This window comes from Gopherus evgoodei, chromosome 9 (genome assembly GCF_007399415.2).
Source record: "Gopherus evgoodei ecotype Sinaloan lineage chromosome 9, rGopEvg1_v1.p, whole genome shotgun sequence".
Lineage (NCBI taxonomy): Eukaryota > Metazoa > Chordata > Testudines > Testudinidae > Gopherus > Gopherus evgoodei.
In genome coordinates, this window is record NC_044330.1 from 95682535 (window position 1) to 95913281 (window position 230747).

Below are 230747 nucleotides of genomic sequence, written 5' to 3' on the forward strand. Positions count from 1 at the left end.
TATCAGACTCCTTAACTGCTTATAAAGGGAATGGGCAGCTTCTTGCTTGCTTACAGAAAGGCAGTCCTTATAGCTAGGGTGGCTTCTTAATTTATTGGATGTAAGAGGTTTCTCATCTGTTTATATGCGCACCAGCGGGCTTCTTAACTTCATCGGAGTTTTTACACTTGTTTTTAGGTGTCCAGGTTGCTTCTTAATCTTCCAAAATGAAAGTGGTTTCTTGTAATTTTCATTGAACCATGGAAATGTAGGGCTGGGAAAGACCATGAAAAGTCATCAAGTCCAGTCCCCTGCACTGTGGGAGGACCAGGTCAACCTAGACCCTCCCTGACAGGTGATTGTCCAACTTGTTTTTAAAAGCTTCAATGACAGGGACTCCACAACCTCCCCTGGAAGACCATTGCAGAGCTTAACTACCCTTATAGTTACAAAGTTTTTCCTAATATCTAACCTAACTCTTCCTTGCTGCAGATTAAGCCCATTTTGTGATAGAGCAGTGAATTTCTTACTTGTCTTTAGTGTGTGAGAAGGAACCTAGAACATCTGCTTCCTACACTGATGTCTGATTTTACAAATACTTCTATATTAGTGAGATGAGCTGACCCATGCTCACAGAAAATACAAGATAGAATAATAATAACTATTTTTAAAGTGCCCCTCTGAGGTCATGCATGGTAGAGATGAATAGGAAACCTGTGTTGAAAATAAATTGCAGGTTTGTTACTTCTGTAGGGGGAGAAAAGAGAAGAGTAAATAGAATTATAAGGGCTATTTGCTGAAGTTCTTATAACCCGAGGCAGAAGTGCAGCCCCTTCAGTTCTACAACATGGCCTATAGCTTCCCTTATCTGTGTAATAAGGGTGCAGTCTAGGGAGACTGCAGGCCTCAATGTGCCATGTTCTATTTTGATCTGAATGGCCTCTGCATCAGAGCAGGGCCTATTATATGCCCTGCAGATGAGTGTGGCTGCAATCTGGTCAATATATATAAATGTGGTGAGTCCCTTGGGCTCCTAGCAAATTGCCAAGGTGACCCTTGACTGGACAAAAGTATATGCTGTGCCTGCCTCATAATTAAAAGAAACAAAAACACCTTCACCATCATTTTGTAGCTTCTACAGAGTATTTGGAAGTGTATTGTATCATCTATATAATAAGAGTCCAGGAATCTCACTCTGTGTTATCACTTGAAGCCTATTATGTCTATACAGTCAGCATGAAGCAACAGAAGCAGCTACAAGCATAGCTGAGGCTCTTTTTGTCCAGAATACTACCAGGTTAAACCATCACTGGATTTTGCAGTCTGTTACAGTCTAACTTTTACATTCTCAGCCATTTTGACTTAATGAATTATACCTGTGCAATGTACAGCAGCTACAGTAGGGCATGCATCTATGCCATGCCAGAGCCTTTAGACTATTGTGATAGCAGAGGTAACTCAACCAATCACCTTACTCTACAGCCTATTTGTATGCAACAGTTTCATTGGTCATATGAGGGAGACTGCACAGATGGTTGATTACTTAGCCCAGCTGCTACAGTTCTTCAAAACCACCCACATCATAACACAACCAGCACACACACACACCCCAAATATGCATAGACCATCATGCAGCAAATACCCCTTATTTGCCACCCGCACAAATCTCCCAGGATTATCACTCGGTCTGTGTGTCATTCGGACACCTGGAATGTCTGTTGAGTCAGTATGAAGTGATGAAAAGAGTTATATGTATGGTTGAGAGCTTTTTGCTTAGCATATGCACCAGGTTCAATCATCACTAGGCCTTTTGAGAATCAGATGGACTGTTGTAATCCAAAGGTTCTGTGGCAGTTTGCATGCGACTTGTAACAGTTGATTGGAAGAGACAGGAATAACAGCTATGCGGGATAACAAAGAGGGGATTGTGCCTTCAGCAAGGAGGCATCTCTGTGCATAAACTTTGGGGAATATGTACAAACAACAACACTGCTCGCTACAACACAGTGCATGGAAACAAAAGCTCCAAAATACTACTTACCTATGTGACTTTACTTCTGCTGTATATAATTTCCTGTTCACAAATGTACTGTGGGTTGTGTTAGCATGTTTACTGCTGGGGTGTTCTGTGATTATGTTTCCTGCTATGGTGTTCAGTGATATAGTACATATACTGGTAAAGTAACTCCTCACATAACGTTGTAATTATGTTCCTGAAAAATGCTACTTTAAGCCAAATGATATTAAGCGAATCCAGTTTCTCCATAAGAATTAATGTAAATAGGGAGGTTAGGTTCCAGGGAAATGTTTTTTGCCAGACAAAAGAAAGGGACTCCACTCCTTATCATATGCTCAGTTCAACTGCAAGAAATCAGTGTGTCTCTCTGGATGTGGGAAAGGCCATAGACTGAGCTGATGGAACTATTTTTTATTGAAATCTAGAGGGAAATGGTTTGGGCTCCAATTTTTTTTCAATTGGACCAAATTTGGCACTTTGGGTCAAATTCAGACCCAGAATAAACAAAGTGCTTCTCCAATGATTGTAGTGAATTTGCATCTAGTAACACAATATATGAATTTGGTCTTTTATGAATCCATTTTTACATAAAATCTATGTAATTGTATTATGTCCTCTTGATGTTAGAACTAGGATCTTTTTATATAGTTACTTAAATGCACAGCCCATCACTATAGTATGAGTGTTTCCCAAGTTTATAACAATAGCAAGTACCACAATCAATAAAAATAAACAGCTGCAGCACTAGAGACAATATATGAAAAGTAGTCTATCAGTCCCTCTGGAGTAATCCCATTCTGTAACACTAAAAAGTGTAAAAACTGCTAGGCTAAACTATTAGATAATTTTAATAGGTTACATTCCCTGACACCCAGTTTGGGCTCAACCACTCCCAGGTGCTGAGTCCCCTCAACTCACATTTGATTTCAGTGTTCTTCACAGGATCTGGTCCATTAGTATTTCCAGATTCTTAGATATTTAACTTTTGCTTGAGTCCACATGGAGGATTATTATTAAGTTGTACAATAGCTCCATACTTAGAATGTCTGTTAGGAGTTTATACAACAGGTAGTACTTATGGGAAAACATTTCCACAATGGAGGGGGATAAAATATGTGTGAAACTGACAAAGCATAAAGCTTTTTTCATACCTTGACTTTTCCAGCCAGGCACTAGATTAAATTGTTTCACCTGACAACTCAGACTTACTTGCTCTGCACTGTACTACCATAAGTTTGTTCATACATTACTACACAGAAGTTTGCACTGCGTTTATATCTTGGAGAATATGTTGAACTTGCAGTGCCAAGAACTGCCTGTTCTATTCTGTGTGTACAGCATTTCTATTGCACACAGCAGGTTTGTCTGTCTGGAATAAATTTGTGAGTAGTTATGATTTTTTTCTGGGTTTATTTGTACATTTTTATATACTGTTTGCTTTTAAAACCCAACAAGAGTTATTGACAAAACAGGAGATTCAATTTTCTAAAACATCAAGCTTGGAAATATGAATAACACTCACAGGGATTTATAATTTATGTCTTTATAAGCAAAAAGCCACTTTCAGACCACTTGTATATAACATGGTGTATATTATGGACCTGTGACAAAAGATAGACATTATGTAACCACCATATGCAAAGGAAACATACGAACCAAACTTAATGCTAAGACCTCTCCTTGACTTGCATTAAATTAAGTGGAGCTCTTTGCAGGATCAGGACCTTACTTTCCTGCATGTATTTTCATTTTGCTTGGGATGGATATATTATCTGGATCCAAAATAGATTCTGTAAACACTGAACTCAAAGGACAGTCCTTAGCAAAAACAGGCTTCAATATCCTTAGTTTGCAGTTTCACTATCTTTATTTCATAGTATTCTGAGCCACCATAAGAATCTCTAACATTTTTAATTAAATACCTGTTTCCCTTTGATTCTCGAACATTTTGCACTTGCAGTATACCTGAGGCTCATAGGAAATGTAGAAATTGTCATATTGGATCAGATCAGCAGTCCATCTGTCCCAAGATCTTATCTCTGACAGTGGCTAGAACCAGATGCTTCAGAGGATGGCATAAGAAGCCTGCAGTAAGCATATATGGGATAATCTGTTCTGCTCTCCCCACTTACATCTCATCCTGATCTCTAATAGAGATTGGTTTAAGACCTGCAATATAAGGCTTAATATGGCTTCCAAAACTTTTATTGTCACTGCTTATAACTCTGGCTTTTTTTTTTTGATTGGCTATTCATATGGCTAGCTCTTTTTTAATCTTAAATTATTTGGCTCCCAAGATGCTTTATTAATATTAATTAAATTCACAATACCCCTGTGAAGAAGACAGGCAAGTAGTCTAATTCCCATTTTACAGATGAAGAAACTGACATAGACAGGGGGAGGTATTAGATGAGAAAGTAATTTTCAGCACTAAAATATACACTGTTTGTAGTACACAAACATTACAATCTGGGTTAAACTGCTCATATGCAAGATGCAAGGCAGTCTTGGGATTTTCAAAAGCACCCTAAGGAGTCACATGCCCATTTCCCATTGAAAGTAACTGGAGTTGGTTGCCTAATTCCCATTAGTGCCTTTAAAAAATCTCGTTTTCTACAAGTGTAGAACAGAGAACCTGCCTCATCCTTCCCTACATTGGCTATGTTAATACAGGCCAGAGAAATCCAAAATACTTATGCCACACTAGCACAAGTCAAAGCAAAGTATTATACCAGTGAGCTACTGCCAATATAGCCATATGTCCCTCCTCTAATACACATCATGTAGTGCCCCTTCCGGGGTGCATGTCACAACATACAAACACCCCATTATCTCATGCCAGTTCACTAAACAATCTATGCTACTGCAGTCCCCACATATAACCCAGGACAACCCCCCCCCCAGTGTATTCCATTCCAGGGCAGCTCCCCCTGGTCCTAGTATATACTATCCCAGGACAACAGCCCCCACCCCACCGCAGTGTATAACCTCCTAGAGCAGCCCCTCCTCCCGGATGCATCATCCCAGAGCTGCGGCCACCCCACTGTACACGACCCAGAGCCCCCCCCGTACACTGACCCCCCAGCTCGAGAAGTCCCCCCCGTCTAACCACACCAGGCCAACTCCACCCGTGTTAGGCCCCCCCCTCCGATCCCACGGCAACCCCTGCCCCAGCGTACCCCCGGCGGCGCTCAGCACCACCCCTGGGGCGGCCCTTCGGGGAGGCAGGCCGAGGCCCCTGCCCCAGGCCCAGCCCCTGAAGGGGCGGCCCGACCCCGACGCAGGCCGAGGGGCAGGGCTTCCGCGGCTGCTCTCGCTCGGCGCCGCCATGCCCAAGGTGGTGTCCCGCTCCGTGGTCTGCTCCGACACCCGGGACCGCGAGGAGTACGATGATGGCGAGAAGCCGCTGCACGTTTACTACTGTCTGTGCGGCCAGATGGTGCTGGTGCTGGGTGAGCCGGGCGGGCCGCCCGCCGCGGAGCGGCTGGGCCTGGGGCAGGGGGCAGCTGGGCCCTGGGGCAGGGGCAGGGATCTGTCCGGTGGGGGCCTGGGGGCAGGGACCGGGACCCGTGGGGAGGGGGCAGCTGGGGCCTGGGGCAGGGACCGGGACCCCTGGGGAGGGGGCAGCTGGGGTCAGGGACCGGGACCCGTGGGGAGGGGGCAGCTGGGGCCTGGGGTAGGGACCGGGACCCGTCCGGTGGGGGCCTGGGGGCAGGGACCGGGACCGGGACCCGTCGGGTGGGGGCAGCTGGGGCCTGGGGGCAGGGACCGGGACCCGTGGGGAGGGGGCAGCTGGGCCCTGGGGGCAGGGACCGGGACCCGTGGGGAGGGGGCAGCTGGGGCCTGGGGGCAGGGACCGGGACCCGTGGGGAGGGGGCAGCTGGGGCCTGGGGGCAGGGACCGGGACCCGTCCGGTGGGGGCCTGGGGGCAGGGACCGGGACCGGGACCGGGACCCGTCGGGTGGGGGCAGCTGGGGCCTGGGGGCAGGGACCGGGACCCGGACCCGTCGGGTGGGGGCAGCTGGGGCCTGGGGGCAGGGAAATCTTGCAGAAATCTAACAGAGTGTACCAATGCTTTTGTGTGGCTGTTTTTCAGTGTGTGTGTGTGTGATGGTGGTGGTGGGGAGATAAAGAGGTGTTTAAAGGAAATGTGTAAGGAAGAAAGTTACTAGGTGTTTACCCCCCCCCAAAAAAAAAAAAGAGGGGGCCCTTCAAAGTTTGCCTCTTCATCTCAGATGAACACTCTTGACAATCAGAACTCCCTCCCTTAGCAATGGATCTGAATCTGCATTCTATAACAGCCCCTCTCTTCACTTCTGCAGACTGTCAGCTGGAGAAACTGCCCATGAGGCCTCGAGACAGAGCTCGGGTGATTGATGCAGCCAAACATGCCCATAAATTCTGTAACACAGAGGAGGAGGAAAATGTTTATCTCAGAAGGTAGGAAACCTTCTCTTCCTCCTTTGGCTTCCTTGACAGTTGCTGTGATACTGCCACTCTTTGTGCTCCAAATTTTTGGATGAAAATAACTCCTAAAATTGGTAACCTGAGTACCACTAAATCTGAAGTCGTTAACACTGTCATCAGCTCATTTGCTGGTATTAAAGAGACATAGTCAAATAGTTTAGGTCCCCATTTGGGCTACTTCAATCATACGACAGAATGCCATATGAATGCTAATTCTCTTTCCTGTTTACCAGAGGAAAAATTACTATTGATGGTAAATTAAATTTGAAAAACCCAACCTGGCCCTTATTTCATGGCCACAACAAAAGCAGACATGAAGCAAAACTATTTAATCTGAAGTGAGCAGTTACCAAGAAGCTTGTACTGCCAGCACCCCTGCTGTTGCATTTCTGATAAAAGGAGGCCATGGAGATCCTATTGTAAATCACTTTTATAAACACATTGGTCACTGCAATACAGAGTTGGCAGGTTAAAATGCAGCCTGTTTGGGGACAGGGACCTTGGGCTTTGTTTTCCTCTTCTCCTGGATTTCAGGTAAATTACAGCACTCCGGCTTTCTAGTCTTGCTGTGACTTTTAACTCTGTTTGGGAATATTATTATTAAAAATCTCATACACATTTACATGGCCCTTTACAACATACCATAGACTGAGACGCATTCTCTGACCCAAAGAATGTACAGTCTGAGAGAGAAAACTAAAGGCTTGTCTGTATGGACAGTTAGGTTGTGCGTGAATCTATCCACAGTAGTCCGATGTTTGCAGATTGTCCATGTGGACCCTGCGGCCATGCACTGAAAGTTCTGTAGTGTGCTTGACTCTACTCTCCTTTCAGAATGGGGCAGGAGGGTCCACAGAGTCAATTTGTGCACAGCAGGCTAATGGGGGGTAGATTTAGACCCCAGTTTGCTGTGAATTAAGTGTTGATATAGACAAGCCCTAAGACAAAACAGACCAACAGCTCAAGTAAGGAAGGATGTTGAGATTTCATTAGGGATAAAGTCAAGGTAGCAAGCCTTTCTTGAAGAAAAATCTTTTTAAAAGGAGTTTAAAAGAAAAGGTGTCTTTGCCCTGAGCCTACCACTACTCCACTAAGGTCTGATGCTGTGATGTGTCTTCCTGCCTTCCCTACTCCTCCAGCGATTCTAATTTTATGCCCCATTCGTGATCTCTTTCCCCCATGTCTCTTTTAGTTGGTGTCCAGAATCAGACTATGTATTACCCCTTTATGGACACCTAATGAACTGTAGATCTGTTAGGTATACACAACACCCAAGCCACTATCTCATTGCTCATTTGGAATTATTTCTGTTTACTCTTAGGTGTTTCTAATGCACTCTCCTGCTTAGTATCTAGACAGCAGTAGCTGATGCCTTTTCATTTTTCTGTAAATTCTCTCTTTCTCCCCCAGACCTGAAGGTATTGAGCGGCAGTACAGGAAGAAATGTGGGAAGTAAGTGTCAGCAGAGCAAATCATTTCAGCATAAGAGATGCTTGTTTTTTACTTTTCATTGTGTGTCACTCCCCCTTAGAAGTAACATTTCTTCTTGTAAGAGTAGCTCCTGGAGATAGGAGATTTTTGACTGATGTGATGTGATGGGGATATTAACATTTTGTAATCCTGATCCTGGTCAAGTAGCTGGGGCCAGACTATAAAGACCAGCCTTTTACCAGTACTCGCATTTGTCACAATTTGATTGCACTTTTCATTTTTGTTGCATTTCTCAATTTGGCAGCTCAGGAAAGCAGGGAGAGAGTTGGGTACGTATTACATAATGGAAGGAAAGACAAGACAGGATTATAAAATGGGCTTTTGAGACAATCTGTGGCTCTTCACCTGTTGACGTTCTAATGTTTGGTCTACGATCTGTCTTCTTCTTTGATCGGTTACCTGAAAAGAAGTTCCAGCCTGTACAAAAAGGCTAATTAGCTACATGGTCACAGGACTAGTTTGCGGTACAGGCTGTTTTTAAAGCCCGTTTGGTAAATAAACTACAACCAAGGCCTCTGAGCATGAGACTGAGATCTGCACTATTTCACCAGTAGATGTATTGTTGTTTCCAGGTGTGGACTTCTGCTCTTCTACCAGCACCAGCAGAAGAATGCCCCAGTTACTTTCATTGTTGATGGAGCTGTGGTCAAGTTTGGCCAGGGCTTTGGGAAAACAAATATATACACTCAGAAACAGGAGCCTCCCAAAAAGGTAAATAGGCATAGATGAGTTACAAAGCTATCTTTGCCTTTCGAAAGGGTGTGGATAGACAAAATGACCTAATCGGTCTGGCTGTCTCTGCTAGAATGCCTGGCCCCTGTGCCATGTCATTCTAATGATCTCTTCTAGTTTACCTGAAATAGTGGTGTTGACTGCATTCAACTTCTGCCAAGGAAGACTAACATGAAGTTTTTGAAACCGGAGGACAGAGGAATAAGGGTGGGAAGGGATCCCAACACCTGTTAGATCTTTGGCCTAAGCAACCTAGAAGATCCATTTGAAAGCATCTCAGACTTGTCGCCTGAATATTATCTTCTCTCCAATTCTTGGTGTTGAGTACATTAATTCCAAGACCTGGCACTTCTTGGTACCAGCGAACCCATGTGGTTAATCTTACTGTGCCTCCCATAAAAGGCAATACTTAACAGTATGGATTTACAAGAAAAGCCTTCACAGCTATGGAGTAGCGAAAAGTTATTGGTAACACTAATGTGCACTGAACTAAAGTAAAATCTCTTGTTCATTTCCTAGGTGATGATGACCAAACGGACAAAAGACATGGGCAAGTTCAGTTCAGTCACGGTCTCCACCATTGATGAAGAGGAGGAAGAGATTGAAGCAGTGAGTTTTCTTTGCCCTGCTAATACCAGCAAGATACCAAGTTACACAAGGGTTTTGTTGGGACACCAAAGCTAAGCTCTCCAGAAGTTTCTTGTTTGAATGGCAACACTTTTGATTTAATTCCATTTTAGCCTTTCAGTTTGATCCATACATAAGGGAAGTCCATTATTCATCAAATAGAAGATTTGAATTTCCCCATGGAAGTTCAGTCAGACAGAATGCTCAGTTATCCATCTAAGTATTTATGTTGTGCTCTTCACCTGAACATTCTGTGGCTAATAGGATTCATGCCACAACCATGGATCATCCTACTAGTACTAGTGAGATGGGTATCTTCTAGGACAAGCTAACAAGATAAGCAGGTAATTAATACATATAACATGCAAGTGACAGTCTCCTCATATGGTAGTATTAATAGTCTTCCATCTGGTAACACAACTCCTTTAGCCGTTTTGCTCTCCCCTGAACTGCCTCTGCCATGATGTTAATGAAGAGACCTTGTCCAGAGCACACATTACTTATCAACCTTTCTTGATTGCATTTTGCATGTACCAGCCAGAACATCATGATGATGACTAAAACTGGCCAATGACTTGTGGTCCTGATTCTTTACTTCCTGTTCTAAGCTGTTGTTACCATGCACTTTAAACAGCAGGCATGCTGCACCCTAGAGGTGACTGCATTTCAGTGGCAGGAGAAATTATCATTTTATAGTTTGCCTGCCAATCTGAAACATTTTGAAATCTTTTGGGAGGACAGAACGCTGTATAGATATATAGCAGCACAATGGAGATCTTTTCGCGGGTGGGTAGTGCTCACATTGTCTCTAACTTTATAGTCAGCTGGAAGTTGATCCTGCCCATCTCTCTTATGAGCTCAATGAGGCAGTGCAGTTCTGGCCCACAGTATAACACAGTGACACTATATTTTTTCAGCGAGAGATTGCAGATTCCTATGCGCAGAATGCTAAAGTGATTGAAAAGCAGCTGGAACGCAAAGGCATGAGCAAAAGGAGGCTGCAGGAACTGGTAAGTCTGTTTTCTTTTCAGTGTATTGTTGCTGCAACTGTTTCTTTGCGGGATGTCCAATTCCCTTGGGTCTGGTGGCAGTATACATAAGCAGCATATCTTAATACCCTACAGTGGGTTTACAGAGTTCACATGCCGCTTTGAGGGTGGGCGGTTGTTAAGCTTAGCAGTCCAAATTATTTATGCTTTGTATTTCTATGCTTTGTATTTCTAACTTGCATTGAAAAAAAATGTTAAAGAATATAAAGAAAATCCACACAGTTATTGTAGGTTTTCCCCCAGTGGTGTAAGCTCCTGTTGTTAGACATCTCCTCAGAGGACTGGGAGGAGAGGTAAAATATGGTGAAGACTTTACAGAAATTTTCTCTAGTCCTCTAAAATTGAAGATTATAGAAAAGTATATATAGACCTACTCAAAAAGGGTAGTTTATAAGACACTGGTGCAATCAGGGCAGCCTCTGTAGCCAGTTAGCCCATGAATAGTCAGGTCAGAGCTGGGGGAAATTTATCCCAGAACTTGAGCAACAGAATGTGCCTTACATTGTGTCCTCAAGCCTGCCACGCTCAGGCTTTAGCATAGGCTACAACAGGGAGTAAGTTACAGAAAGGAGGGCCTGCCGGTGCAGTAGGTCTGCTGCTGGTCCTGTAAAGGTCAACTTAGAAACCAACAGTAAGAACATGCTTGGTGATCTTAATATGGCAACAGATTTATAGAAATTGGAGATGGGAAAGATTTACTAGATTATCTAGCTCACCTTCCTGCCAGTGCAGGATATAAAGTGGGAAATGGCCTCTTATGTAACTAGTACCAGACCATTTGGGGCTTCAAAGATTGTAATCCACCTTCTGATTTGCACCCAGAAGCAAAGAGGGTAGTGAATGAAGAGACTTGAAGCATTTTGTTCTTCACTTAGATGACAGGTTGCTGCATGCTGCATTAGTAATGCTCAGATCAGAAGATCATATCTCAGAGTGCTGGAGAGAAAGTTACTCATGATGTTGTTCTTGTATAGCATTTTCATTCTGTCCCAATTTTTCTAATCAGGCTGAGCTGGAAGCCAAGAAAGCAAAGATGAAAGGAACCCTGATAGATAATCAGTTCAAATAATCCACATCAGATGTGCTCAGGCAGCTGAATATTTGGAGAGTGGGGAAAACCAACGGCAACTCCTGAGACTCCTGCAGAGAATTCAGTGAACCCTGCAGACCTTAAGTACAACTTTAAAGAGCTATGCATCGAAACCAGCTTGGAAGGTGACACTGTCTCTGCTACAGATTGTACTTTGATCTCAGGTATTTTAATACGCTGAAGGACTTCAAAGACTTTTTTTAAATTACACTTCTGTGCACACTCGAGTGTTTTGCCTGACTTTTTGGGGTAATATCTGTTCTGGGGGAAACCCTTCTGCCAGGTGTGTGCCTGGGATTAAGACACTGGTACAAAAGATCAGTGTGTTATTTTCAGATGTACATAAAATTTCAGTAAATACCTTATATGTGTAGGTAAAGCAATAATCTATGTACAGCAAATAAATCCTTATAAAGTAAGTTGTCCATGTTCTTATTTAAAAAACAATTCTTCAAATCATGCGGTATATACAAAGGGAATTCTCATCCTAGCACAAACTGGAATGGTAATAATCTACACAAATCTTTAACATATTTACTTAACTGATAATCTTCACTGAATAGACTTGAAACAAAGTCCCATGATGCAACACTATTGGTAAGCAATGCATCTTTATAAACTCCCAGCTGAATGCTTTTACGATCATAGGAATTGCTGGGTTCCCAGCACTTTTGAAAACTAGGCCATTTGGGTGCCTGACTAAAGGTACTTAGAGTCCTTACTTTTGAAAATCGGAAAACAGTGGTGATCAAAAAGTTTTTTAAAATCCAATTGTAACAACAAAGCCTATGGTACAGGTGGGGCAGAGTGAAGTCCAAACCTGCCTTAAATGATGAAAACAAAAATTGGATCTACACCACCAACAATGCCTTCTTTAAACTAAGGAGTGCAAATATCCTGGGACTAATAAATGAAATCCATTGACTACCAATTTAACTTGAATAACTTCTGTCTCTAAAGTGTAAGCCATCTCTTGCCCAAAATGTCATCATTACTTAAACTTATAATGAAGAATAAATGGATAGGAAGGAAATTTAGAATGTAATTACTAATAAATATGCACTGAAAAGACAATAAGTATTCATATATATTCAGAGTTTCAGGCTAGAAGGGACCCCTGGATCTTCTAGTGTAACCACCTGTATACCACAGGCCACCAAAGCCACCCAGGACATACACACTAAAGCCAACTACTGGAATTAGACCCAGGTATCAAAGTTCACAGGAGACTAAACTATTATGCGCCACAAGGAGAGAATAGGAGGAACCAAGGTGCACCAATGCCAAAGCCCCTGCAATGTCAGGGAATTGATTAGGTGAGATACAGCCACAAAAATCCTGGCAAGTGACCTGCACCCATATGCTGTGAGGAAGATGAAAACTCTCCAACGTCATTGCCAGTCTGACCTGGAGGAAGAATTACCACCTGACCTCAAATAGGGCGATCAGTTAGACCCTGAGAATTTGGACAAGCACCAGATAATGCTCAGTGCTGCCTCAGAGCTCTGGCCACCCAATCCAATGTGCCATCTCCAGCCATGGCCCCCTCTGATGTGAAGAGGAAGGAGACCAACAAAAACCCCTCTGCTGATTAGGAACCTTCTAATTTTCAGCCTGAATTTGTTCATGGCCAGTTTTGTGCCAACATTGTCCTATAGTTTAAATAACTCTTCACCCTCCCTCTTGTTTATCCTCAATGTAGTTATAGAAAGCAATCATATCCCCTCTGTCGTCTTTCCGCTAGACTAAACAAGCCAAGCACTTCCCATCTCCTCTCATTAGCTAGGCCCTCCATTCCCCCTATCATCCCAGTAGCTCCTCTCTTCCCCTGTTCCAGTTTGAATTCATCTTGCAGAACATGAGTGAGTAGAATTGTACACACTATCCCAGATGAGGTCTTACCAGTGCCTTGAACAATGGTGTTAATACTTCTCCATCATTCTGGAAATGCTTTGCTTGATACATCCAAGGATCGCGTTTGCTTTTTCCCACAGCTGTACCACATTGGGGCTCACCCCAGCTCGTAGCAGAAATTTGTATTAGCCCCAGTGGCATGCACAAGGTGGGGGCAAGTAGGGGCCTTCCCCCCGCGTAATCTGCAGGGGCACAGAACTCTGGCCAGTGGCTGCAGAGGGTGGCTCCGGCAGCAGGAACTGACAGCTCCTCTGGCCCTGGGGCTGCAGCCAGGGCACAGAACATGCCCCTCCAAAAGGACTCACATTTTTATTCCTGTGCACATCCCTGAGCTGAAGCCTGTTTCAGAGGCTCATTAGTTAGAAAACAGCAGGGTTGTGTGCAATAGATGGAGAGGGCAACAGAAGTAGTGACTGGGTGGAGCTGTACTAAAGGACATTGGTTTTACAAAGGAGTCAGAGCACTTGTCTGATTGTGGTACCACAGTCCAGCCAGCAGAGGGCCTCACTGGATAGAGACAGTAAAACTGAATGAAGGGCATCCTAGACTAGTGATGCTCAACCAGAGGTCTGCATACCCCTGGGCTTACGCAGGGGTCTTTTGGGAGTACATCAACTCATCTAGCTCTTTGCCTAGTTTTACAATAGGCTACATAAAATGCACTAGCGCAGTCAGTACAAACAATTTTATACAGACAATGACTTGTTTATACTGCTCTATAGATTATAGGCTGAAATGTAAGTAAATATTTATATTCCTGTTGATTTATTATATAATTATATGGTGAAAGTGAGCAATTTTTCATTAACAGTGTGGTGTGACACTTTTTTGTATTTTTAAGTCTGATTTTGTAAGCAAGTAGTTTTTAAATGAGGTGAAACTTGGTACGCAAGACAAATCAGACTCCTGAAAGGGGTACGGTAGCTTAGAAAGATTGAGAGCCACTGTCCTAGACTTTTGGCTTTAGAGTCAGTGTCCTTTCCTGACCTCAACAAGATAGAAGAGTGCAGAGTCAGAATGTCACTTACTCAAAAGAGTTCTACTGAGATAAAGAAACACACAGTTCAGTCTCTTTGTCCTTTGAAGATTTGAAGATATCTTATCACATTTCTCCACTGCAGCCCTGTCCCACTCCATGTTTGGACTTAAGCTGCTGAAAACCAGAGAACTTTTTTTCGGCGTAGGGGCCGGGGATCAGAAATTGCTTTTAAAACTAAAAATCATTCTTATTCAATATAATTACAGTGTGGTCAATGATGTCAGCTGGGATGCTGAATTTAATTTAGTCTATGGTTGGCACTAAACATGGAGCCTGATCCTGCTCCCAATAAAGTCAGCTTTAGCCAAAGCCCTGTTGAGCAAATACAAAGAAAGCTCATTTCAGGACCTTTCTCTGGAAGGACATAAAATTACCACTTATTATTTCTGTGTGTGTGTGTGTGTGTGTTTGTGTGTATATGCATGCACTGTTGTATGCACAAGTTTTCATTACTTGCATCTGCTAGAATAAATAAAGTTTTGAGAAAAGATAGCGGAGTTAAAAATCAGCTGCTATTAATAGTCACTTGTGACATTTTTTTACCCGTGATTAACTTCTTCATTCTCAGACTCTCCAGCAATATTAGCAGCACAGTACAAGGAAATGGCCTTTTCTCCTAGGTTTGGCTTTCAGAGGACTAGCCTGTGCACAGTAGCATGTCTGATTTCCTCTTGTGAATAAAGATCTGTCTAATAGTTCTGTGATGGACCGTTATATCTATAATTAAAATCTCTGCCCATGCTCTGTAACCTCAGTAGAGCTCTGCCTGGATACAAATTTTGTATCCGCATCCGATCTGCACACATGGTCCGTGAATAGCTGCAGATTTGCAGGGCTCTAACCCTAGACACAGCCAGACACTAGAAAGGGGATCAGGGTATGCATCACAAATTCTGAGCCTTGCATTAGTACAATTCACTAATACATTGTATGGATGAAGGAGACAGGCAACAGGCACTCTGTTATAATACACCCTTATACGTTTTTGGGTCAAATCCCATGGCTAATTAGGTCTACTCACCCCAGAAGGATTTAAATTACTTATTTTTTTCCAAATCTAAATGCAATAGGATATCATGGTGATGTGATCCCTGTGCCAGGGGCAGGAAATCTTGTGTTCCAATCCCAAATCTAGCACTGAAATAAAAAGTTACTGTTTCCATGGAACGTCTCAGGTTCCAATAACAATTTTCTAATGCTCATCAATCCCAAGATAAACAAGAATTTATTTTTCTTTCAGCATGCTTGTAAAGGCTAATTTTTGTTTATTTTACACGTAAAGCTCTGTGGAGGGTGCTGTAAAAAACTGACCCGGGAATGAGCTTACGCAGTGGGGATAATACATTGACCTTTCGCTCTTGGAAACCAGCATCTATTGATTAAGAAGAGAACTGGAAGGCGGGAAAAGCGGATTCTGTTCCCACTTCCACTGCTGACTGGCCGTGAGATCCTGGGGAATTTTCTACACTTCTTTGTGCTGCAATGTCCTCATCTGTAAAATGCTTGCCCACCTTTGTAAAGTGCTTTAGTGCTATATATGTCCTGAGTATAATTATTAGGGGAGGAGGGATAGCTCAGTGGTTTGAGAATTGGCCTGCTAAACCCAGGGTTGTGAGCTCAATCCTTGAGGGGGCCATTTGGGGATTTGTCCTGCTTTGAGCAGGGGGCTGGACTAGATGATCTCCTGAGGTCCTTTCCAACCCTAATAACCTATGATTAGTGTTACATTCTGCCTTAGGGGGTGTCTGCCCACACAAGTTTTCTGTTTCACCTATACGAGTATAGCGTATACCCCATAGCACAGAGACAGTTATATTGGTAGGAAGGTGCTGTACACTAGTATAGCTACTCCTATGCAGGAAGGGAAGGCCTTGTCTACACTAGGATTTATCTGGTATAGCTCATAGCATAACCTCTACAGCAGTGTAAGCGAAGTTATATCAGTATCACTGCATCCCCACTAAGGGTTGTGGGAATGTAAGTGTGACGTTCCTCAGGCTAGTACAAAATGTGTATATGGACCAAGGAGAATCTGCAGGGCGGGATCTAAGCTTATGTACACATCACCAAACAAACGCACAGTCCCTCTCAATGAGCAGAGCCACAGGGGACATTTCAGGTCAGGCGTGTGACGGCAACGTCAGTGTAACGCCTCCTCCTGCCTGGCTAATCCAGTGACTTTCACTGGAGGGGTGAAGGTTGTAATGCTATTGAGAAGCCACTCCCCACTGGGGAGACAGCATTCACAGCTGGGCGGAAGGAGAGGATGCCACTCCCTCCTCTTGCGTATGCAGCTCTGTTACAGTATGTGCTCAGAGGAAGGATTTCGCAATGGGTGTTTCAATGAGACATTTGAAACTTCCCTGGTTGTCTCCGACTGACAAGCCTCCAGTAAACCTCAGCTCAGACACAGGACAGCCACAGGGAGCCCTGATCTCAATCAGGATAGCTGCAGGTGTCTGAGAAAACTGTGGCTGAGCAAACCAATGCTTCTCAAGCTTGTTAGTCTCTTTGTGCATGTTTGGGAGCCCCCAGGTGTGTGGCATGTTACAACTCCCACAAGAGGTGAGCAAGCCTTGCAGACACTGGGACTGCGAGGCGTGGCTGAAATGACACACAGCTGAAGGTGGAGCCCCAGCTAATATAGTGAACACTTCCTGACTTCACATGTATCCCTAAAAGGAAATCCAGCTCTGCTAGCTCCCAGCTGTGACCTTCAGTCAGGTGACTTAGTAAAGATTGTGCTTTGCCTTTCCTGAAGGTTATTTGCAGAACATACAAAACAAATATCTCCATTCCGCTATTACAGTATCCTTGCTCTGCACCCTTGACACATAATCAGCACCTTCTGTTGATAGAGTATATTTAGGGCCCTTCCAAATTCACATTCCATTTTGGTCAATTTCACCATCATAGGATTTTAAAAAATCATAAGTGTCATGATTTCAGCTCTTTGAACCTGAATTCTCATTGTGTTGTAATTGTAGGGGGCCTGACCCAAAAAGGAGTTGTAGGGGGGTTGCAGGGTTATTGTCGGGGAGGGTTGTGGTACTGATACCCTTATTTCTGCTCTGCTGCTGGCAGTGGCGGTGCTGTCTTAAGAGCTGGGCAGCTGGAGAGCGGTGGCTGCTGGCCAGTCTCCCAGCTCTGAAGGCAGAGCCACCGCCAGCAGCAGTGCAGAAGTAAGGATGAGATGGGTTGGTATTGCCACCCTTACTGCTGCACTGCTGCTGGCTGCCCAGCTCTGAAGGCAGCACAGCAGTAAGGGTGGCAATACCACAACCCCCCTAAAATAACTTTGTGACACCCCCCCCTTCAACTGCCTTTTTGGTCAGGACCCCCCCCATTTGAGAAATGTTTGTTTCCTCCATGAAATCTATGTAGTATAGGGTAAAAGCACACAAAAGACCAGATTTCACAGTCCATAATGTGTTTTTTATGTCTGTTAATTGGTAGGGCCCTAAGTATATTGATACTTTTATTTAACTCTCCAGGGTAACAAACATAATAAATGCACTGTAACTCTTGGTGTATGCCAGTGTGAAAGGCTTTGAAGCCAAACTGGACTCATCAGCATATCAGAAGTTACTTTTTCCTCTAGAGAGACACCCGCTTACTGTGTCATGGTGTGGCTTTATGCATCCAGACCCCATTTTAACTTGGCCATAGGAACATGTGAAGTGCCCTATCAAATCAGACCAGTGGTCCGTTTAATCCAATACAGTGGTCAGTAGCAGATGCCCCACATGAAGGTGCAAGAAACCTCAAAAATAATCAATTATGGAATAATCTGCCATAGTGCAAATTTACACATACACTCTCTCTCCCTCTCTCTCTCTCTGGTTTAATTCCTGACGCTAGAGAGTTTGGCTTGTTAGTTGACCTACCTAGCCATCTGTAGTTCTTACAGAAAGGCCTACATGCCCGTTGAAAGGTAGAGTGAGATTTTCAAAAGAGCTCAGCCTAGGTTTAACTCTGCTCTCCCTGAAACCAACACCAATTTTACCTTAACTTCAATGGAAGCACAGTTAGACCCAGACTGAGCTCTTGAAAATTCCACTGCAATGTTCAGGTGTTCTTTAGTGATTACCTTGTTCCTGGTAAGTTAAATCAGTCCTAGAGTAAAAAAAAAAAAAAAAAAAGAGTTATTTTAAAAATATGTACATTTCAAAGAGTACTTTCCCCAAAACATTAATTTTAATGAATTTATATTATTTTAAAGCTCTTTAATAATAATTATTAAGGTCACTGTACTAGGCATTTCCCATTATGCCTCTACTTTGTAAATGATAGATAATAGCTATTATTCACTATTAATAATGTAAGTGTAGCCTCTGTTTAATGTCTGGATATGATTACATCCTACCCTGGAAAAGGAATACATTACATAATTGAATAGATCTTTTGAATCTGTAGCTGCTATGAATGAGCCTAATACTTTTAATTGAGATGCAACCAAAAATCTGTCTTCTGACAAAAGTCTGAGTTCCTACATTTTTCTCAAAATGCAAAAAGCAGTGTGTGTGTGTGTGTGTGTGTGTGAGAGAGAGAGAGAGAGAGAGAGACAGACAGACAGACAGATTCCAGCCCAGGAGATCATGTGCTTGCCTGATCGTTTATTTTAATTGTACTGATTTGTAGTTACACAAAGTATCGCTTCTTTCTTATATCAAACAGGGTTGGATTGAGGATATACTGGTGATGTTACTTATTTTATCTTGTATTTCTGCACATCACTGCTACCAGGAGAAGGCAATATTTATTTAGAAGAATATCTAGCTCCCTCAATATTATATCTGGACCAAGTCATTTGGACAGAGATCACTTTCTTCTTTGCTGGAAAGCTGGAGTGCACTTTGGGTAATATATTATTTACAACTATGTGGCCTCATTAACTGAAGTAAGAGTTAATGCACTATAGCAGCACGTTACTGCTTGTAAATCAAGAATGTTTGGACATAAGGTACTATGTAATTGGCTACCAAAGCTCTGAGGTTTGGTCCAAGGTAATAATGGGCTATTCACATGATTTAAACAAAATAATGTATTGTAATAACTGATGGTGCACGTATTCCACTGCCATCAACATGTTAGGCCCTTCTCTGCTAACATTATAAGAACTCCCCTTAGGGCCTTGTGTTTTAGGAACAGAAGAGTCAGTGTTCCTTCCTGGTTTTGTTGTGAAGCTCCAAGCAGAGTGAACTGATTTGAATCAAAGCAATTCAATCACCAATGTTATAATGATTTAAATCACCAAGTAGGAAACCTTGATTTTGAATCTTGTTTTGCCTTTGTACTTCTTAGTTATTTTCCTAAAGAAAGGTTGACTCTCATTAGTTTGTAACTATTAAAACGTGTCCTTTCAACTGAATATACCCCCTACACTAAATTTGAGATTTCTTTTTTTGCTAATCCGGAGAAGACACCACATCAATACACATTTAAGTTATTATATAACTGACCTTACATTTATTCAGATTTTTAATTTTTAATTTACTAGTGATAGGTGTCAAGTTCTATCTGGATGGAAATTAAAATTAAATTTAAAAAGAGCATTTTACATTTCGTTTTATTTAAATAGAATTACCTTGAATGTGCTGGATACATAAGAAAAAATTATTAAAAAGTTTATCAAAACATGTTTTACATTTAAAACTGATTTATTAAACAGAGGAAGTATTGTCTGTAGTTAGTGACTTGTGAACTGACTGTTTCTAGTCACCACGTTTGTCAGGATTTCAGAATTAGTAGATCTCATCTTCTCTCACTCCATTTCTGTTTATAGACTGGAAGAGGAAAACAAGGTTTACTGCTTTTTTAACACCCAATTGTTTTTTATTTTTAAACTCTGAATGAACTAGGCTTTGCACTGAACTAGCTGAATAAACTGAAAAGAAGAAAATACCCTTTCTGCACCTGCCTGAGCAGCTACTGCTGTGAAAATCTAGTTTAGCACATCAAACTCTGGTTCCAGTTGCTTAGCCAGTAATTTCGACCAGTTCAGTGGTTTGTTTTTCTTTAAAATGTGGCAGTGAACATGTATTACTTAATATTATTTTTTAATCAATGTAATTATTTTAAATAGATTATAGTAAATGTAGGACTTACTTTAGGTTTTTCATAATTTAAAATTTTAATTCTAAATACATTTATTTTAAAAAATAAACCCGTATTTATATTCAATTTTAAAAATCCATTTTAATTAAAAAAAAAACTAAGATTTTTATCCACCCTGGTGTGATGTGCAACATAGGGATGAAATTGATGGCTGTGGTTTGGTTACAATAATATTTGAATGTTAGGGTCAGAAGCTTTCTACCAATCACAAGATCAGGAAAGGCTTTCGACTGATTTCATGTATTTGGTTTGAATTGTGTGTATCTATACAAAACAGCTCCAGCTATTTCACAGTGGGCTATCTTCGCTCACTGAGATGTTTAAACATACACCAGTATCCTCTTGCACAGGAAGGACTCTTCATTGTCTATAGCATAAATATGCAATGTTTGCTAAATCTTTGGGAAGTTCATATCCTGCTCCAACACAAACAGTCATTTGGGGGAAAGCTCTGATCCTAAACAAAATCCCCGTGGATTAATCCTTTCTGGCAATATAGACATCTCCAGATTCCACTCCCAACCCCAAACACCCACACTTTCATCCATGCACTCCTCTGCCCTGACCACTGGAAATCATAAAGCTGAACCTGGTTTCCAGTTTAGGAATACAGGAATTGCCCAGCTGGATCTATCTAGGTGCATCCAGTCCAATACATGGTCTTTGGCAGTGACCAGCACCAGATGCTTCAGAGGAAAGTGTAAGTAACAACAGTAGCAGTTGTGGGGTAATCTGCCATCCACATTAGGTCGCACCCTGATTTCTAATAGTCTGATATTTGGTGTAAATCTGAAGCATGAGATTTTATGTCCCCGCCAACATTTCTATCATAATTAACTATAACTCCAGTGACTCTTTTTATCCTTATAAATGTCCAATCTCTTTCTGAATCTTGAAAAATTCTTGGCCACAAATTTCCTGTGGCAATGAGTTCCACAGTCTTAGGGTTTATCTACATAGGAAAATTGACCAAAATAGCTATTTCAGAATAGCTTCCAGTGTGGACACTATTCCAGAGTAATTACCCCACTTTGGAAGTGCACTAATTAGTCTGGAATAAAAGTGACTTTTATTGCAAAATGGGATGTCTACACAGGTAGCTATTTTGGAATAGATCATTCTATAATTGCTATTCTAGTCAATTTCCTAAGGTAGACAATCCTGGAGTCTTAGGGCTGGTCTATACAAACAGTTACTGCACGGTAAACTGGGATGTAAATCTATAGCACAATAGCCTGCCGTGCACTGTCTGGCTGTGTGCACCCTGCTACCATGCACTAAAAGTTCCATAGCGCCCTGTGATCAACTCTGCTTTGAAACAGGAGTGGATCAAAACAAACCACAGAACTGTTAGAGTGCAGTAGCAGAGTCAGTAGGGCTTGTCTACATCACAAAGTTGCAGCGCTGGTGAGGGGGTTACAGCGCTGCAACTTAGGAGGTGTACACATCTGCAGGGCATCACCAGCGCTGCAACTCCCTGTTTGCAGCGCTGGCCGTACTCCCGTTTTGTCTCGGGGTAGGATCCAGCGCTGGTAATCAAGTGTAGACACTTACCAGCGCTTTTCTTGACCTCCGTGGAATAAGCAGGTATCCCAGCATACCTGAGGAAGCCTCTCTGGTAATCAAGCAGGTCTCCTTCCCCGGTTTGCTCTCGCGTTCCCCGAACCCCCCTTGAAGCCCCCCAACAGCGCTGCAGTGTGGCCACATCTAACACCACTTGCAGCGCTGGTTGCTGTAAGTGTGGCCACTCTGCAGCGCTGGCCCTATACAGCTGTACTAATACAGCTGTAACAACCAGCGCTGCAAAATTGTACATGTAGACATTCCCTTAGTGCACAACAGGCTACTGCACAGTAGATTTGCTCCCCTCTATTGCGCACTAACTGCCCAAACCCTTAGCTTCCAGCACTTGTTTACATTTGTAACAAATAAAAAGGAGCCACGTACGCTTAAGTGTTTGCACGGTCAGGGCCTATATGTGAGTAACATGTGGAACAACTGTAGGTGTTTGATAGAGAGGGGATCTGATTACAACACAAAGAGAGGAGTGGGTCACATTATGTTTGCGTGTGTGTTAATTTCTCTCATGGATTTCAGAGAAACACAATGTTGACTGATCTCTCTTTGCCCAGCAGCATGGAAAATGCATCTAAAAGACTCTGACCAGATTCGGTGCTGTAACCACTTCCTCTTAGACTTAATAGTGTCATATTTTAGATTGGCTACCTAAGGGGAAAAAAGCACCACTGTTAATATATTAATCCAAAGGGAACCTAATTACAAACACAGGGACCTGAAGATCCCTTTAAACTTCAACAGGAATCCTCAATGTTATGCAAATGTGCCGACAACGTACAGGCAGCAGGGACAGGGTACAGGACTCCTGGCTGCTCAAGGACGTGACACACCTGCTTTTTCTGGTCTAAACCTGCTGTGCAACCTGTAAACGAGGTGCTTTACGAGGCAGATTGCTCTAGCAAGTACAGGTGTGTCAGTGCCTGGATTGGTCTGAAGGTAGTGAGGCCAGCCATGTCACTCAGGCACTGTACATAAACCAACACGGTGATTTGGTTTAATAATACAGCTTAGGACAGACTCTGGTTGTTTTTAAAAAATTCTCTCTTTTTCTAAATGCAGTCAGACCTCACTCATTCACACTAAAGTCCAGACGACAAACTGGATTTCTGAATTAGAGAAACAATGATTGGGAATTCAATGATCCGGGCCCACATGCTGTGGCTCATTAACTAATCGGGGAAAGTATCATTTCCTTTTAGTTTTACATGCCTAACACAGCAGGGACTATTTTGTTCTCTAGGAAGGAGCCTTAGTAACATGAGGCCTCGTTGCTGCACTTGGGTATTTATCTTTGCTGAGAAGTAGAGGGGAAGTTGCTGGGTTTCTTGTTTGTGTTTTGGTGGGTACGAGTGGGTTTGTGGAATAGCTCCTTGAGAGTTAATGAAGCTCTGATTTAAGTACTTATATGTTTACTTAGAACTTTAAGAATGTAATTTCTATTAATCAAAGAGTGGATTATTCACGGGACAGATCCTACTCTGGGTGCTTAGATAGCGCACTAGATGGCTTACACTGTCCATATTTATCTTCCATTGTCCACAGTGAGGAGAGTCTTGCAGCTGAAGCACAGGACTGGGGCTCTGGAGTCCTCCGGTCAGGCCTTGGCTCTACCACACACTTCCTGTGTGTGAACATGGATAAGTCGCTTGGGGTATGTCAACAGTGCTCCCTGCCAGGGTAGACAGACTATTGGTAACTAGCGGGGCTCCTGCGAGCATGCTCAAAATAGCTGCGTGGATGTTACGGTACAGACAGACTCAGGCTAGCCATCTGAGCTCAGACACGGGGTAGGCTGGGCTTTAGCTCAGGAGCCTAGCCCAAGCCTCTGCCAGTGCCTCAATGTCCACACCACTCTTTTAGTGCACTAGTGCGAGCCCCACAAGTGTGAGTCTGTCTTTGTGGGCTGGAAGGCTCATTCACAGCTGCTGTGTAGACATACTCATAGACTCTAGGACTGGAAGGGACCTCGAGAGGTCATCGAGTCCAGTCCCCTGCCCTCATGGCAGGACCAAATACTGTCTAGACCATCCCTAATAGACATTTATCTAAGCTACTCTTAAATATCTCCAGAGATGGAGATTCCACAACTTCCCTAGGCAATCTATTCCAGTGTTTAACTACCCTGACAGTTAGGAACCTAAATCTCCCTTGCTGCAGTTTAAGCCCATTGCTTCTTGTTCTATCATTGGAGGCTAAGGTGAACAAGTTTTCTCCCTCCTCCTGATGACAGCCTTTTAGATACCTGAAAACTGCTATCATGTCCCCTCTCAGTCTTCTCTTTTCCAAACTAAATAAACCCAATTCCTTCAGCCTTCCTTCATAGGTCATGTTCTCAAGACCTTTAATCATTCTTGTTGCTCTTTTCTGGACCCTCTCCAATTTCTCCACATCTTTCTTGAAATACGGTGCCCAGAACTGGACACAATACTCCAGTTGAGGCCTAACCAGCGCAGAGTAAAGCAGAAGAATGACTTCTCGTGTCTTGTTTACAACACACCTGTTAATGCATCCCAGAATCATGTTTGCTTTTTTTGCAACAGTATCACACTGTTGACTCATATTACCCTTAGGCCCAGTAATATTTACCCTCCTAACTTCCATTGGTTTCAATGGAAATTAGGAACCTAAATAGCAATGAAGATCTGGGCCTTAATCTCTCTGTACCCTAGTTGCCCATTGGTAAAACGGGCATGATCATACTTCCTTTTCCCCACCATTTTTCTTGTCTGTTTAGACAGTAAACTTTTCTAGGCAAGGACTGTTTCTCCTTGTCTAGCATCTAACACAAAGGATCTTTGATCTCAGTTCAGGTTTCTCAGTGCAACTGTAATAATAATAACAAGCCTTGCTGAAGTTGGATGCAAACAGCTCAGTTATTTCTTTGACTCCCTTGCAGGCCGAAAGTAGAATGGCTTTGATTTAATAGAGGAACAGAATCCTTCTATCATACATCTCAGCTCTTACACTTTGTTGCACACTACGAGCCTGTTTGAAAGGGCAACATTTGATTGTGGGTTGTTTGATTTGATTGTTGATTCACTTGTGACAGTTCACGCACAAAGCACTTCACGTTAATTAGCTCTGATGGTTTTTGTTTTGCAGGCGGACTCAGTCACTGTCCTTCTTTGTCAGGGGAATATCTGGCACAGCCACGCATTTTTTAAACGTATTTTCCCATTTTGTCTCTTTTGTCTATCAAGTTCCTGTATTTCCTAGGAGCGTGCGGACTTGCTGCTAACTAGCAAACATTGTTCTGTGTCTCTAGCTACCTGCCAACGAATAAGTTCAAGGTTAGCATATCTCCAGTACAGCTGAGCTCACCAACACCTAAAGCAGAGCAGGGAGCTGCAGTGTTTGCATTGATTGATGAATAGGACTTTTGTGCACCAAACAACTGCAGAATTAGGTCTGCCACTGTGAGGTGCTGAGCACGGGAGCTGAGGGTGTTTGACACCGTGTAGAGCCCTTAGTGAGGCCTCCACCTGTAGCAGGTGAAGCACAGAATGAGCTTAGGCCTTGGCAAGTGCATAAAAGGAGAAATGGATATTCAGCTATGTTGTTTCAAAACATCTTCTCATTTTTAGCCCTTTATAAGGATATAATGTAAATATACGATAAAGGAAAACATCATGTTTTCAGAGGTCTGCCTCCAGCAGCCAGGATCTTCAGAACTTCATTCTCCTTCCCTACAGCTATAGCTATTCTAGTATCAAGTGCCTTTATACCAATATAACTGCATCCACACTGGGGGGACTGTACCCCTTTTACCATAGGGCTATAGTTAAAGCAGTGCAACTTGTGTGTGTAGCCAAGGCCTTAGAGACCGAAGCTCCATCCCAGAGCCATTCTATCTTTCCTAGAAAAGGTGTGGCCTGATCCAGAGGCCAGTGAACTCAGAGGGAGACTTTTCATCAACCTCAGCAGGCTCTGGGTCTGGCCCATGGTTCCTGAAAGGATTCCAGGTAAACAAATCTCAGACCAGCTTGAACACAGAAATCAATTCAAGTCAGTTTCAGTTATTTAGCCGAAGTGGCACTTTCAGGCTCTCAAGGGGGCCATGTTTGGGGTGCAAGCACCACATTTGTACTGGGTTTAGGCCTTGTGAAAACAGGGTGTTTACAAAATAAATTTTGAGCCAAAGCTGAGTGACAGTCTCCCCTGAGATGGTGTGTGAAATACATACACTCAAACTGTGTTTCACTGCCACCCAGTTCAATGGGGTTTTATTTTCAACCCAGATCTCCAGGGCTAGCTGAGGGTTCAACTCTGCCACCTTTACTCATGTCAAGTCTCAGAGTAGCAGCCGTGTTAGTCTGTATCCGCAAAAAGAACAGGAGTACTTGTGGCACCTTATGCCTGGTCTACACTGGGGGTGGGGTGGGGTCAATGTAAGATACACAACTTCAGCTATGGGAATAGTGTAGCTGAAGTTGATGTATCTTATTTCGATTTACCTCCCATCCTTATGGCATGGGATCGATGGCCGTGGCTCCCCCATCGACTCCGCTTCCGCCTCTCGCCCTGGTGAAGTTCCGGAGTAGAAGGGGGCGCATTTGGGGATTGATTTAGACGAGATGCGATAAAGACATGATAACTTGATCCCTGATAGCTCAGTCGCTACCCGCCGATCCAGCTGGTAGTGTGGATGTACTCTTAGAGACTAACAAATTTATTTGAGCATACGCTTTTGTGGGCTACAGCCCACTTCATCGACTGCAGTCGAGTCATGTCAAGTCGTATCTTATTCCATGAGTAGTACCGGTGGCAATGACAAGGAATATCTCTGGCACAGAAAACTTGCCTGCTCCTAGGGCATATTAAGCCAGGGGCAGGAGGAACCATGGTTCGAGTATTCTTATGCCCAATATTTCCCAGCTGCTGCAAGGTCCGAAAAGGCCATGGCAGCTGGAGCATACATTAGGATAGCCCCCAAGTGTGCCATACTGGGTCAGACCAATGGTCCATCTAGCCCAGTATCCTATCTTCCGCCAGGGGCCAATGCTTCAGAGGAAATGAACAGAACAGGCAATAATAGTGATCCATCCCCTCTAGTCCACTCCCAGCTTCTGGCAAAGAGAGGCTAGGGACACTCAGAGCATGGCGTTGCATCCTTGCCCATCCTGGTTAATAGCCATTGATGGACCTATCCTCCATGAACTTATCTAGTCCTTTTTTTGAATCCTGTTTTGGCCTTCACAAAATCCCCTGGCAATGAGTTCCACAGGTTGACTGTGTGAAAAAGTACTTCCTGTTGTGTGTTTTAAACCTGCTGCCTATTCATTTCATTGGGTGACCCCAAGTTAGTGTGTTATGTGAAGGAGTAAATAACATTTCCTTATTCACTTTCTGCATACCAGTCAAGATTTTATAGACCTCTATTATATCCCCTCTTAGTCATCTCTTCTCCAAGGTGAAAAGTCCATCTTTTTAATCTCTCGCAGACAGAAACTGTTCCACACCCTTAATAATTTTTGTTGCCCTTCTTTGTACCTTTTCCAATTCTAATATATCTTTTTTGAGAAGGGGTGACCATATCTGTGCTGGTTCTGAACTAGCCCGAAGTCACTTCAAGCCAGGCTTCCCTCTCCCTGTGCTGGGATGATCCAAGGGCATTTCAATGGGACGACTTGCAGAGAGTAAGGGAGACACAGTGCAGCCCTAGTGATGTCAATGAGATTACTCACAACAGAAAGTTCTGAGTGCCCACAGTCTGACCTTAACTGTTTGACATGAACAAGAATGTTGTATAATCAACCCTGGCAGTTGTGGAATGAGAGCGTAAATCTAACAACAATGTGCAGGTGGTTTTGACACACCCAACTTGCTGAGTGAGCTGCTTGAGTTTATGAGTATAGTGCTTGCCTGTTGTTTCTGTGCCCTGCATTAGTGCAAGCAATTACAGCTGAGAAGTAACGTGGTGTCAAACACCCAGAACAACTCCTCTACTGCTTGGGCGTGTCTATGTAGCTACACAAACTTATGAGCAATCATGGGGCAGGGGGGTTTCAGGGTGATGAATAAAGGTTTGTTTTTCACTTCTCCCCCTTCTCTTCCCTGCACCAGGTGGCTTGGCCCAGACAAGTCATTGGTTTGACCTCCCAGCAATTCCCAGTCAGGATGTGGGTGCCCGCTCTCTTAGCCTAAATTACTGAGATGGATCCCAACTGCAAAGCGTGATCCTACATCCAAACTTCCCCAAAGCTCAGGGTTTAGGCTCCTCTTTCACCACTTCTAGAAAGTCCTTGGCTCTTTCAGTCTGTCCAACTGGGTTTTACTTTCCCAGTCGCGCCCTGTCTTGCTTGACAGTCACAATAACGTAAAGCAGCAAAGGTGAAAGAACATTTTTAAACATCCAGATCAATACCATTTTTGACTGCTTGTGGTTTGTAACTTTATTTTCATTCATTTGCTCAATTGTGTTTGCTCCTGTCCTTTGCTGATCCCTAGTCTAACAGCAGGAGCAAAGCAGAAAGACTGAAAAAGGAAAGGTGTGCAAATCTGCCACAAAATCTTAAGCCCTTTACTCCAAAGCCCTTTTTAAAACAAGATGGTTTGAAATCTAGTTTACCTCAGCTGAATCTAAATGCTGACAGTTTCAAATAAAAATTTGCTGCATTTATAAAATCAGTTGTGTAAATACTGTACAAATAAAGGCAGCAGATGCGTCCCGGCACAGATACTAAAGTGAGGAGAGCTATACAAATGCGAAGAAGAATTCTTAACACATTGGCCGGCAACACCTTTAACTCAGGAGAGACAGATGGTTTGATGCCTGATCCAAAGCCCAAGGAAGTCAATGGGAGTCATTCCACTGAGTTCAATGGGTTTTGGATCAGGCCCTCAGTGGGCTACACGGCAGATGTGGCATAATCTCGCTGGTTCAAAGTCCAAGAAGGCTGAATCAGCACTTCATCCTCCCAGGGTGGGAACATGGAGTGCCAGGAGGTATGCTGTGTGGAAGGGCTCTTTTCGAAAAACCTTTTAAATCCAAAATCCTGTCTGCATGGACTTTAAAGATCTTTGGACTCTTCTTGTAAGAGTTAAGATTTTCCCAGGATACACCTACACTGTGATAACCTCCCTTTCCCAGGGGGGTCTCAGATCGATCCAGAGTGCCAGCCTGAGCCCAAATGTGCACACTGCAATTTTATAGTCCCACAGGCCCCAGTCACCTGACCTGGGTCTGCCACGGCCATGCCGCAGGTCTTTTATTGCAGTGTAGATGTACCCTCAGTGTCTTTGTTAAAGAAATTCCCCTTTCCGTGGGACTATTGTGCAGTGCGCTTCCTACTAGTATCTTCTACAGAGATTGTGTTTCAGTGCTGAAGATGTACACTGCATAGTGTAGATATCATCCATCACTTAGAACTGGACTGAACACTCTTGAATATTGGGAAAGTTCAGAGTTGGATAGGCACTTTGCAACTGGCCCAAATCTTTATAACAGGCCAAACCAAAACCTGGGGCCCAAACACCCTGCATTTTGGAAAAGTTTGGATTTGAACTGCGCAATTCAGGCATATGGCTATTATAAAAGTGAAACACTTTAGGATCCTAGGGGCAGTGCAAAGGTCAAGCAATTTTAGCTAAAATCAGATCAGTAGATTTCCAGAGGACGAATTCTCTTGTGGATTGGGATTTAGGAGATGGTTCAATTCTCAGCTCTGCCGCAGACTCCCTAGGTGACCTTGGTCAAGACACAGCCTCTGTGCCTCGGTTCCTCTTCTGTAAAACAGGGATAATAATCCTTCCTTTCTCCCACTCTTTTTCTGACTTCTCTGTTTAGATGGGAAACTCTTCAGTTTAGGGACTGTGCTTTTGTACAGCCCCTAGCACAATGGGGCCTTGATCTTGGGTGTTACATTTAGGCACGACTATAATACTACTAGTTATTCATTTTAATCACTCAAGCTTTAGTAACCTGGAGAAATGGTCTGCATCCTTCCAAAGACAATCACCAATTGAAACATTATGCTTGGGCCTCATTCCTGCTACAAGGCTGCCTGTGATAGGAGGCTGCTTTATCTTCTCTGCCAATGGGATTGTATCCCAGTATAAATAACCTTCCTGCCACCTGCAAAAGTAAAGACCTTGTAAGGGACCATGCCATTAAAGAGCGGCCTATGCACACGCACGTTGGCTGCTCTCCAGCTTTCAGAATAAGCCAGTGAATTCACAGAACCGAAACATTCAGTCCTATCTGCTTCCCAGACGATGTCTCCTCATACGTAGCAGTACCTGCCAGTGACTCTGGGGGTAGGTGAGGTGGGGTGTGGGGACCCAGAAACTGACCTCAATCTGTGAGCTGGTCTCCTATGAAATGTTGCAGCTCAACCCAACTGCAGAGAGGGGCATGGAGGATTGAGATTAGAGGCCTGCTGCCAGGCAATTCATTCCATGTTGTAGCATTGTCAGTCCAGTTACATGGGGCTGGCTTCCCTTTGTCAATTCGTGTCTTTAATTAGTGGCCTAAGCGCACTCACACTTACACTTCATTCATTCAGCCTTTACAAAGGGACAAGAACAGGCTTTCATGGAGATGGAGCGTTCTAGCCCTCAGGAAAGTGAGGAGCTGGCAGAACCTACTAGACACATTGCACTACGCAAGCCGCCTTGTATTCCTGAGCCCCTAAGCAGACACTGCCGATCGCTCTAATTTCCAGAGTATCCACAGGGATCCAGACTGTGATCACTATATTCATTTCTTTATAGCTGAGGCCTGCTTGTCAAACCTGAAAAGAGAGTCTCTGTAGTTACTGAGGCCCCTGGCCTCATCAGCAAAATTCCTGTTGCTAGGGAGGAGACGCTGGCCAACTCAGTTCCCCTCATTAGTAGAGGGGGAATAATACCCCCAACCTCGTGCACAGAGATGATGTGCGTACTACTGAGTCGTGCTGAATGGAGCTGCAAAACTGGAATTGTTTTTCAAACTTCCCCAATGTTCAAATCCAGTGTTCTACAGTTAAGGCCAAGTGCAAAGTTTTGGATCAGTCCATTCCCACTCTTTGGGGAACATTAGGATCCACAGTCACGGTTCGGGCTGTTATAGAAAGAGGGGCCAGTTGCACAGAGGTCAGGTGCCATTTTAGTCTTGAATCATTGCTCTCTATTGGTTAATATTTGTAAAGTGCGATAGCTATTGTGATTAGAAAGGGTCCCAAACAGAGGCAGTGCTAGCCCACTGGGAACCCTAAAAAGGAATATCCCGCCCCCCCCACTAAAAAAGCAAGTATATCTTCCGCGCCCCCCCCTACCCCCCCCCCCCGTCCCTTGAGATGCTCAGGGCCCTAAGCAATTGCTTAGTCTGCTTCTGCCTAGCACTGCTCTGGTCCACAACCAGAGTGCTAAATCCAGCCCACCCCTGGCATCTGGGGGACTTTGGCCCTGATTCTGAACTTTGTGACTAAGGCCCATCTCCAGTGATCATGCTGGCAATGCACTGCCCCTTGCATTCCTACACCCTTCTGCTAGATGGACTTCAAACTAGCATCCCTGATGTGACACAAGTGTGGGGCTGGTAACGTCTGGTCGAATGAGAAAGTAAAGTCCAACCACATTGACCTAGCACTGGAGGTAATGATGCCTGTGCTAGCTGGGCTCCTCTGGGAGGAAAGCGAGATCTAACTGAAGTTTTAGGAAGGGCTGGCTCTCCTTTAGCTCACAGCTATTCCAAGCATTTAGCACCATCAGCCGCCCAGAGCCACGGGCAAATATTTAATATGATCCTGTGTGGAGCCTTTCTGCGTCAACAGGTCTTTAGCGGAGGATTTACAGCAGCTGGGCTGCCAGGGGGTTGTCTCCATGCCAGCGAGGAGGATGTTGAGTAACTGGTTGGCAATGTGCACAGGGAATCCTTAATGTCAAGCAGCAGCTGAGACTGGACCAGACAGAGCTGCCACAGACTGAGAGAGGAAATGACATTGTCAATATGCCTGAGATTTTATGTAAAAACCACCATCATAACAGACACCCTTTAGGTAATGTGCTTAGGGCATTAGTCTGGGACCCAGGAACCTGGATTCAAATCCTGACTCCACCACTAGGTTGCTGTTCACTTTGAGTAAGTCATTTCCCTTCCCTGAGGGTCTGTTTTCCCCCATAATGACACTGACCTCCTCGGTAACATGCTTGAGATCTCGTGCAGGAAGTGTTTGCCAAGAACTAAGTATTACTAAATACCTAATTAATTCCAGCGAAGATGCCAATGACTGGAGCCTGAATTCCCTCTCAGAGGGGATTCTCTCTCCCAGTTCAGGTTGAAGTATATGGCGAGAATGATGTAAGGAAACTTGCGATTCTGCTGCCTATGCTTTCCGTTGGTGAGTAAAGAGAACATTTACATTGCTAATCTGGGCCATGTTCTACTGGGCACCAACACTTGGAAATGGCATGCTGCAGAAATGCCATGAAGTATGCACAAAGATTTCTATCATGTACCAAATGCTTTTAACTGGTGTTCTTGAGACAGTTTTCTTAGTTTGATTAAATCTCCCACCACCACACAAACCAAGCTCATTGCATGGAATGGATTGCTCCATCCTGGAGTGGTTTGTGAAAGTGGAATGTGACCGCAAAAAACCAAAAGGATCAAATTCTCTTCTCCATTACACTGGTTCAACCCCACCAGATAGCCCATTCACCTCCACGGCAAATATACCAAACATTCTGATTTTTACAGTCAGCATTTCTTAGGACTCAGCTCTTGAGCCGAGCCTGTTTAGTGGAGCCTAGCACAAGTAAAAGTCTAGGCACCATCCTGCCCTGCTAGAACCAGGCCCATCAGCAGATCTCCCACAGCAATACTACTTGCAAAAGTAGATTCAGTACTCACTCTCATCCTGAGTCTACGCAACCTTCGCAGCTGTGATTTCACAGCCTCACGTTCCCACCTCTCCCACTATAGGGGGCTATTGGGAGGAGAGATGTACCAGTGGCATGGACTATGTAAGCCACATGCCAGCAGGAAACCCCTTGCAATTCAGGAGTGTCTAGCAACCAGCCCCTAATTATTGAATCCATGTGTGGCACAAGGGTTCTCCACCCAAATATCTGACCTAGGGCTGCCTGATTGGGATGAAGCATTACCATATGTTGAGGGAAAGAGAAATGCTGTCTCTCAGTGTAACTCATACCCCTAGCAGCCACTTGACTTTTAAATACCAGGCCACAATAAGCATAAGTTGCTGAGTTACTCTGCTCCTGTGAGTGGATTGATTTGTAAATAGGGTGACCAGACAGCAAATGTGAAAAATTGGAACAGGAGGTGGAAGGTAATAGGAGCCTATATAAGAAAAAGACCCAAAAATCAGGACTGTCCCTATAAAATCAGGACATCTAGTCACTCTATTTGTAAATGACCTTCATCTGTTATATACAGGTTGGGAGGGAGAGGGTCACAGTGAAAGAATGGAAAGGCTACATAAAAAAACCCAGCAAAGGCTCTTGGGTAGGTAATCTGGGGAATGCAGAGGTGCCTGCTCCATGGTGTCATCCTATAATCAATTACTCAAAGTTCATGCTGCATCACATTCTTTGACATTCAACAGGTCCTGCAGGACTAGAAACAAAAAGCTCTGCACCTTCATATCATGGTACAGTCACTCAGAAGCATTACCAGAGGGTGGAAGCCCTGGCAATAATAGCAGGCTGGTAGGAGACAATATTCCAGGTGTGAATTCAGAGTGCCAGTCATGCACAGCCAAATATAGCTGTAATCAAAGGGCAGGCACTAATTAATAAGGTTGTGTCCTCTATAATTCAGAATTAATTTTCAACAGTAAAAATGACTATTGGCACTTTGCAAGTGGCAGCTGTAGGGCTGTTTGCTTGTCATCCACTTCAGCTTGATGATTGAGACAAAGGGCTCTAACGATTGGATTAGAGACAGATGCTTAGAAAGGTGGTTTGGGAAAAGAGCCTAGAGTGACCTTCCCTCCTTGAAGTCAGATTTAGCGATAGAAGAACCACCTTCCTGCCTTTGATCAGGCTAGGTGCACCAAGCATCCCATTGCCCGATATTAATGTAAGCTACACTTGCACATCTAGATGGGGCAATACCATAGCTGCATTTCCCTTGTGGTTGTAAGGGATGAGGTAGAGGTTATGTAGTACCAGGCAAGGTCCAGTGGCTATTGATTTTTAGTAGGCTATGTAATCCAAAAGGAAGCTAGCTCATGTTGAAGAGGGCTGGTCTTCATTGCAGTTAACCCAGACTGACCCCTAACCAGCTCCCCTCCCCACACAAAAACCTCTCCCTCACACAGTGGTGCTTTCTACCTAAACACACTGCTCACACGTGGGGTGTGTGTCACTAGACCAACTCCCTTTGTGGGCATAGCTCTCTATTGCCTTCCCATAACTCCTCCTGGTTGCCCACCTTCTCCCCTAATTCACAGGGAATAAGAGTGGCTCAGTTTACTGCAGCAGTAAGCAGAGGATAGTCCCCCACAAGTCCTAGTGCCTCACCTGACCCTGGATACACTTCCATAAAGCCTTGCTGAGTGGCTGCTCACAGCTGGGCAAGATGACCATCCTGGGTGCTCAGAATCAGGTGTGAATCACTCAAGCTAACGCTGCAGGGAGGACATACCCATACCTGACAGTTTTGGTTTTGTTCTTAGAATATGGAGTCAGTAGTTTTCAGCCACTTCCTTGAAATTCTTACTCAGAGAGATTAGTTTTCCAAGTGAGTTACTCCCTCATGCCATTGCATACCTGTCACTGGGAGTTCTGGCTCCATCAGACATGGGTTAAACCATTTCTGGCTCCTCTTATCTGCCTAGAGAGTGGCTAGTTTAAAGCTCAAGCCTTCACCAGCACCACTGAGCAGGGGGCCACAGCCAGGCACTGTTGGCTTCTTATCACTTAACAGCTACCTAATCTATACAGGCACTGGAGTGCCATAGAGATTTGAATTAAGATGCCAGTGCAGACAAGGCCTGTACATACTAGGGATTGTTCAGAAAGTTGTAGTTTTGAAGGAGATTGTGGCTTTAAAGGAAAGAGTCATAGTTAGGTGGCATCCCTTTCCGTACTCTTGAGAGGGTACATCACAAGAAATATGCCCAGTTTGTAGATTAGCCAGTTATTTCAACACTTTCCTAATAGCACAAGCATTAGAATTCAGATTTACCTGGACTATGACATCCCCTTAGACCCCCTCAAAGTGCTACTATGCTTCTTCCAGCATTTTTCTCACTGCAGCTGAAGCAGAGTTTACAGAGAAGAGGTAAAGTAAGTACAACACCAGTAGAGTTGGTTCTGGATTTTTTTTTTTTTTTTAATTTCCTCGGTCTTGTTATTTAAACAGGAATGCCTGAAATAAAAACATTTGAGTCCCATCATCAGGGGAATGACTTGATAAAGACAGAGGTCAGGTGAGCATGACAGCTGCCCTTTGCCCAACAGTATGAATACCAGTTGTAATTGATACAGTTTTGACAGTCCATGAATGGTCAGAGTAAGTTACATAATACAACATGCCGGTTCACACAGGGAAGTTACTTAAGTGTATTTCTTGATTTCATCGTACAATACTAAGACAAAAGCACCACCCATTCCTCTGAGTACATTGGACCATGCACCCTTGAAGAACGCCTTGGACCCTTCATCACGAGCAATTTTTCGCCAGCAGTCAATTGTACCAGAGTACATGATGTCAGCTGTGGAGAGTACAGAGATGGTTAGTGAGCAGTCACCCAGACAAGGATCTTGGCCATGACAGTAGTGGCTCAGCAAGGCTTCCAGCTTTGAAGGAATTACATTTTTGGACTTGTGCTCTAGTGTTATTAGGCATTTAATTGTTTACCAGCATGAATGATCTTTTACTACACTTGCACCACTAATGGCATCTCATTCTATACGGAGATGTAATAGGCAAGAATTTGAGTTTTATTGTCTGTAGCAACTGCACTAACATTTCAAGTGCTTGGGTTTAGCAGCTGCATAAAGGCAAGTCTTCACTGCAAGTCACCAGGAGATATGCTGCTCTCCTATCCTCATGGCTTATACTAGGAAGCACCATGATCTGCTGTGAGTTCTTCTCCAGCTTCTTTATATTCAACAAATATAGAGTGTCTGGATGTATTCTAGCAAAAGGGCTGCATGGTCTCATGGAGCAAGGAACTCTAGCTCTAATCCTAGTCCAGCCAGTGATTTGCAGCACATTCTGGGAAAGATGGACTATTCCTCCTATAAATGGAGAGCATACATGTCACCAGAGCACTGAGAGGACGTGTACTCTGAGTGGTACAACTGCAAAAGCAACAGACAATCTGGCTAGCCAGGGCATCAAATGAAACCAAGATCCATTTACAAGATCCCACTTCTGAACCATGAAGTCCTGCCTGCCCAAGCCCTTCTGATCCCATGGGCCTTGGAACACAGATGTAGAGTTCTCTGCACCCATCCTGCATCTGTGGACAGAGATGCTTCTTTGGGAATGCCCACCCCCGTTATGTTCTACATGGGAATTAGATACATACTTGCTTTACGCCCTGACTGCATCATCATACGACGGCGGACAGTATCAAATGGATAGGAGGTCAAACCAGCAACAGCAGTAACTGTCTGAGCAATCATCCAGCTGATTACGATGTGGGTGTTCTTTGGGTCAGGAAGCATTCCTATGGGAGGGAGGAGATGCTATAATACCAAAGTAAATCTGGTTTTGCATTAGAATCTACAGTTCCTTCTAAAAGCCTTAATATTTTTGTCTAGCTTCTTACACGCATTTTAAGAAGTTAGTTCAAAGGACCTACCCTTCGCAGTGTCATAGATGCCAAAATATGCAGCTCTGTAGATAATGATACCCTGAACGGATACATTGAAGCCTTGGTACAGGCCCTTAAGACCATCAGACTTGAAGATCTTGACCAGGCAGTCACCAAGACCCTTGAATTCTCTGTCAGCTCCAGCTTTACCCACATCAGCTGCCAGACGGGTACGGGCAAAGTCAAGAGGGTACACAAAACACAGAGATGTAGCACCAGCAGCACCACCAGATGCCAGGTTACCAGCAAAGTAACGCCAGAACTGGGTTCTTTTATCAACGCCACCCAGAAAGATCTGCTTGTATTTGTCTTTGAAAGCGAAGTTGAGGGCCTGAGTAGGGAAGTATCTGATCACATTAGCCAGGTTGCCACGCCAGAAGGACAGGGCACCCTGCTCTCTGGGGATACGGACAACACAGTCAATGATGCCCTTGTATTGCTGGTCTACTGCAATCTGCTTGCTTGCATGCTGCACCTGTAAAACAGTAAATCAAGAGGGATTAACATCATTGTGCTGATAAAATTAAAACCCTGAATATCTGGATTTATGACATTTCATGGTTTTCACTTGGTAACAATGTTTGCTTTAATTTGCATTTAATAATTAGCATCTGATTCCAGGGTCTGGATAGACCGTCTTTCCCTACAGAGATGAAGTAAAATTTGAAGGATATCTGTTTAGGCTAGAAATGCTGAAAGCTTATTATGAAATGAAATAAGCCTGGTCCTATGAAGCTAAAGGAATTATAAATGAAAGTGAGACAGATTTGGTAGTGAAAACATGAGGATAAGATTAAGTGTGGATCTCTTAAATTTGGTGAAGAGACAAGCTAGAGTCAGAGTTATTGTTGAACTTTGCTTGTTATAACTAGGTGTGGAAGGATTATATTTGCAGCAGTAAGTGAAGATTTCACTGCACACACACAATTAACAATCACAACTTACAGATAAAGCAACGTAAGAAAAATGCTGCTTGAGACCTCACAGTTTGTGTTAAGGATATTTACTCCATGATATCCCAACAGTTTGTGTTCATGGTTGTAAGGCTTTAACTTTTTGAATCTCATTGACTACCGTCATTAAATAATCGTCTGACCTCCCATAATTTCCCTACAACTGTGAAAAGCATTTTTATCAATTTAAGATCAATTGGTCAAAAATCATAAATAAAAATTAAGTTTGCCAAGCCTAATTACACCAGAGTGTCATGAAAGTCTCAGGCTACTTCAGTGACAAACTTCACTGTCCTCTAAGCAGATGTCAGTGCAATAGATTCCTGGAATGCAGAAATGGTAAGTGCTGAATTCCAAGGTTATCACCTGCCATTCACTTGACTCAGAAACAGGAAGTGCTATCGTCTTAAGGTGCGGTGGTAATAAAGACCTTTCCGGCTCTATTTAAAAGTGGGAGGATTTTCTAGAGCAGCCCTCCTCCATACACTTGTCACAACATTCAAATGAAAGTTTCACAATAAAGAGAATTACCTACTGGGGGACAGTCAGAAAGAGCATCCTGAGAGCAGAACTGCACGTGAATTTCTTTTCAACAGCAAAATATGCTTTGCTACACTGGATTTTTCCATATTACCTAAAATGCAGCAATTTACCGTGATCCAGCCCAGATCAGAGTTGCATGTGCTGTCTACTTTGCAGACAAGCTAAGTTAGTAGCCTGACTTTATCTTTTGGGGGAAGTGGGGTCGTGTGGCCTGGTAGGTTACCGGGCTTCTCTATGTACCAGCGTCTTTGCTTTCCTCCGGCTGGGTATCGTGCCTGCTTGGCTCTGCGCGCGAGTTTTATCGCATGATGCTTGGACTCGGAGAGTCAACAGAGGCTCACTCGGGGGTCCGAGTCCCCATGGCTGGGCCAGGGGGCGCAGCTGGGCCCAGAGCACGAGGGCGATGCGGCCTCCAGCCCGGAGGGAAGGAGCCGGGGCGGAGGCTGCACTAACCCCCCACCGCGCGGAGCCGGCACCGATTGCATAAGCGGAACTAGCTGGCTCCGGCAGCCGATCTAGGCAGGCGGGTGGTTTCCGGCTCTGCCCGGCTTCTCCGCGCCTGGAACCCCCACAGGGGCTGGCGAGGGAGAGGCCCCAGCTCGCGCGGAACCCCGCGCACCGGGCCCGATGAGGCCCAGCCCTCCGCAGCGCCAAGGAGACCGTCTCCTTGGGCAGGGCGAGGCCGGACGGGGGGCAGCGGTGCCTCGCCCCAGGCACAGGCCAGGTGGCGGGGGTCGTGCTGGCTGCAGCGCCTCGGCCCCCTCACCCAAGCCGAGGCGGCCCCTGTCCCGGGATGCCCAGGCTTTCCCTCTCCTTGCGGCGACCTTGGAAAGCGGATGAGCGCCCCGGCATCTCCTTGGCTCGCGGATGCACCATGCGGCCGGCTCCAGACAACGCCGCAGCCGGGTCCAGTCCACACGCCCCAGCCCCGGCATTGCCCCGAGCCCAGGACACTCGGGGCCCGCCCGCCTGCACCGAGCCCTGGCGGGAGCCGGGCTTGAGCCCATTCATCCCCAGGGGCGAGCCCCCAGCGCCCCGTGCATGCAAGCGCTGCTGCTCCGCGGTCCTGCCGGCCGCCCCACGGTACGTCCCCCCTCCGACCCACCTGCAGAAGCAGCTTCACTCTCTCGATGGGGGCGACGGCTGTTTTGGAGATGGCAGCGGCCACTCCCCCGGCCAGGAAATCCTTGGCGAAGGACAGGGCGGCGTCGGCCATGGCGACGGGGATAGGTTAATAAATTAGAACCAGGGGACAAGACACGGCTGCTGGGGGACCCGCGAGCTCTGAGGCCGAGCCGCTGAAATGGCTGGTTTATATACAACCCCCGGCCTCCAGCGAGCGGGGGTGAGGCTCTCGGAGCGACGCACGGCAGCTTCCCACCCCGCTGATTGGCTTGGAGCAGGAGGGCTGCGCCGGGGAGGGACTGGCTGAGAGTGGGGGGGCATTGGGTGTCACCTCCCCCCACGTGACGCGGTGGGGCCTGTCAATGGCTAAGTGGGTCTGGGGGGTCTGCAGCATCGGGGGCGCGGCAGGGCAAGACTGGGCTCTGTGCCCTGGGCAGGGTTTGCAGGGGAGGGTCATCTCTGGGTTTCAGTGCGTGACGCCAAGCGAGAGACTGTTCCTAGGCAACCCCCGGGGAAGCACAGAGCGGAGTGCATCTGCCAACGCCTGCATCAGCCTCTGACACCGTCGCCATGGAAACAGGGTTGGGCCTGGGAGCACCCCCCACAAAACCCAGCATCAGGTCTGAGTCACTGATCACTCTGCCTGGGGGGCAGGGAAGAGGGTTGGGCCCCGAGGTGCACATGGTGTGGGAGATGCTTCCCAGAATCATGGTCATCTCAGAGTTCTCCAATTTTGGCAGGGAGGGCAGAGGTATAACAGCCCACTTTAAATCTTAATCTCATCCAGGGACCTTCCACCTAAGGTCTGTTCCCTGCATATTTTTTTCAATGTCTGTGTCCAGTCCACTTTTTCTTACATCACGCTCAAGCCATCAAACGTGGTACATGAATTTAATCTCCAGGGTTAAGAATTTCTAAAAAATTGTAAAAAAAACCCCACCTCATAAACAGGAAATAATAGAAAGCTATGAATGAACAAGACTAGCAAATAACAGCATCAGTTCTTCCTCTCCACACACACGCACTATGGGAATATACTAGATGCGCTTTCATGTCTTTCATAAAACCATCATTTCTTGACAGAAAGCTTGGGCAAAGTCGGTTTTCTTAGGGTCACAGAGGCTTAGGTTACAGTGCCAGTTTAACTGTTGAGACAAGGGGTCCATGCCCAAAAGCCTGCCCGTGACTATACACTAAAATAAGTATCAGCCTTAGGACTCTCATTCAACTGAACAACTGATGGGGTAAAGAACAAAGATAATCGTGCCTGTCGGGTGCGGGTGTGTGATTCCAATATGCAGTTAGTGGAGTGAGCAGTCGGCATGAGGAACTGAGTGGTCAGCAGCTGGGATGTTAATACAAGGGATCAAGATCTCAGTTTTAGATGTTCCCTGATATCTTTGTTAGGGTAGGGTGCTAAAGCCTGGACCTCTATCCAAATTTCACCTCAGATACATTCTGCCTACCTGTTTCCTCCTCTCCACTTTCATGGTATTCTTCACTTCTTATATGCTATTAGACACACTCAGACAGGTTTGGCATTCTATACAAGCAGTCAAGTATCAGAGGGGTAGCCGTGTTAGTCTGGATCTGTAAAAGCAGCAAAGAGTCCTATGGCACCTTATAGACTAACAGACGTCTTGGAGCATGAGCTTTCGTGGGTGAATACCCACTTCATCACATGCATCTGACAAAGTGGGTATTCACCCACGAAAGCTCATGCTCCAAAACGTCTCTTAGTCTATAAGGTGCCACAGGACTCTTTGCTGCTTATACAAGCAGTGCTTCATTTCATTGCTGTGTGAAATACTCCCGGTATAATCTTTAGGAGTGGTGTACGGCTTAGTGTTTGGGGTCATACTTTATAAATGATTAACAAAATATAACTGTATTACAATATAGATGGTTATAAGCACATCAGGAGAAGGTGTTAAAAGATGGTTACAAGTAACTGATTGACTTGCTAGGCTATCAATTGATCATTTATGAAAACAATTATTCATCATTTATTAACCCTCTACATTTTGCTTAAAAATGGAACATTAATATAAAGGACAAGCCTATTGGTGACCTAAATAAGGATATCAAGAATCTGGTTGCTCCCCGTCATCTACAAGTGAATAAACCTGTAGGTATTGCACCGTGTACAGCTTTGAGTTTTGCTGAAATTAATATAACTGTTTATGAAAGTATTTCCCTTCAGGTAGGAGCAATCAGATCAAGATTATTCTAGGAAAATGAAATTTGGAGAAAGTACTAAGGTAGCAGAACCCATCAACAACAGTTAGGATAGAACAGTCTTAGAGCCTAGTCAAGTCTGCCAAGCACGTCAACCAGCTTTTCATAAAAAATATGAGATAGATTAGTCTACCTTGGTAAACTTTGGGCTCGGCTCTTAAGACAGTCTGACTGTCTATTCCGCTTCTTCTGATACATCTCTTTATTAGCAACTGCATGCATAAAAGTATCAATATTAGAAATATTACCATTCTAAGCTAAGGGAATATAGTGTGCTGGATTCATCAGAGGACTGGGAAGAAAGAAAGGACAAATTCCAATCCCAGCTCTTCCAGTGTCCTAATGCGTGGTCTTCGGTAAAGCCCTGAACCTTTCTTGATCAAATTCAGCTCTGGAATAATTGGAAATAACTGCAGTTGAAAGCACCAGCATATAGCAGGGCTGAACTAGGACATTTGTTAAAGGGGGTCATTAATACATAGCTGATACAGGGCTGCTGTAAGACTTTACTCAGCATTGTAAAGTGTTCTGCTCTCAAGGGCTTTATTCCTTACATCTACGATTGAATTTAACCACCACCTTCTACCCATTGCTTCTTTACAATCAGGGCCGGCTCTAGCCATTTCGCTGCCCCAAGCACGGCGGCACGCCGCAGGGGGCGCTCTGCCGCTCGCCGGTCCCGCGGCTCCGGTGGATCTCCCGCAGACGTGGCTGCGGAGGGTCCTCTGGTCCCGCGGCTCCGGTGGATCTCCCGCAGACGTGCCTGCGGATGCTCCACCGGAGCTGTGGGACCAGCGGACCCTCCGCAGGCATGCCTGCGGGAGATCCACCAGAGCCGCCTGCCGCCCTCCCGGCAACCGGCAGAGCACCCCCTGCAGCATGCCACCCCAAGCACGCGCTTGGCGTGCTGCGGCCTGGAGCTGGCCCTGTTTACAACTCCCCAGGTGAGCAAAGGTTTATTTCTCTGTCGGAGCATAGCTCAGTGCCACTGGCTACCTTTGCCTCACAGAGCCTGAGCGATATACATTGCAATAAGGGCACCTGGAATCAGGGATGCTGTGCCAGATGCAACTGGGTGTCATAATGCTGGATAGAGAAATTTTATACTTTCCCTGGAAGAATCAGGATCCCAGCAACCATTTTTTACTGATCAGAGGGCTGGCCCTTGAGTGACACTTATCTGAGCTGGGAATAAACTAGTCCTCATGCTGTAGCATTCCATAGTGTTTTATATCTCTGATGTCTCCTCCTCAGAAAAGCATGACAATACATTGGCTTACAGGTCACAGCAGGTAAAGGGGACCACCCCTGTTTGTGTCTGTAAAGAGATGGTGAGGTTAAATACTGAATAGTAGCGTTCTAAGCTTGGACCATAAAACTGTCATTTCTGAAAATTAATTTAATATAAAATACACCTTTAAAAATATTGACAAACATTTAAGGGTGTTAACACTAAATTATCTAACGTGTTTGGTATCTGTATTTTTCACACAGTAGTAGGTAGAGTTAGTCATAACAAAATGAACACAGAATATAAACAGTCTTGTTTTTCCCGCAAAGCAGAAATAATTTAGATACTTGCAGAAATATACTAGGGTGGGGAAAGATATCTCAGCTTGCATTTAGGACTGTTAGATCATTTCAGTGCTGTTTCACATATTACTATTCTTTCTCGGCAAAAGTATCTCTGCAGCACATTTTCATCTTTCTTTGCAACTGGGGACACAGAAAATCATTCAGTTCTCAAATAAGTTTTACAAAAGCTGAAAACAAGAATTAGGAGGACAACAATGTGAAGAATGTGGGGACAAATATTGCATATCCAGAATGCCAAGTCTATATTGTATCAGTAACAGACAGATTTCAGTAGAAATGTGTACAGTATACCGTATATTTTAGTCTATTTTTAACCATATATCTATTCTGAATGCTATGTGTTCAGTGCTTTCAAGTGTTACAGATGTTTTTAAACTTCCCTAATATTTTTAAATAAATCATAATTCATGATCATGGCTCATATCGCTTATTCTCTGCAAGTGGTTTTAGCATTAAAAAGCTATTCAGCACTGAAAAATCCCCAGATGAGTAGATTTCAAGTTCCAGTACTGTAGTAGTTTCAAAATGTATGTCCTTCAGATAAGCTTGAATTGATTGTATCAATTCACTACATGAGTTACAAGGTTTATTCATGTTTGACATGGGGGTTTCAATCCCAGGGAAGGCCATATGGTAAACTGAGGTGTTGCTACCTCTAGTGCAATGCGTCTTCCTTTTTGCTATGTTTTCTTCAGGTTGTGGAGTTGGCCGAGAATGACTGCAACATATATTTGTTCAATGGACTTTCCAATGTCAATTTTCAAGAGTTGGCTTTGGTGGCTCAAAATTTCCTCTTCGGAGAAACTTTAATTCTTGCAACTCTTGTGGTTGTAAACTCTGGTCCACTCCGGGAATTAGCTTGTAGCTTAAGGGAGATTCAATATAACCATTCCTGTAGAGACAGACCCGCTTGCAGAACTCAAAGGTGCTAAACATAACACCGTAGTATGGGACAATCTGTGGGGGGAAAAAAAAAGATTGAAATCAGTTATTAATTCAGAGTCACTATCAATATTCTCTATGCAGTTACAAAGCTAGGATTTATAGGACTTCATTGTTGATTTGGCCTCATGAGGCCAACTGAGAATTTGACCCTAAATTAGTTGTGTCATTCTACAGGTATCAGACTGAGTTAAGACTTGGTTTCTTATATGCACAACCCAATTATAGCACATTATTGTGAGGAAATGGGCTTGTGCTGAACTTTAAAACACCACAATGTTTAAAACAGTTAAGATTTGTTTGAATAGGAAACTGGGGATGCATTTTGTATGCGGCAGAAATGTGTCCTCTCTTTTGCCCAAGCAGAGTCAATGAAGCTATGCTGACTTACAATAGCTGAAATTCTGGATCTTTTTGTTTAGCCATTTTCCCTGCTCTCTCTCTCTGTTATTTCCCAAGTGTGTTTGAATAAACTTCCATCAAAAGGCTCTCCCACTTCCTCGAATACTTTTGATGAGGATGGTGTCATATGAAAGTCAGCAACTTGCAGATGGCCATTAAGACCAAACTAATATAGCTCTGTTATAACCTTATTCCCAGATTCTGGACCTTAGCGTCCAAAATTTGGGGGTTAGCATGAAAACCTCCAAGCTTAGTTACCAGCTTGGACCTGGTACTGCTGCCACCACCCAAAAAATTAGAGTGTTTTGGGGCACTCTGGTCCCCCTGAAAAACCTTCCCTGGGGACCACAAGACCCAAATCCCTTGAGTCTCACAACAAAGGGAGATAATCCTGATTCCCTTCCCCCCTCCAGGTGCTCCTGGAGAGATACACAGACACAAACTCTGTGAAACTACGCAGAGTGAGTCCCCCTCTCCGTTCCCAATCCTGGAACAAAAGCACTTTCCTCTTCACCCAGAGGAAATGCAAAATCAGGCTAGCAATCCAACACACAGCTTTCCCCTGATTTCTTCCTCCCACCAATTCCCTGGTGAGTACAGACTTAATTTCCCTGAAGTAAAGAAAAACTCCAACAGGTCTTAAAGAAAACTTTATATAAAAAAGAAAGAAAAAATACAAATGTTCTCTCTGTATTAAGATGATACAACACAGGGTCAATTGCTTAAAAGAATAGTGAATAAACAGCCTTATTCAAAAAGAATACAAATCAAAGCATTTCCAGCACTTATATTCATGCAAATACCAAAGGAAAGAAACCATAGAACTTACTATCTGATCTCTTTGTCCTTACACTTAGAAACAGAAGACTAGAAAATAGAACTACTTCTCCAAAGCTCAGAGACAGCAGGCAGACAGACAAAAGACTCAGAGACACACTTCCCTCCACCCAAGGTTGAAAAAATCCGGTTTCCTGATTGGTTCTCTGGTCAGGTGTTTCAGGTGAAAGAGACATTAACCCTTAGCTATCTGTTTATGACACGCCCCCCAAATTGCAGACAGTGGGGAAGCTCACTGGCGGCAATTTCTTCTAGAACTTGAAAATAAACAGATTAATACAACACATGCACCTTTACATATACTACTAAGTATATAACTAACAGACTTTAGATTTTAAGAACACTTTTTAACTACTGGATTCTGGGAAACTTTCACGGGAGAGTGCATCAGCAACTTTGTTAGAAGCTCCTGTGATGTGTTGAATTTCAAAATCAAAATCTTGGAGAGCTAAACTCCAACGAAGAAGTTTCTTGTTGTTCCCCTTGGCAGTATGAAGCCACTTTAGTGCAGCATGGTCAGTTTGTAGTTGGAATTGCCGTCCCCAAACATATGGGCGTAGCTTTTCCAGGGCGTACACAATGGCATAGCATTCCTTTTCACTGACTGACCAGTGACTTTCCCTCTCAGACAGTTTCTTGCTGAGAAACACGACAGGATGGAAGTTGTGATCTGTTGCTTCCTGCATGAGCACTGCTCCTATACCACGCTCAGATGCATCCGTGGTTACTAGGAATGGCTTGTCAAAGTCCGGGGCCCTGAGCACAGGGTCCGACATGAGCGTTGCCTTAAGCTGGGTAAAGGCTTTTTGACACTCATCAGTCCACTTAACGGCATTTGGCTGGGTCTTTTTGGTCAGGTCGGTCAATGGGGCAGCGATTTGGCTGTAGTGTGGTACAAATCGCCTGTAGTATCCGGCCAAGCCTAAGAAGGATTGGACCTGTTTCTTTGACCTTGGGACAGGCCACTTTTGGATAGCATCCACCTTGGCCTGTAGGGGGTTTATGGTTCCTCGACCCACCTGGTGCCCCAGGTAAGTCACTCTGTTTTGGCCTATTTGACACTTTTTGGCCTTAACAGTTAGTCCTGCCTGCCTGATGCGCTCAAAGACCTTTTCCAGGTGTAGTAGGTGTTCGGGCCAGGAGTCTGAAAAAATGGCCACATCATCGAGGTAGGCAACTGCAAATTCTCCCAGTCCAGCTAGTAGACCGTCTACCAGCCTCTGGAAGGTGGCGGGTGCATTTCGAAGGCCGAAAGGAAGGACATTGAATTCATACACCCCCGCATGGGTGACGAATGCTGACCTCTCCTTGGCAGGTTCATCTAGCGGTACTTGCCAGTACCCCTTGGTTAAGTCTACTGTAGAGATGAACTGGGCACGTCCCAACTTTTCCAATAGCTCATCAGTACGTGGCATTGGATAGTTGTCCGGACGAGTTACAGCATTTAGCTTACGGTAGTCCACGCAAAAGCGTATTTCCCCATCTGGTTTGGGTACCAGAACCACTGGAGATGCCCATGCACTGGTAGATGGGCGGATTATACCCATCTGTAGCATGTTCTGGATCTCCCGTTCTATAGCAGCTTGGGCATGAGGAGACACCCGGTAGGGTGGGGTTCTGATTGGGTGAGCATTACCTGTATCAATGGAGTGGTATGCCCGTTCAGTCCGTCCTGGGGTGGCTGAGAACAATGGGGCGAAGCTAGTGCACAGCTCCTTGATTTGTTGCCGCTGCAGACGTTCCAGGGTGGTTGAGAGGTTCACCTCTTCCACGCCACCGTCTTTTTTTCCATCGTAGTAGACACCGTCAGGCCACTCAGCATCATCTCCCTGGACTGTAAACTGACAAACCTGTAAGTCTCTGGAATAGAAAGGCTTGAGAGAATTAACATGGTACACTTTAGGCTTTAGTGAGGAATTGGGAAATGCTATGAGGTAGTTTACAGCTCCCAGGCGCTCTTGGACCGTGAATGGCCCTTCCCATGATGCTTCCATCTTATGGGCCTGTTGCGCCTTCAAGACCATAACCTGGTCTCCTACCTTGAAGGAACGTTCTCTGGCATGTCTGTCATACCAGGCCTTTTGCTCTTCCTGAGCATCCTTTAGGTTCTCTCTAGCAAGGGCTAAAGAGTGTCGGAGGGTGCTTTGTAGGTTGCTTACAAAGTCCAGAATGTTAGTTCCTGGAGAAGGCGTAAACCCCTCCCATTGCTGCTTCACCAACTGTAATGGCCCCTTAACCTCGTGACCATACACAAGTTCAAATGGTGAAAACCCTAAACTGGGATGTGGTACAGCCCTGTAGGCAAACAGCAACTGCTGCAACACTAGGTCCCAATTATTGGAGAATTCGTTGATGAATTTTCGTATCATGGCCCCCAAAGTTCCATTGAACCTTTCCACCAGGCCATTGGTTTGATGGTGGTACGGGGTGGCAACCAAGTGATTCACCCCATGAGTTTCCCACAGTTTTTCCATGGTCCCTGCCAGGAAATTAGACCCTGAATCTGTAAGGATGTCAGAGGGCCAACCTACCCTGGCAAAGATGTCTGTTAGGGCCAGGCACACAGTGTTAGCCCTGGTGTTGCCTAGAGCTACTGCTTCTGGCCACCGGGTAGCAAAGTCCACTAAAGTCAGTACATACTGCTTTCCTCTGGGCGTCTTTTTTGGGAAAGGGCCCAGAATATCCACAGCTACTCGCTGAAATGGGACCTCAATTATGGGGAGTGGCTGGAGAGGGGCCTTGACCTGGTCTTGAGGCTTACCCACTCTTTGGCATACCTCACAAGACCGGACATACTTGGCAACATCCTTGCCCATCCCCTCCCAGTGGAAGGACTTCCCCAACCGGTCCTTGGTTCTGTTCACCCCAGCATGGCCACTGGGATGATCATGGGCTAAGCTTAAGAGCTTCCCCCGGTACTTAGTTGGAACCACCAACTGTTTTTGCGGCTGCCATTCTTCCCGGTGTCCACCAGAAAGAATTTCCTTGTATAAAAGTCCTTGGTCTATAACAAACCGGGATCGATTAGAAGAGCTGAGAGGCGGTGGGGTGCTCCGTGCCGCCGCCCAAGCTTTCTGAAGGCTGTCATCTGCTTCCTGCTCAGCCTGGAACTGTTCCCTTGAGGCTGGGGTCACCAGTTCTTCCTCAGACTGTGGACTTGGGCTTGGTCCCTCTGGAAGCGATGTAGGTGGTGGGGTTGTTTTCGTTGCTAGTGAACCGCTCTCCGCTGGTGCACCTGAGGGTATTTCAGGCTCTGGCTGAGCCTTTTGGGTATGGCTGTCGTGTGCTTCTGCCAGTTCTGGCTCGCTGGCGCCCTCTGGCGTTGAGTTTGAAGATGTGGTTGCACTTGCTGGTGCTGGTTGCTGTTCCAGTTCCGGGCCTGGGACTGGAGGTGCTGTGGCTGTTTCAGTGGTAGGCATGGAATCCGGGTCCACTGCCTCTGTCTGGGTCTCTGGTAACACAGACGGGGCTTCTGTGGACGGCTCAGGAACAGGAATGGGTCTGGAAGCTTGCCTGGTTTGGCTACGGGTAACCATTCCCACTCTCTTGGCCCGCCTCACCTGGTTGGCCAAGTCTTCCCCCAGTAACATGGGGATAGGATAATTGTCATAGACTGCAAAAGTCCACATTCCTGACCAGCCTTTGTACTGGACAGGCAGTTGAGCTGTAGGCAAGTCTACAGCTTGTGACATGAAGGGGTAAATTGTAACTTTGGCCTTTGGGTTGATGAATTTGGGATCAACGAAGGATTGGTGGATAGCTGACACTTGTGCCCCCGTGTCTCTCCACGCAGTAACCTTCTTTCCGCCCACTCTCAAATTTTCCCTTCGCTCCAAGGGTATTTGAGAGGCATCCGGGCCTGGGGATCTTTGGTGTGATGGTGGTGTAATGAATTGCACTCGCATGGTGTTCTTGGGACAGTTGGCCTTGATATGTCCCGGTTCATTACACTTAAAGCATCTTCCATCTGATGGGTCACTGGGCCGAGGTGAGTTACTGGAGACTGGTGAGGTTGAAGAGTAGGGTATCTGTGGCTTTACTTGGGTGGTATGTAGGGTCTTTGGCTGTCCTCGGTTGTAGGGTTTATGGTCTGTGTGCCCCCTGGGGTAATCGTTCCCCTTGACAGTAGCTTTTTTGCTTTCTGCCAGTTCCATCCATTTGGCTCCAATCTCCCCCGCCTCAGCGATAGTTTTGGGATTTCTATCTTGTATGTACCGTGTGATGTCTTCAGGAACACCATCCAAGAACTGCTCCATTTGTATGAGGAGGTTCACTTCTTCCAAGGTTTGAATGTTGTTTCCTGTTAACCAGGCCTCATAGTTTTTTGCAATGTAGTAGGCGTGTTTGGGAAATGACACCTCTGGTTTCCATTTTTGGGTTCTGAAGCGCCGACGGGCATGATCTGGGGTTATCCCCATCCTGTATCTGGCCTTGGTTTGAAAAAGTTTATAGTCATTCATTTGCGGCTTGGGCATTTCAGCTGCCACCTCTGCTAAAGGTCCACTGAGGTGTGGCCTTAATTCTACCATGTACTGGTCTTCGGGGATGCTGTACCCAAGACAGGCTCTTTCAAAATTTTCCAAGAAGGCCTCGGTGTCATCACCTGCCTTGTAGGTGGGAAATTTCCTGTGCTGTGGAGCAATAATTGGCGCCGGGTTGTTAGGGTTGGCTGGCACATGCAGCCCAGCTTTTGCCAAGTCCAGTTCATGTTTTCTCTGTTTTTCCTTCTCTTCATTCTCTTTTTGTTGTTTTTCCATTTCTCGGCGGTGGGCCACCTCTTCTTCTTCTAGTTTTCTTTTGTGTGCTGCCTCTTGGGCTGCCTGTTCTCTTTGGAAGGCTGCCAGTTTGAGGCTTTCTTCCTTTTCTTTTATCTCCATCTCTTTTTGTTTTATTTCTAGTTCCTGTTTGTGTTTTTCCATCTCTCGCCTGTGTTCAGCTTCTTTTAATTGGTCTTCGGCCTCCATTTTTGTCCTGGTAGACATGGTTCCTGTTTTCTTGTGTTGGGGTGCCCTCCGGTGTTTCTCTTTTGAACTGCAGGCTCTGTTGCCTCCAGAAGTCTGCCTAGCAACAGTGCTTTTTTCCTTTTCTCTCTCTAGCTAATGTTCAATGAAGGGAAACCAGAAAAACCACTTAATTTGCATGCATATAAGTGCTGGTACTTGCCACCTAATGGGAGGGCTATTGCATGACAAAAGACCCTTAACAGTCTTCTCGCTTAATATGCAAACCACAAACTGCTAGAGAGAGCAGAAAAAAAAATTCTCTCTGGTTCCCTTTTAAAACCAAACTGTTTCTCTCTGCTAAAAAGCCCTTAGCAAAGAAAAATATAATATTCCTACTGGCTTCTGGATTCTGTCTATATCCCGCCGCTGCCACCATGTTATAACCTTATTCCCAGATTCTGGACCTTAGCGTCCAAAATTTGGGGGTTAGCATGAAAACCTCCAAGCTTAGTTACCAGCTTGGACCTGGTACTGCTGCCACCACCCAAAAAATTAGAGTGTTTTGGGGCACTCTGGTCCCCCTGAAAAACCTTCCCTGGGGACCACAAGACCCAAATCCCTTGAGTCTCACAACAAAGGGAGATAATCCTGATTCCCTTCCCCCCTCCAGGTGCTCCTGGAGAGATACACAGACACAAACTCTGTGAAACTACGCAGAGTGAGTCCCCCTCTCCGTTCCCAATCCTGGAACAAAAGCACTTTCCTCTTCACCCAGAGGAAATGCAAAATCAGGCTAGCAATCCAACACACAGCTTTCCCCTGATTTCTTCCTCCCACCAATTCCCTGGTGAGTACAGACTTAATTTCCCTGAAGTAAAGAAAAACTCCAACAGGTCTTAAAGAAAACTTTATATAAAAAAGAAAGAAAAAATACAAATGTTCTCTCTGTATTAAGATGATACAACACAGGGTCAATTGCTTAAAAGAATAGTGAATAAACAGCCTTATTCAAAAAGAATACAAATCAAAGCATTTCCAGCACTTATATTCATGCAAATACCAAAGGAAAGAAACCATAGAACTTACTATCTGATCTCTTTGTCCTTACACTTAGAAACAGAAGACTAGAAAATAGAACTACTTCTCCAAAGCTCAGAGACAGCAGGCAGACAGACAAAAGACTCAGAGACACACTTCCCTCCACCCAAGGTTGAAAAAATCCGGTTTCCTGATTGGTTCTCTGGTCAGGTGTTTCAGGTGAAAGAGACATTAACCCTTAGCTATCTGTTTATGACAAGCTCAAACAGCTATATTGTAACCCGAGTACGGGCAAACCTCTACCGTTGCTGTCACAAACTGTCTAATCAACACGCTGTTCATAAGGCAAGGAGAAATGGGACATCATGTGTGTTACAGTCCCAACCACCAATTAGTTGGTCATGTGTCTCAGATCGTATTTAAATACAGACTGATCAGAATGGAGGAAATCCGCACCTTGAGCAGATTGGCTGTGAGTCCACACCAGAGTCCGAGCACGCCCTTGGTCTTTACAGTTTGCCTAAAACAGTCAACCATGCCAGTAAAATGGACATCAACCCCTCCATAATGGGGAAGGCAAGGACTCTGAGCCTGTTCAAACAAAAATCACAACAGGTTAATTATTTTTAATTGAGTCGATTTGTTTGGTTAATTCCTTCACTTCTATAGGTGTTCAACACTTAAATGCTGAAGCAGGAGGCCTGTGTCTATTTACCATGCTTTAGCCAATTATATTTCAAAGAATTAACAGTTCTGCCTGAGGTCTTACTGAAAGGCAACCAGTTGTGTGTGTGGGGGGGGGTGGGGGGGATATTTGAAATGTAGAGTATAGGAGAAGTCTACTATTAATTCCATACTGCACTGTACATAGCGTCACTTTAACACATCTAAGTCACCCCCAAACACAGTAAGATTTAAACCAGCAAAATGCAAAGGCACATGATATTATGTCATAATCTACCAGACCAGTGTGCACCTAGTTCACAGGGAACAAAAGTGCAATGGGTCATTCTGAGCAGCAAAATCCTTTCACCATTAATCTCTCACTGTGTTAGAACAGTTAGGATGGCCTAATCTTCAGTAATCTGATCCTCATCCATCTGTATGGACACAGATGGAAGTCTACTTTGCATGTGCAAATCAGGGATCTGTTCATACATATGACAAGACAGACTCTTTTCCAGACAAGTGATTCAGGCATGTGATTGCACATGCCTGTCTGATCACTGAAGATCAGTAATTTTATATTAGTGGCAGTGATCTTATATTAGTGGGAGTTTAACTGTTAATTTATTGGTGAATATTAATATAATTCTCTTACATTTCCACAGTGATCTATAACAGCAAGTGGTGTAATACTCCTCCTTAGTTTGGCTAAAACACCCACAGCTTCCTCAAGGTGATAAGCCTGTAACAACCTTCTCTATCAAACTGACAACTGCCCATGATTTCTAGATGCATCTGCTCTAGAATGTCAATCGTTTGGCAGCCCTGGTTTAGCTGGTAAAAAATGGAAACATACTGAAGACTAAAATAATTCTTGCTGTAAGTGGGTGTGGCTAAATTGGTTTTAACAGAGTTGTGTCCCCTAATGCCATAGGTGAATTTCATCCGAACGGTTTAGAAGACAGAAAAAATACTCAACATATTTTTATCCGTAATATACCCCCTTTTCCTAGCAGATGGTGGTGGTGGTGGCTGTGGGGGGATTAAACTCTGGTCTCCTAGAACTCACATGTGTTCTAACCATTAGGCTAAAAGTTATCAGGTGGACGGGGGCAGCAGCAGCTCCTCTCTGGACGTTTTGTGTGGAGCGAGGCAGGTGCCTAACTCATTCCCACAGGAATGCCTTAGATGTCTAAACCAGGTGACTCCAGGCAGCTGATTCCCATTAGTGGCTAGGTGCCTAAGTTTGGGGTGCAGGGAGGCACCTGTCTCTATGACAGGGACAGGGTTGAGCACCTCCCTCCCCTCGTTGTTGATATCTTCCTTGGCTCGCTTCGCTGGCTCCCTGCCTAGTGCACTGGCTTTTGTGGGTCTCATTCTAAGGCTCCAGTCTCCCCCCATTCATTGTACAGGAGCACAGGCACCTAACTTGGCTTTGGGGAATCACAGTTGTGATCCTGTGATTTTCTGGGCACCTAACAAGTTAGGCACTGTGACACTCAGCATTGCAATGCCTAAACCCCTTTGTGGATCTGGGCCCAGATTCCTTAGGTCAAAGCACAATCAGTGCATGGAAACTGAGTGGGATTTTTGAAAGCACCCAAGAGAGTTAAGAGCACAAGTCATTCAGGCACTTCTGAAAATCCCACCCCAGTCACTAAAAACCCGGGATGGATTTGACACATGCTTCTGCTTTCCAAAGTGACAGGGATACTTTGAAACAGATTCCAAAAGCCCTGGAAACTGTGGACAAGTAGTGGAAAGGGACAACTAGTTAAAATACTTGAGGAAGATGACAATGCTGCTAAACATATGCATCCTTTCCTTTCTTTCCTTCCCACTGTGCAGAGGAGGACTTGCAAGAATTAAGTGCATTAGTTCAGCTTAATCACTTCAGCCATTATGTATACTGCAAAGGCACATATCAAAGGGTGGCACTTGTGCGTATGATATGAATGTAGAGTGTGATGTACTTCAGATTTAAATAAGATTTGGTAAGCAGCAAAACTACTCTGGCGAATGTTAAAGAATGGTATGACTCAAAGAACCAGATTTCTAATTTGCCTACAGACTCTGATCTCTAAAGTGATTTATTGAGAGATTATTTATAGTAACATTCACCACTGTAAAAACCATTATCAAGATTTTTAACTGTGGTGCACAGTTCATACTCCCACCTTTCTGCTTATCAGAGCCATAAAAACAGTTCTTCAAGCCCTTCGCCACAGTACTTGAGAACCAAAAGAATCTCAGAGGAAGTGTCAGCCTAAAAACAATGACACAACTTAAATCAAAGTTATCTTATCCAGTAGTTCAAGTTAAAAAAATTAGGTTTTGAAAAAGGATTTTACAAAGCTAGAAAATATTATTAAAGAAAATTTCTGTTAACACTATTTTTAATGAATCTGTGAACTCAGGAGTTGTAGCCCATGACTGGAGAATTGCAAATACAGTATCTGCTTTTAAGAAAGGTAAAGAAAGTGATCCGGGCAACTACTGGGCCATTAGTTTGACCTCACTGTGAGCAAGGTCTTAGAACAAATTTTGAATGAGAAAGTAATTAAGGACAGAGGTAAAGAATTCCTCAATGACCACTCTTAGGACCAATCTTATTTAAAATTTTCATTAATGTCCTTGGCACAAAAATTGGGAGTATGCTAATAAAATCTGCAGCTGACAAAAAGCTGGGAGATATTGTCAATACGCATGAGGACTGGAATATCATACAAGAAGATTTGGATGATGTTGAAAACTGTAGTAATAGAAATGGGATGATGGTGCAAAGTTCAAGGTCATGCATTTAGGGACTAACAACAAGATCTTTTGCTATAAGCTGGAGACACAGTTGGAAGTAGCAGGAAGAGAAGACAGATATGGGTGGATTGGCTGATCATAGGATGACTCTGAGCCATCAGTGTGATGTGGCCATGAAAAAGGCTAATGCAATCCTAGGATGCATCAGGCGAGGTATTTCCAGTAGAGATAAGGAAGTGTTACTACAATTATACAAGGCCCTGGTGAGACCTCATCTGGAATATTGTGTGCAATTCTGGTCTCCCATGTTTAAGAAAAGATGAATTCAAACTGGAACAGGTGCAGAGAAGGGCTATTAGGATAATCACAGGAATGGAGAACCTACCTTACAAGAGGAGTCTTAAGGAGCTTGGCTTGTTTAGCCTAATAAAATGAAGGATGACGGGAGCTATGATCACTCCTCTCCCTCCTTAAATCAGAGGGATAAACAACAGGGAGGGAGAGGAGTTATTTAAGTTAAGGGCCAATAGTGGCCCCAGAACAAATAGATATAAACTGGCCAATAGTAAGGTTAGGCTTGAAATTAGACAAAGGTTTCTAACCATCAGAGGAGTGAAATTCTGGAACAGCCTTCCAAAGGGAACAGGGGGGGGCAAACAAATCTAACCTGGTTGAAGCCTGAGCATGACAAGTTTATGGTATGGTGAGACTGGGCCATATGCCATTGTTGCCATTGGCAACTGCTATTAGCAAATATCTCCAATGGCTGGAGACATGACACTAGATGGGGAGGGCTCTCAGTTACTACAGATAACTCTTTCCCAGATGTCTGGCTGGTGGGTCTCACTCACATGCTTAGGGTCTAACTGATCAGCATATTTGGCGGTCGAGGAGGAATTTTCTCCCAGATCAGGTTGACAGAGACCCTGGGGTGGTTTTTTTTTGTTTTTTTTTTTTGCCTTCCTCTGCATCATGGGTCACTTGCTGGGTTGAACTAGTGTAAATGGTGGATTCTCTGTAACTTGAAGTCTTTAAATCAGGGTCTGAGGACTTCAGTAACTTAGCCACAGGTTATGAGTCTATTACAGGAGTGGGTGGTGAGATTCTGTGGACGGCGATGTGAAAGAGGTCAGACTAGATGACCAGGATAGTCTCTTCAGCCTTAAAGTCTATGAACTTAAATGAAAATTTTGGTTTGGTTATCAGATGATGCTGGAGGATTTACACATCCCTGCAATACTGTAATCCCTACAATTGCACTACAACAGGAGAGCTAAAAGTGAAACTAACTGAATAGCTCAGACTAGTTTCACTGGCCAAGCTCTGCAGAAACCTAACCTGATTTATATAACGGGGAGAAGTGGTTAATTACTTATTCAAAAGAGCACACGACCAGAGTATACTTTTTATGGGCAGCATAACACTTCACAAAGCAACTTTTACTTGTGTCTTTTGATGGAGCTTGGGTCTTTAGGTTGCTGAACTGATACCCATTTGGAACAGACCAAAGGAGCAAGGCCTTCCTACTAGCTGAATCGACAGCCAATTGCGACCGGGCATCATAATCACCAACGAGGACCAGATCATCAAAGTGGATGTCACAGTGCCCTTCAAGAACAGGACCCCAGCCTACCTGTCCCATGGTAACCCTTTGCTCTCAAAATGTCGGTAGAGAAATATGCCCCAGTGGCTGAAACCTTGAGAGCTAAGGGTTACCAGGTACAGACAGACGTGCTGATATAGGAGCCCTGGGCACATGGGACCCCAGTAACAAGCGAGTGTTGCAGGAATGTGGAATTGGTCAATGCTACACTCAGCTGATGCAGCAACTCATGGTGTTGGATGCCATCAGGTGGTCAAGGAACATCTACACAGGACATCAGCAACACCAGGAGGGATGAGCTGGTGTACCGATGAGAAGTGCAGTGGGGAAAGTAACTGAAATACTTTCTGTGACATGTCATTCCATATTCATTTATGAAAATATGCTTATGATATAAATAGGACATAACTAAGATATACTTTATGCAAAATGGCTCATGTGAGATATCATTGGAAAGGCTAGGATTTACTGAATGAAATTATCCAGTTTGTATGCCTGTATCATTTCTGTATCTGAAATTAGGAATATGGACTATGTATCTGTATTTCAACTATGCTACTTTGGGTGATGCCTACTGTGAACACTTCAGGTTCAACAATGGAAAAGCCAGACAGCATGGATGGCCCATCAGCGAAGACAAAGGACTGTGAAAAGCTTGGCCTTCCTGTGAACTCTCCATTATTGCCACCGACTCATGGATGCTACAGAGTCAGGTGGTCTTATTCACCTGATACTAAAACATTACCTGGGACTTCTTGTAACTTTCCACTGTGAGGGAAGGGGGATGGGGTTAAGTTTGGGAAACAAACAATCCCACCTTATGTAAATCCTGTTTAAGGGTGGGGAGGAAGGCAAACAGGACTCCTCCTCTCCCTGGCCTGTTTGTCCAAGAAGAAAGACTGCAAAAGGGAAGGCAAGGGGGGAGTCCAGACTGAGGCAGGGGTCCAGTTTGAAAAGGAACAGAACTGGAACTCTGAACCACAGAAGCTTTGCAACCTGCCCGCAAGACTATCTAGGGTGACAAATACTATTTGTAACTAATTTCTTTAGCGAAACCAGCTTAGCTTGTGTGTTTGATTTCATTTGCTTAGTGATCAGCTTTGTTCTGTTTGTTACCCTTTTACCACTTAACATCTGCCCTTTACAGTTAATAAAATTTGTTTTATTATTAAACCCAGTTTCTGTAATTTTTAACTGGGGGGGAAGGGGAGGAGAGAAGAGAAGGGCAAGAAGTGTGCGCATCTCTCTCCACATTGAAGGAGAAGGAAAATTTCATAATATATCTTCTGGTCTGCACTCCAAAGGAGGTGGACATCTGAGTGCTGGAGCACGCGCGTGTGTCAGGGTAAAGGGGGCCCATACTGGCAGAACAAGAACTCAGCGGCAGCTCAGCACATCAGGTGGCTTCGCAAAGGGTCCAACCTGTCACACTTTCCTCATGGATTGTATTTTCCAAATGGACAATATACCATACAGTCTCAATTACTGAGGGACAATCTTCACTCATTGATATATTTTGCTTTCCACAACCAACTCTGTACAACTTTTCCTGAGTGAGGTACCTAAGTATTCAGATTCTAAATATCTAAACTGTATCGTTAAACTTATTCACCTAAATTTGGGTTAGTGCTGATTACATACTATATGTATCTTATGACTTTAAAAACAAACTGTATTTGTGGATAATCTAAGCACTATACCCTGATGTATAGACACTCAACTTCTGTACTATATAATTTTTTTTAACATTAGCTTTAATGATTTTTAAAAAATCTATTCTACTTTATATGTTCCTTATGCTGCTGTGAAAGAAGAGGTATTGTATGGAAGGGGCTGTGCTGATGATAAAGAAAGAAATTCAAGTTGCTAATCTGCATTCCTTAGGTTTGTGATGGATGCAGTGGGTACTTTCAGTGTTAAATCTATTAGTCAGTAGAACCAGTCTTGCATTTATCTCCCAAGTACAAAAACAATCTTTTAGTCTTCAGCAGGCTTTGAGTCGCTCACTCACCACAGAGCGCACTCAACTCAGACTACCCTAAATTTGATAGTCTAAGACCAGGAGACCCAGGATTTATTTTTAAAAGGTGAAGTAACATGGCAAAATTCTTCCCCAACAGAGTACAGTTATGTGCTGTTTGCAGACCCTACAAACACCATCCCACCTGTGGCCTGTAATGCCAGGCTAAGGTCAAAACCATATGATGCGACTTTAGGAAGTGATCTTGCAGACCTTATAAGACAAAATGCTTAATTATTTCTCTGTTCCCCCAGCCTGGCGTTTCTCATCCCCTGGGAACACGACCTGTGGTTCACACACTGATTTCAATGGGAATTCTGCTTAAGGATAGCAGGAGCGGCGCCAAACTTTCTGGCGCCCTAGGCAGAATTTGGGGGGTGGCATTTTGTGCGCTCACCATGGGGCGCATGGGAGCTTCTGATTCCGCTCCCGTCGTACCGCTGAAGGACCTTCCGTTGAAATGCCACAGGCGACAGAGGCAGTCATTGAGCTGCTCAATTGCCTGCCGCTGTTTTCTGCAGCACATCGGCACAAGGTCCTTCTTCGGCAGCGCGACGGGAGCGGAACTGGAAGCTCCCGTGCGCTCCATGGGGAGCACACAAAATGCCGCCCCCCCAAATCCTGGCACCCTAGGCAACTGCCTAATGGAAGCGCCGGCCCTGAAGGATAGACAGATTGAGCCTTTCAAGAGTAAATCATGTTATCATGAGGGACAAGGATGAGACCTTTTAGACCAGATTATCTCACAAGGTGGAGGGTCTCTGGTTTTTGTGCCTGCAGCTTTGCAGGCAAACAACTGCATACAATTTTGCACCAGACATTTAGGACATGTAGATTTCCACGTGGCTGAGTTGCTGGCATTATCAGATATTTAAGTGACATACACTGCATCTATGAATTTTTATACCCACAAATTACAGGCACAAGATGGAGGCCATCTTGAAAATATGGCCCTAAATACAGGCTCTTCTTCCTTTCCTAGGGATAAAATGTATGCTAGTATGAAACTCTGTTCTGGAGGTACTTTACCTTCTAGGGGTGTGGTATGAATGACCCAGGAGGGGTGAAAGATCAGTTAACAATATATTCCTGTAATAATAGGGATTTAGGATTTTGATCACTAAATATAGTAATCTCTCTTATTGATACAAATGTATACACCTTCAAAAGATCACCACTAAAAAAACAAAAAACAAAAAACTCAGCAGTGAAGGAAAGCAATTTATGATAAAGCTCAGCAGTTCATTTCACCTAATCCGGAATCTAAAATAAGAACAGTGAAGTCTTTTAAGGCTGGGTTAATAGGGACACTTGCAGCAGCAAGATGTAATCCTAGTTGAAAGGAAACGGATGGCCAAATCCTGCAGTCCCCACTCAGGCAATACTCCCACCAAAGTCAATGGAAATTTTCATTCAATGCGGACTAAATGATTTGAGCCTGAAAAAATATTTTGTTACCCAGAGATGGCAAGCAATTTCAAAATGCAAATAAAGAACCAGTACTAAGAACATGTGAACAATTTTACACAGCAGGGACCGAATTACAACCTACAATATTGCAGACAGATTAACCATGGACCATAATATACAGTAAGCCCACACAGGGCATTCAGACATGTGGAAAGATAATCTGCTGTGAGGTAACAGCAGTCAATTGTCTCCAGAGCAATAGATGAGAACAGCTGACCTTCAGCTGCCTGCACTCTAGAAACACTTTGTCCTCTTCTCCCTAGGTAGAGGAAAAAAAACCCTGATTTGCGGTCAAACTCTGCCTCTCTTGCTGAAATCACCGGGGCAGCTCCAGTGAGCAAAGCAAGCAGAATTTGGCCTCTAGCACGGCATTAAATAGGTTAGGATGAGGGCTTTTGTATTCTGTGGCTTCTGCCTTTGCCATGGAATGCACCCCTTGCTGCTGAGCCTAAGTGTTCATTAAAAAGAGAGTTTGCGTTTGCTTTTATGCTCATGATTATGAAGATACCCTTGAAATGAGGACAGAGGCCTTGCCTATAGAGTCAGTGCAATCCCCTTGTATAAACACTCATTTTGGTTTTGGAGTGCCTTATATTGATTTAGCTCAAAGTGGTAAGAAACGGACACAAGCTAAAGCATTGTTTGCATGCAAAAGTTGCACTGGTTTATTTAAACTGGTGCAAAACCCCGTGCAGACATCTTGGGCCCAAATCCTGCAAACAGGCATGGTTAGCTTCACGTATGGTGACTTGTCCCATTGGTTTCAGTTTAGCTACTCTCTGTATGCAAAAGTAAGTATTTGCATAAGTCTTGACAGGACTAGGGCATTATTTCAGTTTCAGAGGGGCAGGGGCCTATTGCAGTTTAGTTTATGGTCATTAGCAACAAACTGAAGCTAAAGTGAAAGAGAAGGTTTAAATCAATAGAAGAGAGTGTCCACACAGCCTTTTGCACAGTTATCAGTTACAAATTACACACACACACACACACACACACACACACACACACACACACACACACACACACACACACACACACACACACACGGTTAAATTCCAGCACAGGTAAATACATTCCATTCATTCTGTCTCCTGCAGTTTCAATCAGATACAATAAGTTTAATTTCCTTTCCCAAAAAACTATGGACCAGTGCTGCTGAATGACAAACAAACAGCTGCCTCAGTACACCTCAGAGATGGCTGCATTTCACTGGTGGGTAAGCGAGACCTATAGATGTCTCCCCTTCCACAAAGAGATGTTTATTTAGCTTAATTCGCTAAGCAGTTTGAGATCCTTATTACTCCTAGCATCCTGCCTCCTTGGAGAAAAGAGGTTATAAAAAAGCAAAGTAGTAGTAGTAATTACCAACCAGATCAGGACTATTAAATCTGTTCAGTTCCAGGGAAGGCTTCACCGGGCTGAGGAAGAGTCAGCAATGACCAGTCCTACTGCTAATTATTTTTATTGCCTTTTCATGCAAGGGGAAAAAAAAACAAAAAAAACAAAACAAAACCAACCCTCAAATCAACAACAAAACCTACTGTACTACAAAATGTTAACACCACAGTTTTATGAGGACAACCATATGGATAGCCCGTCTCCCGGCGTCTCTCCTCTGCTTTGTGGTTTCTGAGAAAAATGCCTCAAGTGGTCGGGCCAGAGAAAAGCCAACTAGAGCTTTGGCAGAAGGAAAGTCTCACATTTCACTGAGGCAAGAATTGCGCCCCAACTGGCCAACGGTGCTCCAGGGACTGTAGTTCCTACGGCAATAGGGCTCATGTATCTTGCTCTTTAACAACTTCAGAGACTGAGCTGTATCAAGTATGTTAATTGCCAAATAAATAAAAAGTTGCCATGGACAGTCTCTGGAAGTGATTGCAAAGAAAAAGCCCATAGAAAACAAATGGATTCTGATGACCCATTTGGCAACACTCCCCTCAGGCTAATCATGAGTTCATGTCTCATTCCAGGACTTGGGCTCATGTCTAATGCTAACACTACAGTACCATGAGGAGAGAGGGAGTTTGGGATGGTGAAAGGAATCAGAAGTTAGAAAATACAAGTTAGTTGATTACTCCCATTGCTTTGCAAACATACAAGTGTAGGGAAGAAGAGAAATGCTGCATTGATGGAGGTATTGTCTTTCTCATGAAATAAAACGACAAATATGTTCCTGATGCACTGAAATCATCTGATCTACACTCAGGGTGAGTGTGGCCTTTTAAGCACAGATCCTTTCTGCCTGTCCGGAAATGACAGGTAATGTTGGAAGATCTCAAGGCACTTTTGAATCTCTCTTCATCTATGCAGAAGCAGAACACCACACTTTGATGCCAATTAAAAAAAAATATATAAACAGATTAATCCACCCAAATCTGCATAGTTTATACAAATAAATAGTTGTGGGGTTGAATTAACAGGACAAATAGAGACACAGTCCCTTTCACAATAAAACCCAGAGTATTAAAAATGTATTGTGTACTAATAATGGATGCCCATTATACAAAGTATCTATGTTTTTTGAAAATCATTATTGCTCCTTATTATCTACACTGTAATATACCACTCTACTCATTCAAATAGTTTCATCTTTAAAAGGTTCCAAGGCACCGGCACATAAGGAGTTAAATAATAAACAGCTTTTGTGCAAAAGGTCCTAAAGCACATATGCTTTTTAGATGTCATGTGAACCACATGACCCAGAAGTTTTTTAAATAAATTGGCTCATGACTTGAATAATTTTCATATTCCCAGCTGGCAGGAAAACCAAATCTTGTAAATAGCAAGGATGCTATAGTACAAGTGCACTCAGACTGGCCTTAAAGCACTGGGAAACATCCCACTGCCTAAGCGCTCTCTGTACAACAATTACTCACACTTAGGTGGTGTTGGAATGTAACTATCTGACAAACCCTCATTTCAATGGCTCACATGGAAAATGCTTTTTATAATAAAAGATTATTGGATTCCATTTCCTTGTCCAGGCTTTGCTTATAACCCAGCTCTAAGAGTTGTGTTAGGCTGACATTTAGCACACAAGACCCTAACTAGGGAGCTATTTTAAAAACAACAACATTATATGTAAGCTCTTTATTGACTTCAGCTTGATTGTGTGCTCCCTGGGCTCTAAATTGGGTTTAATGAGTGGTCAGCCATTCCTATAATGCAGTATGGCCCTTACTAAAGGTTTTAAAATCTGCTACTGCAAATTCACAGTAGTTAATCCCTTTTCATTAATAAAAAATTACATTTGCATAGCACCTATTATCTCAAAGGATCCCAAAGCACTTTACAAACTGATACAGGGCACTGGAACAATTTGTATAGTGGGTGTGCTGAGAGCCATTGATTCAAACTGTAAACTCTGTATATGATGGAAACCGCTTCAAACCAGGGGGTGCTGCCACATCCAATCACCCCTAGTTCCAGCATCTACGAACAGATATATAAACTACACCCAATATTAATGCAATTCCCCACTGAAAAGCAGCCACTTCTAGGGTGAGGTGTGACAACAGCCCACAGCAACCCTGCACAACTGTTTAGAACGGGAAGTGAAGAACATCATATCCATTTGTTTTTGATTGCTCCAAAAAGGACAGTTACAGTCCACTGAATACATAACCTGGTGTTAAAATGGTATGGATGCATCTTCACATGATGCACTCCAACACGCTATATTCCTGTGAGCATTTTCTTCATAACACATGGAATGGTGTGCAATCAATGCCAAATATATACACACTGAATCCTGTAATAGCTGTAAGGAGCTGAACTCTGTTAGCCTTAGTCTACGCTAGAGAAGGTTTGCTGGTCCAGCTATATCAGGAAACCCTCTTATCTGGCTGAAGATAACAGCAAAAAGAGATCTAGAATTCACTTTAACGAAGGGGCAAGGTCCTCTGGCATTAGATATTCATCTGGGAAATTGGATGTTGGTTTAAACAACAACTCCTCGATATCTTTCATGCTACTGATGGAAGATGAGAGTACCAGTAATTGGCAGTTTTTATTTGGGTTTGAATTAGCTTAGAACTGTTAAGAGAGTCCTAAGGAAGCAATTAAAAAAACCTCAACAGTCCTTCTCCTCCCCCACATTTGTTTTTAAATATTTGCAAACAAACATTGCATCATTGTGCTAGTGCATGACATCCTAATAAAGGACATTAATTAGAAATTGACTACAAATAAAAATGAAACTGATTAGACTATTTTCATTATTCAAACTGAGCGAAATGCAAAAAGTAAGTGAAAAAAGAAAAAAAATTTTTTGAGGATTAATATCTATGGTGTTACATGTAACATACAAATGTATTTAATATATATAATTTTTAACCTAAAGTGACCCCTATAATATCAATGGAACACAAATCAGTTATGCAAAATTTCATTAAAATTTAATGTGAACATTTTAATGAGGTTTTCAGCAAATTCTTGGATTCAAACAAAGATTTCACAGTACATGTTAAAAATGTCACTTCAACACCCCCTATGTTTTTCTTCTAAACTTTGAATAAAAAAGTAATCCAGCTATTTCCTTTTTCAGTCATTAGGTTTGTATCCTGCCTTCCAATACCCTGTGCACTATGATGGGCTATGAAAAAGGGCATCTCATATTGGAGGAAAGGCTCTAGTCTTAAGTAAATTATTGCTTAGGTGAAAGAGAACCTATTTCTTCTAAAAGTTGATAACACAGGAAGTATTACTGAGAAATTCCCCTCTGACTAACCCCATCCTCTTGATTCACAATATAAGCCATATGTTCCATGCCAAAACATGCATACTGTACCTCTCAATTCTCTAACATGCCATTCAGGAGCAAAATGAAAAAAGGATAAAATTAGGATAATCACAATAGAGGGAGAGGGCTCACACATTCAAAATGACTAATTAGAATTAGTTTTTAATTAAAAAAATAAAGCATTCTACTATATTTAACATCAAATATAGCAACTTTAAAAAAATGCTAAACATGGTAACTATAACACTGAAGGTAAAGTAGGGAACGGGAGAGCCATTGTTACAGGAACAAGTTTGACAGAGTAAATCACCATCAAAATATAAAATAATGGAGAGTCCAATCCTGTTCTATTGAAGTCAGTGACAAAACTCCTGCTGACATCAGTGAGGCTGTAGATATGTAACATTGGAAAGGATGGATCAAGGTGAGTGTGATAAATGTTATTAGTACTTAGTTCTTACATAGTGGTATGTCTCTTCAAAGCACTTTGCATACAACTCCTAACTGAGGAAATAAGTATTAGTCAGACATGGAAATAGATGGAGTTCAAGTAATTTGCCCAAGGCTGTCTAGTAAACAGGGGTGGCTCCAGGCCCCAGCACGCCAAGCGCGTGCTTGGGGTGGCATGCCGCAGGGGGCGCTCTGCTGGTCGCCGGGAGGGCGGCAGGCAGCTCCAGTGGACCTCCTGCAGGCATGCCTGTGGAGGGTCCGCTGTTCCCGCAGCTCCAGTGGACCTCCCACAGGCGTCCCTGCAGGAGGTCCACCAAAGCTGAGGGACCAGCGGACTCTCCACAGGCATGCCTGCAGGAGGTCCACTGGAGCTGCCAGTCGCCCTCCCAGCGACTGGCAGAGCGCCCGCCGTGGCATGCCGCCCTGCTTGGGGCGGCGAAATGTCTAGAGCCGCCCCTGCTAGTAAATCAGTTACAGAACTGGGATTAAAACTCAAGTGTTCCTCAATCCCAGTCCTATCCTCACTTTCTTGGATCAGTGCTGCAGTTCCAGACCACTGCTATATTAGTGGGGTCTAGGTTTTCTTCCTGATGGCTGTCCAGTTCCCTCTCAGGGGGACCTGAGAGAGCCTTGAGATTCCCCAATTGCCCCTGCCCAACACCAATATTGAGCCACTGGACCTCCTTCTGCAGGAAGACTGGTGAGACTCCTTTGGCAGCCTGCTAATTTCATTTCTTAAGTCTGCCCTAGAGCTCTCAGCTCCTCTTCACCCAGCAAGCAAGAGTCCAGGTCTGTGAAATGAACCAGAGTTTCCCATGTGCCACTGCAGGGCACTCATGATAGCCTACTGGGGTAGCTAAACATTTCAGTACATCACATGTTTCTTTTCCCCAGTGAATAGGCTCACCAGATGGAAACAGATCAGAAGAGACAGTTGGGACAGAATCATGGTTACGAAAGTTATTGGCGCCTTCCCCGATTTGCGTCAGGCCCTCAGCAGGTGAGATCAGTGTGGAACTGATCGCCCACAAGGCTGAGCAACATGCTTATGTTAACTTTTAGAAACAACTTCATAGACCGCTTCGACCCAGATTCAGCCAGTCCCCAGTGTCAGCCAGGCTTTATACTTGGCAGTTTGAGCAAGTTCAACCACTCCTGCTTAAAATAACAAATCAGGATTGATTGAATTTTTATGTATCCTCCTGCCTTTCCCACAGCTTGTTAGTAAAGTATTATGGGGAGCTGGGGGTCTTTAAGCTCAAAAAAGCACCTTAAGACTGTAAGGCACTTGACAAGTATATAAATTGCAGCAAAGTTCAAAACAAATCACTGTAGACAGAGAAGATACTTATATTTTTGATCAATTTCTTCTTTTCGGTCATTTCTTTCTCTCTCTTTTTTTTTAAAATACATTTATTTGCTGGAAGTGTAGGACAGTTCTCTTCAGAGATAGGGCTAGGCAGCAAATGTGAAAAATCGGGACAGGAGGTGGTGGTGGGGTAAATAGGAGCCTATATAAGAAAAAGACCCCCAAATCGGGACTGTCCTTATAAAAATCGGGACATCTGGTCACCCTAGATTAGGCAATAAACCCAGAGTTTCTGTACATTCTATACAGAAGTACCCAACGGAGAGCAGCTGGCATTTATCTATAAAAAACTGGTGAAATAGCACAACCTAGTGGCTGAAAAGAAAATAATTTTTTTGCTTCCCCAACTGTACTGCTTCAGAGGAGCAAGCTATTAATTGTCCTTTTTAACACAAGACCAGAAGTCTGTGAATTTTCCTTCTCACTAGCTATGAAAACTTAATGCACAAATTATTGGTGCACTGAAACGTCGGTGTTTATGGCTAATGAGAAATGCATGAGAATATGACCTGGGCCCTGCCTAATTCTCTATAGACTGTGCTAGCTATAAACGTATGTGGACCGTATATAGGAAATCCAACCCAGGGAACAACACAAGCAACTCAAGTGGTGAAACAAGCCAACCGTTTCACATGAGTATGGGGGGTTCGGGGTGGGGGAAGAGCAAAGCTCTGGATTCAGGACAGAATGGTAGGGAAAACTCAGATTTCACACTATTTTGGGGAACTGTGTTACAACTGTCCTAAAAACAATAAAGGAATTTAAATCCCAGTTTGAACTGAGGGGGAACTAGTTTTCCTTATTAAACTATTTGGCAGAAGCATGAGTTTAGTAGATCTGAGGAGAGAACCAAAAGGAAGGGCTATTCCAACTACTGAATGATCATCATATTAATCCCAAAGTTTGTGTTCATGTAGGGTATCAGACACAGGGTGCATCTACACTGCAAAAAAACCCTGCAGCAGCAAGTCTCAGAGCCCAGGTTAACAGACTTGTCTAATACAGCCTGCGCTACGGGGCTAAAAGTAGGGTTACAGAGCTGGGCTCCAGCCCAACCAGGGAATGTCTACAGTGCTATTTTTAGCCCCATAGCACAAGCTGGAGTCAGCTGATGTAGGCTCTGAGACTAGGCACTGTGGGTCTTTTTTACAATGTACAAGTACCCTGGGAGCCTTAGAAATAAGCCCTATGTTTACTTGTTGAACAGAGAAGCAGTGAACACTTCCACTTCAATAGGCCTGAATCCTGACTCAAAGGGGCCTCCCCAGGTAGTCTCCATCCCTTGTATTTGACTTCCATCCTTAGACTGTCAATAAGGCTGCCAGTTATGATGGGAGCATTTATGATGTGGATACCTGCACACCAAGAGCAGGATATCAGCTCGTTTGACATAGGCCAAGCAGCCACCAGATGATGACATGTCTTTGCTACTCTGATGATGGTGATGAAGTTTTAATGAAAATAAGGGAATATCAAGAAATATTGTTGATCTCATGATACCACTTAAACTGGTCTTAACAAAACCTAAGCCAAAAATTCTCCGCCTTTAATGCCAGGAATAATTAAACCCCTCTAAGGATTCACTCTTGGTAAAAAAGAATCACAATCAACTGGCTAATGCCTGGCCTCAAACTCCTGAAACTAACACTGACAATATGACCACCACCAAAATGGTAACAATAACGATGCTCCATACCTGCATTTTCCTCTTTACGGTCTCAAAGGGGAAGGAGAGTGTCTGTGCTACCCCAGCTGCTAGGCAGCCATTTATGAAGTTCTGAAGAGGAGAGAAGTGAAAGCTGGGCTCATGCCATATATTATTCAGATTGATGTAAACAAAGAACGAGCCAGCAGAAAACGGGATAGCACCTATAAAGCAAACCAGACAGAAAAGATTCATGTAAGCACACAACACAGTATAATGAGAACTACATGCTTCCTCCTAGGCTTGTCTAAATGCCAGGGACTGTAAGCCAGTTTAAACCCTGCTTTGCTCACTTAGATCAGACTTAAATATCTAAAAACCTTTACTTGTTAGATATTCACTTATCAAGGGGATGTCTTGCTTATTTAAAGCTCAGGTTTTAGGGTCCAAATATGGCATTAGGTATTTACGTTTACAATGGGTCTTGTCTATTGCGTTGGTGTCTCTTACGGTTCTGGTCTCATGAAAGGTCAATCTTTTGTTCCACTCCTCATACAACTGGGTTGCACTTTAGCCCAAATTGCTGAGTGACATTCTTCTCTCTTGCCTGGCATACGATTTCTGTTTTCCGCTGTCACTAATTTTAAGTTTTGCTTGTAAGCTGTTAGGGCTCATTGTTTTTTGTCAGAATCAATTTATGTAACCAGTTACAGTATCTTAAAATGTGGTATTCTGCAAAGCTAGAGTAGAGAGAGAGTCAATAAATATTTTACAAAATAAATACAAATGCCACACCTGCTTCAGGTAATGAGGAATGCCACTGCTTTGACTCCCCTTTCAGGAGTACCATATTACACCCACAGTGCACTGTGGGTACACATCATTTCTCTTAAGTTAAGTGAAGGAGGAGTAGGCTGCCTCTAAATGCAACCAGGTAATCCAGAAAAGCTAGGCAAGTGTATCTTCTCACATTCTCTTAGCCACACCCATTAAAGATAAAAGTGGCAGCACTTGCTCATAGAGACAACTCAGCTACAGCAGAAATAATCAACTTGTGACGCAAGTTGTGAGCTATAGTGCTTTATAGATCCAGATGTCCTCTACAGAGTCATTTTACTACTTGCACATTTAAAATGAACTGGGAAAACTTACAGGTGCGTCACACTGATGTTTCAATACATAATGTAAAGCTTAAAACAAACCAACAACCCCCCCCCACTCTTTCCCATTACTAGCTTACCTAATACAGTCAGTGAAACACCGCGATAAAGTGCAGGGAATCCTTCTTGATGATAAATTGTGTAAAAAGCATGAAGAATCCCTTTGTAAGATGGCTCCAACCGGTTCTGCACTATGAGTCGCGTTTTTACCACATCGGTAGGGTAAGTCACTATTGTTGCAACCGTCCCAGCCAAGCTTCCAGCCATGATGGCACTCCACTGGGAAATGTGGCCCAAGTCATCCATAAAGAGCACGACAAACCTAGAAGAGACAGATAAAAGAGGAACTGTTAATTAGGACTCAATAAAAATCAGGCATAAAAATGAAGATAGTTCTTGACGTAACTGTTCTCCTGCCCAACAGCTTATTTGATAAACAATACTTAGAATTTCAATGATGCATTTCATCCAAGGGTCTCAAAGCACATTACAAATCCTGAGCAAGCCTCAAAACCTCCATGAAGCAGGTAACAATTGTAAACAGGGGGTAAACATGGCACAGAGGTCAGAATGACTTGCTCTAAGGTCACAAAGCAATTCAGTGACTGACTAACCACTAACCAATAATACCCTCTCCATTTTCTTGGATATGAAGCACCAGCTCAAGAAAAACTATGAAAACTGTTAAGGGATGTCACATTGTAGTAGTTCAAAGGGCCACTGGTTTGCTTTTCAAAAGAATTTTGGTTTAAACACAGGTCAGTAAATGAGAACCCTAATGAGTAGCAGTACCTCAGTTCCTCCTAGTATCTGCCAGTGGCACATAACACTCTAGTCTCCTGTGGGCTGTAATACTGCGGTTTAATTTTGGTGGTTGGGTTTAGTGTGCAGGGGCTGGGTGGTGTTTAGTGGCCTGTGATATCTTGGAGGTCAGACTAGATAATCTGGTGATCCCTTCTGGCCTTAAATCCTAGGGCTCTGTATTTACATCTACCAAGATGAGCTACTGCAACTCAAAACACGACTGCACAGACTAAATATGCTAAAGGAGTCGAATGACTCACTGTTTCAGTTATCAACAGGAGATCTGAGATGTGACTACTTCTCTCTACCAGTGTTTCCAATATACTGGCTACTCCAGTAGAAGTTATAGAAAAAAAACGTAGAAATCTTCATTACAATCCTGAGCACAGCAGAACATTCCTTGTTTCATTGTCTCAGGGTTAGAAAGGCTTCTCTTCTCATGGGGAAGACTCACACTCAGGAACTACATTGTGTCAAGGATTAAGTCTAGGTTTGAGTTTGCTATCAAAACATCAACATTGGCATGTTTTGTATCTTTCCCCAACTCACTGACAGTGTCCTGGAGTCTTCAAGGGTAGTCTGTGATTCTGGCATTTGTGATTCAGAGGACAGACTAAGGACTTACTCCAGTGCACACAGTACTCAACTCAAATTAGAAATGAGCATGATGGATATCATGCAAGCAGCAGGAAATGAGCAAAGGAGAAGTCAGAGGGGAGGAAGGGCAGGGTGTGTGAGTGTGTGTGCGCATGTGTGCATGTGTGTGCGTGCGTGCGTAATGAAATTCCATCCCTTCCCATCTAGCCACCGTTCCCTGGCTCAAAACAGTCAATAACTTTCTAGCCAGACCATGTCCTTTTCGGAGGTTTGCATTATCATTAACTAAATATTAGTAGTGTTTCTCTCTGTCTGCTGTTGTGTCTGTGCATGGTATTCCCCTCAGAGGAATCTCACAAATAAACCACAAGCAGCTTAATGCATTAGAGTGGGAGTGTGCGAGTAACTGTACTTGTTTTTGCCTAGCAGCTCCTCTCCACCCCTAGCAATTGACAAGGATCTGCTGGGCAAATCAGAAGAGAAAGAAAACTGTCCATCCTCTCCTCTGAGCAGCTTACTAACCCAGCGAATAGTGGGCGCATTGTTTCAAGAAACATTCAGTCAGTCCATCTAAGATTCACAGAATTGTCACAAAGCAGGAGGACCAAATAAAGCTGCTTGAGTCAAAATCTTGGTGCTCCACCAACCCATCTTTATCATGAACTGCACACCCAGAGCAATGATGATTCACTCACTGCCGGCTGAAGGACAAGCCCATTACAAACAGTGGATGGCGTCAGCGTGGGTTGAGTCCCCTGCGGCATGCCTGACTGGACAGCAGGAAAGTGAGCCCACTCTTTTTCCTTTCCCTCCCATCCAGTTTGGGAACTGGAATAACCTCATCCTCCCACCCACACAGAAGTATCAAGCATACATCCAGCACCCAGCTGACCTCAATAAACCAACTGGCAAACAAACAAAAACCCCAACCTTCAAACAAACAGGCTCACCGCTTCAGAGACAAGTGGAGGCTTTGCAACAAACAACTGACTGCAAACTGCCTGACAGAAAAGGAAATCCTAATAAATCATGCATTTCTGCCCAGTAATGTTTACAGAACTACTTCATATTAGCAAACACTCCCCTCGCTCTGCAGCATGATTTCCTCTAGTGGCTGTTTCTTATTAAAAAAGGGAGTTCTAACATGTAATGTTGTACAGTAGTTGTAAAGACTGTGCATAAAGATTATAGATCACCATTAAGCTAGCATTACAGCTATAAAAATGAAGGATCTTAGTTATGAGTCTGGCAAAATTAAAAAGATTGTTCTTATTCATTTTTGTATATAGGCTCATTTAATACAGATTTGTGAAAAACTAAAACTAAATACAACTGACAGTGCTTAAGGAACAGATGCTAGCTGCAACCTACTGTGACTTTAATTTAAAAAAATAAATCCCAGTAAATCACATACTGAATGTAACATTTACAGGATTGTCAAACTGTGATAATTTAAAAGATAGACTACCTTGTACGTATTTATATGGGAACACTAAAAGCTACTGCAGTAATTGAAACATAATAATTGAGAGAGCAAGATTATCACAAGAAGGAGAAACTTTGAACTTCCTTAAAGGGACACAGTCAATTTGAAATCTAGCCAATTAAAAACAAATGTTAAAAATAAACAGCCTATGGTTTGTTTTGTTTTACAGTCATAGTTTCCCCTTTTAAAAAAATGTGTATCCTTTCCCTGTTGCTGTACTAGAGACAATCACAAACAGGGGAAATGGACTACAACATTGAGGCCTAGAGTGGGAGTATATGGGGAACAGAGAAACTGACAACACACCAAGCACTGTCCAACCAAGTAAACTGAAATAAATAAAATAAAGTGAAGCCACATCTTTTTTCCTAATCTCTTTTAATTACAGGAAATTTTGGTATTACTGAGTGCATTTAGCCAGAAGAGAGGACATATTTTCAAGCAGAAATGGGAATTTTAACATGAGGGGTCTCTGATGTTAATCTAAAAGGAGAAAATCTCCTTTCCAAATGAGATCTGGCAGGTCAGCACATGTTAAACTGTAGAAAAGCGCAAGGAAACAGGTTTCATATTAAGTCAAACTGCTGATTTGGGAGACGTGAGGTTTCTTTTCGCAAATACTCATGATCAAATTCATCATAAAGGGTGGGCCGGTCTGGATGGGTAAATTTCCCGATGATTTAAATCTGGATCTCAATTCGGTCAGCAGAGTAAACATGGGATGATGAGGTTCCAGTCCTCAGCCTCCGGAATGGTTACTGTGAGCCCTAACAGGGCAACTGTCTGCTTCCTGTACCCTGGCAAACCCCTTTGCGGTAGCAGAGCAGATCCTGGCAGCGCCCACAGCCCCCCACCCGCTGGGGCAGCCCGGCACTGCCCACCCCAATGGCCCCGAAGCGCCTTGGCGGCAGGCGGGCCGAGGCTGGCAGCGCCCCGCGCTTACCTGCGGTAGGAGGCGAGCTGCAGGGCGCTGCAGGGGAAGAGGCGCAGGCAGGCGGTGAGGTTCCCCTTCCACAGCGCCCCGATGCCCTCGGCCCGGCAGACGCTGCGGCCCGCCTGCCAGAGCCCCCGCCAGGGCGGGGAGGTGCCCACCTGGGCCAGGACGGTGAGCAGCTCCAGCGGGGCGGTCAGGCTGAGGCTCAGCACCCCGGCCAGCCCGGCGCAGCCCAGCCGCTGGCAGCCGGTCACCCGGCCGTCCCGCTTCCAGGTGGCCATGGCCCCCGGCGGGCTGCCCCTACCGCCTGCCCGGCTGCATGGTGCCCAGGCCGGGCAGCTGCGGGCTCCCTCCGCCTCCTCCAGGGACTGGCAAGCAGAGCTGCGCACGGCGGCCGGGGATCTGTGCGGGCCCCGGGCGGCGGCGCCCCACTAGCGGGCGGGGCCGTCCCGACACCGGAGTGGGCAGGGCCGGAGCTGGCAGCCGCATCGTCCCGCCCCCCAGCGCTTCCATTGTTACCGAGGGGCCCCGAGGCTCCTGCCCGCAGCAGGCAGGGAGCCCCGGCAGGCCTGGGTAACGCGGGAGCTAGGACGGGACAAGCCTGTGGAGATCTAGAGTTTGAGGCCAGGCTTAGGGGAGACTTTTAGCTGGTGTCTGAACTCACCCAACTGTCTGCTCAAATCCAGCCTACTGGCTCCATTATTAATGGCACTTCATGCGGGGTCTGTATTCTGTGCTGTATCCAGCCTGCCAATACCGCCTCCCTCCGCTACGGATCTCGTTTGCAGCCAGGGTAGGAGGCGATGCTGGCCAGGCCGGATGGAGGGGGAGGATGCAGTGGTACCCGGCCTGCAGAAGGAAGACGGTAGTTCTAGCAAAGCTATTCTTAGCTCCACTGCCTTTACTTTTAGCAGAAACATCTCTTCTTCAGTGGTCTTTGTAGGGCACAGCCGGGGGGGGGAGGCGGGTTCCACTGCTATGATCTTTGCTATGAATATATCATTACTTCTCATCCCAGTTGAGGTGCCCCCTCTCCTGCTCTGGTTTTGGCTCTGGGGTTTCCCTGATCCTGCAGCTTTATGAGGTTTGCCTCTATCTGATCAATAGATCACTGCTTTGGATCTCTCCTACACCTTAGCATAGTGATTTCCTGCCATTGCTTCATTCTGTCTCTTTAGGCTTATTTCTTGTCATTGGGTTTATTTTGCATGGGATAGCAGGGAGTATAGAAGCAGGCATGGCCATTGCTGTGACTGTGATAGGAAGCACAGATGAAAGTTTCCATCACCATTTAATCCCCAGATTAGTTCCTTTAAAAAAAAAATGCCCTTGTCCTTTATCTGATGAGTCAGGGACACAGGAGTTTGTTATATAAATCAGATTATTCTGAATCTAGAAAATCTGCCACTGTATAAAAATCATTTGCATAAGATGTGGAAAATTGTATTTAGGGAAAGATTCAGGCTAACTGAGGACTTGATTGCTCCAGAAAACACAGCCCCAAATTTGTCCACTGTACTTCCAGAAGTGGGGTTGGAACACTGGGCTGGATCAGCCTATCCACTCAATCTGCCCATAGTCTGCTATTGCTTGTATTTAATGTTAGGTTATGTAATGTTAATGTATTTGCATTTATATGACACTTTACAAAGATTTGTTAATTAAGCCTCACAATGTCTCCAAGTTGTTATTAGATTGGTTTATTCACTTACATAGCTGTGTTTAGCACTCATCTCCATGGCATCTGGACATCTTACCTTATTCAAACATATCTCTACAATTAAACAATACCTTCTACATACAGTAGGCAAATGCCCAGAGGCTACACTGGTAATCCAAATGATATCTCTTCCAAGGACCTTTTAAAAAGTTCAGTTAGCCTGCATAAGAAAATGCACCTTACAGAGCATGCTGAAGCTTTCCAATCACTGGCTCTGGGTGAACTGTGAGAAAATGCAAGCTCAGCATGTGAGGGTCTCTTCTAAGAAAGCTTTGGTGCTGGGCCTAGAGACTATTATCCAGAAATTGACAGAAAAAAAATAAGAGTAGAAATTATTTCTTGAATAATTGGGTTCCAACAATGTGTTTATATATCATAACCAAAACCCTGGATGTTACTCAGAAGGGAATGGCTACCCGATGCAGAGCTCTGAGCACAGATGTACATTCCTTGCAAATGTGTAAGAATCAAACAGCAACATTCTGTAAGGAATCTGAACTTCCAAAGGGTATTTCTGTGATGTAGTCACATGTTGGATCTGGTTCAAATATGTCCTGTTCTGAGTTTTGTCTTTCTTGTTAACTTGTCCACCAAGAAACATAAACTTCAGCTTAAGATTTTTCCTGAAAATAGTTTTTTTTCCTGAAAACCTAGGGGTTTTATGTTAAAAACAAAAATTAAAAAAAACCCCAACCAACCAAAAAAAACAACAACACACAACCCCCACCCCCAACCATTCTGTCCCCTATCCCAAGTTCCTTCTGACAGGGAGAGAATTGAAACCCTTTTGTCTTGAGACTTCTATACACCTGTTCTGGCTGCAAGGGGAAGTCAGCAGAAGACCTCTGCTTTTTTATGCAGCTTGCTAGCACCTGCCAACCTGTTACATGCCTGCATCCAGCCAAATGTATGAATAACTGTGTCAAAGACCACATCAGAGAGTTGGAAAGGGCAGATGCAGCACCATCCATCCATACAAATGTAATCCCAACCCAACTAGCATTAATTCAGTTTTGTCTAGATTGTCTGAAAGCAAATAACTCAAACTGAATCTAACTCGTTCTTTGGGAAATTAGAGAAACTATGAAATCTGGATCTGCTGTGAGGAGAATGTAGGGTGGAGTATCATTAGAACTAGCACTAGAACTATATTGATATAGCAAACTACTGATCAGAGCTTTGCGTGGCCCCAGGTGTGACAACAGTGGATGAGCAGTTATTCATACAACCCAGTGGGATCTCTCACCAAGAGAAAAAAGGAGCCACTGCAAATCAGTTCAGTCTATCTTCTAGGGAAGATATAATTAAAGAGAATTTATCTGGTCTTTTTTCTCTTGTATGCATATAAAGGGACTGTAGAAATAAAAGTAATATTTTTTAAATGGCCTTACCTGGGTGTCACTAACAATATCTGAGGTTATTGAACCTGAGCAAATTTTAAAAATTGAATTTAGTTTTCACCATTCTGCAGTTTCAGCTTGAACAATGAAGCGACACTAATCCATTTCATATTCAGTTCATATCCATTTTGACGCCTTTCACAGGCTAGCATAGTACTGTGATGACTGTGGTTTCAACACTACAGTGATCTTTACAATCAGAAGGGAGTGGTTTCTTTCTATTTCCTAACATTATGAAGAATCAGTATTCATATCAGAACTCTAAAAAAAAATCTCTAAACTACTTGATAACGTTATCTTCAAAAAAACTTTAGAAATACTCAATTGAGCAATAAGTAAAAACTATATTGACAATAGCTTTTCCATGTTACAGCACCAAGCCTGTATTTCTCTTTTTAATTGTTTTGTATTATATAGAACAATGTGTGTTATTTATTAAATGTATCTCTTGCGACACTTCCCAAGGGTATGCAGGGTTGTGAGGCACATCACCACCACCTGCCTTTAGCTTAAAGAAGTCTTATCTGTACCTACTGTGGGTCAGCTCCCTGAAACCACCAGCCTCTGGCACCACAAACACTATTTCTGAGGCCTCTGCAGGCCTTAGTTCCTTTTGTACAAGTTAGCCACAGGCACACAGCAATGGCACAATCCGAGTGTTCTCTGTACCATTCAGACCTCTATCCACAGAACTCTCATAGATTAACCAGGTCTGCTGTTCCCAAAAGAACAATATACACCAGATTGTAAGATTCAACTCAGAATGACCACTGTACTTAATACAGTGCATGTGCACACACACATCATCATCAAAGAACAGAGAGGTAGAGAGTAAGAATATAGGAAACAAATGGTTACATCAAATACAAAATCATAACACGCTTTCTAGAGACTAAATCTAACTAGCAAGTTAAGTTTCTTTAGACAGGAGATTAGCACACCCAAAGTTCTTTCCAGTGTTTTCAGCCTGCCTGATTCAGACCTTTCTTTCATGGAGCAAGCTTGCTGTCCATTTTCTTCCTGGGTGAGGGAAGCCAGGGTGTCTTATACTACAGCAAACCTTTAATATGCACCTCAAGAGAGGGGCCTCCGTCTATTTCCTGTTTTCTTCTTCCTGTTACTTTTCTCCTTTTGAAGTTTTTACAATCCTTCATTAGCATTTGGTTTAGACTATTTAGACCTACTCTGAACCACACAATACTTAATGTACATGTAAACAGACAGATAAATGTTTCTTGCCTGACAGAAAACCTGTTTTTCACCTTTTCTGGTGTTCAGTCCCTGGACGCAGACCTTAAGAACATAATTTTCAATATATATGCATAACTCCTTACACAACATCTGGACATGCATTTTACAATGATATTAATGACCAGCATGATGCTGGCTTTCAACTGAAACTTCACATGACATGACACTCTTTGGTGAACAAGAATGTACATACCAGACCCAGAAGTTCACTGTAGCTCTTACGCACTCCATCTGTACCTTTGCCAGCTGGTCTATCAGGTTCCTGGATCATAACTCTGGAATAGCTTTTGATGCACCCCATAGAATCTCTCATCATCATTATATAAGCACCATTTAAATCAATCAGTGTATGTAAATACTATACAAATCTGCAACATGTTACTACTCTTCAGAGAAAAGTGAAAGGCTTAGTTCTGACATCACACAGATTTTGTCTGGGAGTAACTGAATTAAAATCAGTGGATTTACTCCTGGGTTATAGTAGTTAAGGACAGAATCAGGCCCTAAATCTGAAGTCTGTGATGTTGTGATTTCATTAGGTGACAGTGAAATCAGATGCAATATTTGAAAACAAAAATACTTTCTATTTACGTGCTGCCTTCCACAGGAGATGCACAAGAGACCTACATGTGAAGTTTCACAAGATGACTGTGAGTGGGTAGAGGCAGGGCCGACAGGAAACCCAAATCTCTGTCTGGCCTCATCCCTAGGTGCAGGATAGAATAGCTATAAACTTACAGCAGCCCTGAACTTTTCATGGGCTGTGATCCCCTTACAGCCATACATTAGCCGAGGATAGCTTGAATGTATCATGCTTCCTACCCCTGCATCAGAGGCTGTGAAGAGACCTCACAGCTGGCTCAGGGTGCCCACATGGCTCCTGAATATTCCCACTCCCCTGGCATCTTGGATCACTATTATTATTCCTGCTGAGGTATAGAAGAGTTTAATGATTTTCCTATGCTCATGCAAGGAATCTATCACTGGGCAGGAAACAGAACCCCAGTCTCCCAACGCCTTCTTCTGTGCCTTATTTACCAAGCCACCTTTCCTCAGTAAGAGCTATTAACAAGGCCTGCCGGCACTGTCATTTGCAAAAGAGAGGTTAAAAAAAACAAGAATCTTCTTAAACAAGTGTCTCTAATAACAACACCTAACGCTAGAATTTACATTATCGATACAAATTCTCAGTTTAGCTCAGGAATTATGTTGTTATCAAGAATGATTGTAGCATTCTGGAGTTTAAGTGCAAATAATCATGTTTCTCTGTGTTAGACAGATTTGATTTGTAAAGGCTAATCTTTCTACAGCCACTTCCTTTCTACTTTCTATGTTTAATATACAGAGCTAGATCAAGAGAGGAAGATTTTCCCATAGCAAAACTCACCTACCTTTATACCAAAATAATTCTGATCTTGTTGTAGATTCAACCTGAATCTTTTGTAGTACAATCAGTATAGAAAGCCCGCCCAAGTGGATATTTTAATCACTAAAATTCAGTATCTGATTCCCACATGGAGTATTTTTAACTGCACTAATAGTTTGCCTGAAAATCTATCAGGGCATCTAACCAGAGGGGAGCAGTATTCATTTCAACATTCAATTGCTTCTGTAAATAAAACTATTTGTTATAGGTTTCCTGCTTCCCACTCATAATCACTAAAAAGTAAAATCAATATCTATTTGGCAAGGAAGTTTAAGCCAATCCACAAGTCAGTAGAACGTACAGTGCAAGAGTAAAATTTACAGTCAGGATCACCTCAAATAAGCAAAGTCTCCAATGCCATTATTTATAGGCCATCATTAACTAGGCCACTGATTTTTGTGGAGTGGCCAGGTAGTACAAGTTTCACAGGGATTTCAAAATTAAACAAAATTGTTAGGAAATACACAAGAAAGAGCATTCTGACATCAAAAACCAGGTGGGTGGAGCTTGGGTGCTTTGTGTAGTGTGCACAACATCAAGATGGGAGGATTGTCCCATAATTCAGAATGATCATTTTTAATTTAATATGATAGTAATTCTTAGCATATATACAGCACATTACAACTTCAGAGCACGTAGATCCGTGTCTCAGATTCATGGCCTCTCAGAATTGAAGCCTTTCTCACCCACAGCCTTGTTTTTTCTCAAAGCTCCTGCTATAGACTTCAGCCCAGATTTTTAAAGGCATTTAGCACCTAAAGATGCAGATAGGTACCTCATGGGATTTTCAAAAGCGCCCAGGGGCTGAATTCACTGAAATCAAGAGAAGTAATGTGCTCAGATGTTTTTGAAAATTCTACTAGTTGCCTACCCACATCTTCAGGCACCTAAATGCTTTTAAAAATCTGGTCCCTCTGCTTCTTCATCTTTCTCCGCTGTCTTTCCTCTAACCTTCCACAGAAGGCTTGGGCCTTGTGTACATGCACAAGTTGCATGACTTAAACTTACATTGATTTTAAACCAATTTAGTTAAACCGGTGCAAACCTCTGTGTAGACACTCTTATTTTAATTTAACAGTGGTTTATTGGGTTTTAAACTGTTCCTAATTGATTTAAGCTAAACTAAAAGAAGACTGGACCTAAACTGAAGTAGGTGTGTCTACACAGGCTTCTGCACTAGTTTAACTAAATTGATTTAAAATCACACCTTAAATTAAACTGGTGTGATTTTCTCATGTAGAATCTCATCTTTTACATTTTAGGAGCATAAGAATTATCAAACTGGATCAGCTCTGAAATCCATCTAGCCTAGTGCCCTGTCTCTAACTGTGCCCAATATTATACACTAAAGACAAAAGTGTAAGAACCCTGGAATATGCAGGTATAAAATAATCTGACCCCCATATTAGGTCCCATCCTGATCTCTAGTAGTCAGATATTTGCTTAAACCAGAGGTAGTCAATTGTTTTTTGTCAAGGTCCAAATTTCTTGATCAAGGTCCAGACTCCAGAGAAAATAATAAAATAATAAGAAAATAAAAAGATGTCAAGGTCCGTTCAAAAGTGTAGGGCAGTTGAGATTCGGCCCACAGGCCACCCATTGACCCATTTAACCCATGGGTTAAACCTTGAAGTTAAATATCTCTTTCAAAATTATTGGCAATAATGATTATATGGGGATAACAAGAATATCGAGTTATATGTTCAATCCCTTTCTGAATCCTACTAAATTATTGACTTCAATGATTTCCTGTGGCAGTGAGTTTTGCACTCTTATTATGCATTGTGTGAAAAAGTATTTTCTTTTATCAGTGTTGAATTTGCCACTTTTGCACTTAATTGACTGGCCCCTTGTTCTCATGAGACTGCTGCCAGAGTACTTCCCGCTGCCATTCCAGTAGGTCCATGTCTACCTTTGCCAAAGTAGCTATGTCTTAAAATTATGGTAGTTCATTCACCATCATCAGAATAACTTTGCCATCCTGCTTCTGCAATATGACTAGCCCTGGGAGGAAGTACATCCTGCAACTACAAGGAGACTGCAATTCCCAGTAGCATACTCAGTGGAACATGTGGCTTAAAATGTATGTAGTTTTCATGAAATTATGTGTGTGAGAGCCTGTTCTGACGTTTGGAGGGGGCTCTGTGTGAACGTTCTCAGCCCTATCCACCTCTGGAAGAGGTGATCTTTAATATCACTTTTTTCTGGCATGGATTTCTTTGTGCTAAACAAGTCAGAACTTTTATGTCAAGCACCACTCTAGAAAAATATATTCTCAGCCACACTATGCTCCTATAATAGTGGACCACTTTGATCTGGAGACAAGAAAAGCACAGGTGTTAGTGGCAAAGAGTTCAGTTGTGTTAAAGGCAAAATAATTGGGATGTAAACCTATATTTACTATTGGTTGATTAATTATTACAAAATTGTTGTAGTAGTGAGAGAAAAAGTAAAATTGTTACACCCTACATGAAACTCCCAGAGTCTGAAAGGCTAATATTAGCATCATTTTCTTATCTCCTTCTCACACTGTAGTCTCTGGGTTTGTAAGAAATATTTTTGCAAAGTGGCAAAAACCATTTTCTTACTCCATTGGTCAAAACATCAGAACTTCTTGGATTGTTACACTGTGTTCAGAGAAGCAGCAGGTTCTGAACCAATTAATTTAAATGAAAACAACCCCATACATCTGCAATGTATTAGTAAGTTCCAGCCTTCCAATGTTTTTGGAATACTATAAAATATGAAGGAAAGATTCTGAACGTGAAGCTTGGAAATTCTGGCCTTGAAATTTAATCTGTTTTAACATCAAAATGTAATAATTATTTTTTTCACTTTTAATTGCGCAATACATACCCCTAAAAAGTCTTGCATATAATAGTGAGACCGTGACTGCAGAGAAGAGAAATAGTATCTCCCATTAGGGGTGGGAGGAAAACAAGAATGTTTGCAACTATTAACTATCCATATAATATATTTTAATGATTGGGTTTTGCAGAGCAGAAGAAATATAGTGAAAACAGTCTTCAGCATTCACTCAAAGGCTCTACTAAATTCACTTTCCTCATAGACTTTTAAAAGAAAAACAGAACTATACTGGAAAATTTGGGGAATACTTTAAACTGTTCATTTAAGAAAAGGAGGCATCTGTTGGAGGTGTTCCTTTGTGCAGGTTTCACTGTATAGTACTTTATGAGTACATACAGGTAGCATGTTTTACCTGAGTATATCTGTAACTTGCATTCACTAGTGCCTAAAAATAAGTGAGATAAAGAAAGCATATATTAATCCTTGCATATAGATTGTTTAGACTAAACCACTGCATTCTTACAAACCACTCTTTGTCACAAGGAAAAAAATATTGATTTCACATTATTGAAACCTTGTAATCCTGTAATTGAGCATTCAGAAAGAACATATATATTTTTTGTCTTTTATAAGAAATATACCGGATATTCATAGAGTGAACAACTGAAAGAAGATCACCTGAGCAGGAATGGGACAGGAACAGAGGAGATGGCAGGTAGTGTTTAGCTGCAATTGCATTGCAGGAGAAGAGCAACAAACGAAGAATGGGTAGACATGACCGGACCCGAAAAATCAGTTATTTCCTTTTATTTTTACAACAGGGTAAGGCTCTGAACTATTTAACAATGGTAAGAACGATTATACTGCTCCTTTCCACTTCTACAGCACCTTCTGGTTGAAAAGCTGAACACGTTTGAAAAAACATAAAAGGGAATTAGCCTCCCACTGCCTGGCTGAGGTAGGACATGATTATCTTTTAGAGGTGAAGCACACAGCCTCAACTTTTACCCTAACTTGCATCCCTCTGGGATACACAAACCAGGCCAGAGTTTGACCCCTGGGCAGTAATTGACATCACTGGAGAGATGCATCCGGCCTTCCCTCCCTGCCCAAGGCCCCCCCCAACCTAGGGCCCAGTCAGATGAGAAGGCCGGAAAGGCCACTAGCTCATCTAGTCTGACCACGCGTGTCACACAGGCCAGGGGAGTTGTTCCAGCTCCCCGGCCATGACCCCGTGGATCAATCCCGGCGGGTCTCCCGCTGCTTCTCGCGCCTGACCCCCCCGTGCCCTTATTCCACTGGCGTCGGCGGGCAGCCAGCAGCCCGGCGCGGGTTCCCCTTTCCCGCGGGCCCCGGAGCCCCCCGCTTAGTGGCGGACGGGGCAGGAGCGAGCTCCCCGCTCCGCCCCGCGGCCCCCCTCGGCGGCTGGCTCCGGCCTGCGCCGCGCTCCGCCCCGAGCGGGGGGCGAACCCGGAAGTGCATGTGGCCGATGGGGGCAGGCGCAGCGGCGGCCTGAGGGGTAAGAGCGACCGCTCCGGGGGCACCGGGCCGCCGCCTCCCGCCCGACCCGAGCGCGGCGCGGTTGGGCCCGGTGGGGAGGGGCCGCCAACTGTGGCAAGCGCTGGGCTGGGAGCTGGCTGGGGCTGGGGGCGAAAGGGGGTCAGGGAGCTGGCTGGGGGCGGGCTGGGGTGAAGGGGGGCTGGGGTCAGGGAGCTGGCTGGGGCGAAAGGGGGTCAGGGAGCTGGCTGGGGGCGGGCTGGGGTGAAGGGGGGCTGGGGGTCAGGGAGCTGGCTGGGGCGAAAGGGGGTCAGGGAGCTGGCTGGAGGTGGGTTGGTGTGAAGGGGGGCTGGGGGTCAGGGAGCTGGCTGGGGGCGGGCTGGGGTGAAGGGGGGCTGGGGGTCAGGGAGCTGGCTGGAGGGGGGTTGGGGTGAAGGGGGGACTGGGGGTCAGGGAGCTGGCTGGAGGTGGGTTGGGGTGAAGGGGGGGCTGGGGATCAGGGAGCTGGCTGGAGGGGGGTTGGGGTGAAGGGGGGCTGGGGTCAGGGAGCTGGCTGGGGCGAAAGGGGGTCAGGGAGCTGGCTGGAGGGGGGTTGGGATGAAGGGGGGCTGGGGGTCAGGGAGCTGGCTGGGGCGAAAGGGGGTCAGGGAGCTGGCTGGAGGTGGGTTGGTGTGAAGGGGGGCTGGGGGTCAGGGAGCTGGCTGGGGGCGGGCTGGGGTGAAGGGGGGCTGGGGGTCAGGGAGCTGGCTGGAGGTGGGTTGGGGTGAAGGGGGGGCTGGGGGTCAGGGAGCTGGCTGGAGGGGGATTGGGGTGAAGGGGGGACTGGGGGTCAGGGAGCTGGCTGGAGGGGGGTTGGGGTGAAGGGGGGGCTGGGGATCAGGGAGCTGGCTGGAGGGGGGTTGGGGTGAAGGGGGGCTGGGGTCAGGGAGCTGGCTGGGGCGAAAGGGGGTCAGGGATCTGGCTGGAGGGGGGTTGGTGTGAAGGGGGGCTGGGGGTCAGGGAGCTGGCTGGAGGGAGGTTGGGGTGAAGGGGGGGCTGGGGTCAGGGAGCTGGCTGGGGGCGAAAGGGGGTCAGGGAGCTGGCTGGAGGTGGGTTGGGATGAAGGGGGGCTGGGGGTCAGGGAGCTGGCTGGAGGTGGGTTGGGGTGAAGGGGGGGCTGGGGTCAGGGAGCTGGCTGGGGCGAAAGGGGGTCAGGGAGCTGGCTGGGGGCAGGTTGGGATGTAGGGGGAGCTGGGGTCAGGGAGCTGGCGGGGGTGAGGGCCAGGTGCTGTCAGCAGAAGGGTGGGTGGTTGGGGGATGCACCCATCAGGCGTTAATGGAGATAAGGGACTTACTCTGGGAGAGTTAAGGACAGAAACTGCTGAGTCAAAGGTGTGTGTGTGTTGGGCTGTCTGGAGCAGGACACCGGTTAAGTGAACTGGATGGGGAGCCTTCCTGTGGACAGGCATCTGGCTGCAGACACCATTTTCAACTCCATGTGGGAGGCATGCTTGGTTAGATCAGCAGTATTTGAGGATGTGGTGCTGAAATCAGTGTCTGTTGTAAGCAGTCCGTCGCTACTAACACTTCCAGTGCAGCTTCATTAAAAACAGAGCTAGCGGTGGTGGGAAATAGGCCAACAAACTCCAAGGAATATAGGGCTGGATCCTGCTCCCACTGACTCAATGAGAATCCTGCCCATGATCTCAGGTGGAGTAATAATAAACCCATAAATGGCTAGAAAATAATCCCCTGTGCTACATAACGTTCAGTGGTTGTTTCACTCTAGCAGATAATCTCCCTTCTTTGCCCTTTGGCCACTAGCTCAGTGTCTGCTCTGGTGATGATCTCTTGATAGGCATTTGCCTTCAGAAACTGAAAGACGAGGGTAGGTGTCTAGTGAAAGCAGAGGTAGTCCCTATATTCTGTTAGCTATCCTTACGGTAACTTTTTATTCTTGTTTGCCCTAGTATTTTTTTTTTTTTTATTTTTGCTTGTGAAACGTTCTGGTGTGATGGTGCTGGGTTGTGAAACTCACAATTACTCACAGGCCATGTAGAGCAAGCTGCTTACCGATTTCCCTGTCCAGGAGGGACCACCTGTCGGACAAGTCTCCAGGACCTATTGTGTCCCTGATGTCTCTGCCGAGCTTACCTCTAGGGTGCTGTTTATGGTATCTGTTGTGACACTTGTCTAATAGCTGCAAACTGTGACAATTGAATTAATTTCACATATTACGAACGGTCAGGAGTCTGACTTTTATTCCCTGCTAACCCGAGCTGGATTTGAACAAGTGTCCTGTTGGATCAAGGTATTGTTGTTATCTTGTGACAGTTCCAGTTAATGGGATCTATTTTTTCTAGGGTTGTCAAATGATTAAAAAAAATCGTGATTAATCACTCTATTAATTATAGATTTATTTAAATTTTTTAAAATTTTGTTCTACATTTTCAAATATATTGATTTCAATTACAACACAATACAAAATGTACAGTGCTCACTTCATATTTATTTTTGATAAGTATTTGCACTGTAAAAAAAGTGTTTTTCAGTTCACCTAATACAAGTACTGCAGTGCAATCTCTTTATCATGAAAGTTGAACTTATAAATGTAGAATTATACACAAAAAAACTGCATTCAAAAATAAAACAATGTAAAACTTTAGAGCCTGCAAGTCTACTCAGTCCTACTTCTTGTTCAGCCAATCGCTCAGACAAACAAGTTTGTTTACCTTTGCAGGAGATAATGCTGCCTGCTTCTTGTTTACTGTGTCACCTGAAAGTGAGAATCAGGGGCGGCTGTAGCTTTTTTGCTGCCCCAAGCATGGCAGGCAGTCTGCCTTCGGCGGTGCACCTGTGGGAGGTCCCCGGTCCCGCGGATTTGGTGTACCGGCCGCTGAATTTCCGCTGAATCCATGGGACTGGTGGACCTCCAGCAGGTAAGCCGCCGAAGGCTGCCTGACTGCCGCCCTTGCGGGGACCTGCAGGGTTCCCCCTGTGGTTTGCCACCCCAGGCACGTGTTTGGAGCGCTGGTCCCTAGAGCCGCCGCTGGTGAGAACAGGCGTCATGGCACTGTTGTAGCCAGAGTCACAAGATATTTATATGCCAGATACGCTAAAGATTCATATGTCCCTTCATGCTTCAACCCCTATTCCAGGGGACATGCATCCATGCTGATGACAGGTTCTTCTCAATAAGAATCCAAAGCAATTCAGACTGACGCATGTTCATTTTCATTATTTGAGTTACATGCCACCAGCAGAAGGTTGATTTTCTGTTTTGGTAGTTTGGGTTCTGTAGTTTCAGCACTGGAATGCTGCTCTTTTAAGACTTCTGAAAGCATGCTCCGCGCCTTGTCCTTCAGATTTTGGAAGGCACTTCAGATTCTTAAACCTTGGGCCGAGTGCTGTTGCTATCTTTAGAAATCTCACATTGGTACCTTCTTTGTGTTTTGTCAAATCTGTAGTGCTGGGTCATCATCTGAGACTGCTAAACATGAAATATATGGTAGAATGTGGATAAAACAGAGCAGGGGACATACAATTCTCCCTCAAGGAGTTCAGTCAGAAATTTAATTAACACATTATTTTTTAATGAGTGTCATCAGCATGGAAGCATGTCCTCTGGAATGGTGGCCAAAGCATGAAGTGGCATACGAATGTTTAGCATATCTGGCATGTAAATACCCTGCAATGCTAGCAACAAAAGTGCCATGTAAATGCCTGTTCTCACTTTCTGGTGACATTGTAAATAAGAAGAGGGCGACATTATCTCCTGTAAATGTAAACAGACTTCTTTGATTTGTGATTGGAGTTGTAACCTCTGAAGTTTTACATTTGTTTTGTTTTTTGAGTACAGTTATGTAACAACAACAAATGTAGATTTTTAAGTTGCACTTTCATGACAAAGACAAATTGCACCACAGTACTTGTATGAGGTGAATTGAAAAATACTATTTCTTTTATCATTTTTGCACCTCAAATATTTGTAATATTTGATTTCAATTACAACACAGAATATAACATACACCTCTATCCTGATATAACGCTGCCCTCGGGAGCCAAAAAATCTTACCCCATTATAGGTGAAACTGCGTTATATTGAACTTGCTTTGCTCCACCAGAGCGCGCAGCCCCACCCCCCCGGAGTGCTGCTTTACTGTGTTCTATGCGAATTTGTGTTATATCGGGTCGTGTTATATCAGGGTACAGGTGTATATGAAAATGTAGAAAAACATAAAAAATATTTAATTTCAATTGATATTCTGTCATTTAACAGTGCAATTAAAACGACAATTAATCATGATTAATTCTTAATCACAATTAATTTTTGAGTTAATCGTGTGAGTTAACTGCGATTAATCAACAGCCCTCCTTTTTTTCCTATCCAATAATGTCCAACATTAAGTGCCTTTAGTGGAATACTCATCAGTCATGTGGACAGAAGTAATTTTAGCCACCGGTACTGTTTACAATTATCTAACTTTTCTTAGAGCAACTTGTATGGACTGTCCCTGTTTCTTGAAATTCTGTCATCATTGAGACCTCTTGTCTAAAACAGTTCATCAAATGAATGCTCCTGGCAACTCCAGTGCCCTAGATGAACTCCTTGTGCTGTTGGAGGAGGGAATTATTTTGACTTGTGCCATGACTGCCACTTACTAAATGTAGTTTTCTTGTAGTACCCATCTCCATATTATCTAAACCATATCTAAAAACATGACGTACTATTAAAAACAACCCCATCAGCTGGGAGTCTATATGCACTAGCAACAACCTGGAACATTTTAGGTATATACTAAAAAAACACATTGAAAGTTGAAGTCATAATCTTTGAGACCTTATTTTTGCCACTCCTTGTGGTCGAATGGCTTTCCCCATTCCTCTTCAGGATTGCACTTTTTAGCAGCTTTCTCAATGGCGTGCTCTAGAATAAGTATTGATTTCTCCCCAATCATCTCTCAAAAGAGGTCAGGAGTCTCTTTCCTGAATCGACACACCACAATGACCTTGCCTCACAACCATCTGAAATTCAAACAGTCTCATTAAGAATACAGAGATAAATCAAACTAAAACCAAGGAGACAGCACATGCAACACATCTAGCCCTGTACAAAGCAAGAATTAAGCTCACTAGGTACAATTCGTGCTGCTACAGTGAAATATGTAAGAACTTATATTTTTAGGCTGTGCATCCTTCTCCTTATTGCAAGGGCAGCCTGTGGGTGAGGCAGCTTCTCCCTCTCTCAAGGGCTGCCTTCTTCCTCTTGTCCTTTAAGATCCATGAAGATACTTAGGTGTTTAAAGAACAGGAGTACTTGTGGTATCTTAGAGACTAACAAATCTATTACAGCATAAGCTTTCGTGGGCTACAGCTCACTTCTTCGGCTGCATAGAATGGAACACACAGACAGGAGATATTTATACATACAGAGAACATGAAAAGGTGGAAGTATGCATACCAACAGGAAGAGTCTAATCAATTGAGATGAGCTATCATCAGCAGGAGAAAAAAAACTTTTAGGCACCTAAGTTCCTGTTTTGGCTCCAGCATGACCCAGAAAATTCCTGCCAAACCCTGTAGGCGCCTAAACTCACCCAGCGCTGAAATTGTCAAGGTTAAAGTTCCCTAGGCACCAAGTTTCTGCTTCTGCGTATCCACTCTGCTGCCTCCCTCTAGGCAACCAGACTCCTGTCTTCTGCCTAAACCCCACAGTGATTCACAAACCAGGGGAAGATAGGTGACCAAATGGTTAAATCATGTGCAAGGCCTGGTCCAGTCGGTGTACTCGGAGGCCTGCTGCTGAACCAGATCCTCTTCAGTGGAGGCGGTGCTGCTGCTACCCACCTTATTATGTTGAGCCTAGTGGTTAGAGCACTCACTGGGGATGTGGGAGACTGAGGTTCAATTCCCTCCTCTCTACCAGAGGGGGAGAAAGAATTTGAAGAGGGTCTCACACCTCTCAGAAGAATGCTTGATCCACTCGTCTATGGGATATTCTGATGTGGGCGTTCTCCTGTTGAATCTATTCCACTGCGGTTAAATAATGAAAGCATGGCTAGGCCAAAGGAAATGGATCTTGCGTCTTCCACCTCCCAGATGGATGCCCTAACCACCAAACTGCAAGTTCATTTTCACTCTGTCCCAGTGACTGTTTAAGTCAAATAAGCATCAGAATATCCCATAGCTCAGTGGTTAGACCACTCAGAGGTGAGAGCCAGATATATAAAAACCTTATTTTGTGTCGTGTCAGACAGGGCAATATAACATCACCTCCTAGGTTTTGCTTAGCACTTTTCATCAAAGCACCTTACAAAGGTGAGGAAGTATCATTATCCCCCCATGGATGAAGCAGCTTACCCTGCAGCAAAACTAGGAGTAGAACCCAGGTCAACTGAGCCTCAGTGGAGTGTGGCCCAAAGGCTAGAGCACTATCTTCCTGCAGCAGTATTTTGTAGTTGGTATTGGTGTGGGCTAGGACCCTGACGGAAGAACCAGGCTTGTTTGTCCATTGGTATATGTGGATGATTATCCAAAAGCGATATAGTTTTTCTCTACTACCTAAAAGAAATAGTATTAGACCTGATTTACAGAGGTACTGAGAACTCAACTCCCAGTAAAACAGGCAAATTAGGCCTATTCTAAACTTAAAAGTTTTGCTTGTATAGCTATATCAGTATACCCTCCTAGTTAAAATGCAGCTTATACCATCAAAAAAGTTCTTTTGATAGTATGGCTTATAGCAGGGGTGGCTAGCCTGAGGCTGAGAAGGAGCCAGAATTTACCAATGTACATTGCCAAAGAGCCGCAGTAATATGTCAGCAGCCTCCACCCCTGGTGCCTCACGTCTGTCAGTAACTCTCACCAGTCAGTGCCTGCTCCCCCCACCCTCCTCATTAAGCTGTTTCACGTGCACAGGAGGCTGAGGGGGGGAGCGAGGGCATGCAAGGCTTGGGGGAAGAGGTGGAGTGGGGGCAGAGCAGGGGGCTGAGCAGTGAGAACCCCCCACCACATTGGAAAGTTAGCATCTATAGCTACAGCCCCGGAATCAGTGCCTAGGTAAGGAGCCACATATTAACCTCTGAAGAGCCACAGGTTGGCCATCCCTGGCTTATAGCAATTCAGTGAACAAAATAAGGTGCACTTGCAAAAGCGCTTTTATGCCGGTATAGAAATGTCATGGAACACCTCTAATTGACATTGCTATGCTGTCAGAAGATTCTAGTGTAGACATGGCCTTATTTTTCTAAGGTTTTATTGACCATAATGTTGCAATTTGTGGAAAAATGGCTCATGGTTATGCACTGGACTATTCTAGATTAGATGGCCAGCTGCACTCCACACCTTAGTCTTGGCACAAAATGTAAATTTTCCACAAGGCGAGATGTAGCAAAACAAAAGTGAGGAGGGCTTTAAACTAGGTTCGACGGGGACAGGTGAGCAAAGCCCACAGGTAAGTGGGGAACATGGAGACCTGGGAGATGGGTCGGAAACAAGAGGGAGCGTGGGCTATAATGGCAGAGAGAAAGGAGGGTCATGGCAAACCTGGGAGGCAAGATCAAACCAGTATCTTAGATGCCTGTATACAAATGTGAGAAGTATGGGTAATAAGCAGGAAGAACTGGAAGTGCTAATAAATAAATACAACTATGACATTGTTGGCATCACTGAAACTTGGTGGGATAATTCACATGATTGGAATGTTGGTGTGGATGGGTACAGCTTGCTCAGGAAGGATAGACAGGGGAAAAAGGGAGGAGGTGTTGCCTTATATATTAAAAATGTACACACTTGGACTGAGGTGGAGATGGACATAGGAGACAGAAGTGTTGAGAGTCTCTGGGTTAGGCTATAAGGAGTAAGAAACAAGGGTGATGTCGTGCTAAGCGTCTACTACAGGTCACCTAACCAGGTGGATGAGGCTTTTTTTAAACAACTAACAAAATCATCCAAAGCCCAAGATTTGGTGGTGATGGGGGACTTCAACTATCCAGATATATGTTGGGAAAATAACACCGCAGTGCACAGACTATCCAATACATTCTTGGACTGCATTGCAGGCAACTTTTTATTTCAGAAGGTTGAAAAAGCTACTGGGGGGAAGCTGTTCTAGACTTGATTTTAACAAATAGGGAGGAACTCATTGAGAATTTGAAAGTAGAAGGCAGCTTGGGTGAAAATGACCATAAAATCTTAGAGTTTGCAATTCTAAGGAAGGGTAGAAGGGAGTACAGCAAAATAGAGACAATGGATTTCAGGAAGGCTGTCATAAACAGATAGCTAAGGGTTAATGTCTCTTTCACCTGAAGCACCTGACCAGAGGACCAATCAGGAAACCGGATTTTTTCAACTTTGGGTGGAGGGAATTTTGTGTCTGAGGTCTTTGTTGTCTGTCTGCCTGCTTTCTCTGAGCTTTGGAGAAGTAGTTTCTGCTTTCTAATCTTCTGTTTCTAAGTGTAAGGACAAAGAGATCAGATAGTAAGTTATATGGTTTCTTTTCTTTGGTATTTGCATGAATATAAGTGCTAGAGTGCTTTGATTTGTATTCTTTTTGAATAAGGCTGTTTATTCAATATTCTTTTAAGCAATCGACCCTGTATTTTGTCACCTTAATACAGAGAGACCATTTGTATGTATTTTTTCTTCCTTTTTATATAAAGCTTTCTTTTTGAGACCTGTTGGAGTTTTCTTTTCTGGGAAATTTCAGGGAAATTGAGTCTGTACTCACCAGGGAATTGGTGGGAGGAAGAAATCAGGGGGAGATCTGTGTGTGTTGGATTTGCTAGCCTGATTTTGCATTCCCTCTGGGTGAAGAGGAAAGTGCTTTTGTTTCCAGGACTGGGAACGGAGAGGGGGAGTCACTCTGTTTGGATTCACAGAGCTTGTGTCTGTGTATCTCTCCAGGAGCACCTGGAGGGGGGAAGGGAAAAAGGATTATTTCCCTTTGTTGTGAGACTCAAGGGATTTGGGTCTTGGGGTCCCCAGGGAAGGTTTTTCAGGGGGACCAGAGTGCCCCAAAACACTCTAATTTTTTGGGTGGTGGCAGCAAGTACCAGGTCCAAGCTGGTAGCTAAGCTTGGAGGTTTTCATGCTAACCCCCATATTTTGGACGCTAAGGTCCAAATCTGGAACTAGAGTTATGACATGGTGTTAGCGGTGGGATAGACAAAATCCAGAAGCCAGTAGGAATATTATATTTTTCTTTTCTCTGCTAAGGGCTTTTTAGCAGAGAGAAACAGTTTGGTTTTAAAAGGGAACCAGAGAGAATTTTTTTTTCTGCTCTCTCTGGCAGTTTGTGGCTTGCATCTTAAGCAAGAAACCATTAAGGTGCTATTAAGAGTCTTTTGTCACACAATAGCACTCCCATTGAGAGTCATTACCAGCACTATATAAATGCAAATAAAGTGGTTTTTCAGGTTTACTTAACATTGAAGATTAGCTAAAGGCTCTGTTGCTAGGCAGACTCCGTAAGCTCAGAGAGCTGATAGGAAGGTCCCATGGGAATCAAGACTGAGGAGAAAAATAACTGAGGAGAGTTGGCATTTTTTCAAAGGGACACTATTAAGGGCTCAAAAGCAAGCTATTCCGCTGAGTAGGGAAGATAGAAAATGTGGCAAAAGACCACCCTGGTTTAACCACGAGATCTTGCATGATCTAAAAAATGAAAAGAAGTCATATAAAAAATGGAAACTAGGTCAGATTATACAAAGGATGAATATAGGCAAACAACACAGGAATGCAGGGGCAAGATTAGAAAGGCAAAGATGCAAAATGAGCTCAAACTAGCTATGGGAATAAAGGGAAACAAGAAGACTTTTTATCAATACATTAGAAGCAAGAGGAAGACCAAGGACAGGGTAGGCCCACTGCTCAGTGAGGAGGGGGAAACAGTAACAGGAAGCTTGGAAATGGCGGAGATGCTTAACGACTTCTTTGTTTCAGTCTTCATCGAGAAGTCTGAAGGAATGCCTAACATAGTGAATGCTTATGGGAAGGGGGTAGGTTTAGAAGATAAAATAAAAAAAAACAAGTTAAAAATCACTTAGAAAAGTTAGATGCCTGCAAGTCACCAGGGCCCGATGAAATGCATCCTAGAATACTCAAGGAGCTAATAGAGGAGGTATCTGAGCCTCTAGCTAGTATCTTTGGAAAATCATGGGAGACGGGAGAGATTCCAGAAGACTGGAAAAGGGCAAATATAGTGCCCATCTATAAAAAGGGAAAGAAAAACAACCCAGGAAACTACAGACCAGTTTAACTTCTGTGCCAGGGAAGATAATGGAGCAAGTAATTAAGGAAATCATCTGCAAACACTTGGAAGGTGGTAAGGTGATAGGGAATAGCCAGCATAGTTTTGTAAAGAACATATTGTGTCAAACCAATCTGATAGCTTTCTTTGATAGGACAACGAGTCTTATGGATAAGGGAGAAGTGGTAGATGTGGTATACCTAGACTTTAGTAAGGCATTTGATATGATCTCGCATGATATTCTTATCGATAAACTAGGCAAATACAATTTAGATGGGGCTACTATAAGGTGGGTGCATAACAGGCTGGATAACCGTACTCAGAGAGTAGTTATTAATGTCTCCCAGTGTTATGCTGGAAAGGTATAACAAGTGGGGTTCGCGGGGGTCTGTTTTGGGACCGGCTCTGTTAAATATCTTCATCAATGACATAGATGTTGGCATAGAAAGTACGCTTATTAAGTTTGCAGATAATACCAAACTGGGAGGGATTGCAACTGCTTTGGAGGACAGGGTCATAATTCAAAATGATCTGGACAAATTGGAGAAATGGTCTGAGGTAAACTGGATGAAGTTTAATAAAAACAAATGCAAAGTGCTCCACTTAGGAAGGAACAATCAGTTTCACACATACAGAATGGGAAGAGACTGTCTAGGAAGGAGTACGGTAGAAAGGGATCTAGGGGTTATAGTGGACCAGAAGCTAAATATGAGTCAACAGTGTGATGCTGTTGCGAAAAAAGCAAACGTGATTCTGGGATGCATTAACAGGTATGTTGTGAGCAAGACACAATAAGTCATTCTTCCACTCTACTCTGCGCTGGTTAGGCCTCAACTGGAGTATTGTGTCCAGTTCTGGGCACCACATTTCAAGAAAGATGTGGAGAAATTAGAGAGGGTCCAGAAAAGAGCAACAAGAATCATTAAAGGTCTTGAGAACATGACCTACAAAGGAAGGCTGAAAGAATTGGGTTTGTTTAGTTTGGAAAAGAGAAGACTGAGAGGGGACATGATAGCAGTTTTCAAGTATCTAAAAGGGTGTCATCAGGAGGAGGGAGAAAACTTGTTCACCTTAGCCTCTAATGATAGAACAAGAAGCAATGGGCTTAAACTGCAGCAAGAGAGATTTAGGTTGGACATTAGGAAAAAAGTTCCTAACTTTCAGGGTGGTTAAACACTGGAATAAATTGCCTAGGGAAGTTGTGGAATCTCCATCTCTGGAGATATTTAAGAGTAGATTAGATAAATGTCTATCAGGAATGGTCTAGACAGTATTTGGTCCTGCCTTGAGGGCAGGGGACTGGACTTGATGACCTCTTGAGGTCCCTTCCAGTCCTAGAGTCTATGAAAAAAAACCCAACAGAAAATAGTAGTTTATCTCAAAGAACGTTGGACCAATATAGCTGTGAACAGCATCAGCAGTGTTTGCTTTTTGCAGTAGTTGTGATTTTTGCAATAAATACCTTGATTCTTCTAACAAGAATGGGATTCACCCTTATCCGTATAATGTACCAAAATTATATACATTTTTAATTTCAGAGATGAATTCCAATACAGTCAGCTTTGCCTGACAAAGCTTTGGTCAGTTCTGATCTGGTGCAGTTCCTCAATAGCAGTAATGCAGTGCTCCAGCCTCTGTTCTAGCTGTTGCTCTATGAGAATACTGATCTTTTTACCTGCAAGATCAGGTCCTCATGCAAACTTCTGGTCTACACTGGGGGGCAGGATCGATGTAAGATACTTAACTTCAGCTACAAGAATAGCGTAGCTGAAGTTGACATATCTTAGTTCGACTTACCTCCCATCCTCACGGCGTGAGATCGTTGGCTGCGGCTCCCCCGTTGACTCCGCTTCCGCCTCTTGCCCTAGTGGAGTTCCGGAGTCGACGGGGAGCGCGTTCGGGGATTGATTTATCGCATCTAGATGAGATGTGATAAATCGATACCCAATAGATAGATCGCTACCCGCCAATCCGACGGGTAGTGTGGACGTACCCTAAGAGAGCACACAAGACCTGTTTCTTGTTGGTACTCTGATTCACTAGGCCGTTTCTTGCACTGAAGTCCACATCATCTTCAAAATATACACACTCTGACTGGAGGCAGAGGCATTCCAAGAATAATGGCTGTATGGAAGTGCTCTGCTCTCTTTTGGGTTTTGAATGTTGTTCAAACTGTACAGTCTCTTGAGCCCCTCTGTGTGTGTATATCTTTTCTTGGTTTGAGCTGTATCTCTGATAGGATAATAGCTGAGGAAAAAAAATGTTTTCCAACTGCAGCAAGACCTATGGACCTGTGTATGTGATCAGGTGCTGGCATTTGTTGTAAGGCAGTATTTCCCAAACTTGGGACACTGCTTGTGTAGGGAAAGCCCCTGGCAGGCCAGGCCTGTTTGTTTACTTGCTGCGTCCGCAGGTCTGGCCGATCGCGGCTCCCACTGGCTGCGGTTCGCTGCTTCAGGCCAATGGGAGCTGCTGGAAGTGGCGGTCAGTACGTCCCTTGGTACTGATGCATGATTTCTTCACATTTGCTACATTTATGGACATGTCTTAAAACATTGTTCCTCAGAGTCCAATCCAACCTTTCCTGTTTGTATTAACCTCGTTCTGAGATCCAAGGTTAATTTTTTATCAACAGTGGCCCCAGCCTTGAGCCCACTGTATTAATGGTTTCTACATCAGTCTCTTCACTTCAGGCAGTGTTTTGTTGTTAAAGGGTGCTTTTGATTTGCTTCAAGCCTCATCTTCTCAACTGGCTAAGATTGTGTGGTTATCTGGTAAATTTGGTTGGGTTAAGATCTAGAGCCTGAGTAACAGCATTTCTTTCTTGTCATAGATAGGTTCTATCAATATTACATTTCCTAAGTTAGGAATATTCTGTAAAAATCCATCTGCATATAAATATCCAGTCTCCAGAATACTCTCATTAATTCAATTAGGATAACATTTTGTGCTGTTAATATTGATTTGTGGATTCATCCACATGGGTGATTTTATATATTCATAGAAGCTAAATTGCAAGCATTTCGATAATATGAGATTGATTTTCCTTGTGTGAATAGATTGTATTACAGTGTGTTGAGCTGAGAGCTACCTCTAATGGTACAGGTTTTAGACATTTCTTCTCAGTCCTTAATCAACCACACATTTCATTGGTATTATTTCTTAGCGAATATAAGGTTTGTGTGTTAGTATAAGCATTGTGATATATGTCACTAGGGAAACAATATCTTTTCCTCACTTCCTGCTTCAAGATGTTTATATAGTTGTAAAGAGATAATTAGCATTTCCAGTTTTATTTTTAAGATAAATTATAGATTAAAAAAAAGTTTTAGGCTGATTTAGCGGTTGGTTTAACCAGCAGTAAATTAACCTATTTTTTCCCCTTTGTGAGAAGAGAAGATCCAGTTAGATAAGGAAAGAACTGAAGACAAACTAGTCTGTACAAACATGTCAGAACCCCAGCCTTGATGGCATCTTGATGGAATTCCACAAAGGTTTCAAGAACAGTTAATAACCAGTTATTATACATTTATGAATTAGCAGTGAAGGATAATTTATTAGTACAGAGTGTAGGAACTCATCTTATCTCACTGATTCTGGTGCTTGAAAGGGACGCTGAATGATGGATGAACAATCACCGGCTTCCCTAATAAAGATTGCAAAATCCTAGCTGAGGTGCTTGCTAACATATTTCAGTCAAATCTGGTAAAACTTGTCCACTGGAAACAAGGCCATTTAAGAACAGGCTATCCAGTGTCAGATTGCTCTTTGATTGATTAATTTATACATGGCCATAATATATAGAGCAAATTATTATTTAGTAATTTATCTAACCTAGTACAAGTAATGACTGCATTTTTCTTTTAATTGGAAAAGAATATTGGTGTTAGGAATGTATTTAACTTCATTTTTGTTTGGTTACTGTTTTTAATCATTCCTATGCCGTTGGTACACAGATGTGGGGGAATGTATTCCAGGGGTTTTGCCTTGACTTACTGATCTCTCTTGAGGCTATGACAGGCATGTTGCAGTAGAATGTAGACTCTTATTTTTATATTAGTTTGATGATAGAAAATATGGAGTTAGCATCTTTAGATGAAACATCTTACTAGGTATATTTATTCAAACAATTGATTTGCATTATAATTTAAATTATAGACTAGTAAAAATTTACAGTATAATTTTTCTTAATAATTTCAGCTGAATGTTAAATGAAATTATATCCCAAGATAGTGACTTAAATTTTGCACTAGAGGATATTTTTACCCTTTTTACTCCATGTCTTTTAGCTTAACATGGTTTTAATTATTTTTCTAAAGGGTATTGGACACAATGACAATCACTGTAGTGTATGATAACTCTGAAGCTATGGAGCTCTGTGCTTCTCAGCATCTGTATCTTAAACCAGTAGCAAAACTGACTATCAATGTGATGTTTCCAGAACACACAGAATCTACCCGATCTTTCTCTAAGTGGGAAGTGATGGACAAGCTGAAGAACATGATTTGTCCAGACCAATTTACTACTGTTAGGGTTTCAAAGAGCACTAAGGATTTCATTCGATTTGAGGGAGAGGCAGAAACTAAAAGGTTGATCCTCACACTTAAGGAAAAACTGCATGGAAAAGTAATAAAACTGAATGGTTTTAAAGATGACTTGAAGGTGATGGCCACCGAGGCACATGCTGACTTTCCAACTCCACAAGAGTGGGCATCTTACCTGAATAAAAGAGAGATTACGAATGAAGACCTTACTGAGCAAACCGCTGATATTCCTGATTGCATCTATTTTGAAGGTTTGCCATGCAAATGGTTTGCACTAAAGGGCTCAAATAGTGAAAAGCCGAGTGAAGATGTTTTAAGAGTGGTGTTCGAAAGCTTTGGAAAGATCAAGAACATAGATATCCCTATGCTTGACCCTTATAGAGAAGAAATGGTGGGAGGAAATTTAAATAACTTCCTTTTTGGAGGTCTACAGACATTTGAAGCTTTTGTCCAGTACCAAGAGTACACGGCTTTTGTGAAAGCTATGGAGTCACTTAGGGGAATGAAGCTGATGTTTAAAGGGGATGATGGAAAAGCTCTGGCATGTAACATGAAGGTAAGCATCACTGGCTATATCTTTTGATACTGCCAATGCCATATTTGCCCAAATACACTACCATAAAGACTTCTATAGTAGACAAATACCAGAAATGGTAGAGCAGAAAAGTATAAAATTCCCTGGCCCAACCAAGATTTATCTGCAGAGACTGCCATGAAGGTCATTACTGCTATTTGAAATCTTAATTAAAAAAAAAGACAAATTGGAAGCTGTTTGCCAGGCAATGTAAACATTTAAGTGATGGATACTTTAGGTGGGAATTTAGACCTGGAGCACTGCTGTTTAGGAGAGGGAATAGATGGATGGCTCTCACAGCTATTCAACCTCATAGTTCCCCCCCTAACAAATAAAGCTGTGGCTTTTTTGGTGGGCTATTCTCACTGAGTTAAGGCTCACAGATGAGCCATCCACAAGGCTGTCTCTTCAGAAGCAGCATTCACTCTGGTTTGTTTGCATAAAGATTTTGTATGGATTTGCTGCTTGGTTGAGTATTGTTGACCTCTCAGTCTAGATTTTCGTGAAGATTTTAACCCCTTAGTATGACTGACCTGGGAAAAGTATTTGCTTGTTGATTTCCTGAAACCTTTTTCTCCACTGGTAAAATAAAAGTGAAAAGTTATTAAGTTTATGAATCAATTGGATGAGCAGTGCAGCTGAGAGGGATGCAGTCAAGGCCTGGAGGAGCTGTTCTGAAGACATTGTTTTCTGCATTGGTAAACCCTAAGCAGTGTCAGAAATAGTCTTCCCTTCTGCCTTTTTTACAAAAAAAAAGTTCATAGTCACTTTGAACCTGTACTAGCAGGATGTATCCCTGCTTCTCGTGGCGCTGTGCTTTGATTAAGGTGGATATAGTGAACAATGTTGGAGGACGGATTTGTTTGGGGCATACTCTGTGTTATGCTGTGAAAGGAAATTGGAGAGCTGCATGCCTACAAAAGCTCATAGCTGCTTATCAGCATTCATCTAAAAGTCAGATTTAGTCATTGAGATAAGCCTGGTTCTAAGTATTTTGCTCAGCACAACGCATGTAAATTATCTATGATTCTTGAATATGTAGCAGTCATTACACAATGGTTTAGAAATCATGCTCCAAATGACTTGGTTTCCCAGCTTGGCTAAAGGGCTGTTTGCATGGATGTTTTCTTTTAATGTGCCCACAGCATCACATTGAGTTAAACAGTTCTCAACAGACAGCCTCCCCTGCTGTATCAACCAGGCAACTATAATCCACTGATTGCCTGTAGTCAGGCAAATGCTTGACCAAGATGTGGCTCACGCAGTGCACTGAAAATAAGTAAACTCAGGACTGGTCTACACTACACGTTTCAACCGATTTTAGCAGCGTTAAACCGATTTAACGGCGCACTCGTCCACACTACGAGGCCCTTTATATCGATATAAAGGGCTCTTTAAATCGGTTTCTGTACTCCTCCCCAACGAGAGGAGTAGTGCTAAAATCGGTATTACCATATTGGATTAGGGTTAGTGTGGCCGCAAATCGACGGTATTGGCCTCCGGGCGCTATCCCACAGTGCAGCACTGTGACCGCTCTGGACAGCAATCTGCACTCGGATGCAGTGGCCCGGTAAACAGGAAAAGCCTCGCAAACTTTTGAATTACATTTCCTGTTTGCCCAGCGTGGAGCTCTGATCAGCACGGGTGGCAATGCAGTCCCAAATCCAAAAAGAGCTCCAGCATGGACCATACGGGAGATACTGGATCTGATCGCTGTATGGGGAGACAAATCTGTTCTATCAGAGCTCCGTTACAGAAGACGAAATGCCAAAGCGTTTGAAAAAAATCTCCAGGCTACACAGTGCTGCATGACAAGCGTAACAGAAAGCCAAAGAATCAAATGGACGCTCATGGAGGGAGGGAGGGAGTACTGAGGACTCCAGCTATCCCACAGTCCATAGCAGTCTCCGAAAAGTATTTGCATTCTTGGCTGAGCTCCCACTGCCTGTAGGTTCAAACACATTGTCCAGCATGGTTCAGGAAATAGCTCGTCAATTTACTCCCTCCCCCACACGTGAAAGAAAAGGGAAAGAAATCGTTTCTTGACTTTTTTCAATGTCACCCTATGTCTACTGAATGCTAGTGGTAGACGCGATGCTGCAGCAGTGAAGAGCAGTATCCGCTCTTCTCCCCTCCCCGGTGGCAGACGGTCATCATCATCTGCTATCTGTCATCATCATCAGCCCGTGTGAGTGCTCCTGGCTGGCCTCAGGTGAGGCTGGCCGGGGGCACCTGGGTAAAAATAGGAATGATTCCTGGTCATTCCCAGTAGATGGTACAGAACGGCTGGTAACCGTCCTCATCATAGCAACTGGGGGCTGAGCTCCATCAGCCCCCTCCCTTTCATGTGTAAAGAAAAGTTTCTGTACTGCCTGGACTATCATAGCAGCAAGATGCTGGGCTCCTCTCCCCCGCACTGCTTAATGTCCTGCCTGGACTGTCATAGCACCGGGAGGCTGCCTCCCCCTCATTTTATCTCACTAACAAGTCACTGTTTCTTATTCCTGCATTCTTTATAACTTCATGACACAAACAGGGGGGACACTGCAATGGTAGCCCAGGAAGGTTGGGGGGGGAGGGAAGCAACGGCTGGGGTTGTTGCAGGGGCACTCCCCGTGAATGGCATGTAGCTCATCATTTCTGCGGGATCTGACATGGAGCAGCTGTGCTCTCTCATACACTGGTTCTCTAGTACACTTACCCCATATTCTAGGCAGGACTGACTCTATTTTTAGAAACCATAAAGAGGGATTGACTCGGGGAGTCATTCCCATTTTTGCCTTTGCGCCCCCGGCCGACCTCAGCCAGGGGTACCCATGACAGCAGCAGACAGTACAGAACGACAGATAACCGTCATCTTATTGCCAATTTACAATGGCAGCAGACGGTACAGAACAACTGATAACTGTCTCTGCTATCGTGCAAAAGCAAATGAATGCTGCTGTGTAGTGTTGCAGTATCGCCTCTGTCAGCGGCATCCAGTACACATACGGTGACAGTAAAAAAAAAAGCTGAACGGGCTCCGTGGTTGCCGTGCTATCGCGTCTACCAGGGCAATCCAGGGAAAAAGGGCGCGAAATGATTGTCTGCCGTTGCTTTCCCGGAGGAAGGAATGACTGACGACATTTACCCAGAACCACCCATGACAATGATTTTTGCCCCATCAGGCATTGGGATCTCAACCCAGAATTCCAAGGGGTCGGGGAGACTGTGGGAACTATGGGATAGCTACAGAATAGCTACCCACAGTGCAACGCTCCAGAAATCAACGCAGCCTCAGACCATGGACGCACACCACCGAATTAATGTGCGTAGTGTGGCCACGTGCACTCGACTTTATACAATCCGTTTTACAAAACCGGTTTATGTAAAATTGGAATAATCCCGTAGTATAGACGTACCCTCAGGCTCTGGCAGTCTGTCAGAGAGAGGGAATTCCACAGCTAGGGACTGTCCACTGAAAATACCCTGCCTCCAGTCCCCAAAACTGAACATCTACGGGCTGTCAATGGCATATTGTCACAGGTTATGAGCCTCTAATGGCAAAGGGTAAGGTGACATTTGGAGTAATGCTTATAGTAACATTTGAGAACAGGAGATAGCTATTAGTGTGAATTCTGTAGGTCATAATCCAGTCTGCTCAGCTAAAAACCGGCAGAAGGAAACACTCATGTTTCAAGTATAATTGTGCAGAAATAGATTAGAGACTTTCTAAGCTGTATAGGCTGTTTGTGTTTTATTTGTGTAAATAAGGGGACCCAGTACGTTGACAAGTTTGTCATCTTTTTTAGGGCTGTTGATTAATCGCAGTTAACTCCTGTGATTAACTCAAAAAAATTAATTGTGATTAAAAAATTACTCACGATTAATTGCCATTTTAATCACACTGTTAAACAATAGAATACCAATTGAAATTTATTAAATATTTTCGATGTTTTTCTACATTTTCATATATATTGTATTCTGTGTTGTAACTGAAATCAGGGTATATTATTTTTTATTACAAATATTTGCACTGTAAAAATGATAAAAGAAATAGTATTTTTCAATTCACCTCATATAAGTATTGTAGTGCAATCTCTTTGTTGTGAGAGTGCAATTTACAGATGTACACTTTTTTTGTTACATAACTGCACTCAAAAACAAAACAATGTAAAACTTTAGCGCCTACAAGTCCACTCAGTCCTACTTCTTGTTGAGCCAATCGCTAAGACAAGCAAGTTTGTTTACATTTACAGGAGATAATGCTTATTTACGTCACCAGAAAATAAGAATAGGCATTTGCATGGCATTTAGTAGCTGGCATTGCAAGGTATTTACGTGCCAGATCTGCTAAACATTCGTATGCCACTTCATGCTTTGGTCACCATTCCAGAGGACATACTTTCATGTTGATGACGCTTGTTAAAAAAATAATGCATTAATTAAATTTGTGACTGAACTCCTTGAGGGAGAATTGTATGTCCCCTGCTCTGTTTTACCCACATTCTGCCATATATTTCATGGCAGTCTCGGATGATCAGCCAGCACATGATGTTCATTTTAAGAACACTCTCACTGCAGATTTGATAAAACACAAAGAAGATACCAGTGTGAGATTTCTAAAGATAGCTACAGCACTTGATGCAAGGTTTAAGAATCTAAAGTGCCTTCCAAAATCTGAGAGGGACAAGGTGTGGAGCATGCTTTCAGAAGTCTTAAATGACCAACACTCCGATGCGGAAACTACAGAAACCGAACTACCAAAAAACAAATGAACTTGCGGCGGTTGCACTGCTTTGGATTGTTATTGAGCAGAACCAGCAGTGCGAGTAGGCCGGTACGCTCTGGTACGCCGTACTAGCAAGCTATTTATAGTCAGTACAGCATACCCGAAAAAACCCAGCAGCAGGAAAGGACGGGGGGCAGGGCTGGGGGTTCTGCTCCTTTCCTCGCTGGGAGGGGCAGCAGTGGGGAAAGGAGTAGAACACCGGCTCTACTGCTGGCCCCCAGCTTGACTCCCTCTCTCCCTCCTCCCCCAGCCCTGTCTCTGGCGCAGCAGGAGGAGGACACATGCCCCCGCCTCTGCTCCAGGAAACAGGGGATGGATGTGGGGAGGGGACGGGGAAAGTGTGGGGGCCCTGGGCAGGGAGGAGTCACATGGAGGGTTGCATGGGGAGGTCATGTGCCCCCCCTTAGCTGGTGTGGCCCCCCTGTACTGATAAGACATGGATTTTACTTGCACCACTGAGTGGAATCCATTATCAGCATGGACAGATGTCCCCTGGAATGGTGGTTGAAGCATGAAGAGACATATGAATCTTTAGCGCATCTGGCATGTAAATATCCTGTGACACCAACTACAACAGTGCCTAGTCTCACTTTCAGATGACAACATAAACAAGAAGTGGGCAGCATTATCTCCTGCAAATATAAACAAATTTGTTTGTCTGAGCGATTGACTGAACAAGAAGTAGGACTGAGTAGACTTGCAGGGTCTAAAATTTTACAGTTGTATTTTTGAATGCAGTTTCTTTTTTTACATAATTCTACATTTGTAAGTTCAAGTTCATGATAAAGAGATTGCACTGCAGTACATGTATTTGGTGAATTGAAAAATACTATTTCTTTTGTTTTTTTACAGTGCAAATACTTGTAATCAAATATAAAGTGAGCACTGTACACTTTGTATTCTGTGTTATAATTGAAATCGATATATTTGAAAAGGCTAAAATATCCAAAAATATTTAAATAAATGGTATTCTGTTATTAACAGTGTGATTATACGCAATTAATCGTAATTAATTTTTTTAATCACTTGACAGCTAGTCTCTTTATAATTCATGAACAATCCTGCCTTCTGATTTGGTTTCTTCTGGAACAGGTGACTTTTGATACAACCAAACATTTCAGCAAAGGAGCTATCAAAAAGAGAAGGCTGGAAAGACAGAAGCTGCAAGAGCTAGAGCAAGAAAGAAAAAGGGAAAAAAAGAGAGAGGAAGAGGAGGCTGCAAGGTGAGAAACTTGTTTTGAATGAGTATTCTACTTTCTTTAAATTTACTCTCATGTCTTGCTCCCAACAAAATCTCAAGAGAAGAGCACCCAACACAATACCCCCAAACCTAGATAATGTTAAGGGTTAGATAATGTTAAAAGAAAAGATGAATATTGTCTAATTCATATGGTTTAACAAAAGAAAAAAAAAAGCACAGTATCTTCAATTATGTAGATGTCATACAAGGGAACTAGATTAAGAAAGGAGTAGTAGGACCTACACAGTGTATAGAAAAAGGGGATTGTGATTGGAGAAGTGGTCTGGAGCTGTCTAGACATCTGCCGGACTCTCTCAATTAAAAACACTATGTGCCCTTGTTGCTCCCTCCCCTGTACCTCTCCTCTTACAGATCCAGGATTTCTTTTTCTTTCAGTCACTCTAGTAATCTATCAAACTCCATTTAAAAGTTTGTTTTAAACTGTGTGAAGGCCTAAGGAGTCTTTTCTGCAGTGGAACTGTAGATCAGTAAATAGCTGAGACAAGATCAGCCCCGGGAAGGTGGCAAATCATCCTCTTGGCCATGTTTCCAGTGGCTGAACATACGGTTACAGAAATGTATTGACTGCTCAAAGATTAAAGGTAAATCTTAGATCAGTTGTATTACTCAAAGTGGTCCTCACCAGATCACTGATAATGTGTGCTGTAGTTGGAAAGGGCAGCAAAACAGCATATTTTAATAGTTTTAACAGAGAGGGTAGCCTACAGTTAATTTGGATATGTGCTTAATCATAGAATCCTAGATATGTAGGGCTGGAAGGGACCTGAGGAAACCTAGGAAGCCTGGTAGCGTAAGATCTTGTTTGTAGTATTATTTCATAATTGCTGTAACACCACAAAGTAGTAATATGCAGCCTATCTGTGTCCTGAAGTAAAATTAATATACAGCATAGAACACGTGACAGGATTCCACATGCCTCAGCGTTGACTGGAGAGTCCCAGTGTGTAAGCGATCCCCCATCATTGCTATTATCTTGAAGGCAATGTTGTCAGATGTATCGGAACAACTATCACACTGTATTAAGTTCCTACTTCCATAGAGAGTGTTTAGGATCCACACTATCTGCCACTGGACATTATTCCATGAATATATCCATTGATGTAGGAACGAGAGTCGAAACGCTAAATCTAGCAACTCTGATGCAATATCTCTAAATCTGTCACCAAATTTAATACCTGTATTTGAATTTTTCTTTAAATTATTTAATTTTTATACATTGGCTTCTAGGAGAGTTTTGCCTGCATAAGGAATGCAGGATTAGGTCCAAAAGTTTGTGAACCTTAGTTGTTCGTGTTAGCTGAAAATGAAGGAGAAGGGGGCAAATCATTCTCAAGCAGTGACCTGGAAGAGACTATAATATGAACAACCTGTATATTCTCTAGCGAGAGATAGATTATTATTATAAGAGTTTTAAGAGTACAAGAGAAACTCAAACTGTCCTAAATCTTTGCATGCCATTGACTTTAAAACATGCTACCCTAGGTACAAAGATTTCTTGATTGTAACAGCAAATCGTTCCTAGCATTGAGTCACTTGCTGTTAGCACACTAAAATCCTACTTTTTACCATCCAGGGGTTAACATGTAAAATGAGTGTCATCTAAATTGTCCCATATTAATAATTACCTAGAAAAAGACGTGATGATGAAAAAATTGCTCAAGAAAGAAAAAGGAAGGCTAAGCTCAAGAGGAGAGAACACAGGCAGATAGATCGGGATGAGAAACGCCCAAGAAAGCAGCAGAAGGTAACAGCTGAAGAAGAGCAGTGGCCAGAGAATATGCCTGAATGGGAAGAGAGGAAATATCTACTAGCTCAGAGAAGAGTGGAGTCTATAAGGCTGCTTACAGTGCTGTTAAGCCGAGTAAAAGTAAGAATATTTTTTAAAAATATTCTGTTTTAAAGGATGTTTAGTAGAGCATGAAAAATTTACCAGATAGCTGATGGCCAGAGGCTGATGAGAAGGATGACTTGGAGTTGGGGAAATGCTAGCAAGGCCTAATAGCAAGCCCCTACTGTTAATCTATCCCTTTTTCATAGAGTCATAGACTTTAAATTCAGAAAGTACCATTATGATCGTCTAGTCTGACGTGCACAACATAGGCCACAGAATCTCACCCCCCCACTCCCGCAACAACCCCCTAACTTATGTCTGAGCCATTGAAGTCCTCAAATAATGATTTAAAGACTTCAAGGTGCAGAGAATCCTACAGCAAGTGACCCATGCCCCATGCTGCAGAGGAAGATGAAAACCCCCCAGGCCTCTGCCAATCTGCCCTGGAGGAAAATTCTTTCCCGACCCCAAGAATGGCGATCTGCTAAACCCTGAGCATGTGGGCAAGACTCTCCAGCCAGACACTCAGGAAAGAATTCTCTGTACTAACTCAGATCCCACCCCGTCTAACATCCCATCACAGGCCATTGGGCATATTTACCGCTAATAGTCAAGATCAGTTACTTGCCAAAATTAGGCTATCCCATCATACCATCCCCTCCATAAACTTATCAAGCTTAGTCTTGAAGCCAGATATGTCTTTTGCCCCCACTGCTCCCCTTGGAAAGTTGTTCCAGAACGTCACTACTTTGATGGTTAGAAACCTTCATCTAATTTCAAGTCTAAACTTCCTGATGGCCAGTTTATATCCATTTGTTCTTGTGTCCACATTGGTACTCAAATAATTCCTCTCCCTCTCTGGTATTTATCCCTCTGATATATTTATAGAGAGCAGTCATATCTCCCCTCAGCCTTCTTTTGGTTAGGCTAAACAAGCCAAGCTCTTTGAGTCTGCTTTCATAAGACAGGTTTTACGTTCCTCAGATTATCTTAGTAGCCCTTCTCTGTACCTGTTACAGTTTGAATTCATCCTTCTTAAACACGGGAGACCAGAACTGCACACAGTATTCCAGTTTAGGTCTCACCAGTGCCTTGTATAACGGTACTTACACCTTCTTATCTCTACTGGAAATACCTCGCCTGATGCATCCCAAGACTGCCTTAGCTTTTATCAGGGCTGTATCACATTGGCAGCTTATAGTCATCCTATGATCAACCAATACTCCGAGGTCCTTCTCCTCTGTTACTTCCAACTGATGAGTCCCCAACTTACAACAAAAATTCTTGTTATTAATTCCTAAATGCATGACCTTGCACTTTTCACTATTAAATTTCATCCGATTACTATTACTTCAGTTTACAAGTTCATCCAGATCTTTCTGTATGATATCCCCGTCCTTCTCTGTATTGGCAATACCTCCCAGCTTTGTGTCATCCGCAGACTTTATTAGCACATTCCCACTTTTTGTGCCAAGGTCAGTAATAAAAAGATTAAATAAGATTGGTCCCAAAACCGATCCCTGAAGAACTCCACTAGTAACCTCCCTGCAGCCTGACAGTTCACCTTTTAGTATGACCCATTGTAGTCTCCCCTTTAACCAGTTCCTTATCCACCTTTCAGATTTCATATTGATCCCCATCTTTTCCAATGTAACTAATAATTCCCTGTGTGGAACTGTATCAAATGCCTTACTGAAATCAAGGTAAATTAGATTCACTGTGTTTCCTTTGTCTAAAAAAATCTGTTACCTTCTCAAAGAAGATCAGGTTGGTTTGGCACAATGTACCTTTTGTAAAACCATGTTGTATTTTGTCCCAATTACCATTGACCTCAATTTCCTTAATTATTTTCTCCTTCAAAATTTTTTCCAAGACCTTGCATACTACAGATGTCAAACTAACTACTGACAGGCCTGTAGTTACCCAGATCAGTTGTTTTTCCTTTTTTAAAAATAGGAACTATGTTAGCAATTCTCCAGTCATACAGTACAACACCGGAGTTTACAGATTCATTTGTATGTGAACATAAGGGAAAACGTTGGGATTCTGTCCCTGCTTGAAACTTCATCTTTTGTATCAGTCTCTGTCCAGTAGGTGTTTGGTAAATTGAATCAGTTCCCTGGTTCTCCTGACCATGCTGAAAAGAGGAAGGGCTATTTCAAATATAATCCTGCCCCAGCATCCTGTGAGACGGTCTCTGTTATTTTTGGGCCTTCTTGTTTTAAGAGTACAAGAGAAACTCAAACTGTCCTAAATCTGTGCATGCCATTGACTTTGCATGCAAAGATTTAGGACAGTTTGAGTTTCTCTTGTACTCTTAAAACAAGAAGGCCCAAAAATAGCAGAGACCGTCTCACAGGATGCTGGGGCAGGATTATATTAGAAATAGCCCTTCCTCTTTTCCTTCTTGTCCCATAAATAGCTCCAGTTATTGCCTCTGCTGCTCAGAGCTTCCCCAACAGCAGAGTAAAATTGATATAAATCCTGTAAGTTTCACTGCTGCCCAGGGAATACAGGATATCCAACACACCTTTTGTCAGTTTCACTCTGCTGATGCTTTGGGAAAATCAGAGCAGGAGAGGCAGTATTGGAAGTATTTGTCTACATGCTCACTACATTGATTTGCATTTGAAGGATTCTCTTCTTAGCTACATGGACTAGAAACTTTTTAAAATGAAAGCTTAAATACTGCAGTAATTAAGATAGGCACCATCACTTGCCAGGGAAAGCTTACTACCGGCCACTGGCAAGTGGATTTTTTTCAACCCCTGATGTTTAATATTTCTTACAGTACTTAGGAACCCCCATTAACAAGCACCAGCCAGAGGCCGCACCAGCCAATCTGTGTGAGTTAGTACTCTTCAAAACTAACTGGCAGCAGAACATTTTAAATTCTGCAGAAGGTGGGGGTGTCTTAAATAAACCTTTTTTTTAAAGGGTGAGGAACTAGATAGAAAAGATTTGGAAAGAGATGTAGGGCCTTTTAATCCTTTGGTATCATCACCTGTAAAGTTCAATATTTGTTATCATATTTGCAGCTGTTACAAAATAGGGTAATTTAAAGCAGTTTGTCTAATAATTCTTAGATAAGATATTCAATTTACAAAAGTGCAACACTTTACTTTAACAGAATTAGCGAAGTTAGTGCAATGCTATAGTCAAAGTGGGTGACTAAAATGATTTTTGTAGTGGATGCAAATCAGGTAAAAGCAGCAAGGTTAGCTCAATATAGCCAATGACTTTTATTGAAAGGGCAAATATTCTAGCTAATTAAGGACCCAATCCTGTGACACAGTGAATACCGTCAACTTTCACAGGTGAGCTGCAGAAGCTTGTATGACCATGGCCTGAATTAGATACAGTAGGTCAAATTCTGCCCTCATTTATACCTGGAGAGCTGCCCTGACTTGAGCAAACTTGCACTGCCTGTAGGTTAGTTCACAATTTAGTTTGGCATAGTTTCTCTGTACAAATTTTGTCTGTTACATTCACATTGTAATTTTCTCTGATTTTATTTGAAGGATTTTGCACAGTTGACCAGCCAAAAAGAGGAGCCTTTGCTGTACCCTGAAGAGATAAGAGAGGATTGCTTTCCTGAGAAGGAGTTACGAAATGCACAGACAGAGCAGAGAGAATCCTGTTATCTTCTACACAAAGAACTGAAGGATAAGAAAAATTTTAGCAATCAGTTCTTCCAAACAGGTAACACCTCTTTTAGTGAGGAAGAGGTGCCAAGTAATCTACCTGCATCACCTTGTCATCTTGTGAGAACGATCTTAAATGATCCAACTGCAGCAAGCACTGGTAAATTAACTGGCAGGGATGCGTACAGCTCCTCTGGTGGGTCTTTACAGATTACAGTTACTCAAGACTGCAAGGTTATAGAATCCCGTGAGAGAGAAGACTGTCCTCCTTTGAAGACAGTGCACTCTGGAAAAGTGTCTGGTACAGGGTACTGCAAAAAGCAAAAGATTTATGAAACTGACGAGTTTATACATTATTTATTAAACTATTATCAAACTCCAAGCTACGCACGTGTCTGCCTAGAGCCAAAAAGCACTGTTAGCAAGTCTTGGTGGCAGAGGATAGTGTCTGATAATGGGAATGGCTTTCAGATCAACTTGAAGAACAAATATGGGCGACGCTTTACAGAAGTGAGTTTTGTACAAAACCCTGACAAGGGAAATTGTAGCAGGGATGATAATTACAGATGGGAGATCATGATTCGGAAATCTGAGCCTACGGAGAATGTGTCAAAAAACAAGGCCTATGCTGGAGGGTTTACAACAAAATTCCAAGTACAGTGGAATGACTCACTTGATGTTGCTAATTTACCATATGCTGAATTTAATAATTCTTCTTTTGGAGGCACTAACACTAGTCATGATAAAGAATCCAAAGACGACAATAACAGAAGAGAAGTTGCTCCACCATACACGTACAAATTCAGGAATTTAATGGAAGAGATCAGTAGTGATTCTGAGTATTTCAGTGAGGCAAAGAGAATAGAACGAAGATATAAAGATGTTTACAGTGATGGCAATAAAGCATGGTCCCTCCCAAGAGAGATGGAGAGAAAATTCCTTGTCTGTGTCAAAAACGTAGGTCAAAATTATCCAGATAATGAGTCTAGCAAATGTAGCTTCTGTTCAAATTCTACCCCTGGTGGTTTGACAAAGCAGTGTAGACATAAGCTTAAAAAATCGTACAAGAGGTGCAGTAGTAAATTGAGACATGAAGGGCAAAAAAGTGAGTGGAAATCCAATGAAGAAGCGATAAATACCCACAAAAAGAAGAAAAAGAGAAAAAAGCCCTCTAACATTTTACCTGACGAACATGGCTTCTCTGAAATGGAGAGTTGGAGACAGCTGGAATCTCTAAAAAAGATACAGAGAAAATGTAGCAAAATGTTCCACCATAAGATGAAATTCAAAACACTTCATGTGATGGCAGCAGCATCAAAGGATGCCATCCATGCTGATGCCTCTCTGCTTCTGAGATCTCGCCAAAGGGCAGGTGAGGTGGGGGAAGTGAAATAGAACCAAGATGACATTCCTCAGTTTGACAGGTTTAAGGATTCTGTGCAGAATTATGGTTACTGACACAATCACTCTGGTAGTCAAGCTCACCTAACTGTTGAAAGTAGTTTAGAAGGAGGAGACGCTGATTCCTGTGACACCTAAAGGGCTTGACAGTCGTTTAGTGCAGCAGCAGCACTCTTTGGGGTGGGAGACAGACCACAGCACCATGCCTAGTCCCTGCAGGATGCTTGTTTGCATTTGGGTGGCTGTGAGAGTATGCTGTAGCTACACCCCTGCGCAGGGCTCCTGCTCTTTAGGCACCTACGCAGCCAGGTTAGAAGTGGCCTGGAGATGATACCTTTGTCTGGGTGCTGCTTCTCCTGGTGGCAGAAGCCACCGTCATTCTTATTTGTCCTGGACCTGGGAACCTAAGAAATCCTGCTGCTGAAGTGGAGCAAGAAGAGGCTCCCAAGGATCTGGGCTAAGGTTTAAATTAATAAAAGGGGAGAGCGAGGGACCAGTCAGCTCCCCTCCTTCTCTGGCTGGCCAATGGATGAGAGCCTCTGGAGGAGGGGTCATACTGCATTCCTTCAGCATCTGCTCCCCACTGCCATCAAGTTTCCACCTGTTGAGCTGGGTCTTCTCTAGGCAATGCAAGATTTACAAAGAATGATGTAAAAGCTGAAAAGTAGTATCCTTGTCCACCTAACTGGATGGCAATGTATCTGTCTCGAATCCATGCACAATAGCAAATATATGCCCATCCTGTTATGCTTGTTAAGATTTAGTGGGGATAAGTAGTGCACACTCACCAGCTCATCACATTTTGGAAGGAGAATATGTGCAATTCTGAAGATCAGTAAAATAATGTAGTGGCTAAAACTACACTTCTATAGACATATTACTGTGGAAAAATTAACTGGGAAAGAACAGTGTACAGCACTGTTTGAACTGACTGAGGCACTATACATTTGGCCTTCTGATCTCCCAACAGGAGTGGAATAATTCTATTTGGCTTTCCTTTTTTAATTTTGATTCAGTCTATTATGCTTTAGCTACATGGCTGCATCACTCCAGCATCTTTTTCTGGGAAATCTCCTTCAAATATCTCGTTTTTTCTCCTTATCTACAGGAGATGAGAGGAAATTAACACTGAGGAAAGAGATGGATGCAGATGTTGGAGGATGTCGTTTCCTGTTGAGTTAATTTAGACAAATCCATGCTCTGATGCTGTCTGTGGAGCAGAACCCAAAAGAGAATGCTGAATAGTTGCTAGCTAATGGCAATGGGGTCTTGAAGCTGCTCACAGAAGGCCCCCCCCCAAACAATCAAACAAAACCCTTTTATATGACTCTAAGAAGTGAACTGTAAGGCCAGGTTTTTAGTGCAATGGTTCCCAAACTTATTCCACCGCTTGTGCAGGGAAAGTCCTTCGGCCTGCACCGCTTCCAGCAGCTCCCATTGGCCCGGAGCAGCGAACTGCAGCCACTGGGAGCTGTGATCGGCCAAACCTGCAGATGCAGCAGGTAAACAAACTGGCCTGGCCCGCCAGGGGGCTTTCCGTACACAAGCGGCGGAACAAGTTTGGGAACCACTGGTTTAGTGATTATAGGCAGTCTAAAATAGTCTTGTTTTGATTAGACTCCTTTAATGCATGCCGGAGTGGTAGGACAGTGAAATAATCTAGTTAGTACAAGCTACAAAAATAGAATCTGTATGGATTTGGCACTGATATGAAAAAAGACCAAAAAGTTACCCAAGTGCATGACACAAGCTATTGTGAACCAATTGCTTAGAGTTTTGAAGCTTAATGGGTTGAAACTTCTGAGTGGCCACCCAGCTAAGTCCAGGGGGAGCCATAAAACATTTGCATTCTGGTATCTAGTAATTATTATAGTTGAATTGATTGCACAAAACCACTTATACATAGATGGGATAAATCTTTAAGTAACCATTATTCAGAGTGCCTCCTCAGTCATATTGTTAATATGATGGGATGGCAAAAGGGTGGGGCATGGCAAGCTTGCAATTCAGTTGTCAGAAAAAAAAAAAGAAAAAGAAAAAAAGGTGAAAACTTGCAGTGAGTTTCTAAATTAGAGAAAATACACCCCAGTACATGTTAACCTTCTCCGAGCAGCTACACTGGGAAAGTTCCTCAGCATTCAGTTAAAATTCTAGGAATGAGCCAGAAAACTTGACATTTTCTTGGGCTGATCGAAATCATTGCACTGCCACTAGATTTAGCATTCCTGAGACGTTGAGGGAGGATATTCCAGACAAAGCTCTACATGATGAACAATGAAAGGGGATGATTTCAGCATGTTGACCATCAGCATGAAAGGCTACCTTCAATACAGAGTGAAAATTGCTTGCAGGATTTCTAAGACGCGCCTTTCTGGACGCACAAGCAGTGCGACAGCTACTTAGTTCAAAGTAGCTTACAGATAATTCCCAGAGAAGACTTCATTTTCAAAATGTTGCTAACTTCTATAAATCTCTGCTGCAAGGAGACATTATGTGAAATTGCAGACTAGAAGCTTGGACTAATATCTACATTTATTCAGTTCTCTCTATTTAGAAGATAGTCACAGCTGCTCTTGGACAAAGTCCCTCATGAAGATGTAGATGGAAATGGAACAGACTCTGGTTTTACTTACTATTTTAGGTTTCATTTTAGTGTGCTTTATTTATTACATGTCAAGATACTAAATGTGATGTCGCTCCCTTCATTAAATAGCATATCATTCATGTTTGTAACCTCTGCTCTAATAAAGTAGTAGTAAAAATGTTTGTAGTTCTCATTCATGTTATATTGTGTTTCCCACCGCATCGTTCAATAATGGTGACTTCTACAGCCTTCTAAGCCAGGTTTTACCCCAGTCTATTCTTATTGTTAAAAACATGTTCATATGTTGAGTGCCTTTTTCAGGTTCCCAGTAATCAATGACAAATGGTTGCTACTCAAAGTACTGTTATGTATGACACCTTTTTGTCTGAAAACAGCTTCTTGCTGAGAATATTGTCTTTATACTTTGGAAAACTTATGCCCCCTGTCTGTCTTGCTTTTTATATAGTTGTAATGAAGACCAACTATTGCAATTGTTTACCATGTAAATATCTCTCTTCCACTGTAGTGGCATAAGTGTTTTTCCTCAATGCAATATTTACAGCCACAAAAAGCAAACTTGTTCCCCACTGATCCTGAAATGGCTATTTATGTGCATAGGCTTATGCACATTGCATTATATAATTCACAAACTTACAGGTAAGGAAGTGACTTTATCTAGAACTGGAACTAAATATTTCTTTTTTGCTGATGGTTTTGCACCAGGCTGTCATCCCACTTAAAAGCAAATAAATGTACTGATTCTTTTCTTGCTTCTTGCATCACCTAGATTCATTTACAAACAAGCCAATCCTGAATTTGAAATTTTCCATTTAGATAATAAAGTGAATAAAATGTAATATGTGCACTTTAAAATGAAAAATACCAATCTGATTGGTTTTACTTCATCATATTAAGATATGAAATAACTTTAGACATAATTTCAGCAAACTCTTTCCTTAGTAGTTTATCGATTGCATTATTTAGATCTTACCCCCATGTATTTTTTATTATTAATCTCCTTACCTTTCTTCCCCGACAGACACTATCTGAGCCCCTGTAATTCCATATTTTGGACTGTTCAGCATGATGTGTTTCGTAGGTCAATATTCATTTACATGGCTTTTGTAGAAAATAACTACAGAATTTTTTAAGAATTTGCTTTTAAACTTAAAAAAAAGTTTGTTGATGTTTTCTGGTTAAACTTATATATTTGATGTTGCTCAGGAATAAGATGTATTATCTTAATTATGAAAGTTAAAGAATAAAATGTATTTTTATTTTATGTAAATCTCTTAAATGTTAATGTATAATATATTAAACTATGAAAAGTAACTTTCAGTGGCTAGTGATCAGGCATGCACTGCAGTTGCTTACATAAATTCCATTTAATTCCGTTAGTTATTGGTAATGCATTGGTACCTATCTATACTAGGACCCCAATCTGTTAGGCGCTATACAGAACAAAAAGATGGTCCCTGTCCCCAAAGAGCTTACAATCTCAGTAAGATACTTGCATGAAATGGTTAGAATACTTCTACTCCTGTTATAAAATGGGCATTAAGGACCAGATGCTGAGGGTTGCCACTCACCGTTGGAGTCAGGTGGAGTTTCCACTATTCAGCACCTCCCTAAGCTGCCTAAAATGTGTTTGCTAGGTCATAACCCAGTTTAAGGCTAATACACCATGTTACACAGTAACGGGCTAGTGCATTGTGCCTCAGGTGTGCTTAAGGCCAAATCCTGAAAGGGTGAAGTCAGTGGAGATTGTCGATGATCAGGCCCTTTTTAGAAGTGGAAATGAACCAAGCCCATTACACACTTGCCCAACTTGCTTTGAAATAAAGCTAGTCACGTACCAAAACAGCCACGTGTTTGGTACGTAAATAATGTGATTTGGGATAGGGAGTTCAATAAACCTGAAGGACAAAAATGCTTAGTGTGATTCTGCCAAACACCTGCAAAGCTGTGACTGGAGCACTCCGGGACCAAGCGGACAGCTGCTCTCCACCTGTACTGTAACCTCTTTGCAGCACTCAACTCAGCTGGAGAGCTGCTGTTCAGCTACGTGGTAAGTGAGGAGGAGTGAGAGAACCTGTCTTCTGCAAACCCCCACTTACCACTCTTGGACAGCTCTACTTGAATTATCAGTTTAAATTTCCAGCAATTGCTGCATATTATAGTACAGCAAGGCAGCAGGTGAAATAAATGAGACAATTAAAAGTGGTTTTTAAAATGCATTTGGGTGGGTGAGGTAATATTTTTTATTGGACCAACTTTTGTTGGTGAGAGAGACAAGCTTTCGAGCTTACACAGAACTCATCTTCATGTCTGGGAACCTAGCTTGAAGTGTCACTGCTAAATCTGCTCCACCTTGTATTTACCTGAGACACTCAGGCCTGGCCTATGCTAGGGGGCAGGGGCGATGTAAGATACACTTCAGCTACGTCAGGCCTGCACAACATGCGGCCCATGTGGGTTCACGGTACGGCCCACGGGGGGTGAGTAGGCGGGCTCACTGTGTGGCCCGTGGGGGTGAGTAGGCAAGTGGTGGGGGGTGGGGGGCTGAAGAGGCGGGCAGGCAGTGGCAGGGGGGAGGAGGCAAGTGGGCGGGCAGTGGCAGCAAGCGGGCGGGCAGGTAATGGCGGGGGCTGAGGAGGCAGGCAGGGGGTGAGGAGGTGAGCGAGGAGTCAGTGGCTGACCTGTTCTCCTGATCTGGTCTGGCTCCCATCCCCTCGCCAAGGGTTGCAGCTGTCTGGACGTGCTGCCTTCCACACCTTCCTCAGTCATGCCTCATTCATTCACCAGGGGAATTGATTACAAAGTTGGGGGAAGATCTTATTCTACTTCTAGCAAAAAGACATTTTTCTTTTATACTACCTAAGGGGCCCACTATAACATATTACCAAGGTTAAATACTGCTGTTTCAGTGGGGGAGTGCTGGGCAAGGAGGGTTTGTTTCCACAGGGCAGGCAGTGCTGGCGGGTGGGGGGCGGGGAATATTTTGGGGGGCTGGGTGGTACTGGGGGGGGTGCTGTGTTTCGGGGGGGGCTGTGCAGTGCTGGAGGGGTTGGCCCTCAGCTGTTTTCTTTGGAGTAATATGGCCCTTGTCACTTTATGAGTTGTGTAGGCCTGAGCTACGGGAATAGCATAGGTGAAGTTGAAGTATCTTATTTCGACTTACCTCTCGTCCTCACGGCATGGGATTGACGGCTGCGGCTCCCTCGGTCGACTCTGCTACTGACACTCGCCCTGGTGGAGTTCCGGAGTTGACAGGAGTGTGTTCAGGGATCGATATATCGCGTAGATGAGATGCGATATATCAATACCCAATAAACCGATCGCTACCTGCCGATCTGGTGGGTAGTGTAAACATAGTGTTAATTTCCTAGCCCTGAAGAAGAGCTCTGTGGAAACTCAAAAGCTTGTCACCCTCACTAACAGAAGTTGATCCAGCAGAAGATGTTGCCTCACCTAGCTTGTCTGTCTACTGCCCTAGGACCGACAAAGCTACAAGACACCACTGTCTATTTTAAAGCCAAGAAATATGAACTAAGAATAGTGTTGTTATTACTGCATTTCTGCTCTGCTTAAGGAGACATTTCCCTTTTGTACTAGCTCTGATAGGATGTAACATGGCTCAAAGATAGGGGAATCCATAGAGAATTTAACCTTTACCTTCATTTTTCCCGGTAAAGTGATCATGTCCCCCTTGTGGGGAGTGGCCTAGGTATTGAACAAAAATGCGAAAGAAAGGAGGCCTAGAGGTGTTAAAAAGCAGCAAGGCTCCACTTGTTTGAAAAAGGGAAAACTTAGTCATATCTAGGAAGTGAGGTTAACAATGGTGGTGGCATTTGTTCTCATTTAGCACCTATTTACAAGCCAAAACTTTACATAAATTTCCCCACTTGTCTCTAAATGACTAATGTAAGAATGACTGGCAAGATTTCTTTATCAATGATTTAACAACCACTCTCAGGGTTGGCTTAGGCTTAGTAGAAACGAGGGAAGGAATAATCCAGGTCCTTTCCACATGACTGACCATTTGACAAACATTTGCCTTGCATTCAGACTCTGCCACTTTCTGTTGATTTAACCAACTGGTATCAAATTGTGCGTACAGAGTACAAGAGCATGTGGGGCAAAATGCTGAAGGGTAGCAGGTTACAAACTGAATTCATAGCACACAATGTACTGGAAAATCTAGTAAATTTAAGGATTCAGATGTAAATCCCCTTTCATTGTATAGATTTTTTTAAAAAAAAGCCAAACAATGCATAAACATGGTGATTTTCAGCCCCGCCTCAGTCTTGTGTGACTGCTTACATAACCTTTGCTGTGACCATTCATTACTGAAGCATACCTTCTTACATAATTAGAGAACTTAAAGTAATGCCTAGTTACAGCTAATTAGTTAAGGGGTAGATTCAAAGCCTTTGGAGGCTTATGGCACTTACAGAGCAGCTGCTAGTAAACCAAGGCTGCTTGGAGATGAGAGTAGGTAGGTTTTTCTTTTTCCAGAATTCTACAGCTCTCTGTATATTATACATGCCCACAGCAATTCTGTCCCCATTCCCCGACAGTTCCGATGGGTGATTATTGGAAAGACCCAACAACTGCTAATATGCAATTGATGCTCTGTTAATCTGAAATCTGTTCAACTACCTGGTGTGCTTAGTGCTTAGTCATAGTAGCTGGTGATAGTTGGAAAAGGGGATTAAGCCACAGCAAATACAGATATTGTTTGTCCATTTCCCCTAGCCCTGTGTTTATCAAGAGAAAACATCACCATTTTATGAAGCAATTCTCCCGTCCCTCCTCTCCCCTACCCTGCCAAAATTTCAGACCATCCCTTTATTTCTTACAACAGGCAGTGGCTTTACTAGAAGTGGTACCTGACCCCTACCACATTGTATACTTTTTTCCTTCTGTTGAATTGCCTTCATTTTGCAGATCAGTTCTTACTTAAATAAGGGCTTACGTCCTCAAAGCACTTTACAGAGTGAAGGTAAGTATCAGCTCCATTTTATAGACATGACAACTGAAGCACAAGCGTTACATGACTTGTGGAAGGATCTAAAGAGAGTCAGTAAGTCAGGTCTCTGCATCCCATCCTAGACCAAACTGCTGTTCACAGACAGTATATTACACTCCTAGGATGCTAGTCACAAAGCTTGTTCTCATGTACATCACATTATAATTTTGTTGCAGATACTCCCATGCTGGAATTGTGTCAATTCACATGTGCCAAATGTAGAATGTTTTTCTGTATAACGTACACCATTTAGGAATATTACTCAAAAGCGTCTTACATGCAGCCACGGGTTGGACACAAAGGTTCCCCCACCCAAGAAATAATGGAGCAAAGATGGGGAGTTAATTTTGGAGGTGCAACATATTAAAGCCAAAATAATGTTTTTTGCATTTGAACTCTAAAAAGGGTGAAGTTCAAATTGAGGAAATTAATAGGCCCAGTGCAGCTTCTGAGCTGGGCAAGCACTGGTGCCAGAGCAGGGAGTTACACACATCAATCCTGTCAGTTCTGCCTAAAGTTTATCTTAACCAGACAGACTACAACTGGAAACTCATCTTTACAGGTGAGCCAGCCTGAGATGTTGGCACAGCTGTGAAGAGGCTTGTTAACAGCTGCTGAAAGCCCAGGTCAGGGGAAAAATCAGTGGCTTTGGAGGGAGGGGGTGTACATGTACATTGTGTTTGCAATGTTTATTCTGATTTTTGGTGGTTTAGTTAAATTATTGCTATTTTCCTTGAGTTTCATATAAAACCTGCCCACCCCTCCCTGCTGTGGAAGAGGCCCCAGTGCCCCTGAAGGTTTTTTAGGGGCTGTCAGGCAATTTTTAACATTCTAAAACCCACTTTGGGCAGTGGCCACTGTCTTGTATTTGATAATAGGTTTTTAATTTTGCTTTAACCTATACACAAGTCAAGTGTATAACCTGGTCTACACTACAGTTAGGTCAACATAAGGCAGTTTCTGTAGACCTAAGTCAGTGTACACACCTACAGCCTTGCTTCCACTGCTGTAAGTACTTACCCCAAAGTAACTCCATGAGAGGCATAACTGCAGCTATGAAATTGACAAGAAAGCCTGGCTCCCCAGCTTGGCTGACCCCCAGACTCACTGCTGGGAGCTCTGCTACTCCCTGGGGTCCTGGCTCCCCCCTCCTAGCAGGAAGGGATGCTGCCCGGGGCTCCCAGCTTGGAGCCTGGCTCCCCCTGCAGGCTATCGATTCCCTGCTGGAAGCATGGCAGCCAACTGGACTCCAGGCCTGGATCTCCCCCCTGGAAGTGAGAAACCCCAGCTGGGAGCAGGAAGGCAAGAAGCCCAGGGTGCACCTGGGCTCCTGGCAGGGATTTGGGTTGAGCTGAGAGTACTGTGTCTCAGTCCCCCACACTGCCCCTCTTCCGCTGATGAAAGTGCTCCTGATGAGTGCATGTACCACTGACTGAAGGAGGGTAGGGTGGACATCAGCCACTGCTGTTATTACTAACTTACATTAACTTAGATTGTAGTGTGGATATGCCCTTGGTTTATTAATATCTTAGCAATGGCATAAGAAGCACATTAGATCACTTGGAAACATAAATTGTTGATCTCATTAAGCTCATTTGAAGGCATCCAAACCTTGAACTTCTCTGTTTTTTTTTTTTGCTATACACTGTTAAAGCTTACTTGAGCTTTTTTGGTGCACAACTGTAGATCTGCAACAGCGAAGCAGGTTTCATAGCCATGCTGGAGTACAATCTTGTTAACTGCACATTCATTAATCAAATGTTCAGTTAAAATTAGTATGTTTCAAACCCCATCCAGAGGCATTCAGCTCAGACTGGCTACGGTTGAATATGGAGTGTCCAAAGTGGAGACTTATATTAAGCATTGTCCCTGTTCACATGACAGACTGGAAATAATATCTAAATAAATACCTGAAATTCAGAATGCTAGGGACTAGAAAGTTGTATTTGGTCCCTTTAGATAAAATAAAGAAATACCACCACTACGTAAGAATTTTATTGTCTGCCTGTAACAAGTAAAAGCACTTTTCTGATTTGAGGTAAAACCATTAGAAGTAGTCTACAAGGAATATAAATGGCTTAAAAAAACAACACAAAGCCCATAACTAGTTTTACATTAGCCTAGCCCCTCCCTACATGGTTCATATAATATTATAGAAAGTTACCTGTGCTAACAACTGCACTCTTTGTTTTAAGGCCTAGTGTTACAAAAAGACAAATGCAATCAAAGTGGTTCCCAGAGTATGGATTGAGAACAGTCATTCTGAACACACACAGTCTCGGGTATTTTTACACATGCACTAGCTGCTGTTTACAAAAGCTGCTGCACCTCATGGAACACTTTCTATTTAAGAACAATTTTGCCTAGTTGAGGAAGAGTTTCCCTTTTTGTTTGGTGTAAGCAGCTACGCTCTGTCTGCTCCTCTGCCTAAAGTTTCCTGTCTAAGTTTTATAGAATAATGGGCTGCTCTGGCAAATAGGATCATCAGCAACAAAGGATTTTGCAAGAGGCTTGTGCTCCCACGGAGCTGGTTTTCATTCAAAAGTACACAGTAGCAGCACCACACATCAGGCTGTTCATGATAAAAAAAAAACAACACTGAAAACAACTACATAACACTTTGCCTTTCTATAGCACTTTCCAGAGGATCTCTAAGCACTTTACAGGAAAGAACCGAGGCTCAATCCCCTGTGAAGTAGGTATCAACCTCCTTTACCAATGGAGACACTAGAGCACAGAGTTGAAGTGATCTGGCTAAGCTTACAGACAAGTCTAACTCTAGACCTGTGCTTAAGCCACCAGACCACTGTTAACCTTTCAGTACAGGAATGTGCCTATGGTAGATTTGCAATGTTGTCTTGAAAGTTTACTGGCCTAGGTATAAAACCCACTTCACCACCCTTTGCCCTGGTACTAACGAAGAGTTAAAACATTACTTTTGCTTAAAATATATATTACATACATACTGCAGGCAAGTGGGCAAGAGTTCTGCAAGGTCGGCCTACTGCAAACTCACATTCAATCTGGTTTAAAACCAAGGTAAAAAAACATTTAACAAAACAACTAAAAGTGCCTCTCTTGTAGCACAGCCTTAAGTAAATAGGTAACTTGAAACATGACCTGAAGGCTCATGAACTCAGGGTCTGTTGGACTCAGAAGGGAAACAAGCTAAAAATCAAGGACCTATGCAGACTTGCTTAATTGAATCCAACGGCAGGATCTGACAGAGAGGGAACGAACGATGGAGAACTACAGAGCACACACAACATTCAAGCAAAAGTGTTTCAACAAGGAATGCGTTCCATGAAGGATCAGTGGGTCATTAACTCCTTGAAATTTCCACTAACAATCTGAAATATTTCTTCAGTGTCCTAACAGTATGTTGACCCTCCTCACTGGGCAAAGACATTCTCAATTCCCCTTTTTGGTATGCGACTTGATTACTCAGTAAGGAAGAACCTGCTAAAAAACCAAGCCTGGACGTGAGTTATGAGACAAAGTAACACACTAAAAAACAATTCTAGAGCCAGCTCCACCCTAGAAACTTGCTGGTATAGTAGCGTCAGTTAGGGGTGTCGTATAGAATGACACTTCTATACCAGCAAAAGCATTAGTGTAGATGCAGTTGTACTGGCAATGAAGTGCTTTTGCTGCTATAACTTATTTTGTTCTGGGAACTGGGATGAACTGTACCAGCTTTAGCACTCTTTTGCTGGCATAAACTGTGTCCACATTAGGAGGTTTACCAATAAAAAAAAAATTAATCTAGATTAAATTTTGGAGTCAGTCCCTAGAATAAGTTTTGCTAGGAGGAAAAGTGAATGAACAGTAGTCATAGCTGAGTCATGCCCCTCTCTAGGTGAGAGTTCTAACTTATAATCAATACCAAAAAACTTTTGTAACATTTCAGATATGCTTTAGAAGTAAACACAACAAAAATCATTAATCCAGTTACATGGCTGTCAATAAACATGAGGTGTGTCTTCGCTGCCACTGGGTGTATTTCTGTGCCAGGTAGACACATACATGGTAGCTTTGATCAAGCTAGCATGCTAAAATAACGTGGCTGCCATGGCACGGAGAGCAACTGAGGCTAGCTACTCAAATACATACCTAGGATCTTGGATGGGGTTGTACTCAGATGGCTAGCCTGAGCCACTGTGGCCACACTGCTATTTTTAAACTCGTGTCTACACGAGTTGGGAATTAGCTTAGCCGTTCATCAATCCTTGAAGAATGATATGAGTACCTGAAAATCATATAGCCTCTCTGAACAAAAGAGGATTTTTTTAAAAAGCATTCATGTTCAGGGATTCCCCTATAGGCTTGTGGGGAATCTTTTTAAAATGTCAGTTTTATCTACCTTTAAATTATTTATATAGCACCATAGATAGGTATGATGCTTTATGGACATAGTCCCTGCCTCATAAAAATTATAATCTAAAGCCCAGATCCTGCAAACTCTTCCACTGAATTCAGTATAGAATAACTACTCATATGTGTAAAGTTACTCTTATGCTTAAGCGTTTGCAGGATTGGGGCCTTAGCCATTAAATAAAAGATTATTTTTTTTTAATTTCAACCTACTCTGATGAAAGAAAAACAGAAATAACTTCTTTGTACAAAGTTTCAGTTCATTTTTGCACTGTCTTGGTGCTTTTTGTCCTACAGAACGTTAGGTCATGCAGTTTATGGAAGAAATGTAATCTTGTTTATGTTACCGGTAAATTTAGATTAAGAAAGGTTTTAAAAGCAATCCAATTCACAGCAAGTCTGTACCTTTTCTAACTACTGTTGATGTTATAACTTGTAAAACAGAACTGGAATGTTACAAATGGTCTTTTAAGATACAAAAATCTTGTTCCTCACTGCATTCTCTAGTCTCTCTTTTGATCTTTAGCATCTTCTTTTTCTTCATCTGAGTATACGGTGGGTTCCTCTCCTTCCTTCAGCAGTTTGCCAACGTAGTGATACTTAACTGTAAATTGAGAAAAAGCACAGAATACAGATCATTCCTTTACCTCGTGCAACCTAATGTTTTCACTAAAGTAGAGACAGTGGTTAACATAGCATTAACATTAAAATCAAGAACCACCAATTCTACGTTTGTTTTGCACACTGACTTGCCAAACTATTACTACTGTCTTAACAACTGGTATTTATGTGAGAAATGGGCAAAAATAAATGCAAACCATACAATTCTCCTTTTGCCAAAACCAGGAGTGACATTCACAGATACTTTTGTTACCCATGGCGTTCTCAGTTTCAAGGTCTCATGTTCAAAGGAAGCCAACTGTAACAGTGAAGAAATGAAACCACCACTTTGGGGGGAGGGGAAGGGAGTGGGAAAGAACAGCCCCCCTCCCGCGATTACACTTGCTTATGCAATTCTGAAAGCTAGCATCCTGAGAATGTTCTTACAGAATGTCAAGAAAACCTTGAAGGGTTTATATTTTCAGAGATTCATGGTGTGAACAGGCACTGGGAAACAGAAAAAATGTTCTTCCCGCCTGCATTAGAGATGGCACTATAGGAATTCTCCTACTGTGCACCCAGACAAGCCTTATTCCTGTTAGATATTTCCTTGTGAAACATTTAAAGTAGTAAGACATATGCATAAGGAGGAAGGTTATGAAGCACAGCTCTCCAGATCAGCAAAGCCCTTTAGCAAGTGAAGGGAAATCTCTTACTATACTTCTTGCTATATTATAGTTTAAATTTTTTTGAATTTAAAGGCAAATATTTGCATAATCTGCTAGAACTATATTGGGAACTATATTGCAGTTGTTAAAGTACTACCACTTTACTCCTGGAAAGACTGATTTAAATGCTGCTTTTTGGTCACACATATGGTAGCGTAATTCTGGTGTCTAGGACACACTTCTAAAACCACCGTTCAATGTGGCATGATTAACAGCTTTGTTCAAGACACGATGAAAGTCAAAAGAGCAGCTGCGTCTACATGAGGAGATTTTCAAAAATAGCAAGTTAGGAGCGAAAAAACAATAGCATTATCTGGGGAAAACTTAGCTCTTCACGTTGGGCACTAAATTAAAAAAAAACAAAAACAAGCCCATTTTTAATTCCCATTGCACAAAAAAAATACATTTCTCTAACTTCCTAAAATATTGATTATTTGTGACTAGGAGAAGTGATACTATGGAAAAAGATCCTTTTCTACATTTGCTCCTACATTTATTTATTTATTTTAATTCCAATTAAAGGTTTTTACCCCAAGAGGATTATTTCCTTTTCAACTATTTCTTTTAAAAAGGACTTCATTACATTTAGGCACACTAAATAGTGTATTTTCACATGTACTCTTTAGAAAGCCCCTTGACAGAAACACGATATACGCAACATACAACAGGAACATATGAAAGTTATTGACTTCACAAGTTGATCATGATGAAAATGTCTTGTCTACATCTGACTCCAGACTGACTACTTAATGTAAAGTTTGTATAGTTCTCTGGTGTGAAGACCATGCTATCAATGGGCATGTCAGAAACCACAGCTGTGAAAGGAAAGCCAAATCGCACCTCAAGTTGTCTAAATGTAGGTAAGACTTAAGGGTTATATGCTACATTCATTTGTTAAGTACTGTATGTAATACCAGTGTAATAGGAAGAACATGAATCAGTTGAAGTTCTAGACTTCACGCAGCCAGACTTCTAGTAAACTTTAATGGTCATATTATATATGTTTCTTACTGAAATGCTTGTTATATAACTAACATTTACAGTCTGTTTTATGTAAATGAAAAAAAACAACAACCAACAATAACAAAACTGCAGCGTTTTCCTGGTCTATAAACCCAGGTTAAGTGTTGTGCAGTTAATACTCTTCACCGGGAAGGTATTATTGTAGAGGATCATTATATAATATCAAACTTCTGGCTATAAGAAGCTAGCTGAGCAGTTTCCAACCTACAAAGTTTAAAAAAAAAAAATTGAAACAGTAAACAAAAACCTGGACCACAGAGCAGCTATATTTACACTGGAAGCCTTTAAAATAAAGAGCTGCAAAACAAAATATAAGCACAGCAGTACTGAATCAGACCAAAGGTCCATCTCCTCTAGTGTCCTGTCTTCTGACAGTGGCCAATGCCAGGTGCCCCAGAGGGAATGAACAGAACAGGTAATAATTAAGTGACCCAGTCCCGGTTGCACATTCCCAGCTGCTAGCAAACAGAGGCTAGGGACACCATTCCTGCCCAGCCTGGCTAATAGCCATTGATGGACTTATCCTCCATGAACTTATCTAGTTCTTTTTTGAACCCTCTTATAGTCTTGACCTTCACAGCACCCTCTGGTAAAGGTGAACTGTGTGTTGTATGTAGAAATACTTCCTTTTGTTTTAAACCTGCTGCCAATTCATTTCATTTGGTGACCCCTAGTTCAAAACAGAAGAGAGAATATTGCCCAGATTTTTTAGATCATTGTATATTTATATCCAAGCGTGAACAGATAAGAAAAGCGACTGCCCACAAAATACGTTTAAAGCAGCTAAGTCTCCAGATGTGAGCATAGGGCAGTCCATGTCCCCTAATTCTGGGGCTGCTATTCCTGAGTAATGCTGCATAGTTAATTTGACATATACAGAATTTACTAATTTCACTCAGTATTCAAAGGCACTTAATTTTTTTTGAACACACAACCAACATAGGCTTCTGCAAGTCACTTAGAAGTTTCTGAAAATTTTACTTCTCCAAACCTTGTTTTATAAATGCTCAAATAAGAATAGGAGAAACAAGGAGGACCAAGGGGAAAACATCCAGTTTTCCCGAAGTAAGCTTCCTTAATTCTTCAGGATGTTAGAAAAACAGAATGCTGCCATACAGTGTCAACTAAATTTAACTGCCTTACAGGAACACCCTCTATGTGCAACCAGGTTAATTAAGAAGTTAAAAGCAGTTTCATTCCCTGCCAATTCGTTCTTTTTTTGTTTTTGACAGTTTTACAGTCACATTTTACTATTTGAAAAAGTGGTTTAATCTCTTCTCTTTCTCTGTAAAAAACCAAAACCAGACAAAAAGCTACCACTCAAATGGAGGAAACTGACTTTTTTCCTCTAATCTTTCAGTATTAGAAAACTTAAGTGTTACAACAAAGGGTACAATATTTTCAAATAGAAGTTTGTTTGCAGCCAGGATATTAGAGACACAAGATGGATGAGGCAGTATCTTCTATTGGATCAACTTCTGTTAGTGAGAGACCTTTTGAGCTTACACAACTCTTCTTCAGGTGTGGGCCAGACCTTAAGAAGAAGGCCTCTTAGTAGGTTTATGTCTTTCCCCATCAGAAGTTGGTGTAACAAACAATATTAACCTCACCCACTTTGTCTCGTAGACATTTGATATAGCCTATTGAATGTCTTCCACCATCAGACACAGAAGCTAGAGCTACTTCACTGAGTGTATTTAAAATTGCTTACAAGTGAACTGAGATTCCCAGTCTCTCAGGGTCTCTTGCTGCGTAGCGTTGAGATCAGACAGGTCATCATATTCATCCTTCAGAGCCTCCTTATCCAGACAGAATGTGGCAAGACCTCTGGATGCATCCCTTCCAGCAAAAATTCCATATGGGCCCTCTTTAAAATAAAAAATGTTGGGGGTAATTATTACGTTGCTGTTTCTTTGGGGACCACGTACCAAGAACCAAATAACATGCTGATCTCCTGACTTGAACCTTATGTAGAAATCCCCAAATAAGGTTTGTATTGTAAAATTTGTCCTATTTTGTAATACCAAGCCAGATATTTTCTAGTACCTACACACCCAAATCCCCCAGAAAACAAAAATAAGAAATGCTACAAGAAAACAGAATTACTAAAGAAGATACTGAGCATGCTGGGACATTAGGAAGAGGAGACAAGTGCTGGTGTGCAGAGGGCATAGCGAAAGGGAGCTATCCACAAGGAGATGACAAGAAGCAAATGGCTTTCCTGGAGCAAACCTGAGGCATATGGGTGGCACCTGTAAAGACAGCTAACAGGAGTTAGTTATGTGAAAGGAGGAAGGATTCAGAAGTCTGAGGAGATGGAGTGCCAGGCAAGGTATGGCTTTCTGACAAATCCTTCTGGCTTAGAGAGTTGACCCATGAAAGAAGAAGGACCTGAAAGATGATTAGTTGGCTTGAGATATGGAGGAGAACCTTGACTGACACTACTCCAAGGATAGCGATCAGGCTGGCCTTGGGTGCCTAGTAAAGATAAAAAAATTTACACAAAATGAATGTAATGCACATTTCATAATAATTCCAAGGGACCGATGTGTACATGTCACAGTGGGTCAGAAGTATCTTATCAAGAGGGAGTGCTGGTAAACTTCCTCAATCATTAACTTATTTGCAATAGTAAGCAGAATGTTTTATCTGTACAGAAGTAACAGAAAATTTGAGATAGCACATGTTCCAATGATACATTAATGCCTCTTAGGAGAGCTGAAACACCAAAATCTGGTTACTTTAGAGGCTGTGCCCACCTGCACTGGGGAGCAGAACCCTTTTCAGAGTTCCACTAAATGGAATCACTTTCCTTTTCATACAAACAGAGACCCAATTTCATGACTACATTAATAAATTAGACATGGTATACAGCCTCTCATGTTCCAAGATGTAACTCATGAGTAGGTTTTTTAGAGCTCCATGCTGATAGAGAACCACGCATCCAAATCAATCATGTATCTCATCTGACTGTTCTAGAACTGAAAACCCTACTCATCTTTACACACCCACCCACCCTATGGGGTATGGATCATCCCTGCACGTGTCTGAACAGCACAAGTGAGGCTGTCATTGTGATTGGAAACAGCTATCATAAAAATAACTCTATAACTTCTGTTACTATATTACAAATACTAAATAATAGAACTGTTTCCACCAAAAAGGGAATGTAATGATGAAATCAACAAAAGATTTCATGGGCTGCCATCTATGACTTTACAAAGGAAATCTTGTGCCAGGTGAATAAAACTGCCTGCCCCATCAGTATCATCATTTAAAGATTACTGTAAATGTGTGTGGAGCTTGACAAAAAAGATCAAAATAAAGTGAAAGAGGCAGATATACTCTGAGTGTACGCAACAAAAAGGCTTGGTTCTGTACCCTGATGATACAAGTAAATCTTTACTCATAGGAGGAGCCCTGAATATGCCAATTAGTTTAGGTGAGTAGGAGTTGCAGGACTGGCTCCCAACTTTATGATCTTATTATTATTACTTAGTTGTACTGGTATCACCTCCAATTAGGCATAAGTTCACCAATTTTAAAGACAACCCAAGCCCAGAGCCGCTCAGAAGCAAAAATGTTTTTCAAATAGGAAACTAGAGAGATTAAGTGTTAATAAAGAGCAATCCCCCGCAAAATGTGTTGTGCAGGGAATCCAGTTCTAAATTGATAGCTGCCCAAAGTCCAGCAGAAAGCATATGTTGCAAAGCCCTGGGGTGGCGTACTTTTCCCCTTAGAGACCACCACTACCTTTTATTTTGGCCCTTGGAGGCCCCCATAACGATAGTTTTGTCTTGTTATCTAGGAGTCTCCTGTGCTCTGGAGAGAGGCACTGAGCATTGTATAATTTACTACACCACAGCGACTGCAGAGGAAGGCAGTGATTTGGGTTGTGTTCAGTCAGGCCCTGGGAATTGGGTGAGGGGCTGGGCTTCTAAACTCCAGACAGAGCACAGATGGGCCTCTCCCCCCTAGTAAAATCTCTTCCACAGACCGGATCTGCCAGTTACACAGGGAAGCAACAAACAGCAGCAGGAGGAGGGAGGAAGGGTTGGGGATCTCTGCTAGGGAGATGGGAACATAAGGTGAGACAGAGCCCAACACTGCAACCACATCCAAGGCCTCTCCCCCACACTGCTCCCCAGAGCCTCTCCTCACCCCCACTTCTCCTCCACACTACACACGAGCACCTCTCCTGGTCCCCCCTGCACCCCAGCTCGTCCCCCCGGCACCCCAGCTCTCCTCTGGTCCCCCCTGCACCCCAGCTCATCCCCATCACACCCTCCCCCTCACACTACACTCCAGCTCGTACCCTGGTCGCCACTGCACCCCAGCTTGTCCCCACATCCTCTCCTCCTCCCCCACAGCTCCCGAGAGCCAGCTTCCCCCCATTGCTCCCTAGGCGCACCCAGCACCTCCCCCCACTGCCAGCCTGCCCCCAGGCACCCCCCGCACCCAGCACCTCCCCCCAGGCACCCCCGCACTCCCCCAGGCATCTCCCGCACCCAGCACCTCTCCCCACTGCCAGCCTGCCCCCAGGCACCCCCCGCACCCAGCACTTCCCCCGAGGCACCCCTGCACCCCCCCAGGCACCCTCCGCACCCAGCACCTCCCCCCAGGCATCTCCCGCACCCAGCACCTCTCCCCACTGCCAGCCTGCCCCCAGGCACCCGCCGCACCCAGCACCTCCCCCCCGGCACCCGCCGCACCCCCCCAGGTATCTCCCGCACCCAGCACCTCTCCCCACTGCCAGCCTGCCCCCAGGCACCCGCCGCACTCAGCACCTCCCCCCCGGCACCCCCCGCACCCCCCAGGCACCCCCCGCACCCAGCACCTCCCCCCCGGCACCCGCCGCACCCCCCCAGGCACCCCCCGCACCCAGCACCTCTCCCCACTGCCAGCCTGCCCCCAGGCACCCCCCGCACCCTGCACCTCCCCCCACTGCCAGCCTGCCCCCAGGCACCCCCCGCACCCTGCACCTCCCCCCACTGCCAGCCTGCCCCCAGGCACGCCAGCCACTCACCGGGCCCGTAGAACTTCCTGGCGCGGCTCACGTCGAAGACTTTGCCGTTGATGGCCATGAGGATGCGCGGGTCCTGCACCCCGTCGTAGGGCCGCAGCTGCGCCAGGGTGAAGTCGCGGCGCTTGAGCTTGGGCGGCGGCGGCGGCTCGGCGGCGTCGGGCTGGCGCGGGGGCCGCTCGCCCCGCAGGATCTGGTAGAGCAGGAAGAGGCAGAGGCCCAGCAGGCTCAGGTTGAGCGGCGAGCTCAGGATCTCCAGCAGGAGCCCGCCGCTCTCCGCCTCGTCCTCCTGGGCCATGGCCTCGGCTGGTTCCGCGGCTCGCCGGGCTGCCTCTGAGCCGCCAGCGGGGACGGGGCGGAGCAGCCAGCTGCGGCCGCCCCGCCGCGCCCGGGAGGAGGGACCTGCGGCTTCACGCCCAGCCAGGCCCGAGGGAGCCCCTGCTCCGGGTGTGCGCAGAGCCTGGGCTGGAGGCACAACAGCCGGGCTTCGGCACTAGCCCCAGCAGCTGTCCTGGCCTTCGGGCTTTTGTCTTATGGAGGCGCCTACTCCTCCTCCCGCCGCTGCTGTCTGCTCACCCCATGGCCAACCTCAGGGCCAAATGCCACCCTGGGCGGCTGAGCAATGCTGGCTCCTGCTGTCTGTGTGCCCCCTTGCCCCCCGCAGCGGGCTGCTCTGCGGTAGGGTGAGCAGATTTCCCAATTGTATAGGGACAGTCCTGCTATTTGGGGCTATTTCTTAAAAGGCACCTATTTTACACACACATCCCTAGACATTGTGGTGACCTACGCAGCCCCAGGCCTCCACAGGGCAGTGGAGCTGTGCCCAAGGTCTGTGGAGGGAAGGAGCAGTCTGGGCCGGGAGAAAACTACTCCCCATCACTCACCGGTGGAGCGGGTTAGGACCAGGTGGCTCCACTTCCCACCACCCGGTGAGGGCAGGGCATACCCTACCCCTGCTGCGGTCCCCCAAGTCGTAGCTCAGGGGAAGGGGTGGAGTGGGGGCAGGACTGGGGCAGAGCAGGGATGGGAAGAGGTGGGGCAGATCAGGGCCAGGGGCTATGGGGAAGGGGTGGAGTAGGCACAGGGCAGGAGCAGGGACAGTCAGGGGATCAGACTGGCTGCTGGAGCAGCACACAGCTGTGTAGGGCACCAAGAAATTGGCCAGTTTGGTGCCCCAAATTTCCTGGTGCCCTACACAGCTGTGTAGTTTGCGTATGAGTAAGGGCGGCCCTGCACACACCCACCCTGTGTCCTGATTTTTCACACTTGCTATCTGGTCATCCTACTCTATAGTCACCTGTTTTCTCTCATCTTGTTCCGAGTTTGTAAAGTTCTGGGACAGGGATTGTCCTTTTATATGGTGTACTGCACACTGGGGTCCTCCTCGGCCAGGACTGGGGCTCTAGGTGCTACTGCAATGTAAGTAATTACACACAAAAAGCTATATTAAGGTTACAAAGCCAAGTACTCAGAGAATGCCAGACTTAAGGTTGTCATTGGGCTACTCAGTAGTAAAGTTAAGCATACATGTGTTTGCAGGATCAGAGTTTACAATCTTTACTACAAGATGATTTTTATTCATTTTATCTTTTTTCATTTTACTGTCCTTAATCAACGGATCAATTATTTTTCTTGCTAGTTTCTTCAATCCTCCCCCTCCTCCCTGCTTTTTCCACAACATTCCTGCTTCTAGCAGAGGACAACAATCCCTTGAACACATTCAAAACTTCTCCCCCATATTATTTTAGTATCCGCCAATAAAACATAAGAGGCACATCCCAAATTGTATATATAGTTAATTAGGATATTTGCAATCAAAGGAACTTTCATGTGTGAGGGTAGTTGAAAACATTGTGTTGCACTTTGCCACACACTAAAGTGTAATTATCTCCAGTAACAGTACCATACTTTTTAAAAGACATGATGTAATTGCCCCACCACAATGCTATTCATGTCATATCATCACTTCACATGTTGAGGTTTATTTTGCTCTTAGCAGTGATGGGAAAGAGAAGCAAGAAGAGGGCTGAGATTGGGCCTAGACTAGAGGCATTTTTTTAGTTACATTGCCAAAAATGAACACTAGATGGTGTTGTGAGCACACTAATGTTTTCTGCATAGCTCATGCTGTATTTTAGATCACCTTAGTCTCTAACCATAATGAATAAATTAGATTTCGTAGATGCTCACAATTAGAGTTTCATTAGAGAGCCCTGTAATATGATTTAGCAGCCAATTGCAATTGCTTTACAAAACAATACAAAATATCTGCTCATTCTTTTCAAATTGATTTGGTGAAGTGGAAAGGCACTTTGTATGTCTGCTGTTGCACGCACTGAAATACAGAAATGTGACTTTACATACAGAGTAACCACAAGTGGAGCATGGATTGTTTTATTACAACCCATCATGAAGCTCCATAGCTAGTCTATTAGTAAGACTCAAACATTCTTTCTATACATTTCCTAGCATTTAATCTGATAGAAGAGCTTTTTTTCCACTGGCTTAAGCTTGGGCATGTGCATTTTTGATCATCTGCTTGAAAAATGAATGATCTGAATAGTATTTACTAAAGAGAATCCAAATACACCTGCATACCCGCTTCTATGTGGGGTTGGTCCCATGTGTTCACCCTTTTGTTATGTGAAAGAACAATGCACAAGTGATAGTTCTGAGAGTGCATTTTACAAGATGTTCAGCAACAGAGAACTAGCCTCACACTAGGGGGTCTAATCTTGGAATTCCTTATTCAGTTTTGATTGCAATAGGACTTTGGACTAAGTAAGGACTTCAAGATGGGGCTCAGCGAGGGAAACAGAGAGGCTCCTGATGTTACCGGTTCCGATTCTTTAAAATTGTGTGCTCTTTCCTTCTGTTGTATTCCATCTATTTCTACTCATGACAGTGTTCTTAAGAAGGAAGTACTGGAGTCTAGACAGTGATTGTGCACTACTAACTGCCTACGTCATCAGAGAACTGAGGGAGGGGGGGAAAGTACCTACCAAGGGGCTTTAATTTTCATCTCCTAGCACCTGGTGGTGTATTTTAATACCTATGCTAAATGAGTGTAAAATGCTACCAAATCAGAGTGGTAACATTACATTCTCTCTTTGCATAGCTGAGTAGCACCACACAAGGTGCAAAGAAGCGAAAAATCAGGCTGAAGTATGAAACTTGGTCATATACTCTACAGAGGAACTTGGTTTGAGTTAATAGTGATCACACAGTTATATGCATCAAATCTTACCATACTTTCCAAAAGTCAATTACCATTGGTGACAATGTATTTACTTTTCCTTATGCTGATCGCTGTGGCATTTAGTTAAAAGTTGGGATGGGAAGTAGTTGGTTTGATTTTCTTTATAATTTTCAATGGTAGGAAAGAACAAGGGTGCCCCTAGAAATTTTTCACAGGGTATGCACAACTTAACTACAAAAGGATCTCTCAAAACTGGGTGACTGGGCAACAAAATGGTAGATGAAATTCAATGCTGATAAATGCAAAATAGTGCACAATGGAAAACATAATCCCAACTATACATATAAAATGATGGGGTCTAAATTGGCTGATACCACACAAGAAAGAGATCTTGGAGTCATTGTGGATTGTTCACTGAAAATATCAACTCAATGTGCAGCGGCAGTCAAAAAAGCAAACAGAATTTTGGGAATCATTAAGATAGGGATAGATAATAAGACAGAACATATCATATTGCTGCTATATAAATCCATGGTACGCCCACATCTTGAATACTGCATGCAGATGTGGTTGCCCTATCTCAAAAAAAGATATATTGGAATTGGAAAAGGTTCCAAAAAGGACAAAAAAAATTATTAGGGGTCTGGAATGGCTGCCGTATGAGGAGAGATTAATAAGACGGGGACTTTTCAGCTTGGAAAAGAGATGACTAAGGGGGGATATGATAGAGGCCTATGAAATCATGAGTGGTGTGGAGAAAGTAAATAAGGAAGTGTTATTTATTCCTCATAACACAAGAATTAGGGGTCACCAAATGAAATGAATAGGCAGCAGGTTTAAAACAAACAAAATGAAATAATTTTTCAGACAACTCACAGTCAACCTGTAGAACTCCTTGCCAGAAGATGTTGTGAAGAAGGTCAAGACTATAACAGGGTTCAAGAAAGAACTAGATAAGTTCATGGAGGATAGGTCCATCAATGGCTATTTGCCAGGATGGACAGGGATGGTGTCCCTAGCCTCTGTTTCCCAGAAGTTGGGAATGGGTGATGCGATGGATCACTTGATTACCTGTTCTGTTCATTCCCTCTGGGGCACCTGGCATTGGCCACTGTCGGAAGACAGGACACTGGGCTAGATGGATATTTGGCCTGATGCAGCATGTCCGTTCTTATGATTGTTCTCTTTAGTGTGTAGATGATTGGAACCAAAGTTCTTTTCATAATGGGCTCAGAATTTTTTTAGCTCCAGTTACATTTAAGCACAGTTGTTGCTAGCAGCATTCTAGCAGTTTATCTTACTAATCTAGGGATGAGGGCCTGGATCCTCAAAGATATTTAGGTGCCTAACTCCCATTGAATGAGGGGATTTGTGAGGTTGAGTTAGTAAAGTCTGGGTGGCAGATGAACCATGGGCTTGGGGACACTAGCCCCAGCTTGGCCCGCCCCTCTTCCCCCACAGGAGCCCAGAGGCCCCCTGGCGGTGGGTGCCAGCCTCACCCCACCCCACCCCACCCCCGGGCCACCTGAATGCCCCCAGCCCCCAAGCACTGGACGGATGGGTGGTGCACGGCCCCCAGCCCCAGAGTGCCAGGTGCCAAAGCCCCACTGCTGGGTGGCCCAAGCACTAGGAAGGCAACCCCTAGCCTGGGGTGCTGCAACCCCAACCCCAGCCCTTTCCCCCCTCCCACTGAGCACAGGCTGGGTAACCCCAGTGCTGCTAGTCCTGCCAGGCACCGTGCTCCCAGCGTCCCCAGCCCTGGAGCACCAGGCGCCACAGCCTCAGCCTGGACATCCCCCAGCACTGAGCAGTCCCAGACACCCCAAGTCCTGGCTGCAGGGTGGCTGTGGCCACCCCAGCCCCAGCACACTCCCAGGAAGAGGAGCAGCCTGCCTGGGCAAGGGCCAAGGGGGAAGCGGCAAGCTGGAGGGGGCCTCAGGGCTGAGTGTAGGCAGGGCCATGTGGGGCTGTTTGTGTAGGCAAAGCCTCCTTCAGCCTACAATACGCATCACCCATGCAGTAAAGTACCATATAAGCAGGTATCAGAGGGGTAGCCATGTTAGTTTGGATCTGTAACAAGTGACAAAGATCCTGTGGCACCTTATAAACTAACAGACATTTTGGAGCATAAGCTTTCGTGGGTGAATACCCACTTCGTCAGATGCATATAAGCAGGGGTGTTGGAACTGTGCAGCTGTGCAGAGAAGAGCCCAATGTCCCTGTCTGGCAATAATTTCTCCAAGCATAGATAGGATTTCTGGGAAAGCCATATAATAAAAAAACCTAATTCATCTCATGTTTAGATCTCCAAGTGCCTTATAAAAGGAGATCAGTATCATTATGTTACAAATGGGGAAACTGAGGTACCAGGAGACTTGCCCAAAGTCATCCAGCAGACCAGTGGCAAAGTTGGGAATTGAACTCAGGCCTTCTTAGTTTGCCCTGTCTAGTTCCCTATCTAAGCAGCAAGGAATCCTGTGGCACCTTATAGACTAACAGACGTTTTGGAGCATGAGCTTTCGTGGGTGAATACCCACTTTCTCAGATGCATGCAGGTATGCATGCATGCATCTGAGGAAGTGGGTATTCACCCACGAAAGCTCATGCTCCAAAACGTCTGTTAGTCTATAAGGTGCCACAGGACTCTCTGCTGCTTTTACAGATCCAGACTAACACGGCTACCCCTCTGATACTTCCCTATCTACTAGGGTATAGTGCCTCCAGCTCCTACTTAACTCACTCACAAGGAACATAAATGATGCAGAAGCTCTGCTCTCACTTTTCCAAAGTCACTACTGCCTATGTAGGCTAAGAAAACAGGGTCCTTCCTAGTGTTGCAAAGCTTCAGTAGGTGGGATTTATTAAAAGGGTCCTGAGCAGCCTTCATATTGTGCTGTACTCAGTGGGTGAATTTCACCCCAGTGCAGAAGGCCTGCAGCAAGCCTGTGCAACACTTAAGTCCCATTTAAGCACTATTTCGAAGTCTTAAGTGGTGGATTATCCCTGTGTCGGCCCACTGCACAGGGATCAGTGTCATCCCATATTCTTGGACCCCTCCCAGCTGCTTATTATGCAGCAGCATCCTCTGTCTTTGTCCCTCTATTCAGTTACTAATTCAAATGAACTCGATGGTGAACTATGTTCCTCAGTGTTCACCAGGGAGAAGGGAATGTGATGGTGATAGGTGCCAGAAAGAGCGAACTCTCCCAAAGTGAAGAATACGACATACCGATGGCTATCAGGATGATGTCAGTATTGGAGACTGATTAATCAGAACATCTGCAGCCTAAGAAAGCTCCAGATGGAACTCATTACAGAATTCTCAAAAACGTGTCAGAGATAGGGGGCAGACCGGTTAGCTGGAGCAGCTTGACAATGTGCTATTGAATTTCCTTTCAGAGAAACATATTGGTGGAAGCTTGCTACTCCGTCTGATTTTCAAACAGTTTCCTTACTGCAGTTATCAGTCATGCTGCCAGATCTGCTGCTTCTGAATTGGTCCTGCCAAATAGGTCCCTTTGTTCATCACTGTGACAGGAAAGCTGCTGAGCTAGTACCAGCTACAATAAGGAGTTTTTTAGGGCCAGGTCAGTGACTTTTAGGTAAGCACTAGAGATCCAGATATGAATTTCAGATATGGGCTCTTTTCCTTGGAGGCAGGGGATGCCAGAAGCATTCGGCAGGAGATACTTCTGGAAGGCTTAGCGTGGGGCAGGGAGTGGGGAAAAGGAATACATAAAATCCATGTCTGATTCCTAGTCCCAACATCCCCAATAATCCTAGGAGAACATTCACAGTGATGTTAGGGAAGAGTATACAATCCCTGTTCTTCCTATGAAGTAACTCCTGGGATTTGATTGGAGTTGGGATGCACCAGGAAGGTTTTCCTTAAAGTGGAAAGTAATTGGAAAACTCTACATGAAAGAGACTGAACTAACACACACACCTAGATAAGATACTGTTGGAGATGGTGTGAAATGCTAACAACTCAATTCCTTTAGTGCTGTATTGGGGGGCAGGGAAGAGACTACACAATGCATTTAAATGTGTTATGGGTTGTAGTCTTCAGAAGGACCAATTCCTACTGATGTGAAAGTTACTTACCTTGTCCTAAAATTTCATAATGCGGTAGCTGTCTGTAATAGTGCCATTGTGCCTCCCCCCACCCCTCCAAAAAGGACACATTATATCAGAGCCCTTGTTTTTGTGTGCATCCCTATCATTATATTAATCTGCCCCAGGAGTGAACGAGGATAAAGGGAAGAAAAAGAAAGTAGGATAGAGGAGTTGTCTTTACACAAACTTGAACCAGTTTAGTTGAACTGATGTAACAGGCAGTGTAGAGACTCCTGTTTCAGATGAGTGACTTCTTTCTGTTTAGCTAACATCTGTTCCTAATCTATTTAAGATAAAGCAAAACAAGCCACTCTTAACCAAAATAAGTGTGCCTTTTGCATTGGTTTAACCAGCTCAGTTTAAATTAACTTCTAGTTAACCTGGGTAGCTGTGTGTGTAGACAAGTCCAGATATCACCATAGAGAAGACAGAATGATGGCCAAGTTGAAAGCCAAAAGGAGAAGGCGGCAGTGGCTGCTGGAGGGAGAAAGCAACAGCAGAAAGAGACATGTGGAAGGCATATCTTTCACTCTAGTCTCCTAAATCATCTCAAAGTCTAGTTCAACAAAATAAAAACCAGTTTTGATTTGACATACTTCTAGGTGCAAGCCAAATTCTTGTCTCATTCCACAAGTGGTTCCTTTTATCATCAGCTTTCTGATTTTATCCACCATTTTAAGACAGTTAGCTCATGTTTGGTTTTGACACAAGGTTAAACTGCTAAGTAGTGGTCTGGGAGTTAGTTTTCAATGCACATCAAGAGAAGAATCTTGTACTCCCCCCTTTCTATTCACTTACAGCTGCTCTGGTTATGGGACATCCTCACAGGGAAATTCTTTCAGATCCTTACGGTCATCATCATTCATTTCTGGTAGGTTGCATGGGAAATGCTACAGAAGTTATAAATATGTAGAAGAAGCCTTCCTCCATGCCCCAAATCCTCAGTACTTTAAAATATACAAAGCTTATAATTAAAAAAGGCAGATAGGCTTAATAGTTATCAGAGTAGTTTGGAGGTTGAGAGAGGTGGTGGACAGGGGAAGAATGAGACCAAAGAAATAAAAAAGAAGCTACCACCAGCTAATCACAAACATAACATCATAACTTTGTCAGGTGGGAAAAACTTTTGTTCCTACTGAATACTTACTGGCCAAGTCTTCTTCTGAACCCAGCAGGGGAGCTCTCAAGGAATCAGTATTGGTCCCCAAGTCTCTGCCCCACCCTCACCACAGACTAGAGCAGCCTGGGGGCTGCTCTAAATTGCCAGCTGGGAATAGTGAGTATGTTCTAGCTGCTCCCCACCTGCATTGCCATGCAGCCTATACAAAGATCCAGGGGAAGGAGGCACAGAAGCAGCAATGCTAGCACTATGCCTGCTGGGGAATCCACTCCCTTTGTGCTGCCTGAGGGGCTGATGGAGCAGAGACTTTGTATTACAATATTCAGATGTATTAATTATACTTTAAAATGTTTTGCGGGGAACATATTTCCTTTTCCAATGCTTTGGTTTTGCTTTATTTTAGGGGCACTGTATCTTGGGAACTCCTTGCTCCACTGACCTCACGTATGTACTCCTAACTCTACCCTGAACCCCAACAAGGCACAGCAATGCTAAAAACAATCTGAGAGCCTGTCTTCATGCACAGTGCTACAATAGTGCAGCTGTAGCACATTAGTGAGGATGCTACTATGTTGATGGAAGAATTTCTCCTGTCAGGTGGGCATAGTTAATCCACCTCCCTGAGATCCAGTAGCTACATTGAGGGGAGATGCTCTCCCCTTGACACAGCACTATCTATTTGGTGGGTTAGATCAATATAACTACATAGCTCGGGGGGCTGAATTTTTGTTATACCAGTATAGGTCTGTAGTGCAGACCTGACCTGACTATATATTTGGATTTTAAAGCACTTAGAAAAACCAGCTGTTAGAAAGTGAGCTCTTCTCAAACTTAACTCTAATGGTGCTACTACAGTAACAGATTAAAACCAAGTTAAAACAAATCAACCCTCTGGAAAGTCTAGCCTGAAAAAGAGAGAAAATGAGATCACATCACACTAGAAAATCAATCCATCAAAATTTACAACGGGGCCCAATGAGCACAGATGCAGCTGATGTGGCCAAGTTATTCCATATAAAAGCACTTGTGGGTTCAGGCTTTTAATTTCAAGTTCCTTGCTAGAGTTCTTCAAAATAGTTATTGTACCACATGATGAAACAGTACATATAAGAATCAAGATCTCAAGTTTATATTACCACAAGGACACACATGCTCTAGGTGAGGTGACAAACACAGGAAAAGTTATTAAAAGAGGGAGGTTATTGTACATTTGCAAAGTGAAGAATTCAGAAAGAACCATTCCCAGGACCTTTGCTTAAGGTCCCAAGCAATACTGACTTCCAGGGAGTGTGTCAGGCTTTTGGATAGGTGTTTAAAATCAAGTTTCTGGGTAAGCATGAAAGATCCCATGGTACTGTTGGTCAGAGGGTTTTTCCTTGTATTCTTAGCCAAAATTGCACACACACACCTCCTGCTGTTGTACATTGTTTTTGTGCTCTAGTTATCCACCAGTTTCCTAACTGCCACCCCAGAAGTGGCTGCATTTCAGTTGCAGATATCTATATATCAAAATTCATGGGAGACATTCTAGATGACATGCACTATAGACATGAAATTATTCCATGCTTCCAAGGAGCTCACAGCTTATTGCTTGAGAGGACTTTCCCCACCACCTCTTAAGATGTGTTCTTTCAAGACTAATCAACACCCATCTGGCTGCAAGTCCCACTCAAAACAAGCAAACCTGTATAACCTAGTCTCAAAGGTACCTGGGGGTTAGATTCCTGTTCGCTTTTCTCACCTCGCAGTTTTGCAAGGGAGTCAGGCTCTAGTGGTCCGATCAGCGGCCTGGGAATCAGGACTCTTGGATTTTAGCCCCTCCAGCCTCCCATCACTCACAGTCATTCACCTCTCTGTGCTCCAGTGTTACCCCACTGGTAAAAGGGGAAAATAATAAATACCCCGGGGGCTATCTAGACCCCCTGCCCAGGGGCTGCTGCGGGGAGAAGGGAGGATTCAGAACCAGAGGCTGGAGCCATCAGGGAGCGGAAGCAAGGCTGGGGTGGAGCGCAGGGCTGCAGGCAATGCGGGGACGGACGGAATCGGGCCTCTCAGAACTTGACTCCACCGGGAGCTGGGAGCCACCTTGGGAAAGCGCCCGGCTCTGCATATGGGCCTGTGCGGGGATCTTCCCGGCAGCGGTCCGCTCTCCAGACGCTGCCCCGCCCGCTCGGCTGGGGAGGCCACTGGGCGGCGACTGGCCGCTCCGGCGGCGCGGAGCTCACTGAGCCCCGGCAGAGGGAAGCGCAGGACGCGCCTGGGGTCCCCGCCGGTGAGTAGCGGCTGCGGGTCCCGGCGCGGGGAGCCGGGCTGCCCAGCCCCCTGCGGGGCGCTCACCTGCTGCGGCCGGTACGGGCTGAGCACAGGAGCCCTGCGGAGGGACCGTGCCCCAGCCTGCGCTCTGCCCGCCCCGGCTTCGGGGTGCGGCGCCGGGGGCAGCCGGGCGGTCCCGCCCAGGGAGAGGCAGGCGCCTCTGAGCCTGTGCTGGCTTCGGGTCGGGTCTTGGGGGGGGCCCTCGCCAGGCCAGAGGTGAGGAGCCCGGCGCGTGTGCAGCCCCCAGCTGGGGGCGTGGGAACGGGGGGGGGGCACTGGGAGTCGGGGGTCTCCCAGCTTGGGGTCAGGAGGCAGGCGCTGGGGTGAGCCTGTGAGGGGCACGATGGACTCTCCGTTGCCAGCTGGGTCGCTGGTTCTTTCCTCAGCCCGGTGCCTTTTGTGTTTAATCGTTGCTGCCAGGGTTAATGCAGCCGGTGCTGGCAGTGCTCAGCATGTCAGAAGGCTCCGCAGGTCTATTTTAAGTGTCTAGGGAGGTGGAGAGATTAGAGCTGGAGGCCACTGACACCGAAGGGCTCGGTACCATCCGCCCTCTGATTTCCTAGTGGAGCTGAATGTCTGTGAGTGCATCCCACTGCGCCTCTCCGCGGGATAAACTCCTGATTTTTAAGCACTCTTTGTTTGAGCCAAGAAACATCTGTAGCCACCTGAAACCGATGGTACAGGCTCAGCAAATCTGTTCAGTAACAAGCTGTCCCAGAGGACAACAAACCTAACTACTCAAACCAAAGGAGCAGAGAACAAAGGAGAAAAATATTCCCAATATTCTAGCTGAATAGCTCTTGTTTCCTTCTCTAGCCCTCCGGGTCCAATGTATTTAGGAAAGGCTAAATGGCTATGCCTTTATTATCTCCTCCCATCTCCTTCTCCAGGTCTCTGTTTAGTGCTTTAGTTTCCCAGTCTCCCAACAAGCTCTGTGCAGACAGGATCTAGGCCTTAGAGTTTTCAAATGTGGATGTATAGGTGCGGTGTGTGTGTCAGATGATACAATATTATATCTAAAAGTTATTCCCCACCCCACTCGAAACCCCTGTACTATGTGGACATAAAAGTCTCATATTCATTTTCAGCCCCCAGGTATCTATGCAGTAGTTCTATCTAGTCACTATTAAGTTGTCCGTATGCCACATCTCTGCACACACTTATGCATATGCTTAATTTTACATGTGAGAGTAGTCGGTTTAAGTCAATGGAATTACTCACATGTATCAAGTTACTTTCAGACAGATGTGTCTGTAGAATTGGGGTAGAGTTTGGTTCTAAAGTTGGCATAACCATAGTATTTAGGAAAAAAATAGCATTTTACTAAATTTGAAGGAAAAAATGTTAAAGAAATATTAAAAAGTCTTGATGAGTGAAATTGGGCAAGTTGCATGTATGCATATTACACTTAACTTGCATGTGTGGGTTACTTTCCTTACTAATTCAGAGCCCAATTCTGCAGCTTGTAGAGAATGGCTGCAATATCAGACCTGTAAGCAAACACCAAAATGGATTCACCGAATCACACCTTATAATACCCACATGAAATCAGACAGTCTTACAACTCACACAAGGAAATTGGTGAGCTTGCTGTACCCACTTCTTAGCAAAGAGTTAACAGTAGGTCACTGTGGTGAGGCTTCTGTTAAGCCTGTTCTACTAAAATTTTACTTTGTTAATTTATACCACAGAACGCTAATGTCTAAATGCGATGAAGTAAAATAAATAATTAAAACTAAATGACATTTTGTCAAATCAGTAACCAAGTACATCTTGTGAGGCACTATCCTTGGTTATATTCATTGCTCATGTACTGTATTTGTTAGTGTCTTCCTGTCATTCGTGTGAATTACTGAGGTTCTGTCATATGTAAAACTGGTACCATCTTTCTCAGAATATTGTTTCATGTGTCTTTGAGTCAGCCCTTTGTACTTTATGCCCCAAACCAGTGTTTAACTTATGTTAGCCCAGCAGGGCCAACATGCTTACTGGTGAATGATCTGGATTTTATTCTGCCTCATGCATCATCAATAATACTGTCCATTAAATCCCAGGTGTGTAATCTTTAATACTGTGCTGTAGTACACTGAAGGAACTCAACTTGACTTTCAGATCTCAGGATGGGTTTGCCACACAGACATTAAGAAAAATCGTATCGTCTTGTAAATTGAACAAATGATCTGTAATCACAATTGCTGTGGAACCACATCTACTGTGTCATTCACTTAACCATCACTTTTCTGATGAGATCCCCAGTTTAAGAGCTTGCTAACCACCCATCCTGTGAGTTAGTCCTTATTCACGTAAATAGTTTTATTGATTTCAATTGGGAATACTTGTGTGAATAAGAATTACTCATGTGAGACAGATTTCTTAGGAGCATGCCCTAATCGTGCACCATGTGCTTGTACCTGGGTAGCAAGGTGCACACAGATCTTCTTCAGTATGGCCCTACTTCACCCAACGAATCATTCCCTCTACATAATCCTGTGCAGTCACACCATTTTCCGTAAACATAGGCCTTGAAAGAGTCCAACAGTTCTGACAGCCATTCTGATGAGCCCCAATGTTGCTTAGGTCCTGATCCTTTAAAGACCTGGGTGTGGGTGAATCCCTATGCCATGCAGACAATGAAGCTCTGCATTAGCTCATTGCAGAACTGGGGCCTTATTAGTTTTGAAGGTAGTACACAGTTTTGGAGTGTGGGAGGGAGGAAACTTATTTACATAAACTGCTCTTCCTGGGCAGCCCTGCAGTTCCCTGCCCTGGCTTTTGTTGCTCTCTTTTTGATCTTTGATATCTGCCTGCAAAGGCCTTGGCATGTGAAGGTTCTATAGTTTGCATGTCTTAGAAGCAGCAGGTTCTACTAGATGGGGGCTTTTATATAATACCATTGAAATTACTTTTCTGATATTTGTATTGGCAGCTTCAGATACTCCTCATTTCCACTCTCTCCACTGCAGCAGCAGCAGCAGCCCCCAGAAAGCATGTAATAATATCTTTTGTGTGCTTGCAAGTGACATGTTACATTATAGGAAATGTGAATATATAGGTGCTGTAGTGCTGCAAAATGAATACAGTGACAAACAAATGGTCATACATGACAGAAACCACTATCTATGAGTGGGTGTTTCTGTCAGCAAGATACTGGCTGATTTTTTTATTTTTTTTTTTGCATAACACTATACAATGTGCACTGTTGGGACTATTGTTGAACCAAATACTTTACTTTGAGCTTGATCCTGAAAGATGCTGAGTACATGAGTAGTTCCGTTAACTTCAATGAAATTGCTCACATGCCTAAAGTAAAGTACATTTTTAATGCTGTGCAACATCAGGTCAGAGTCCTCAGCTCTTTGCAAGATTGAGCCCCTAAATACTTGATCAAAAAGATCACATCCTCTCAGACTGGGTATGAAGTTATATCCTGATGTAGGATTTGAACCCGTAACTCTTTAGCCTAACAGTGAGATGAGCCCAAATCTGTGAAATCCTGAGTGCCCTCAATTCTTATTTACTTAGGTGGGAGTTGCTCAGCATCTCCTTAACTTAGGGTTTATATACTCATAATGTAAATATATGTACGATACAGATATATTAACAATACAGTGTAGATTGCACTCTGATTTCCACTATGTAACTAAACTTTAATCAGATGCTCCAGGGCCAGAAACTAAATATCTTCATGTGTTTAGTATCAGAGGGGTAGCCTGGATCTGTAAAAGCAGCAAAGAATCCTGTGGCACCTTATAGACTAACAGACGTTTTGGAGCATGAGCTTTCGTGGGTGAATCCCCACTTCGTCAGGATGTTGCATCCGACGAAGTGGGTATTCACCCACGAAAGCTCATGCTACAAAACATCTGTTAGTTTATAAGGTGCCACAGGGTTCCTTCATGTGTTTTTCACTATACCGGTTGAAAATGAGATGTTTTTCTCCACTGTTGTTTGCTTGAGTTTTCATTCTAATGCTCAGAGAAATTTTTCTTAAAACCAAATGTCTAAGATTCCTAGATGCCCAATGCAGATTTGATTACGCAAACATTACTTGTAATTTGGGACCTATAATACAGTCTTTTCAGCCATTTCCACATATTGTGCAATCAATATCCACTCTTCCCAGTCTCTCTGGGATCTAGTAGTCATGATAAACTAATTTTGCTGTCTTAGTGTAAGCCTTCAGAAGATTTACTAGTGCTAGTGCAAATATTACCACAGACATCAGTTTCATAATTACTGTTTGTTCTCCAAATTTGTTTTGATTTATCAGTTGGTGTATTCGCTGCAGACAAAATATAGCTACAGAAAGGCTGTTTAGCCTTTTCACTTACCAAGAAGAGGGTGGTGAGATGGGGAGAAAAGAAATTAAGAATGTTTCTGCATTCAGAACCCCCTGTTGATTGATAGAAGAAAAGTCCGCTTATTTGGACTGTTTCATGATTAGATGATGCTGACAAATGAAAATGTCAAGATCATGAATAACTGTTGGGGAAAGGTTTAGAATGTTCCTTAATTCTGAACAATTGAGAAAATTAAGATGCACTGAACAATATTTGTCTGGTTCTCATTACATGATTATTCTGGATGGTTTCTATGGGAGAAAGTCTAATATGTTTGGTGCTAACAAATAAACATTCTTGCGTCTTTAATCAATGTTGCCTAATCTTTCCTGTAATTTCTATAAGCCTTCCAGTCAGGATTTTTCATCCGTATTGCTGAATCATTTTTTAATAGTTTAAAACTGAATCTAAAGAAAATGAACAGTGGCCCAGCGAGCCCGCTAGAGTGTTTTTCTGAGGATTTTCATTAATCTTTGGCTTTAAACTACAGCCTGTGTTCACCATGTGGTTGATTTCAAAATCTTTAGTTATATAATGTGAACATCAGGCTGTGTAATGACAAATCAAACATAGAGCACATAGCAATGTGACCTAGAGTCATGTTATACGCCCTATTGTGCACATTGGGCCACTGGTGTTACCATGAATCATGCATGCACAGACTTGTTAAATCTGAAATAATTTTCAAAAGCAATGCCAATGACACAAGCATAGATCTCGTTTGAAACTGATCAGTGACTTCAAAAGTAATTAGAACGATTTGCATAAGGGTTCGTTACTTACCATCTGTTTTCATTGGAAAGCAGTTTTTCCAATAAGACTAACAAGTTACTGTATCTTATTTAAGGCCAATCTACAGTGAAATTTAAACAGAGAGGCAGATAAGTTTGTCTTGATCTGGGAAGGTTTACCACCACACCTTTTGCTGATAACTTCTACATTCAATAGAATGAGTGCTACAGGTTACAACTGGAAAATACCTCCTCACATAGCTGCAGATGAGATCTGTAATTAACTCCAATAACAGGAACCATTTAAAACAATATTACTCAGTGTTGCCAATGCCTACAATGTTATCACGTGTCTCATGATAATTGGTGTTTTTCTTAAAGCCTCAGCTCTTGGAGTCAAGGGATTATGTGACAATCAGATCTTTTACTAAAAACACAAATATCTAAATTTCTACCTTTGTGGAGAAAGATTTGAAAATGTGAACAGAATGTACCCACCCAGAGGCTCAGAAACTAGAAGACAAATACCACCCTCATATTATTTTTGGGTTTAAAAATCATGTTGTTTTTTTTTTAATCTCACAATTTTGATGAAGCCTGATTCATGATTTTTGAAGGTTTAGGGTTGGCAGTAATGCTCCCTAGTGCTTTGGGAGTTTACAGTAATGTGGAGCTAATTTCACAGCCTCTTCATAAGAAGCTCCTTAACCCTTCAAAAGCAAAATGGAAGCTAATGCAAATGAGTTTATTTTTCTGATGGCTTTGATCCTAGCCCCAAATGTGACCTCATCTATGCTATTTACTATTGAGTTATACAACCAGCAGTGCTCTTCCAAAGCCATTTTCTGTAAGTACCAGATTTGCACATCTGGATCTGTTCATTATTTCTCTCTACTGCAATATATATCGCATTTCAGCTTAATTAAAAATTACTGATAAATGGAGGCTACTGTAATTCATAGGAGTTGATTGGATATTTTTGCCTATGTTTGCTGGAAAATTTGACATAGTATTGGTTGAAAGTAGACTGTCCTGAAAATCAGTTTTGCCACTGTAGTTAGTCTTTATGAGAATGTCTTGATGTTCCATTGATTTAAATACCTGCCAGCAGTGAAGGGATTAATCCTGTTGACTATCTCTGCTGTCATTTATTTTACCAGTTTGTGCTCTATTGAATGACTACGCTGTTTTTAAAAGATTTTCAGCTTCCCTAAGAGAGTTACATGCAGCCCCTTCTGTGTAAGTAGGGAGCTTTGTCCAGTGTTATACTGTGGGACTAGAAATCAAAGAAACTGGCCTCTTTTCCCAGCCCTGCTGCTGACTTGCTGTGTGACTTTAAGCAAATCACACAGGGTCTGCTGCTTTTCCCAGTGACATCTGTCAGGTACTGATTGTACCCGGTAGGTTGCAGGTCAGGCTCTTTCCCAGATGTGAACTCCCCCACAGAGCTTCCATTCCAGAGAGATGCATGAGATGTTCACTCTAAGATCCTTTAATGTGCTGCCCAGGTATTGCAAATCTAGTCTCAGATAAGGTAAATTACACACAGCACCAGGTAGCGGCTGAACAGTATCATACAGTTTAGCATTTAATTACAGAGTCAGTGGCAGTTTTACCTCTGTGATTTAGGATTAGAGCTGAGTGAAGAATGATTTTTCAATTTGGTAGCCAAACTAAATTGGGGAAAAAAATTGTTTAGGTGTACCAGAAATGGAATATTTTTGGCTTTTCTCACGGAAATAAAAAAACAGAAAAAACCCTGTTTCCATCCCAAACAAAATTTTTAGTTCTACCCAAATTGAAAACATTTTGTTTGTCTGAAAAGAGATTTTGAGTTTAGTTTAGTTTCCAGTGTTTTTTTCTTTTTTGTTGTTTTGAAATAAATCTAAGCAGTTTTCTAACGTAACCCTGCAATTTGAAAAGAAAGTTGAAATGTTTCATTTAGAAAAGGCTGAATTAAAGTGTTTTTGACTTCTTGAAAATAATTCATTGTTTTTCAGTGAATAAACAATCTGTTTGCAAAGCTTTGCCCAGCTCCCCTTAGAATACCCATCTGTAAGCCCAGAGACACCACCAGTGCCTGAGAGGCTTAAGGGGACATGTTCTCCAACCCCTGTTTTTACTAAGCACTTTGACCTTCTCAAAGTAGAGGCAGGTGTTAGGTATTCCCAAGTTGGATCCTACCCCATGCCTACATCTTGTCTTTTTTTGGGGGGATGTAAGGTCCCCTACCTCACGGGGAGGAGAGGTTCAGTGTTGTTGTAGCTGTGTTGGTCCCAGGATATTAGAGGGACGAGGTGGGTGAGGTAATGTCTTTTACTGGCCCCACTTCTGTTGGTGAAAAAGACAAGCTTTCAAGGTACATATAGCTCTTCTGGGTGGTTGTGTGGCTTCCTTCGTGTTTGTGAAGTGCTCTGAGAGCTGCCTTTTAACGGAGCTCTAGTAGTGCAAAGTTATGAATATAATTATCCAGGAACATACACCAAACTGGGGAGTGAATGGTGCTTTCTTGATTTCATTTTTGGTTCTCTAGCTATATGTTATATTCAAGTCTGGCTTGAAATGATTTAACAGGTTAGGGCACCACATGGGAAGCTGTGGATTTGTCTAGCTCAGTGGTTCCCAGACTTGTTCCGCCACTTGTACAGGCAAAGCCCCTGGCGGGCTGGGCCAGTTTGTGTACTGCCGCATCCGTAGGTTCGGCCGATTGTGGCTCCCAGTGGCTGTGGTTCGTTGCTCCAGGCGAAAAAAAAAACAGGGCGCAGGGTGACCGGACCCTAGGCAAAGCAACCCCTATCCCCAAAACCTGAGTGCAGGGCGGCCAGACCTGGAGGCAAAGCAAAAAAAACTCAAAACCCTGGGTGCAGCATGGCAGCTGGACCCAGAGGCAAAGCAAAACAAACAAACAAACAAAAAATAGAACCCCCCCCCCGAAGGGTGCAGGGCGGCCGGACCCAGAGGCAAAGCAAAATAATAATAAAAAAAAGAAATAGGGGAGCTGTGCCGCCCTAGGATTGGCTGGAATGCTGCCCCCTAGAACCTGCCGCCCCAAGCACGAGCTTGCTTGGCTTCCCTATAACTTCCCCCAGTGTTTGGTCCTTCTTTTTGAAAATGACATAGCAACTCAACAGTAGAGACTGGAATTCAAAATCTCAGCATAACATGTTGGCCTACTGCACCGTGTTCCTCCTCTCCTCTGTGTTTCTTCAGCATAGGAATAATAATTATACAAGAAGGAGAGGAATGTTAAACCATTTATACATGTATTACTAACTGCCAGCATATGTTTCCTTAAGGCTTTATGTTTCAGTACCAATTTCCTTTGTTGGAATTAATCTTTTGTGTTTTCTTACCTTACCATTGTGATGACTGAAGAGTGGATTTAATGAATGTTAGACCCCTAAGGCTGCTGGCTAGTGGGTTCTTCAATAATTAAAAATGATAGCTTATTAGAGAAGAAAATACATTAAAAATGTTAAGGTTCTTATTGTAAATCAGCTTAAAGCAAGGGAAATCTGAGTTTTATCTCAGAAATTCTTGCTTTAGCTGATTTGTCAAGTCTGTAGAATTAAGTTAATCTGCTTATATTTTTATATTATCTTTTTAATTAATGTAACATCATCTCTCTAATTAAGATGTCTGAGAGAGAAACAGAGCAAACCTGCCATTGCTATAGTAATGGGTTATCTGCATTAGAAGTTATACCACCCCCCGCTTTTGTGCATGTGAGTGGGGTTAGGAAAGTGACTAATAAAAAACAGCATACGCAGAGGGGGTTGATCTGGTGAGTGAGAGTATTAGATTTATATCTGCTGCCTTTTTACTTGTGCTATCAGAAAAATCTCAGTTTGACTTTTAGTTAACAGGGCTATCAGCAGATAGGCGGGAAAGCATTTTTACATATATAGAGAGTAAATTAGAAAGACAATAAACTGCAATTTTTAACACTTTACCAGGGTCGCTTTTTCAGAGTGGAATCAAATTTTAGCTTTGTGAGAACTCAGACCATGTTGTTATTTTACGTGGCGTGCAGATTCTTTGTCTGCAACACTCTTCTATTGTATTCCTCTGGGGCGATTGTAGTAATGTTTTCTGTTATATTTGGCAATAATATATCATCAATTCATAGTGACAACACTGTACACAGTCCTGGGAAAAAGTTGGTATTGTTGCTGCTCCGAAAGACTGATTCATTTTAATACTTAGTTACATGTCTCAGTGAAACCTTGAACCTTACCCATTATGTGCAAATAGTACAATGTAGAATATTGTGATACCAAATATAACAAACAACAAAAGTCCTTCCATAATATAACTCAGCAGTTGTATTTTTTGGTTGCTTTAAAATACTAGAAAGGCCTTGAATTCAAATGATATGTTAAAGGCCTTTAAAACATTAGGGACTGTCTAAGAATTTTCCTGGCATGGAGGGAACTCTCAGCTGGGGCAGAGCCAGCACACCAGGTTCTTGCACCACTCCCCATATCACTACTTTGCTCTGGCTTGTCCCTAGGTGGTATATAGTTCCTCAAGGACCATGGCCAGATGGCACAAATTACAGCAGCTCCCAGGCTACTCTAACCAATGCAGCAAAGATTTGCCTTGAGAATATGATCCCCTCTCTCAGCTGCACCAAGTGGAAACTTCTTGTGAGAGAGAATCTGGGCCTACTTGCTTTGATGGAAGCTAATAACCTGAAGGAGACAGAGGAAGACTCTCTAGCTAAATAGGATGACACTAAAAACTCCTCTTATTCTAACTTTCCTGTTACTCTAAGTTTATGGTTGACTGGTATCTCTCTGTATGGAACTTACTTTATTAAATCTAGTAGCAGAAAAGAATCTATAGCTAAAATCAGTGTATCTGCATCAAAAGTTAATCATGTTGCGAGGGCTAACAAAGTCAAGCTGAGTCCTGTGCATGCAGGGTGAAATTCACTCCAAGAGAGCTTGAGCAAGGCTCTAAGCATCAGTTAAGCCCCACATTAAGACACTGAGGGTATGCCCACACTACCTGCCAGATCGGCGGGCAGTGGTCCAGAGAGGGTCAATTTATCACATCTAGTCTAGATGTGATAAATCGAACCCCAAGTGCTTTCCTGTCGACTCCTGTACTCCACCTCCGGGAGAGGCGCAGGCAGAGTTGATGAGGGAGCGGCAGCAGTTGACTCACCACGGTAAGTCAATTTAAGTACATTGACTTCAGCTACGTTATTCACTTTTCCCCTGCCCCTCCAGTGTAAAGCAGGCCTAAGATACTAAAGTAATGGGCACCTAATTAGAGTGATTTTGATTGCAATCCTCTACATGCACCACAACTTCTCTGGTCAATAGCTAGGATCTCATTTCAGCAAGGTACTTAACCACATGCCTAGCGCCAACATGTGTAGCCCTATTGAAATTGGGGTACTGCCCACTTGTGTAACTTCAGGCATGTGCTTGAGTACCTTGCTGAATGGGTGCCCAAATTTGCTAAATAGTTCTAGTCTTTAAAATACTCCTAAAGTTTGCATCTTTCCTGCAACTGGAAATGTAGTAGATTATTTTGTCTTCCCTTTACTGTGGGAACAATGCCAACATATTTAAGAGATGATTGGGAACAAACTGCTGATCTTTCAGGATTCCCAGAAATGGAATCTGACTATCCAGTGTGCTGCTGTGTGAGAACTTGCATGAAGTTGATTCTGTACAAGGTATGTTTTATTATATGATGACTTCAGAACTCTGGACTCAGGGGGATACATGCTCAGATGAAGTAAATTGGTGCAGCCTCATTGACTGTAATTTAACTCAGCAATTTGGTTGACTTCATTGGCATTATCACACATCTTCTTTTGTATGGCTGGCGTAGAGCAGCAACTGCAATTTCACCTGAAGTTGATCGAGCCAAATGGCTACATCAGGAGTAGCAGAATTTATTGCAGTAAGTGCCTCCTTCATATTTATAAATTGGGCAGTAGGTGGTGATATGTTCAATGGTCTGTCGTGGGGAACCATACTTGCACACCGGGGAGTCTTTGATTTTCCATTTGTGCATTAGATATCCGCATCTACCAGGGTTGGTTTGAATTTGGTTCCGAGTTGACCAAGATGACCATGGAAGGTCAAACCCAGAAACCTTCTACGTGAGATCTGGCACAAGGTGCTTATTTTTTAAGTCTTGTTTAGCCCAATCTGCTTTCCAAGCCTCTTTCTGATCATAGCCTGATTGCATGAAGCTAAATGAATGTTCCCAGAAAGGCTTGCAGGACTTACGATGTTGGGGGTGAGGGTGGGGGTCGCATTGTCACGGTCTTGGTGAATAGGAAGACCTCTGTTTTCACAGGTTGGCTGAGCTTCATGGAACGTTGCAGCAGTTCGACGCATCGGTGGGGGAGTGATGTTACATAGGACAGGTAGCCATAGTGTTGGAGTCAACATAAGGGTTCCCGTGATGCACCACATCACTGTATTCATCTGGGTATCCACAAGTTGTGTGTGGCTGCATCTGCTCCATACCAGTGCACAATATTCAGCTACTGAATATACTAGTGCTATTGTAGATGTTCGCAACGCTAATGCACCCCAGGTTGTACCTGCTAGTTTCTGGATTGTGTTGGCTTTCTTATCTTTCCAGCTACCTTCTCAAGATGATCGTAGAAGGAGAGGGCGTAGTCGAGTTTCACTCTGAGATATGTTGGAGTGTAATTGTGTTGCAGATTTTAGCACAGAAAGCTACTTTCAGTGTGGTTCTGGCACTCTTATTATCAAGATGATATGCACTTACTATTGTTTTTCCAGGGTTTGGTTTGAGCCTCCATGTCTGGAAATATTGTTCCATCTTTTGGAGGTCCTCAGTTAATGCTTTCTCAATGTCATGCAGGTTTGATGCTTGGACTGTGGCAAGTTCATCTGCATATCCAAATTTTCAGGATTTAGTTGGAGCCGTGTCACTTATGTAAATATCAAAAAGGGTTGGCGCAAGTTCAGAGCCTTGTGGTAGCTTGTTGTTTATGATATGGGCTACCACATCGCATATTGATCAGTGATTTCATGGTCATCAGAGCAGCAACTCAACAAATTATCACACTTTCACCAACTGAAGATCTGGCCCATGGACATACATCTTTCTATCTTAGGTATCTGTAGAGTGCTCATTTGTATAGCATCTCAGTGGTACATAGACCTTTCTGATTGACTGTTTTTATAGATGTAGGCATAACAGAAGGAGAGGCTGAGAGACAGCTGTGGTCTGAGCATAGAACTGGAAATCAGGAATTCCTTACCATTCCCTTTCTCAAACAGATGTTGGGAAAGTCACTGAATTACTTTTCCTCAGTTTCCCCATCTGTAACAGTGGTAAGGAGTAACCATATATACCGCATGGTGGTTGTGGAAAATGCTTCTAAAACACTTTGAAGGTATAAAATGCTGCATCAGTGCTAGGTACTATTATTACCCTGTACACTTTCTTTATTTTGCAATTTATTATATGGGCCAAATGCTACATCTCTGAGCATGTCCCGAAGAAGTGAAATAAAGAAAACAAGATATTGACCAACATCAGCTAATTTGATTTCAATTTTAAGTAGATGCAAAGGTTTGATTTTTATTTCTCTGTTTGCTTCCTTTTCTCACAGCAATAAAGCCTGACAGAGGAGACTTTCTGGGAGTTTATTGCTCTTCTGATGAGGTCAATGCTTACTTTGTATTCAGTCTTCTGTTTGCAGGCACTAGAGTTTTTTTGTTGTATTTCATCTTGTTGCACCCTTGGAAAAATAGAAGAGTCTGCCCCTTTACAGAATAGGAGGAACTTTCCTTTACTGGTTTTCACAATAACACTCATCCGGCAACAGACACGATCAAAGTTTAGTACGTGAAGAAGCTGATACTTTTCAGTTTCATTCTTCTGGTTCTGTACTTTCATGTAATCAGCTTCATGTCCTAGAAAAGTGAAACCATACTTTTTGGCGCCTTTAACCAAAGCTATTTCATCTGGTGAAGAGGAGATCTAGGTCCTGTGCTCCTTGTTTACTCTCAAGCCATCTACGTCGTCTCCTTTGATTTGAACCGTATGGCACATACACAAGGCACGGAGGCACAGCTCTTCTCGACACTTTTCTGCTTTCCCATAATATTTCAGGGGCCCGTCCGTGTGAGAGAACCCATCCACCTCTGAAATGCCGTCTTTGTACTTGTGTCCCTCTATGCAGCACTCAATGAACTTCATGCTGTTTTCAGTAAGGGTTCCAGTTTTGTCTGTGAACACATACTCGACCTGACCGAGTTCTTCATTGAGGTCCGAGGTATTCAGCAGTGCCCCTTCCTTGATTTCTTCATCATACATCTCCTTATCCCAAGCAATAAAGAAGGAGCCCAAGAATTTTTGCATTTCTACAGTAACGTACATGGAGACCGGGATAATGAAATTGAACAGAACCATAGACAGCCTTTCCCCAGAACTGCACTTCCCTGCCTTCCTGTATTATGGCTTAAATCAATGGCCAGCGAGGCGTTACTTGAGACATGACCTTCACCTTTGAATTTGTTTTTTCTTTAGTCCAGTTAATATCCAGGGTGTTGGTGGTTATGAGGAAATTCCAGACACATGAGCGGTGAGGGGGATTCTCCTGTTACTCAGACTGGTGCAAATCAAGAGTAATTCCATTGAAGTCAAAGGGGCTATATTGGCAGAAACTACTGTGAGAGAAGCATGCCCATCAAACTTCAGATGGCCTTTTATAGTATTCCTAAAACTTGCACAAGCATTAGCAGCATTAAGGGCCTGATCCAACTTCCAGTGGGCATTGGATCTGCCCCTAGAAGTGGAATGGAGAAGAAAGGGGTACATAGAAAACTTACCTTATTCACACCCTTATCAACAGAGCGGAGCCAGGTTAACCCTCGGTGTAGACAGCAGTAGGTCAGCGGAAGAATTCTTCCATCGATGTAGCTACCATCTCTCAGAGAGGTGAATTACCTATGATGACAGGAGAACCCTTCCTGTTGCTATAGTAAACCTCTACACTAAAGCACTCAGAGGCATTTGGACCATGCCACCAACCTATTGAGTTCTCACATTTTCTTGCAGATGAGCTTAAATTGTGTTTGACTGAACACCAAGGAGAGTGAGTCATGTTGTTACAACTAAGGGTATGTCTACACTACCCGCTAAGTCGGCAGGCAGCGATCGATTTATCGTGTCTACACTAGATACGATAAATCGATCCCCAAGTGCTCTCCCATCGACTTCTGTACTCCAGTGCTGTGAGAGGCGCAGGCAGAGTCAATGGGGGAGCGGCAGCAGTCGACTCACCACAGTGAAGACACCACTGTAAGTCTATCTAAGTACATCAACTTCAGCTACGTTATTCACGTAGCTGAAGTTGCATAACTTAGATCGATGTTTCCCTCCCCCCCTCCCCAGTGTAGACCAGGGCTTAGTGGTTTTTTAACATATTTTCTTAAGTGAGTGTTATAGGTGTAGAAGTAAAGCTGCTTTGTTCAGATTATGCCTTACATATCTTTAAACAAAAGAACCATAGTTTCCTAATGTATAAAATAGTGACTGTGCTAGTATTTTTACAGGAAATACCGGTCTCTTATACTGTCTCAAAAAATAATCCACTTTTCATCAAGACCCATTAAAATCTTGCATTTTTGGACTTACAATCTTGTGTGAAAAAATAGCATTTCCTCATACTAGGACCTTAGTATTTTCCCCAGAAATAAATCACATTTTTATATAAGAATGAATATTACATACTTTATCCTTGTAAATTAATAAAATCCTAATGAATCTACTATATACAGCGCGCACACACACACACATATTGTATGGAGATTAATGCAGTGTGACACCAAGATCCCAAGCTATGTCTCTGATCGGGTTGCAAATCTAAGGGAAATTACCTGTTGAATGACACATGGCATGACCTTTAACTCCGAATCCTCCAGGAAGAGTTAATGTCTGACTGCTCATGCATTGAGGAGACCCAGAATACACAGGATAGGTTCAGTATGTTCTCTAGTATATTTTAACAATCAATGATAACCTGGATAGGACATACTGAACTTTATCTCAAATTCCTTGATGGAAGTAGTGTGTTCTATGGTATGTTCTGTAGCCAGCCATAGGAGATGACTCATGCTTGGAAATATCAACTCCTGGCATCAAATAATATTTTCCCTTTTTCTTTGTCTTTTTTTTTTTTAAATATCCTTGGTATTGAAAGAGCTTGTCTTACACAGACTCCTGCAACAGGGGAGTAACTGAAAAGACATCTTGCACAGAGAGTAAAAAGGAATGCAATTAGATCAATAGACTCCAAAGTAAGTAGCCTAGAAAATCTCCCAGGCTCATATACATGAATAAAGAGCTGATACAGATACACAGTCTTTGGGTACGTCTTCACTACCCACCGTATCAGCGGGTAGCAATCGATTGCTCGGGGATCGATATATCGTGTCTCATCTAGACACGATATATCGATCCCCGAACACGCTTATATCGATTCCGTAACTCCACCAACCCAAACGGAGTTGCGGAATCGACAGGGGGAGCTGCGGACATCGATCCCGCGCCGTGAGGATGGTGAGTAATTCGATCTTAGATACTTTGACTTCAGCTACGTTATTCACGTAGCTGAAGTGGCGTATCTAAGATCGATTTTCCCCCGTATTGTAAACCAGCCCTAAGAGACTCAGTTCTGTATTTTCAGGGACAGGATTTGATTCTGTTTTTTTTCCTAAAATTAAGCACAGATGGACGTCTTAGTGTGTAAACTATGAAAAGCAGAAATCCTCTTATCGCCACTTGTTTGTTCTTGTTTATTTTCCCCAGAACATTGTACCTTATTCCAACCCTGTTTCTTTAAAGCTCTGATGCTGCAGCCTGTAAAAGTGGTGCCTACTCAGCCATCTCTGTAGTAATGAAGGGCTTTCACTGAAAACTCCTAAGCCAAGCTCCTTTGGCAGCAAGGGAATCTCATTGTTGGATCTGTTCCTACTTCAAGAAGATGTTTCCTGAGTCCTGTTTATGTGACCATACAGCTAAACAATCCAGGCTGCAAATGCAAAGAGAATAGTGGCATGATTTATGGAAAAAGTGATTTCCAAGGTCAGATTTAGGTTTTTGCACAAGTTTTATTACATTATATTGGAACGGATATTCTATATGCAACTCAGCTGGAAAGTCACACTTTAATAAATATTTTGGTAAGACCAAGAGCATGGTGAAATCCTGCCCGAGTATAAGGAGGATCTCCCTTCTGCGAGTAGAAGATATGATAATACTCAATTAATGGAGTCTGGATTGCCTTATGGTTAAGGTACAGGATGAGAAGTTAGGGGACTTGGATTCAAGAAAGACCTTGCTCTTCCATAAATGCCGCATTGGCAAGTTACTTATGATTTTTCAGAGATGTTGAAGTTGACGGAAACAGCAGATGTTCAACACCTTTGAAAATCAAGCCATTGTGCCTCATTTTACAGATCTCTAAAAAGTGATGGTATAGAGCTAAATTATCTGAAGTTTATAAAGCACTTTGAGATCCTTAGCTGGAAGGTGCTATAGAAGTGTGAAATGTTGCTTGGTGCTCAACTATTATGGTGATGCAGACATTAGAAATGCATATAGTTTTCATATATATTGATGCTAATATTTTTGCTTTTGTATTCTCACAAAAGAAAAACTTAACTTAAAGAAAAAAAGTCACAATATGATTTCTTTATTTTTCTTGACCCCGGGGGGGGAGGCAGGGATTGGAAATGCAAGGAGGGAGAGGGAACTAGGTCATAAAGAATGTTCACCCTAAGGACTGTATAGGTACCTATAGCAATCAAACCCTGCACAGATCTTTGCAGAAGAGAGGTTAAGGCTAAAAATGAGAGAGACCAAAAGTCTGCCCTTTTAATGAGAAGCCATTCCAGAAATCCTAAAATATACTTAAAAGCAGAAATGTTAAGCCCCAAGGATGAATGCCGGTTTGTTATAAGATTTCTATTCCTCCCCCAGAATTGCTCAATGTAAAATTGACGTGACATTTTGGCCCTCTGTACCAGGAAGCCCGCTCCCTCCCCCTAAAAAAACCCAAAAAACCCAATGTTTAAAATGGGTGTGAAACATGGTTGTGGCCCAGCTGTGTTTGGAATATGGTATCTTCTTGTGGAAATTTTTTTTTTTAAAGTTCTAATGATGTGAAGGATTTTTTTTTTTAATCCTGGTTCAGTAGAGACTTGGTTGCCCGGCGCTGCTAAAACTGCAGTACTTAATTTGGATGTGAAACATATTTTTGATTCTTGGCTGTATTTGCAGCTTCTAACTCCTGCTGTAGAGCTTAGGCGGATGCACTGGGTGGGAGGTGACTGTGGAACTATGCCAGTGCGTCTAGCTCTTTTTGGGTTCCCCTACTGCATTTCCTATTGCTGTGTGATCTCTGACTTCTAAGAGGCTTCTGCTGTGTGTACACTGATGTGTACAGATGTCTGGAAAAAATCTCTGATTTCAGACGTTACTTTTTAATACAAGACATTTTTCTATAATCCCAGATGAGAAAGATGGCCTAGTGAGTAACTGGGCTCTGCCTGGACATGCCTCATTCCCTGTGGGTTAGTGCAGAAGTTAAGAAATTCCTGAGTAAACTTTACCTTTGATTCCCCAATGATGCTCCCCCGTGCTGAGGTAGCACCTTTCTTTAAATGAGCTGTGACACAGCAACTTGCTCTGCTTTCACATGCAGGGAAACAATGCACTGATAGATGTGGGTGCCCAGTGACTGTCTCAGCTCAGCACCGGCTCAGAGTGATGCTTTGGTGTTAGGCCAGAGAGGAGCAGCAGCAGCGAATGTGAGCCACGTCAGTTGTTACTTTAATTAAACACAGTGCACACGAACTACCTTGAGATGATGGGAGGGGAAGGATTATACTTGAGTCAGCAAAGCCAAGGTAGTTCAGAGTCGAGTGGAGTTAAAATGAACCTGGGCTGGAACACTGCAGCTAAACCCAACCCCCAAACCTTGGGGAAATGCAGATTTGAGTCTTAATCCTAAAACTGGGCACCTCCCCACTGCCCCGCCAGCTTTCATAGACCCTGTCAGCACTGCAAAGATCTGCATGCTGCTGTCTTTTGGCTAGTACAGTGCTCTCATATGGCCAAGCGCTGAGATTTTGTGTGTCCCCCAGATGTGTATTAAGACTTGCTTAATTATTGGAGGGTGAGTGATCCATTGGTAGGGTACCCAACAATAAGTCAAGTGGTCTAACCTCAGCTCTGCCACTGCCTTGCCATGTGGCCTTCGGCAAGTAACTTATCCTCTCTGTGCCTCAGTTTCCTCATTTTAGAATAGGAATGATGATGTTTACCAGCATTTGTAAAGTGCTTTCATATCAACAGCTGAAAAACTTAATATGGGGGTCTCTAGGTGCTACTCAGTACAAATGATAACGAATAATAGCAGTAAGTAGTGAGTACCGTTTTAAAAAAAAGAAAAGGGTTTTACGACATTGATCCATATATGAGTATAAAATGTCACCTTTTGGAAACTGGACTATATTTTGCTTAAATAAAAACCAGCAAATGCAGATTTTTGTGTTAAAATAAGTAACTTCAAGGCAACAACAAAAGTATAGAAACCCATATTTTCCTGGGGGAAAAGCTCACATCTTGGGAGGAAACGTGAGAGGGAATGTACTTCATATTAACAAAGAGTCTGATCCACTGAGGATTATCGGCCCAATTCTGTACCTACTAAATGAATGGGCTTTTGCTGTTGAGATCACTAGGAACAGAGTTGGGCCCTGCCGCTGTGTTTTGTCACTTTTTTTTGAACTGCAATTCAAATTTTGATTGAGTTTCCTTCTTTTCTTCTTATAAATATTGCAGTTGGCAGCCTCTCCAGAACTGAATGCCAGACAGATTTCGGACCAGATCCTACTTCCAAGGCTCCATAGGGTAAACGAGTCATAAAGTTTCATAGTAATCTCTGGGAATTCCTTTTTGGGTGGTTGCTACTCAATAGCCGGAGTTTTGATTTCAGCATTCTTTCAGTTGACTTTCTATGCTGGGTGGAGACTCTCTGTCTCTAGCCAACTCTTGTTTGTTTGAACTAGGAGTTCAACATGGAGTCATCTTGACAAATGCACTAATTCAGTACAATAGAACTCATTAGGTTACAAATGTAAGTGGTTGTGTGTGTGTGTGTGTGTGTGTGTGTGTACATTCTGCTTCTTAGCATCCTCCCAACGACTGGAAGCTTCCTTCTGCTGAGCTTGGGTTTGATTTTCAATTCTGTTACGAATAATGCTGAATTCTGCTGTAGGTAGCATCTTTCCCTGTTCTTGTAAATGGATTTTATCTGTGTGTGTGATTTTATGATTCGGGGATATATATATATATATATATATAATATTAATGTATGTTTGTTTATTATTATTATTATTATTATTATTATTATTTATTATTATTTAACATTTGTATACAATGCCTTTGTCCCGGAGAAGAGATGGGCACCGCCAGGAAACTATGCCCCTGTGATCGAGTCGGTCATGGGATACATGCATATATACCCTTTACTTGGTGCCTGGTGCTTTACAGAGAATGAAGATATGGGGCTTGATTCCTAAATCCATTCAGTGGAGTTGCACCATCATTAAACTGGTGTAACAGAGTGGGATCTGTAAAAGCACCAAAGAATCCTGTGGCACCTTATAGACTAATATGTCTATTAGTCTATAAGGTGCCACAGGACTCTTTGCTGCTTTTACAGATCCAGACTAACATGGCTACCCCTCTGATACTTGACAGAGTGGGATATTGGGCCCATGGCCCCTATCCTAATGGACTTCCAATCTGGGTATATTTGTCAGCTCTCTTAAATTTGAGGGTGTGTCCGTCTCCCCATCTCCCTGTGTCATAATAAATTTTGCTTCTCTCCACTTCAGTGTTTACCCTTTCCAAAGAGACTGGTCCATCCTAGATCTATTCTTGCCTGGCACTATTCTCAAGGAAAATGCTTAGGGGAATCCTGTCTTACAGCACTGCTACCCTCAAGCAAACACCACAAATCAGTGCTCTAAAAATCACAAGTGAGGAAAAAAATAAATGTGCCTTTCTTTATTTGCTTTCTGGCTTTTGAACCTTTAGTTGTATTTTAAATCTTTTCTGTACAACCATGAGGGCTACTAATTTATTGTAATAAATTAAAAGGACAAAACAAAGATTCTCTCCTAATCCTATGACTCAAGGACCTGGGTTTTTAGGAAAAACATCATCTATCGTGAGATTTGTGATATAATTGCAAGAGTCATCAACATTGCTCTTCTGATAAAAATATGCACCATGCAAAGGTTGTCATATATCTTACCCAGTTCTGCCCTCAGAAGCACTCCTGTGAACTTCATTGGCATTGGGCAAGCATAACTCAGGGTGGAATTTAGCCCACACATGGTTGTTGTTGTGGTGACTTGTCACAAACATCACCCTTTATGTCCATTCTTTTGAGGTTGAAGTCCTAGCTCTGCTGAAATCAATGACAAAACTCCCATTGACTTTAACCGATCCAGACTTTCTCCTTTGTTCTGTGGCTGACTGCTGAGATTCCCCAAGCATGGGAATTTTAGGAGGTGATATGCTTAGGCTATACTTGCCCTTTGATCTCTCTTCACCTGCTCTTTCATCAACATCTGGGTGCACCCAATCTTAGCAAATGGAGGGAATATTAGCAACTTTTCAAGACTCTGAGAGACCTGCCTAATTTGCATATAAATCTAAATACTGTTTAATGTCGGAAATAGGGTAGCTGTATGCATTTATCTGCTTGAACCTGTCTCATCCCTGATGGATGAAACTGCTTGTTGTTTGAGTTCTCTGGCAATAAAAGGTAGTCATAACTAAACTTTGTCTTTCTCCTACAGTGACGGAGGAGGATGACCCTTGGCTATGTTTTAGGACTTGGTAGGTTGCAATTTGTTTATTTATATCTTCAGGTTTCTAACATGGACACTCTAGAGCCTTTCCTCTGCTCGAGGTATCTATCCCAGAAATTAAAATCACGACATAAATAAAGGACTGCTCATGAATATATCTACCTCAGCCCCTTCCTCCTCAGAAGCACTGGGGAAGAGAGAAAAAGACAGGCTTTGAGTTGTGCCTGAAAAGTTAACAAATGTGGGGAAGTGATGGAGGGAACGTGTTCCAAAACTGAGAACCAATCAGAGAGAAGGCCGTCATTTATACTGATAGAGCTCCAGCTTGAGCAGTCCTGCTGATCTCCACTGCATCAGTATGGAAGCTGGGAGAGAAGTGTCTCTCAAGCATCCAGGTCTTAGACAGTCACAGTTTAGAGCTTTATAGCTAAAAACCAACTATCTAAATTCCAACTGGAAGCTTATTGGGAGCCAGTGCAGATCATGTAGCACTGGCCTAATGTGTTTCCAATACACAACTCCACCTATTAAGCAGGCTGCTGCATTCTGCACCAGCTGCAGGTTCTGAGTGGTCCTAAGGTATACTTCTGTATAGATCACAATACACCAGTCTATATGTGAGGTGACAAAGGTATGGGTAATCAAGGCAAGGCCCACACTGGAAGAGATGGTCGCACTTGTTTTGCCATGCACAGATGGCGGGGAAAGTGGCGGTTGCCACAACCACCACCTGGGCTCCATGTCAAGCCCAAGACCCATCGGCACGCTCCGGCTGTGCCCCTGTCTTACTGATGGTGGACGCACTCCTTTAGTGAGGGGTAGGGATATAACTTCTGCCCACTCTTCCACTTGCTTCTCATAGCCCAGCAACATCTGAGTCTTGCCAGGGCTGAATCACAGCCAGCCAGCTCTCATCCAAATCCCAAATTAATCCAAGCACTGGATAGTTAAATTAATTGCTCTGGCTGGGTCAGGTATGATGGAGACATCGAACTGAACGATGTCAGCATGCTGCAGCCTGTGTAACCACCCTAGCAACCACATGGAGCAAAAGAGGTGGCAGTATGGATCCCTGTGGGCACCAGAGCAGAGGAGCAATTGTCCACAGCTACCCTTTGGGTTCTCTCAGAAAGACAGGAATAGAGCCACGCAAGAGCAGCTTAATTCACCCTGCTAGTGTCTGCAATTGAGTCTCATGGTCAGTGGTACCTAAGGCTGCTGACAGATCTAACAGAATCCGTGTAGACCGCTTTGGGCAATACTGTTCTACAGTCAGCCTTGCGGAAAGATAGAAACTTGGAACCCAATAAAATAGGTCTCTCTAATACAGAGGTTGGCAACCTTTCAGAGGTGATGTGCCGAGTCTTCATTTATTCACTCTAATTTAAGGTTCTGTGTGTCAATACATTTTAATGTTTGTAGAAGGTCTCTTTCTATAAGTCTACACTATATAACTAAACTGTTGTTGTATGTAAAGTAAATAAGGTTTTCAAAATGTTTAAGAAGCTTCATTTAAAATTTAAAATAAAATGCAGACCCCCCTGGACTAGTGGCCAGGACCCGGGCAGTGTGAGTGCCACTGAAAATCAGCTTGTGTGCTGCCTTTGGGACCCATGCAATAGGTTGCCTACCCCTGCTCTACTATAATGCAGATGGGACAGAAAGCGAGACATCTTTCTGGATCACATGATCACAGTTAGTACTGCATTTTGCATCTATACAGTGACTTTCGTAATCAAAAAACTTCGAAAGTTTTAGAGACAGAGAGATTTAGTCTGAGCACAGGCCTGGGAATAGTTAACTCTGGAGTTCTATATTCCAGCTCTGTTACCGACACGCCTACTGTATCTGAGTTTGGGCAAGTCGCTTAACCTCTGCATTTCAGCTTCCCAGTTTGAATACTGGGGAAAATGAGAATATTAATACTTTTATTACCTCTCTTTGTAGTGTCAGTTGATTAGTGACCCCGCAAACGCAAACTAGTGGTGATAAGTATAAATGGTACATTTCTTTTCTTTTTAGCACAATGTAGCGTAGTAGTGGAGAGATCCAGTACAAATACGACTTTCTTAAAAGGACAGGGTTAGGTAATCGTTTTCTAATGGGTTGGTTAGATGCTTTAAACTCCAAGCAAATTCTGTTAATATGCAAAAGTAAAGTTTTGGGGTGAGTTTACAGTAGTTGAATGGGATTTCATCATCATGGTAGTGCGCAAAGCAGCTTGTTGGAATAGAGATGTTTTATACTGAGGCAGCATAATGCCTGTTTTTGCAGTACAGATGGCGTGTCTGAAAGGATCCCCTGCTTCATAACTGCTGGAAAGTGGCTTTCTTTTTTTTTTTTTTAAATATTATTGCTGTTTCAAAGCTCTTGACACTGTTTTCTGTCTGCCTTTCTCTGATAAAAACCACTGTTATCTCCTCAGGGCTTCTTCACATCCTAATTACAACCCAGTCCCTTATTAGCCCTGTAGGGAGACAGAGTCAAACAACATATGGTATTTTTCACTTAGGATGCTGTGGTTACCAAAAGTTGGAGAGAGACAGGAAAAGGGGGAGTTAACATTTCATAACCATTTATGGAACAAGCACAACCCTCCTTGGACCCAGTTCAGCAGAGACTGTGGGCCTCAGATCAGGAACTTTTATCTGGCTAGTAATTGCATCGGCGTGCTGGCTTTCTTGTGTATGTGTGTGGGCATTTGGGGAGCAGGATTCTAAGCTGCAGAATCTTTGTGCTGGCATCCACACGTGAGTATGAATTAAACATATCTCACTTGAAGGACCATGGCTGGATTCTACAATTGCCTGAAAAGTAAAAAGTAAGTGACGTTCTAACCCTTCCCCCTCTACCTTTTCTAAAGTTAGTTGATTCTAGTGGATGCTTTAAAATTCTGTCTCTGATATACTGCATAAGAACTATAGCACCAAATAAAATATCCATGCTCTCAACCTGAAGTGCCATTCTTAATAACAAAGTGCAGAATAGCTGTTATGACTGCTATATTAGACTAATGAGAATTGGAAATATTTTTTCTTTAGTGGACTAAATGTAGCTGTAAACACTTACTATCCTGAAAAAGATTTTTGTCCAATTACACTGAAAGAAGAAAAAAATCTTTCTTCCAGATTACCTAAATTGGTTGTACAATCATGAATAAAAATAAGAAACAGAGAAAAATGCACACTAGTTTCAAAGAGCTGTATTAATTCAGCTAGAGTCATAGCATTAGATGCTGCTTTAGAAATTCATGTGCATAGCTTTTGAACACAAAGGCTGAAAGTGTTTTTCATTTTTGCTCTCCATTGTCCAATTGTCCTTGATTTTATTTAAAATATATAATTTTGGTTTCTACACTGTTACGGTCTGTGGGGTCAGCTGTGAAGAGAGACTGAAACTGAACACGACATGATTATGTTTGTGCTTTAGAGATTTATGAAGACACCTTGGTTTTTCCATTGATACTATCCCTGCTAAGGAATGGAACAAAATATTCTGTTGTAAAAGCTGAGCAGTGGTTCTGAGACTGATACTTTAAGTGAGCAGACTGTAGAGAGTGCTATGCTTGTAATACAGTACAAGATACACTGGAAGGAAAATAGCAGGAAAAGGCTAACAGTTACATCTTCAAGCTTAAGATAAGAACTCATGATCCTTCTGTCATGCAGCACTGTTAAATATGTGAGTGAAATCCTACTAATGGGTAACCTCCCATTGACTTCAATGAGGCCAGGATTTCACCCTCTTCCTCCCAGATTATATACTACAGTCCAGGAGCCTATTGCACTGATTCCTTTGATGGAGATTCAGAAATTCAAAGGGCACCCAACTCCATTGTATTTCAGCGAGGGTTTCCATTGGATTTTAACTCTCTTAGGCACCTCTGAATATCTCAGCCACAATCTATAAAAAGGTTTTAAATATTTAGAAGAGAAAGTAATACCCACACAAAGAGAGAGAATGTGTCCATAGCTAACGAAATAAGCTAAGAGGGAGACTTGGTGAGGAGATAGATGTTTCCACTTGCATTTGTGAGAAAGCCACCTCATGTTGTCTTCAGTTAAGAAGCCAAGAAAATCTGATTTTTCATGGCTAATATAATTGTTTACTTCCATTATTAAAACACCATGCCCCATACTTAGGATAGCCAGTGATATTTGTTTCATTTCTGCTCAAATGTTTTTCTTAGGAATCATTCAGCATCCAGTGTGGCTGAGGCAAAAATGGATCCTGTAGCCAGATGAGGCTTCAGTGAAATAGATTTTGATTATGTCTGTATGTTTCCCATTGAATCTCTATCTTTGTAATGTGGAGTAACAGACTGTTTGCATTTGTTTCCTTAAAAAATCCTGATTTTTCTTTATTTTGGGTGCTGCACTGGGTTTTTGTTTCGACTCCATTTCATGAGCTGTCATCTTAGTCTTGTGATCAGTTCCTGGGTGGATTAGTGCAATTATTAGCACTTTGTGACCTTCACTTTTGATGTTCATATTCTACTTTGATCTTATCTATTGCCAGTTAAAACAAAACCCCATTGTGATACAGTTTGGAGCACAAGATTAAGTTTTTATGTGGTTTGTTAGGAACTGGACTTTAAGGGCTTGTCTACATGGGGCAATTGAGCAGATAGCTATTGCTGTTAGAAACAATATATATCGCTCCCCAAGTGTCCCCCGTGCGGACACTCTACTCCAGAATAAATGTCACTCTGTTCTGGAACAGAATGTCTACACTGGGAGTTATGCCGGAATAGCAATTGTGGAATAGTTTATCTCTGTGTAGATTAAGACTGGAATAGTCTATAGTCTTTACTGCTCTACCTCCAGTTCTGTGCTTATTTACATCTGTGCCAGTGCAGTGACTTGCACAATTACTGCACTTCCTTCCCCAGTAGTTAACCTGAAGCACCAATACGTGTGTATGTATTTCTGTTGGGATGGTAAAATGCTGTTAGAGTATCTACGATGAAGAATGACCATTATGTATTCAGAATTCTACTATCTTGTTACCTCCAGCTGGGAGAAGAGCTAATTAAAGGTAACTTTCTGGAACCACTCTAAAGCTGTGTAGCCTGTGTGGCCTAGCTGGAACCAGGTGAACCAATATTTTATCTTCTCCAGGTCTCTTTATCATCATAAAAGGATTTTTGAATCATGCTGACAGAGACAAATTCATAAAAAAACACAATTGGAGATATCAGGGCATCTCATTAGCGGTGGAATGATCTATTGAGATGATTCTTGTTTAATTCCACTGCAGCACAATAGCCCCCTGGAATCCCATAGTGTGAGGTGTTGTACAAACACAGAGAGAGACAGACAGTTCCTGCCCTGAAGAGTTTACAAGCTAAATAGGCTAGATGAAGAGTGGATGCAGAAGTAGAGACAGAGGTAAGTATCTTGCCTAAGAGCGCAGAACTGGGAACAGAACTGGGGTCTCATGGGACCCAGAGCATTGCCCTGTTCACTGAATCATACTAGAATTGCTGATGTGTTGCCCTGATTATAAAGACTCCCGGAGCCATGACTATTCCTGAATGCATTCTGATAGACTATCTTTGTTATCATCTTATTGAGTGCATATAATACCGTAATGAGGTTGCACAGCGAGAGAGGAAGAAAATGGTGGCAGGTTAAAATCTTTTATTGCTGAGTGCTATATCTGAAAAGCCAGTGTGAAATCCATAGTAATGAGCTTGACATTGAGTCAGAAGCCTCTTATGTTTTTGAGGCCAAACCCAAGGACACACAGTGCTTGTATGATGGGACTCTTAGGAACTTTTTTCCCAAATTTTGAGTTCACATGATATGTCAGTCTTGGAAATTTGTAAATGTACCTGAAATAGAGCTCTGCAGTTTTGTCAATGTACATGACGAGGAATTTGCTTTGAGTAAAGCAAGCCAATGAACAAGATGTATGGAACTTTAATATTTGTTATCATGCAGGTAACTCCTGAGCCATGGCAAACAGCTTCCCTAAATGTAAACCTTCACATTGATACTGCTGCAGTAATCAAGCCAGGCACTGTGGAAGGCAATGGGCCAGATTAATTCCTGGTGTAACTCAGTTTACTTCACTGGAATTAAGCCATGGATAGATCTAAAGTATCAATTTTGTTTGGGGTCCTGCTCCTGATCTTACAAACTCCAGGTGGACTCCTCACTCCTGTTCTGACACCTTCATGTTGGGAATAAGGGCCAGAGCAGCATAAAGAGGCCCTGAAAGGCCTGGATCTGTATCTGGAAGGATTCTCCTAGGGCAGGCGCTGTGGTAGAGAGCCTCCTGAGGATCCCCTTGCAAGTCCTGGAGTACATGGTGTAGAGGGGCAGGGGGGAGAGGAATGACTTGGGAGCTGCAGTACACAGCACTGCAGCTATTCAAAGCAGGACTGTAGCCCCTAGAGCGTCCCCGAGAGACTCCGGTAACTAAGGCCAGGTCTACACTCTGAGTTACTGAGCAGGAAACCAGGGTTGCAAACCTGCTGCACAGTAATGTCCCATGTCGACACTCCCACAGCCCTGTAGCAGTGTCTATACAGAATGTTGCTGCACGCGAGCAGGTGCGCTGCAGATTCACACCCTGGCTTGCCAAGCCATAACTCACCATGCGGAAAAGCCCTTAGACAATGGGAATTTTGACACTTGACTTCAACAGGGTTAGGATTTCGCCTCCTGAATATCCATATGATGTGGCAGTTTTCAACTGCAACCAGAGGAAATGTCAGGTAATTAGCTTTATCTGGATGGGGATTTACTGCTGAACAGTGCCCAGCATTACTAATTACTAATGTTTGCAAAGAAAGCTAAGAGTGTGCACCCCTCCCAGAGTCACTATGGTTTACTACACACTCACATGATACTGTGACTGGCTGGCTGCCACATAATCCAAGCAGATTTTAGTAATCTAAGAGACCTACTTGGTAAAAATCAATTGCTCGCAGCAGTTCTAACAATGAAGTATTAGGTCAGCTAATACATTATGGCTCAAAAGAGTTTGTAAAAGAATACTCTTGCTGCCAAAGCCTGTCTCACTCTTAAAAGTCTTGATGTAACTCAAGTAGCTTCATTCTCCCTGCAGAGCTGGCCAGCAAGAATTAGAGTTTGCAGGGAAAACACCCATTCTGCTGAGTTCAGCAGTCTGAGAGTTCAAAAGGTAAAAATGTGCAGATTCCCACCAGAAATAAACTGTGAAACTGGTTCAAAAAAGTGTGATTGCAGCTGGCAATTAAGCCCAACAGCCAGCACCTTGCTGGAAAGCAGCATGGCTGGGGCCCAAAGTCAGAGTCAGGGAATGGAAACTCTTGACAATCAGGGAAGGGGAGACAGCAGCCATTTATTGCAAATATTCGCCATAATATATTAAGCTGTGAGGGTCTTTTTACACTGCAGGACAGAGAACTTTTTTTAAAATAAAGACAATCCTGAATAGTTGGCTCCCATTATTCCTATGTGAAACCCAGATGCCTGGGTTCACCGGGCTCCATGAAAACGTTGTGCCTGGACTCATCTTCCATGGCTCTGAGTTCCTTGTTAGTGTAACCCACACGCCTGCTGGATGTGGTGCTGTGTCCCATTGAGTGCCAGTGAGACCACTAAGAGGAAGATTAATGAGTTTTCTCTACAGCCTTAGCTACCAGCCATATTTTGCTCATGCAGTAGAGGCTCATGCGCTAAGCTTCAGAGGTCCCAGGTTCAGTCCCGCCTGCCGATGATCGGGGTCTGTCAGCGTTACATTAGCATGAACTCCAACAACAAAGGGTGAAACCCCTGCCCCATGGAAGTCAATGGTGGCTTAGCCACTGACTTCTATGGGGCCAGGATTTCACCCACAGTGTGTATTATTATGCTGTTGGTTTATGGCTGAGGAGCACTGTTAGAATCTCATGCTTTCAAGCACCAAAGAAGTGCCTTGTCATCAGTAGCTGAGAAGTGCAGTGACTTATTGCTATCGTTAGAATCTGGCTCGTTAAATTTTATTCATTATTTTAAATATATACTTTAAAGATCATTTTTGCAGTTATTTATGTAGTGTCTTCTTCTACTACAAAAAGTAGCTCCTAGTAACAGAATGCCACAGTCTGCTCCCGAGGAACATTTTAAGGAAGTGTTTCCTCAAAAGTAGGTGCTGATGTGGATGGGAAATGGATAAGTGGGTTGGGCTGGCTGGTGGGTTTGGACTCTGTGCAGATGTAAGGAGAGAGGAGGGGTTCCCTATGGAGAGAGGATCTAGGGTGTGGACTGAGCAAGTCCTGTTCTTTACACAGGAAATGTAGTATGAAGGAACCACATTGGCACAGTGGGGTCCAAATACACACACACACACACACACACACACACACACACACACACACACACACACACACACACACACACACACACACACACACACACACACACACACACACACACACACACACACACAGAGGCATGGAATACAGAGTGTCACTAGAGAGCTCAGAAATTATTTAAAGGGATACTACCCAATTCCTATGTACTACACCTCCCCGCACACACTTCACCCTCTTCCCACTAGGATGCCTAACTGAGGTAGTGCTTCCCCATCAACATTTCCACATACACTGAACATAAAAGCCCTAAGGATTGGTTGTATGCGTCTCACTGAAGAGACCCCAGCTGTGCACAGGGAGTCAGTGCACAGCTGTGGCAACCTCAGAAAGGTCCAGCTGACTGAACAGAATGGGGCTTTCGCAATCAATGTTCCCAGCAATACTCTTTACTGGAATTAAACTACGTATGCTGATGAACTTTGCATGGTCTTCCTGACATTAATTTGAATGGGTAATGAGATGCAGTAACATGCCACAACCCCTAGCACAGACTGGAAACAAATTTTACCAAATGTCATAGTTAGAGCCTTATGGTTTTTGCAAATCTGAAATAACACAAAATAAAACGAAAAACTTTTTATTCAGCAGCAGTGGCTCTTGCTGCTCCTGTTCCAGAGAGCTGGGCTCAGTTCCCCACACTGGGCATTGCAGCCTGGAGTACAAGAGTGCAGCACCCCTGACTCAGATTTGGCCATCAGGATGGAGGGCCAGGTAGGCCAGACCTGAGCAGCACTGCAACTCTATACTCCAGGTTGCAACACATGGAGCAGAGAGCCTGGCCCAGGCCTGCAGGACAGGACCTGCCACCACAAGGTGAGTGCAGGGCAGGCTTGCTCTGCAATACCCTGCTCTCACCAGGGGCAGGACCTGATCCCCCCACCACCACCACAAGCCTCATGGATAAAATAGATAAAATGAAATAACATGAAAGTCCCTCAAAATAAAAAAATATATAAAAAATTTCACTGGCTCTCATCCTAGTTGTATTATCTTATAATACTTTTTCTCCAAAGGATTCAAAGTACTTTAAAAACCATTATGAGCAATCTCTTAATCCATTTTTCTGCTGTCTTCTGCAAAGGCAGCATCCAGGTAATAATACAAACACCCCTTCGCAACAATTTTGGACCCTGAGAGTAATGCTGCAGTAGCCCACTGAAAGTGCGGGAGAATTGAGGAAGGCAAAATATGCTTGCTCAAATTGGATTTTGGGCCAGGACATGGGGGTTAACACCCACACTCTTGTACTCTTGGAAGGCACCATGAAATCTTTAGTGACCACATTAAATGTGGACCAGTTAAGTGCGCTTAATTGTAATATATTATAGAAATACTTTCTGAGCTGGCGTGTGGAACTTTCAGCCAAGTATTTCAAGTCACTTCTAACACACTATATTTGTCTTTGAAAATTAGCAGTTTGCACTGAGCATCAGGGAACGTTACTATTCAAGTAACTAAATTATAGCATGTTTAGCATTACAAACTATATGTTTTGTAGTACTGAAAACTCAGAGGCCAGAGATATGAACCAATACCCAACCCGGGTTTTACAGAACATGGTCCCATTTGGCCCAGGGTTATGATTCCTTACGGTACCAGGCTCAGGCCTGCTACAATGAGACTGCTAAATGAGGATGATTAGCTAGAAGCCTTTTAGGAAGAGGAGCTGTATAAAGAAATTCAGGCGGCATATACTCACCCCACTAAAAAGAAACATTGTTACTGAGATGAAACAGAATTATTGACAGTACAAATCATGAGCCTGACTATGCAAACAATTACTAGTGGGCATTGTACCATTGAGATATTCACAGTAATGAGCACTATGCCTAGTAAATAAGTGTTTACAGTACCAGGCCCTGTTGTCTTACCCCATTCACTCTCTTTTAATACTTACGTAAGAGGGAAGGTCCTTTCCTGATCAGTAACCGTAGAGGATGTGGAGTACGTGCAGCGCTGGGAGAGCTGGTGCTGCGACCACACTCAAACTTCATAGCGCTGCCGCTGCAGCGCTTTGAAATTTCAAGTGTAGCCATACCCTCACTGTGAGTTCTGTGTTTATGTTATTTTAGAAGACTGAAGTGAAAATATTTAATCATAGTTTTCCATTGTGTCATCTTCGTAGAGGGAAACTTGAGTTGCTCAAAAGTGTATCTATTCTGCAGTCAGAGGTATGCTTACATCTTGAGTAGGTGTACCCCTACTAGCTTTAATCTATCTAGCACAGCTAAAAATAGCAGTGAAGATGATGTGGCATGGATTAGCAATGTGAGTACATATTCAAGGCTCCAAGTGGGCTTGTCTAGCCTGTGCCAGGGTCTGTACCACCACATCTTCACTGCTATTTTTAGCTTTGTGAGCTAGATTAAAGCTATCGTGGGTACACCTTCCTGAGCTGCAAGCACACCTCCAGTTGCAGTGTAGACAAAACTAAAGTATCTGGCTTTGTAACCTTCCAACCATCTGGAGAGATTTGCCGGTAATTTCCTTGTCATACATAGAGCCCCCAAGAGTTTAAAATCTCCAATATGATCTAGACTTGGCTTTAAAAGTTGAAACTTTGCTACAGCTGCTTACAGCAAAATGTTTATTAGGTCCGATTTGCACGTGAAAGGCAGGACTTAACTGAATTGGTGTAGTGAGACCTAGAGCCAAATGCCACCCCGCTTTCTCTGATACCAGAGTGAATCTATCGCTGGGGAAAAGGAAAAACAGTCCCCCTGGCATAATATGGGGGAAACTATAATTCTGAAAGTTGGTGCTCAAAGGAGTGTTGTAAGAAAATAGTTAAGCAGAAGACACACAAAGCTCTATCTGATATTAGACAATCTTTCAGTCCTGAATCAAATCACTTCCAGTTCACATTTCAAGCCTGGCAAAACAATAATCAAGGAGCTTTACTAAATAAAATATTAGAAACAAATTAATTGCAGGCCTGTTGGCTCTTCCCAGCTCTCATCTTACCTTATTTTATTTTCATTAATCATTGTTATTGGGGTAGCACCTAGTCGTGCTTACTGTGCTAAGCAGCGTGCAAACCTGCAAAAATATAGTCACTTACAGTTTCATCTGATTTTGCCTTTGCTATTTACAAACTCTAAGCAGTGATTGCTGATTTATTATATTTGTAATCAGGACAGCACCAGCACTTCAGCTTTTCCAGAATGATAGAGATTAGAAAACAGAGGCATGATCTACACAGAACTTTTATGCTAGTTAGGAGGTTTTCTTTAACCTTATAGTTATACTGATACCACCTCTGGTGTGGATGGCCAGTATAGTTTAAGCCAGTGGCTCTCAAACTTTTTTTGCTGGTAACACCTTTCACATAGCAAGTCTCTGTTTGAGACCCCCCCTTTATAAATTAAAAACACTTTTTAATATATTTAACACCATTATAAATGCTGGAGGCAAAGCGAGGTTTGGGGTGGAGGTTGACCGCTCGCAATCCCCCATGTAATAACCTTGCGACCCCCTGAGGGGGTCTCAACCCCCAGTTTGAGAACCCCTGGTTTAAGCAGTATAATGTTGGTGTATAGACAAGCCATGAGTTAGCTTTGGCATGACTGGTTAAAGAACAAAGAGGGTGCTCCAACTTAGTTTTTGCTGGGGCTGTTTCTCTTGGCCTTGTAACTTCAGAAGTCTGGTGCTAATTAAGTGAATCATACTCTTTGACTCTTATTCATAAAGAATTCACTAATGCTTATTCATTCTGAGAAATATGCAGCTATGTGTTTGCCAGACAACGCATGTATAACTCTTGTCCAACTGTGGAGTACTTGAGTCACACAGTCACTCAAATTCAAGTGGGATGTATTTTGAGAAATATGTAGCTCTGAGGAAAACGCTCATGCTGCCTTTGGTGTAATTCTGTTTACCATCAAACTATGTAACTGGAGCAATATGTCAGTGGCTAGAAACCTGATTGGGATGTGGAGTTATTTTGCTGATTCACTTTGGCAACCAGACAAGGTTGCTTCTGTTTGTTACAAAAAGGGTTAAAATATCTTCCTTTGAGCTGGAGAGAAACTCAGAGTGGTGGGTGGGTGTCCTGGTTGATTCTCATGCTGTTGCTTGTATAGCATAAAGGTGAGTATCCTGGAGGGAAAAATCCTAGAAACAGCCAAGCTCATGGAGGGGAAAAAAGTCTGAGGGTTATGATTTGTGGTTATGTTTGTTAACAAGGTGAAATTCAGAAAGTGGGTACGTCTTTGTATCACACTCAAGATATCTGTGAACAGGGGATGCTGTCATTCCACCCACAGGTCCTATCTTCCCCACTAGAGTCCCCTGGGCTGCTTGATAGATGAATAGAGATGTCTTGTGAGCCATTGCATCCTTCCAGTTAGTGGCCTGGTTATTGTCATGAAGCGGTGTCACTATGGGTTTCAGCAAACACCTTTGCTGCCTTCAGCTTTGGGCATTTGCCAGCAGGATTCTTGATTCTACTCCTCTCCAGAGTAATAGAATTGGGTCTAGCTGTGGAAATACAGGGAAGATGTTACAATTTTCTTTTCTGTGTACTGCACCTTTAAATGACTTTCTAAAAGATGTGCTCTTCTTGAGCCGCAAGTTACTGGGCTTGATACAGGAATTACTTGGTGCATTTCTGTGGCCTGAGTTATGCAGAAGCTCAGATGAGATGATTCTAGTAGTCCATTCTGCCATTATAATCTATGTAAGGAGTTTGCCTGCCTGTGCTGAGTGGCAGTCCTCTGGGTTGAGTCAGTATGAGTACCACAGAGAGAGAGAGAGTGTGTGTGAGACAAGGGCTATATATGTACCTAGATAGACATCTATATAGACTTACTTTCTTTCATTGGTAGGAAACAAATCTCCCAGGATGAAAGTACATGGTTGTCTTTTTGCTTGTAAGCAAAAAACACAAAGAAAATTTTATGCAGCCTTATTCCTCGTTTTGTTTCAGTCTGGTTGGTTTTGAGTTAGTGGATAAGACTAAAAGGATGGCTGACATGACTGATCAGTCACTAGACCATTTGATTAGCTTGATCTTAAAATTAACTTCCACCCACTTACAGGGCATGACAGGCTATGTGCCATCATTATAGCCAAGTTTAGTCCATATCGCCACTACGTGGCCTTAGTGTTTGACATCATAGGGATGTGTGTGACCTCAGACACTTGTTTAAATCCAGTTGGAGCTAATTCCGTGAGGCTTACATTGGCCAGGTCAGGCTTTGGGGACTTGTTCACACTAGCAAGGGTATGAAAGACAAACAGCAGGAAAATGCAGCCAGAGCTCACTGAATAATCACCATGATTAAAAATACCTGCCTCCATTCACATCAGCAGTTTGGATTAAATCTTGTGTGCACCCCCAGTAGATCAAGAAGGGGAAAATAATTGAAGGTAAAAAGCTGCCTTTCTGTTTGACTCTTACTGGGATGAACAAGTGGGACAACTTTCTCCTGTTTCCCTACAGATAAGAGTTGGTCTATTTTTGTGGTTTAGGTTTTACATTTTAGAGTAGGAATAATCAAAGAAAGGGCTGTGATAAGAAACAGCTCTCTGCTCTTTTGATCATTCTAAAAATACCCCATAGATCAAGTGCATGTCCTCCTTCCCTCGGCTGAGATCTAGTGTTTGTTTAACAATGGGAATTTACTAGATTTGTATTTAAATAACGCCCTAATTAATGGTACTAAAAGCCCTATCGTCACAAGAATAACCCGCCAGGTGGAATCCCTCTTGCTTTTTAAAAAAATACAAATTGTATCTTTGCTCCTCTCCTCCTTAATTCCTTCTGTGCAGCTCATGGCCTGACCCCAAAGACCCTAAATAATTCTGCCTCCCCCAACCCTTCTTTTTCTAATGCTATTTATTTTCCATTCTTTTCTCCAACTCCTCCTTCTCTATGTTGGTCCCTTCAGCCCCTTCTCCCAATATTTGCTTTGCATTTTCTTTGATGCACCGTCTACAGACTCTTGTTTTCTTCCAGTGTGTCATGTGCTCCTCCACCTTCAAAACACAAGGGGCTGGATTCTCGGCTGGTGTAAATCAGCAATGGTTCTATTGATTTACTCCTGCTGAGGATCTGGTCCCATTGTGCATATGAAGTGTGGCCTTCCTGCTTTAACTTCCTCACTGGCCATCATCCCATTGCCATTTACAGGGCGAGGTGATTTTTGGATCCCACAGAAGGAGCTCAATTTCCCCTCCCATCACCAAATAGTTCCTGTTCCCACACTGAGCCCCCATCCTATTAATTCTGACCCCCTCTGCCCCTCCAGAGGTTATGCACTCTCCCAGGCCTAGGGGCACTGTAGTGAGGTTCCTTCTCTCCCTTCCAGGCTGGGGGCCAGCTCTAGGAACTCTTCACCCCCCCACCCCGCTCCTTCCCAGGCTAGGTACTGCTGAGGGAGGGAGGAGAAGCTGGGGTCCCCTAGTGCCTGTTGCCCCCAGGAGGGGATGGGGAAGGAGAACCACCCTGAGCCACTGGGCTCTTTAGCTCTTTTCTGAGACTGGCTTTAGGCTGCGGAGGCGAAAGGGAGTGGGACAGAGCTTTTTCCAATAGCAGCTCTGATTGGTTGCTCAGCCCCAAGAGGAAGGCAGTTGGGGTAAGCAGCCAATCTGAGGTGGGGTTCTCTCCCCAGGAAGGGCTTAAATTCATTAGAGGGCTGGAGAGTCTCTGTCCTCCTGAGTCTGGTCTCTGGCCCCTGCCAAAATCCTGTCATAGTGAAAACGTCATGAAAATGGGCCACATTGAGAACTTGCAGTAGATGTTACCACCAGCTGGATTGTGGGACAGCAGATGAAGAGAGATTTCCCGAGTTTACTGCCAAGAGCAGACTATTAAGCCTGCATATTATTTGCATTCTCACAACCTAAAGAGGATTGACTGTTTTTACTAGAGTGAATTCTTATGGCACAGCTAAACCTCTGAAAGTTTCTGCCAGCATCTACTTTCCTCCATGCACTTTGAATTCCTGGGCCACTAAATATCTGTATTAAATCCTCTTGGATTCCAATTTGCCCTGGGAAATTCAATCTATGTGAAGTGGTTTTCCCCCACCCCCAGCTACTTTGTAACCTACCAATTGAGGGGTAATTGGCTGTTTTGTAGAGGATCTAAAAAAAGGTTTAGACACACCCTTAATATCACATGTCTTAAAACTGGCATTCAGTTCATTGTTGTTTTAGTCCATTTTCCTCACCATTGTTAGCGTTTATGAAGTATAACTCATTATTAAAAAGACTCCAGAATCTCTCATTTTTGGGCCCACGTCCTTTTGATTTTGTTACCTACAATAAGTTGGGCCTTTTGGTAAGATAAATGTGAGTCTCAGACATGTAGATGTGGCAAGGATGTAGACCAGCAATGTTACTGCTGTTTCCATTTATAACTTGTATTGTGGTAAAATGCAAGAAGCCCCAGTTGGGCTGGAAGACCATTGTACTAGGCACTGTAATTATAGCAACAATACCTGGCTCCTACATAGTGCTTTTCATCCTTTGATCTCAAAGTGCTTGCGGTATCATTATCCCCATTTTACGGATGGGGAAACTGAGGCATGGGATGATGCAGCTCACCCAGCATCCAGCGGTGGAGATGGAAGTAGCACCCATGTCTTCTGAGTCCCAGTCCAGTGCTCTATCCACTAAGCTATTGTATAAAAGACAATCTGTGACCAAAAGAGTTTAAGGTCTAAACATAGGATGAGATGCAAGATGTGGAGCTAAACAGTTTGGGTGGAGAGGACCAGGTAACGGTGGAAGGATTGTATTTAGTACAGTAAACAGCAGTTCCAGCATGCCCATTGCCTAGCTATTTGAATAATTTTTGTTTTGTTTTTAAGCATGTGGAGTGACGGAGAGAGTCACAGTGTTGGTTTCATCCTGATACCAGAGTCTCTTGCATTTTGACTCTGCTTGCATGAGGAATGTCTGCTGTTTAGCGATAGTGGCTTGACATTTCCTGTTGCTGACCTCTTGCAACATCTCCATGGGCAGCAAGGCTTTCTGGATGTGTCTACTCTCCAAATGGTGAAGTCAGCGTTCTGCAGCATCCTCAAGGATCTTAAATGTATGTTTTCCAAACCACTCCCAAATTTCTCAGGGTCATGAAGCTTTGAAAAGGTCACATAAGGCCAACAATGCACTTGAGTCTCCCAGTGCAGTTGCTGGATAACGCTGCTGATTCCCATCCTAAAATAATAGATGTTCAGTGTGGAAGAATAAGACATCTGGGAGTGGGCTGCCTCATTCCAACTGTCTCCTAAAAGTTTCCTGATGGTGGTTTAAAAAGGAGGAATTGCTGTGTTGGGAAAAAGTTTTGACCGATTTCTAATAAGGTGGAAATCAATACAGTTATAGCTCTATTGAGGTCACTGAATCTATGCTGCTTTACAACAGCAAAGGATCTGTCTGTCCCATAATATTGGCTAAAATCCTGTCCACACTGAGGTCCTAACTGTATGTGCTGCAGTCCTTTATAATATGGTTCCGCCATACTTTTCCTGACTTATGTGGACAGGATATTTTTTCCTGCTAAATGTTTTGGAGAAAACATGCTGTAGATCATTATGCAGGAGGTTTGGCTAATCCGGTTGCAACTGGCACAATCTTAGTGTAGAAATGCTAGCATTGAAATCAATGGAAGTTAGGTGCCTCAATACTTTTGAGTATCTGGGCCTGAGTCTCATGACTGTAAAGAGGGGAATGAACTGATGGAGCTATTGCATCATACAACATAAAGAGGCATTAGTGTTCCTCGTTCCAGTGTTGTTAACTCGGGTTTGTTTTTCCACCTAGTTTGGAAGGGTAGCTTATGAATGTTTTTTGTCTCATTTTGCCCTTCCCCCTTCTTATCCCTTTGGCTTTTCACACAATTACAGACTGAGTCTGTGTGGCTGTATGAAAGGCATTTCCTCCTGTTACATTTAAAAAAAAAAAAAATCCTAGAATTCAGCACAGCAGCTGCTTTCCATTAGTGCTACATACACGCACGCTAGGAGGGCAGAGTGTGATGCTTCGGACACTGTTGGGTAGCAGAAATCCTTCAGAAACTCTGTCAGGAAAAGCCTCTGGAATGCAAACTGGAGGGGAAAAGAACTCAGTGGCTTTGGGCCCTGCTTTCTACTCAGGCAAACCTCCTCAAGAAAGTGATGAATAGGGCCTTTTCTACGAACTGTTCCTTGTTCTAGAGATCTCTGTAGGGCATGGAGTCAAGCACTGTCTCAGGCGTCAGGGAATTTTGACCCCTTGTTGATCCTCAGAGAGAATTTTTATTGATATTAATATCGTCCTGCTGCTTATCTAGCCTTTCTGGTGGCAATTAATACTGTATTATTTGTGATCCTTGGGAAAAGGCCTTTAACCTTTCTTAAGTTTCAGGATGAAAACTCTCTCTGCATGCAAATTAGTCTTTATTAAGATCCTATCACTACCATGCCTGTTATGCCTGCTTAGAGCAGCCAGGGGCCTATCTCCATTAGCGCTCTCACTAGCGATGGTAGCAACAGTGGCAAATTTTTAAGACCAGCCTAGTGGAGAAGAGGCTGTGGATCCTTTTCTGATATCCGGTAAGTCAGGGTCAGGTTTGGATCCCCTGACTTATACTAGCAGCTGCCTTCAGTAGGACTATTTGTGGAGTAAGATACTACTGAACTTGAGTAAGGGGATCAGAATCTGGCCCGCAAAGTGCAGTTTTGCTCTGCTCGTCATACAAAGAGCACGGTGAGGTTCCCCATTTGTAGTGTTTCAATAGCTTTCAGGTCTAATTTTCTCAGGGGATCTGAAAGTTGAGCAGTACTCTTGCTGGCTTCACTATGATCAACTCTAGAATCTTTTTCAGGGAGGCTGGACAGGGGAAACTGAGGGCAGAATTTGGCCCTGTCAGTGGAATTTAGTAAACAATTATGTTGATGGTGCGTGAGCAAGAACAGAACCATCTCGCTGCCCTGTGTTTACTCTGGTGGGCTAACTGGAGGTGCGTCCTGCAGGATGAATGACTCAAATTCAACCCTTAGAGACATATGGGGAGATAATGTTTGTGTATTGACATATATATTGGTAGTGGTCAACAGTCTAATCAATAGTCCCCGTCTATGCTGTATTCTGTTATGCTGTATTCTGTTAATTCAGAGAAGAAGATCCTAGAATTTAAATGAACTGTAAACACAGGATATTGCTGTGTTCATCTCTCTTTGAAATGTGTAGCCAATCAGCTGTGAATGGTGGAAAAACAGGCAATTGCCTTATGTTAATTCCTGTAGCTATGTCTTAGTGATGGACCTACTTCAAAGTTGACCTGATTGCCTATTATAAACCAAGGGACTTTGACTTGTCAAAGAAGGCCTGAAATTGTATAAAAGATCCTTGGGTCCTGATCCTGTCTTCTCAGATCTGCTTAAGCTTCACCAGAGGAAGTTTGAGTCGCAAGATTGAGGTCCCAGTTAAGCTGGAACACCCTGAATATGATGTTGGACTGTAACCTGTGCACTAAATTCTAAGAGAACTCTTTGCAACTACAAAGCTCACCATCTCTGCTATGAATCTGAACCTCAAGAATTAAACTCCAGTGTCTCATGACCCAGAGTACTGAAAATGTTGCTGCAAATGGCCATGCCTTTATTTGACCTGATATTTTTATCAGCAGAAATCAATATACATATTGCATTTTTGAAAAGCCCTTGCCTAATGGGTTAGTGCCATGGGAAAGCTCGCATGTTGCACATGGTTAGTACAGCTGATTGAAAGACTGGCGAGGATACATCCGCTGTATTGATACACCAGCCACTGCACTGTGTCTGTCAGCTCTCATTACACTTTAGAAGTGGTGAAGTTCCAAGGATTCAATCAATTAATGCCTCTCATGCCTTTCTGTTGATTGTCATTTTCTCTCTCTGCATTACCATGACAGACACCCATAGTCCAGGGCATATTATCCATAATCTTTGACGACTGTTCTTTCTGAAGTACGAGTAATTTACAACATAGCCAGTGGACTACAGCCCTGCTTGACTTAGGTTCTTAAATTCTGAGTCTGTTTAAAATATTTCAACAAATATTTTTCTGGTAGAGCTCATTGTTTTTTAATTTGAATATTTGTTCATTGAAAGCTTGGAAAAACTTTGTTATGCTTCCTCTCCCTCCCAAATCACTGTTTCATACTTAAGACAATAATAGCAATGTGATCTAGTGCTAGATGTAGATTCTTTGTGTGCCCTTAAATAAGTCACTTAACCTACATATGCCTCAGTTAGTCGAGCTGTAAAATTGGGTAAATGCAGGAGCTGATCTGACTGCAGATGCTGCCTGTCAGCTGAATCATCACTGTACATTTAAAAAATAATTACCAAATTGAAAAAAATGGTTACATTTAGAAGCATGACTGTCAAAATTTAACCAAGTTGTAGCAAGACTCTTGGTGAGCAGATGAGATTATAAAGTGATAATATAAATGTATAACAGATGAAAACTAAGCAGGAAAAGCTAGCCAGCGTGGAATCAACATTACACCAAATTCTGATCTCATTTGTAGTGGTGTAAATTACTCAGAATCTGGACCATCCTGTAAAAATGAGTAGAGATCTGGGGATCTGCAAATTTGTCAGTTTTAGTTCATTGAACACTTTCATGACATTTAATTTCAAATAGATTTCCCCCTACCTGAAAGAAAATCTAATGCAATAAACATTTACAATATATAAGGAGCAATGAAAAAAACAAGACAAAACTTTCTATTGATCACCACTTTAACCAGAATACATGGGAAAGATAGACATTATAGAAGAAAGACCATGACAAAACATTAGGAAAAAGAGAAGAGATGATCTGAAAGGTATAATGCCTCGCCATGATTGCAAAGAAAAAATCATAGCAGACAGATATGCCTTGCAGAAGAGAAGAATGAGGGGGGATTTGATAACTGCTTTCAACTACCTGAAAGGGGGTTCCAAAGAGGATGGATCTAGACTGTTCTCAGTGGTACCTGATGACAGAACAAGGAGTAATGGTCTCAAGTTGCAGTGGGGGAGGTTTAGGTTGGATATTAGGAAAAACTTTTTCACTAGGAGGGTAGTGAAGCACTGGAATGGGTTACCTAGGGAGGTGGTGGAATCTCCTTCCTTAGATGTTTTTAAGGTCAGCCTTGACAAAGCCCTGGCTGGGATGATTTAGGTGGGGGATTGGTCCTGCTTTGAGCAGGGGGTTGGACTAGATACCTCCTGACGTCCCTTCCAACCCTGATATTCTATGATTAGCTTTCAATTATTATTGTCTAACAGTTATTTGAAGATAGCCTCAAACCAGCTGTATTTTAAAAAGGTTTAATTCAATCAGTGTCTAATGCAGGGCTTTTCTATTCACTTCAGTGGGCTGGTCCTCTCACTATAGGTTCTCATACTTTTGGGGCTAAATTACATTAGTTTACCCATCTGTAGAGTTGATATAAAAATTATCCCCTCATGTGATGTTGAAAGTCTTAACTAATAAATATTGTTAAAACACTTTGAGTCAGAAAATGGCCAAATAAAGACCAGATTAAAGTCTATTGGAGCAGGTTTTGCATTTAAATTGATATTATTTATTAATGAAACCTTTTTGCTCCTTAAATTCTGGCATATTATATCATTTATCTTCCACAACAAAGGACAAGATTTTTTTTGATTGTAGAGCTGTCTTGCTAAAACTGTCATATTTCCGTTGTTCTTTTGTATCTGAAGGAGCACTGGAAAATACAAACTGGAGCCACTTAACTTTGTATGATCTTGAAAACTAGATTTAACTTTTGTTTTAGTCAAGGGGGGAAATGATGCTCTCCGCTGACGACTGATCAATAGACCTATTTGCGATAGGGTTTTGAAGCTTGTGGCCAATAGCTGATTGCACTAAATCCAAAATAGATTTGATCTAACAGATGAACTCAGCTTCTACATGTGTAGCATAGCCCAGGATACCGGTTCAATGCAAATACTTAATTCTTTTTTAATAATACTGACAGGGTAGCACAGTGACTGCTGTAGGGAGACACCATAGGACAGACAGGAGCGGTGCCAGGGTTTGTGGCGCCCTAGGCAGAATTCGGGGGATGGCATTTTGTGCGCTCCCCATGGGGTGCGCGGGAGCTTCCTGTTCTGCTCCCGTCGCACTGCCAAAGAAGGACCCTCCGCCGAAATGCCGCAGGCGACAGCGGTGGTCATAGAGCTGCTCAATTGCCTGCCGCTGTTTTCCGCGGCACATCGGCAGAAGGTCCTTCTTCGGCGGTGCGGGAGCAGAACCGGAAGCTCCCGCACGCCCCGTGGGGAGCACACAAAATGCCACCCCTGAATCCTGGCACCCTAGGCGACCGCCTAGAGTCGCCTAATGGAAGCGCCATCCCTGAGGACAGAACATGTGAATTCTCAGCAGCTCATCTCTCTTACTGAAGTTGTTTGGACTTAAATAAAAATTTTTTTAAAAATGCCAAATTGGTCCTTTTTGCATGATTTTGACAGGATTTTACAGTAGCATGGATGGAGCTGTGTCTGTTTAGTAAATAGCAATTGTAAAGATTCAGTATTCTGAGGCTGGGACATGCTACTCTTAGCTGAGCATATTTAATGGCTTCTTTCCTTTAATGTAAACTTTGATCCTGACTTCCTGAAAAGATGGCTGTGCTGTGGAGAAGCAATGCTGCTTTGTTAGTTTTGGGGCGGGGGGAGAGAAGAGGGTTGTTACTGAAAAATTAAGAAAAGACTTGTGGTTGGAGCTAGTGGAGTGCTGTGGGCAGCTTCATTTTTAGGACCCCTCCCTCAGGACCCAGCCAAGAAAAAGAACATTCTATCTTATCTCCCCTTCCCACCCCCTATCCCCTGTTTTTTATTCTTTTTTTCTTCATCCTCCTCCTATATTATAAGTAATAGGAAGTAAATGAGAATAAAGTGAGGTACCTTGATTGTTTTTGTAGTCAAACTCTTTTTTTCCACAGATCACTTGAAAATTGCAGAGGGTCTCGGCAGACCACTTAATGATCTTTCCAAAGGTTGTTTGTACCATTAGCTGACTATTGTAAAGTGCTTTGGATAAGAGCGCTTTATTAAAAAAAACTTAATAACCTTTCCTCGGCCCGCCTGAATGGAGTTCTCAGACCACAGTTTGAGAACTTCTGGCCTCGATGAAGGCTTGTATTTGCATTACGCTAACGTGAAAAATGTGTGAAAATAAAAAGTATAGATGATGCATGAAAAGGAAAATAAAAGTTAACTTCCTCTGAAAAAACATATTAAATTTGGAAAAAAAAAATATGTGTTCAGATAGCTTTTTTTTTTTTTACACTTTTTTTCTTTACAAAATCAACCTCATTGTTTTTGATGAAGTGAAACATTAAATTCATTTTATCTTCAAAAATATTTGTATCTATGTCCTCTCGGTAGAATTCACTTAATTTCTTACTGTAGTGGCTTTTAGCATTTTCGTCCATTCTTCTGTCAAAAAAAACGCAAAATAAATCAACAGTTTTCTTTAGAGATTCACCTCTACCCTGCAATTGCACTGTTATTGTGTCACAAATAACATTGATGGTCTTAACGATGATCTTCTCTTTCCCTTTTTTAAAATTGATTACATTGTCTCTAGTTTCATTGAAAAATAACTTCCTGCTTTTTTTACACTTCTCATCAGATATATCAGAGGAACCTATATTTTCTGTTAATGATAGTACCTGCCTCTGCTTTCACTGAGCTATAGTCATTTTGAACTTCCCTGACAAAACTGAGGCTAACAATTGTGCAGCATTCAAAAAACTTGTATCAACCTTTTGCAGCAATTTGCTGACAGTATTAATTCTTTGAAGTAAATGGTCCCACAAAAAAGTAAAAACAGCAACATCATACGTATCAAACTTTTCTGCTAATGATTATGCTTCAGTTTTCGCATGTGGTTTTTCAGAATTTGATGTAGCTATGTCTAATAAGGTTTTCTTTATATCATTATAGCTCATTTTCAAAGCCAAAACAGCATCTGCATGAACAGATCATCTGGTGTCACAAATTCTTTTGACTGTCAAATGTTTTTCATTTGCCTGCTTCAAGTGTGATTGTAGCATACTCCACCGATGCGTGGAAACCAAAAAAAGGTATACACATTTTGAACAAAGTAAAAAAAAAAAAAAAAAAAAGTGTAGCTCTCTCACAAGATTCAGCTGCAGCTTAATTTTAAGAAATGGCAGGAATATGGTATGACTAAGGCCTTGGCTACACTGGCGCTTTACAGCGCTGCAACTTTCTCGCTCAGGGGTGTGAAAAAACACCCCCCTGAGCGCAGCAAGTTATAGCGCTGTAAAGCGCCAGTGTAAACACTGCCCCAGTGCTGAGAGTGCGGCTCCCAGTGCTGTAAGCTAATCCCCATGGGGAGGTGGAGTACCTGCAGCAATGGGAGAGCTCCCCCCCAGCGTTGGCACCATGACCACACTCGCACTTCAAAGCACTGCCGTAGGAGTGCTCCCGCGGCAGCGCTGTCCAGCTGCAAGTGTAGCCATACCCTAAAGCAGAAGGGCTTGCATTGTTCAGTCTTGCCTGTAGACCTGAATATTTTCCTACCATATTTGCAGCGTTATCAAAACTCTGTCCATGAAAAAACTTCGTGTCCAAACCTAAATTTGCAGTGATTTCTAAAACAGTTGTCTCTAGACATGCAGAAGTGTGGGATTTTAGCGGGACAAAACAAAGAAACCGCTCTATAACTTCACCATTGCCAGTAACATATCTTAAAATTAATGTTAATTAGGCTACATGACTCACATCTGGTGTTGAATAGACTATTTGGAATAGTATTTGGCATCCTTTACTTCATCAGTGAATTGGTTTCTGAGCTGCTGTGCCATTATAGTGATGAATTCGTTGTAGGTTTGGTGTGTTAAAAAGTTGGTGTTCCCTGAGCCACAATACTGATAATTTTTCAAATGTTCTTTGAGAAAAGTGTCAAATTCACTAAGATATTCAAAACAGATTAAAAATTTATCTTTTTGATTTGACATTGAGGACTCATCATGTCATCTTAGAGCAGGGGTTGGTAAATGACGGCCCGCGGGCCGGATCTGGCCTCTCAGGACTTTGGATCCGGCCTGCGGGATTGCCCCCCATGGTGCTGTGGGCCCCATGCTGCTCTCAGAAGCAGCCGGCACCACTTCCCTGCAGCCCCCGGGCAGGGGGGCAGAGGATTCCATGCGTTGCCTATGTCTCCAGGCACTGCCTCATGCAGCCTCCCTTGGTCGGGAACAGGGAACCGCAGCCAATGGGAGCTTCGGGGGAGGTATCTGGAGGCACAGCAAGGGCAGCACACATGGAGCCCTCCGTCCCCTCTCCCCCAGGGGCCACAGAACTTCCTAGAGCAGGGCGGGGCCAGGGCCTGGGCAGGCATGCAGGGAGCCTGCCTTGGCCCTGGTGCCTGCCGCTGCCACTCCGGAGCTGCTTTAGCTAAGCGGTGCTGGGCCGGAGCCCGAACCCAGCCTGCACCCCACCCCCCAACTCCTTGCCCTAAGCCCCCTGCCTGCACCTTGCACCCCTCCTGAACCCCAACTGCCTGCCCTGAGCCCCCTTGTACACCTGCACCCCAGCCCCCTGCCCTGAGCTCCCTGCTGCACCCTGCCCCCCCAACTCCCTGTCCTAAGCCCCCTGCCTGCACCTCGCACCCCTGCTGCACCCCAACTCCCTGCCCGGAGTTCACTTGTACACTTGCACCCCTCCTGCACCCCAACCCCCTGCCCTGAGCCCCCTCATCTGCCCCGCACCCCTCCTCTGCCCCAATCCCTTGCCTTGAGCCCCTACTGCACACCGCACGCCCTCCCACACCCCGCCCTCTGTCCGGCACCCCAACCCCCTTCCCCGGCCCTGTATACAATCTTCCTACCCAGATGTGGCCCTCGGCCCAAAAAGTTTGCCCACCCCTGTCTTAGATACAGTTCCAAAGAAGACAGCAGTTTGATCAAGGCAACAACACGTCTCGGCACTTTCCTCCAATAAGAACACTCCTTTTCAAACTGAGCTGATAAGTCAGAATCAATTCATCCAGATGATTTACACTGTTGAATGAACTACACATAGCATTAATATAAAGTTTTAGAAGTTTCGTGATCAGCAATATGTCTTGCAAAGTTTCTCCAATTAGAGTGCCCATTGACAAATGTTTATTTTCCTTTACTATGGTCAGGGAATAATTTGCAAACAATAACAGTAGACTGCCTTAGTGGTTTCCGAAAAAATCAACCAAATTCTCATTTCTGTCATGCCGTTTTTCTTCATCCTCAGAAAATGGGACTCACGAAGACCTCTAAATTGCCTTAGTCCTGCAACCTCATACTCTTTTCTCAACTTTTCCATATTACCTATGTTTTTCGGTTTATTTACTAAGAAATATTCTATCGTATCAAATTAAACAGATTTTGACCATAATGCAATGTCTTCAGGGTAGGTTTCTTCCCTTACTTTGACAAAATTACCAGTATTTTGTAGTTCTGTTGTCACTTTTGGGTCCACTTGTTCAACTTTTGCAGTTGTGGTAGTATCCCCACAACTTGGCAAGTGATCAGATAATTCAGATGTTTCCTCATCCATACTTTTTGATGAATGTCAACTATTCAGTACTTCAAGCTTTTTAAAATAGGATGACAAACTGTCTTTTTGCTTAGCTTCGTCTTCTTGCCTTGCCTTCATTTTTTGCGTTTTTGACTGCCAGACTCATAGTATCGCTTCATTATTGCTAAAAACAAACAAACAAACAACTGATCTTGATTTTAGGCAAAATCTAAAAGAGCAGGGGCGTAGCCATAGGTGGGCCTGGATGGGCTGTGGACCACTCAATTAGGTTTAACGCAGTTAATCCCACATTTTTATCAGACTCTGTAAAAATGGGATTTTGAACCATTACATACTTGTGGCAAATCACAGGCATTGTTGCAAAGTGCGGGGGAGGGTGCTTTTGTTCAGTTGGATAATTGATCAAGCAGACAGACTTTGACTGGCAAATGACAGTTTCCTTATGCTGGCAAACGACAGTTGTTGTTATGCTATTGCTGAGACAGCAAAAAAACGGCAAAGCAAAATTCTTTGCTAGACTACTTCAAAAAAACCCACATTTAGATCACAGTTCTTGGAAAAAATTTGCAGAATGCAGAAAGCCTGGACTGCTTTGTGACTTGCAACGCTTATTAAATTCAGTCATTCGTCAGATTTGTCCTGCATTTGGGGCCCCCTGTCGTTGGGGACCCCGTGCCACCACATGGTTTGTTTCATGGTAAATCCACCACGGGTGGAGTGCAAAATACCTGTGCAAGTCCTTTTTGGTGACTAGTGTCTGGGAACATTCAGCAATGTTCAGTTTCCTTGCTGGGTAGAATGAATCTGTCTCTCTCACATTCTTGAGTGCATTGACTAAAAATTAACACACTGTTTTTATCTTTTATTTCAGTGACTACATCATGGCTACAGGGCCAACAGATGTCATACAACCACCAGAGGCCAGGGAGACAACTGAGGAATGTGCAGGTAAACAGCTGCTCTTCACATGTGTCGTTAATTTGGCAAGCTGTTGGAAAGCAGGATTCGTTTCTTTAAAAGGGAGCCATGACTGAACTGTTCTTTGGAGTCTCGTGAGGTTTTGTAATGGAAAGAGAGCCATGCCTTGTATGCAGGGGAATCTTGTTGGGGAAACCAATGTGAAGTCCTGGAGAGTCAGAAATTTGTGCAGGATATTTATCTGAAATTCTAATGTTGGATGCCTAGAAAACAGGGCTGTAGTCTACAGAACTGGCTGCTGTGCGTACTTTGCCTGGGTCTTATCTTAGAATCCAGTCCTGAGTGTATGTTGCAGTGGTAACTCCTGTGTAGGGAAGAGATGATGGACCATGTCACCGCTGTAGCACTTCCTCATGGTTGATGAGCATCTGTGTTTGCTACAGATGTCCACCCATTTGCTTATCCTTCAGTCTGGTGGCCTGGATTGGCACTCTGTCACCCCCACGAATGAGAGCGACAGTCTAGGGAGAAAAGAAAACGTCTTGTCCAGTCAGAAGATCTGTCTGTCTTCAAAACAAAAAGCTTTTTGCCACTATTGAAGCTGTTCCTCAGTATCAGCAGCAATAGGATGGGCTGAGGTAGCTCAGGAACAGTTGTAATATCATCTATTGATGGAGCGTTTGGTTCAGTACTTCACAGATGATAATGAACATCTTGCTTATCATGTGTAAATGCATCTATACTCATCAGTATAGCCCAAACCCTGTGCTGCTGAGTGCTCTGAGAGACCTGTATGCACATAGGCCATTCCCTGCTAGCTGTCAGAGTAAGGAGTGGCAATGTAGCACTGTGAAGGCTGCAGATAGGTGCAGCTAAGCACAGCAGTTATGCTGGGAGTCTAGAGAGCCTGGAAATGGGACTACATAAAGAAGCAAATTTTAGAATAGTAGAAGTCTGTTAATTGAACTATGAATGGGTGGTGGGAGTAGGATAAAGGAATGAGGGTGGAGAATAAGGATGGATGCTTAACCAATAACATACTTTTTAGTATATAAATCTAGTTTGTGCAAACCATCGCACGTTCCTCATAGTACACAGTGTGCAAGCTAGTGAACTTTATCATCTGTGTGACACCTACTGCATGGAAGGACTAAGTTCCTTCCAGTTAGTTTTGGTCATAAATACACATCTCATGAGAGAAAGCCTGGACCCGGTGAAGCCCGTGAGAATTTTGTTATTGATTGCAGTGAGGTCAGGATTTGGCCTAGCATCTACAGCTGAATTGAGCCTACATATATATTTGGGTCTGAAAAAACGTAAGATTTTTTTTGTTTCTAACTTAATCCAGCTCTAGAAAGGTTCGGAGTTGCTGTAGCTAATATTGAATTGTTTAATGAGACTGGCACTGAACAGAGCTATCCCAGTCCTTTGGTTTTTCAAAAGACCCTTCCTTCCTTAGCTCTTACAAAGTGTAGCATTACATCAAATCCTCCTCTTTATAGCTTTAATTGGGGTGGATTTCAAAAACCTTGGAGACCAAGATTCCCAGTGTTTATGCTCCAGTCAATTGGATTACTGTACAGATTTTGGATTTTTTCCTATAGGTAGCAGAGCGTTTTCAGTATGTGCTGTTCCCTGTTGATGGCTGTGATCACAGAGAGAAGCCAGACAAGCTTGACTCTCTGACCACCTTCAGTCACAATCTTAGCATTGCCTACTCTTGCAAGTCTGGCAATATTTGGTATTTTTAATCAAGTCTCAGCTCCTGGAGTCATGGTATTTCATGAGACTCTTGGCTTAATATTTTTAATATGAAGTTTCTAACCCTCATGGCTGGAGAGAAAAGCTTGCAAATATGACCTTAGTGCACTTTAAAGGCCCCAAACCCAGAAGGCAAATAAAAAGCACCTAAAATTTATTATGATTGGTTTACATTTCATGATTTTTTTAAGCCAGTCTCAAGATTTTGGGGTGCCTGACTCATGATTTTTTAAACATTTGAGATTGGTGATACTGATAGTTTCAGGTGTTACCCCTACCCCTTTATCTTCCTAGCAATTTTTGTCATTTTACAATCACGTTTTCTTATTCTGAAAAATATTTTTCTTTCCCCTGTTGCTGTGTAAAAGAATCACACAAACAACAAGGGGACACTGTTTAACAAACTGACCAGAGAGGGAAAAATAATGAAACTGGCTACATGCAAAGTGCTGTGAAATGCACAAAGTAAACAAACTTGAAAAAAACAGAAAAAAATGTTTGTTTTCTTGTCTTTCAGTTACAGTAGTTACTTGTAATTATAACAGCCCATACATTTTCAGATAGCAATGTGATTTTTTTAAAGTTGACAATAGCCCTTTAAATTTAATCTGGAAAACATACGTCTTAAATTGCAGTATTGCCAATCCCAAGCATTCAAATCGTGAGTCATCATTCATAAACTGTTTGATGAATGGTTTTATACACAGTTGCGTTAACTTGGGATTCCTCCCTCTCTCTCTCTCTCTCTCTCTCTCTCTCTCTCTCTTTGCTGGATTTTTAATTTATCTGTTTAAGTTTTCCTTTTTAATTTATGGCCATGGCTACACTGGAGAGTTGCAGCGCTGGTGGTGGGTTTACAGCACTCCAATTTAGTAACTGTCCACACCTCCAAGGCACATCCAGCGCTGCAACTCGCTGGCTGAAGCGCTGGCTGTACACCTGGTCTGCTTGGGGTATAAGGATAGCAGCGCTGGTGATGCAGTGCTGCTCCGCAAGTGTGGCCACCAAAAGCGCTGTAATTGGCCTCCAGGGTATTAGGAGGTATCCCAGAATGCCTGTTCACAACAAACCGGAAGACTGGGCTCCCCGGAGCTGCTTATCTAAAAAACAAACGCAGCTCCTGTTTTCTCGAGAAGAGGCAGGGGAATTGCTTTGGAATGTTCACAGCTGTTTGCTTGAGGAGACAAGCCACAGGGCGGAGGGGGTGGGGGAAGTCCGTGTTGGAGTTCGAAGTGCATAATTTTTATTTAGTGAATAAGAAAGGGGTGGGGGAAGGGCTCGACACTTTTAAATTGATTGCAGGTTGGTGATGTGTATGTTCCAGTCCTTAGAACTTGCAAGGCAGGGAGCTGACAGCTCCAAAAATCCACTCTCTCTCTCTCCCCCACGCTCCCCCTCACCCCCCTCTTTTGAAAAGCATGTTGCAGCCACTTGAACGCTGGGATAGCTGCCCACAATGCGCCACTCCCAACAGCGCTGCAAATGCTGCAAATGTGGCCACACTGCAGCGCTGGTAGCTGTCAGTGTGGCCACACTGCAGCGCTGTCTCTACACAGCTGTACGAAGACAGCTGTAACTCCCAGCGCTGTACAGCTGTAAGTGTAGCCATACCCTGTTATTTGTATTACTGCAGTTCTTAGAAGGCTTAATCATGGGCCAGGACCCCATTGCGCTGGGACCTGTATACACACCGTTTATCTTGCCCAAAGGTAGCTCAAGTATCACAAAACCTAGTGAAATATTTGGTTACTTCACCTAGTACTGAAATGCCTCGTAGGTGAAACATGGTAACTTTTGAACAGCACACCAAACGGATGCACAATGGTTCACAACATGAAGCTAAAGTGAATACCATTATTGTGAATTATGTCTTAAGTGCCACATGCTCTCCAAACTCAATACAAGAACATAGACATGGTGCCCCAAAGGGCTCATGGTCTAAATACACAGATCACACAGGAAAGGGCTATTCTGAAGTGGTTTTTTGATATAATGGTTGGGACTGCTTGTTTCTGTGAGCTTCAGGGAAGAGCCTTCTTTTTCTCATTTAGTTTAAACAGCTGGAGGAATTCAATTAGGTCAGAACGTAACTGTGTTAGTATTGCTATTTGAGATGATGTGCAAGGCACTGTCAACATTAAAATGATGGTTAAGGAACAGATTGCAGTTTCTGAGTTTTAAACTGTATTAGAGTAGTATGTGTCACTCATGTAACGACTGAGGTTTACTCATTGTCTGATGCTGACAAACTACTTCCATGGCCTCCATCCTGAAATTCGTTACTATAATGATAATAAAAAACCAGGGAAGAAATTGTCTGGTTGTATCCTTTGCAGTAACAGTCATGGCAAGTTCCTTTGTTTGCGTTGTTTCACTCCTGGTTTTATTATTTATGTATGAACAACTAGCTCGGGGAACTGACCCTCACCCAATCCTGTAGCTTCTGATTTATTCTAGTGCAAATGCCATTAGTGAGCCTAAACTAACTAGGTGACCCTCCCTGTTCGTATCACCATTGGTGTCTGGTATGTAATGCATAGTGATGTAATTGTAATGCCTTTGTTTTCTGCATATGATGCCTTTAAATTTCTAAACATTTTCCTGCGGTGGTTCGACATTTTGTTCTTTGAGCAGCTGAAGCCTGTTAGAGGATGAACTGATGGGGACAGATAGATGTGCGCATGCACACTCTCTCTATCTCTCTCTCTACTCTCTTCAGAGACTTTACTTTTATCTTTTCATACTCTTTACCTTATCTAGAATAAGTCATTTTAAGACCGATGGTATTCAGTTGCTTTTTGGAATATTATACAGAGACCTAATAGGCTGTATAGATATGTACACGATTGTTGGGAGACACACATCTAGAATGTTAATTACTCATATGAGCGCTGGTGGTGGGGTGAAGATAGTATAAGAACCACCTGACTTCTCTATTGTTTGAGAGGTAATGGCTAGCGCATGACCTGTCTTCTGTTACCAACTCTGCTATTGGCTGTTTATGGGCCTGGTCCAAAGCCAACTGGAGTCAACAGGAATCGCTACTGACTTCAGTGGGCTTTGGCTTGGGCTTTGTGTGATCTTGCACAAGTCACTTACTCCCTTTTTTACATACCTGATTTGTAAAATGAGGATAATATAACTTACTCATCTCTTCCAGTGCTTTGAAGTCTTCAGCTGAAAGCCACGGCAGGAAAGTGCTGTGTATTATTATTATGGTGAGAGTCGCTAGGTGGTGCTGTTACACAGTCTGACAAGCTCTTTCGCTTTGTTCTTGGGTGGTGTACAGCCTCTGAAGAAACACTTGTGTTTTTATTAGATTTGTGATGTGGTTTCTTTTTCGGGGAGCTGTAGCAAGCGGCAAGAGAGGCTCTTTAACTAGAGTCAGTTCCTGGGACACAGTTGCTTCCTGGGAACCGGGCATTAGTATTTTGATTGAGATTCCTGAAAAAGGGGTTGCCTGTGTGCTGTTGGTGACTGCACCACCAGCACAGGTGGTGACAGCACCACCATTCTATTCTGGAATTGGTGTATGGAGGAAGGTACCATCCCATGGCAACCCGTTGGGGTCTAGGATGGCCCTGTGGACTCTCTTCCTCAGTTTTCCTCTGAATTCCCAGAATAATCCAGTCACAGCCAAGATCTTTGAAACAATATTCCGCCTCTCCTGATGTCTAATTTATTAAATATTATTCGGCTCCCAAAAGACCCTTTTCAAGTCAGCCCTCAAATTTAGAGTCTCATAGTTGTCCTTCTCGGGACTGTTTCCAGTCCTGGTCTCCCCAGCCTGTAGACTATCCCCTCAGGTTCAGGGCTTTCGCCTCCCTCCTTCCTGGGGCTGTGTCCTGGCTGAGTTTTCCCCCTCTCCAGCTTCTCTCTCCGTGACAGGCCTTGGAGCCTCCTTTTGAATTATTTGCCCCATCAACTAACGAGTCTCTTCAGTCTCCCTAGGGGAGTCTAATAACCTGAACACCTGTTTGTGCGGGTTGGGAGGGAGGGAAGGCTGGTCCCAGGTCCTTAAAGCAGCAGTGGTCTGAGATGCAGTGTGCCTGTGTATTTAAATACATTTGTACCCAAGTAGGTACTTGGGTATTTTGAAGCACTCTCCGTATTTGTATGCAAGTGCTTTAAATAGTCTGTATTTATGTACAATTTAAAAGGTACTTAAAGCTTAAAGCCTTTTTTAAAAATCTGCAAGTAATTTTTCAAAGCAGTTTTTTTTAAACAATCAGATCCGTCCCAACTGTCCCAGGTGCTGGTTGGCCCCCAGAGCTCACTGACCCAGCTTGGAAGATTGAGATGCTGAGATCTGGCCACCAGGGCATTCTTCTATTGGCACTGCTGTTGCAACAGCCAAGGAAGATGGCAGCCCAGCGCCCTTTGCTCTTGGTTGGTCACTAAACCTGCCACGAGGAACCTCACTGCCCAGCCCAGTGGCTGCATCCCCTGTAGGGTGGGATGGAAAATGCCTACTGGGCACAGTCCAGTGCTGAAGGAGCTGTTGGGAATATGGGAGTTGAAAGTACTGGCACTTGTACTTTTCCATATAAATGTATAGGTACTATTTCCGCAGCATACTCGTACTTATAAATATAAATATGTAATGGTGCACTTGGCACTTAAGTCCTTTTTATCAGTACTTACAGTAACACTGATTTTTGGCCTGTATCTTCCCTGTTCCAGACACTAATTACTCCCTGGTGCTGTCTTCCTCACTCCCAATGACTGCTTCCTTTGCTTCCCTGAACACATGGAATCGGGTAACAACCTCCTCTGTCCTTAAAGGGCTAGTACCTTTGTGGGGCCCTGAGCCAGAGCAAGTGGGGACCCCTCCCCACCCCTTCTGCCTGCAGTCCCCCCAGACTCTTGCCCAGCACTCCTGCCAGGGAGCGAGGTTGGGACATGAGGCTTCCCTTGCTCCCCAGCAGGAACACTGGATGGGCAGAGCGAGGCAAGCTCCCATGGCCCAACCCCATTCCCCAGGAGGGTGGGCAGAGCAGGTCAGGGTGTGGGAGGTGCCCATTTTTCTGGGGGACCCCCAATTGGCTGTGGCCCCTAGGCACGGGACCCGTTCTCCCGGTGGTTAATCCGTCACTGAGTACCCTGTTTCAGTGTAAATAAATCAAGTTACACTAGCAGAATACTGTGAAAACAGGGAAAGAAAGAGAGGGTTTAAGTGCAGCCATTTAAGTGTCAGAGACAGAGCAACTGTTCTGTCAAGTGTTAGCCTAATATCGCAAGACCTGTAGAAGCAGGGCTCAGGTCAGAAGCGAGTGGAAAACAGCAAAATAGTCAGTGTGACCCAGCCTTAAAATAACAATGTTTAAAAAAAACAAAGTAAAAAAAACTAAAATAAATAGCAAATAACCTAAATAAAATGCAGATGTTTTTAATTAATGCACATCACAAAGAGGTATAAATGCTTGTATAATTTTACTTATACTTAAAAAAAAAAAAACTAAGGCAAAAATGCTCTCTGTCAGCTGTGTTCTTCCCTTGCAATTGCATGTCCTGAATAAAGCTGTCTCTACCCAGACTCCAAGTCACTGATTTCTCCTCCAGCAGACACTAACCTGCAAGCCCCCAACACCTGCTACAACTCAGCAGGGAGTGACAATATTATTATTTGCTACTGCATAGCGTAGAGCCTGGAGTCATTGTGTATTTCTCAAAATGACTATTGTCTGAGGCAAGATGCAGCTGGATGGTGGCATTCCTTCAGCTCCGATAATGCCTCTGGCATAAATTGCCGTGCGTGCAGGGCACAAGCTGAGACAAAGCATTGCTGACTAACTTATTCCTGGGAGAAGACAAATAATTGTACTGAAATAATGCCTTGTTTGTGAAGAAATTCTCCAGCTGTGTATTACCCCAGCTACCCTGGAATATGAATTGAACAATGGTCTGTGCTCCAGTACCTTGCACTGTTTTTGCATTCTAACTATGTCACAGTCAAGTCTGAGAGTACTTAGTACAAGGGGTTTTGACCAAAGAACCCCAAACTGTCATTAAAGGGACCCTGTCAATTTAAAAGTCAATAATAAAGAAGTACTCGCTAAACGGACAAAACTATATCACCCTAAAATACTTTGGATTAGTATAAGTGAAGTAATTTTAAAAAAATCTACTATGCTGCTTAGTGCTTATGCTCTTTGATACTTTGTGTATTTCTGAGTTTGGACAATAAAACCCAGTGAAGTCTTTTGTTTGTAGCCAGTTTCACTGTTGAATATTTGGTGCACCAATGTTTTGGGGTGTCAGATGCTACAGGAGAGTGTTATATGTTTAAAAGCAACTGTCTTAATTGAAATGTGTATATATATTTTTAATTGAAGACTTTCTTTTGATTTTAGGATTTATAAAAGCTTTAAATTTTTGGCCAAATTTAGTCTGTCCCCCTTTAAATGCTATCTTTATTTTTTTACAAAATTGGCTGAAAAATCCAGGGCTAAATTAAGCTAATTGAAGACCTGAAGAGTTAAGTAAAGACATTAGAACATCTAAAATGTACTTTATCCTTCATGGTAAACCAAACTCGATTTACATAGCCAATGTGCGGATCTGTGGTATATGTTATATATAAGCTGTGTTCCTAAATGGAAACCATCTGCTTATTGTAGTGATATTTCATAGGCAGCCCAACTAAGAATTACAGCTTTGTATTTCACAGGACTCCACCACTGAATTATTTACAAAGTTGTTCAGTTAAATGAATGGGTTGCTGTGGCTTGCAACTCTCCAAAGGATCACTCTGCAGTTTTGGATGGAACGTTGTCCGGAGTAACCTCTGCCTGCACCCTTTGTAAAGTTTTGTTCTCTTACATTGCAGGAAAGAAAAAATCCAAATTTCAGACTTTCAAGAACTTTTTTGCTAAGAAGAAAAGGAAAGAATCTCCAGCTCCCAGGGGGGAGAGTAATTTAAAACCAAGCCAGTCCAGCAGCGATGTCAGCATTCCTGCGTTTGATACTATTGCTCTTCATTCACCAGCTGAGCCTGGGTAAGCTTGCAGTGAAACACAAAAATTACCAGGTTGTGCAGACATTTTACAGCAATAGAATGAAAGCATGAGCTGGCCCCTAAGGAGAAACCTCTGTCCAAGTTTGTGCAAAACAAGTCCTAATGCTGCTGATGGAATTTCAGGAATTTCCTTTTTCCTTTGAAACGGGCTCCAAAAATCAGCATAGGAGGAAAAATATATCCAACTGTTTAGCCTGTAAAACTGCAGATAGACCAGAATTTATTGTTTGGTGTTTGAAATCCACCCTGGGAAGTCACCAGCAGTGACTTTAGAGTAAGTGGTGATCTGAGTACTGCTGATACAGAGAATGTACATGAAATCAAATGGCTGTTTCTTAGCATCAATGGAGCCTGTGTGGATTAACCTGCCTCATGACTGGGGCAAAGGAAAAGAATTTAGCAGCAGAATCTCTGCCTTAGAGAACCACTTAGTTAATTTTCTTATGACAAAGCTGACAATTAGGGCTACATTTTTTTTAAAGGCCTCTAATTTTGAACCTGCAACCACAGGCACATAGTGTGGCAAGGGAGACACTACACATCTGTGCTGAGTATCCCTTGCTTTGAATTTGATTCTGAATATTATGTCTCTTCCCAAAAGAGTTGCTATTTCTTAGTTAAGGAGACATGCACAAACCTATTACAGATACCAGTGTCCTCAGGGGCAGGTATTGCCACAACATCAGCAAGTCATACAGTAGAACCTAACCATTAACAACCAGCAAGAAATTTGAAAATTCTTTTAAAAAACAAACAAACCTGCAAAAATATTCAAATCAATGTGCTCCCCCCTCCACCGTTTCAGTATAAGTGTTTGATCAGTTCTCTGTTGAAACAATGTAACTGTTTGCTTTCAAACCCAGTCTGGAACAGATTAGTTAAAAATATCTATTTAGGAGGACTGATGAGTTATGTGGGTGCGTGCTGCATACTGGGCAGTAGGCAGGAATTTGGGGATCTGACAGGCCTTGGCTTGTTAGCATAGCAATGACAGAGGAAGTGATCATATATAGGGTAAGAGGCATTATACCCACACAACTAACCTATCAATCCTTGTTAGCTGATGCACAGATTGGAAATGGTGCATATTCATAAGAATGTTACTGTTTGCTCCAAGTGCAAAAGCGAAGAAGAGATTTCTCTCTTGCAGTTAATCCAGCACACCATACCCAAGTGCTCTTTATCTCAGCATTATCGTCCACAGATTATAAACTGAAGTTAATATTGTGCAAAACTAGAGCTTAGGAAGTGGGTAAAACTCTGTTGTTATAAGAAATAAAATTGAGTTGATTATCTATAAAAAAACAAAACAAAAAACCATTTTTTGTGCTGTTTAAAAACCTGTTCATACCCAGATATCACACTGAGTTGGGTGCTTTATTAATACCTAGAGAAACTAAACAAGCTAATTCTTTAACGGGTCTGTTCTTGAACATGCAAGGGACTCTATTCAAGCTAATGGGAATTTTGCGTGTGGAAGGCTTGCAGAACTGGGCCCCGAGCTTTGTAATTCCTGGTATGTAGAATACCAAAACAATTCTGGAGCTGTGGTTTTGGTGCTGGTGGTTGTGGCAGATTTACCATGTCATCTTTTTTTATAATTTAATTAAAAATAACAACGATGGGCCAGACCCTCAGAGGTGTCGAACTCTTCCCATACAAGCCAGTGGAATGGTAAGGGGAGTTCTGTTAGCAGACCTTCCATAGAAACCCAACTGTCCTTGAGTTGGTGGGAATTAGTGAGTCTGGCTGGCAGTGGGGGCCACGGGCAGGAGTGCTGGAACAAATTTTATAGCGGGGAAGCTGAGAGCCTTTGAACTAAACTGTAAACCCTGTATATCATGGAAACTACTTCAAGCCAGGAGGTATGGCAGCACCCCTAGTTCGAGTACCTATGGCGAAGGGGCCTCTGTGTGGTTGCCCCTTGAATTCTGAGGTCTATGGGATGGGAGCTCCTCCTTGATGACTAGAGTTGCCAGTTTTGGTTGGATGAAGGTTTCATCACATGACATAATCTTTAATTAAAAATTAATCTTTAATTCCTGGCTTGTCAACCCTCGACAGTCCCAATTCTAAACCTATCACTCCTCCCATGTATCCCCTTAGTATCACCCCCTTTTTGTTTCGTGCCTTCTTCTCCCACTTCCTTTTGCAGCTCCACCCCCTCCTTCTTGTGGGCCACTCTCTCCTCATTCCAACCACTGCTCAAACATGCTGCTTTCATAAAAGCATCCATCAATTACCCACCCGAGAGTATGCATTATACACACACACCCCATGCTGAGATTAAACCACCAGCTCATACTTAGAAGCCCCTCCTGCTCACTGGATTTCATTTGGAGAAGGATTATTTAGGACCAAGTACTCCCCTCGGTTGATTTTACCCACTTAGTGGAGCAGAAATTAAGCAAACTCCAACTCATGGAGTTTCCTTTTAAATTCTGTCTTCATGTTCCTGCTGCTTTAAGTAACAGCATCTTGGTGGGAATGCATGTGGCTGACTCATATATTTATATAGGGAAACAGGGGTAGAAGTATAATGGCTAAAACATCTGTTTTCTCTTTTTATTGGCTAACAATGCAGCTTTAGATTTGGATGCCAATATAAATACACTGCATGGGATTGCACTGTGAATACACTCTACATAGCAAAGTGTGTCCTACACTCATCTCTCCAAGATCTGCAATTCATTCTAAAGTTACTTTTATGCTCCTATTGTCACTGCCAAAAGAAAATGTAGAAAGTCTTCTGCAATTACATATATGTGTGTGTATAAATGTATTTTTTAAACATCTAACTAGTGCTGGTGGCAGCGCAGTCTCCAGAACAAGCGAACATCTGCCGCTGTTCCTAAAGGACTCCAAATAAGTACAGTAAGAACATCACTGTTTTAAAAAGAGATTAATACATGGTCAGACACAGGATCAGTTCTAAATAAATCAATAAACAGCAATGAGCATCAGTATTAATTTAAATTAATTAAAAAACTAATTGACACCATCTTTCTAGCCACAGCATAATAGCTTCAGTAATTATTTTGCCTGAGTATAGTCCATTCATCCAGAAGGGGCTTGTATAAAAATTGATAGACACTATGTAAAAACGTAGGGATTGCCAGAGGGTGAAGGCAGGCAGGGGTTTATCAGTGCACTGCCACTCTGTGCAGCCGCTCAAGATAAACATTCGCAAGCTGATGATGCTAAAGGAGAGGGGAAGAACATGAGCTCTGGCCCCGGCTTTTAGTGTAAGAGCACAGATTAGTTCTGGATAGGACAGTAACGTGCAGCAAGGAATGCTTTCAGACTCAGCCTAAGCATATGGTTGGCTGCATCTCAAATCGCAAAGTGAAGTTAGCCAAGCAGGCACTGCAGGTGTCATTCCCCAGTGATTATGAGAAGATGGTTTTGCTATAGGGCAGGAGCAGAAAGGATTTTTTAAAATTGCGTATTCCTTTATGAAAAGCCCCCTCTCTCTGTCCCAGAGTTTGTTTTGGAGGTAATTTTAGGTTATGAGACTAATGGAGGAGACCCCCCGCCCCCCATTCCATCTGGAATCCCCATATAAAGCAAATGTTGGATCGAGTAGGAAATTTTCCCGAACAGTTTTGTGGGTAGGGATCATCCCTCATCACTTCCATTTACCCTGAGTCAATCTGCTAAATGCAATTTACGTTGCCTGAAAGGCAGCTGGGCCAAGGGGTTTAGACCCAGGTTACAGGTCTGGCTGCAGGAAAGAGCTCTTTGTGTCTCGCTAGGTGCTGGTGTGAAATTTTAATGCAACCCATGTTTGTTGCCTTTTAGACAGGGAATGTACAACTACAACCTGTCTATACAGCATCTATAACTGAAGGGGCCTGGTTACAGCTCAGTTAATAGCTGTGGCATAGACAGGAGCTAATCATCTTCCTTAGCCAAGCTAAACCTCTGGAGAACTATATTTGTGGTCCAGTCATGTTATAACAGTTTTTCTTTGCCTATGTGGACAGGAAAAAAAAAACCCTGTTAGTGACCCATATTTTAACCTCGATGTGTGCCAGGGTTTGAACTCGATTTGTGTGTGTGCTTCCCTCTGCCCAGAAACCGGGGCTGATCTGACCCACACCCAGCTGTGAAGGCCCAAAGGGGCTGTTCCAGCAACCAAGAACAGCTGGACAGAGGGATACCCTCAGTCTCTTGCAAGAATATGGTGAGGAGCTGCTACAATGGCTGCATGCCACTCAGCGATTCCTCCTGAACTGGAGGATTTCCCAGTGACCGTATTAGTCATCACCCTCTGCTTGGGTGATGTGGCATAAAAGGAGCCTTATTAGAATTGGGAATTGGATTCAGATCCTGCTGTTCTGCCAGATTATAAACCGTGTAACCCTGGACTCTGGGGGGAAGCCTTGCATTAAAGGACAGGGGTTTCTCTAACAATAGTGTAAAATGTACCTTTCCCCCAAGCTAGAGGAGCAGGGCCATACGTGGGGTTGCATGAAGAAAACAAAAAAGCAAATGGCAGTAAGAAGGGAGGGGAAAATTGCAAAGGGGACTTCTCCCTGTGACATGCTTGTCTTTGAAGCCTTGCTGGCAAGGCCCAAAGTGTGAGTCAAGGAGTTTTTTATTATTATTAATTACTTCTATTATGGTAGCACCTAGAGGCCTCAGCTGAGACCAGAGCTTTATTTGTGGTAGGGTCTACACAGACACAGAGTGATACAGTCCCTGTCCCTGAGAGCTTACAGTCTAACTAGACAAGACCCACCAAAGGTTGGAGGGAAAATGGATGCACGGAGAATGACTTGCCCAATGTCACCCAACAGGTCAGTGGCAAAGGTAGGAATAGAACCCACCTCTCTGGATTCCTAGTTAAATGTCCTGACTGCTCTGCCCCTTAAGGTGTCGGAATACAGGAATGATATGACATTTTGGAGATGGAGATAATGGGCTCAAAGATCTTCCCTCCTTTTCAGATCCAAAGGAAGCATGGGAAACAAAGCCTTGTCCCACGACAGTGTCTTTATTTTTGAATCTGCGCCAGAAAACACAGCTGGTGACATGTCCTCTCAGGAAAACATACCTGGGAAAGTGAAAACGTTGCAGGTAAGAACACGTTCCGTGTTCACAAGGCTGGATAATTTACTGCTTGTCAGCTGCCATGCTGAACACTTGCTTGGATCCTCTCTCCGGCTGATTCCTCAAGGCCTATGGCAAAGAGTTGGGAAATAGATGGGCTGTTGTTTGAATCTGTTCTGCTGCTTAGAAACACAGGTGTGCTCAGACTGGTGCTGGTTACTTAGGTGACAACCCCTGCCCCCAAGACTTCATAACTTATATTCTTCCCGAGGTGAGCAGTTCCTCTTCTCAAGGACCTTCCATTCTTTATTTCATAGTGTCTGCCTTTTGGTTAAGGCTATTTGTTTATATTAAAATGTATCCCTTACACTGAAGCTGGAAAGGGCGTCGGGGTGGATCACTTGATGTTCTGTACATTCCCTCTCGGGCAGTTGGCAGTGGCCACTGTCGGAAGACAGGATACTGGGCAAGATGGACCGTTGGTCTGACCTAGTATGGCCGTTCTTATGTTCACTGGTATTATTTTAAAGGCATCCCACTGCTACAGTTCTGCCCTGAGATGTTTTTTAAATGGTTTTTATTGTATTGTCCAGCACTACCCTGTGTGTGCATGAATGTGTTGTGGAATGACAGATGTGTCAGGGCATTCGTAATAACAGCTTTATTTATATTATTATTCTTCCTATCGCTGTCAGCTGAGGACACTCTGTTCTCCTAGGTCATTTGCTTCTCCCAAAGCACATGCTGAACCCTCCTTGGCAACTTCCTTATCAATCCTTGGTTATTGCACTCCGATAGCTGCCCGACTTAAACCACAAAGATAAAAGTTTAAGGTTTTCCTGGGGATTGAAGCAAACTGTTGATAATGCAGTCCAAGGCCGCCTGTAGGCCTTCATTGGTCAGCATGAACCACTGTTACAAAACAAGGTTGCATCACATGTTAAATAGCAGGAGATATGCAGAGGGACCTTCACAAAAATACAGATGAGGCCAAGTTTCAGTTCAGGATATTACTTGCAAAACAGTGGGCTGAGGGGCAGAGGGGAATAATAATTTCATAAGGCAGGACCTTTGGGGGGCTAAAGCTCTTTTCCATTGTTTAATCTGATTCTGTTATCTCCATCCCCTTGACTCGTCTTCCCTCAACTATTCATTATGCTGCATAGTAACAGAGTGCTGCCAGGGATGTTTTTATAGTCAAAGGGGAGAGAGTCTGTTTCCTTTAACTTAACTCTCATTTGGATAAAAAAGCTGCGCACCAATAAAACCAGATAGTTCTCAGTAACAGTAGATTAACTTTTGCCAGCACAAGAGGGATCATACGTTTGCCATTTCTCCTGTAATGTCTTGCCCTCTTCATTTAATAAATAGTGGTGGGCAGGGTTTGTAAAATATTAGGGAAGCAGATTTTACTCCCACTTACGGAGTAGATGTGCAGATGTGTCGTGGGTCTCATTTGCTTGCTGCATTCATTGCATTCTTTGAGCCGCTTGTCATCTGTCTAGCATTTGCAGATTGCCTTGCTTCTATTTCTCTGATTGGTTTGGGATAAATTTGTGAGATGCTTGGGCAGATGTGGGAGAATCTGAATAAGGAGGTTGTAGAACAGAGGCTTGACCAGGAGCAGATTTACCACGGGGCCCACAACAACAGGGGGTCCCCAAAATGCGGCTGCGCAGCAGGGCTCAGGCAGGCAGGCTGCCCGCGCCGCTCCCAGAAGCGGCTGGCTGCTGGCACGTCTCTGTGCACCCCTGGCGGGGAGGAGGTGGCTCTGTGCGCTGCCCCCACTCAGGGCAGCACACGGAGACCCGCTGTCTCCCAAGAGATACACAGAGACTAAGCAGGGCTAAGACGACTCCCTCCCCCTGTGTCACACTGCTCTGGAAGTGGTCAGCCTGTCCCTGTGTCACCGCATATTGCCGCTGCCCTGAGTGCCGACTCTGCAGCTCCCATTGGCTGGGAACTGTGGCTGCAGGAGAGCCCTGGTGCCCCCCCCCCCGCCTAGGAACCGCTGCCAAAGGGGTGTGCCGGTTGCTTTGGGAGCCACGCTGCCTGAGGTAAGTGCTGCCCCCTTCCCGCACCCCAGCCCAGAACCCACATCCCTCACCCAAACTTGCTCTCAGAGCCCACATCCCTCACCCTCTCCTACACCCCAACCCCCTGCCCCAGCCCAGAGTCCACACCCAGTACCCAGACTCCCTCCCAGAGCCCAACTCCCCTGCCCCCCCCCCCAGAGCCCGCACCCAAATTTCCTCCCAGAGCCCTCACCCCCTCCTGCACTCCAACCCTCTGCCCCAATCAAGGTACCTCATTTTATTTTAATTTACTTCCTATTACTTACAATATAGGAGGAGGATGAAGAAAAAAAGAATGAAAAATGGGGGGAGATAAGAGAATGTATTTTTTCTTGGCTGGGTCCACAGGGCCCTCCCCCAAAATGAAGCTGCGCACAGGGCCCCACTAACTCTAAATCCACCCCTGGGCTAGACTCCCTGTTGCTCTGTAGTCGTTCACCCTCATACATTTGAGAGCAATGCAGGTGTAAAATGCTACCACATCAGAATAGTAGCATTTTACGTCCATTTTGCAGAGGTATAAAGACCACATAGCGTGAGGGGCAACAGAGAATCGGTCCCTAGGTCTTTGTAAACTCGCCAACCAGTGGTTTAATAAGCAAATTACCATAGGTCCTGGTCTCTGTCAGGGGTACTTAGATGAGCCATTTTTAGTTGAAGGACAAAAGTTCTCTTCAGACCTTGTCTGTGTTCCAGCCCTGACATAGCTGACCCCAAGAGCTTCAGAACTGGTGTTTCCTGAGATTTGTGTTTCCGTTGTGTGTTTTAAGAGGGAACATCTGTCCACTTGTGAGGTTGCAGAATTTGGGTTGGTTTTTTTTTTTTTCTCTCTCCCTGCTCCCCCCCCCCCCAATCAGACTGGTCCTTTTTTTGGGCACTCATGTAAAATAATTCACGCCCTCTCTGACAAACATCAGTGATTCCTGTCAGCCATGATCACTCCTCGTGTCCTGAGGCTTTGGGGGAGAGTTAGTGAGATGATCCTTTGGGATGCACCACAAATTTTAAAGAACTCCCTTTGTATAAAAATATCTGTGTGAGAGCAATTCTTCCTCCCAATGCCTTCCTTCTTGGCAGGGCTGCCTGGGGCGGGGGTGGGAAGTGGGTCAATTTGCCCCGGGCCCCGCAGAGGACCCTTGAGCCCTGGTCTTGGGCGGCGGGGAGCCCTTCAGTTGCTCCGGGTCTTCAGCAGCATTTCGGCGGCGGGGGGCCCTTCAGTGCTGCCCAAGATACGGAGCGACTGAAGGGCTCCCTGCCGCCGAAATGCCGCCGAAGACCCGGACCGCCGCCAGGTGAGTACAAGCACCGCAGCTCCCCCGCTTTGCCCCAGGCCCCTTGAATCCTCTGGGCAGCCATGCTTGTTGGTGCAAAAGTGGGGCCCAGCTGCTTGTCAGGGATTGGGGCATAGCAGTCATTTTTTTGCAAAGGAATTTTATGCAAAGGACAATAAAGATAAAGCCAGTCTTCTAGGAGCTACCAGCCCTTCAAACTCCGGAGGATTCTGTGTGCATTCTGGTAAACGCCATCACTTGTAATTCTTTACCAACACTAGCTAATTAACCATCACAACACCTTGGTAAAACGGGCAACTGTTACTTTTAGTGATGAAGAAAGATGAAGTGATGTGACCAAACCCACAGAGTTAGATCGGAGTGTGGGCGGATGGTGGAAATTGACTAGGGGTTAAGGTATAAATTGAGAATTTGAAATGGTTTGGGGATATACAGCATGAACACCGTGTGTTATAATAATCTGGCTGTGATTCTGCTGGGGATGGTGAGATGTCAGTCTGTAATAATCTGCTGAATTAAATTGTTTTTTCAATATTTCGTGTAGCAGCCAGTGTTCATGGAAGGTCCTGGGAGAATGTAACTAAATACAACTTCACTCTTTACCAAGCTTTCTGGATGGCCCTTTCCTTTGTATACTTCTCTTCACTAAAAGCTGCTGTCTGGTAGCTGACGTATATTGGGTAGAATTGTACATAATGAAGGTTTCTTCCATATAGTAAAAGCCATTTAAGATTGTTTATTATGTTTCCCTTCACCCCACAGCTTCAGTTACAACAGAACATCAGACTTGGGTCTTCTCCTCTTGTTATAACTGGCAGGAAATTGGAAGATACAGGTGCTGTTTCAGAAGATGATGGATTACCTAAAAGCCCTCCAGAAATCTCCACTCTTCATGAAGTTCTAACATGTTCACCAAGCAAGGTATGTTCATCATGTCACTTCAGTACTAGAGGGATAAATGGAATTGCCTGTGTAGAATGATGTTTTTTTTAAAAGTCTGCAGTCAATAAAATGCTTTACTATAAATCATTATTCTTATTTCAATGCCATCTTTTATGTGCGTTCATTTGTACAAAACCTGTGGTTCTCTGATTTATCATGCATGGTAGTTTTCCTCTTCCAAATTCAATACCAGAATGAGAAACCAACAAAAAACTTTTTTTTAAGTTTGCAAGTCAATGGAAGAGGAGGTTATTAAAAAATAGTTTACAGAAGTTGAGTTATTTCTGGAAGTACACACACACACACGTACATAGCTATAGATACATTAAAAAAAAAGATCAAATCTGCTGTAGATTAAATCGAAAGTGGGTAGAGTTGGTGCACAGAATTTTTTTTTAAACTGACAGTCCTACAATTCTAGGTCAACAGTGGCCCCTTATATAGATATATATCTAACTGAAAACCCATCACTAAGTTAAAGACAGGAATGCTCAAGGTCCACTGGTGGGAAAGAGGTTTGGGCAGACACCGGGTGTTTAAAGGCTATTTTGTATTTGTGTGTAATTAAAACAATCCAATTGTCAAACATACCTAAAGAAAAGCAGGCATTCTGGGGTACTTATGGATCTGTACCTGCACCATATTTAAATCCTGGTCCATCTCTGTATATTGCTATAAAAGATATTAGTAATTGAGAGGATGTTCCTGATCCAATTTAAAGTGTAAAAGATTCAGGCTTTAAAAATCCTTTCTTTCCACAAAATATTATAATAATAACCATCTACATCTCCAAATGTGGAAGGATGGACAAACAGTCTTCAGAAAATACCAACCATGTAATAGCTGTCCCTGAAATACACAAAAATTAGTGAACTGTGCTTCTCTCTTAAAGAATTTTACAAAATTGTTAAGGATCAAGTTAGAACAAACTGTGCTTTTAACAGTCTTGAAAACCAGTAGAAACATTGAAAGGTGAAACACTGCTGGGAAAGATTAAGGCAGTTGGCAGATTTATATAAAAGTCATAAAGACAACAAAAAAATAAATTCATACTTCAACTCTGAGTTAAATTAAGGCTGAAGGGAAGAACCAGGTAAAGGGATTTATGCAGCTGATGAAAACAGAATCATAGCCTTTAATAAAAGAAGACTTCTAGCTGGCTTGAAAACCTATCTAACAAAAGATATCACTATTTGAAAACCCCTGAGGTGGTTGCTGCAATACGCGAGGGGCCAAATTCAGATCAGTTATAACACAGTTGAAACAAATGGAGCTCTATCTGTTTATGTCCAGTCTGAACTTGGCCAGAGATCCCTAAATGCTCCAAAGTTCTGGAGCAAAGATGTCTCTCTCAGTGGAAAGCAAGGCAATATTCATCTTTGAAAAGCCTAAGTAGAGGCTACTCAGAACATAGATGTGCCATCCCAGAATGGACTAACAGGCCAAATCTGGGATCCTCTGGCAGTGGCCTACAATGTATCTGCTGCATCAGAGGAAGGTGAAAAAAATCCAGAATATTCTCATACAGTTGTGCAGTGCTCAGTGTACGCATAGTAACTTCAGCAAAAAGGCAGAGCAGGGAGAAAGAGTATCTGGATTTGCATTGAGAGAGAAAGAAAACCAAGAGGATTTCAAAATGTTTTAAGGAACTCAAGTAACAATGGATAGCTCAGATTGCAAGACATGGAAATACCATACATCTAGAAGAGGACTTGGTCCCAATGGCAGGTGGGAGTAGCAAGGACCATTGGCTGCAAAGAGTTGTTGTTACAGAACATTTGTATGTATCCAAGAGAGAAGCTTGGGAGCATCATAGTGAACCTTTTATACAGCAGTAGAGAGTATGGTTTGAAGATGCAGGGGAAGCATGCCAGTATTTTGTTTCAGCACTGGGACTACGATGAGTGGATGTCTGAGTAAGACCTGGAACTCATGTGTTTAAAGGTGGAGAAAAGCACATTAGCATGAAGCAGAGTTCAGTTTGAAAAGGACATGTTAAAAAGGGGGCTGTTGTAGTAAAGTCTTGGTAGTAAGCAATTTCCTTTATAGGAGAGATGGGGGAGGAAAGCATGCATTTATCTAGGGCTTCTGCAAATAATAAAATACTTTGGAGCACTTTTAAAGAGTGAAACTGATCTGTTAATAAGGTCTCTAGAGCCGTCTGCCTAGTTCCACAATAAGTTGAACAATAAATTGATATCTGGAGTCTGTTTTTTTTAAGTAGTTTATAGAACGTTCTAGCAGCAGAATGTTAGCATATAAGGATTATCCACTGATCAGAGAAGTACATTTAAGTCAAATCTCTTTGCACACTTTGGACAGAATGATTGATCTGCTGTTGGAGAAATAAACATCATTCTTACTTTGGTTCATTATAGTCTTACTGTTTCCACAAGTGAAAATGTCTTAAGGTTTAAAACTGTTGCCTTCTAGAAGTTTGTCAGTTGTGTGGAATTGTGCAGTGGTTGTTCTTATGTCAGGTCATATAGAGAGAGGAAGAATGATCCAGTGGTTAAGGCTCTAACGTGGGATTTGGGAGACCTGTGCTCAGTTTCTTGATCATACAGCTTTCCTGTGTGACCTGGAAATAGTCACTTAGCTTCTCTGTGCCTCTTCCTCTGTAAAATGTGGATAATAGAACTTCCGTACCGGAGGATAAATATATTCAAGATTGTGAGATTCACAGCTGCTTCTGTAATGGAGACCATAAAAATAACTGAGATTGAAACAGCACTGGAATGAGGGACATTGGCAATTTGACTGAACCCATATGTGAAGCAGACGTAACATCGAAATCAATCTGATTCAAAGGAGCAGGGTCTTTTTCAAGGAATTTCTTCCTACTTTAAAAATGTTTCAACAATATTTTTTGGGGGGAGGGAGGCATTTGGGTGACTCTAACCGTAGTTTTAAATCTGAATATCTAACAGTGGCAGAAGGTCAAAATAACTTTTAAAACACTATAGGCTCAATTCCCCACTAAGGTGTATGTCCTCTTACTGCATATATATCTAGGCACTGTGCTTTTGTACACTGTCCTGTCTACACAATATGAATCTGATAGCAGGATACAAGTATACATGTATGTAAGTTTCTGTCCCTTGTGTCTGATCAATGATGAGGAATGAATGAATGACCGAGAGGCTAGGCTATGACTTAGGAATCTTGCAATGACCCATCCTAAGTTTTCCTTTTGTATTTTCTCATAGTTATGCTTTTGTATTCAGTCCCCGATAACTGTATGTAATGCTTCCCTTGACTTACCCTTTTCCTTATTTTATCCCACAGTCCTCCAACCCTGTTCAGCGCCATAGCTCTTTGAGTTTAGGTGGGACAGACAGTGAAGATGAACAGGTAAATAGTCGCTCTTCCTGTTACTAAAGTTTTCTGAGACAGTGCATACAGGGTCTGTATGAAGCCAAATATGCACCACATAATACTGCTAGATCTCTTCTGGGTAAAAAAAGCTGCAAGCTCTTCGGGCAGCGCAGCTGCAGAGCCCGGCCTGACTCTGTTCTCTGTGCTGCGTGGTGGTGCGGCTGGCTCCAGCCGAGTGGTGTGGCTGTAACGCTGCCAGCCATCGGCGCTCCAGGCAGCGCAGAACGGGGGCAGAGAGCAGAGTTAGATAGAGGACAGAGGAGTTTGGGGTGGTGGTCAGGGGGTGGGGGTGTGGGCAGGGGTTGGGGCGGTCAGAGAGTGGGGAGTGGGGGGGTTGAATGGGGGCAGAGGTCCCCAGGGGGCAGTCAGGAAAGGGGGGGGGGGGTTGGATGGGGTGGCAGGAGGCAGTCAGGGACAGGGGTTTTGGGGCAATCGGGACAGGAAGAAGGGTTGGTTGGATTGGGGCAGGGATTCAGGGGGGCAGTCAGGAATGAGAGCAGGGGTGGGATGGGGCGGTGGAGGGGCAGTCAGGGGCAGGGGTTCCAGGGGAAGTCAGCGGACAGGCAGGAGCAGCGCCAGAGTTTTTGGCGCCCTAGGTAGGGGTCCTTCCGCGCTCCCAGTTGGCGGCAATTCTGCGGTGGGGGGGAGGTCCTTCCGCGCTCCCGGTCTTCGGGGCACTTCAGCAGCAGGTCCTGGAGCGAGTGAAGGACCCGTCGCAGAATTGCCGCCGAAGACCCAGAGCACGGAAGGACCCCCAGCCGCCGAATTGCCGCCGAGGACAGCAAAATGCCGCCCCCCCCCCCAAATCCTGGCACCCTAGGTGACCGCCTAGGTTGCATAAATGGAAGCGCCAGCCCTGGGACTGGGAATGGGGAGGGGGGGTTGAGTGGGACAGGAGTCCCAGGGGGCTGTCTGGGGGTGAGAAGCAGGAGTGGTCAGATAAGAGGCGGGGCCCAGGCCATGCCTGACTGTTTGGGGAGGCACAGCCTCCCCTTACCGGCCTTCCATACAATTTTTGAAACCCAATGCGGCCCTCAGGCCAAAAAGTTTGCCCACCTCTGTACTACATACTCTGTTGTGTAACTTAAGGTATTGGTCAAATTAACAGGCACGATATAATATTGCAAAACAATTCACTTCCCTATATACACCACAAAGCCCTAACAGCAGCCACTGCTCAGTGAGTCCTGTCTGTCACCAGAAGATTGTTGGGGACACTCTACTCCTCTCTCAGACAGATGAGAATGGCTAGAGGGTCGGCACGTGAAAAGCTCTTGGCCCTTGCTAAACCCTGGGTGTCCTGGGGAAAAGGGACGGAGCTAAGCTGCAGCCTGAGTTTAGTATATAACTGATAAGTAGGAGCTGTTGGTCTTGCAGTTAGCCCAGCACAATCTATCCCTGACCTAGGAAGGGGAAGGCTTAAGCCAGCTCTCCTCAGCAGTATATGTGCTCAAAGAACAGGCCCAGGTGACTCCCCCCAGGCTATCCCTGCTGACTACAGAGCAAGAGGGCATGTTTCCACCAACGGTAGCCTACTTTAGCCATGGAAGGCAGACCTCCTGGTGCAGATTTGCTTTTCCAGCCACCCACTCTCTGGCAGCTAATAAAGTGGCTGGGGAACGATCTGACCCTCCCTCTGACCTCAAATACCGGTTACAAGAGTAGCCATCACCTATAAATAGGGCTGCAGAGGTGCTTGCCTACCCCATGAAATAGCCACTGCCTAGTGGGAGGGCTCTTCCTACTCCCTGGCTACACCCCTAGCACCAGTCATCTCCATGCCAGCCTGATGGAGAAGAAAGGGAAGGGGCGTCTCATGGGGTCACAGCAAATGCTGATCTGGCTCGAGTGGCGTACTGCCCGCCCCATATGGGAAAACTGCCAAAAAAATAAATAAAAATTAACTCTTCAACTATCTAGTAGGAACTGCAAGTAAGGCCAAGGCAGCATGGTGGCAGAAGACTGTGTAAAGCCCCGTGCACCCTCCTGAGGGGGCTCCACTCACAGGGCTGGACTCAGGCAGAGCAGCGTCTCCAAGGCCAAACCCTCAGCCTCTAATCAAACTGCTCAGGAGGCCTTACACCCTCTCCTGCCTGCCTCTGAGAAGGATGGGAAAGGAGGGTGTTTTCCCAAGACAGACCCTACTCTTCTGCCTTTGGTTGAGAGCAAGTACTGCCTCCCCTGGCAGTTTCTGGCTTTATCGCTTTCTGGAATGGGAGGGGATGCAAGGCTCTTTAAGAATGGCAGGCCTCTGCTCTCTCCCTGAGACCGCCTTCTCTCTCCCTCCAATTGCTGCTCCACCCAGAAAGCTCATCTCCTAGTGGGTCACAAACTGGACAGGGCAAATAATTCTAAAGTCAAAGTGGTCCAAGTAATTTGCACTTGTTTAAAAAAAATAGATCTCATTATATGTACTGAATCCATGTTTCAACTAATGTTCTACCAGTTCTAGTCAAAATCAGTCCCTTTGCCCATTTATATTAGCCAGACTCTCCTTTCCGTAGCCTGGCTTCTGGTGGCTCCTTTTAATTTTTCCATGGAAAATATCTGCTTTCTGCTGACCATGATTTCCTTCCCTCCTTCTTTGCCTGTTTCATGGCCTGGTCTTCTGTGCAGAAAGAGAGGAAGCAGGGAAGAAGAGAAATAACTTTCTGTGGTGCACAGAGTTCCACTGCTTGTCAGCTCCTGCTTTCGTCCTCCAATTGCCAGGAAGCTTTATAGGCTTTTTCTCCTTATTCACAGTGCAGCATCTGTCCCTTCTCCCAATTTTTCTCAACAGCCTAGCTGGATGTTGTATTTACATTTATCTAAAATTAAAACGCCTTCCCTTAAACAATCATCAATCGTGCAGTAACATTTGTACCCTTTGCTTTAATATCAAGCTCTGAATTAGTAGAGCATGAACCAGTAAACTGAACAGAACAGCAATTCTAAATCCGTAGCTAGCTGTTCCGTTTAACAGAATTCCCTTTGCTTCGTGCTAAGTAAAGGACAAGTGGCCTTGAGCACAGTCCCAACCTAAGTGTATTTCACACAGTGTAATGGTTTGATTTTAGCAGTCTGCTGGGTTTGCTGAAATGGATGGGTAACGTGACATCAAGGCCTCCACTGGCTTCCTGGATTCTCTCAGCACTTCTGCTGCTGTCTTCATCTTTAGAAAGCTCTCGGGGGCATGTGTGTGACTCCCATTAGTGGCCTAAGTATTTATAAATGTACGCTTCCTGACTGTTTAAAAGATAAGGATGGGCTGTTACTCCAAAAACATCACAGCAAATCTTTTTCTCCCCGTTCCCTCTTCCAGAGCTTTCACCCAGGGCTAAACTCTGCCAAATGGCTGTTACAGCAATCTAACTTCCCTGTTGGCTGCTTTAACTCTAATTAATTAAACAGCAAAGCGAAGTCCAACACACAAGGAAAGTTTCCTGGCCCAAACACTTCTCAAGGAAAATCCTCTCTAGTTGCAACATTTTCCTTCTGCTTGAATTCCAGTTACAGCACAGATGTCTTCTCTAATAATCTAACCCAAACTTCCCCCTTTTACCTTAAAACAAAGCACTCAGGAGACAGCTTTCTATCTACTATTCTTTAAGCTGCTCCAGAGAAGAGGAAATCACCATCCAATCAATGCTGGAGGTGGGGGAGAGGGGAGGAAACATCCTCTGAGAAAGCAATACAGCACTTAATGTCCATTAAAGACCAGGTTTATCATCCCTAGAGGAAGATCTTCCACTGGTGTAAATTGTCATAGCTCTGGAGTTCCTGTGAAGACCTCCTCTAGCCTCAGGTTTCAGTAAAAGTTGATAGCCTATGAAAAGAAGATGGGTCACTGTGTCTTACAGGACAAAAATAAGCAAGTACTATTAATTGTTTTGTCCACAGATAAACTAGAGTTTCAGAGTTTGTGCCTCTTGAATATGTGGCGATGCAAGACATATCTTGTAAAATCAGGTACTGGTGCACAGATAAGCCCAGCTGCTGATTTTGCTGTATAAAACAGCGTGTGTCTGACTACAGGATGTGGCCTTTCATACATGGATTCAGAATGCCACAGTCATTTTAAAACTGTTAGAGGAAAGAACTTGTATGAGAGAAATGGGCAACAGTTACTGTTTTCGTTTTCTAAGATTTGCTGAACCTATTATTATAATTCTACAGGACCAATAATAGTTTGCTGCTTTACTTCTTTTAACTTCTCCTGAATTTACACACTGTGAAAAAGAGAACCCAAAACTGAATTAATAAATTCAGTGTTGATTTTGTTTTAGCTCCATGAACTTAAAAAGTCAACAGTGATTAAGAAAATGGGAGTTACATGCTTTTGATTGTAAGCAAAAGAAAAGTAATGTATATACCTAGACTAATACTGCAGATTAGACAGGGGAAGCCTTTTACAGCACAGCTCCAGTTCCAATCTTGCATTTAAAAACCGAGCTGAGAATGAGTACTTTCCTACAATCAAAGTTAAAGGATTTTAAAAACATTTTAGGCAACCAGATGTAGCCTGATGGTTTGAATTAAATCTGACAGGCCTTGGCCCAGGCCAAGATTGAGAGCAGATACTTTCTTAAAGTGACCTACTATGTACTGTTGGAGGATCTTGTAGATCGTGATTCTTCTTTAATGCACAATACTGTATTTCATCATGGTAACCAATATTTTCATCTTAAGTCTGTAACTTTGAGCCCAGCAAATCTAAAATATTCACTTATTAAATACTTGCCCAGGGGTCTTTACAATGGAATTTGCATCTGAAGCTATGTAGAATCCTTATAAGGCAAGTTCCCCATGTATTCTCACTGTCTGATGTATGCATGCCGACCTTGAGACTGAAACTCTGTAATAAGACATTATAACTTGCCACATTATAAATAATGTGGGGAACTCTGCACATTCCCTTCAGAGAGGGTTGTAGGAACTTTTTCTTTCATCAGCATAGATTACTCCTTCTTGACCCTGTTTTAAGTTCAAGTAAACCCAAAAAAGAGAGAGCCAAACTCAGTTCAAACTGGGATGTTTCTCTGGGTATTATGGTGGAACCATGGAAAACGGTAGATATTTCACTCCAGTAAAGCTTGCTTGAAGTGTCTGTGCAACTTTGCGAACCTTCCAGCAAACCTGGTCTGAGTTTCAAGTCTGTAACAAAACCAGACTAACTTTGCATGGTTTTGGGTTTCACTGCACACATTTCCCCCAACTTACTTTATAATAGCATCATTTCTTGCTAAGACGACAAATATTTGATTCCCAAGGACGGCAGTGTTGAGGGCTGTCCTGTGTGTAGCATATTTATCTCAAAAAATACCTCTACCTCAATATAGGTACACACTCAATATAACACAAATTTGGATATAACGCGGTAAAGCAGTGCTCCGGGGTGGGGTGGGGCTACGTGCTCCGGCGGATCAAATCAAGTTCGATGTAACGTGGTTTCACCTATAACGCAGTAAGATATTTTGACTCCCGAGGACAGCATTATATTAAGGTAGAGGTGTAGTACAGGACTGCTAGATGGAAAGGGACATGCAAAATTTGTTGTGAGTTTGAGGGAGAGGGAAGAGTGAAAGAACAAATTAATCAATAGTAACTTTCTTAGAGTTGGTGGGGAACAGAGAGTGGTCCTTCTTTTGTGACCGTCAGCAATCACACTGCTGCAGGGTATCTGCTTGCTCTCGTGAGGAAAAGTAAAAAGACCTTGTTATAAAAACAGCAGCAGTGTCTCCTGCTGGTACAAGAAGATACTGCTAACTGCTCATTCAAATAAGAATTGAGAGAAGAATGTTAGTGTGTGTGTCTCACTTGTGTTACAGTGCCATCGATCAGACAAAACTAAGCGTAAACGTTAATTGCAAGTAGAAGCCAATAGAAGAATGGACACATCCTGGAAGAGGGTGTGTTTTATGCAACAACAACAAAAAAATTCAGCTGTTTAAATATTTTTATAGATCTGATTTTGAGTATATTTGCTTCTAAACCAATCTGGTGAGCTGGGCTATGGGAACCAGGAACAGATGCACAGAAAATCTGAGCAAAATAAATAGCGACGTGTTCGTGTTTTGCAGGTACCCTCTGATGCTTCCTCTAGACCTGTCAGCCCTTTGTCGTCTATGGTACTTGTGATTGCAGCCACACAAGCCAGCAGCTTGCTTCCCGTTGATTTCAACACCCCTGCCAGTCCTGTGGGCTGCCTGGATACCTCCGCAGCTAAGCACAGGATAGCAATAAACCCGCGGAAACAGAGAGTTTTTACCAGTAAGAACCAGCAAACCCCTGTAAGTCTTTTCTGGAACATGAGTGCAAAGCAAAGGGAGACAGATGCAAGTGTGTGCAGCCTTTGCTGTTCTTCCCCCCCTCTGGGGTTCATGAATATGTTAAACAGGAGGAATAGTGATTAAAGCCAGTGGGAATCTTCCCATTGGCTTTAATAGAGACAGGAAGAGACACCTAGTCCTGTTTTGGCCTTAAAACTCTGACTGAATGGCCATGAGGGGGAGAATTTGCTACAGTGAGAATTAAACTGTGGAAGTAGAATTTGACATGGGAATAATCAATAGAATAGAGAACTCTGTAGCTGTCTCAAAGCCAGTCAAAAATGGGACTTCTTTTCCAAGGAAATTTTTGAATGAAACTAAAATTTTGTTTGGTTTGGAATTTTTCACTGAAATGATTTCACAATTAATTTGTTTTGTTGCTGTTGTTCAAATTGAAATGAATTTTTCTTTTTTTTGTTCCCTCCCCTCATTTCTCTGTCCCACCTCCATTTTTCCACTGGAAGGAAAAGAAAGGGGGGAAACTCAAAACCAGATTTGTTTTCAGTCCTATTTGAGTTGAATAAAATGAAAGGGATTTTTAGTTTCTAATTGTTTTAATTGAAAAACTTCACATTAAACTTTTTTTTTAAAAAAAGAAAGTTTGTATTATTTGAAAAGCCAATTTACTTAAAAAAAAAAAACTACACCTCTACCCTGATATAATGCTGTCCTCGGGAGCCAAAAAATCGTACCGCATTATAGCTGAAACAGCGTTATATTGAACTTACTTTGATCCACCAGAGTGCGCAGCCCTGCCCCCCCTCCCCCCCCCGGAGCACTGCTTTACTGCATTATATCTGAATTCGTGTTATATCGGGTCGCGTTATATCGGGGTAGAGGTGTATTAAACAACCTCAGCCCAGCCTTATTTGTAACCTTTTGCATCCCAAGGAGGCAGAGTAGTTGAGCTACTTTAAGCAGTCTTGGGCTGAATGTCAGTCCTAGCAGCTCCTGGGAATCTACACTACAGAGCCTTGGGAAACATATTGTGGGACTGGGGCCCGTAGGCTAGGAAGAGAGTGATGGGGCAGAGTGTGGCAGAAATGGAGAGGAACTGCTCTATGCAAGATGCTCCCTTCTGCACCAGGAGCATTTCCTCTTGAAAATCTGTTCTGGATTTACTGCTGCTAGGAGGAGTACGAATTTCCACGGGTGGCTCTCTGCCCCCTTGGAGACATGAACTCTTGCCCTGCCATGTGGCTAGGCTTCAGTGGCAGCACAGCTCTTGCAGAATCTTTATTTGATGCTCTTTGCACTGCAGCAGATAAAAACTACAACACTGGAGGAGAACAGCAAATTCTCCTGTGTCATTTCTATGATCTGAATTGATGATGACATCTCTGACTTGTTCTGTTTCATACACCCATGTAGCTTTTTGATGTCTTGAAAACACTCCCTCTCAAAATGTATGTCTTAGAATGTTTCTGGTTCTCACCAAAAACTGAACTACTGCATTTGTAGTTTTAAAGCTTTGATGTCTTGCTATGTAATTCATTGGAGTAGCAGCATTCATTCATTGTATTGTTGAAGTTACAATACAGGGATTTTTTTCTTGTGTATATTTTTCAAAATTAAGTTACATACAGTGTAAGTTTTGTGCAAACCTTTACTTTGAACCAACCCAAGTGTCTTTTTGAATCCCATTAGCTGGAACAACTGGAAAAGGAGCAGAGTCTTCCTGTAACTTCAGAAAAGAAAAGTACAACAAAATTCCTTGATGCTGACCAGTATGAAAATTGGGCAGGTAAGGCATAATTCTGAAGGCTAAATTGTTAAGTCTGCTAACAGAATTCTATTACTAAAACTAGGCAGCTTTTACTTTTTTTTAAATCCCAAATTTCATCCCCTCTGTCTGAGAGCTGGCAGACTGTGCTTGAAAGTGCGAAAAGAATGATGTGCTCTAAACAGGATGATGATGAACTCTGTGGAAGGCATTAAAACAGATATCACACTAGGCATAACATTTTTCCAAAGCACCTACATCACACGGGAGTCTAAATCTCATTGATTATGCTGCTAAGTAACCTAGGCACTATTGAAAATTTTATCCTTCATCTGTATATATTGCCTGAGTATTATACCTTTGGAACAAACCATCTTGTGAGACAGTGTGTATTGTGATTTTAAATAGCTTATGTACAAGCAGGTCCATTTTTCCTCTCTTTTTTTGGCTGAAAATTGATTCTCACTGCAATAGTAAAACCAGCTGACATTTCTCCCAAACAGTCCATTTTTAGAATCCCTGATTTTGATCAGTATGTTATAAATGCATTGATTGATTGTAACATTGTCAGTGTTTTGTTAAACCAGACTCAAGGCCTGATCCTGCAGGATGCTGAGTGTTGCCTATGAAGTGCTTAGTGCCTGCAAGCCATGTTGAAGTGAAAAGGGCTTGAGGGTTCATAACAGCTCACAGCTCTGTGTGGTATATAGTCGGGCATCTCTTTCCACTATTTCTGATGTATTTGACACTTTGCATTATTTCTGGTGAATTCAGAGTCTGTGAAAGGGTGCAGTTCTAGAGGTCGAGCTTCCAAAGCCAAAGAACAGGAACAGGGCAGATATAAGTGGGGTGAGCATCCCCATTTCAGATATTGCATCCCTGAGACTACCAGTAATAGTGCCAATAGTTATGGTGATTTCACTGATGTAGATACTGTCACACTAAGATCTGAACTGAAAGCAACAATGCATTTGATACATCAGCTGCTGAGCAGGCACCTGGTGACAGCAGCTTTCAACTATTACTAGCCTTGGCTATATTCCAACGGAAGCCAATGTATTTCATTACCAGTCTCCTGAGCCAGCCAGTCCATTCCCCATTTTTAAGTGTGTTTGTCAGCCATGGGTATCTAGTAAATGGTATCCAGGTATTGGGAAACTATTAGCAAATGACCACAGTACCTACTATGAATTACAGTGGCAGGAGGGTTGAGGAGTGCAGGAGTCTTCATTGTAACCATCAAGCATAGATTTGTTTTCTTTTGTTCAACACAGGTTCATTGGTCTTGGAGGAGAATAATGGAAAAGGAGGTGGTGCTAAGGAGACACAGGCCATAACAAAGACTGACAATTCCACAAGTAGCCCTCGGAATTCTGTATCCCCTGTGGATGTAGTTTGTACTTTGATAGAAGTTGATGCATGCTCTACAGAAACAGATCATCAATCTAAAGTAACAGATGTGCAGTCTGCTCTAGCAAAGTCTGAGGAGGAGAACAAGGCAGAGGAAGTACTGGTACCTTACTGCTCTGATGACTCTATTGGTGAATTCAAACTACTTGTGCAAAATACTGGTGAAGTAATTGAACTTTCTGACTCTCTACAGACTGAACCAGACGCAATTGTATTTCAGGACACGTTAGCATCTGACTTGTATGGCATTTCCTTGGAAAAGGAGGACATAAATAGTTTGGCAGGTGCCACAAAGGTATCCTTAAAACAACCAGTAGACCAAAGTGACAAAGAGCCTGGAGACGGGGGTGTGGCACTTGTAGGAAAAGTGGAAGAACAGCCTTGTACCAATGAGAACAACTTCATCTGGCCTGATTCAGATCCTGCAGTGTGTGTTTCACAGGTTCTTTTAGCCGCTTTGGAGACATCCCCTGAAGCAGATTGGATGGCTGTTTCAGTGCCTGAAAATATCCCAGCAGCAAAAGATGATCAAGAAATTTGCAAAGTTACAGAACTTCAGCCATCCAAAGACCATGTAGATTCAAAAACATCCCTACAAAAAGACTCAGTTTTGTCTGTGTCAGATATAGATTGCATGCTGCCTCAGAGCAAAGTGAACAAGGAGCTACATTTTAAACCAGAAATGCATTGTCCTGTTTCAAAGGCTAGCCAAAGCAATCAGGAGACAGATGCATCCAACAACTTGGAAAAACATTCCATTGGATGCCTTGCCTCCTCCAGTTTGGCTGGCTTCAAGAGTTGTATCCCTCTTAGTGGTGATAGTCAGCAGAACCTGTTAGGTGGTGTAACTTCTCAAGAGAAAACAAAGAAAGAAAGCAAATCTCCAGAGGAAAATGTAAAGACTCCATTGAAATCTGCTGCTACAAAACCAGTTCGATTTACTATTGCTCCTGCCTGGCAAAGATCTCTTTCGGGAGGTTCAAATTCCAAGGAAGATTCCTGTGCTAGAAGCTCCCCATCCTCTCCCATAAGACCAGAGTTGTTTGAAGGAACAGCTCACTTAGATACCACCAGGCAAGAGTCTACAAAAAACAACCCTGAAGGGTTTGAGGGGGATAATGAGAGCAACAAGGCCAGTTTGAATTCTTCCTTGGAGGGGGCTGAGCATGAAACACAGAATGCTGAAAACCCATTTGGGATCAGACTGAGAAGAACATCCTCTTTGCTAAAGTACCACAGTGAATCTCCAAAGCAGATTCCATTAGCTGTTCACACCACCTCTTCTGGTTCAGTCAAGGAGAATCAAAAATCAGTAGGCACTGGGAGGCCACCTCACGGCCTTCCAGGCAACCAGAAAGTGTTAGCTAAAAAATCAGCTGTCGTGGAAGAGAAAAATGCCCCCAAAACAAAACCTGAAGAAGTCTCAAAGAAGCAACACTCTAACAAACTTTCAGGTAATTACACTGTGCTTGTATCCAAAGACTGTTGAGAATAATGGCTGTGCAAGGCCATTACAAAGAGCGGCAAGCCAGGGATATGGAAAGAGTAAACATTTTCTTTAATAGACTTGACCCTGAAATACAGGACCCTATTCAGCTCTGCTGTAACTCAGCTGATGTCAGTTTGGACTTGTATCTTGGGTTTAGGCTATTCAAGAAAATTCTTAGGTTCCACCATACAGTATATTCAAGCTAGAATAGTAACAGGGCATCAGAAATATAAAATAGGCCATTTTTGCCCAGTTTTTGTGGAATTTGTAGAATTTGTTTTCAGCTAATTGTTAGGCCAATGCAATTTAGAACTTAACCAGGTATCACATTAGTTGTGATTTTTTTATTCTAAAAAATTTGGGAAACAAAAAGGCATTTTGTCTCTAACTGGATTACATAAGAGCAATGGTCATCACTCTACATTTAGCCTGTACTGTCAGCCTGTTGCTTTGAGAGCTGAATCCTGCCCCGATTGACTTTAAAAACTCCAGTAGATCAAAAGGATAAGCATCCTTGCCGAGGAACAAAGACAAAATCAGCAAGGAAATTAATGTTATCTTCACCCTTTTCAAAGAGTATTCACTGAAGGATTTAAAACACAAAACTGTTTAGGTTTTGATAGATTTGCCCTAAATCCCTTTTTTACTTCCAAAATGCTTCTTTTATAGAAAAAGTCCCTAGTCCGCATTTGGAAACTGTTACCTCTGAACCAGCTTGGGTCTCCATGGCAAAACTAAAGCAGAAAGGTTTCCAAGGTCATCCTCTTGCCAAAGGACATAAAAGGGAGGACAAATCGTTGACCAAAACGGATCAAGAGGAGGTATGGTACCTAGTGGCTGGTAGACTAGAACCATTGTGAATACTGTGACAGTCTGACAGGATACCTGTACACAATACTGAATTTGATGTTCTTGGATAGCAGGTTTTTAGTAATGTTTATGACCAAATTTTCAAAACCAATTTCTAATGTTGTGCCCACAGACAATTGTTGATGCAAATGAATAGATGTGAATTTGGCCATATCTGCAGCTCAGGTCCTTGGAATTTTGGGGTCAGACTCTGCAACACGCCTTTCCTGCCGTAGTCATCTTTGTGCCTCTTATATTCTGAACCCCGCAAGGGGTCTGCCAAATGCCCAGCACAATTTAAAGCGGCCACAAAAAGCTGCTCTAAGTTATGGCAGTTTTCCACAGCCCCTGCTCTGCTGCTGAGAACTGGTTCTGGCACAGGACTTGGAGACAAAAGGTTTGTGGTTCATCCACAGATTTCCTGTGTGACCTTGGGCAAGTCATTTGACCTGTGTCTCACTGTCTTAATCTGTAAAATGGGGATAATTGTCCTCTTTGCAGGGCTGTTGGGAAGTTTAATTCAGTAACATTTGTAAAGGACTTTGTGATCCTTGGATAGAGGATGCCAAGGAAGGACAAAGCAGTATTGTTGTTTCAGTGATCATTGTGATCATAAGTGTATTACAGACTTAATGGTAAGTGGATACGATATCACAAATAGTGATTGTTAAACATGCCATTGAAAAGCTGTGTAAAGAGAGAAGCACCTGGCCTGCCTTGTTATATTCCCCAAAGCACCTGTGCCCCGTTTCTGTTTCTCTTCTGGTGAATTCTCAACGTCCACCTCTGATCGAACCTTAAAGGGGAACTGCTTCCTGTGTGTAATTATTTACACTTTCTGGTTTCCTGATTTGCATTCTTTGTTTTTTTTCCTTAAAGCGAGTGACTTGTGCTAGTGAGAATTTATTGGGGAAGAACGTAACTCCCAGCCTGTGCGCTCAGGAGAAGAAATCACAAATGAAGATCACTATGTCTGCTACAGCAGGTATTTCTTTTTAAAGTGTGTGTGTCTGACTCACTCACAGTAATGGCCAAGATTTTCACTAGTGACTTTTTGGGTGTGTCCATTTTTGGCTGCCCAGCCTGAGAAACCTTTAAATGGGCATAATCTTCAGAGGGTGGATGCTCAGCATTTTCACCCACTAGGCTGCGTCCAGACATGTCGATAATGCTACTCCCCTGCTTACTCCATCCCCAGAGCAGGTGGGTGGGGGGTGAGCAGAGAAAAGTTCCATCCTCAGCCCGCTTGCCACAGTTCCTGACTCAGGGTGTGGAAGGGGGTGGTTGGTGATGTAGTGACTCACTGCGACTAGAGGCCAGTAGTAAATTACAACCAGCAGGGAGTAACCGTGGCTCAAAGAGGTGTGTGCCTCATGGTGCTTTCTGAGGAGACTGATGCAGCGTATGCCCCAGCCCTTGTTCAAGGCTATGCCTAAAATCAGAGCTGGAACCATTTGCAGATAACATGATTCAGACTTGCAGCTAAGAATATATTTTACTGAATGAAATCTATTAACTTCAAAGCTTTCTTGTAAGTAAGTGAATAGACTTTCTTGCCTTCCTCCTTGCCTTCTCACTGACATAGCAATGGATGACTGGCTGAGGAATCACATGACACAGAAACGTTAGCTGCCAGCTCAACAGTGTGTGATTCAGCTATGATCCATTTTTTTTTAAGGATTCCATTGTGTACCAGCTTCATTCCCAGACTTGGTAAACTTGGCCCAAAGCTAGACAATGGTAAGCAGGTAGGAAGTTTGAGACGTCTCCTTCTGGAGTACAGTCAGGACTGGGCTGAAAATTCCTCCCATGCCTCTGCCGGAGACACCTGGATTTTCACTTTGGCTGAAATTCATGCCACCCATGAAAGTTGCAGCAGCATTAAACCTTTCTTTGCATTGTCTTGCTCCATGGATCATCCTGGTATACAATGTATTTCCCCCCCCCAGTGGTAGCAGCTGTGGTCACTCAATTCTTTCACCTCTTGAAAATTAACTATCTCTGACTAATGTTGATGTTCTCAAGAAAGTCACCATTACCCAACAGTTCAGAAAAACACCACACCTGCTGCCAGCATTCTCCCCACATGACCAATAAAACAGGGAGACTTTCAAAACTTAGACTCCCCTTGTTTACCCATATTAAAGGAGCCAATAATTTGACTTGGCTGAGGGACAAGGAGTGTATATAACTTCCAGAGCAAGTGGTAACCTTGGACACACTTTTTGACTCATAAATGGGTGTTAAAAAAGTTTTCTTTCTACACTTGATAAGTGATTGTGGCTTGTGTGTATGATACGTGTCCTGTACAGGTCGGCAGGTGTGGCTTGGTGCATGTCTAGCACAAGGTAAAATGTGATGATTAGGAGAGAGCTCTGAGAAACCAGATCCTGCATTACTCTTCTCTTGGAGCAAATGTCAGGCCAGAAAGGGGATTGCTTATTTAGACCCCCTGTTAGCATGTCCTTAAGCCCATGTCACCTCAGATTCGCCCATTCTCTGTGCTACACTCCACTCCCACTTTTTAAGCCTATGCTCTTAAGACTGTCCAGGGGACTTGAGACTGACTTTCACTCAATACAGAGGAATATGGGTATAATCTTCAAAAGTGTCCAAGTCCCTTTTTTCAAAAGTGACTTAGGCACTTGGGAGCCCAACACCCTTTGAGACTGGAGGCCTAGATTTTAAAAAGATATTTAAGCCTTGCTGGCACCTAAGTATCATCAACTGTCAATGGGATTTTGGCTCCTAAGTGCCTACTTCCCTTTTGAAAAATGAGATATAGGCTCCTAAATCAGTTAGGTGTGGCACTGCTGAGTGCAGCAATGCCTGAGCACCTTTAAAAATCTGGGCCTAAGTCCCTACATTAAGTAAGCACTGTTGAAAAAGTGATCCTATATCTGGAGCTTGACCTGCTCTTATTAGGGGAGCATTGTCCCTTCTGCTATAGTCTGTCCCCTGCAGGGCACAGCCAGGGCTATCCTTGGCTGAGGCCCAGGGTCCTACTGAGCTGATTCTAGGGGCAGGCTTTACCGACAGGTGTTATTGGGGTGAATTGGCATTTTTTCACTGATCTCAATGCATGCAGGATCAAGGCCCCTTGTGCTTAACTTTGCCTGTACCCATAAATAGCTTCCATTCATGCTTGTCTTATCTCCCTTCCTGCATGCCACGCAAAGACTTGTAGATATTAATTAAACATAAGAGAAGGTTTGGCTTTTTCAGGCCCTGATTTATACTTCCAAATGAAATACAATCTGTTAAAGTGGAAGGAATGTGCTGAATGTCAAATGGCTTGTGAACTGTCCCTTGAGATATTTCAGTTGTTTATGTGTAAGGCTGCATTCTGTCCAGTGCCGTGCAACCTGTTGGAAGACATCAGTCTTCAATATTTTCTATAAGATCGATAAATTAGGCATTTTTTTAAATAGTAGCTCAGAGCCTTACCAGCAACAGTATCAACATTCCTTAGTCTTTGCAGATGCCACCAGGCATGTGATAGGCTGCAGATTTCAAAAGCTTTATTTGAAAAGAATATCTAGTCACATTATCCTATCAACTTCCCTCCCCTCTGGCTAACATGTCCAAGAAAATGTAGTATGGGTTTAACGCATATTTGTTTCCTAATAGCATTTTTATAGTACAAGTATTTTTGTTGGCAATAAAGACTGGAAGGTAAATCTCTAGACCACTCAGTGTTGGATATGCCTGTCATTCTCTGCTAGCCCAAGGTAAACTTGGAGTGATTCTTCCCATTCAGCACATGATCATATGGGGTTGACTCCTCGAGCCACTTGTGCATTACACAATGCAAAATGAGACTGTGGAATTCCCTGCCACAAGCTATACTTGTGGCCAAGAGTTTTTAGCAGGATCCAGAAAGCAATTGGATATTCATATGAACAACAAGATAAAAATCCCTCAGGAATTTTGGAAAAATTTACTCATGCTTCAGGGCTTAAGCCTTCCTTTAAATATTGGGAGTTAGGAGAAAGCCTGTCTCCAGTGAAAGCTAAGTGCCTACTACAGAGTTTGACACCTTTATCTGAAGCATCTGGTACTGGCCATCGTTACAGACTGGGCACCGGTCTCTGGACAACTGGTCAGATCTAGTCTGGCAATTCCTCCTCTTATCTCTGTTGCTTTGTGAAATTGTGTTACTTTTGGTTTTGTTTCACCTCTAGGTGACGTCACTTTAAAGAGCAGGAAAAAAAGTTAGCGTAAGTTCTGTCTAACTCTCCTGTGTTCTGATGACTGACTGGCATTGTTCTCAGCAGTTACACTTGGACCTATGGCTCAGGAAGCATTTGTGGTTCCCACCACTGAAAAGGAAACGAGACAATCCTGTAATCTGCCAATGACACCGTGCAGCTCTGCTGAACCACCCTGGCTGTCCCTGGCCAAGAAAAAAGCCAAAGCTTGGAGTGAAATGCCTCAGATTGTTCAATAGCAAATGATAACAGTGTCCTCCTCTGTACTGCCAATAACTGTATTAACTCCATATAGTAACTTCTTCGCTGGGACCATTTTTTGAGGGGATAAGATAAAAGCCTTAGAACTTTCAGCACAGACTGTAGCTGTGAATATGTGAAGATGAAATGCCACTGACGGGTTAACCTGCAGTAACCACCAGCATTAGGAAACTGAGCATTTTCCATGACAAAATACTATGAAATTCCAATTGACCAATTCATACTGACTACATGTTTGACTAAAAGACAGTGGTGCTCTAGGAGGAGGCACTTCATGCCTTTGAAGCATTTCCTTTCTAAAAGGGGAGGTTAAAGTACCCTGCACACAATACAGTATTCTGCATGATTTCACTTTGAGCATTGAATTTGTTTGGTGTCACAGAATGGTTTTAGAGCTCTGCACTGGAGCATCCAGACTGGCTGTCACTGACGTAGTAGCATTTATGTCTCTAAAGCTTGGCCTAGGGCAGGTCTGACTGTGGGCCTGATTTTTAACATATCTGTTTCTTAAATGAAACAAGACACAAGCAGCAATGCAGATTCAGGGGGATTCTCATTTCTTAGGTAGTTGAGTCACTCTGCCTTGGGCCTCATGCCTTATATTATACCATCTACTGGAAAGGCCCAGTACTGCAACTGCCTTTGTGTTCTACTGCTAATGTATTTTTTAAAAAAAATCAGTACCTTCTAAGGACTAAATTCTGGTCAGTTATGTCTATAAATCTGGAATAACTCCACTGACCTTAACATAGTTTGGAGATGCTGAATTTGGTCCTTATACCTAAGCTAAAGTATTTTACATTTAATTTCTAGCATAAAGCAATTTCTCTTCATAAGCCTCTTTAGTGAAATATTCCTGCTAACAGCAGAGGTGGGGAAGGTTTGACCCACTCTTGTTTTCTGTGTAGAAGGATACCTGTTTGCCATGAACAGCATCCCACTGTCCATATTCATCACACTATGATTTTTAGACTATTTCCTTTACAGTTTGGGGGGGGGAAGATGCACTCAACATCCACCCTTAGCCATCAATACATAACTGAAAGCTGAAGCTGAGTATCTATCTAAAGACACATAGCTGGCAAACAGCTGCTCTTTTAGGGTCAATTCTGCTGTCACTGAAGTCGTAGGAGTCTTGCCACTAACTTTTTTATGGGAGCAGAATCAGATCCTTTAAAAATAAACTTTGTAAAATGACTTAGTGACATCAGTGTCATGACAACCAAACTGCACTTGCCTGTATATTGCACATTTGCAAAACATTTTCTCTATACAGCCAATGAAAACATTGAAGTCTGATGTGTCTAACAGATTGTCTTTCGCAAACAAGTTGGGTAGCATCTTTAAGAAAAATGGTGCGTGGCAAGAGGTCTAAATATGAAACAACACATTTGACCTTGGAGTAACTCATTATCTGGACTCCCACCTGTTGGTTCTGGCCTGAATTTAAGTATGTTACTACTTCTGAAATCTGTATCCATTGCTAATGAAGATTGTGCAACTCTTATTCATGTGGCTGAACAACTTACTTGCGCAAATAGTCCCACCTAAGTTAATGGGTTTGCTCTTATGAGTCAATTCTAATCAGAAAGAGTAAAGGTTACAGGCCTGTTTTACTTCTTGTTAGTATCTTCTCCTGCAATGTGCTAAAGCGCTTATATTTCTCTAAAGTTTGAGAGTATTATGTAAAAGAACAAATTAAACATTGTTTGCTATGGTTTTCTGCAGCTGATATCACATACATGGGTTTACTGACCCTCTGCTTAAAATATGCACTTTCCTATATATTGCTATGTCTCTCCTGTTCTTTGCCAGTCTGGATTGCAACCCCACACCTAAACTACTGCAAATGATAACAGCATTTATCTATTCCCTTGTTGCTTTTGTTCTTGATATTGTGTCTCATTGTATGGTATGTATATACGTTTTTGTAATCCTCACCTTGGAGGACCCCCTTTTGTATTCTATTCCCATATTTGGTTTACTATTAAACGCTATTGTCATGATGGAATTTTTCAGGGTTTGAATGGGTTGTGATTCCGGAGGGGCAGGACTGGCATTAGGGAAGCAGTCCTTGAAGAACTGTTTGTGTTGGATGGGTTGATATACTGTATAGATTCCAGGTTGGGGAAAACTCTACCTACAGGGCTTTGAACTGAGCATCACAGAGGTGAGAGACTGTATTTAGTCTTCTTTGAAGTCATGGGACAATTGGTGCAGTCTCTCTTGCAGTGTGGGGTTCTTTCAACAATTCTGAAAGAAATCTCTGTGTTATGCTTTGCTTTGTGGACTTTGAAGTCAAGGGGCTGGCGCAGTAGCATTGATGAGAGGAATGGAGCCTAAGCTCTTGATGAACTGGAATATCAGTATTAATTGTTTCTTTTTTATTAGTTGACCAGAAGAATTTGGTGACCAGACGAGACATTCCTTACTCCTTGCAGCAGAACTGCTGCTGTCTGGACAGGATGCTACTCTAGAAATCCTTATTATCTATATTTTGCTGACTCTCAATAAGCAGAATTCTGTAAACTTCTATAGTATATTTGTTTATAGAAACTGAGCAATAGGTTGCCCTAACAAAATCAAAGTGTATGGGCCTTATGTTAGGCCTACCAGCCTCTGTTAACATTTCCTAATAACAGCCCATTTAAACATCCAGCTGGTCATGCCTCATGCTGCATTTTGGGGTACAGCCATGGAGCAGGTACCTTTTGGCTGTCAGGCCAGGGAATAGAAATGCTATATAATGTTTATCCAATATATAAATTTGCAGCATCACTGGCACCTATCTTACATGCATCACTGAGTAAAGATGGGAATACTAAACATACCATCTGCCTTGGCTCTAACCTTCAGTGATTGTTTTGCTTCATCTTTTATGTTAAATGGGGGGAGGAATAGCTCAGTGGTTTGAGCACTGGCCTGCTAAACCCAGGGTTGTGAGTTCAATCCTTCAGGGGGCCACTTAGGGATCTGGGGCAAAAATTGGTCCTCCTAGTGAAGGCAGGGGGCTGGACTTGATGACCTTTTGAGGTCCTTTCCAGTTCTAGGAGATTGGTAATCTCCTATTATTATTATTATAAAATAAGCAAATCACTGAATAGCATAGCCTACTGCTGCTTTTGGAGGGGAGCTGGTTCAGTAGCAAACTGCATGAATGTTTTTACTCTCAGATTAGTGTATACCAGCAGATCAGGGCTCCAGTCTTGCAAATATATGCATAGTCTCATTGACTCCAGTAGGCCTACATGCATGCTTAAAGTTGAGCACAGGCAGAAGTGTTTGCAGGATCCAGGGGTAGACTGGCTATGCTGTACTGCTTGCTCCACCACTGTTTTGTGAATTTGGTCCTGCTGCCTCCATATCTCAGAATTAGAAAGTACCCTGAAAGGCTATTGGAGCCCAGCCCTTGCCTTCACTAGCAGGACCAAGTACTGATTTTGCCTTAGATCCTCCTAAGTGGTCTCTTGAAGAATTGAACTCACAACCCTGGGTTTAGTAGGCTAATGCTCAAACCACTGAGCTATCCCTCCCCCAATCATATCAGG

At 43.3% G+C, this 230747-nt stretch overlaps 6 protein-coding genes across 19 annotated transcripts; 3 read left to right on the top strand and 3 right to left on the bottom strand.

The window, feature by feature from the left end:
• Positions 1 to 5272: 5272 nt before the first annotated feature.
• On the top strand, positions 5273 to 11871 carry C9HXorf56 (chromosome 9 CXorf56 homolog). Its single transcript, XM_030576292.1, has 7 exons — positions 5273 to 5448; positions 6319 to 6436; positions 7874 to 7915; positions 8527 to 8665; positions 9206 to 9295; positions 10231 to 10323; positions 11369 to 11871. Exons 1-7 carry the CDS (start codon positions 5325 to 5327, stop codon positions 11429 to 11431), a joined length of 669 nt encoding a protein of 222 aa, XP_030432152.1. The 5' UTR covers positions 5273 to 5324; the 3' UTR covers positions 11432 to 11871.
• A 23483-nt stretch (positions 11872 to 35354) lies between these two features.
• On the bottom strand, positions 35355 to 39683 carry SLC25A5 (solute carrier family 25 member 5). Its single transcript, XM_030576119.1, has 4 exons — positions 39473 to 39683; positions 36860 to 37346; positions 36584 to 36724; positions 35355 to 35761 (listed from the first exon to the last, which is right to left on the bottom strand). Exons 1-4 carry the CDS (start codon positions 39581 to 39583, stop codon positions 35604 to 35606), a joined length of 897 nt encoding a protein of 298 aa, XP_030431979.1. The 5' UTR covers positions 39584 to 39683; the 3' UTR covers positions 35355 to 35603.
• A 4216-nt stretch (positions 39684 to 43899) lies between these two features.
• On the bottom strand, positions 43900 to 73568 carry SLC25A43 (solute carrier family 25 member 43). The gene is made up of 5 exons (XM_030576411.1): positions 73197 to 73568; positions 69447 to 69688; positions 68258 to 68430; positions 51945 to 52079; positions 43900 to 44283 (listed from the first exon to the last, which is right to left on the bottom strand). Exons 1-5 carry the CDS (start codon positions 73466 to 73468, stop codon positions 44080 to 44082), a joined length of 1026 nt encoding a protein of 341 aa, XP_030432271.1. The 5' UTR covers positions 73469 to 73568; the 3' UTR covers positions 43900 to 44079.
• Positions 73569 to 83239: 9671 nt separating this feature from the next.
• Positions 83240 to 112979, top strand: LOC115657356 (A-kinase anchor protein 17B). 2 transcript variants are annotated; one of them, XM_030575078.1, is made up of 5 exons: positions 83240 to 83311; positions 97837 to 98617; positions 104499 to 104629; positions 106297 to 106534; positions 110020 to 112979. In XM_030575078.1, the coding sequence occupies exons 2-5, from the start codon at positions 97850 to 97852 to the stop codon at positions 111535 to 111537; spliced, it is 2655 nt and encodes an 884-aa protein (XP_030430938.1). In that variant the 5' UTR covers positions 83240 to 83311; positions 97837 to 97849; the 3' UTR covers positions 111538 to 112979. The 2 variants fall into 2 exon arrangements, with proteins under 2 accessions (XP_030430938.1, XP_030430939.1); XM_030575079.1 differs by lacking the exon at positions 83240 to 83311 and adding an exon at positions 84590 to 84978.
• An 8157-nt stretch (positions 112980 to 121136) lies between these two features.
• Positions 121137 to 131260, bottom strand: PGRMC1 (progesterone receptor membrane component 1). The gene is made up of 3 exons (XM_030575339.1): positions 130911 to 131260; positions 127596 to 127751; positions 121137 to 124137 (listed from the first exon to the last, which is right to left on the bottom strand). The coding sequence occupies exons 1-3, from the start codon at positions 131203 to 131205 to the stop codon at positions 124037 to 124039; spliced, it is 552 nt and encodes a 183-aa protein (XP_030431199.1). The 5' UTR covers positions 131206 to 131260; the 3' UTR covers positions 121137 to 124036.
• Positions 131261 to 141443: 10183 nt separating this feature from the next.
• KIAA1210 (KIAA1210 ortholog) lies at positions 141444 to 229207 on the top strand. 13 transcript variants are annotated; one of them, XM_030575565.1, is made up of 15 exons: positions 141592 to 141614; positions 160587 to 160655; positions 162617 to 162656; positions 185912 to 186051; positions 189381 to 189457; positions 198018 to 198186; positions 203159 to 203288; positions 207391 to 207549; positions 210859 to 210924; positions 217008 to 217217; positions 218904 to 219000; positions 220254 to 221843; positions 222548 to 222699; positions 223607 to 223712; positions 227002 to 229207. In XM_030575565.1, the coding sequence occupies exons 5-15, from the start codon at positions 189391 to 189393 to the stop codon at positions 227175 to 227177; spliced, it is 2922 nt and encodes a 973-aa protein (XP_030431425.1). In that variant the 5' UTR covers positions 141592 to 141614; positions 160587 to 160655; positions 162617 to 162656; positions 185912 to 186051; positions 189381 to 189390; the 3' UTR covers positions 227178 to 229207. The 13 variants fall into 13 exon arrangements, with proteins under 13 accessions (XP_030431434.1, XP_030431421.1, XP_030431422.1 ...); XM_030575564.1 differs by lacking the exon at positions 185912 to 186051; XM_030575574.1 differs by lacking the exons at positions 160587 to 160655; positions 185912 to 186051 and having other exon boundaries at positions 141444 to 141614.
• The last annotated feature ends 1540 nt before the right edge of the window (positions 229208 to 230747 follow it).

What these genes read in the sequence shown, in the direction of transcription:
- KIAA1210 (XM_030575561.1), top strand. Translation starts at nt 160,609, where the DNA reads ATGCCAGACAGATTTCGGACCAGATCCTACTTCCAAGGCTCCATAGG. An exon ending in GTAAGAACCAGCAAACCCCT is followed by an intron (nt 217,218 to 218,903) that starts GTAAGTCTTTTC and finishes GAATCCCATTAG; the next exon opens with CTGGAACAACTGGAAAAGGA. An exon ending in CACTATGTCTGCTACAGCAG is followed by an intron (nt 223,713 to 227,001) that starts GTATTTCTTTTT and finishes CATTGTTCTCAG; the next exon opens with CAGTTACACTTGGACCTATG.
- C9HXorf56 (XM_030576292.1), top strand. Translation starts at nt 5,325, where the DNA reads ATGCCCAAGGTGGTGTCCCGCTCCGTGGTCTGCTCCGACACCCGGGAC. An exon ending in CCAGATGGTGCTGGTGCTGG is followed by an intron (nt 5,449 to 6,318) that starts GTGAGCCGGGCG and finishes TCACTTCTGCAG; the next exon opens with ACTGTCAGCTGGAGAAACTG. An exon ending in AGGAGGAAGAGATTGAAGCA is followed by an intron (nt 9,296 to 10,230) that starts GTGAGTTTTCTT and finishes ATATTTTTTCAG; the next exon opens with CGAGAGATTGCAGATTCCTA.
- LOC115657356 (XM_030575078.1), top strand. Translation starts at nt 97,850, where the DNA reads ATGACAATCACTGTAGTGTATGATAACTCTGAAGCTATGGAGCTCTGT. An exon ending in CTCTGGCATGTAACATGAAG is followed by an intron (nt 98,618 to 104,498) that starts GTAAGCATCACT and finishes CTTCTGGAACAG; the next exon opens with GTGACTTTTGATACAACCAA. An exon ending in TGCTGTTAAGCCGAGTAAAA is followed by an intron (nt 106,535 to 110,019) that starts GTAAGAATATTT and finishes TTTTATTTGAAG; the next exon opens with GATTTTGCACAGTTGACCAG.
- SLC25A43 (XM_030576411.1), bottom strand. Translation starts at nt 73,468, where the DNA reads ATGGCCACCTGGAAGCGGGACGGCCGGGTGACCGGCTGCCAGCGGCTG. An exon ending in CAGCTCGCCTCCTACCGCAG is followed by an intron (nt 69,689 to 73,196) that starts GTAAGCGCGGGG and finishes TGTCTCTTCTAG; the next exon opens with GTTTGTCGTGCTCTTTATGG. An exon ending in CCGTAAAGAGGAAAATGCAG is followed by an intron (nt 52,080 to 68,257) that starts GTATGGAGCATC and finishes TTGTTTGAACAG; the next exon opens with GCTCAGAGTCCTTGCCTTCC.
- PGRMC1 (XM_030575339.1), bottom strand. Translation starts at nt 131,205, where the DNA reads ATGGCCCAGGAGGACGAGGCGGAGAGCGGCGGGCTCCTGCTGGAGATC. An exon ending in CAGGAAGTTCTACGGGCCCG is followed by an intron (nt 127,752 to 130,910) that starts GTGAGTGGCTGG and finishes TTTATTTTAAAG; the next exon opens with AGGGCCCATATGGAATTTTT. An exon ending in CTGGGAATCTCAGTTCACTT is followed by an intron (nt 124,138 to 127,595) that starts GTAAGCAATTTT and finishes CTCAATTTACAG; the next exon opens with TTAAGTATCACTACGTTGGC.
- SLC25A5 (XM_030576119.1), bottom strand. Translation starts at nt 39,583, where the DNA reads ATGGCCGACGCCGCCCTGTCCTTCGCCAAGGATTTCCTGGCCGGGGGA. An exon ending in GAGTGAAGCTGCTTCTGCAG is followed by an intron (nt 37,347 to 39,472) that starts GTGGGTCGGAGG and finishes ACTGTTTTACAG; the next exon opens with GTGCAGCATGCAAGCAAGCA. An exon ending in CATCTATGACACTGCGAAGG is followed by an intron (nt 36,725 to 36,859) that starts GTAGGTCCTTTG and finishes TCCCTCCCATAG; the next exon opens with GAATGCTTCCTGACCCAAAG.